We start from the raw sequence: 212241 nt of genomic DNA, 5'->3' as shown, positions 1-212241 counted from the left end.
AGAATCAGTGACCACTATTTCAGACAACTCAAGAGTAAAAATGGGTCAGATTGATTCTCAACATAATAGGTGGGTTAATATGCTAATTTGCTATTGTTGTATTATTGTTTGTTGTATTGTTGTACTGGTACTTGTGGCAGTTGTGTTTTTGAAAATTAGTGATACTTTTCTTTTTTTTTTTTAATGAAACTCTGATAACTTCCGGTGACTTTCTCTGTACCTTCAGCAGCTTGACGTAGCAGTTTGTTTATCAGCGGAGACTCAGCGCGTTCGATGCACAATTGAGCGTCACTGCAGAGAAGTGCAGCTGTGAACCAGTAACCGTCAGTCAGTCAACACCTGTCACCATGAACAAGGCTGTTGTGTTCATTTTCATGGCCTGCTGTGCTGTCTCAGGTAAGTCGCTTTCAATTTCGACGACTCTGTAAAAACAAAAACAAGCTGTGAGGTGTTTTTAGCAAGTTAGCGAAGGACTTTGTCCAGCTTTGCTCCAGTACATTACTAATTGTTTTATAACACAACGGAGTGTTGTCGCCTGTGTTGCTTCACGTTGTGACATATGTCAAAACTACAGTGTTATAGCTTATTTTATGCAGCCTTTATGTTAGATTATTGCTGCCTTACTTGGGTTATGAAGCGAATTTTGCATGTTTTTTTGTGCAGTGAAAATTAACAGATGTTTTATACGACCTCTCTGTGACTTCCTGGATTGTTTAGGGAACAGAAATTTCCGCAGTCTTTCGATAGTGTTGCACTTGAGTCACATGTCTGCTGGGGAGGGATGTTTTTTAGAGGACAGGATGAATCTGCAACTTGTGTTCAACTCCAAATCTCGGTGTTGAAATCAGCAGTGGATATTCGACATTTTCTGACATTTATACGCCAATTAAGCAAGTTTCCTTGTCTTTATTGGGATGTACAATCAAGTTTTCAAAGAATATTTCAGTGCAATTAGGTATTACTAATTACTCTAAATTAGATGTTAAATCACATTGTCTTTAAAAAGAATATATTACACATTTCTGTTCACTCTGGCAGTTGTTTACCTAATGCTGACCACTGAGTGGAGGTCATAGGTTGTATTTACTCATTTATCACTGCTTAAAATCACTTGTCCATTTGTCAAGCTCAAGCTGAGCACAATCAGTAACACGAAAGTGCTAACGCAACACTTTTCAAGTCCACCATCTGTGTTTAAAACCCAGTCACCTTTTCTATCTGAATCCTAAATTAGGACATTTCAGTAACCACTGCCTGGACCTGCAGATAAACTGTGCACTGAACACACATCACAAGCATCATAAATGTGCTGTGGACTCTGTGCTTCAATAAATATGATGACATCAGTTGGCATGCAAAGCAGTCAGGCTAAGTCTAACAGCTAATTTTAATTTTTGATTAATGGTCTAAAGCTGCTAGACAACCAACATTAAAGCTGCACTAATCAGTATTTTTTATATTAGCAGTGGATCAAATGACTATGTATAATGTGATAGAGGTCAATTATGGTGATGAACCCCCAGATAATTATTACCAAATCTGCTGTTCCCCACAGTTCTACAGAGCTTTTTAGCTTCTTTTAGCTCATTGTTTTGGTTTCAGCTCTTATCAACTTAATTTCCAGCAGCAGCAGCAGACAGATGTTTTAAGTGAAAAAGCTCTGATAAACCCACTGTTCACTACCCATCCAGCACCAAACAGCAGACAGACACAGTTAGCAAATAGCTGGTGAACATAGTGGAGCATTTAGCAACTAAAGAGACAGATATTTTCCTCGTGAGTTAATGGAGACTAAGACAGAACTAAAAGGAGAGTGAATATTGGACTTAAATTCACCAGGTGGACACAAAAAAATGAATGCTAATGTTGCTTCGTGACTGCTAGAAGACAACTGTTTTTTGACTTCATAAGGTGATGATATATGTTGTGTCTTCAGCTTGTTCAGCTGCCCCCCAGTGGCCAAAAATAACAAGTCAATGCAGCTTTAAGTAGAATATTCTTGAGTTAGGAAGTGGTATATGTATGAATATTCAAATGGATTTGTTTCTCCTTCTCTGTCTTGTTAACTGAAGCGCTATCATTGGCTGAAAATGAAAAGAGGTCCAAACCCTCTGCAACCATGTCCGCTCCGGGTGAGTTTGTGAACAGTCCTCCAGCTTCCACTCCCGGTGCTACAACTACCCAGACAAACACCTCCACCCCCCCCCCCAAGCCTACACCTACCACAGCCAAGTCTACAACTACCACAGCCAAGTCTACAACTACCACCGCCAAGCCTACACCTACCACAGCCAAGTCTACAACTACCACCCCCAAGCCCAAACCTACCACCGCCAAGCCTACAACTACCACCACCAAGCCTACTACAACCCCAACCCCATCTTCTCCTCCACCTACTCCTCCTGCCAACTTGACTGAAGGAAAGTACAACCTGACAAAAGACAAGAAAGTTTGCCTGATGGCTCAGATGGCAGTGCAGATTCGGCTGGCAACACCAAAGGTACACTTCATTAGTCACAATAGACACAACAAGAGCCCCTACAAAGATAGATCATCAGATTCTAATCTTAAAAACTGCATTGTGTATTTATAAGGACAATTCAAGGCTATCATCTTTCTGGCCAATTTTTTTTCATATCATATGAATCACAGAATATGTCAGCATGTATAGAACTGTATGCACAAGCCCCTGGCTCAGCTTTTGGCAATGCGATCGTCAGCAATCTGTTTTCAGGAATTGAGAAAAAAGTTTTCATGCAAGTTTTTATTTCCTCAATGCAGTGTGTCTAATGACTGCAGTAGGTTAAATGTGTGTCATCTTTGTGTCATGAGACAATTGCTAATCCTGCATGACAGAGCAATATTGTTTCTCTTAAGAAACAATGTGGCTGCCATGGTATCTACTGGAACATTCTGATACAAGGTGGCCATCTAATTGCCTGTTTTCTCTCTGTTCATCTTTCAGGCCAATGGAACCTTCATTGTTCAGCCAGCGTTGACCAAAGCAGACGGATCTTGTGGAGAAAAAAAGGCCAACCTTACCCTCGTCTTCAAGGAAGGCCATATCACCTTCATGTTCAACAAGGTACTTTTGATTCCCTAGATTTGTCTTAAATATGGCATTGTAATGATGAGTGCATGTGGTGATAAAGAAAGTAAGGACAGGACATGCATCTTTGACCTGCTCACACTGATTTGGAATTTTGCTCAAATTCTTGAGTAACCATTTTTAGTTCTGTGACATTAACACAATTGTCCCAGTCAGTCTCTTGATGAATAACAAATTGTTTGACTGGTAACTTCATATAGGAAGTGGAATCAGTGAAGAATTGTTAAAAAAGGGAAGTATGGTTAGTTGACAAGCCTGGCCATACAGCATGTGACAGACAAAACTGTATCACACTGCCTCACTGCACAATGCTTGTGTGATTCAGTTATTGTTAGATTTGTAAGGGACACTCCTGAACAGAGAGAGAAATGAGAATTCCAGAATTTTCAAGGAAGCATAACATCAATGTATCATTGTCAACAACAAAACCTAGTTACAGATACAGTTAACTAACAAGAACATGTGCCTTATCTTTATCTAACACTGTATTTTAGCAAATGCAACACAAATCTCCCAACAACAACAGGTGGTGAAGTCATGGAGATCTTTTAAAGAAACATTTCTGAAATAGGGTTAGGACTGTATTACTTCACTTGAAGTAATATAAGGCCTAAAAAGTAAAAAAATTATCTGCTAATATAGTAATGTAAAAAAATAATTAAAAATAATTTCTTAATCTTGCTGACTTTGAATAAAGCTTTGGTGTGGTGTTGCGTGTGCCTTCTATTGGCTGGCCGCTATTGGTTGAAATATTTAAGAACCATTTTAGCAAACAGGATACCTGAAAAATATTGTTGTACATTGTGTGTTGATCCATTTAGTTATTTTACAAGTAGAAGTAGTAGTAAAGTCTGGTAAAATGAAAGTCCTTTAAATCTAGTTTAATAATACAATGAAAACGACTGTTTCCTCATAGGTTGAAAAGCATAAACTTAGTTTACCTGAACAATCACCTGGTTCTTGACTTTGTCAGCTAACTAACTTGCTAGCAAGATAATTTAGCAAAGCAAGTAATGGAAATGCTTACATGTAACTACTAGCCAGTATCTGTTGTTCTGTATTTTAGCCTCTGCTTGTGAGCTAGGAATCAATAACAATACAGTAAAGGTTAGTTCTCCAGACAGACCGACTGGATCTCTACTGGTAAACAACCTCAGATTTGTCTGTTAGCCTGACATCCTGTCCGGTTTGGCACTGTTCCATTAGCTTCTGTAAAGCCAATGCAATATGATTGATAGTTTGTTTTTTTTTCATTTTTTGGGAATTGAAACGTGTTTTTTGGGTATTCTATCAATATTCTAAGACAAATGAGCATCTACTACATCACTGGCTATTGGCATGAAACATTTGGGATTTTAACACAGTTAAACAACAATTAATTTGTAAAAAAAACCCAAAAACTACAGCTCCCATTAAGTTCTACCAGTGCTGCAGTACACATAATAGCTCATCATAAATGTTGGTTTGGCTTGAGCTTGTGGGGAATTGTGTTTGTTAAAGGACACTAAAATCATGAATATTAAATAAAAAAACCTATAAATAAAAAAAAAATTCCATACTTATAAAGATGTTTGGAGTGAATTGCTCAACATACTGGTGAGAAAGATTTTGCTCTAAGGTTACAACCTTATAGTTGAAAAGTGAAAATCAATTTGACATTTGGAGAACTAATAAATGCTGTGCTGCTTTATAGCTAACTAAAGGAGTTTAACAAAACTAACATATCAACTTGAAACCAGCTATCGAAACCCTAGTGTGAACAAATAATGTCAAACTATATGAAAACCATTTTAGAAACACGAAAGAGCTGTGAGTGGTAAAGGGTTAATACTATAATAAAATGGTTGGTTGACCAGACAGACAAGTTCTGTCTGTTTTTAGCTGTAGACGTGCTGAAACAACAGCTGCCTAAAACAATCTCTGTTTGTGATGAAAAGGACTCCAGTAAATTCCCCATCACATTATTCCATGGACAATGAATTAAGAACAGTGACTCACATTTAATTACACTACTGTGTCTAGTGACATTAAAATGCTGAATCGTCACCTTGAATTACTCAATTCCATTGGATGACTACCTTAGTGAAAGCCTGTCCTATTTTACTTTATTTCCTCAGAGTACTGCTGAAAATACGGCCTATGTTGATGATTTGTCTTTCACCCTGTATTTTACTTTATTTCCTCAGAGTGCTTCTGAAAATACGGCCTACGTTGATGAGTTGTCTTTCACCCTGTCCTACCCCTTAAGCAAAGACCGTAAGTCAGAAATACTTACTTACTTTTATTCTGGTCTCTACATATATCGTGTACTGCTATTTTATTGATTAAACAGTAACACTTTAATTTTAACTACCCCTTTTTAGCATTTATAAGCAGTATATCAACAGTTAATACATGTTTCATTACACACCACAATGTAGTACTGTAATAAGCAGATGTAACTGTTTGTTAGTGTATTGGTCAATAGCTTTAACTCCTCCTGTGGGCACACATAATCAGATATTGAATAACAATATAGTAAAACACAGTTGAAATAATATGAAATATGTCTCCATAGGAGACAAATACTGCACATTAATAAACACTTAAAATGTCTTTATATCTTACTTATAACTACATTATAGTGTTAAAAAACATTTATTAAATGGTTACATACTGCTTTTAAACGCTAAATATGGGGACTCAAAGTAAGGTTACTGATTAAACTTTAGACTCTTCTTATTGGGTCACTGCATTGGCATTGATATTTCAGCTGCAGTGGGTGTTGCACAAGACTGGCAAATATTAACATAGACAAGGAGCATTTTAGAGTCAACTTCCTTGTTTGTGTGTTCAACTATGTATAGACACAATCTGTGGAATTACTGTTAAGCATGTGTTGCCAGTAATATCCAGTCTATTTCAGTGCTATTCAGTTTAACAAGTTTTGTTCCATATCTGACAATCTACATTTGTTTTTATGGGAATTGTCATTATGTTCTAAGCAGACTTGAGCTTTGCTTTGCTTCTCTGTTGCAGTTAAGGAGTACAATGCCAAAAACTCGTCAGTGCATCTCTTCGCTGCAAAGGTCGGACGCTCCTACTCCTGCAGGGCTGAATCCATTTACATGGGCAATGGACTGTACCTGGATGTCAACCAAGACAGGATGCAGGCCTTCAATCTGACCAATAATGATTTTGGCAATCGTAAGTGTCCTCAAATGGCATTTATTTATTCTGAAGAAAAATCAATCAGGGAGCATTTTTGGCTTTGTGAGAGCTTCTCATTAAAACATGTATGTGCTTTCTATTAAAAATATATTTAAGCAAAAGTACAGAGGAATTATCAGCTAAATGTATTTAAAGTACGTGTCATGGAGAATGGCCCCTTGCAATCCATCATATTTTATAAACCAATCATATGTTTTGTATGTAAAACCCTAACATAGCTCTCAAATAAATGTAGTGGAGTAAGAAGTACAATATATATATATATTTTTTAAAGTATAATGAATGTAGTGGAGTAGAAATATAAAGTAGCATAAAATAAAAAGACTTAAGTAGAGTATGAGTGCCTAAGAATTGTACAGTACTCGAATAAGGTTCAAGGTTCAAATCCCTAAGCTACCTCTACCACTTGAATATCATCATATTGGTTATGATTTTATAAATGGCCAATGTTTAATATGAACAATTGTCAGCTGGTTTTCGCATGAGCAGCAATAGCAGAAGAAAGCAGCATCATGTTCAGAACTGGACATATTATATGACTTATATATACCTAATAAGTGTGAAACCATCAGAACAGTCAACACTAATAATAACAATAATAATAATAATGATAATAATAATAGCTTTATTTATATAGCACTTTTACATGCAAAAGTGCTTAAAGAGGACCTATTATGCTATTGTCCAGCTCTAAATTTTTATTTTTGGACTCCACTAGAGTAGCTTTGCGTGATTCACAGTTCAAAAAACTCAGTTCAGTCTCTTTCTCTAACAGGCAGTCTTAGCTTCTGTCTCTTTAAAGCCCCCCTCCCAATGAGCCCACTCTGTTCTGATTGGCCAGCTTTCTGGGAGCTGCTGAGGGGCAGCACATATCAGATTTTTTGAAAATGCATAATTTCTGCGAAAAATGAAAACATAACTTTTTTCATTGTACTGCCATGATGATAATGACATTGTATGTAAAATGGACTTTTCATTCTCATATGGGATATTGAATATTGGACTTGAACTTGATTTTAGTTTATTTTTAACCAAAAAGATATTTTTTAGATGGAATTTATTTCATTTCAGTTTTCATTTAGTTATAATTATGCATTTTCAAACATGAAAATGAAAATTGAGTTATGTAAATTATTATTATTATTATTAGTAGTAGTAGTAGTAGTAGTAGTAGTAGTATTTGAATATATATTATTTATAGTTATGTAAACTTTTGTCATACATCATACAAGCACAGATAGAAAATGAAGATTCAGCTTGAATAAATTATTTCATTTTTAATATTGGCAACCATAGACTTCCATACTTGGTAAATAAACCCTTCCTAAGTCAGCTTTCAAGTGAAGCTAGTGGTTGATGATTCCATTGATTTTACTGACGTTTGCACTTCTTAATTTGAACATCTTATTAATTATTAAAAAATAAATGAATTTCTGAAGATATGAATATCTTAAATTTTGTATTGTGTTGTTTTTGTGTAGTAGTAATTTGTTACATAGGGTTTACTGAATAGAGGTCCATGATTCACCTGGTTGTCAGAAGTAAATCTGTTATGTGTGTATCGTATGTTTTTCCAGCTGACCACTGTGCTGCTGACCGACCAGATTACCGCGTTGCCATTGCAGTGGGAGTGACGTTGCTGGTGCTCATTGTCATTGTGGTGGTGGCCTACCTGCTGGGCCGCAGGAAGAGGGCTGATGGCTACCAGTCTCTGTAAAGTCACCCAGAGGTCACTGTTATTACATGCCAAAATCAGTGAGGCTGTGATTTTTCTCAGGGGTTAAAGGGCACTTCCACTGAAGCCTAACCTGCCATTTTTCTGTCCTTTTATGTCTTGGTTTACCAATCTTACTAATATTGATAGTATTTTAACCAGAGGTTTCTATATATGGAGGCTACAGTGTGCCATTGGAATAATTGTAGGCTTTTACAATGTTTTATTATAATGAACTAGTAAATTTATCATTTTAAAAAGCACAAAATTAGCCCCTAAGTGAAAAAAATATAATCAAAAGACCATTTAGTTTGCAGATTAATCCTTTTATTGTGTATTTACATGCTGAATTAAATTGTTAAAAATTTATTTTTAAAAGGCATTTAAATGTTACTTTTTAAAATCTCATTTACATATGTTTACCTTTTTTATTCAGTCTCACAATTAATTGGTTTCCTGCTTGAACATTTGCAGTTGTGATCATTTGAATTTAACAACGCTTCTCTCTGTAATTTGTAAAGACATCAAAGCAGTTTGCCACCTAAAAGTTAAACCCTAAATCCAGCCCACAGACCAGATGGCAGATCACTGATTCACCAGCTATTATGTGTCGGCAATTGTCTGGCCAATCATAATTGGATTACACTTTACTCTTTTACTTTGAGTTTATCAATTTATAATAGATTATGTATAATTCGTCCAGTGGCACACTGCAGTCTCCATACATAGAGGTTTTTTAAATGTATCATGCCAATAGCCATTGTTTTATGCTGACATTTAGTCTTTCAATGTCCATTTTCATGCTAAAGAATTACACATTTCAAGCATTTGCCCACCAGAATGTTATTCTTACCACGGTGGACAAGCCTCTGAAACAGTATTTCTATATTTGCACCTGAAAAAAATGACAATACTAGTAATGACACATCATACAGGCTGACATCTTAATGTAATACTTACATATAAACTGACCAAAATGTCTCATTAGAATCAGTTTGCATTATTCTTCCCCCAAATATTGGCTTCAAATATCTGTCTAACCCCACATAAAACGTTTTAAGTAAAATAAATAGCAGTCAGATTTTACTATATCTTCTATCAAAACTATACGCAGCTTGTTTCTACAAATATATTCATTTTAATTTTGCTTCATTGTTTAAGCATGATGTTTTTAATATTTTGTCATTCTTTTGTTTTTTAAAGAATCCAATCATCTTGTGTATTCTGTCAGATTGAGGATTTATTTTTACTGTTTCCGATGCAGACAAGGGAAGTAATCCAATCACTAACTTTACAGGTAATTATACAGAGTGTACAAATTTAAAAAGGGAAATTAGGAGGATGTTTTTTAAGGGATCATAGTTCTACCTGGTCAACATTAATTGCACTGATTGCTTTTTTTCATGCTATATGTAGCTGATGCTTTGTATTCATAGATGGGACATACTGTTCTTGTGAGCCAGCTATGAGTGTAGTCTCAACCTGATTTGATTTCTAATGGGTTATACATTCATTACATCTCATGAATCTATCCCTCCACCACCAAGTCTACCCTGACACACTATAATACCTTATATCTCTATATGCTGAACTGACAATGACAGAGTGAGAATAATAAATAAACAGAATGCTGTTGAGTAAACAATCTCACGTCAAAGTTTTTTCCTATCTTCATTCAAGAGCGTGGTCCTTCAATTTGAAAGAATAATTTATTGATTTCACAGTTCAGATTTTGTAATTCTTTCCCTCAAAACTCTGCCCTTGCACTCAACTAGCCCCTGCTTGCATTTAGATTTGCCCTGCTTCTGCTCAAACTGTGTGCTTGCACTCAGATTTATTGTTGCTTGCACAGATTTCCTGCTCCAGCTTCAGCTTCAGCCCTTCTCCTAACACTCAGGCTGCTGAAACGTCTGCTCTCAGATTTCTGCTCTGCTCTCAGATTTTTTGTGCAACAACCCTAAATCCCCCAACCAATATAAGGCCAGGTGTAGTGTTGACCAATGACATGACCCCTGCCTCCTGGCCTTCTATTGGTTGGGGAATTTTAACAGGGTTGTTGCACAAAATATCCGAGAAAAGTACAGAAACCTGATAGTAGATGTTTCATGAGTCAGAGTGCGAGGAGAAGGGCTAAAGCGGGGTAAAGGGATAAAGTGGGGAATCTGTGCAAGCAACAATAAATCTGAGTGCAAGCATACAGTTTGCAATAGAAGCAGAGCGATTCTAAGCAAAGCGGGGGCTATTAAGTGCGAGGGCAGGGTTTTAAGACAAAGAATTACAAAATCTGAACGTGAAATCAGTAAATCATGCTCTCAAATTGAAAGACTACGCTCTTGAATAAAGATAGGAAAAGGCCCATAGATTACTCAGTAATTCACAGACTCAGCTACCAACAGTTTTCATAGGGACTATTTCTTCTGTAGAGAGTAGTTCCGATAAAACCGTTTGGTAGATTATCCAGAGTAACCAGGACATTGTTTCTGGAAAGACAAGCTGTTGTCCAATGAGTCTTTAAAATGTCATTTTTCAGTGATGTGAGCATCACAAACTGAATTTCATTCGCCTCCATTGTATTGAGATAGCAGCAGAAATCTCAGAGACGGATATCTCAAAACCTGGACAAATAAACCTAAAACTATCTGTATGAAGAGATACCACAAGAGGGAAGTTTAATGTGTGTGAACTGGCCCTTAAAGTTTTCTGAAAAGTAGGCCAAACTTAGCTTTAATAATAGTCAGTATGGCATGGCAGGGGGTTGGCTGTCTGGATGCTATGTTATGAGTAAAACGTATTGATTCCAGCCCATCTCAGTGTAAATGTTCCTAAATAACTGTTCTGTAGTAGTTAGAGAACTGTGCAGTTAAAGACTCATTGAATTCATCAAGGATCAGACCTGCTGCTCACAGCTGTAGTTCCACATCGTGTCCACCAGGTGATGCTGTGAAGTCTGGCAAGTGGATAGAAATGAAGGACCTCACTGTATGTACAGTTATCCACAGTGTGTGAGCACTTATACCTGTTGTTAACCTCTTGTGCCAATAAAGACCGATATATTTCTAAATGTCTGTCTCTTTGATCGGCAGCCTCCACAGCAGTGTGATTTATCTTTAGCTGTCAATATTAAGATCATGAAATATGTGACTCAAGTACCGTACTTAAAGTCCCCCTCCAGTCAAAAATTTTTTTTCCCCTCGTTCCTTCCATTGAATGAGCTTCACTGTGCACAATGATGTATGTGCTGAATTTGACATTAGAAAGCTGTTTTTACATTCATCTGCTGAAAGAAGAACGTTTAAATCTGAGTTTAAGGCGTGTACTTGATTGATTTGTGACATCACAACTAGTTTAGAAGCCAATCGTGGTCCAATATTCAACTTACACAAGTGTGATGTGGAATCTTGAATCCTCCAGTACACAAACACTAAGAATGGACTTTACAGTAGTAGGAGACATCTTGTGTCCAGCAGGAAAACTTCTGAAATGAACAACATTTGCATATTCATAAATTGTGGATTTTAATGAGGGAGCAGGAAGAGATGCCATTTTAAGAATTTTTAATCAAGTAATTGAAATTTTCTGTGAAAAAACATCAGACACAAATCATTCGTCAAAACAGAGTATTTTTGGAGGATTCTTTAAGTAAAGGTTTAAGGTAATTATATCTCAGTGATGTCAGTGTTTCCATTTTACTCTACTTCATTCTTCCACTCAGCTACATTTCAGAGGCAAATTTGACACTTTATACGTAAATAAGGGAATGTGTGAGTAAGTGGAACACAAAGTACAATTTCCCTATTTGTCATGCTTTATAAAGTAAGTTTTTGTCTTCACTGGAGTCACATTTGCCCTTGTACTTGTGGAAATTTTAACAATTGTATTACTCCTTGGTTGTTACTTGATGTTACAAAATTTTATATACCTGCAAGGGTCTACTACCATGGAAGGATTGGGAACATATTCCTGAGCTGCTGAGCGTTTCCGGCCGGCCGGCGGCCATCTTGGTTTTGAGAAATTTATGTTGCACTTACAAAGGCTGGCCAGTGGATGGCAGCGTATGGGATGACACACTAGCGTCCACTGTGGTGGCTGATGTGGAACTATACCATTAAAACCCCATGCATATCTAAGGAAACGGCTTTTAAATAGCTGTCCACTGTAGTGACCACTATGCGTGAAAGGGTTAATATAGAAGCTCTAGTAAATAAATGATTTGTTACACCGGCAGCACTTTACCTGTGTTTAGCATTTTTAAGCGGTATATTAACATTTAATAAATGGTTTATAACACCCTATACAGTAATTATAAGCAGATAAAAAATACATATTTAAGTGTTTATTAATGTACAGTATATGTCAACACTTCTATGAAGACATATTTTGTATTATCACAACTGTGTTTTACTATATTGTCATTCATTATCTGTTTATACAAACTTACACCTGCTGACAACTACATGATTGTGTGTTGTAAACCATTTATTAACTCTTTATATACTGTTTATTAATGTTAAACAGGGGGATCTAAAGTAAGTGTAACTGTTGTGCCCTTTTGCGTGGTTTAAACTGTAATTAATAATTTATCAATGTGAACAAAAACATTAAAAACATATGTAGAGTTCATTAAATGACCTCAGATGGATGTATATTGTCCTACTATGATACTAACATGAATTTAAAACACTACTTAACTCCTCTAAACATCACTCTAAATAAGTTTCACATCGCTGGAGATTATTACAAGGCAGTGTGTGTATCATCTTTATCAAGTTGAACAAATGACAACATCTTGTCACATAAGTGATCTCTACCAGCTGTTTCAGTGATGATAGCAGATTTTGGTAGTTCATTAGGTGCCACTCAGCCAATCATACTGTCTGTTATAAACAGCTGATGTGGTTCCTGAGAGGAGCTGTGCAGCAGGAGTCATGTTGCACTGACAGACGGCGGGGTGGGACACGACCACCAACACCCACGAAGTTTCTGCTAAACTTTCTGATCTGACCTGCAGCCTGGAATCACCAGATACGTAACAAGGTTCCTCCGACAAGTCATGGCGGACACCGTGATCACGGCAGGTAAAAAGACGCTCTGTTAACACACCATCTCAGAGTTTTTAGTGAGGAAACTGCGTATGAAGATCCATGTTGTTTGTCCAGATTGATGGAATCCAGATGTTGTGTTCTGCTTGTGATACTGAAGCTGACTTCCGCTGGCTGCACAATGCATAGTCTTTTCTTTTCCACCGTGTGTTTCCGTTAAATAACAACACACTGTATATAATATACATTAAGAGGAGCTGATGGTGTGTGTTTCAGATGAAGCAGCTGTTGTGGAGGCAGGTTCAGTTGAGAACCCTCTGGTAGCAGTCACTTTCCAGAGAAACGTCCACAGGAAGGAGAAGTATCTGGAGGCTGAACCCAAAGCTCTGGGGGTACAGTGTGTGTGTGTGTGTGTGTGTGTGTGTGTGTGTGTCAGTGGTGGAAGAACTACTCAGATCCCTTACTTAAGTAAAAGTACCAATACAGCAATGTAAAAGTACTCCATTACAAGTAAAAGTCTTGCATGAAAAATCCTACTACCATAAAAGTACATCAACATGTTAATGTAGCTGCTGGGGGTGGAGCTAGTTTACAGTTTACCGTTAATAGGAGAGGACAAAAGAAAAAAACAAAGTTCTGATACACAAATCTATTTTCAGTTTTTGGACTTTTTCTCTAATCTTTGATTTCTGGTGAAATATTGGATCATTTGAACATTTATTGAAATGAAATCATGTGAGAAGTTTAGAGGGAAAAATCACTATTTGGTGGAGCTGTTAACAACTCATAGACATGTGAAATGTGACCCTGACTACACACTGCTTTTTGTAAGACGTCAAAAGACAAAAAGTTTGGAAACTACTGGTTTCATCTTTAACAATGTGTTGTATTTTAAAAGCTTGTTATATTATCCATTGTGTCAAATCTGCATCTGAAGAGTAACTAAAGCTGTCAAATAAATGTAGTGGAGTAGAAGTATAAAGTAGCATCACATGGAAATACTCAAGTAAAGTACAAGTACCTCAAAATTGTACTAAAGAACAGCACTTGAGTGAATGTTACTTTTCACTACTGGTGTGTGTGTGTGTGTGTGTGTGTGTGTGTGTGTGTGTGTGTGTGTGAAGCTGACGTATTCTCTTTGCTGTTGTGTGTTCCAGATCACTCAGATTGGCCTGAGTGTGTTTCAGGTCAATTGTGTGATTGTGTTCCTGGCTAAAGGCCTGAGTGTCATGGAGAATGACATACCTTTCCTCATTGCATCTCTGCTGGTAAGCACATGGATAACTCAAACACTATGTTGTCACATCATCAGTAGAGGTGGACAACAATGAAATAAATATACAATATTTATTTTATTATAAGTGTTGTGAATGTTTATTCTGTTCTACTTTATGGCGGTACTTATTTTTTAATGTTTGATGTGTGTGATGACGTACTTTGATTTTTCTTTGTGGTACTTTAATTTGCAGGGGCGCTCCAGTGATTGAGGGACTTACTTAACACAGATGAATGGTATAATGGAAGCAGCAGAGGCTGACATATCCTGACTTTTAGTCTCTAGTATGGATAAAACTCCATAAATTCTCAGTCCTACATTTCCCATAATGCAATATTTAAAGTCAGACCATGCATGTCTGGTAAATCTTTCACTCATAGATTTGTATCCTCCAAGCCCTGACTGGGCTGAGATGACATCATTGTGACATCATCAGGTGTTATTTTAGACTTGACAAAGCTCCTCCAGAGCCACAGATGATAGTATAAAGCTAGTACTGTCCTTGACAAGTAAACTGAACCTAATATATAAAATTGATGGACTGCCCCTTTAACTTACACTTTATTAATATCCTGAAGGAAATTTATTTTGCAGCCAGGAATTAAACACACGGGTCATAACACACTGATCACAGTAAGCCAAAGATAAAAACACCTCTATCATACTTTATAAAAGAGAGCCAAATCAAGTGCAGTTCAAGTTCCATTACAGTGCAGGTGTCTCTGTATGTGGAAATATGTGCGTTAGAGTTGTGTAGAAGGCAAAGAGAACGAGGCTTTCAATTGCTCTCGGAATATAAGACAAGTCAAACTCCTTATGAAGTGTTTGATCAGCACAGTTAAAAAAGCTGAGCCTTGTCCCAACCATTAAGATGTGACTGGATGACTTAATTAACAGCTTACATTTAGAAAAGAGTCGATATGCTTTAAAAAACAAACTTTCAATTTGATAGAATTTGGAAACCCCTCATTAAACACTTTGCAGCTTAAAATAGAACAAACTATATTTTCCATCTATAAGATTTCAGTGTCACTGTGGTGAGTTAGGATGATGGGGTGGGATCATCTACTCTTTATTGCCTTTTCTCTTTTCTTCCTCTCTTATTTCCTTCTCTGTCATTACTGTTCCACTTTTTCCTTTTTCTTTTCTTTAGTCAGTTTTTTACTACAGACTGAATGTCAAGTTGATACTTGCAACGCATCTTTTGGCCTAATTGTCAAACTGAGCAATAACTGACTCATTGTCATGTATATATGAACCAGAATCCTCAACGAATATCAGAATCCTCACTAATCTTTGATAAAAAGTTGAGCCTTACTGAAAAGTTTTTGTCTTTTGTCTATTTTTACTTGCAAAGGCAACCAAGTCACAATACATTAGGAATAGAGCATTGCAACCAGCTATTACACAGCTCCACTCCCTACAAACACTGTTGTCCCTTTAAACTTTTAACCTCCTTCCAAACAGATCTCTTTTTTCATGTAAAAAAACATAATGATACTTTTGTTCATACTGAATTTATTCTATATATTGGTACATTTTGGTATAATACATATTCTGTATCCTCATAATGTTTTTCATACTTTTGAATTCATTATTTTACATGTCAGAAATTGTCAGTTGTTAATTCTATTCAGGTTCCCTTATTTATCCGTGTGTGATTTCCTGCTGGAATCCACTCTACAGAGGACATTTTTCAGCTGTCTGTGACTCTTTGTGGTGATTGTGTGATATTTGCTCTCTTCACAGGTGGTAATAGCAGGCAGTGTGGCTATAGCAGCACAGAACCTCCACCTGCCCACGGTGAGTTACAGTACGGGGCTGCAGAGGAGGAGTAGTCTATGTACAGCAGCGGGCAGACAAAATAACACAAGCATCAAACAATATATAATAATACCAACCAGCAAATATAAATCCAGGCTATGGACTGCTTTCAGAACAAGAAACATGAACTGTAACATGCAGCTGCATTGCTCCATTAACTGGCAGGATTAGCAGTAAGAGGGGACAGTGAGGAGGCAAACACACACATGGCAACTGAGTGATGTATGGCATGAGTGCATGTGCTCAGGATGGAGACAATGTAGGACTGACATGAGGCAAGAGACAAACGTAATACACTAAATACACAAGTGTTGATGACTTGAGGGGCTACATATGATGGTTGATGCTGGAAAGAGACAACTGCTGGACTGTGAGACACTCAGAGGTTAATTAAATGTGTCTGGATGTTGGACCAAAGAGTCATAAAACTCATCTGTTTTTTTAAAGAAGTATAATTTATCACATCTTTATTTTTGTAGTTTTAACCATTGGTGTTATCAGATACTAACTAACTAACTAACTAATGCAAAGATACTTGTGTCCAGTTAGTGATGTGAAGATAAAAAAGGTAAAAAATAAAGTAACAATATAGAGAAATATAACCTAATAAAACGTTGAAGTTTTGGTTCATAAAAGAGAAATTGAGCGAGCAAATGTTCAGCTCTCATCTTTGTGGATTAGGAAATGGAAGGGTTAAATATTTTTGTCATTATGCAGCAGATAGATTATCTTCTCATCTAGATAGTAGATAGGAAATATCCTCAGAACAGTGGCAATTATTGAGAAAAATGTTTTTTCTCTTAAAGATGTATTTCCTGTTCTGTCTGTGTCTCAGCTGCAGGGCTGTTTAGGGATGCAGGTTGTGGCTTGTGGCGCCTCCGTCTTCAACATCCTCTTTAATCTGGTGAAAGTGGATAGTGTGCCTCCTTCCTGCTGGCATTATTACTACGAAAACACCTCATTTACTAATGCTGAGATTTGCCATGTTATTCAGGTGAGTTGTAACAGTGTCACCCTTATGTCGTGATGGGTTATAAAGCAAAGTATCATACATACGGAACATTCAAAGATACCTTTTTAAAAGGTTACCTTTTCTTTCTTTTGTCCACACATAATCTCTATAAATCTTATCCAATTTACAGGGCACCCAGGCCCACTTTTATGCTGAAGCTGCGGTCATCCAGGCAACTCTGTTGGCCATCTCAGCTGCTCTGGCTGCCTATTGCTGCAAGGTGGTCAACTGCTGCTCGCCAGCTCCCAAAATGGTGAGTAGATGTCGATGGTGGCTGTGGTAATACAGCTGCAGAGGCTTTCCAGTTGTGTCACAAATCGTCCTCTGTACAACAGGGTTCCCTAAAATGTATAAATATACCAGCCATGCTAGAAAAAGAGAGATGATCATTTTTGGGAGCAGAATTTCATTAAGCCCCACAAAGGCAAGGATCTTCACAAAGTAAATATTATACTTCACCATTTCATTGCAGTGTCAACCATTCACTGGCTTACATTTGTCCTGTACCGTCTTTTCTGTCTCTTTCAGCCGGTGATCACAGTACAAACCCCCCCTGTCCAGCAGTGAGGAGACAAACTGGACCAGCGCAGAAGACACATGTACAACCACATACAAACGTAACACAAAGTTAAAGCTGCACTCATTCATATTTTTATGTTAATGAATGCTTGTTGTCATGAACCATATATTTTTTTACACTAGATAACATGTTTTTATATGTACTAACTCTCTGTTCATGTGAACTTTTATCATAGTATGTCAAAAAGTAAAGTCAAATAGTAAAGTCAAGACAGCAATCTGATGAAATTGGACCCATTAAAGGTGCAGTGTGTAGAATTTAGTGGCATCTAGCAGAACGGACTTGGCAGAAACAGAATATAATATTCATAAGTATGTTTTAATTAGTGTATAATCACCTGAAAATAAGAATTGTTGTGCTTTTGTTACCTTAGAATGAGCCCTTTATATCTACATAGGGAGCAGTCTGTCATGTTGCACCACCATATTTCTACAATAGCCCAGAATGGACAAATCAAACACTGGCTCTAGAGAGAGCCTTTTACATTTTTCACGAGTTTCGTGGCCACTAAATCCTACACACTGGTCTTTTAAAATGTCTCTATAGTTTGTAACTTGCTCAACTGTGGCAATTACATGAAAATGATGAATGCATAAACATTGCATAAACGCAGTATAAGTAGAGAAGAGTCATAAAGTCAGTGAACTGGCTCAGTAATGTCATATCTGTAGTTTGCTAACATTAGCTAACATAACTACCATCAGCTACCAGTCATACCAGACCTAAGGTTGTAACAACAAAAGGTAAATGGACTGCACTTATATAGCACCTTTCTAGTCTTCCAACCACTCATTCATTCACATTCACTGATTCACACACATATTCTGCAAGGTGCCAACCTGCTCATCAGGAGGATCTAATCATTCACACACTGATGGCACAGCCATCAGGAACGATTTTGGGGTTCAGTATCTTACCAAGGACACTTTGACATGTGGACTGAAGGAGCAGGGAATCAAACTGCTGATCTTCTGATTAGTGGAAAAGCCACTCTACCTCCTGAGCCACAGCCGCCCCCTGGTGTGTTGCACTGAATTCAACATTTCATTTTTAAATAGTCTAACTTGAACATGTAATTAACATCACTGAAACTAACTGTGTAGAGGAACATTTATACACCACTAAAATCACAAGTTAATACACTGCTTTTCTAAAATGTGTTTGTTCAGATTGCTGGTTAGTTTATGATGATCACTACCTTGTTTTATTTGTCTCTATTGCTAACAACTATGGATAACATAAAGACAGATCTAAATATGTTTCACAATAGTTTGTTTTTTCTTTTTGAAAGAGATGTTGTTCTGGTGTTAAACCATCATATCTGTTGATAGAATTCACTGAAAACATAACTGAACAGTAACATTAATGAATGAAATAAGAAAAAATAATAATGAAATTTCACAGACCAGTTAATAGTTAGTTAATCCCAATCCCGCCTAGTCTAAAGTGGGGAATTGCATTTGGGGGATTTTGACTCATGACCTCAGGTTTTCTAAAATTCTGCATATTACTCTGAAACTGTTCATGAGCTTTCCGAACTATCTGCACCAAGTTTCCCAAAGGTTGCCGATCAGTGGAAGGAATCAACAATATTACAGAGGCAAAAGGGAGACAAAGATTTTTATGGGTATGTTTGACACTTGTTATATACTAATACTATACGCATACTATACACACTAATACGTATACTAATAAACTCATAAGATCATTCATACTCCATTTACCTCCCAACAAGGCCTGTAATGATTATTTTACTGATTCATCTTTGATTTTTTGTTTTAGTTTATGAAACATTTGAAAATTATATAATAGCATCCTGTCATAAAATTAGTTTTTATTTGCAAGCTTTCTGTGTGACCCAACGTCAAAAGACCAGCAAAAAGCATTCATTTTAGTGATATAAATTATCTGCTAAATTGGAACATTTGTTACATTATATCCAGCAACTTTTTAACTAGTCATAGCAGGATAAACATAGGTACAACTAATAACATGAATGATGAATCAGTATTTACCCAAATTACATAACTTATACATCATTTTTACATTCAGTGTATAAAATGGCACACAGTTCAGAACTTTTCATTGGACCTGACCTTGTTTCAACCATCAGTGCTGTACAGTATCACCTTAACAGAAAAATACACTTCAAACACAGTACAAAACATTCTTGTTTTATTTGTCACAAACTGCATTAAAAAAATGTTTTTCCCACAAATATTCAATACATTAAACACGTATACATATGGTTAAAAAAAGATACTTCATGATCAGATGATAATGATAATGATCAGATAAAAATGGAACATAGCCAGTGGTTACAGTGGATCCTGACAGATGTTGGACCTGTACAGATATATTATATACACAGACAGCTTACTGTTCAGTTTGAAAAGGAATTACACATAATCTACATAATTCTCTATGACAGCGTCATGTGGCTCCACAGTTCATTAAGAAGGAAATAATAAGTTCACTCCCTCACATCTGCAGTTCATCTGCCCAGTGGCTCTGTGGGAGAAAATAGGACAAATTAGTAAAGCAAAAACTTGTTATACATATGAAATCTCTTGCTGTCACAGCCTCTAGCTTAATCAATTATTAAAATAAATAGTTTGAATATGAACTTTTGTACAGGAAAATGTAAAATGTTTCCTGCAGTTGTATGACATTTGCATATTTAATGCGCCGTTCTTAAAAAAAACATTTGTAATGACACTCTTGGTGCACATCTTCTTACAGTGACAATTTATAGATTTCAAATTTTGATTTTTTTTTGTAGATAACTGGTACGCTTTACGAGTTATTAAAAATCAATTCCCTTCTGATGACATGTACAGCTTGTGAGTTATTATAACTGATACAATGCATTAAAGTGTATGGAGGCCCATTCAGTTCCATTGTATTTATAACTAAGTATTTGTCTGATATTTCAAAACACTCAGTATTGCACACAGTGATCATCACCTGTACTTAAAAGATAGGTTCATCATTTTTCAAGTATGTTTTAAAACATCACTCATCTTTTATAAAATGAGTTGGGAAGCCGACAACAAGTCTAACTTTACTTTAACATGATCCCCCTCATCCTAGTAGCATCTTTATACTGCCTCATGCTACAATGCTACATGTAATGTAAACATGTCTCGCTGATGGTCTCATTTGCTTATGCAAGTCATATAAAAGCATCATGAGACTGTTTCATGACCAGTTAAAAATTCCTTGTAGTAACTTTAAATTTGTTTCAATTAAATTTATTTTGGAGGGAAAAATGACAGTGAATGATGTATTTTAACTGGATTTGCCGATCAGAAAGGATGAGTTTAGATCAAACCAATATTCATTTTCATTTGTTTTATATAGCTTTCCTCTGAACATCACATAACATTCAAAAACATCAACTCTGCCATTGAAGACAGCCAATGACAACTATTCTGTTAAATAATCATACATTTATTATAATAGATTTCATTTTGGGCATATGTGTATGGCTGTGAGTATAAGTCCTATAATATACAGTACATGAGTTGTGCATCATCTTTGTCTTCAACATCAGTTCGTGTACAAACATTCCTGTTTAGCTTTATGCTTTTAACTCACACTGATATTTGGTCGTTTAAAATGTCGACTGGTGCAGCGAACACTTTTACTTATCATTGCAGAAAAAGCACAGGTGCAATTAATAACATTAACGATGGCTCTGATCTATTTATGTTCTCAGTGAGCCAGCAAGCATGATAGCAGAGTCCTGAAGCTGCCGGGGACTCATTCAGTCATTAACTTTCATACAAATCTGAAACACATAATAGTGTAAAAGTGGAATTTCAGTCAGTAAATGTGACACTAGCACCAAGCTAACAGAGAAAACGTCCATCACAATTTCCTGAAACCCAAGGTAACAACTTCAAATTGTTTGTTTTGTTTCACCAACAGTCCAAAACCTAAAGATATTCAGTTTACTATCACACAAGACAAACATAGAACTGTTTCAGCTGGATTTCCTGGACAGATTTCTTTCTTAAAGTGCCCAACAAGTGAAATCTTTTACATACATTACAGTGATATGCAGATTTAGAAGTGAGATGCCACCACTACTTGTCTACTTCCCTACTCAGATTTGTCTCTAGCTGAAGCTGCTTTAATCACTGTTCATTTTCATGCCTGAGCCATACAGCACTGACACACTGAACCCTTTTCAGACATGTATTATGTAACATTGCTGTCTGGCTTTTTGTCATATAGAGTGCTGGTCTGATTATTATTGTGAATGACAGAATTCTATTCAGACTTGTACAGCTTTGTACAGAAATGTTACAGCTTTGACTCAGTAAGATTTTTGTCATGACTTTTGCTAAAAATGTCTCAGGTGTTTATTCAAATGTGCATGTCTGAAAGAAGCTTTATACTCACTCCTCATATTTATTTGAATTAGTGTCTTCAAGATATAGTAATACACTGTATGTAAGTGAAACTGCATCATGTCCATATCATGAGGTAGACAAAAATGAAGTGGGACATGGCAACATCCAATAAGAACGGTAACTATTAGATCTGTCTGTCCTCCACACACACACACACACACACACACACACACAAAGCTAATTCTCCTGTAACTTACTTGAGATGCAGACGGTGTGAACTCCTCCAGGTCTCCAAAACAGCCGTGTTTATGACGGATGAGACTCCCCCACAGCACTGAGCGATGACAGGCTGGACACTGGCCCTCCACAGGCAGGAGGTGGGATGGCTCTGACTTCAGGAAATGCTTAGATAGGCAGATCACATGACTGCTCATCCCACAGGACGGGTGGAAACAGCTCAGCTTCTCTGACACCTGAGGAAAACAAAGATTTGAGTTGTAAATGCCAAAAACCTGTGATAACAAACCCAGATACAGATCACATGTTAACACCGGGTGCTTATACTGTATATGTAAAGGGATTTTACCTTGACCAGACCTCTGCAGAGGAAGCACCTGGATGTCTCCTCCTCCTCCCCAGAAGACTGCAGCGGCAGCTTCTTCTTGGCTCTCACGCTCCCAAAAGCGATGGGGATGTGCAGAGGAGGCTGCAGACTGGGCTCGAAGTCCATCCTGTATTCCTGCTTGAGCCAGCGGGCCGTCAGCGGCAGCCTGTTCCACGGCGCCGCCCGCAGCATGTTGGATACAACGCGCCAGTGGAACTGCAGGCTCGACTCCTTCCTGGAGCGCCGAGAGACGTGGGAGAGACGCTTGGAGGAGTGAGGATGCTGCCACGCCCACTCAAACTGACAGAGAGATACAATGACAGAATTATTCATGGCTTAAAGCAAAGTCATGTACTGGGATTGGATTTAAGACCAATTTATAATGAAAATAATGGAATGAATTGCCCAGTTTTCATGGAACAAATGAATATTTAAGGAATATCTGACTAAAAACTGACAAAACTAATGACATAAAACATACAGTACAACTACACCTGCTTGGCATTAGACATTTGATAGGTTTCTTTAACACTCTTACTTTTTTATTTTAAAGGGGACGTATTCTGATCATTTCCAGGTCTAACAGAGAGATCAATATTTGAAATGATGGAGAGAACTGCAACACATAGAGCTAATCAATTGGTTGCCAACTATTGAACTATGTCAACTATTTTTTTTTTTATCATTCATTAATTGTTTGGTGTCATTTTTTTAAAGAAAAAATGTCCAATTTATCTGATTCCAGCTTCTTAAATGTGAAGATTTTCTGGTTTCTTAAGTCCTCTGGGACAGTAAAGTGAATATCTTTGGGTTGTGGACTGTTGGTCAGGACAAAACAAGACATCTAAGGTTGCATCTTGGGCTTGAGATTGACATTTTTCACCATTTTATGACATTTTATAGAACAAATAACTAATCGATTAATCGAGAAAATAATCGACAGATTATTTGATGATGAAAACAATTGTTAGTTAAAGCCCTATTATAAATATAGATAATGAGTCCAAATGATGACTATGACACAGTACAGTTTACTGTTATATATCTTTAAACATGATTAGAATATATTCACATTCAATATTAGTCATATCAAAATCTTACTTACCCTCAGGGCAGCAATATCAGAGGGGAAGCCGTGTATAATGAGGACCATCTCCCTGAACAAGACATAGGAATATAATCAGAATATCACTATGTGATTACACAGATGTAGTAGATCATGTAGTACAGTATGATCATGTAGTACAATGCAGTATTCATACCAGATTACACAGATGTAGGACAGTATAAATCATGTAATACAGAGTGATCATGTAGTACAGTATAATCATGTAGTACAGTATGATCATGTAGTACAGTATAGTATAGATCATGTAGTGCAGTATAGATATGTAGTACAGTGCAGTATGATCATGTGGTACAGTGGAGTATAGATATGTAGTGTAGTGCAGTATGAGTATGTAGTACAGTGCAGTATAGAAATGTAGTTCAGTACAGTATAGATATGTAGTATAGTGCAGTATGTATATGTAGTTCAGTGCAGTATGATCATATAGTACAGTGCAGTATGATCATGTGATCATGTAGTACAGTGCAGTATAGATATGCAGTACAGTGCAGTATGATCATGTAGTACAGTGCAGTATGATCATGTGATCATGTAGTACAGTGCAGTATAGATATGCAGTACAGTGCAGTATAGATATGCAGTACAGTGCAGTATGTATATGTAGTTCAGTGCAGTATGATCATATAGTACAGTGCAGTATGATCATGTGATCATGTAGTACAGTGCAGTATAGATATGCAGTACAGTGCAGTATAGATATGCAGTACAGTGCAGTATGATCATGTAGTACAGTGCAGTATAGATATGCAGTACAGTGCAGTATAGATATGTAGTACAGTGCAGTATTCATACCACGGTCCTCTGCCGCTGGTCCTCTTGGCTCCTCCGCGGTGCCGTCCGGCGTTGTGCTGTCCGATCCTGCGTTCAGGGTTCACAGTGAAGCCAATGTAGATGCGGCCTTTGAATTTCGGGTTGATGCAGTACAGCATGTACACACCAAAGAAGCTCTCCACCTCTACTACCATTGTAGAGGAAACTAACAGCAGGTTCACTGTTAAGCTGATTTTCGAACGGCCGCTAAAGGCACAAACTGTAAAATATCAGATAACTAGCGTGTGTGCGGAATAAACAAAAAGTATTGAATCAAAGTAACATATCCGACAATTAAATTGCGGTAATACTGCCATTCTCGTGGCAATATCACCATTTACTGTAATTACGTTTCACAGTTCATCGCGGACTTTCGAGTTGCTACAAATGTTATGTTTCATTTTATTCATGTTAAGCGTACAAACAATCTGTATTAGTAGTTCACCAAGTTGCCTGATTACAAATAATGTTCAAAAGACGCATTGTGTCTCGCAGAGCTGCTAATAAAAACTCACTACATGAATAGCAGGCGTTTGACAGCACCATATCTTGAACTGAGAGTTGAAAAATAAATATACTTTCGTTTCATTAATCACTATAAACATTTAGTTCGTCTTTCGGTGAGAACCCCTAATATTATGATTCGCTACTTCAAAAAATATACCCCGCCCATCGTTTCTACTCACTGGATCTGATTGGCCATAGCTTTCAGTACCGCTATGTGATTGGATATTTATTCGGCCGAGGACCACTTCACACACGGTGACTGAATTCAGTAAGAACGCTGTTCAAACATTACTTCTATGTTCACTTTATAGTAATAATATATTTCTAAATTAAAACAGCGGCTCACAGCTGTGCTGCAGCTGTTTATTGGATGAAAATTAATATTTAAACCTGAATGCAGAATAGATTACTTCCGGTGTCAGTCTGTTCGAGCAGACACATGAAGATATAACGTTATATGACAATTGAACTTTAATCTCTCTAACAGCCTGATTTATTAACTTATTGTTCATACAGACATGGCTATAACGGCTGATCACATCCGGGATAAACTTGTCAAGGAGCTCGCGGCAGTGCACGTGGTAGGTTTCTGGTTGTTATTTGCATTATATGTTCTCCTAACCCAGCAGACACATGCGCTAAACCCCATTCAAAAACCCAGTTTTTATCATTACATCACGTATCTGCTAAAGTACGAACATAGTTCATCACAACTTAGAGGTGATATCATTATTTCATATTTATAACAATTCGGCACACAGGTAATTCTCTAAGTAATGATTTAACTTTCGCTCCCGCCCTCCATGGTGCAACCTCTGTGTTAGCTACAGTGGTGCGTTACAAGAGTCTGGTTAATAAATAAATGTTAATATATAAAAGTACAATTCCTATTTGTGTTTGTGCAGTTTCATGACGTGTAAGCCGAACTGATGTTGGATGTGCTGTTTGTCAATATAGTAGTTCTACGGCTGATAATTAACGCAGCACTAAAATTAACATTTTTTCATTGAAGTCTGGTTTAGCTCTGAGAAAGCAGGCCCCCAGCTAATCAAACAAGGCAGAACATTGCTTCTATAACAATGTAGGTGACAATAATGATTGACTGTTAGTTAGAAGGTTCACTCAGGCAGGAACAAGATAGAGTACACCATCATATACGATTCAGAACCAGCAGAATGTGAATGAGTTGTGTATCTCTTGGATTTTTGCTGATTAACCTTTGACGCTGGATGGTACCAACCTTTATCTTTGCCTTCTCCAGGAAGTGGAGGATACATCACCCAACAGATGTGCTGCTAGCTACAAAGTCCTGGTGGTGTCACCCCAGTTTGAGGGCAAACCACTGTTACAGAGACACAGGTATTACTGTCACATAATGCATGTTTGCACTCAGGTCTTTGGTTCCAATTTAGTTCAAAGTACAGGGCCAACATTACCACCACTATAAGAATGTAATGTTTTCATTTTTCACCATACCTGAAGCCCATTTATCTCTGTGGTGTTGGACAGAAGTGAAGTTGTTGTGACTGACAAATATACACCAGTCAGCCAATTCTTCCTTTTTCAAGCACACTTAACATTGTTTGATTGACAGGTGAGGTGTCGAGTACCTCAGCTAAGCTCCTTTCAGACATGCACTTCATTTTGTAAATGTGACAGCAATTTTACATGTTGGTTTCATGTCTGAATAAGTGCCTCAGTCACTTTTATTTGAAAGTCAAGAAAGCAATCTGATGAAATTGGACCCATTAAAGGTGCAGTGTGTAGGATTTAGTGGCATCTAGCGGAACGGACTTGGCAGAAATGGAATTTAATATTCATAAGTATGTTTTAATTAGTGTATAATCACCTGAAAATAAGAACCAGGTCACCTTTTATATCTACATAGGGAGCGGGTCCTTTTCCACGCAGCCCGTCATGTTTCTACAGTAGCCCAGAACGGACAAACCAAACACTGGCTCTAGAGAGGGTCTTTCGTGTTTTTCGTGAGTTTCGTGGACACCATAGGTTCTCCTACATACTTGGAGGTGGAGGGGGAGGGGTATTCAGTTGGTTGCAATCTGCAATCTCACTGCTAGGTGCCACTGAAAATCTTACACACTGGCCCTTTAACATTTCTGCAACACTTTAAACTAGCAGGGTTTTAGAGACACTGAGGTCAGGAAGTCTTACAATTCCCCTAGCAGAACCCCAACCAAGCCACCAACCAAGCTTTAAGAAATTTTCTGTATATTAAAAAAACCCAAAAAACACCTACATTTCACATTGTATTTATTCATGTAAATGTTCAATTATATTTTCTGTATAGTTCATCTCACAACACTATGGTCTAAATGTTGTTTTTTCTACACATGGCATATGTAGAGAAACAACATTTAACATTTAAATCCCATTTATTTTGAAATGTGTCAAATGTCAAATTAAAAAATATTCAGTCTAAAAATGATCTGAATCAGTCTTAACCCCAACATGTTATATGCTTGTAATTGTTGAATAACCACCAAATTCCCTGAAATATTATCAAGGACCTGACGTCACTGTCCTCAGTGGTAGCTTGAGCCCCGTCAGCATCGTCTAAGTCTTCTTGTTAAATACACAGAGATAATAAATGTTGTTTTCTTCTTCTCAGATTAATGTAATACATGTTTCACTTAAATTTCATCAAAAATAAGTTTAATAGAGTACATGGGCATCCTGTTTGCATATTATCCCTCCTCTCTATTTCCTAATTTCTCTACTGTTTGGTATCAAAATGAAGGTAAAAATTATTTTTTTAAAAACCTGAAACAAAACCAAAACAATGAACCAGGTGCATTTCCATCCATGCATTCATTCAAAATGTCTTTTGTCTATTTTCTGGAAATACTGTTCAAATGTGCATATAATTGGATGGAAACTCAGCTAACTTAAAGTCTAAGTAACATTTGTTGTGTGGTTTTCCTGGCTGCAAATGAACAAAAAAAAGATTTTTTCATAAATTGCTCCTCAAATGTAAAACATGGCTTTGACTACTGTACACGTATAAACTCCTAACCTGTGTGTTGTGTTTTGTCAGGATGGTGAATTCGTGCTTAGCCGAGGAGCTGAAACAGATCCATGCGTTTGAACAGAAGACCCTCACACCAGAACAGTGGGAGAAACAGAAGTCACAGTGACACACACACATCACCCTCACATCAGTGTAGAATTTCTGCTATAAAACAAGCCTTACACTTCTCTGATATGTAGACCGCAGACACATGCATGTGTTTCATTTCTGTAATATGGATATAAATGCAATGGAACGTTCCGGTGGCAATAAAACACATTGATGCTATATTTTGTCTTTATTGGTTGTTTCCTGTAAAGTAATAATCTATCAACTAGCCCAAGTCTTTGAAAAAACATTGTTTTAGCTTGTCCTGATTTAGACCAATGGTCCCATTATTATTTTCATTGCTTTTCTTAATTTTACTTTTTTTTCTTGTAAAATACTGGATAATCCAGGCTTCTTAATGTCCTTCAAATTAGTGTTCAGTAATATGAATAACATTTTCAAACACAGTATGTGTAATGTTATATTGTGATATTGATGTTACATAGTACATTTTCTGGAAAAATCCATTTATAAACTTTATGGATAGAATAATCAGATTGAATGCCTAGTTGGGATCATTCAGCAAATTAAGTATATCATCACACTGATGCAAGAATCATAAAAATCCAATATTAAACAGTCCTGCTCATAGATTTGCAACACTGCCTACTGCCTGACACACTCACACATATTAAAGGATTAGATACCACCATATCAACAGCATGCTAAAATATCTGACGATTTAAACATTTATATTGTCTGTTGATTTATATTGACATGTTGCCCGACCCTACTTGAAATCAACAGGGAACAAGGAAAAACCACTTGGAATGCTCTCAACTTATTTCCACCTGTGATAGGCAGTCACAAGTACACATTACCCGATTTGAAGGGGTCACAAACCAAAAAGGTTGGGAACCACTGATTTAGACCATTATAGACACTAAATTTCTGAGATGATATCACCAGTGCTATCACCACTTTTACAACAAAACAAACAAAAAAGTCAAGCCAAAACACAGAGGAAACACTAGAGGAAAAGTCAAGAGTGTCACCAAAGTGGTTAGAATGTATCCTCTGGACTATCTGTTGTCAGTTTCATGGCAAACCATGTAATAGTTCACTCAGAGCCACAAACCTCAACCTCACTGTGGCACTGGAGGAAAAGTCAGGATCACCAAAGTCAGCAGGATTCAACCTCTGCAGAACATCAGTGTCTGTACAAAATTTCATAGCAACAAACAGCTAGTAGTTGTTGAGATATTTCAGTCTGAACCAAAGTGGTGGACAAACTGACTGACATCATCATCTGTAAAGCCATGCAGCTAGCATTGCTAAAAAAAATTCTCCTTAACCAACACTTTGGTCCATGATGACCGGTCATAAAACTGATTGGTCAGGTATCCATGAAATTTGCTGAGCACAGTCAGCTCCAACAGGATGAACTGTTTTGATGACCTGATGTACATTTTATCTCCACTGCTAGTAAGGCTGTGGCAGTGACGTATACTGGGCTCAGATTTTTTTGTTTGGATGCAGCCATACACTGTAGATGTTTCATGTTTTGTTTTGTCAGTTTTCTCCTCTGGTTCTAAACCAACAATATTTCATGTGAACTTTATTTTTTACAGCCAAAATGACAAATGAACTTGAACTTAAACTAAGCATCTATAGTCATGAACACTGCAGCCTCTTGGGGTTGTAACAGGTCAATATAGTGTATCTGGTGCACATGTATATTGTGTGTGTTTGTGTTAACAGAGGTCTCCATAAGACATTCAGAGCAGGCGGACCTCCTGCCTGTGTGCTTTGATCAGTCTGCAGCTCTTTTTAGGGCTCAGCCACCTGAGACACTGCTGATATCAGACCTGCCTCCACTTACTGGTCATTCTCTGAGTCTTAGCTGTACAGAATTATGTGTATATTTATCAGTGTTTTTAGAGTAGAGGATTTCAAAAGTAAATTAATATCGACAGGTAAGTTCAGCAATATGATAGTCAGGTCCTACATCAGTGGACATTTTATAGGCTGATCACAGTATTTAGAGTTATTACATTTAAATTCAACTACTTTTTGGTCAACACATAGCAGCAGTTCATCCTTCATGTTTGGAGGTAACATTTACAGACTGCATTATATTACTGAACCAAGGTTGGGTGATAAATATGCCATGAGATGATATGCTGTAAATTTGAGATTTTTCTTTACTGTTTATATTGTAATAACAATCGCTTCACATTTTCTATTGTATTGCAGGAAATGTTGCTGCTTTTTAAAAATATATTAGATGGAATCCAATAAATTGGACTTTGCGTTTTTGCAATTTAATGAAGAACTTTATTTGTCAGGTATTCCATTTATATCAGCCAAAAATAGACATTCTCTTCTGATTATTTTATCTGTAAAAAAAAAAAAAAAAAGGTGTCATTCTGCACAGTCATGTAACAATAGATAAAACACATTTTTTGAGTGGAGGGGGTCTTTCATTTTTTTATTATAATTTTACAAGTATAAGTGGAAGTAGGATGTTTTACATAACTACATATAACCATAATGTACAAATATGGTTATTTTGTTTTGAAAACATACAATATACACATTTTTAAAATTACAGTACATAATGACATGAAAAATGACTAGATTTAATAGTCTCAATAGTCACTATAATCCTTAAAATCCTTCAGAAGTCATTCAATATACTGAACATGATCGTGTGTGTGTGTGTGTGTGTGTGTGTGTGTGTGTGTGTGTGTGTCAGAGAGTCAATAATTCCTTGTGTTTTCATGGCATCTGCATTTTACAGAGCATTAAGCTTGCAGCTGAGCATGACTGTGTTTCCAGTGTGTTTTCCAGCTGAAATCCATTTGACTTGTATTTGTGCAACTAAACCATTAATAAACATATATTCCAGTCTAAATGGACTATGGAACTGGAAACCTTTCAGATTGATTTTCCCTCTGACTGTTTACATCTTTTAACATTTCACTGGTTTTCTTTTGATTGAGGCCATTTAACGCAGATACTGATATTCGTGATCTGAAGCTATCAGCAGTCCATCGTTTTTACTAATAGTATTTTGTAATGATTCAATTTAATGGTAAATAATAAAAATGATTCTTCACCAAGAAGAGGAGACCTGTCAGTGTTAATGAAACTGATGTAGAGACAGACATGTATAAATATCTGGGTGACCACTTCCATAAAACACTGAACACCAAAACTGACACTATATACAGGAATTATTCTGAGGTTAAAAACTTTTTTAAACTGGATTTTACTTCTGTTTTATAAAAGTGTTGTGTTTTCATGCTCTTTATGCTGGAGTATAACAATAATATATTGTACAGTAAGTGTTCAGGAGCTCATTGTAGCAGTTATCTGGAGTCTGAGCAGGTGGTAAGTTTCCTCATGGAATCTTTAAGGTACTTATGTCTGGCCAGACCCACTTTGACAAGGAGCCAATGAAATCACTGCACACTGTCAAACTCAAAATATCCTATAATGTAAAGGCAGCATCCACCCGATATAGAGCCTGTGTGACAATATCACAGTCTTGGAGCAAACCACAATAAGATCTATCTGAAATAATACAATTATGATCACAAAAAACAGAATTAAAAAACAAGCAGCTCTGACTCAGGTTATAACCACCAGGCCACCAAGACACCCCAAAACAGCTTCTTGTTTTACTGAGATAAGTCAGTATGTCATGAAAATTAGCTTTTAGCTATCTGTGTAAGCTACAATACATCGAACAGAAACATTTATGTTTAATATTCTACATGGCCCGTAACAAATAAAATAACTAGCATTAAATCAAATAAATTATAATGAGAATATTTCTTTATTAAATGATGAGAAAAGAGTCTTGTTTAAACAGTAATGGTATGAAATATATCAAATGTCATATGTTGAAACATGAAAAATATCACATTCTTGTTATATCAAGAGACTTTTGTCATGTTATGGTGCTGTAGTGGAGAACTTTACTGTCCACTGTTGTTCTAAATGCTTTTCGGAGGATTTTACAGCAGCTTTTACCAAACTCTGAGAGAAACTTAATGTTTGGCATTTTTAAAATGATCAACTTTGTATTCATGTGCTGTGTGTTGTTATTTCTCACTCATCAAATTGCACAGTGTTGGGAACAGCACTGAATAGTAATAAGAAAACAAGACAAGAACTAATGAAGAACACCTAAAAGTGTGTAGGATTTAGTGGCATCTAGTGGTGAGATTGCAGATTGCAATCAAATGAATACCCTTTCCCCTCACCTACCAAGTGTGTTGGATAACCTATGGTGGCTGCAAAACTTGCAAAAAATGCGAAAGGCCCTCTCTAGAGCCAGTGTTTGGTTTGTCCATTCTGGGCTACTGTAGAAACATGGCAGTGCAGCATGGCGGGCTCCGTGGAAGAGAACCTGTTCCCTATGCAGATATAAAGGGCTCATTCTAAGGTAACAAATACACAACAATTCTTATTTTTAGGTGATTATGCACTAATTAAAATATACTTATGAATATTATATTCCATTTCTGCCGAGTCTGTTCCGCCAGATGCCACTAAATTCTACACAATGCACCTTTAAATAAATTCAATCAACAATTACAACACCAGATTGTTTTACTTTAAAAGGATAAAAGTTTAAACTCAATTAAATTTTTGTCTCATAACAGAATTAGGTCAAACATTTTACACACAAATGTTGTTGTGTTCACAAAAAGTGAACACAACAAACAACAGTTTGTCAGTGAAATTTCAGTAAACAAAGAAGCGTAGGACAATTGTCAAGTATTTAACTGAGCAATAGAATTGTTAAATATAACAACTAAGATTAAAAAGATATTTTCATGAAAAGGAGGAAAGAAATATATCACATTTGATGAAACTGGGATGATGATTTTGGTCCAAATGTAGAAGAAAACATGTTTCACTGGATTTACCTTTCAGTCAGTCATGTAAATAAAGCATCATTGTGATGAGTTAGATTTCAACATATCATTTACATGCCCAGATATACAACGTGAAAATAAAAATCTGCTTTTGAACAGAGTTGGCTGAATGCTCATTTGATTTTCTCCCTCAGTGAACAGGTGACAGAAACAGTGTCGAGTGTGTGGGGATTACTTCCACCACTTACCCTCCCAAAGCCTGCTAATGGTAGAGCCAACATGGGGGAGAGTGTGTGTCTTGTCTACATAGCTGTTTGTGTGTTTGTGTTGAGTTTAGAGCAGTGCACTTCTGTTTTCAGGGCTGGAGCTTATGAGTATATGACATCAACCTTGTTATTTATACCACAGTGGTTTCCCCATGAGAGCTGTGAGTAACAAAAGAAGAAACGAAAAACAATCATGGAAACTTATTCAAGGTTCTCTACTCTGTTTAGCTTTCACATCAAGGATACAAACTTTTCAAATGTCAGTTTTTAAATTCTTATTTTAGAGAACACATGTGATAGTCTTCATAATGCCACGTTCAATGTGATATTCTTTTTTTCAGTCATATTGTGACCAAAATCTTGCAAGTGGAGCTTAAAAGAGGGCGACAGAGCAACTTAGAAAGAGTCTATTTAGCCATATTTTGGCAAAAATAAGACATACTCTATTACAATTTAAAACACTCCATCTGCTGATGAAGACTGTGCTATGCAGTCAGTTGGGAGGGCTGTGTTCAACAGCTTCTGTAACTCTCCAAAACCGACAGTCCACCAGTGATTGGCCAGGTGTGTGGAGGTGTGAAAGTAAAAGGGTTTAAACTTGTCTCTCAAGCTCTCGTTTTTTTATTTCTCACACAACTACTTCTGTCACTTATTGTGTGTACAATGTATGAATGCCTTTGAAAGTGTGACTCATTTTCCCTATTTGTACGATTTGTCACACTGAGACTACAAAGACAAACAAAAGCTACACAGTTCTTGGAAAAAGACTTTGGAAGCAATGTGATGCAGTCTGGAGGAAGCTATGATGGCAGAAAGACTGACTTAAACTTTGTGTGAAAAACTGCAGATCCCTCATTCATTTGAACCACAGCGCAGCAAGGGTGCCAACACAGAGGAATCCAGCAAAAAAACACATGGTCGTCCAGCAAAGAGGTTAAGTCTGGCTCCACTTTTGCCAAAACCAAGCGGCAACTACCATGGCTTGTAGCTAAAGTTGATGAGGAAGTACATTAAAGTGCCACTGACAGCTACTTTATGCTCCAACTGACTCCCATTCAAAAAACATCAACTTCTCTCTAGAAATATGAAGTCAATCATTTTTTCAATGAGTCATTATGGTGTCGATCGCTAAATTCAGGCTCTCTTATAACTGTGCTGGTGGTCTTTTTGGAAATGATTGCTCTATTAATAAGATTTGAAGACTTATAGTAGCTTTCCCCAGCTCCGGGACTCACACTGAGTCGGACTATTCTCACAATATTTTATTAAGTTTAACGTTACTTGATAACGATACCTGCCTCATATTTAGCATAGTTTAACTAAGGTAGCTAATGTTAGCCCAAGTGTGCAGTGCTTGGTGGTCCAAGTAAGCTACTGTTAGCTTAGGTTTGAGGGCGGGTTTCCAGACCATGAAGGGCAACACCCTGCACTCCTTATTTAGAACATCCTGGCTCCAAACGGAAAAGATGGTGCCAACCAATGGATATATTATAAGAGCTGGGCACCAGACTTAAAATGGCGCCTGTTCAGTCCTAAAAGAATTGCTGGCACATACGCCAAAAAAAGTTTCTAGCTAACATGTTTGCTGCCGCATTGTGTGGCCCACGAATATGTGAAGTAGTGTTTCTCCCATTGGCCCCACCTGCAAGTTCCCACTTGGCCTGCTCGTGATGACGTCACAGATTTTTTAAATCGCTTTTCTTGGCTCAAGGAATGTTTTACAAATACGAGTCCCAATATATCAGTACACACATACAATCATTACACTTTGTACCCCACCTTTCAATTTTTTTTTTTTTTTTTTTACAGATCAATGGAATGCTTTTGATGTTGATTTTTTTTTTATTCAGCAGAGGACTTGTTAAACCAAACAATTCCTTACTGAACAATCCATACATAACATTAGAAGCTTAGGAGTATTTTTGACCCCTTGCCTATTTCCCAAGAAATTAAATTGCATTCTATTTTGAATCTCCATAACCTCAATAAATAATTTCTTTTGCGCATTTATATGAAGATTATCCAGGTCTGGAGACAAAACATGGTCAGACTTAAAGGAGTCATTCTTAAATCCACGGGAGCAGAACCCCCCTGCTGGATTAGAAATTAGAAGGCAATAAATCAATTAACAAGCCTTGTGTGATCTGGATGACTGAGAATCTTCACAGACAAGCCTTGTGTGGTATCGGAGATGTTAAATTAGACCGCTTGAGCTGACTACTCCAGTCCCCCACACACAGCCTACTTCACATACTGAATGTAGTGAAGTGAAAGGCAGAAAGAGTTCAGTGAGCAAGAGTGAATACATCAATTAGGTTCCATTTGTCCAGTCACCAGCTGATCTCTGTTAAAACACCTCCTGGCAGGGATTCTCTTATAAGCTAGATCTCTGTCTTAACATAAGATCCTTTACCATCCTATCCACTGAGCTTCTCTCTGAAAGGAATTATTTGGATCTTTTTCCAGCTGAAAGTCAATAGTGTGCCACATATTCACAGTGGGAGCTTCTAGTACAACCACTGGACAGTGATCTGTTGTTCTTAGCTGCCAGACCGTCTCCAAATGTGGTCTGGTTGAATTGTGATCAGGTCTCAACCAGGTATAAATGCAAAATGTACAACATGACCACATTCATGAGATATAAAAATCAGCCCAGCAAGATGAAACATCACCTAGCTCCACCTCTTCCTGCTAGCTTAAGCCAGTGCAGGAAAAGCTACAAGTAGTAGCTAGCGGTAGCGAGCCAGTCTTTCCTTGCAAAAAATGAAAGAAGTCCGTTCCTGGCATTGCTTCCCTTGACCTGGGACACGTCATTTCTATTGATAAGTGCGCCAGCCCTGCCTAGCTAATTTCAAACTAACACTATAGTTTGATTTGTAATGTAGTCCTGTCTACATGGCTTGTAGTAAATGGCCTATAACAAGAAAACAGACAGCCAACAATTATGGTTAATTTTTTTTATAAAACGTCAATATTATATGTATATTATATTGACAATCCAACCCATCAGTCTCACGTATGCACAGAGGAATAAATTACATAAATGACTTTGCTGTGAGTTTTATTGTTTGACAGTCACAACAAGTTAAAGTGCTACATGTCACCTTTTAAGACTCAGAACTGACATTAGCAGAGAGATAGCAGAGATCCATAAATCATTTTTAAAAATGTAAACTAAAGGGTCCCATATCAAAAAGTCTCTTTGCTCCTTTTTGCCAGTGTGTGTTGAGGTCGTTAGTGGCTCTTATTACTGATGTCCAACATGGCATGCAGCTCCCTGGGCTCATATCCCAGCAGGCCTTGCAGGTTGCAGACAAAACGGTAGACGTAGCGTTTGCCAGCTGTCTTGCGGATGATGTTCTTGTCGTAGTAGTAGCGCAGACCGCGGCTCAGCTTCTCATAGTTCATCTTGGGTTTGTTCTTCCTCCGACCCCACAGCAGGGCTACCTGGAGACAAAGCTACACCTTAACTCCAGAGGACAGTAGCATTTGATCATTGCTTGACTGGGTGTCTTTTGAATTGGTTTTGATTTGATATTATAAATAATTAATCTTCAGCTATTTTCCTACTCAATTCAGTGTTTCACTTATTTTTCAAGCAAAAGTGCCAAATATTCTCTGGTTTCAGTTTCTTAAATGTGATGATTTTCTGCTTTTATTTGTCATATTCAATATAAATTGGGTATCTTTAGTTTTTGAATAGTTAGTCAGACAAAAAAAGCAAATTTCACATTTAACATTTCATAGACTAAGTGATTAATTGAGAAAATAATCAGCATATTAATCTCTAATGAAAATAATCATTGCAGTCCTTGTCATTTTAACATCATCATTATTATTAATATATATGTTACATATTTTTTTAACTTATTTTTTTTATTATTATTAATTATAAGTTTGGTTTTAATTATTAATTTGGACTTTGGACATAATTTGGATCATCATATCATCATGATTCCACTGAAAGTCAATAAACACTAATATTCAATTTTCCTCCCCACCCTAAGTGGTAGTAATAGTAATAGTAATAGTATTAGTAGTATTTCATATATGTATATATATGATTAGTACTAATTTAAAGTATTACTGCAATAATTTAAGATGTTTTTTTGTTTTAGTCACTTACAGGCAGGCGGACATATTATTATATTATATCCTTATAAAGTTGCTATGGTAAGCGTGTTAGCAAACAGTTGCCTATTTACACATTCAGCATACACAGTGCAACTTTAGCATTTAGCAATATTCACTCTCCTTTTCGCTCTGTTTTGGTCTCCACCAACTCCTGAGAATGTATTAATTTAAAGTATTAATCAAATAATTTGGGATTTTGTTGGATGTGACACATGCTGGTAGGCCAGGTACATGTGAACAAAGACTGAAAGCTTAAAAGATACATAGCCTACATCTTCTAACAACGCCAATGCAGGTTCACTTATGTTTTTTCTTGCTAGCTAGCAGTGTTCAAACCTGACAACCTCACTACGAGGACAGGACTTTTGCGATGTAGTCAGTGTCCAGCAGTTGTTGAAGAAATAGCTAACTTCTGTCGCTAAACCAGCAGTTAATATTTTCATATGTTAAATAAACTAAATATAATGAACAAAACAAAAAACCAAACTGTTTTGGCATTAATGGAATTGAGCTAAAAGTTATGATAATTCCTCCAGCAGTGCTAAGCTAGGCTAAATAAGGCCTACAGCTATCTGACAGTGATCTTGTCTGTGAGTGCAATGGACAATTGCAAATATATTTCCCAAAATGTATTTTACATCCCATATTGCTCAAACCAACAGGCATCTGATTTACCTCATCAGGGTCCGTCAGCTTGAACTCCCACCCATCTCCTGTCCAGCTTATAAATGACTGACAGCTGCGATCTGTCAGGAGCTCCAGTAGAAACTGCCACAGCTGAATGGGACCACTTCCTATTGAAACATGATGAGAAGAATCAGCTTGAACACCTGCTGTATTCATCTTAAGCCGACACAAAACCATGTGCGATGTAAAAACTCACCAGTGTAACCAGCGAGGATGGCTGCTGGTATCACAGCTCTGCTTAGGTCTGTCTTGTTTCCTACATATTCTTTGAAGCTTCTGTGTGGTTGTGGTAAAGTGAAAACATCCAGTGACATAGTCTCTTCCATTACTGGCTCTATATCATGGAGTGGACCAGTCCACGATTTAGAGCTCACAATGTCCGAATCGTCACTGTGAGACATCTCCACTTCCGAGTCTGTCTCTGGAAGTACAGAACAGTAGAGACACAGGAATAAGGCAGGTGTATTTATTTATTTATTTATTTATTGGGGGCTAGCTATGGTAAATATGTTAGCACTGTTGCCTATATTTACATCCAGCAAACACAGAGCAGCTTTAGTATTTAGCAATATTCACTCTTCTTTTCACGATGTTTTGGTCTCCACCAACTCCCAAGAATTATATCTGTCTTTAGCTGCTAAATGCTCCACTATGTTCACCAGCTAGTTGCCAGCTATGTCTGTCTGCCTTTTGTTGCTGAGCAGGTTATTAGAGCTTTTTCACTGAAAACAGCTAAAAAAGAGACCAATAAAACATGGCTTTGAGGGTCGAAAAACCAAAACAATTAGCTAAAGAGGCAAAACTAATTCTGTGAGTTTGTCACTACAAGCTATTTCTTTGTAATCCCAATGAAAACTGTTGAGGACATTGTTTCTGGAACAAAATACCGCTATTCTGTTTTCAGATCTAATTTTACTTTAAAAAAATTCCACTCACTTCCATTGAATTGATGTGGTGGCAGAAATGTCATTTATCTCCTGAAACATGACTCACACCAAACAGTAACAAGTTCTAGACCAAAGCAGAATGATGCCTTCAGTCACCACAGTAATGTGTCTTGTGTGTAACTTTTACATGTATAAACTCTGTTTTGAGCATAGTCCTCTCACCTCCATTTCCTCCTGCTTCCTGCAGCAGAGGGACGGAGGCCATGTTCCTGCTGGGGTCTTCTGTTTTGACCAGATAGTAGTCTTGATATTGTAGAGTCACAGGTTCCAGAGTATGGAGGTCTTTCCTCTCAGTGGGATGATACTGAACATGGTAGCCATGCTTGTCTGAATGCTCCTGAACATAGTCTGAGTGGTTCTCTGGGGGAACATAGACAATAGAACTGTTAACTTTATGAGGATAATGTTATAACAAGAGACAATGTGGTCATTTACATGAGAAAGTGGTAGGCTGGAGAAGAAACAGACATTATTACCTTTGTTGATTAGAGGCTGGCAGTAAGATGGTACTGTGGGCAATGCAGAACTGCAGTCATATTCATTCTCTGGAGAATCAAATTCAAATGACAAGAAGTTTGACAAAAATTAAAGACACAAACATCTCTCCAAGAAAGACCAGCAGAGATGTAGCGGAGCAGCTAAACTCAGTGATGCACATTAAAATGAATTGATCAAATTACCAGCATAAATGTACTCTTACCAAAGTTTTTAATAATAGTCTGAATACCACTGTAATTTTACAGATGTATCAATAGATATTTTTATTGTTACATTTATGGTTATAGATATGGCAATATATTCTGATGTAGTTTTTGAATTATATCATTCAGTTCTATGTGTATGTTCATGTTGATGTGAGTTTAATTTTAAAAGAAAATTACTTTAAAAAAAAAAAAAGATTTCCTCCATACATAGTCTATAAATACCACTCAGTCTGTAAAAACAGTAGTGCAATATCTTCTGTGACTCTGGAGCAGGTTTGAAAAAAATAACCCTAGTGATGTCATCAAGGTACTGGAGGTGTGGAGTTTGAAAGATGTGTGCATTTACCAGGTAGGGAGGATCTAATAAAAATATGCAACTGAGTTGCATTATGGGGATTGTAGGATCTGGTAGTTTTTGAGTTTAACCCATAATGGGAAAAAAGTCAGGATGTCTCAGCCTCAGCTGCTTCAATTTTGACCACTCTTTTAAAAATCTGTCAAATCTCCCCACACTATGGAAGTAAATTTATGAACTTCATTTGTATATGGCTACTGTATTTTATGTCATTTTAAGAAAATTGTGATATTAGGCTTTGATGACCTAAAGACTCAGATTGAACAAAACAGTTGTAAATTATAATTCATGCAAAAATCTGGTATTGAAAGAGTGAGTTTGTGGTGCCTCAGGGCTTTTATTTCTTACTTTACCTCTTCTCATGATCTCCAGATGTTCCCACAGGATCTCTCCAGCAGTGCAGTCAGACATCAGGCCCAGGAAAGCCTCTCGGTTCAGGCCACACAGCTCACTACCCTGCAGGCCCTTCAGGTCTGAACCCAGGCAGTGAAGACCAAACTCAGTCTGACACCATTCCAGCCAGTGGTTCACCTCCCACTCAGACCACAAGGTAGGATCTAGATATGCAAATATGCATCAGTCTACAACTCTTAATGTACCAAGCACTCTCAATCTCTCTTAATAGAAGCTTTCACTTCTTTATTGAAGACTAAAGTATTCTGCAGGTGGCTCAGGTTGTACCTTGTGGAAAGTGCTGACTGACCCTCTCCTGTGTGAAGCCAGAGAAACTGGCCCTCACCGCCTGGCTGAGGACCTCCTTACTGGTTGGGGTGAGAGGAGGAACCTCCAAGGTGTCCAGCTCTGTGACAGCTATAAATATCAATCAAATATGTGATAGTTCATTTAAACTTGCACTGTATCATAAATCTTTAGATTATATAGAAAATTATTACAAACATTTCCTGTTTAGCATTTAAAACTGCAAATTAAAAACAGATATATTGGCATTTTTAAGTGTTTATTTATGCAGTTGTTGACTTCCTGTGAAGACTAGTGTATAAACAGATGATGGATAACTGACAGTATAATATAACAGTTGTAATCATATATGTCTTTTACATTGATATAACATATGAAGCATTCTTTAATGTGATTGGTGTGTAGCAGCACTTTTATCTGACACACATTGTTCATATATATACAAATGTAGTTTCCTGCAATTTTATAAAATTTGCATACATTTGCATATTGCTCTGTTCTTTAAAACAAAAACAAAAACAAAAAAAACAGGATTTGTAAAGACATTCGTGGTACACATCTCTTGTTACAGTTTTAATATTACCGAGACAATTAATATTTCAAATTGTGCATATTTTTTGTAGATAGGTACTATGAGATTTCTTATTGATAACTGCTATACTTTATAGTAAATAGTATCACAGTGAGGATTTGTTAAAATGTGTAATATGATTACAGCTTTATTATACTGTTATGAATCATTAATACTAGTTAATTGTCCTTATATCTGCTTATAACTAATACTAACTAACACACTAAGAGTCGTCTTACCGTAAGTACTGCAGTCCATCCCAGTGTGTGAGTGAGGTCTTGGCGGATCAGGTGGAGGAAACTGAGACCACTAAAGGGTGAATTTGGCTTTTAATATGATAGATGGGAGGGGAGGAGTGGATGGGTTCTGACGGACATCTGTCAATCATGTGGGAGTGGGAGGGGCAGGGGGAACACGTTTGAGGCTCAGCATGGAATCATTGAATTACCAGATCATGTTAGACTTGACTTTACAAACAGTGTGTACATGAGCAAAAGAATATACTGTACAATTCACATTTGATTTATGTGCATTATTTATTTCCATATATAAGGAACTTCTGCAATGATAATTTCTCAAGTAAGAATTTATTTATTTATCAGATCAGACATATTCTATCATTTGAAAGAACTGAAATTAATTCATGCTTTTGTGTTTATTTCCTGCAAGGCTGGATTAGTGAGCAGGCACAGCGGGCAACTCCAGACCCTCAGGGGCCCCAAATGCCCCAGGTTTGTAATAATTGACTGATTTTGTGGGGCAATCTGCACCACTAAAGCACAATATCAACTAAACTGATAATGATGCTGTATTAATGCCTAACTGGATCATATATCAATGTTTTTGAAATTTGATAAATACAGTTTTTTGAGCTTTCAGTCGCTGAACAAATTCCATCTATGATTGAATTTATTCAGTTGGTAATGCAGATGGTTTAGTTGTTATCATGTGACCTAAGTATGGAATATGGAATCCACACTAACTTGATATTGTGCTCACATGATGCATATTATTCAACACATTTGTGTTTAATTTAGAGATGCACCGATACGGTTATAGATATCGGTCCGTTACTGACTCAAATAGCTGGATCGGTGAACAGTGACAATGGGCCAAACTGGTATAGGATACCATTATTTTAATAAATAGCAATTCAGTAAATTTATATCTATGTATTTATTTGTTACATTTGTTTTACAAAGTTAGGAAAGCAATGTTTAAGTCAAGCCTGATTTTGCCTTACACATAAAAGAATGATCACAGTCTCTCTAATTAAACACTGGTATCTGGCATACTGGGATTACTGCAGTTCTTATACTCTTTTTCAAGTACTGTCTAACATAGACAAAGTGCTGGGAGCACATTATTGGACTTTCCTGGACTCTCCATTGTCTAACAGTGAATTTAGAATTAACCTGAATATAAAGTTTCACTTACTACCTATCAGGCACTACATGATGAAGAACCTTGATATATTTTTGAGCTATTGTGTTCATTTGATATCTTAAAGTCTCTCAGGTGGGCTAACTGTATCTACTGGATGCTGCCTTTGCAACTACATTTTGCAATAGTTCACATCTCAAGATGAGATCATCCAATTCAATTGATATAAAGAAAACTCAGTTATGTTCCCTCAATTTGCTTAAATCATGTTCTTCGTCTTCTTGTGCCTCCAGCCATATGTAAATAAACTTTATGTGGACCTTCTTTCATTTACTTTGTAATATGAAGAACTGTGTTGGTGTAAGCATGACTGGTTCCGGTTTTCATCATCAAGTGTTATTCATCACATCATATGATGCATTTCCATGTAAAGCAGTAAGACTCTTATCACCCTCTACTGGCAGCCAAAAGAAAGTGGCTCATGCACACTCTGGCACTCTCAGGCACACCCTTTAATTAAATAAGTTGTGTATTTGTTCCTCCAATGCTCTCAGCTTTCTTGTCCTGGACGATAACATACCTACTACTGTATGTGTTCATGTATCAGTCTCAGTATCATTATCATATCTCTTGCTGTCTGCTCTGGTGGAGAGTGTTAAGACATTATTACAATGGGGCTAAAACCAAGCACTGATTAAAAAAAAAAGACATGTTATTTACCCAACAACAGCTATATTTGATCTCTTTATCTAATGTTTAATCTGTTCTTGACTGGAAGATAAGAATATGTGACGTATTCTTCTAGAAAACTGTTCATGTGATCAAAGCAGTGGTGTAGGTTAGTACTTAGTTTTACTTTTCTGCAACAGAGAGGCTTTGGAGAGGTGCTCAAATGCATCACACTGAAGAGACTGTTGCTGTAAAGATCCCACAACACAGCTGCGATTACTTTATGAGGTTAATCAGTGTTAGGTTATGTAAACCCTGTGACCTCACAGAGAGATCATAGACAATGGTAGACTCAGGCTGTCTGAGGGGCAGGGATGAAAAAATATAAAGGTCACCTGATACATTCAACAGAGAACAATGATGCATGTTTAGTAAGAAGGCTACATCCCCGACTAAGATGAACATTTTATAGCATTTTATAACATCTCTGTAATAAAATACAGGGAATGTTTATCTCTCAAACACATCTGTATTAAAAAGATGGAACTATTAATATTTTGAGAATTAGCTGTTTTGAGCAGTCTTGTTAAGGAAGCGAAAGCAAGATTGGTGAAATAAAAGGAGAATTCTTTTAGCCAGGAGTTTGTAAATGTTAATAACCGTAGTAACCTAACTGTTACCTCACAAACCCCATTACAACATATATACATCCTCTTCATTTAAAGGGCACATCATGTTTTTTTTTCATTTTTGGGGGTTCTTTACTACTACTATCATACTTTCTTCTACTGAAAGGGCACCAGTGAGGGCACTTCATTCCAGATTGTCACCCTCTTTAGGTCATTTCATCCTAATTTATTCATTACAGAACTTTATGTTCTCTCCTTCGTGCAGGCAACGTAGAGGGCACATCTAAATCTGATTTTGTTGAAAACTAAATTCACATTTGTTTTTTGACTTTTAAATAAGGCAAATCACTAATATACTGTATTGTGTATTTGTGATGTGTGTTCTATATACCCATCATGTCAGGAGTTAATTAAATGTTATACATCTTTATATATTTTGTTGGGAATCATCTCCATTTTTTCATCTCAACTTAATTTTCACTTTAGAATTTATTGTGGTACAACAACATCATGCTCAATACATGGATCAGTCCTTTTTTACCTTCTCTGATGTATCTTTATGAAGTTCATTAAGGTTGAGTGTGTAGATGCCCTCCTCTGCCCTGAGAATAAAGTACTGGTCACTGGTTTACTGCACCAGAACGCAAGGAGGACTCTGACACCCACAAATTTGCAGCCACATTGATTACTAAAAGTATTTCTGAATTTTCTGTTGATTCACTGACTGAAGTAATGTGTGTGTTGCTGCTTCAGCAAAAGTGAAGTTATATGTGTCGACTGTTGATGTATTTTTGTCATTTATTGAATAAAAAGGAAAAGCACTGATTGACAGTGAAAATGTTAGGGTTAGTGTTGTATACGGTTCCTTCCGCAGCACCACAGCAGTCAGACAGTCATATGCAGTAGCTGAAGCAGGACAGTATGGTGTTACAACACTTCATCAAGCTGATATCCACAGTGTCATGGACTCAATGTTAAACACACAACTACACCACAGAATACACACATCTTTAGTCACTTAGGTTTTAGGCAGAGAAGGCTTTCTTATATTCTAACACAGATCACTTCGAGGAACAGTACAGCAATATGAGACAGACACAAACATGCTGAGGAGATCACAGTAAACTGACAGGTCAATACAGCTGCATTGCAGGGCTCCCCGGACCATTAATGATAATACACACACAGATACATTCAGCGAACACATCAAACATTGACAGCAGTCAGACACTTTTAATATGAAATATTAATATTAAGTGGCAATCTGCTGTGATTATGGAGACATGGCTTCCTTCCAACACCATCCGCTCACAGTGCTGATGAGGCTGTGGTGCACATCAACCTCTTTGTGTCCCCTCTCTCTTCCGTGGAAGACCTGGGTTGGTTTGGTACCGTAACAGTGCTGAGGTTTCTGGCATTTTTGCTGCGTTCTCAGAGCCATTAGGGCTCAGGAGGAGAAGGGGAATGTAGTTAGAAATATAGTTTAAGTCACTATCGTGTGAAAACTGTATGGAATCCATCTGATTATCTGACTGAATAATATCAAAAAATCATCCTCTTCGAGGTAAAATCCAAGCAGTTCCTAAACTCCTGTAAGGCTGACATAGATACAAGGTTTTCACCCAACAGTGAGAACAGAAAATGCATTGCTGGTGCACAGAGGGAAAAGAAATACAGATTGTGAATAAGCCCACTTCAATAATTGTTAATGCAAGATGAACTGGAAGTGACAGAGGTTGTATAGGGATCAATCATCTAAGGAAATAATGCCACAGTACACAGTGAAAAGCTACAGGGGTTTATCTTTTGTGGCTGAACCACATGGTGAGCTACATTAAAGTGCAGGAGGCAGATGCGGTTTAGCGGGGATCATCAGGAGCAGCAATCTTCTCCAGACTGGGCTCCATCCCCCAGATCTCCCTGGCATACTGGGCAATGGTGCGGTCACTGGAGAATTTACCACAGCCGGCAATGTTATGGATCACCATCTTGGTCCACTCTTTAGGGTTCTGTTAATACAGAGACATGAAGGGGAAGGGGGGCACATTGGGTTGTTGCAATACACATGAATATAGAACAAAGTAGTACAGTATAGTATTACACATTGTACAGTACCATGGTATAGCATAGTATAGTACAGTATAGTATAGGGCAGTACCATAAAGTATAATATAGCACAGCATAGTATGATAATAGAAGAACTATAATATAAGCATACTATTAGTATAGTATGGTATTGTATACTGCAGTACAATAAAGTACAGTATAGGTGATATAATACTCTACATCACAATATAATAGCACTAATACTATACTATTAGTGTAGTGTAGTGCAGTATAGCACAGTCCAGTACAATTTAGTATCAGAGTACAGTACTGGATAGTATCATATAGCATAGTATAGTCTGGTACAGTATCATGTGATACTGTATAATATAGTAGAAGTAGAGTACAGTAATGTATATATAAAATTACGATAAAATGTAATGTACAGTTTACAAAGCCAGTTATTTTTATATCTAAATGTGCTCAAGACTTCACATATATATAATAAATATATATATATATAATAAAAAACATCAAATTAAAAAGCATAATTTCAATGACCAGTTATGTTTTAATATCACCACGCCAATCACGACACATCATCAGGTAGAGATGAATATGTTTTGCCACTGTTAGCTAGCTAACTAGCTTTCTCTGTTGATCTTGCCTCAGAAGACATGGCTCTGTCCAATGTGTTGGAAAATGAACTGATGGAACTATCAGCAGACAGCAGCCTGAAGCTTCAGCTCACACAAGTTGACCCTGCTTCACTCCGGATACTGACTGCCAGTCAATAGTCCTCTCTGTCAAAACAGGCAATCAAATTTCTGTTGCCTTTCACCACCATCTATCTATATGTGTCAGGTTTTCCATTGTGACTGTCACAAAATCAAAGGCGAGGAACAAACTGAAAACAACTTGGAATGCTACTCTGCATGTCGGCCTCTCATCCATCCCACCACCACTTGATTTCATTATTTCCCGGAGGCAAACCCAAGTGTCTCATTGAGGATAAGCAGAATATTTATTCATTACAGCTGACAGTGGCATAACACATATTTACAGGACGGGTTTTTTTGGTCATGTTATGCTTTTTTACTGCATGAAGGTGGTCCTGCAGTATAGCATATCATAGTGTAGGACAGTGCAGTACAATATAGCATAGTCCATCTAACATATAATATGGAAGCAAAAGAGTACAGAAGAACTTTGACAGACTTCCATACATATTTTATGTACAGAGAGCTGTGTGACTACAAATACTGAGGAAAAAATAAAGAATTCAGGTAGTCATCACACTGTATTAGAATGCCTGACATATTAAAGGTGAGTTTAGCTCTCTGGATTTTCTGTTGCTGACATACTAACCTTATAGAGTGCGCTGACTTTGTCTTGACATTTGATGTAGGCTTCATAGTCTGCAAACACCTTGAACCTGCAGCACAGACATACAGTTAATATTCTGATACTGATAAAAAAAAAATCACTACTACATTCATTCAAGACAATACTATGATCCAAATAAACAAGAAAAATTACTCAGTGCCACCAGGTTGAATTTATGATGATAATGAGTCGGTTTACAGCACAAACGTTACATTTACTGACAGTAATGAATTGATGACACTGCATGGCTATGGAAATAAAAGTAGGTTATGTGTCAGCACAGCAGAGCGCTGAGTCCTCAGAGTCAGCAGAAGTGTGCTCCAACCTGTCGTGGTGCATCAGCATGTTGACGAGGTCTTTGAAGAGTTCGGGCTGGCTGGGGCTGAAGAATCCTCCAGATATCTGATCTATTGCCTGCTTCAGCTCAGGGATACGGTTGTAGTATGGCACAGCGTCATAGCTTAGGAAAAAAGAATTTATCAAACACTGGGTTAGTTATTACATTACAAAGTGTATGTTACTGTTGTCATGAGACCACTACTCTTCTCCAATTGAGCTTAAATCATTACAGTTATTGAAACAGATACCCATAAGGAGATTTTGTCTTTTGTTTCTAGTAGTAAACAGAACAGAAAAAAATAGTTAACAGAAATAATATGCTCATATATCAGATATAAACAACATTGATTTTTATCTTTAATTTTAGAGCAATTGTATGTAATTTTTCAAAGACGGAATAACATAATAATTTGTTACGCTATGTTTTAGCCTTTAAAATAACCTATAATTGCCACAGCAAAAGTTACATAGTTGTATGTACTAGCCATTTAGCCATTACTTCAGGACATGTTTAAGCTCACCCCTTCTTGTCCAGAGCCTCCACGTCAGGCACCCTCATGCCGAAGATGAAAAGGTTCTCCTCTCCGGCCTCCTCTGCCATCTCGACGTTGGCTCCATCCATGGTGCCGATGGTGAGGGCCCCGTTCAGCATGAACTTCATGTTCCCGGTACCAGAGGCCTCAGTGCCTGCTGTGGAGATCTGCTCCGACAGGTCCGCTGCAGGGATGACTGCAGACAGGAGACAGCGGGAAAGATCCAGTATATCAAAATAAACACAGAACATTAACATTCAAAAGCTGAATGTCTCAAAACAAGCAGCCAGACCAAAATTTTGCATAGAGAAAATGGTGTCCAATGGAAAAAATCTTGGTTTAATCATGAGCTATGATCAAGAATAAGCAAACACAATTATGAATCTAACTAGATATTTGATGCCAACTTTCAGGGCATGTCAAAAAATGAAATGTGGTGCAACAAACACATTTCAGTCAGTACCAAAAAAGTATTGAGGTTCCACAGCAGGCCCTATGACTGACTGCACACTCCTCAACAATAAGGATTGCACTAGGCAATAGTGAACTCTTGAAATCCTGCACATAAATGACCACTTAATGAATAAGATTAACCGTATCCATTACCTTTCTCAGCCAGAGTGACGCGATAGTTCTCAAGAAAGATGACCTTGAGGCGATCTCCCACCACGGGGTCATTATTGACAATGTCTCCAATTGATGTGATCAGCTTGATGATCATCTTGGCAGTGTGGTAACCTGGAGCTGCCTGGAGACAATGGAGACCAGCATGTTGAGCAACACTAAATAAAAACCAAGCTAACTTAAGTACACCCTGTTCTTACTGTATTTAACTCTCTTTTAATAAAATATATTGCCAAACAAACTATGATATTATCTGTATATAGTGTAAAAATATGTGTAGGCTGTACTAATATGATAATATGTCAGTAAGATTTGGTGGAAGGTGTATTTGATGGTGCTAAGCTAACAGCTAACAGTTTCCCCCTGCTTCCAGTCTTTGAGCTAAGCTAGGCTAACGTTCTGGACCTACAGTATGTCTGTACTTACACACATATGAAAACTGATATCCATCTGAAATATCTGACTCACAAATGTAATTTAATGCCTTAAATCCCATTCACCTTTCCTCCAATCATGATTGTCCTGGGGGTCCATGCCTTGTTGGGCTCCTTCTTAATGCCTGATAAAGAAACAAATGGAAAGGTTTTTCTTCTCTCTCAGTCCACACTTGTTTGCTGAAAGCTTGTTAGTAAAAGAAGCAGCACCCACGGTTGTACAGCGTGATGATGTGCAGGCAGTTGAGCAGCTGCCTCTTGTACTCGTGGATCCTCTTCACATGGACATCGAACATGGAGCTGACGTTGATCTTTACCTTGTAGTGCTCTTCAAGATGGGCGGCAAACTTCATCTTGTTCTCCTTAAAGTGGTGATCACACAGAGAAATGTGATTAGGAACAAACAAAAGCAGAAGAAGAAAATAATCATCTTTCTTTAAGAAATTTCAGCTCTCACTTGTTTGACTTTGGCAACATCCCTAATGAAGGCATCATCATCCACAAAGTCCAGAAGCTTCTTCAGCTGGTCCAGGTCACGCATGTAGTCCTCACCAATCCTCTGCAAATAAAACATGTCAGAGAAGCTGATTCTCTTATTCTAATTACCAAATCAAAAATATGCTATTTGAAAGTGTGTATCTGTCATACATACATAAAAAAATGTGCATGTTTTATGAATTTAGAAAAAGGATTTGCAGCAGAGTTGCTAAGTGGGCGGAGCCACTGCTTCTGGAAGTACATCTCTCCACTGTAAATTCCTATTTCAAGTGTTGTTTTAAGGATCTCCTCAATATATCCCGATATACAAACAAAAAAGTCTCCTTGATAATTTAACAATACTGTAGATTTATATTATGGTAATCAGTTTCAATTACTTCAACTGTGTTTCTGAGGAATCATATTCTTTTCAGTTCGGTATGGCAGATGGCTGTAATTACTACAATACCAATGAGCCTCAGCCATAGATGCTATTGTATGGAGAAAAAGCCCATCAGAGGTGCAAAATCAGAGCTGTAGCAAAATTCAGAGCACTAAATACTACAATTATCTTTTAATTAAAACCTGATTTAAACTGCTGATTTTTTTAACTGGATTCCACAAAGTGTAAGCTTCAGTTTCCACTCAGTGTGTGCTGTATGCAACAGAATTTTAAAGCCGTCACAAGGAGGAAAGTCTTGTATTCACTCTCCTTTTAGCTCTGTTTGGGTCTCCACCAACTCCTGAGAAAAATATCTGTTTCTTTAGCTGCTAAATGTTCCGCTATGTTCATCAACTGTGTCTGTCTGCTGTTTGGTGCTGAGCAAGTGTGCAGTGGGTTTATCGGAGCCTCTTCATTGAAAACAGCTCTAAGGTTGAAGGGAGCTGAGAGAATGAACCAAAACAGTAAAGTTACGGGCTGTAAAACCAAAACAAGGAGCTGAAAGACAATAAAAAGCTCAGCAGAGCTGAGGAGTTCATCACCATGAGAACCATTTTATACATTGTTAATATACAAATATTAGAGTTGTCTTTCTCCATGAACCCAGCCTTATACCTTTGAACCAGATATTCTGTAACACCAGGAGTGTTTCATTTCCACTCAAGCTTTGGAAGTGCTCCTATGCAGAAAATGAATGGAACTTTAACCTGCTGAACCCTAGACTCTAGAAATAACTCCTCTCAACTCTGTTTTAACAACAGCAACAACAAACACACCTCTGCGATGACCTCAGCCAGGCCAGGGTTGCACATGACCAGCCAGCGCCTGGGTGTGATGCCGTTGGTCTTGTTCTGAAACTTCTCAGGGTCTACCTCATAGAAGTCCTTGAACCTGGCGGAGGATTTAATATTTGACTACACAGTACTCTACAACATTTAATCCAATGTGAATTGATTAAAATTGTATCATAGCTAAACGGCTTTGCTCTTAAAAAGATGACAACAGTTCAGTGTCAACAATATAAAATATCAGTCTGGCCCCATGCTGCGTTACAGTTATGTTATACTGGCACACACAAGCAGGAGAGGAAATGAGGGTGGTTTCCTTACACTGTGTCTTTGATGATTTCAGAGTGGATGCGGGCCACTCCGTTGACAGCATGAGACCCCACAATGCACAAGTGAGCCATGTTGATTTTCTTGGCATCGCCCTCTTCAATCAGGGACATTCGGCGCAAGCGGTCATGATCTCCAGGGTAAAGCTTAGCGATGCGCTGGAGAGAGGAAGGACAGAGACATGAGTGGATCTCAGGGCTCTTAGTTTTACAGGAATGCCTGATAGACAGAGATGTAGTGGAGGACAAACCCACCAAACCTCACTTTACCCTTGCAGAAACATACAACTTCAATTCATTCATAAATATATCTAATTCTACAATTTAAAAAAAATCTATGCACAGCAAGGCACTGATACATAATTTGGCTAAACAATGTTATATCTCTCATTCAAGCTAATATTGCTTTTCCTTTTCTGACATCGACTCTTGGCCACATGATCTTTAAAGTCTGTATAGAGAAGGCTCAGAGCTAAATGCTCAAGTCTACATTTAAAAAGTCTTCTTGTACCTCCAGGTGCCTCCTGTTGATCTCATAGATGATCTCCAGGTGACGAGGCAGCAGGTTTTGGAAGAGATCGATGGGCCAGCGCTCCAGGGCTTCAGGCAGGACAGTGTGGTTGGTGTAGGCACAGGTACGCACCACGATGTCCCAGGCCTGGACACAGTGAGGGCAGAGACAGAGGGGTTAGAGATATCTGATATCATCACACATACAGAACTTGCATGTTTCTCACATTCACTACACTAGCAAACAACTGTAAAGTACTGAAAGTCAGACTGAAATGAAAACTTTACTCCTGCCTCTTGAGGGAGTAGTGCTGCTGTCAATTAGACAGTGGTTAATATAATCAGGGGGTTAATTGACACAGGTGTTGCTGTATTGGGAGAAGTAAACAGTTTTGGATCATGTGGTAATGAGTGTAAATGAATCTTACGTTTTCTTTTATCTATGTTGTTCTTTTGTCTATGTATGCAAATGGACTTATTACAAGGAAAGTGGATGGACTCTATTATTATTTTGGAAAACCTACAGACTGTAAGTAATAAATCGCCTTTGTATTGGAAACAGTGGACATCTCATCACTACAGCTTATCTTCTCTACAACTCATCAAAAAAGTGAGCCCTACTTTTTTATTTTTTTAACATTTGAAAATGTTGATCTCATTTTAGCAAGCAAGTTCTATGCTCACATCTGTCATGGTGTATGAGTTCAACTTTGATGTGTCATTCTGCTGTGTCACTGTGACCACAGTGTAACAGGATGTAAAGAGACAGAATTGCAAGTGACCATAGGACACTCCAGTTAAAATGCAGTAATTTTTGCATGATAGGAGTGTGCAATCAGCACTTCATCACACCAAGTATTTAATAACAGCACTGTCACTCAGTTTTTGGTCAGTCTTTCTGTTTAATCATTTACAGGGCGAGATATAGCTTTAAATATTGCCATAAAAAGTGGATGTTTTGTTGACCTACTGGCAGACTTTTCTCTGCACTATGTTGAATTATTTTCAAATGAACAAATTGTACCTGCTACATGCATGTTAGCATTGTCATTTTGAGCATGCTGACATTAACATTAGGTCAAAGCACCACTGTGCCCATGTACAGCCTGACAGAGCTGCTAGCATGACTGTAGACTCTTTTTGTATAACTTTGAAAATTAAATTAAGAGAATCATTAAACCTATCTATTTGTAGATGAATTATTTTGCTAACATAACAGACTTGATAGAAAACAGTGTAAAGCTACCTCACCTCATTCCAACCCTGAATCACATTTCTGATATGTTTGAAGTGTAAACATGATGTGGCTGTTGCTACAGACTTGACACCAGACAACAGAATTAAAAAGACAGGTTCACAATTTCTCAAGTGTCTTAAAACAACAGTCAGGAGCTCAAATGAATTTTGAAACATGTTTTTCTTGCTGTAATCATTCCTCCTGTTCATACTGACCATTAGAAAATCCTTTCATAATGCACTTACAATGTAAATGATAGGGGACAAAATCCACAGTCCTCCTTCTGTGCAAACATGTATTTAAAAGTTTGTCTGAATGCATTTTTGCACTAAATGACTGTGTGGACACACTGTGGATTGTATTACTGCATTGTCTATTTCTTCCCTCCAATGTTTTCAGAAACATATTTTAGTGTACTGTTTAGCTGTAATTTGAGAAAGTTTGTGATGTGACTGCCATGTTGGAAACGGACGCAGAAGACACAGAGGGACTCACATGCACCAACATGCACGCGCCGCCGGAGCGGCTACCAAAACAAAGAACAGAGAGGCTTGGATTACAACACACACAGAGGGAGTGTAGCTTAATTCTCTGCCCAGGTCGCCATAACTTCACTGTATCTTTACATAGCAAATAGTTATTTGCTGACATGTAGTGGGACTGAATGTCATTTATTGCAACTTTAAGGCTCAGTGATTGGACATTTCTTATCACAATGCTCTCTGGTACTGGTAGTTAATTACTCTCCTCAACTTATCATGTATGCAATCTTCTACCTTAAACATTAGTTTTCAGTGAACCTCTTTTTTTTTCTTTTTTAAAGCAGCTGCTAATTGTGTGGACTGATGATTAAACCAGTTGTGCCCATCCAAACGATGGAAATGCTCCAAGTCACTGAACCACTGAAAATTGTGTTTTAGAATGGGGAAAAAAAAGGGCGCTTGAGAGAGGAGTTCAGCCCCTGCAGACCTCCACACACATGACCAATCTCTACATAAAGTGAGCCTGATAGTCAGAATTCTCAGTTTCAGAAAGTTACGCCCTGGTTCCACCTTCGGAAAGTAGGTTTCTGACACTCTGAGACAATCCAACAGGCACTTTGTTTTAAGCATAATAGGCCAGTGTGTGATTACTCCTGGAGGGACATATACCTCCTCCCAAGTGAGCTTCTCAGTGTCCACCAGGATCCTCATGAGCTCAGGGATGGCCATAGCGGGGTGGGTGTCATTCAGCTGGATGGCCACCTGTAGACCACACACAGACAAAGATAAAATGTAACAAATGGATAAGGATAGTAAAAATGATTGAGCACAAAATAATCAAATGTCAATGAAGGGTTGATATACTGTAATTTATAACATATTTTATGATGGATATCTCACCTTGTCTGGCAGTGTTGAAAGGTCCAACCGCACAAACTCTGTGGAGCCAAACTTGGAGGCTTTGAATCGACGGATGATGTCTTGAAGAGTGGCTGCTACAACAAAGTACTCCTGCTTCAGACGCAGCTCCTTCCCTTCAAAGAACTGAAGTCCAGAGACAATATAGAAAACTGTTCAAGCTTTCATTTCATTCTTCTAATATAATTAAGTTGATGCACATTTAGATTAAAACTGTAGAAACACTCTTGCAGGCAGAGCTGCCCTGGAGGTATGAGTCATGTTGTTGGTTGGTTCTGACATAAAGTTGGATTCATTGATTTTTTTGGTTTCACAACAAACAAGCTAGCAAACAGTTGCCGATTTCCACACCCATCTCCATCTCCCATTTAGCTCTGGTTTGGTCTCCACCAACTTCTAAGAGATACGCCCCATTATGTTCACCTGCTAGTTGCTACATTTGTCTGTGTGCCAGTCTGATGCTGCTGGAAACAAGGTTGATGAGAGCTTGAGTTTGCCAAAACAATATCTAAAAAGCTCTGTAGAGCTGAGGGGAACAGCAGAGTTGGCGATAATTCTCTGTGGGTTTGTCATTAATAATCATTTATAATCTATTTTCAATATAGAAATTGCTATTAGTGCAGCTTTAAAACAGTAGGCAAAGCCAAAACACATTTTTTCTGACCAGGTTACGACAGACTTCGGTCATGTTTTTCAGTATTCTAGTTACTGTAGGCTCCATCTATTCATCAGGATGGGTCTCATGTGGAAGTTCTTAAAGTCAGACTCAATTTTGAAGCTTACTTTTTCACTCATCATTTGTGTTGTATCAAAGAAAAAACTATGCTTTCTAAATGTTTTTTTTGGTAAATCCTCTTAATGTTTGAAAGATATGTTTGACTGTGAAACACGGGCCTGTTTGCTAGCTAGTTCCTTAGCAATGCAATTTTACTTACAAGCTTTCATTTAACTTAAGCTAGCTAACGTTGCACAATGAAACTAGCTATAATGCCATCTCAGTAAGCTAGCTGCCATGCTAACTTTTCATGAGCATGAATAAATTAAAAAATAAGTCATTTACATTTATATACTGTATATGTAGTATATAGTATGTTTTCTGGCCACGGTCACTTCTTTGACATTCATGTTTGCTCTCTAACTTGCACTAAGGAAATGTGGTTCTTAAACTGAGGTTTTCTGCCTCCAGAACATCTCTGTCTGCAACAAATGGTTGTGGATTCCAATCTACTGACATTTCATAACATTTCATATGATGACTCAGCAGATGTTAAACTGAAGGAATAGCATCTGTCTTTATCAGAAGTGATCATTCCAGTTTGTTACGATTTATTTTTACAGTTTGTGCTGTCATTCTTATCAGTAAAGGTCGAGCTAAAAGAGTTTAAAGGGGAGCTGGGAGTGATCATTTTCAGTGGGTTCATCATTATTCAAGTTTATTTCAACTATTTTTTGCTGTTTTTGCTGACATTGTTATTCTCATTTTGGTAATAACGAGCTACGCTGGAGCTATAACAGGAGCTAAAGGGGAGCTGATGGGAAAAGATTTATAGAATTATCTGTGGGTTCATTAACTAATTTTTGCAGTTTTTCCCATCATTCCTATTGGCAATAAAAACATTGTGCTTGTTTTTATTACCGAATATAGTGCTGTGTTTCTTGCCACTTTGACTAGTGATGTCATTGAGTTCCCAGATCTCCTGCTATTAACTTGAATACAATTTCATCATAACCAGTTGAAATGATGACGAGAACAATGCCCAACAAGACCCTAGATGTAAAACCTGGAATTGTCCTTCAAGTAAAATTTAGACAAATGATGATGGGTTGTTATATATATTATACATGCACAGCAGTAAATCCCAGTTCTACTCACGTTGTCGTTGGGGTAGAGAACCCTGGAGATGTTTTCAGCCAGGTTTCTATCCAGCACAGCTTGGATGTAGCCACCAACATTAACTGCATGACAACAGTTGACAGTTTGAGCAACACACACACTTGTCTATCTCTGATTTTTAATGGCCTTTGTTATTGTTAGATTTGTTACCTACTCACATCACAATACTCACAGTCTTTGAGGTTAAATTCACAGGGTGCCTTAGCAGACCACAGTCTCATGGTGTTGACAATGTTGTTTCTGTAACCGGGGACTGGGGTGTCATAGGGAAGAGCCAGAACCACCTGGATCAAAACAAAAAGAATTGTATCAGATCTTTATTAAACCATTATTCTCTGAGTAATGTGCTAATGAAGTCTCATCTGTGAGATTAGCCTGGTAAGAGCTTTTTAACATTGAAGCAGATTGTGATGACAATGGATTTTTGTACAGATCTCAATATCTTCAAATGTAACAATTTACCTGTGTGTCGACCCATTTCACTCCTTCATCTGTGTGCTCCACTCGTCCGTAGAAGTGGACTGGACGCATGTACTCAGGGCGAGCCTTCTCCCAGGGGTTACCATAACGCAGCCAGTCATCAGCCTCTTCTACCTGTGGAACATGCCACCTGGTTTAAGCATTTTCACATTATTGCACTCCAAATGTTCAGCATTTCATTCAAAATATTATTGTTGTGAGGGAGGAAAAACCTCTGAAACAGCATTTAGATCATCATGGAACACAAACTGTCCAATAAAAGCTGAACTAGTGAAATTTTAGGGATAGCAGCTCCTTAAAAAAAGGTACAGCTCAAATATTATGAATTTCTTTACTAGTAAGGTATTAATTATGTTTGTGGTCTTACCATAAGCTCTTACAAATGTCATCGATTGCGGTTACTTGTTTCTATGTTGTTTCTTAAATTATATTTTATCATCTTTATTTTCTGGTTCAGACACTACCAGTTGGGCAGTGTTGCGTCACACGGTACAAAAAGGTCCACACCTTTAAACATGGTCTCACCTAGCCGACTCCTTTGCTGTGTGATTGACAGTAATTAGTCTAATTAGTGTTGTAGAAAGGAGAAACAACAAACTGATTTTCCACCACAAAAATGTCAATTAACTTGTTTCTAGTGACAAAGAAAGAGGATTTATCTGCGCAGAGTGAATTCCAGCAGAACTGGATCAACAGTTTAATTGAGGAGGGGGTGTAGTGGCTCTGTTATTGGGAGTAGGTAAAGTTTGGCAACAGGTAAGATTTTTCAAAACACTACATCAATGTTCAGCACAAACAGACTTTTAATTTTCTTGTTGGGTTGAACTCAGTGAAGCTTCTCTGTAGTATTACATCTCAGTCAAACACACACTTCACACTGTATCATGTTTGTGTGTTGCTATAGGAACCTACACCACATGACTTTGTCGTCTTGAATTTATTTATTTTTTATTTTATTTTATTTGTAGTATTCAGCCCTAACCAACGATGACTCAAGTGACATCACCTGAGGCAGTTTATCAGATTGCACACAGCTCCCTCTGGAGACACAAAATGCTTTATACTACTTTTTACACACACTGTACGCAGTAATACTCCCTACTACCTGGAAACACACACTCATGTTGAAAAAAGGTGGAGTTCCCCTTTAAAGCCTTAGAAATACTTTTAAAACTTGTGGTTTTTCCAAGAAAAATTGTATATATATCTGCATTTCTTTGTAGTTATTTCCTCCATGCAAGCTGGCCAGATACTGAAACACTGAAAATACTAAACCACCATAGACTAATAAGGTACACTAATTAAAGTAAATGGTGTATCAAATATTCTTTACTGTGAAAGAACCAGTCACTTGTATTCACATTTCGTGCATGTGAACAACCGTGCACAGCCATTTAGCAGAACTCATAACTCCAACCCATCATCACCAGCACCTGTCTATTAAATTAAGCCCAACTATCTCTAGCACTGCATCCTAAAAGCTGGAGGGACGTGCACTTGCCTTGGGCTACTTAACTCATTTGTAGAGTCATACTGTCACTGCAAGGACACAGTCAGCTCAGATTTCAGGGAAATACAGAGGACTACTTCTTCTGTTGAATGTGAAGCTGGCATCCTGATTAAAAAGCTCTGCTCAGAAAACTGAAAAGTCATGGTCATGCCTCAGAGACGCATTAACCAGTTAGGTAGGGTGAGGCATTCCATAAGCAGTAGGGAAACTAAGGGATACATTAGACTTGTTTTCTTTGAGTAATAATATAAAGTGCCCTTCATCAAATCAGGCAGAAATAAGGACGTAAACCACCAGGTCAATATACCTGCCAGCCGTTGACAATTTTCTGATTGAAGATGCCAAACTCGTAACGGATGCCATATCCGTAAGCAGCCAGACCCAGAGAGGCCATGGAGTCCAAGAAACAAGCTGAGGAAACAAAAGAGTTGGGAGGGAGAGGCTGGTTGAGACAAGACTGTCCAGAGCACTAAACATCACTGTCTGAGAGCAGCCAATCAGGAAGAGGCAGGAGCTCACCAGCCAGACGACCCAGCCCGCCGTTGCCTAGACCGGCATCTTCCTCGATGTCCTGCAGTTCCTCCATGTCCAAGCCCAGCTGAAAGACACATCAACATATTATTACAATGAAATGAGTCAGCATATTTTACTGGTGTGACTGATGAAGCTTCCACTAGAGCTGAGCTGTAAAAACATGCTTCAATAATTAGCTACACAGAATCATACAGCAGCACAGGGCTTTAAACCTAAGCAGAACCACCTTTTTAAGATTCTTTTTTGGGGCATTTTTTGCCTTTATTTAACAGATGAAAATACATAGAGACAGGAAACATGGGTTGAGAGAGGGGTATGAGATGCGGTTACGCAGAATGCATATTAACTTGTAGGCTATCGGGGTTACCTCTAAATGCTGTCCTTTTTTGCAGTCAAAAATTATTGCAAAAAATTACATTCACATTCTTTATTAGAGTGTCTCAGCATGACTGGATCGACCTGTTCAGGGGTTCTGAGGAAATGTTGCTTTTGTACTCCCCAAATAGATTTTTCCAGTCAACAAATGACCTTGTATGGCCCCAGGACAGTTTGCCTGGTTGTTTATCCAGACTTTGTCTCAGGCTGCGGTCTGGCTGTAAGTCTCATGCGTCAGCCAATAATAGAACAATGATGTCACTGGTTTATGCAAATAAAATGTTAAATTAATCAACTAATAGACGATATACAAATGTCTATGTAGACAGAGAACCAACAGCAGTCTGACTGGTTAATGTTAATCCTAAAAAATATTAAATATACCGTAAATGTCTCCTTTTTGGGTAAACATCTTTTCTCCAAAGAGAGCACAGGACATACTGTACTGTATCTGTAAAGCAAAACTCAACCATGAAATTTAATTTCAATTGGACTTTAAAAAGGTATACTATGCAAGATTTTCCGTATTATCAATCAATAGACTCATCCAAAAATAATCCTTCTCAATCATCACTTATGACCCACTAGAAGTGTGTGAGGTCGGGACTTGTAGCGTAGCGACCAGGTTACAAGGTCCTTATCTGTTACTATCTGTTACTAGGTCTCCGTCTCTCTCCTCTGCTCCGCTCTGCTCTCGTTCTCTGTGTCATGGATGTATAAAGAGCTGCAGGTCTGTGTGTCTGTTTGACCGAGGGTGGGGCTGAGCTACACACACACAGAGCAGAGAGGCCACAGCGGACAGGATGAAGCTCTGCATTCACACAAAATCCAGCAATGCGACAACTTCCAGCAGGGTTGTGGAGCGGTGTGGGCGTGAAACAATCAGAATCTGATTTATGTCTTTGCTCTTGCCAGCGCTGTCCGCTCTCTTCATTTACTCTAGCTTGCTCAACCACTGCTTTCCTCTCTCTCTCTCTTTGTCTCTCTCTCTCTCTGAGTCAGGGAGGGGGGCCTAAGCTTGAATGCTGTGTGTTTATGAACACCAACCAACAAATCCTGCATAGTAAACCTTTAAAGCCCCTATATGTAAGGTTTGAGTATTTCTAACATCAGCGCCCCCCTGTGGTAGCATCCAAAAAAAAACCCCACATTGTTCCAGACAGCAATGCTCGCCACATTAGGTGCTCTCATCCTTCAGCCGTTATAATGTCACTCTTCAGCAGCAGTACTTTGTTGCTGTGTCCTGCTCCTTTCCCATAATCCTTTGCCTCACCTGGTACGTGGCTTCATCGCAGGCATTCTCTAAAGCCAGGTTAACCATGGTGTTCTGCAGAGTGCGACCCATGTAAAACTCCAGGGAGAGGTAGTAGACACGCTGCAAGAGGAAAAAACAACCTGTGAGTAATAGATAAAATCAATACAAAATATGCCAAAACTAACTAATTTAATCCACAGTTTGATTCTTATCTGGATGAAAAATATTTATTTTACCATCAAGTGCAGTAAAACTCTCCACAAAGACTAATAATAAAAGCATACTGTACATGCACCATTTGGTGTCTTAAAGGCCCTGCAACATTATCTCTGGTAGGAAACAGCAGCTGCTGTCAGAGACAACAGCAGAGCTATTACTGGCAGCCCCACCAACAACACGCCACAGAGAATTCACATCTAACCACAAGACTTCACTAACACAGCATTCAGTTCCACCACAGCTCTATCAGCGTGTGAAAGGTAACACATATTTCTGAAATGAACATACACAGTGATGAGTGGAGTTAATGCTGCAAACTGAGAAATGTGAAACTAAGACACTGTGTCTGACATGTCGGCAGCCTCTTTAAGGTGACCCCCCTGCCATGTGACATTTCTGATCATGCAGCTGACTGATGGCAGGGGTCGTATAAAGGAAGCACACGGAAAAAACGTACGTGCCAAAGTGACAAAGGCACGCAGCGGTCAGTATAAATAGGAGAGGAGGGTCTGTGTTACTTTTCCAAAGGTTACACTGAGTTCACTTCACAGAAAGCTATAGAGATATAGGTTTATTAGTAATTAGTAATAAATCATAAAGTTTTTGATTCCAGTTTGAGGTATAATTATTGATGTCATTAATAAAGTACGCACCTTTTAAAGAAAACACTGCGTCAAACAGCTTACATTCACTGACACGCAGAAAATACTTGTCCAAATCAAATGGAAAAAGTACCTCAGTCTGGTCTGCTGCAAAAAGCTACAACTTCCACTGGTGTAGGCAGAGATGTTTAAAGTACACGTTCATAGTTTTTCAAAGAGGTTTTCCTCACTGTAATCATTCCTCCTGTTCATACTGGAACTAAAAGATCCTCTTCAAATGTGCTTTTTGAAAGATATCTACTTGATTTGACTCATTTGGACGCTGAAGCTTCAGATTAGTTTCAGATAAACTTTTAAATACATTTTTGCACAGAAGGAGGACTGTGGATTTTGTCCTCCATCACTTACATTGTAAGTGCATTATGAAGGGATCTTCTAATGGTCAGTGTAGTAATATCAAATGAGAAAAACATGTTTCAATGTTCATTTGGACTCTTGACTTTTGCTTTAAGGCACACTTGAAAAACTGTGAACCTGTCCTTTAACTCAAGGTCCACCTATGAGCTTTCAACCACATCTCAGGGTCTTCATCGGAAAATAAAACTTACTCCAGTGTAATTGTGTGACCCAAATATAGAATATCTTCTATTGTGGAATGAATATTATTGCAGATCAGCATCATTTCCAGTGGGTTGAACAGTGAAGATTAGGCCAGACACTCCCCCCCCCCCCCCTCCCCTCGGGATCACAGACTGTCTGTCATTACACAGTGCAGCAGACTGTGCAGGACCAAGTGCAACCTTACACACTGCATATGTATAATTTATGATACTGCTGATGGCCCTTTAAATGATCCCTTCACCCCCCGCCGTTTCACTACCACAAGGCAGCAGAGTGCTGAATTGTTTAATTATTTTAAAAGTATGCAGTGCAGCTTAATCTGATTTTTTTTCTTTTTTTAAAGTGTGTGGCCATTTTGTGATGCACAGAGAGTGTGCATGGGGAAGGATGAAGGGCACGACATACTGTTACGTAATCAGCATTTCAACAACCACTTGAGTCTCATAATGCAGCAGCACAATGCCAGTGCTATGCCAGTGCCAGTGGACACATTTGACGCACTGAGGCCGTGCATCGTCCTTGCTGCGCACACTGGATCAGATCATGGTTGCAGATTATGTGGCTTGACAGACAGCTGTGGTGTAGAGGAAACATCGGCTATGACACGAAGAGGAAACATCAGTGTGAACAGTCTGCTGCTCACACTCTTTAACTCTAGTTCAATGCACAATATGCGTCAAGGCACACAGAGCACTTCTATAAATGGATATGAAAAGCAAAGCGCGCGCACACATACACACCCATTAGTTATGATACTGCATCAGAGTCCACCACCCCCCTCCACCCCCCCCCCCCCCCCCCACCCCCCTGTGCGGAACTGCGGCCGCTTACTTTCGGGTCTTTCTCATAGTAATGCTGCTGCGTCCGGATCCAGCGGCCCACCAGATGGTCCCGGACTGTATTGGCCAGAGCGAAGTAGTAGTCCCGCTTGGTGGCCACATTCCTGTCCTTCACCAGGGTGAAATGGAGATGCCGGTTGAAATTAGTTTTCAGGTCCGCAACATTTTCCACCCCGGCCAGTCCCCGGACTGAGATCTGCTTCCTCTTGTCCTGGTCTGTGAGCGGCTTGGCCATGCTGAGCTGGCTGAAGATGCACGGCTGAGTTTTCAACTGAACGTCGCGATGAGTGTCACCTGTGGCCGGGCCGTCCTCCTCTTTCTCTCCAGCTGACACACACAGCCAGGATGTGACGGCCAGCCTCTTTATGTCACGTACTCACCGTCAATTCACAACAAAGAAAACAAGCGCTTCCGGTTTACAGTTTCAAAATAAAACTCGAATTGATGTCAGCTAATGAATTGGATTTGAAAGTGCGTCACACGGTTCACCGTCACCGAGTACTCTCATGAACGGCACAGGAATGAGCGTCGGTAAGTTGAGGTGAAGCTGTAGCCACTTTATCTTAAAACACGCTGAAAAGCTGTAGACCACTGAAGTTCCACAAGTGTTAAGTGAAAAGCGGGAAACAGCCATGTATTGCTTTTATTTTGACGATACTTTCACCTCACTTCCGGGCTCATTCCGCTCGTTTTGACCTGAATCTGCATTCCTAAAACATCCTGCAGAGAAAAATTACAGACACCACAAACACTAAAGTGTTCTTTATAAACTATAAAAGTGTTCTTTATAAACTATAAACCCTGAGTTCAAAAATAGTTCATTTTTTCCATTTAAGGATTCTGGATGTACGGAGCTATTCAGTGATGGCAGAAAGGAGTGACAGGAAAAGCTGAGGGGAAATGTTGAGCAAGTTAAAAAAAAACTCCTCCCAACTATCAAGCATGAACGTTCACTCTTGATTTTGGAAAATTAAGTTTTACAAAGAAAACAATGATCCAAGGTCAGCTTACTGGATTTTTCTGCTGAGCTTTAAACCACATCTCATGGTGTTTGCTCAGTTGTCATCGAGTGACTTAAATATAGAACATGTTTAAGATGAAGTGAGAACAGCTGGGAAAACATACACCTTCCAAAACAACAGAGTGAACTCCATTTACTAAGGAAGACCATGAGATGTAGTGGAAAGCTCTGGGAAGTGGTCCTGCAGTTCACCACCATCACTGTTTTCTTCAGGAATTTCAAAATAAAACCTTCATACTTTGCTAATGATCATGCTAAAATTCTGCTGTGAATGTTAGTGGAGGAAATGAGCAGAAATCCCACACAAAATGTTTTAAACTACACGTCTCTCCGTGTGCAGGCTTCCTGGAGCGTCTGTGAGCCGGAGGTCACCCTTGACAAAACCATGTTATGTAACACATTTGAATGAGGCAGCCAACAGGGCTCTGCCATGGAAAAAAAACAACTACTCTTGGCAAGCCTTGTGATTCAACAAAGGGTCCTACATCCATGAAAGGAGAAATCAGTCTGCACTCAACAACATAAAGGTGAAATAGATCAGTTTAATGCTAACTAAGCAAGATTTTAACAGCTATTCATTCAAGCTAGCGCTGTAACACAACGGACCAACAACTGCAGAAACAGAGGAAAACTAACATTTTTCTTCTTTAGTAACTGGAGGGACAAATCTGATATTTTTGTCCTTGCAGAAGCAACACAAACACTGCACACGGCGTCTTAGAGCAGAGAGATGCAGAAAAACAAGGATAATTCAGATTCTCAGCATTCAAGTAGTCCAGAGGTTCAGAAGCTGGCAGATCGCAGCACCAATTCCCCTCTTTTCAAACTCAATTTCACAACTGAGATGCATGCAAGTAACAAAAAGAAAAATAATCAAAACCCCTGGGAATTTCTGGAAAACAATGATACAGTACTACAAAAAGGTTTGACATAAGATACACTTCACATCTCATTATTACAAAAATATTAATCTTATTCAACTGAAAGCCAACACAGGAAGCATAACAGGAGTAGAAATTTGTCACTTGAAACAGAATGTGGTGTTTAAAGTGGATCATGCAAGTTGAGCTGTAATATATTAATCCAATCAAAGTTAAGAGTTCAGGTTTGAATTGAACATTTGAAGCGATGAGACTGTTCAGCACAAATTAAACTTACAGCTGCCGATTGGAGCAGTTTATTTGGTATACAAATAATATGACAGACTACAGTAGCACTGCAGAACATATGCCCGAAAGCAAGTGTTTGTATGCACACAAGGAGCTTTGTATTAATACAGACTTTAAAAACAGGAAAATAACTCATTAATTTACGCAACTTTACAAATTGAACCGACACAGCCTTTCATTGTTTGAGAGATGTCTTCACAATATCAAGGATCAATAAAAAATAAAGCACTGGTTATATTTTTTTCTGTGAGCAGACAGACGCTCTGTATATAACATCAGTCTATTGGTATCTGGTGAACAATGTGCTGCAGGGTGGAAACTCTTGTGGGAGGACGATTCTTCTGTGGGAGGGTTAATTCTGGGGTGGAGGAGGTGGTGGGGCAGGAGGCATGCCGAAGGGGGGCATGCCTGGCACACCCATCCCCATCATGGTGACGAAGTTGGAAGGGTCCATTGGTGGCGGGGGTGGTGGTGGGGCGTACATCATGCCGGTCGAGCCTGGAGGTGGTGGAGGGGGAGGAGGAGGGGCACCAGGGGGCAATGGGGGCTGGACTCCGGGGGGAGGTGGCACCATGGATGGGGTACCCATGGGTGGTGGGGGCTGGGCTCCGGAGGCTGCAGGCTGCTGGGGCTGCTGCCATGGAGGCAGGGTGGCGGTGCCAGGGCTGGATGTGGTGGTGGTATCTGCGGGAGGGATAGCTGAAGGTTAATTCTTTACCATCATCATCAAGTTCACACGGTGATGATCATGTCTGCCAATAGAGTTGTGAAGTGGGAGGGGCCGCTGGTGCTAGACATGTCCCCCCCCCCATTCTGTACTCCCATTTCAAATGTTTCTTAAATGATCTCTTCAATGTTACTGAACACAGAAACTCAGGAGTCTCCTGCTTAATGTAACGACCCAGAAAATGTAGAGGTTTACTAAAGCACCACCAGTTTAAATTATTTCAACTTCGTTTCTGAGAAATCATCAATCATTCTGAGAACACTACAATACCCATGAGCCTTGAGCACCGTTGTTATGGAGAAGCTGCAATGGGCACAAATCAGAGCATAATGAATACTGATCCACTCTGTAGATTGTAAAATCTGTTTTCTCAACATCATAATCTTAAACTTCAGCTCGCTGCTAGCGCTGCACATGACTGAATTTTAAGCTCAGTGATTGGCTGTTTCTTGCTAAAATGCACCTTGGGAGTCGTAGTTAACGTCTACCCTGAAATTTTTATGTACACAGTCTTGTACCTTATACTTTTTACTAAAGAACCAAATATTTTCTAATACAGTTGTTCATGTTTGTACTGATAATATATCAGAGTTTCATGTTGATCCAGGCTGTAGAGGTGCTCAAACTGTGAATAATGTAACATTGACTATGGGAAAAATTAATGGAATTTTTTTACTTCCAGAGCCAGGACTGCCTGAAATAGCTCCTCCACTTTGCAACTCTATACTCCACATTCATGTATCCATAGAAACAGTGGGACTTAATGCACAATTCTTGTCTTATAATAAAACCATTTGCCTACATGACCTTAAATAATTGTAGGACTCCACAGAGTTTGAACTATTTGAAGATCTGATCTCTCATTTTGTGATGTCAACTTATTTGAGCAGGAGATTATGTTTAATTAATTTCTGTGATAATCTAGTTGCAGTTTGACAAAAAACTACTGATAAAAAACAGGCGATTATTCTTCAGAAAGAAACACTCTGGTATTTGGGTCACTCAAGCTGTCAGTGCTTAATATTCCAGGCAGCACTTTATACGACTGACATGGTTCCTTCAGTATGTAGTAGAGCTGTTAGAATGTTTAGTAAAAACAATGATCCCATAGAGCAGACTCAGTATCACATAATGCAATGTGAAAAGTAAAACGTGAGCAGGGTACTGTCTGGACACACTGAGTCCTCTATATTCAAAGTGAATGACTGAATGGTTTCGGATGTAGCTCTTGTGCGTTCTCACTCTGTTGCCAGGGCAGCGGTGTGCTGGTTGCCATGCTGCTGGTTGGCGGGGGAGGTGGAGCCTGCTGCTGCCACGGTGGCAGGGGTCCAGAAGGGGGAGGTGGTGGCTGACTGCTGGGGGGAGGGGGTGGAGGCGGCATCATGCCCATTGGAGGTGGCAGCAGACCTACAAGGAAGCCAAAATTCAAATGAACACAGAACCTGTTTTGTCTATGAAGGTATGTTTTACAGAAATGTATGAAATTCAGATCCTTGTTGTCAGTCCTTACCCATGGGATGTCCGTGAGGTCCTGGACCCTGGCCCATGGGGGGAGGAGGGGGCTGCATCCAGGGGGGAGGCAGGCCATTGGGGTTGGGAGGCATAGGAGGGCCTCCCATGTTGGGCATGGGGGGAGGGAAGTTGTGAGGTCCTCCATGGCCGCCGGGCCCTCCATGCATGCCATGGAAGTTCCTATTTTCAGTTGGACCAGAGCTCATCCAAGGAGGCCGGTTCTGCTGCACACACACACAGTCATCTGTCATTTAAGAAACCTTATACACCAGCAGGAGTTTGGAATAATGTCTCACCAACTTACCGGTGGTGGCTGGTTACTATTGGGTCCAGAGGCCCGAGGAGCTCCTCCCTGGGTGCTGGAGTGTCCTCCACCTGATGAAGGGACTGGAGCCTCCCCCAGCTCAGCCATGAGGGACAGATACTCCTTGTCCATACGAGCCTTGTCCTGGGCCGACTGAGGAGGCTCACCACCAGTTGCTCTGTGGGCAGCGAATGAGCTACACAAAGCAAAATGTAAAAAAATAAGTTCTATTATACACTACATAACTAATAATTAGGCTTAAATTGAGTGACTTGATCAACTGGTCAGCACCTTGTGTACTTGCAGTCAGAGGAGATGTGGCCTGCTCCACCACATTTGGTACAGAGGGTGGTGTTGGTGATGCTGCGGGGCTCAGAGTTCTGCCAAGGACGAAGGATCCTACAGAAACAAAGACAAAGCACATTCTTTTATTACTGGAACTTAAACTGAGTAAATGATCATAAACTGGACTCGCTCTAAAATTCCTCTTCCTGAAGTTCATATTTCTGAGCACAATTAAAGAAATCAAAAGGGTCTGAATGTGTGCAGCACCCAGCTCAACTAAATCAAGAAAGTCTCCAAATAATCACTTTGAACAAATTACCAGTGACCACTGTTCAGATTTTTACACTGACCTGTTGTCATCTTCTCTCAGTGTACCATTGAGTCTGGCCAGCTCCCTCAGCTGCATCTTGCGTAGGTCATTCTGATCCTCAGGCGTCTCAATGCCTTGTTTAAGGATGTTGCGAATCTGTGGATACACATTTCTCACCATGAATATACTGTCCATGATGTACATTCACATAGGTACATTGCATACATGACTTCCTATTGCGATAAGGAGATGTCAGCAGGGTCAAGAGCTGCACAGATGGGGAACATCATGAGTATAATCCCGGGGGGGGGGGTTGACCTAACCTGCTCCACAGCTTTCTTGACATTCTCCATTGTGTTGGCAGTGACCAGGGCGTGCAGAGGCTCGTCCTCGCCTGGCAGCATTTGTCCATCTTTTCGGCCAACCTTCCCCTCCTTCACAGATCCTTTACCACGGATCATGATCTTGGCGCAGCATTCCTTCTCAATGTTCTTCAGGGTATTACCACTGGAAAAAAGACACAACAAAAAAGGGAAAATCATTAACAGATGTTTGACTGTTCTGGCTATTAACTCACTATGTAAAACATGCCAACATGATATTAAATGTAACTTACCGTGGTCCAATAAGCAGACCAACAAAGTTGATCTCAGGGTATTCATCTTGGGGAATCATGACTTTGTCATTGACTCTAGTGGCCGGAGGTCTGCACAATACAAGACACACATTCACTTGGATCAATTAACAGTTTCCCCATATTCATAGAAGCCATTGTGAATACATATTATTACACCACATTTCTATTAACATGTATTACACCTTTTTTACTGCAGGAATAAATGATACATGACGTAGGTTGTCCCAAATTGTACTTTTAAAAACCTTTAGAAGCCTTGCTACAAGGTTCTTAATGTGTCTTACAAACTGTGATGTTGCATAGTTGGTCTAACAGTCACCTTTCTCATGACTGCTGGACCATTTAATGTGTGGTTTGGTGGGCGAGGAAGTTGGACTAGTGGGACTGATGATTTCTTTCATGTTTTTTGTATTTGTCCATATTAAGATGTAACGTCATGTCTACAAAGCTAGCAACCCCTGAAAGTATGTGAACTTTCAGTTAGTATCACATTTTGTACAGTGACCACATTTAGTTCAAGACAGTCTTCTATAAAGTGAATGGAGAACAGTGCTAACAAAAAGCAAAACATGTAACAATCACTGCAAGTAGCATTTTGCTAAGTTCCTTGAAAAGGCCTAGAATTGGGTAGATTTCTATTAAAATCATTTTTAGTCAAGTATTCACACTGTAGAGCCAACAAACAAATAAAATCATACTTATAGTCTGCAGGAGGTTTGAAGTCAGGGTTGAGGCCGACCATTTCAGTGATGAGCGAGTGACGTTCCTCTTCAATCTTCTTCCGCGTGCGATACTCGCGAGTGTTCAACCTCTTGCCCTCACTGTTGTAGATGGGCTCAGGAGAGGGAGACCTGAAAATGGTGGCAGACAAAAGACAAGAAAGACATCATCAATACCTTTCTTGAAGTGGAGATCTGCCATCAGCAATCACACAGGCTCCCTACGGCTAACCAAAGCATTTAAGAATCTCAATTCTTCAGAAGAAATTTTTTTTAATTAATAATTACTGACATGTCTCAGAGGAAAGAATTTCAAAAAAATTCTCGAAATTTGGATCAGCTGAGAGAAACAAATCCTTATTCTCAGACTGACTATGTGACTTACGGCCAGTGCAAGAGCAAACTCAAAAAGAACAGAAAATTTGATAGAAACTCTGCACTGACTTCTCAAAGGCTAGAGTCCATTATCTCATTCAATTCAGGGTAAAAAGGGGGCAACCAAAGCTGTATGGTGGTAATTAACCCAGTACACTGGAGGGGCATCAACGGCAAAGGGAAAAAAAACAAAACAAAAACAAAACAAAAACCCAAATACATGGCCATCACTAAACCTGCATACAGGATTTTGGCCTACAAGAAAGGAAAGTTGGAGGTAAGAAAAAGAAACCAAAGCAAAATTCGCAATCCTAAGCAGAAACGCTGGCTTTGAGAGTTGCTTGGTGTTGACGTGGCGGAAGAGGTCCGTACCTCCCCTTGGATGCTGAAAACCTGTGTTGCTGCGTTAAGGAGGCTCTGTGCTTGAAAAAGGGTTAGGTTGACGTGGGGTAATTTGGGTTAGAGAAAAGGAATTAAGATTAGATATCCACCTTTTCCTATGCTCTCCCATAAGAGAGTCACATTTGTGTCCATGTGATGTGAAGAGTAAGAAAAAAAAATATTGGGTTTTCCTTTTACGCTTGAAACTTCCAACGGTGACAACCTGAAACATCCCCAGTTGGTTCTTTCACATTAGATTGGGGAGTGGTTTATAAGAGTGCTGCAGCTGCAATCAACTTTTTTTGGTTGCTGTGGAAATGTCTGATTATGATGAGAAACTCATGTACAGACGACAGGGACTCTAGCTAGCAGAGGTCAACTTCACACACTCTTAAGAACAAGCCACTTCCCGCAGGAACACATCCTTATGGAAACTATGTTATAAGCTGGCCATTGCTTTTTCCAGAAGACATAATTCTGGCAGTTTTCTTCCAGACCTCAAGAGTCCAGTGGGAAACTGGAACATGCCCCCCTTCCCCCTGGGTGGAAATGTTTAAAGCCACATTACGGGAAAACCAGAGATGACCAGCAACAATTCATTAGGTTAGGTCTAAGACAAAGCCTATTAACCACTGGTGTGTTACGATGTAGCCTCAATGCCATGTTCTCAATCATCATTGGCAAAAACGTTATCTAATATCCACCAAGTAAAAAGAGTCAGGCCAGGCATTATCAATTTATGGGACTGTCAATCTTTGGTTACAGATTACATTTTTTCCGAAAGAGCCAATTTATCTCAACTATTTTAAACTTTAAAGCTAACAAGTTGTTAAATAAAAAAACATTTTACATAGAGTGACGTGTATTGACCCAAACCTGTTTCAGAGAAAAATCTGTGTACATTATGCATCGTATATGTATTCATATATTCACACAGCACTCTACATCAGACACATGAAACAAGCAGTGGGTGAAACCATGATGCATAAATACTAGTAAACTAAATTTAAAGCAAAGACTCCACCTAACTGTCAAGTAAAATGAGAAAGAATCCGATAAAAAAATGTGCAAATATTCAAAAACAGTTATCTTGGTTCTGGTAGTAGATTTTCAAGTGACATGCTAAATTGTCTCAGCTGAAATACATCTAATCTTAATTTATGTTGACTTATATACAGTGGGTTGCCCAAGCATTCATACCTGCCTGCTGCCTTCCACTTTGGACACCGTCTCTTACAAGAACAATTTCATGAAATTAGTTGGTTTTTTTACCCAAGATTGAAACAGTTTTCCGCTACATCATAATGAATCTGATTTAAAAAAAAAAAAAATTAGAAAAAGTAAAACAAAAACACTCAACTCAAAGTCTACTTGTTAGCTTTTTTGAAGCTTTCAACTGCATTTCTCAATTGGCCTCAGCAGATGGTAGCTGCTCAGCTCTGAGCAAACTTCCTCCCTTGAGGAAGATGCAACTGAAAGCTCCCAAAAAAGGCAAGAAAGTGGGCCTTGAGTTCAGCTTTTTTTTGGTTAAACTACTGTTTCTACAGTCAAGAACAAATTTTCACTGACAACCATTTGTTCAAAATGTTGTTTATATAACTTTGCATTTCTGTCAATCATAGAATGTAACTGCAAACACTGTCTCATTGTCTTGGATAAAAAAATGTATATATCCAATTTTCAAAAACTAGTGTACTAGTGATGATTTAAAAATGGTGCACTCCACTGTACAGTTCATAATTAATTATCAAGTCCAAATCTAAGTCTATCCTACTTTCACAAAGATGTAATGAATGTTAAGTCAAATAATTTACCAATAAATTCAAAACAAGCTAAGTATTAATATAATATCTGCTAAAGCTACCAGCACCAGTAAATGTACAGTTATGTACCCTTACTGGTGATGGAATGATGAGCAGCCAGATAGCTCAATAAATATATGAATGTAGATCTATTCTCCTCTAACAGTAGGCATTAACAATGTGAGAAAACATTTTTAAATTAGGAGATAGCTAACTAAACTCTACATTTGCCAGCTAATACTACTATGCAGTCTGAGATTTAGGCTAACAACCACATGTACTGAAAATCAACATTTTTCTTCCAAAAAGTCAAGAAGGTAGAGAAAATGTTACTGTTCGTGGGTTTAATCTTTTTCCGACCTGTCCTCAGGGTTAACAGGGATTCCCAGGTCTCCTGTACGCAGTTTACGAGTCAGGTCTTCAATCTGCAGTTGGACTGGAAGAATTCAGGTTAGGAAAGAAAAACAAGGATGGAGAGAAATGTGGTTACCACAACAACATCAGAGAGACAACGCTCTGCACATTAGAGCACGTCTCATTCATTACTGAGGTAAAGACACATGGTGAGTCTGTTAAATAAAAAACAAAAAGGGAGATCAAATGAACATCTGATAAGACTGAAAAGCATGAAACATCTACTCATTTCTGAGGACATCAAAAGAACACATTACCCAATATGAATATGTTCTAGAGTCAGTTACATTAGCATAAACAGGACTAACTTTTTCTCAGACAATGATTAAACATGACAGCATGTCAGTAAATGACTAGACCATGATTCCTAAAAATGCCCGCCAATCCGTTCATATTTCAAACCTGTGCAGAGGTTTTCTTCGAAGAAGACAGGGCAACACATATTGCAACATGTTGGGTTTAAAGGCTTCGGCATTTTAAGGACACATCAGGTCTAAAAAAATCACGGATTGGTCTATTATTCAATAACAAAATGGGTGATCAGTCACTCTTTGGACTCCGCAGATCTAACACTGTGGGGCTGCAGTGACTAAGAAACAACTCTTACATTTAGAAGGCAATGACAAAAATAAATAAATTAGTCATCCCATGCACATTAGGAAAGTTGTAATGAAACCCCCCCCGCCCCAAACACAGAGATTCACTGGTCACTGAAACAATTACTCTGGATTATAGAGATGAATACAGGCCCTGTGAATTGTGTTTCACAGCGATTTCGTCTTAAAACGCTTCCCTTGAATTGTTTTAGGGGATCTACTGAATGAGCAAAGGAAACGAGAAGTGTGACAACGGAAGGTGGGCACAAATGAATGTTTACATACCAAGGAAGAACAACCATTACCAATGAGTGAACATCAATAACAATGTCAGTTATTGACAAAAAGGACTTATATCTGCTTCAGAACACCCTGTTGAGGGCCTGTGAAGGCAGTTTGTTGGTGCTACACTGCTGCTGGAAGGCATTTGTGGTTAAAAACAACTTGGTTCATATGATGACTTTTTTTTGTTTGTTTTTTAAAAACACAGTCCAAACTAAGAACAGCAATAAGTGATCAAGTGTTTCCCAATTTGTGATGCCCACAACAACTTAAGCTTTTACCAAATGAATAAGTAATTTTAAAATATGCTGGATGGATTTGCCATTGAAGCAGCATTGCTCACACTTAGATCAATAGAAACAGAAGCATACTTTAGCATGTTAGCACAACGCCTCCATGCACAGGAACAATACTGATGATGTGTTGGGGATCAGGCAAGACAGTGAGCAGTGACCTGCAGCTGGGGACAGATATCAGCAAGCAGTAGTGTTTAATCATCTATCTGAAACTCCTCTTGCTAATGGGTGCCCAGTGGTATGCAAACCGTAAGACCACAGAAACACTAGCCACAGCAGAACCACTTTACCCCCATTAAAGAGAAATTACCTTAATTAACACTTTGCATCAACAAGTTATACTCATCAGAGGTGATTGCTTTGTCTCAACAGTTGGAGCAAAATTAGACATTGCTCATGTGGTGTAACACAGTAATGTTACTGTCAAATACATTGGAAATGTGACTGAAAGTTTTTAGTTCATGACATCTTATGGGTGTCTTTAGAGAACTCCAACTGTTGGGAATTGAGCAAAAAGGACATAGGTGTAACATTAATACTGGTATGTGCCATTTAGGAAAACTACAATCTCCAACAGATATAATTAATGAGACATTATAAAACAAAACTGCATTCATATTTTACATGACAACTTGATTAACACAAAATAATCATTAAAAATTTACCTATATAGGCTCTCTCTTGATCCCGGGTTAGTCCAGGGGGAATGACAGTGGGCATGCCCGGTATGACTGTCTTCTGATCAGGTGTCTCGCTGCTCCAACGACTTTTCTTTCTGTGTTTCTTCTGACCAAAATCTACTGAGAGAAACGTGGGATGTTACCCATGATGGCTGTAGCTTCAATGCTTAATGTTACAGGATGACGGCCAGTTCAAGGGAAGTGCTTAAAAATGACCCCAAAGTAGCCACAAAAAGTTGAACTGAATGTATGAGCTTTTAGATTAGGTACACTTAACCAGACAAGGGGCACCTGTGGAAACATGTCTGGTTTCATGGGTACTTCGTCTGCCTCCAATTTGTCACTTATTATTAACATGGTTACCATGTGAAGGCAATTATGTCATGTCATTAGCAAACCATAACACGGCAAACTAAGCTAACTTTATACTAGTTTGATGCCTACATATAAATGTCAACCTCAGACTCTCTATTGTCAGCCCATCCATATACAAGTATACATTTAGGATGAAATACCGTTTCCCAGGAGCCTATGGTGCAACAGCTAAACAGGTAGCCAATGCAAGACATAAAATACACGTCACAAAACGTAAGGACATACACGGAACAATCTGTGTATAAAATAATAGTCTAAGAGCCAAAGACTAGTGCAAAAACAATGTAAACTGTAAAACAAGAACCCTATCCTAAGTTTATAGGCAGTTCAACAGTATGTTAAAATTCTAACACTAGAAGAGGATAACATTAGCCCCGTTAAATGGAAAACTAAGTGAACTGACTACTCAGTAGCACTCGTTTGCTAGCTAACGTTAGCGGGGTTGTCTCCATTTTCCTGCAAGGCCAGGTTTTGATGTGGGCCTGGTAATCACGACGCTGAAGTTAGCTTCTGGTTCGACGTTAAGGGAAACTAGTGATACTTGGCGGCTGAGTCTCCGTTTTTTCCGCACTCACGTGTGAAAAAAGTCAAAACATCGTAACAAAAAGCCTGAACCTACTTCCTGATTTGTGAAACCTCTCTTGTTTTCGAAAACAGAAAAAGGGAGATTTCACTGTTTTTTTCCCCATCCAGACCATCTTAGACCAGGCCCAGATCAAAAACATTAGAGATTTATCTAATCTGGACTTAATTCCAGTTTCAGATATGTGAAACATTTATTCTATCTGTGAAAATTGAAAAATGACGTTTTCAAATGGTATTTGTCCATAGAGAAAAGAATGCAGTGAAATCGAAAAGTGTTTTTCATAAGCAAAATACAGGTTTCACAAATCGAAAAGTGGGTTTCAAAAACTGTTCGCTGTTTAACACCTTTTCACAAGTGAAAAGTTGTTATAAAATGAAGAACCAACCGTTAAATATCATTATTTATGTTTCCCTTGACTTGCCCCTTAACTCCGAATCAGAAGCTAACTTCAGCGCCGTCCTTTAATCCATGTCACTTAGCTCGCCACGTTAGCCTGCCAGCGTTAATGCGGGTCCTTGTAACGTTAAAGTTAGCGGACTAACCTGGTTTGGCCAGTCCGGCCGCCACCGCTGGTTGTTGTTGAGCCTGGGCCGCAAAACCCGCCACTGCATTGAACTGATGTGACTGCGGAAAAGCTGTGTTTGGCATCGATGGCTGGAAACCTTGTAGCGACGGGAAGGCTGCAGGCGGCCCCGGCGTCGGCATCAACCCGTTGCCTGCACCAGGCCCAGCGTCAAATCCTCGTTTAGCGCCGATGCTGGGGTGCAACTTCCCTAAAGGAGTTGCATTTGCTCCCGTGGCCATTTTCGCTATACGGAAATGTCTTAGTCTCTTTCTTAAGGTCAGTCGAATCAGGTACAAATGTGTTGAAATTGGAAAAATATCTGGCAAAGTATTGTCTGGAACCCCCTCCTCAATACTATAATCAAAATGGCGCTCAACAGAACACCACAAAAGATGATCCCATGAACGTGGGATCAGCCGCTGTAGTATAAAGCATTCTTATTGGTCAAACTGAGCTCCTCCCCCTATGTCGTATTCTATTGGTCAGTTACGCAGCTATCCTCATTCTGGAATCTGATTGGCTCATATGACTATCAATCCCGTTACATTATGTTATATTAAAAAACTGAATACCCTCATACCCCTTGAACACTTAGTAGCACTTAATAGCCACATAGTACCTGCCTGTAACTGCTGTAACTGATTTTGTTTGTATTTCCCATGGTTTAATCTCGGCGTCATTGTAAATGAAGGTCACCTTCGATTCCGTCAATCTTAAATAAAGGTTGAATGTATGGATGAATATTTCTAAACATCTCACGTTAATGAAATTGTACTACAAATTAATAAATTTTCTTACGAACGCACTCACGTGAAAATATTTTATCTGCCTGTGTAGATTAAATTTCATAGCACTTAATTATATGCAATCAGTGCTAGTAATATAGCCTACAACAGAAGAATAATTTTATTTAGTAGCACAGTCGGCATGCATTTAATTGAGCTGACAAAGTATCCATGTCTGATCAACGAAACTTGTGTGGAGAGGCAAAGCATCAACATCATCATCCCTGACTGAGTATCTTGGTTGGAAACCTCCCAATTGTTACTTACCCCTAAAATTTTAACTGTGAATTATGAATATATTGGCCAACTTGAATATTGAAATGGCAATAGCCTAATGCAGCTAGTGATGAAGAAATGAGCAAGATATGTACATGCCAATATTCATTTTACCTGTATACTGATCCACAGTCATGCATGTGCCATCTCATTGTATGAAGTCAGTATGTGCTTACACTTCAGTTGCTATGGTTCATGAAGTCATAAAAACAAATGGCATTTACCTGGGATCACGCTTTTTTTTTCTTTTTTGGAAAATGAAGGGATCCATGTAGTATAATGTTCTTTTATTTTGATTGACTGTTGCAATTTACAATTTGAAAAAATACAAGTTGACTCAGCACAATACACACACACACACACACGCACACACAGTCTTCTGACTTTAGACAAATTTTAATTTTAACCTAAGTTACAAATCAAGACAGACAGCATAGGAAATTGAGGTCATATTCATAATGAAACTACAAAATATGTTCAAGATGTAAAGCCTCATATTTATTACCGCAAGAAAAATCTAATTCATGTAAGTATTGCCTCTACTGAAAAAGAAAATAAGGATCACAATGCAGCTTGATTAAGAGTTTCTTCAACTAATTTCACAACAGGTCTGATAACCCAAATTAAAAAAAGTCTAACCGTTTCTTTACTCTGTGTGGGTCGATATTTGGAACAGTCCACAGGTAAAACAATGCAATTGATACAGTATTTAAATTTAAGTAAGTAACATTGTGATCATACACAGTAACATTGTGAACGTACACAAATACACTAAAATGCACATTGTAATACATTAAATGCTGCTGAAAAGAATTTATTAAATTTCATGAATGGAACCATAAGACTCACCTTTAAAACATGCACCATGCACTAATTTAATACTTTTCTATTGAGTGAATCTAAACAGTATATGAACAATAGAGATACTTTCAGAGGGGAAAAAAATTATGTTCTTACAGTATCATGAAGGGACTGTCAACCGGGTTGCAGATAAACCCAGTACCTGCACTTCCACACTTGGGATGAGCCATCTCAGAGCTGCACCAATACCACAACATGTAAATAGGACAATGAAAGGAGGTCAACTGAGCATTAGTTGTACTGCTGCACTTTGAAGTATAAACTGGAATGAGATCAAAGCATAATGTGAATGCATTCAACCACTCATTGAAACCTACTCACTGGGTATTAAGATGGACAAGCTTGAATGGGGCCTTACTACCCACACGCCTCACACAGACAGAGGGCGGACTTTTGCCTCTGGTATTATCAATAAGATATACAGTTTGAAGTTAAATTTTCAGTGATTCCAATGGCACTTAGGCTATCCTACACGCTTAATGTCAGTCAGCTCTCACCTAGCTGTTTGGGACAAGGGTCAGTATGTATATCGTGCCCGCTCAGCGCCGGGATCCCGCGGATGGTCATAAGTAGAGCTTCTTGGGATGGTGGGCACCGGGGAAAGGCGCGAACGCTCATATGTGTATCCATCTGCCTCAGCAGGGACTCTCCGAATCGGACTCCGGTCACGTGCGTAGTATGAGGAGACTGGGGCTGGTGGAGGAGGGAGGGGAGGGCACTCGTACGGGTCAAGGCTAGAGGGGGGCAGACGTTCCCTCATTATAGCTGTGGAGGAAGATGTTGATGGAGCAGGCAAGGGGACGGCGCGCCGTTCCTCGAAATAACTGCCTCCGTACGAATTGGCCCTGTACTTCTCATAGTAGTCCACGACCCCGTACGGATCTCTTTCCTCGTAAGGCGACCGTCGCATCGGGTAGGCTGGTACCGCGCCATAGAGTGAGCCGTTGCTCCTGTATGCCGCCTCGCTGCCGTACATCCGAGCCATGCTATGTTCAGCCACAGCGCTTATGCCGTAACCGGGGTGCGGCCCGTATCTCATTGCACTCTCGTAGCCCGCACCCCTTCTGTACCCCACCACACTGCTGCTGTGACCAGAACCCCGGGAAAAACCATGTACAGGAGCATAGTCGCCACCATAATCCGGATCGCCACTGAAGCCCGGATGATAACCCCTGTTGCGACCTCGCCCGCCAAATCTCAAGGCATCGTATCCATCAGACTGTGGCTCTGAGCCGTTTCTGTGGTAGCCGTTTTGGTCTAGAGGGCATTCTTTGGACCAGTGGCCTTCCTGCCCGCAACGATAACAACCCGATCTGTCTCCCATTCCCGGCGCAGTACGCAGGCGGCTAGTCGAAAGCTTCACGCTCATCAGTTTGCCTTAAAAAGAAAAAACTCAATAAGGACTTGTGCCTACATTCATTCTAAATATGAAATTTGACATTTCCTGCCTGGCATACAAGAGTCTCCCAATCCATCAGTTTGTTAAAAAGAAGCATTACACTCCAAAAATAACAATAAGACATGGCTTATGATTTAAGCATTAAAAAAAAACACGTTATTAAAGCTGAAATCCGTAACTTTCCGCACATTTTATCTTCTGCAGCAACACGTATTTCAAATGATGTTAATGCTACCACAAAAATCTTAAGATTGTTTAGAAGGCTGCTTCTAAACTTGCGATTAGAATCAGCCGGTATGAAACTTGAAGCAAGTTAACAAAGTGTGACACTAAAATACTTCAATTACACCTTTACATCACGAGGGTTCGTTGGATGTAAATTTTGTCATCTGAGCATATTGTCAAGTGGCCACACAGACTGTCTGTGCAGTCTAAAATTTATGACCATGCCGACAAACGTATGAACAAGCACATCTGTGTGCAGAAACCACATAAAGTATAAGACCCGCTTGCACGTCCGTTTTGGTGTATATGCGGCCTATGCAGTTGAGTTTATTTGGTTAAAATATAGATAACGATCTGTTATTCATTACTTCCTCTTACAGACAGACTCTTCCTGCATTATTAACTAGAACAGGTGTGACCTGACAAGTCGATCATAAATTGCAGTAGGTGCCCATTTGTGTTTTCCAACAGTCCATCATACAGACGGATATTACCAATGACATTACGGATAACAGCTTTAAAATAAGTATTCAGGGTTGCCTTACTCTCTTAAGCTTACTGTTATCCCTTCATCTTTCTTTATACTTACCTGCGGTGCATCCATAACTTACCTACTAATTCACAAGAAGAGAATTAAATATTCTTGATACTGCATGTTAATAAGGTACACTCCCCATTAAGCCCAGCCTGAGATTTCACCTTTAAATGCTGTGTTGTCTAACTGATTAATGGCCTCCATGGCATCCTCCATTCGCTCCATGTGAACAAAGGCGTAGTTTTTTACTATGTCACACTCCACCACAGAGCCAAACTCTTCAAACTTGGCCCTCAGCTCCTGGTTGGTGCAGGCAATGTTGCCAACATGTAGTTTGGTGGATCCTCTTGACTTGCCACGGCTCAACTCTACGTTCATGGGCTGGCCATTCAGCTCATAATGGTGGAGGTTGCGAATGGCTTCTTCTGCCTCTGATTTGTCATCCATGTGCACAAAGCCAAAGTTCTTGACAATAGTGCATTCTGCAATCTTGCCATATTGGGAGAAGAGAGAGCGAAGTTCGTCGGATGTAGTGTCTGGTGACAGGTTCCCAATGAATATTTTCACCATTGTGGAGCTTCCGCTTCACTAAGGGAAGAGAAGGAATTAAGATTATTAGCACCATAATTCTACTGACTCAATGAAAAGCTTGACCAGTTCATTAGACCTTGATCCAAATTACCATTATTTTCATTTCAGAAATTTGACCCTTAATTTGCATACATTCACAAGGCTTCCTGAATGGAGATAATGACATCCATAATCTTTGATATGATGAAATGTGCTAACAATGAAGGGTCAAGGGATGAGCACTAGAGAGAGTCTGTGTCCAGAGTATTTCTGATTCACTATACTAGAATTGTTGTGCAGTTGTTCAACACAACTCTGACATAAAACAAAATCGCATCAAAATTGTCACTCTACTAAACTGAATAATAGACAATCCAACTGAAGGATTTGAGTAGTTGTGTCCTACAATAGCACTAAGCCAATTTAACCACAGGTGTGCATTGTGGCTATCATATGCAGCTCACTATGGGTTTTTTTTAATCATCATGTGGTTTTGGATTCTGTACCAATTCATAGCTCTGGAACCACAGAGAACAAACATAAAATCTCATTGTGTTCACATGGACAGCTGCCACAGATTTAGGGCCATATTTTCTGATAGGTCTAACATGTTGTTTTTCTTATTCAAATTTTATTCAATCAGTGTGTTTAAATCTTTTTTTTTTTCAACCTAAAAAACTTTTCTCATCAAGAAATCTTTTAACAGGTGGCTCCTGCTTCAAATGATCCCTTTCTCTGTTTTAATAGAAAAACACATCCATAAACCTTTTCCCACATTGGCATTACTTGGTATCACAGAGGAGCCCATAGCTGGTACCTTTTTTTTAAAAAACTGAACACCATCAAATTACAAACTCAATAAGAACCCATAGCTTGTACCTGTGAATCAAACTTTTCTTCAAACTTAAAGACTTTGGCAGGACAGTGTCATCACCAGTCTCCAAAAACACATCCAAACTATCAATACGAGGAATATTAGTGTAGATATGGCTAAACATCAGCAATAGAGCTGACCGGACAAATGACTGTAATCATCTAACTAACCTGAGGTTGTAACACTGCACCCCGACAGGTTCCTATCAATTTACTCGTGCAAGTATACATTTTGCTAGAGTTCATCGATTTTTACTTTCGCATCATCACTTAAATTACTGTGACAGGCTCGTGATAGCAGAATCTTCGTCTTAATGCAAAAGACGGTACGGTACTGGTTATATGATATAGTATATAGGCCTATAGCTAGTATCGTGTGCAGAACAGCCCTGATTTGCATTGTTTTTTAGCTAACTTGGTAGCAAAACAGAGGGCCCGCGTTACCGAAACCCATGCAAACATCGCTTCTTATATTTTCTCCCTTCACAACCACACATCATAGGTGAAGCAAGCCCCAGACTTCCCAAAAATAACGTTAGCCAAGCAAGGTACCATTTGTTTAGTGTCTTAATTGGTAAGAGTTTTGTTCCTGCACGCGTTTTTAGCAATAGCCGTGACAAAACACGTAGCCCTGTGCATCCGTAAAACTATTAGCTATAGGTTACATTGCTGACTGGAGTGCTGGCTAATTTTGTTTATCAAGATACAGTTCTGTTTCTTTTCCTTTAGTGGTATTGGAGTCCATACCTCTTTAAGCTGCAATTTGCGTCTTGACCATGGAGTCTCGGAGAATGAAATGGCGACTGCCGCTTTCTCGCTTGCTGTACTACGTGACCAGCTTGTGACTAACGCAAGACATAACGTTACAGCTAACTGCTAACACACGAAGCTGCGCACAGTGCTGCACCATCATGGTCCAATGAAAAACACAACAACGGAAACAAGAGAGAGAAAATACGCCACCATGCAAATCAAGGCTAGGTCATCCCTTATTAGGAATATTATCTTAAAGGACGTGTTCACTATTTTTAAGTTAACAAAAGTCAGGTGCCCACATCAACATTGATACATGTTTTTCTTGTTGTAATCATCCATCCTGTTCATACTGACCATTAGAAGATTCCTTCATAATAAACTTACAATGAAAACGATGGGGGACAAAATCCACAGTCCTCCTGTGCAAAAATATATTTAAAAGTTTATCTGAAGCTAATATGAAGTTTCAGCTGTCCAAATGAGTCAATCAAGTAGATATCTTTCAGCATCTTACATCATGGCCCAAACACAAGACTTTGCTGTTAAACCCTTATTGACAGACCCCAATCCGTAACTGCTGCCTTCAGTGCATTGTGTATGCTCACACACAGGAGGCTGTCTGATTAATGTTGATTTATACACTTCATTTGGGAATACGCACCATGTAGGCACAATTTAAGTCTTTAAACTAATTTGACACAGATCTCAACAAGACGCAGCCACAAATTGAGCCAATGGTGCAAATTCCAAGACACAAAGGTGTTACTGTTCCAGAGTATTTTTCTAAAATGTCTTTGTTTTCAAAAGACAATAGTAGGTAGGTAGGTTTGCATATCCTGTTGGATAAATTGGTGGTCAACAATACTGTTAACCCGATGTCAATAAAACTGACAAGAAATGTTAAGACACAAAGGTTGTGCCATATAGAGTATAGTCAGTAAGACAGTACACTATTAATTCTTGTACCATCAGAGATTTTGCCACACTTAATCCCATTGTCTGACAGTAATAACCCAAATGGTGACTTAAAACAGACCATTGTGGTCAGTGTTGTAAATCAGTACAGACTGTGGCATCATTGTGAGGAAGTCCGGGTCTTTCTTCTGAGTTCTGTCTAGTTATTTTATCCATAAACACTCAACATACTGATAATTAAGTTTAATTCCTTTGAAATGATGCAGTTTTAAAACCATGATCTTCATGCTCAAAAGCAAATGATTTTTAAAATTTCCACCACTGCACCTACAGCAAAAGTTAGACACTGTAAAAACAGTTTCAAACAAAAAAACTGAAAAATGTCAAGTGTCACCAAAATCATTTTGGCTTTATTAAAAATCATATTCATTTTAGATGTGTAATGTATGCTGGTACTTTTACAGTATGAAAAATACAAACTTGAAATCCAACTTCTATATGCAAAACAAACAAAGGCACCTTCAACAAAACACAAGTGCCTTTGACATACAGCCCAAGCCCTGAGTCCTTGCCTCACATTTCTGTATCTGCTTATGCTGTTATATGTATGTATATAGTTTCACAATCAACATCCACCCGAGACAAAAAGTCAAAAAAAGACATGACAGGAGATTTTCTGTTGTCAGCTGAAGGCAAAGTCTGCAACGACGTTGGCATGGAGAGAACATAGTCATGGTGTTACTTAATTGCACGACGTATGTCAGCCGACATTCCTGTTTTGGTGTCACTCAAAGACACTTAATTCAAGAATTTTGACTTCGGATCAGCAAACACCTCAACAAGTGTTATAAAATTCAGCAATTCAATGTTTTGTAGACTTACATTCAAATTAGAAAAATGAGAGGCTGGAATGTTTGAGAGATTTTTTTTTTCTTAACTTATATTCCAACGCAAAGTGTGATTCTATAGCCTAGCTAAAGTCTCAGCCAAGTAAGTTGCATGGGTATGGATTCAGTGGGTAGTTTCTTTCCCATCCAACGATACACAACTTTTGTTTTTTTTCTGCTTTGTTTTCATCAAATCTTTAACCACATCCATATAACAGACCTAGAACATGTCAGATGTGTGTCCAAGAGCAGGATAAGATTCTACTGCACTAGGAAACTGATAGTTAACTGTATGGATTAACCCTCCACCATTCAACAAAAGGTACATAAATGTTCATATTGATGAAACAAGAACATTTCTTTTAAATGACATTAACAGAAGCCAAACAATTAACTTTTGCTAAATTTAACGATTTGCTTAATGTGAGGAAGAAACACAGGTAAGAAAAGAGGACATGTTTGAAACTGAGCTGAAAACATGCAGAGCAAGTGAGTTAAGTTTTATACATCGTAAATGTCAAACAGTGCAGTTTGCAAATCCTCCTTATTGAAAACAGATTATGTGAGTGTTACTGTAAGGACGATTCATCTGCAGGCCACTGGCACCTTAACATGCCAATGTGATTTCCAACCAGTATTTCCGCATCTCATACATTTTGTTTTGCTGTACATCACGCAGACTGATGGAATCATGAAGCTTGAAGAAATGACGGCAAGGGAAAAGTCCTGCAGTTCACAAACAGACCTAGAAAGAGAGCAAAACATTTCCTTTTAGGAAACAGGGTTTAGCTCGCCTATTGTCCGCAAGTTACAACGGATAAAAAGATCCAAGTGCCCACTGACCAGTTAAAATAAACTGTCATACTAAAAACTGTTTACTGTGTTGCTCACCTTGGCACCATGGCTTTAGTAAGGCGTATAGCGTGGCGCGTAATGATCCTTGGGTCGTGGAGCAGGATAGGAGCTCCTGGAGGAAGACACTGGTGACAGCCGTGTTCGCTCATAGGTGTAGCCCGCTGAGGAGACTGGTACTCGTCTGATCGGGCTGCGGTCCCGTGCATAGTATGCGGCGGCTGCAGCAGCCGATGATGGTGGAGGCAGTGGCCGACGGTCATATGGATCTATACTGGAGGAGAGCTTTGAGAGGGAGGAAGAGGGAGGTGGGGGAGGGGGGAGATAGGACATGCGACGATCCTCGAAATAGCTTGAGCCATAAGGGCGAGCTCTGTATTTCTCATAATAGTCAACACTGCTATAGAGACGGTCACGGTCATAAACTGATGACCTCTCAGCATAGGAGCTTGCTGCTCGGCTGCCGTACCGATCCCCCAGCTCAGAGCCGTAACCGCTAAGCCTACGAGGGGGAGGCGGCAACCCACCTAAGTAACTAGCCCGACTATACGCAGAGCCACCCATGTAATCAGATGATGGAGGACTGGCCATCCGGTAGCTGCCCCTGCCATAACCCGGGGGACCGCGTGGGGGGACCCGGCCGCTGCGACCTCTCGTGTCATCACTGTGGCTACCGTTCCGACCGACTGGACAGTCTTTCGACCAATGACCATGTTTCCCGCAGACATAGCAGCCAGTATGATCTCCCATTCCTGGGGCAGTGCGAAGCCGACTGGTGGACAGCTGTACACTCATCAGCTTGCCTTGTAAGGAGAGAGAAGACACGCATGAGAACGTGGGGTTCTGACACGAAAAGGCTCTTGCCGACTAAAAAAAAAAAAAAAAAAAAAAAAAACACGTTAAATGCACTTGACCGACAATCACTGAGCGAAGCGTAATAACCTGCAGCGCCAGGTGCAGGGGATTTTATGCCAGTGCCTATTCACCGGGTACACTGCAAGTGGTTTTACAAGAGACACTGCCAAACTTACAAGTGATTACTTGCAGTCCATCTGGTCAATTAAGGCTTAGGTTAGCCATTCTTTTTCTCTTTATGTGGAAAAATATCAGCTAGTGGCTGTTATTTGTCAGGAGAGCTCTACGGCGACAGAATAGAATCCAAATTCGTATCTATGGACAGCAAAGACAACTAGCTCTCCCCCGCCCAAGAGTTCACCTTTGAAGGCTGTGTTGTCCAGCTTATTGATGGCGTCCATGGCGTCCTCCATTCGCTCCATGTGAACAAAGGCGAAGTCTTTCACTATATCGCACTCCACCACCGTGCCGAACTCCTCAAACTTGCCCCGTAGAACTTCACTGGTGACCCCTTCACCTAAGTTGCTGACATGCAGCTTAGTGGTGGACTTGGGTCTCCCTTTGCTCATCTCCACGTTCATGCGCCAGCCATGCAACTGGTGCTGGTGGAGATTTTTAATGGCCTCCTCTGCTTCAGATATGTTGTTCATGTGCACAAAACCATAGTTTTTGACAATGTCACACTCTGAGACTTTACCATACTTTTCGAAGAGTTCACGCAGCTCCTCAGGTGTGGTGTTGCAGGCAAGGTTGCCAATAAAAATTTTCACCATGATGAAGCTCTGTGTATCCTAGAAGATTCAGAAAAACATGTCAATTACAACTGTATAACCACAACCGCTATTTACTGATTATTTAAAAATGAGACAATCACCCACTGTCTGCCAGTGAACAATGAAATGGTGCAATTCATAAATACACTAGGAGGATAGAGACATTTAGAACCTGCCTTAAGACAGCACACAGGTCACAAAGGGTCAACTGTTCAGTTTTTTCTGAACCTGTTGTTCTATTCTCCAAATAAGAAAATGAATTGTCCAACAGCTTTTATTTCTCATTATTGATTATGGTGATATCATACACCAGAACACCTCTGAATCCCATCTTCTGCCTTTAAATGTAGTCTACAGTAATATTTGTAGTCCTGAGGTGTCCTTTGATGTACAACACACTGAACTGGCTACCACTGGCTGTCACTCTAGGAGATGTTTTCATTGGTTGCTCTTTCTTTTCAAATGCATTTCTGTTAACTATCCTTTATACTTAAAATATCTTTTGGTTGTATTTGATTCATCATATTCACTCAGACACACTCAACACTTTTTATTGTACCTAGAATCTTTCAAGAAATTGGAAGATGCGCTTTTAAGTTTAAAACACATTCAGTAACTCACTCAGATCAATTACTTCTTTCCATAACTTCAAAACTTCTTTGCTTGTTTACCTTAAATCTATTTGTTCTTGTTTTTGATTGTATGTACTTTCATTTTTGTTCATAAGTAGACTCTGTACTTTGACATAATGTTATTTGATGTATTCATTTATTTTATTTCATTCTTTGTGCAGATGATTTGTGTAACAGATGTAGCAAGTGGGGTTTGGGAGGGTGGGAGAGCCCTTATGTGTACGTCCATGTTGACGTTACTATTGTTTATTGTATCATTTAATGTATTATCATTATTGTTACTAATGTATTTTGTTTTGTTTAAATGTTGTAACTTTTATTTCCCCCCCTTGAAAACCACATGGTGCATCTAGAGGGGTTTATCCTCTATTTAAATTCTGAAATAAACACAGGTGTTAATGAAACTTTATGGTCATTTTGGAGGTGGTCTTTTGTGGTGGTGTTGAATTGTGATGCATTATTTTACTTTTTTCCATCCCCATTTACGCTGTGAAGGTAGATAAAAGTTGTATATAAAGACTAGACTTAATAACATAATTTGTGATGTTGAATCGATGCCCAATAAATAAAAACCGTACACTCAAACATTCATGAAGACAGAATTTGTTGCAAGTCTATTAGACTGTTTAAGAGTGTATGAGACTTTTCAGGGGATTTGATTCAGACCACAACTATTTGATGTGGTAGATGTATGTCATTTGGAGGTACACAGACTTACCTTACAATGTGTCACTCATTAGTGCACACACACACACACACATCAAGCAGTACTTAATGTTCAAAACTAGAAAAGGTGCTACTAAACTGAGAAACACTTATGTATGAAAGGGTCAAACACAGGTAAAACGAGCTGTTCCTTCTGTATAGATGAGCTAAACATTCTAAAGCGAGAGCCTCATCTGTAATAAATAAATAAGTAAATAATACCTTTAATTTGTACAGCACTTTTCATTTGTAGTGAAACTCAAAGTGCTACAGCATTAAAAACATACAACACACAAAGAAAATTATAAGAATTAAGACAACCTTATGCGCACTAGACGTTGGTTTTAGTTTTTTCTTCTGTTTGTTTTTACAGCACTTTGTATACAGAACTCGAGACCGCTGTCACAAACACGACAGGGGGACAAAAGGTTGCAATACAAAAAATAAAAAGTTAAATAAATTCTTGTTAAGTTCACAGTGATTATACTATTTAACAGCTTTTTTTGTTTGTACATTCAGATATTGAAGGAATATATTGTTTGACATGGACAGTCAGCTCTGAAAAGTTTGGCTGTCAGCCAAAGAATTTGGGTTTGTCAATATAAAGTTTGGTCAAAATAATAAACAAACTAATCAGATAGAAGTGCGAACAGCGACTCCTGTCCTATTCAGAGGATGCAAACAATACATTTTTCCAAAGTAATCCAAAGTGAAGGGGGATTGATCAACATAAACCGTGAGTATTTACACCTCAGTTGTTTTGCGCGAGACGTTGGTTTGGATTCTGACGTCAGCAACGTAGATAAGCAAACAGAAACCTAACACAAGCGAACAAGTTCTTCTAGCTAGCTAACGCTAACAGTTCAAGTCGTGTCATTATTATGATACATTAATTACAAGCTGACTAGCTTGACGCCAATGTTAACTCATCTGAAATGATAAACTTTGGTAGATAGTGTAGTGTGCGCAATACTGCTACGTTCGTCCATAGTTTAGTGTAATGGCGTTCTAATGTAACATCTCACTAGCTAACGTCCGCTCGCTAATTCAGCCCACGTCGTTCCATTATGGCATATTTAACAAAACTACGAGGACAGTTATGCTTCACCAACTTCCTAAAATGTATTTCACCGCCTGTTTTGAACTTATTTTATCTAACTCACCTACGAAATGATGTAGGCCTCGACGCCAATGAATGAAAAGTGAAATGGCGGTACTGCTGCACCCGTGATGCTTCTTCTTCCTTCTTGTTCTTAAATGGCTCCTGTTTCATTACCGCCACCAGCTGGGTGGAATAATGTATTGTAAACACTACATACCTGTGTTGGATCTTTTAAAAACTGAGTTATAACATCTTTGAAAACTTGATTCTTTTTTGGAATTGTGATTCATTAAACTCAAACATTAGGTTGGCGCTGCATTCAAGTTGAATGTCAAACAGTGTATAATTTATAAGGTTGCGTTTGTGCCATTTTCAAATCATCGATTAACCAACTTAATTGATAATTCTTGAATCAACATCAGGGTTGATTAATCACAAGACTGATAATTATATATTGGTTTATTCAACAAAAATAAATTGATGAAATAATATGTCAGCAACAGCAATGTCATCTGGAAGAACCTCAACTACATTTAATGTGAAAATGAATCATAATGATTGTACATACATATAACTGTTGCTTCGTTGGACCTTGAAAAGTTTCCAGTTCTGTGCTAATATGAGTCTGCAGAAATGTAAGGGACAGTGACGGACTCAGGCTGTGTGAGGGGCAGGGGCAAAAAAATATAAAGGGCACCCAATACATTCAGTGGGTCCCTATCAACAGAGAACAATGATGCATGTTTGGTAATAAGGCTACATCCCCAATTAAGATGAACATTTTATAGGGTGATTCGGACATCTCTCTCAATGGACAAGATCTGAGATTGTCTTTTTCTAAGCTGGGTCTTGATCAGCTTCAGTTTGGAGAACGATTGCTCAACTGATGCAGTTGTCACTGTTAGCTTAGACTACACTGACGCAAAGACAATAAAACAATCTGAAGGGGTGTGACTGAGCAAACTAGTGAGTAATACTGTGCCAAAATCACCTGAATGGTATAATGTCAGCTACAACAACTAAAAAATGTTTTTAAGGGTGCTTTATTTTCTTAATGGTCAGTGACATAAAGAAGGATACATTAATTTCTATCATAATTGCCAGTTTACTCCATCCAACCTCCAGCTCACCCCATTACAATGGCAACTCATAGGACACTGCATCACATCTTGTGGGGGTTCTATACAGGGCACTAAAACATTTTCCTCCACTGAAAGGGCAATCATGAGGGCCATATATCCTGATTTACCCATAACTAGACAGTCATTACAGAATTTTGGTATGTTTTCTCTTTTGTGTGGGCACCCTGTGTGCCCCACCTCACCATCCCTGAGTCCACCAGTGGTAACACAAAAGTATCTTCTGAAAATACAACTGATTTTTGTTTGTGTTGGTGGCCTTATATACTCTTGATGACTGCTTTATTTTGTAAGTATGCACTTGACAACAAAGCATATAATAAGGTAAATATAATTTTAAAAATGGACTGAGAAAACACATTTTAATCATCATATTGTCAAGTGAAATGACACCTCCTTAGAGCTAACTCTTGTCAAAGAGCCAAAAACATCACATCATCCATATAATCACAGATTGTTGATTTCTCTCTTCCGGAATGGAAAATAAAGTTTATTTTGGTTTATCTGAGAACACATGTACTATAACCTGTTTACGGACCATCAGTAGTCACCCCAGTCAAAGTGACCACAAACATAGACTGTATGACTGTTTCTGGCATCTCACCAAGTCTCTGTTGAGGCTAGAAGTGAATCTTTGTAGTTATAGCAATGAAATATATCTAAATCTGTTGCATATTACAACCCCCACACTGTAAGAGCATACTGAATAGTTATATACACCAAATGTATAAACAATAACAATTAAAAAAAAATCTTAAAAACAAAAAGCTATATGCATATTATGTTCTTCAAGTATCTCTCTGGTATGGGTGTTTACTTATATAGTTCCCTTTCCATAAATAACATAAATATCATTACACAAAAAAACTTTAATGTAGTGGCATTTACATTTTAGTCAAACAGACAATTTAATTACAATTTAATAGCATTTCTATGGCACTTAATATAATCAAATGTACATTGTTTCTATGTGTAAGTTGAATTATCAATAAAGGAGATGGAGAGGAGACATATAGAGTCACAGGTTAAAGCTGTGTTTGGCTATTGTGCATGTTGTCTGTTGAAAATGGCACCCAGGGGGAACTTGAACAGTATCTCAGCCCTGAGATACTCGCACATGTAAATGCTACTAAGCTAGCACATTCATAGTCTTCAAAATACCTTTAAATGTGTTTTTCACAAATTAGGCCTATACGATCTTGGTTAAATATACATTTGAAAAGGTAACTGAAATCTGCCCACTCTTTGTAACATTCAAACTAACATTCTTAATATCATTGACCTGTTTCATGGACAACAATATTTAGAGCCAAAGTCCTGATGCCAAGCCCCAACAAAATAGTGCATTTTCTTATAGAGGGTTTCTTTCTAAAAACCTGAAACATAAGTCTATACTGGGTGTTTCTTTCCATATTTTAGGATAAATGAGTATCTACTACTATACTGGCTAATAATTTAAACACCAGTTAGCATACAGCAACACACAGTATCCCAGTAAAAACCTCATGCTAACTGTTGAATTTTCATGGACTAAAGCTGCTGTTCTCTCTGTAGCAAACTACAAACTAAACTTTGATCAATTATTCCTTTAATCATTACAGCAAGAGGTGTTAGTTTAAGTTATTATCCTTCAGATTTTAATTAAATCAAACCCAATTTATGATACTATTTAGTCTGCATTTCTTTCTTCAATAACTTTTCAATGGATTTACAATGTTTAATTACTCCTCTACATAGTCATTTTCATTGTTAGTGGCGTAGTCCGCCATTCCTACATGGGATTCAAAATGCCTAACCATGCTCGACCAACTCCTTTTACTGTGTCCTGCTGTTGGGTGGATAACTACTCACACTTTGTGTAGACTGAAATCAGATTTTGGTTCCAATTATTATTGACTGACTTCTCAATTAAAACAACGTGTTTGTTTTTTCTGCTTTGTAAACAGATACACCATTTGTTCCTCAGTTGTTTTTCTGACAAAGTAGGTGCTCAATGACTGTTTGCTGCCCCCAGAATTCTGGGACCTGTAGTAGGCTATTAAACCACACTTGCTGCTACCACCAGTAACCACAGATGTCACCAAATCAACCAGGATGGATATCTTAAGGATTATAACTTTAAGTCCAACAACATTGTCATAATCGCTGTTTTTTGAGAGTTAGGAAGAACCTATAAGGGATATCTATTGGTGCTTTTCCATGTTTGGTTTGGTGACTAAAGGTTTCAGCGTGCTTCAAACAAAGTCTTTGTCAGATCACTTGGTTGCATCTGAAACCTGCTCTCTGACAGCTGAATTGATGTACGGCAGAGGTCAACAGGTTCTGTAACTTTTCCAAACAGACAACAGTCATCCCCTTCTTTCATTTTTCACACAACTACTTCTGTAACTTTTCAACTGAGTGATACACCATGAATGCCTTTGAGGAGAGACTGTCAGAAATGTGCACTGTTATCCTAATTTGTCTTTACTCTATGATAGCAGGGTTCTCACCCCGCCTTTGAGTGTGGCCATTTAGAACAGGTTAAAGAGTTTGGCCTTTAGAAGTGGTTAGAAACACGTCTTAACATCACGTTCACTTGAAGCATACTGAGACCTTTACTGTTTTAAGATTTTCTATCAATGTACTAAACCCAAAGACCGAGTAGGGCCCAAATGCGTTAAGCTGCATCCAGATGAAAGCTTCAACACATCCCTTGAGAAACTTATGAGTGATGTCACAGATGTTATGTTCATGTCTTTCTACAGTCAGTGGTCCATAGTGACAGTAGAATCTAATCTGGGCAATGAGGGTACATCATTTCAGTCAGCATGAATGGAACTGTATTCTCTGTTGCAGTCACACTGATTTAAGCTGGTAAGAGCAGTTGTTTTTACATGAAAATTATTGCAGCTTTAAGTAACACACCCAAGAATTAGAAACTCACTTAGCCTTTATCAAGTCTCTCTTGTACATGCGTTGCCCAATAGACCCTTTACACAGCAAACCTTTTGACTAGTCAAAGGAGGAAAAGCACAGATGAAATTAATAACATTAACAATGGCTGCATTGCATTTAAGTGAGCCAGTTCCAGCTCTCGTAATGTGTCAGTGAGTGGTATGCCCACTGACATGACTTAATGGGACATTTAAAGAAATGGAGCCATCATTACTATTAGTGTTATTATTTACACCTGTGTTTTTCCTTACTTGACAAGTCAAAAGGTTTGCCGTGAAAAAGGTCTACTGAATATAGTTTAGCAACTGAATCCCATGACGACATTTCTTTTTCACAACATATAGTTGGTGGGAGTTGTTGGTGGCAGTTGGTGCTGGTGTCAGTTACAGCTTCAGTCATTTCCACACAGCGTTATAGAACAAATCTGCAATCCCCTCCAATGGGATTTTGAAGATCTGCAACATCCGACCTCTACTACAAGCTGACCCATTTCTCTCAATAGCTGCTTTCATGTCCAGTCAGAATGTACACATTGCTCAGTGCGGAGGGGTCATCTGTTGGTGTGCTCTGAAGGATGATGTCCCTGTAGGAAGTCAAGAAAAAAAGGGGCAAAAAACGTCACGCTTACTTCTATCACCAACAGCTATACTACTACTACTATTAATAATACTATTTTTTCACCAGTGAACGATTGATTTTGGAAGACAAATGCCAACATACCTGTTTGTTCCTAAAACTCTGAATACTCGACTCTCATCTGTAATTTCTTGTGTTACCTGCAAATACAATTTACCTTTTCATTGACATCATGCAACTATTAACTTGAATGAATGAAAAACCCATGCCAAAAACACCTCAGTCCCAGCCTGACATCAATCTTGTAACATAATCACCTCATTCGAATGAAAACTCTTCCCTTTAAGGCCATGCTTCCAGAAAGCCAGCACACTATCCTGTAAGCAAACTGTGAGAACATGTCATGTCATTCAGCTGTCAGCAGGAACATCAAGTCTGATTCACTGCATTCAAATACATTTTTGAGGTGATTGTTTTTACCTAGAGTTTCAATGGGGAAGTCAAAGGCCATCTCGGCAGCCAGCTCTTTGGATGGAAGCCCTTGTAGGTTCACAACCTTAACAGTTTCTGTTGAGTTCAAATCATGAGAGTATATTATCAGTTTGAAAGATGGCTGGCAGATTTGTAATATTTCTTGAGATGGAAGTGACTTACGTTCTAATGCAATGAGAACAGTGTCCCTGTCCAACTGGGTTACCTGTACTGCCCTGAGTGCTCCACTTTCTGCATTGAGACATTGAAACATTGAGAGATTTGTTTGTTTTCTTGTTTATTATAAATTCAAATTAAGTCAAGTCAAACTAACATTTATCAGTGGCTCAAGACATGACAAAATAAAAACTAACCAAACACAAGACAATCATCACGGTTTAAAAATGAGTGGTAGTATGACAAAGATGTGGTTAGGTTTAAATTACGAGACGGGGAAGAAGTTGATTGTTTTTAAATTCTACACATGGTGGCTTTAAGCTCTATTAACAGCCAGTGGAGAAACACAGCAGTCCATCCTACCTGGTACTGAAATAGGTGTGCCGTTCAGCTCTATAATATCAAACTTGAGCTGTTGGCTGGTTGAGGGTTTCCCATTACTACAGTCTTTCACCCCAACACACAGCTGGGGGAACTCATCCGTCACCAACACCAGCAGCTCAAATATTGGCAGGGAGTCCGGTAGCCTTAACGTTATGTGCTACAAGCAAAACAGATGGTGACAGAAAGAGGAAGAGTCAGATTACATTATAATAAGCATGTCATCAGTTTGAGGGTTTCAAGGAAGATACTAGCATTTTAGATGAACCCCGACAAGGATAGGGCTAATATTCAATGTTTCACATTTTAGCTTTTGTCCTTAGATTAATCCACAACCAACCAATCATTTAAAATCTAACATCTCTTTACAAACCTTTAGATGCATGAACTTCTGGAGGGGCTCATACCACAATAGTAGAACCAGGCCAGATGGAACTGCCCCACACAGAAATGTACTGTCTGTGTATGGGTTTCTTGCTGAGAGAAAGAAGTAAGGTTGAGTGACTGTTGTTATTACTGAACAGACATGCAGTAGAGTAAATTCTGCATCACTTACCTACACTACATCTCCTACAGCCTTTAGTGTCAGGAATCTTCACAGATACGGCAAACTTTCTGTGGAGAGAATGAGAGAATACACAGTTCATTAAGAACATCTTTGACAAAGACAAACAACTATAGCTGCCACTTAAGGCAGCAGTATACTCCATCAGAACTGCTTGTCAGTTGGACAAACACCGTCCTGTCTTACCTGGGGTTGATCCTTTCAGTGAAGCGGCTGGTGCTGAGTGACAGACTGCTGTGTTTCTTCTGCACATTTTCTTTCTGAATTTTCTGTTCAAACAGAGCTGTCAGACTGTGGGAGTAAAGCTGGGAAGACTTCCCTGCAAGATAGATACATGTTTAGACAACATGTTAACAACCTAAAGCAGCAGATGAGGTACAGCACATATGAATGGATTTGTTACCTGAAACAGACATCAGTACGTTGTTCATTACATACAGCCACGTACATCGCTGAGGGATCAACTGTGGAAAGAGGGAAAAGAAAATCAACACAGGACAATCCGCTAAGATTTACCATGTGCTGTGTGCTGTGTGATATTATACACTACACACATCTGCACAGTTTAACTGCTCTTAGGTTCACCTCATATCTCCAGTTTGGTGATTTAGTGATTTAGTTTAGTTCTGACCCCTTCAAAACCATTTCAAAAGCCAAGCAAATAGCCAAGATGTCATTTTTCCTAGCCATTTTTTCAGCTCTTCCTGAGGGATCCTTTGGTGTTCCTAGGCCGATGGGATACGCAGTCCCTCTGTTGTGTTCAAGGTCTGAACCAGTGTCTCTTCCCAGCTGGATATGCCAGGAATACTTCCACAGGGAAGCGTCCAGGAGACATCTTGATCAGAGACCCAAACCACCTCAACTGGCTCCTTTCAGTGCTGCCCTTCTAGATCTCTAGCCTTCCCAATCTTTCCCTTAGTGTGAGCCCAGACAGACTGTGAGGGGAACTTTTTTCTGATACTTGTATCCCTAATTCTATTCTTTCGGTCACTACCAAGAGCTCAAGTAAGGGTTGGTTGTCTTGTAAATCAAGAGCTGCGCCTTTAGACTGAGCTACCTCTTCACCTCAAAAGTCCTGTACAATGCCTGCATCACAGGCATTGTACAGAGACCCAGCAATTCCCCCATGAGCAGCACTTGGCAACAGCAGCAAGGAGAAACTCCCCTTTAATGGGAAGAAACCTCAAGTAGAACCAGGCTCTAGGTGGGCGGCAATCTGCCTTGACTGGCATTCAATCATCAACAGAATCAAAGACAAAGGACAGCATTGGCAGATCCCAACACCTACATAGAACAATTCCCTAAATCCTTAAGGAAACCTTGCAGACCTCGGGGAACTGATCTACTGTTCCTCAACCAGCACATTATCTACATTACTCATCCTGAATATGAAGATCCCCAATTGGCAAATGCCTCCTTTCTGATCATTGGTCTTTGAACTAAGGTGTACACAGATGAGCCATATTTTGCTGCAATATGGTGTCCAATTACAAAGCACTACTTATGTTTAGATCAGTCAGGTTTTTCCTCTCAATCATCCTCCTCTAGGTTTTGTCAGTCAGTGCCCAACTGAGAGTTCTCTCAGCAGAACTATGTATATATTTTTATACAATGCATATTTTAATTATGTGGTCTTTGTTTTTCTGGTGTTATTCTGTAATTCATGAAAAGTACACATTTTCCAATCATATTCTTTCCATTTTTAATCCACTTTTTGTAAAAGAGCAATCTAAGTTTCACTGTTTCACTTATATTGAATACTTTGATCAATTGTTTTCTTACCTTCTCTAGTGTATCCTCATGAAGTTCATTAAGGTTGAGTGTGTAGATGCCCTCTTCTGCTCCAAGAATAAGGTACTGGTCTAAGTAGGAAAAATGTTTGTAGAGGAACAAAGAGTAGGATTTTTATTGCACAAATGAGACCATAATACACATGTAAGGGTTGGCCATCAAAGTTCCCTTTACTCTGTTTTGAAACAAAAACTCCATCAATTGACTGATCAGTCTTCTCACCTCTTGTCTTGGGGAAAATCCAGGTGACAGCACAGTGGATTTTAAGGGGACAGCCATTGAAGACTTTGGAGAAGCAGGCTCCCATCTACAGAAGCCAGCAGAGTAAGTAAATCACTAATGATTGTTGGACATGATTGTAGCAATCCTTCATTGCTGGCATGATACCCATTCCAACAAAGCAGAGCCAGCATCATTATTACAATAATTACATTCTGTATTGTATTTAAAGTTGCACTAGGTTACTTTGCACATTGGTGGCTGCAATTACCAGCAAGTGCTACCAGGATGTTCTTGTTAAACAACCTGGTTTCTTAATTTGGTTAAAGCACCCAGTAGTTTCCCATACAGTTTGGAAACTCTGTGAATTGTGTAAAGTTTAACCTCTGAAATCTCACTGACAATACAAACTCATGAGGTGCCACCAAACATTGTTCAAATCCTAATTCTAATTTTCAAGCTCAGTTTTTGGGAAATGTGCTTTTTCATTCCAAATTTCCATTTGGTGGAATGGTACAGCCATAAATCTGGATTTTTACATAAAAACTGTTCCTAGTGCAGCTTTTAGCATGTCATGTGAGGAAGCTCATCTTGTTAGTCATGAGAGCAATGCCACTGGTCAACTTTTATTATAGGTTGCATGCTGTTAGATTTCACACTTACATGGACTTGAGGGGTAGGAGGCAGTCCATGACAATCAGCCCTCTAGAAATTTCAAAGGTTACACATAACAAAACAAAGGGGATGATAAAAACTGTACATCAGATGCATTACTAATCAGAATGTTGTTTGGTTGCATGATTTGTCATCTTACAGACAGACAGACTTTTAAAGGATCAAATCAAAATCATTAGGAAGTTATTATGTTAGCGGATCACACAAACGTATTGATATGAAGATACAGAAGTTTGGCTTGAACTCACAGAATCCTCTGTCTTTTTCCTCAGTGTGCTCCATTCAGGTGATAGTGGTGTCTCTCTTTTTGGAGAGGAAACAGTGGTAACCTTCCTCTTCTCTGCTGTTACAGCGTCCCCCACAGGTAGACAAGGATCACTACAGCGCTGTCTGATGTCCTGTGTGGCTGAGCACCTGGCCAAACCCGCTAAATAACACAGCAGAGAGGGAGAAGAATTGTTTTTGTCCATCTTGACTTCATTCTGAGCCAGTTTGATCACAGTTAAGACCTCAGAGTTTACTGTGATCAGTCATGGTCATCTAGCTGACCACAAAGCTGACACATTGAAGATCCAACATGAGATACAACAAGCTCTAATGGAGTAGTTGGTGTGATGTGTGGTACCTGTATTGGAGGTAGAGTCAGCAGTGATGGCGGTGTCAGGGCCCAGTGTACAGCTCGGTCTCAGCGTCAAGTCTTTGTCCTCTGTGTTGGGAGTTAAACATCTAAAGGCTGGCAGGGAGGCTGTAGATGGGCTGAACAAACCGCTCTTCCTACCTCCCTAAAACACATGACGTCACAATACATGAGGAAAGACATTACTTACTCTGAAGATGTAATATTTGAACATGTGATCTAAGCATGGATCCCAATTGCATACTATATACTAATGCTATAAAATATATACCATGTTCTAATGATGATATGCATTTCTGTTGATTTTCAATAAATAGCTCTACCATAGATCCTGTCTGCCTGCTGTCTCCTGCGTTTGGGTCTACCTGCTCTGCTCTTTCTCTGTGACAGTAAGCCAGTTGGTCTGTTGGTCCAACGGTTTTGTGCAGAGAGAATTAACAGCTACTGAATAGACTTCTATGAAATTAGTAAGAGACATTCATGGTCTCTGGAGGACAGATACAATGACCTCTGTCTTTTCAACTAGTGCCATCAACAAGTAACTCGTCTAAAACAAATTTCCATCGGTCTCAAGTGTATTCTGAACTTATTGCTCACATAGCTTGCTAACATGCTAAACATTACACTAACGTGCAAAATATAAGTGTGTTGGATTGCTAACAAGCCAACATATTAAACATTATGGTAACATTTTTAGGGGTTTTCCTATAAATTTCTGGACAATTTACAGTGAAGAACTATATACCAATTAAAAGGACAGTGGAAACAAAGTCTCCTTGAAAGAACAATTAATTTAAATGAATAATGAATTATAGTTTAATATACAGTATACTGAATGAATATACTGTATATTAAATAAACATTTCACAGCAAAAGAGTTTTTTATTTTTATGTATTCTTGTTTGGTTCACTTCATGGATTATCCCTTTAAGCACTTAAGATACAATTTGTTACCGTATGTGTTAACATGTTGATATGTAGAAAAACTTGCACCTACATTACAATCAATCAATCAATCAATCAATTTTTATTTATATAGCGCCATATCACAACAGAAGTCATCTCAAGGCACTTTTCACATAGAGCAGGTCAAGACCGTACTCTTTAATTTACAGAGACCCAACAATTCCCCCATGAGCAAGCACTTGGCGACAGCGGTAAGGAAAAACTCCCCTTTAACGGGTAGAAACCTCAAGCAGACCCCGGCTCTTGGTGGGCGGCCATCTGCTTTGACCGGTTGGGTTAGGTACAATGATTCCTGGTATCACAGGCCATATATACAGAAAAATATATTAGTGGTTCACCTTGCTTTTCTAAAAGTTGAAAAAAAACTTGTGAATTTTGTTTTTAAAGTGTTCATTGACTTGTTGTTGATTGTAGTCTTCCTTTCTTTTGTCAGTTTAGAATGACCAAAATGAGATCTAGTGTCAATTTAGAGTCTCCAATCAACCTAACCTGCATGTTTTTGGAACTGGGACCTAGAGTAAACCGACGCAGACACGTCAGTTTACATGTGATAGGGTAGGCATGTGATGGTGACATCACCTCTATCCCTCTATATTTCCTGAGTGAAAACCATCAAGCAAGGTGTTGTGCTAAAAACTTTCACAGAGCAATTCAGTCCTTGTCATTGTCAACTCTGATGCAACAGCAGAACGTTCTCTTCATCCAGGAACAGAAGCGCTTGAAGCAGTTCTTCTTCTTCTTCTGTTCAAGTGCTGCATCATCTGAAAATCAAAAGCATGTTAAATCTTCACCTGTTCTCGCTGGAATGAATAACAATGTGAAAGGTCTTGTCAATTCAGACACAACTGGAGGTGACCATTTGCTACCAGATATGATGGCAGTGGGCTCCGTGTTGTCCTGTTGTCCCGTGTTGTACATGTTACAGTCCTCAGGTACATAGAGTGGGGGAGGGGGCTTACATTCAACCCTCCTGGAGGACTCCACTGGAGTATTTTTAGAAAGGTAATCCAATGGGCTAAATACACACACACAGTTAATATGTTATTCCTGATATGTCATGATGTACACATGGTCTCTAATCTGCTTTAATGATGGCCTAAGTTATCCATCTGTCTCTTCTGATGACTGACAAATCTGAGGAAATTATCTCACCAAGCCTCACTCTGCTGACCACTGTCCTCATCCCATTTGGGTGGTGCAGGCCGAACCAAGATAACACCTGGAGGTATTGTTGGTGAAACTGATCCATCGGATCCACTCGTGCTGTGGAATTATAACACATGAATCAATCCATGGTACAACAGACAGCTGTCTAGGAACTCATCTGTCTATTATTTTCCATAGAAAAGTGATAAATGAAAAACTGCTTTGTGTCAGATTTTGTTAATGATAATAATCCTGGACATGACCAGAGAAAATAGTCTTACCAAGTTTCATACTCCCATTCCTTTTCCTCATCCCAAGACAAACTGTAAGAAGTTCGGAATGGAGATGATGATCCTGGGTTTTCACTTATGCTGTTGAATGAAGACAGGTTCAGCTACTTTATGGTGCAATTGAAGCAAATTAAAGGCTAATGACCATAAACCCAACCACTACAACCGTTGTCGAATTTTGTTGATGATAATATTTAATTTAAAAAACTGACATGACCAGAGAAAATAGTCTTACCAGGTTTCATACTTCCATTCACCTTCCTCTTCCCATGACAGGCCGCAAGCAGTTGGTGGAGGTTGAACAAAGATAATACCCGGTGGTAATGTTGTTATTCCAAGGGTTCCATCTACACTGCTGAATTAAGATGGGCACAATTGAATTCTAATTGCTTAAATTACATCACTGTTTAAACCCAGTCAATAGCACAGATTCACGCCAAATTTTGTAAATCGTGCCCCAACACTACGGCATCTGATCTTGTCCTGCTAAGATGAAATGAGGGTTTTAATCTAATGACATAGCAGCTGTAGAGAGAAATTGATGAGTCAAAACCTACCTCTCATCAACCTTGCTCTCCTTGGTCTTATTAAGCTGGCTGGTTCCTGGTTCAGCTGCCCAGCTGGTTCCTGATTCAGCTGCCTGGCTGGTTCGTGGTTCAGTTCCCTGACTTGCTCCTGGTTCAGCTGCCTGGCTGTTTTCTGGTTCAGCTGCCTGGCTGGTTCCTGGTTCAGTTCCCTGGATTGTGCCTGGCTCAGCTGCCTGGCTGGTTCCTGGTTCAGTTCCCTGGCTTGTTCCTGGTTCAGCTGCCTGGCTGATTCCTGATTCAGTTCCCTGGCTTATTCCTAGTTCAGCTGCCTGGCTGTTTTCTGGTTCAGCTGCCTGGCTTGTTCCTGGTTCAGTTCCCTGGCTTATTCCTGGTTCAGCTGCCTGGCTGGTTCCTGGTTCAGCTGCCTGGCTGTTTCCTGGTTCAGCTGCCTGGCTGGTTCCTGGATCAGCTCCCTGGCTGGTTCCTGGATCAGCTGCCTGGCTGGTACTGGACTCCAAAGTTTCATGGCTGTCAACGGAAAAGTCACACTGTTATATTCAGAAATAATCATCACCAACTGAAACTGATAAATACCCTCACCTGTGATGTCAGTATTAGCCTTAAATTCGACCACTACTCATTTATCTTCACCCCTATCGCCCTGTACGTAACATGGTCTGTCTTTGACTTTGAATCCTGATATATGAACGCTCATTCATACACCGATTCTTCAAGTCCCTCTTAGTCTTCCTCATTGCAATGATTATTCTAGTCACGGCAAACAACCAAATAAGTCCCCTAATAGAAAACAAGCAGACAGCCCTGACCCTCTGATTATGCCTAGGCGCCCTAGTAAACCCTCTTTACTACTACCTGTTCCATTACAATAGACTGTATATAAAGATGGACGTAGCAACGTGTGATGTCATCCATTGATTTGCATTGGAGCCGGTTTGAAGCCCAGAGTTCCAGCTTACAGTCGGCACCATCTTTCCCATTTTGAGCCAGGACCTTCCCAATAAGGAGTCTGGAAACACACCCTGCTAATGTGGACTGAAGCTAACGCTTACTTACCTGGAACACTGGGTGATGCAGACTTGTTAGCTAACTAACACGGCAGGTATTGTTATCAATTAACATTAAACTTACTGAAATACTGCAACAATAGTCTGGCTCAGTGCGAGTCCCAGAGCTGGGGAGAGCAGCAGTTGAGCTAAATGTCAATCATAGCTGTCAATCAAAACCCACACAGCAAACATCAAAGCTACTATTTGTCTTTATATCTTACTAACAGAGGTAATAATTTCCAAAATGACCACCAGCACACTTATTAGTGGGCCAGAATTTAGTGATTGAGACCATAATAACTTGTTGAAAAAAATTATTGACTAGTATTTCTAGAGAGAAGTTGATGCTTTTTGAATGGGAATGTATGCAAAGCAGTAATATAAAGCCTTGACTTGCAAACACAAACACTTACTCTGAGCTATGCTTTAGGGTGCCCCTTGTGATGAACGGATGAGCAAGGACTTCACTGGGAGTTATCCTCTCGTTACTATCTAGTCGAAGCATTGCCTTCAGCAGATCGATGCACTCCTTCCTTTCATCAGCCTCCACCATTTTCAGGTTCACCAGGGGCAACTAATGTTGGGAACAAAGGGCAAATTCAACAGCAGTCAAGTCAGCTTTGCTATCAATCAAAGTCTCTCTTCAGCAGCTACAGTACCATCTACTTAAACACCTACTGTTTCCACATCGTCCAGGTTGCGAAAATGGTAGGCCCTGTAGGCACCAGGAGGTGTGTATTTGCCCCAGTACTCCTGAGGTCTCTGAAAGAAGGTGAAGTGGTTTTCAGACACTTCTTAATTACTTAATCAGGTTGACTTCTGGGAAATGTTGGAAACTATAAATATATAATCTTAATTAGAGAAGAGAATGTTAAGGATGAGATGACTTTGTGGTCTGAATGTGTGAAAACATTTTGTATTAATACATTCAAATGTGTGAATGTGTAAAAATGTTTGATCAAATTAATTCAAATGTTTGAATGTGTAAAAAATATCTTCACAAATAGATTTAATTTTTGAATCCATGAGGAGATCTGTAGCTGTGCATGACATTTTGTGAACAAATGAAAAAGATTTGCAAAAATGATTTCCGATGTGTGAGTACATAACGAAGATTTGCAAAGGTTTGCAGTTACAAAAAAGGTTTGCAGTTACACATCTATCTGTTTGTGGGTGGAAAAAGTTCACACAGAACTCAATTGCATGTGTGAATCCAAAGTTTACAGCTACGATTCAAATCTACGAGAACAAATCAAACCTACAAATACAAATACTTTCATCCCACATTTGACACTTCCTCCCGAGTAGCCAATGAGGATGCTCTGAAATGCTGGGGGTGTGTCCGCTGAAGGCGCTGAAAGCATGCCACAACTGAACACCCTATGAGCCTCTGAACTTAACAACGCTCATGCCCAACTCCCATATAAATATACACAATTTAAAATAGGCCTTTTTTGTAGGTGTAAAACAAGCAACATAGATGATATTTTAAAAATAAAGTAACATTAGGAGCCATTGTTTAAATCAGCACTCAGTTTGTAGGTAAATGTGGACTTATATCAGGAAAAATGTTTTTACAAATTCGAATGTATTCATACAAAATGTTTTGACACATTCAAATATGGTGATACACAGCTACAATGCATATGACCCTAATTTTATTCCATACCTTCAGTCTCCAGTGACCGGTAGACCTTTTGACAAAATAGTCCGTTGAATACATCCCAGCACACAGAAGATGGTCTGGGGGAACACCAAGGAGCTCAACTATGCATCGCATCTGGAGACAAAACACAGCATCACATCAAGATATGCAGCAGGATGCAGTCAAAATAATATTAATTATAAACTAGTATAGCACATTTCAAGGTGCAAGTTACTTTAAAGCTGTCAGAGATGCTTCTAAAACATAGACAGCACCCCAAATATACTGCTTCATGTAATATAGGATTACGTAAAAGTTTTATGATTGCGTTATTGGTTAGATTTACTGTTTTCCAGGAAGTCAGAGTTTTGTGACAGTGTCAGTGTCCTGATGTTTTTAAAGGTACACTGTGGAGTTTTGGCCACTACTAGCTAGGGCTGGGTATTAAACCTAAATGACTTACTGTATCATATTCACTGTTCCCCGGGAAGAGCGCGTCACCGAGCACCATGAACCCCATCACAACACCCAGAGACCACATGTCAATGGCCTCTGAAAATGGGAGTCCTATAATAATTTCTGGAGCCCTGAATACGAAACAAATGTATAATACAGGATGAGAAACACTGCCATATTTTAGCAAATGGCAGAAATATCTTACAAACTGGTAGAATAATGATTCATAATGATGCTCACCTATAGTGTGTTGCTTGGTGAGTGCCCCCCTGCTTGGCTATAGAAGTGCGAAAAGCTAATCCAAAGTCAATGAGCTTCACCGTGAGGGGCTGTGCTTCTCGATCCACCAGCATAATATTGTCCAACTTTATGTCTGAATGGATCACTTTAAGAGTCTTCAGTGCATGTAATGCTGTGGCCATCTGCAAGTTCAAAGATCAGTGATGAAATTCACAGAATGCACCAACACTGACAGCTCTTTGTGTTGTGTGTTCTGATGGTACTGTATCCATACCTGTTGGACTACACTCCTGACTTCATGTAAATACAAAGGGATAAAGTCCCTTTGGTAGAATAAGAAGTCCCTTAGGGTCATATCCAGCATCTCGAACACCAGAGCACATCTGTTGTCTCTTAGCAGGAACGAATCAATAAACCTGACAATGTTGCACTCGTCCAGGTTCTTCCACTTGAAGTAGTTCAATAGACTCAACTGTAGATAATGACCATGACAAATTTGATGTTTAGTTGGTATATACACATACACACAAACACACATTACATCATCTCAGACTGATTAACTTAATATAGTGGCATACTTCATTGCTTAAGCTGCAGCCGTGTTGTGGGATCTTTACAGCAACAGTCTCTTTAGTGTCCTGTTTAATGCATTTCAGCACCTCTCCAAAGCCTCCCTGTCCCAGAAAAGTCAACAGCTTATAGTTGCTGGGTAATGGGTAGAGAGTGCTCATGATGTTGCGTTTGTATTTGTTCCTTTTCATGATGAACTGATTGTCTTGATTGCTAAAAACAAAATGTGACAAAAGAGACGAACAGATTACTTTCATTTGTTATCATCTCATGATAAACACCTCAGTGTTAAACTATCTGTCTGGGGTCTAATCCAAACTAAATACATCCCCACTAGCAGCTGGAACTTCATATTCAATATCAAGCTTTTTATTTTACACACAAATTAAGAGACAGCAGTGAAAGTATTAACCTACACTTTGTACTGACTGATTGAACTGTAGAATACATCCTCTCTTACTTTCAATATGAGTTCAATATAAAATAAGTAGCCGCACATGGTTAGTGTTAATGTAAACAGATCTTAATGTTGTATATTTCAGTCATCTTTCCTCTTCTGATTCTAAGTTCTCAAACATTTTTCCACATCAAAGAGAAAGAAACAATTGCGTACCTGTATCACGTAAGATTCTCAATCAGTTGAGTTTTTTGGATTCGTCCAGAGGTTGATTTTGTTTGCGTTTCAACTCTTCATGTTGGTCCAAAGTAAAATGTAAACTTGAACACAGAAAATCCTCATATGGGACATGAGTTCTAGAATCTCACTATGGTGTAATATTCTAGAGCTGTGTCATACAACATGGTTCCAAAATATGCAAATGGGCACCAAAAGAACTAGAACCAAATGTACACAGATATACTGTATACAAATAACATATGATCACACTACTCATGTACAATTTTATTTATTGTATTATTTTATCTGTTAACTCAGCCTTAGTTTTAGACCTGTCACAAACCACTTTTGGTTTGGCCCTGATGTTTGAGAATTTTTTCATCTGGCATGTAATGCTTCAAGTGATATACCCCCAGAATGGAGATATAATTTTTTTTTTACCAGACAGCGACTAAATATTATGTGTGTTAGCAGGTAAAAACTTAACCAAAACTAAAACCTGAAAATATTAACAACATTAACACATTTGAAGTATAAACTGTTGCTACATGAAAGCACTGTTCACATATGAAGAACTAACTGACAGCAGAACAAAGCTTCCTAGCTAGCTAGCTAAAGGTCCAATGCGTAAGATTTAGTGGCATCTAGCAGTGAGGTTGCAGATTGCAACAAGCGTAATACCCCTCCCCCTCCCCTTCCAAGTTGGTAGGAGAACCTATGGTGGCTGTTAAACTTGCGAAAATACATCAAAGGTCCTGTCTAGAGCCAGTGTTTGGTTTGGTGATGGGGGACAAAATCCACAGTCCTCCTATGCAAAAATGCATTTAAAAGTTTATCTGACGCTAAAATTAAGCTTCAGTCGTCCAAATGAGTCAAATCAAGTAGATATCTTTCAACATTAGTCTTTTTAGTGCCAAAGTCTCTCTTTTTGTTACTTTACTTCCACCGCAGCTCAACAGGGAAACACTGTCTGAGGAAACACAAAGAGGGAATTTGATGCTACAAAGACTGTAAATGTGTCAGATATCTACTTGATATGACTAACTCAGACTGCTGAAGCCTCATATAAGCTTCACATCTACTTTTAAATACAGTTTTGCACTAAATGACTGTCTGGACACACTGTGGATTTTGGCCTCCATCACTTACATTGAAAGCACATTTGAAGGGGATCTTTTAACAGCCAATATGAACAGGAAGAATGATTACAGTGAGGAAAACCTCTTTCACGGTTGATAACAACCTGACTGTTGAAATAAATTGTTAACTTATCCTTTAGAGACCAATAAAACAATCTGATGCTGCACCATACAGTTTTGCGAAAGGATTGTTCAAAGATTGCTCATATAAGGTCTTTACCCATCAAGTAAGCGAACAGTCTGGTTGTTTAACAACAACAGTGTATATGATGAGAAATGTTCTTCACTAAACTCACATAAAGATCCCCTCCAGACATTTTATTTTATTTTTTATTTGCAGAAAAGTTCACTTACCTTGTTAAAACTCTTAAAATGACAAATTACTCCTTCTCCCTCATTGAAAATCCAAAATCTATGAATATACAAATATTCTTCATTTCAAGTGTTTAACTCACAAGATCTCCTACTTCAATTCTCATGAGCATGTAATATGATATTTTGAGCACGGGAAAAAGATTTTTTGGAAGCACATTCATTATACTTCATATAGAAATATTATTTTCTAATATTCGATGCAAAACTGGACAGTGTACAGAGTTTAAGAGAGGGCAAATTAGTAAAACTGAGTGAGAGTGTGCTTCTACGGCAAAAACACAAATACATTTATTGAGCACTAAATTTTTTGTTCGCTCAAATGAAATAGTTATTTGTTCTTTGTTGTATTGTTTCTGTGGCTCAGGAGGTAGAGCAAGTTGTCCACTAGTCAGAAGATCGGCGGTTCGATTCCTGACTCCTCCAGTCTGCATGCCAAAGTGTCCTTGGGCAAGATACTGAACCCCATATTTGCTCCTGATGACTGTGCCATCAGTGTGTGAATGGTTAGTTTCCTCTGATGGGCAGGTTGGGACCTTGCATGGTATCCCCTGTACCCATTCAGCGTATGAATGGGTGAATGTGACTCATAGTGTAAAAGCGCTTTGAATGGTCAGAAGTCTAGAAAGGCGCTATATAAGCACAGTCCATTTACCATTTAATAATTTCTCTACAAAATATCATTTGTGCAGAAAATATTTTCCTCTTGTAGCTCAGAATTGAGACAAACATAATGCCATACAACCCTAGTTGGTTTTGTATTGAGTCTCTCACTGAATATTATTGGCTGGAAACCTTTTCAATCTGTGACAAAACTTCACAAAATTCACCACTGATCAGAACCATGTGTTTGAAACATATGATAAATATTTAAAAGTTATGGTGACAGCAGGGAATCTGTGAGCAGTTGTTGACGGTATTTTAAGGAGTATATGAAAATATCACAAACACAGTAAACACTCTTGTTGAATTTATGGGTAAAATAAATCTATTTGATCTATTCTGTTAAGTTGTGTTGTTGGCATTTTTAAGTATAATTCATTTTTCTATTTTGCAGGCATATACTCATTCAAACCCAGGTTAGAACTAGTATATAGTATGCAATTGGAGAACAGCTTTGGTGTTTGGCTATATAGTTCCTACTCACATCAGTAGATGGCGCCCTCCTGATGGTTAAACTCCTGAAAGACAGAGGAGAAAATGTCCTGATCAGCCTCTGACTAGACAGTTTTGCAAAGAATCAAGCCATCCGATGAGATCCAAATCAAGCAACGTTGTCAAGACAAAAAGCTGGACAACAAAAGGCAGATGCTGAAAATGCTGTGGGCAGCACAAAAACAAAAACCACACACCAAAAAAGCAGACATAAAAAGCACAAAAAGCTTAGAACCAGTGGGTTTGTGGTGAATCACATCCAGATCATGAAAAGTACAGCAGGACTTTTTGCAGGTTTGGGGATGAGATTAAAGAAGAGGAGAGTGATCACAAACCCACTGATTATGTCAAAGATGTTTAGCTGACATTTACAAAATAATATAACAAGCACAGGTTTTATTTCAGATGAATTCATGTTGAATGGGGAGGGGGGAGGACACTGCTGTTAGGAGAGGCTGGAGTTGATGGACGTGGCCTACCTCAGCTGCAGAGCTTGCTCCACACATTCCAACAGGCTCCTGCAACAGGAAGACCTGGTGTTTATCTGACTATGGGCCTGAATGGCCGATAACAATGGCAGGGAAGGAACCGGGAGTTGACTTGTATTGGTTTCTGAAGTCCAATAATGATGCTGATATTTGAAATGAGGCTATAGATTGCTGATATATTGTGCCAATATTTAAGAATAATTCCAGTTTATTCCTCTCTCAGATCTCATAGTCTTATCCATCATTTCTATCACTAATAATAACACTGAACTCATCAAGTTGATAGTGAAATATATTATACACGGTTAAATTTATTCTGTTTATCAAACATGGCACCTGTGACCGTTTTCTTTCCATCTCACCAAAAAAATAAAAAGGTCATATACACCACAGGAAATCAAATAAAAGATGATGTAGTCATTAAACATTATATTAACTGTTACTGCTATTAATATCCCTAATTAGTAATAATGCGACAAACACTCTCTCTGTAACTACTACTAGCAATAATGATTACATAACTGTTGGCCCATTATAGCAGTCTAACTTCAAAAGGATCCATCATGTAAATCAAACAGCTTTAATATTCACATTCTCATTTCTGGGTTGTGCGTTAGTGCAACAAATCCTCAAATTTCCTCTCAGCTCACTGTTGACTTATTGTAGAACTCAACACATTTCACAGTTGACTTTCATTTATCAGATTTTTTTTTTTCTGTACAACTCAACAGTGATAAGCTTTTCAATTTTCCATACAAAATGAAGTGAAGAGGAAAACAGGAAGTCTTACGGTGAGTTGTCTTCATCTCCAGACAGACTCCAGTCGTCATCATAAGAGCCCTGCTGAAAGAGGAGCCAAAACACAACATCTGGTCATATTCATGTATACTCATGTATGTCACAAATACTCATGTATGTCACAAATATACATGACAGTCACAAAAATATCAGTGCATTACCATATCAGGATAAGGTTCTGTGACTTTCCTCATCGGGGGCCCAAACTTCACTTGGTCAACTGAAAAGAAAACGTAATCAAAGTGAAATGACTGCTTTATTCACACAGAACAGAGTGTTTTATTAGAGTAAGTCACCAAAGAGCAGGCCAATGTCCTCCCAGACTATTGATTAGCACTCACTCTCAAGTGCATTGATTAGCATTAGCTGTGGCTAGCCACAGGATGCACTCTGCAGCCACACATCACCTATCAAGTCAATAATGAGCTGGCACTATGTTAGACTGGCACACAGCTACAGAGCTCCACACGGTGTAGCTTCTTTAGCTATTTCAAGGTGATGATGGTAATGTGATTATAATGATGCAGCTTTTGTTATTGTTTCATGCACAATAACAAAATGAGGGTTGTCTATAATCCAGATCCAGAATGCAATATTTTTCGATATTAAAGACAAAAGGTTAAAAACTAATTCACATACAATCTGACTTTAACGCCTTAAAGCAACACTATATAAATACACACTACAGCATTTCATTACAATAAAGGACAGTTATTGCTCATTTCTGGTATCCCCTGTTTTACATCACTGTTAATTTCTTCTTAGTGTTTAAATAACATGATAAGACATTTAAAGTCTACCTCCACTCAAAAATGTGTTTGCTTTTTTGTTACTACAGTTAGATGTTTGAGCTTCTCTGTGTGGAATGATGTATGTACAGAGTTTGTTTCCACCTCCATCTGCTGAAGGAGGAAAGTTTCTCTCAGCTCACTTTACATTTAAGTTGAACACGTGAACCTACGAGCATGATTTGTGACATCACAACTAGTTTGGAGCCAATCATGGTACAATGTTCAACTTACACTAGTGTGATGTGAAAACACAAACACTGTGAATGGACTTTACAGTGAAGTAGGAGATATCTTGTGTCCAGCAGGAAAACTTTTAAAATGAAAAATATTTGCATATTCGTAGATTCTGGAATTTTTAATAAGGGAGAGGAAGTAGATGTCACTTTAAGGTTTTTAACAAGATAAATTGAACTTTTCTTGTGGAAAAAAAACATATTTGACACAAATTATTATTCAAAGTAGAGTGTTGTAATATATATCCTGCTTTGGTTTCACTGATAACTTGATGTTGATGTGATTAACAGGAGGAAGTGGGTCCTCCTGTAACCATGATAAACCTACGCTATTGGTTAAAAGTTTGACTTTGAAGCACCAGATGAGGAAATTATTGAACCAGAAAGCAGAAGTTGCTGTATCGACTCGGCTCAGTCAGTTCTCATGGTTTTGCTGAATGACTGCATCAATAGATGAAACGTCTTTCCAAATTTTTAAGTTCTGACAAGTTTCTGCAGTTGTTTTCTGTACAGTTTGGCAATGAATGGGAATAAATGAGTGTGATGTTTTAAGAAAATTGTTTTGTCCACCTTCCCAAAAGCCCAAAATAGTATGAAAACTTGAAAAGACTTTTCAATTATTCGATTACAATGATCTCTTGTTGAGTGGTAAAGCAGTTGAGAGCTGATTTGAAAGCTCTGCGCTGTGTTAAAATCTAACTGAAGCCAACAACTTCCCCAACCTCTTCTGTAGTGCTGTTTTTTCAGCATGATGCCATGCTGTTGCATTACTATTTATATTTCCTGTTGCCCTCCACAAACTACTAGCTGTCTTACCTCCCCTGATATTCAATGTGTTTATTGCATTATTTTGTTCTCCACTTTATCTTTAAGGGATACTTCCACAATTTTTCAAGTGTGTCTTAAAACAACAGTCAGGTGTCCATATGAACAGTGAAAGAGGTTTTCCTTGCTGTAATCATTCCTCCTGTTCATACTGGATATTAAAAGATCCCCTTCAAATGTGCTTTCAATGTAAGTGATGGAGGCCAAAATCCACAGTGCGTCCACACAGTCATTTAGTACAAAAATGTATTTAAAAGTTGATGTGAAGCTTGTATGAGTCTTCAGCAGTCTGAGTTAGTCATATCAAGTGGATATCTGACACATTTACAGTCTTTTTAGCATCAAATTCCCTCTTTGTGTGAAGTATAGTAACAAGAAGAGGTACTTTTTACTAAAAAGACTGTAATGTTGAAAGATATGTACTTGATTTGACTCATTTGGACGCTGAAGCTTCATATTAGCTTCAGATAAACTTTTATATACATTTTTGCACAGAAGGAGGACTGTGGATTTTGTCCCCCATCACTTCCATTGTAAGTGGATTATGAAGGGATCTTCTAATGGTCAGTATGAACAGGAAGAATGATTACAGCAAGAAAAACATGTTTCATTGAAATTGTTTGATACTAGTGCCAATGCAGTACCTGAGCTGCTGTACCAAATACTAAACCATCTTTGTAAAATTGTCTGGAATTGGTCAAACTTTGATATTTTGATTTAAATCTGAAACAGTTTGATCAAAGGGTAAGTGAACAAGATCTGGTTGCACATTTGATGCCAAATTTCAGTAATTCACATTTTCTGATACAGGCACATTTTGGCCAGTACTGAGGTTCACTACCCAGCCTTATTTAGTGGTTATATCAGCCTCCTGAACGTGTTAGCAGCAGTAGCAGTAGTAGTGTTAACCTTCAGCCCATATTTGTCAGACTGACTTGCAGGTGTTATGTGTGCTTGTGGCTTGTCTATGAATAGTGCACTATATGTGTGGGAAATTGAGGTCAACACCAGACTCATTTATGATATGGTACTGGGCAGAGTGTGAAGACAGACAATCACACCAGAAACACTTGCACTACAAGAGGCCGACAGGCAGTGCAGCGATATGAAGTCACTCAGGCCAGAGAGCACATAGAACTACCACTGTCTGTCACACACCAATGGCATGTTCTCAGTGCCATCCTCTGACGCAGCCTCCGTCCCACATGTATGGACGGGTTATAGGACGAGGGCAGCCATCAGCAGGCTGACTGAGAGGCTTTTGTCCTCAGTCGTATTATGGAGATTACAGCACTGAATACTGGGGGTTGCAGTGGACAATGAAGCCACTCTTCAGCAAGTACAACCAACATACAGTATATTTAGACATGTGTGCATACAGTCACAAGCACTGCCATCACTGTACTTTCACATACAGTGTTTACACATGTCAGAAACAAACTACAATCCTGATTAATATTTAAGACAAAAGAATACACAAAAATATGAAGAAGATGGAGGACGGAGTTAAAGAAATAGTTCAACATTTTGGGAGATAAGTAGATTGACTATATTTCAGAGAGTTAGATGAAAAGATGTATTTCAATCTCATGTTGGTGTGTTACGAACAAAGCCGGAGGCAGTTAGCCAAGCTTAGCATAAAGACTGGAAGTAGGGGGAAACAGCTAGCCTGGCTCTGTCCAAAGCCGCCACATTAGCAGCTCTGTGAGGCTATACAGTGGTGGTTTGAGCTAACTTCAAACGTCAGCATGCCAACATGCTCACAATGATATTGTTCACATGCTGATATTTAGCAGCTGGACTGTTTACCAAATTCACCATTTAGGGTGCTAGCATGCTAACATTTCCTGCTTTGCACTAAACACAAAGAACAGCTAAGGCTGACATTAATTTGATGTGTATTTGACTTGATGGAGGTACTAGATGAAAAGTCAGGGAATCACCAGAGTTATTACATTTAATCCTGGGGGTGCATCAATGTGTGTATCAAATTTCATGGCAATCCATCCAAAAACAATGGTTCAGACATTTATCTCAAAATCACTAGAGGAAAAGTCAGAGGATCAGTCAGTAGGATTCATCGTCTGGGGAACATGAATGTCTGCACAAAATGTCAAGGCAATCCTTCCGATAGATGTTTCATATATTTCAGTCTGAACCGAAGGGATGAACCAACAGGCTGACAGATTGACATCTATGGAGCCATGCTGTTGGCCTTACTAAAAATACACCTATCAACACCACCACTGTCTTGCATTTGTTTAATCCATACACAAACAAAAATGTTGAGATTAACATGATGGATCTATTTCCTGACAGGTCATCCATCCGCCCAGCACATCTGTGACGCATCTCCAGCTATGGGGTTGCCAGATTCAGTGGGTGGTCACATGTTTTGGCTTTGGTCGCTGTACAGGCACGGTGGTAACCAACCTGCCAACCTCACTGTGAAGCCAAGGCTCCAAGAAGCTAACCCTAACTCCCCCTGAAACCATAAACTCATTCTTACATTTCTGTTTGTTTGGGGCATAAGTGTATTTCCCAATTGTTGAACAATTCTTTTAAATGGAATACATCAAACTTTGGGATGTATGTTCATCAATATCGGTATCATTTTTGTGCATCAAATACTCAGATTGGTCTAGGACATGTTTAGCAAAAAGACTGGAAACATCTGCCTTCCAACAAATCTAAAGATCATCAGACTGACATTTGATTCAAAATGTCATCCTTTAAATCTGTTGTGCATGTGTGTATGTGTGTGTATGGGTGTGTCCTCACATTGTTCTTCAGACAGGGTTCTCTCCACAGGCAGGTGTTTCCCTGCTGACTGAATCTTGTCAGGAGCCACTTCCCCAACCTGTCAACACAACACTTTTATATAACACACCAGCAAAAACCCTGAATCAGACTTTTTCTATCCACCAGCTCTGACTTTACAGAACACATAAATATCTGATAGCCAGTCTGTCCACTTGTCCCTGCCCTGGTATCAGTTCTGTTTCGGTCCTTGCAGCACTAACCTCCAGTTCGTTGTCATCTATGCTGTGTGTGGGGCTGTTGTGGAGCTCAGGGTTGTTGGCCATGTCCAGCAGCTCAATGACCAGGTTACGGGTCAACAGCTGTGTCACAAACGGATGCTGGAGGAAGAAGCCACAGACTGATCATGACTTTGAACACTGATCAGGAAACTACGTTGATGTCAGAAAATAACCCAAAATGTTGTCAAAGAAAACCTCACAATACACACTAACTAGCCTTTTATCAATGTTCAAAATTTCACTCTATGGAAGGACATTGCTATACTGGTTACAGATCTCTATATCACCACTAACATATCTGCTTTGTTCAGCAATTTAAATTGGACTTGTGTTGTGCTCGCTTGACAGAGCTGTTTCCTCAGTTGGAAAAATAATCAACCAATCAAAAATGGTTACAAAAATGTCGACAAGCGTGGTTGAGATGGATGCAATAACAATTCTTATGTCAACATATTTCTTCAGTCGTTGTGAAAAACTTTAAGGTAACTGCTTCTAGCAACCGCTGCTGTAGCTTGAAAATGATGCCAGCAGGACGGATACATCACTGTGATTGGTTAGGGCAAACAAAACAACAGAAATCAGTTAACATGAACATGATGGCGGGCTAAATGAATCGTGTAAAACTAAATGGCCTGATGAGTCTGATTATCAGGCTCGGACATTGATGCTATGCTGGTTGGTTTCAATGAAACTGAAAGGAGGACTGCATGTTTGCATTATCTGTAGGATGCAACATGTTGCCTGTCTTCCACAGAATTAATAATTCATGCTCTTGATTTCTGTCTCTCGCACTCACGCCACCAAAACACATCTCAAATAGGATGAAGCTACACAGCCAGTCTATAATGATATATATACAGCAGCTTGTATGAGTTTACTACAGTGAGAGGAAGAGGCAGAGCTTGAAAGCTGTTGTCTATTAAATTGAGACCACATATTGCTAATTTGTGTGCATAAATTATCGAATCATAAATCACACTTTTTTTTTTCCTGTGACACCTTCTGGGATTTATATGAAATAAGACAACTATTGACAAAAACCTGCCACAACAGCTTATTGGGTCATATTACATATTGAAAGTCAATCAATCAATGAAGTTGTGCATGCAATAGGAGGAGGTCCAAATGAAAATGAAATTAAAAACTGCACAACAAAACTGAGCAAATCTGCATCATGAGAGCATGAGTTATGCTGCATTAGCTACTAGCAGTTCCTGATCACACTATACAGACAGCAATTACCCGGATTACACTTGATACTATAGAAAGCCTGAATCTGATAATCATGAGATGTTATAAGGAGTGGCTTTTTTTATATCATATCTAAACGTATTAATGGATAAAAAGAAAGAGTTCAGCTGACTCTGGCAGTGTGTGTTATTGCCTGTGTCTTGTGATTTGCAGAATTGATGTGCGGAATTTGTGAAAAATTGTTGGGTCACGGGGGGATAACAAATATTACATCACAAATTCAAATGCTGTTCATATCTGCATTATGTTTTCCATTTAGTTACATGCCTATTGTTCTGGGTAGCTCCCACTGTGACCATATGGAATTGGGTATCTTGGGAATATGGGTATGAATGTGAGGCATTCATTTCCATGCTCTCTATGAAAAGAGAATGACCTTTTCTGGAAAAGGTTAAAAATAGAAGTCTTCTTCTATTTATGAGTAGTGCATATATGATAGCGCCTATATGAAGACAGATGGTTTGCTAACTGCTTTTCATTAATGACAAGCTGTAGAGAACAAGCTAACCTGCAGCAGTGTCTCAGCTGACGGCCTTTTACGAGGGTTTTTAATGAGTGACATCTTTACAAAGCTTTGGAAACCTGTAGTCCTGCACAGACAAGGGGTGAGAGAAAGCAACAAAGTCAATTAATTGTTAAAAAAAGGAATATTGATAAGATTAAAAGGTAAAAAACAGGAATATCACTTCATGTGCTGTGTGACTTCAAAGGAAATAGTTTCAAAGAGAGAGAGAGAAAAACATGCAGTACGGACAGTTAAACTCACCACTTGGTTTTATCCTTTAGTCTTGGAGGCTGGAAGTTGCTCTTGGACATCAACATCAGCGCTCTGAAACATTTTTTTAAATGTCACGGGCTGGAAAATGTCTTAATTGTTTACGTGCAGTGGCCGCTCACCGATAAAATGTAAACCAGGCAGCCAAAATCTTACATAACACATATCTGTACTGTTTATATCTCTGCTTTGACACCATGCAGAGTTCATTATTTCTGTGTCTCCAGTCGTCGGTGCTGTGCTGACTCACCTCATTGGGTGGAGGTCAAACATGGGGGGCTGGAGCTCAGCCAGCTCGATAGCAGTGATGCCCACAGCCCAGATATCACACAGGTGGTTGTACCCACCCTTCTTCTCCACTGCTGCCACCTCTGGAGCCATCCTGGACAGATTACACAAAGGAGGAGGAGGGAAATGTCAGTTTTAACACTCCTGAATAGGAAATATACACAGTGTGAAACAGACACTGGCCTTTTATTAATGCTTTGGTATCAATTAGTCATTGTAGTCCACCTGATATGACAGGGTTTGACTGGTTAAAGGATTTTTTTTAAAAAAGGCTCAGTAATTTCCTGAAAGAGTTGGGCTCTGTAGTATTTTATTAATGCTACTCAAACAGTAGGAAATAGTGCATTTGTTGAGGACTATTTTCAGCAGTTGAGTATCGAGTATTTTTTGCAGCAGGACAGTGTGTGTGTAGGATTGAGAAAATAAACGTAAGTGTGTGTGTTCAGTGTAACAGCGTGGCATATTGATGTGTTATTAATAGTTTTTGGACAAATATGGAGATCTATGACACAGAGGAATAAGATATATCAGACTTTGGATACACAATACAATTACTAGGAAACATTCATTCTTGGTTTGGGTCATTTCATTAGATTTGTTGACAATACAAGGAAATTGAAGCTAAATGTCCATCCTATTACCAGGGAGAGAGGCATTAAAGAAGTAGATCAAGCATTCAGTCACACTTGATGTACTTTGAAACATAAATCTTTGACAACAGTGTCTGGGAAATGTTGGCTTGCTCAGAAGCCCTTCTTTGCTTGCTGAAACAAAGTACACCCCAGGAGGCTTAGGACTAAGCCTTATTTAAAGAGCAGCTGGCTGGAGGAGATGGAGTACACGTCCCACAACAATCCCTGAAACATGTTTGTGGTACTGGCAACTTTTAGTGGGTGTGAGCTGATTAAGATGGTGATTGACCCTGATCAATTCATGTCATATAAAATTTACCAGTTTCTGACTTTTCAACTGGATACTGTCCAAGTCAGATTGATAATTACGACAGAGAATGTTCTGATCTGTACGGCACTCAATAATACAGAAGAGTCTCCACACTAAAGTTAAAGTGGCACCTGCAGTTGTTTGATGGCATTAAAATTTGCAAGGTGTGACCATGAAGGAGTCAAAACTCCAGCAAGACTGGAAGAACAACTTCATTATGAGTCCAACACATTTTGGCTCGAGGCCTTCATCAGAGTCAAGGTGTGACCACGGAAATCTTTCTCATCGCTAAGGCCGTGTTCAAACTGACATTAGCCCTGCACCAAAAAACGCAGCCCTCTCATTCATTTGAATGGGGGCAGTGGGAGTGCCAAAGCAGAAGGCTTCAGCAAAACAACGCAGGGTTGACCAGCAGAAAAAGTCGAATAGGCTTAATGAAACATAACGTGACGTCATCTGGACACACATAAAGGTGGAGTTGTAAAAACCTGTCTTTGAGTATTATATACCTCTTTTAGTGTCTGCGAATCTTCAAACTCATAGATCTGTTACTCAAAGTGTTGTTTGAATGCATTCCTGTTTTCGGTTTGAATGCCATACCAAGTTCCATACCACATGATGTGACTGTGGCATAAGGCAAGGACACTATCAATTGTGGGTAGTGCAGTAGCCACGGTTTCTGGAGAACTAGGAGTAGTCGTAAAAAAAAAAGTAAATATCTCTGTTTCCATCTTTTGCATGAATTTTGATCTTTTTTTGTCTAAGGTTTTGTTGTTGTGTTGTGTGGAAAACTCTGTATAATTATCATTTTTCTGGCTGTAGAAATGGCCAAATATAAAGACAAAATATTGCCTGTGATACTAAAGGCTGTGTGTTCAATAAGGGCAGGTGAGTGCAGCTGCATTCATCTTACCAGTAGGGAGTTCCTATGAAAGACTTCCTTTTGGCCACAGAGGCACTGATCTCTGCTGCCACTCCGAAATCAGCTGGACACAGAAGAGACAGACAAGAGTCAAAGCTGACAGCAGGTGAAATCCAATATAGACAGCCTATTTAAGCCTACTTAATGAGTGTGAGTAGTGTAATGGGTATTGCAGATGTGCACGTGTGTCCAGATCACCACTGACCCAGTTTCACGTCTCCTCGTTCTGTCAGAAGGATGTTGGCTCCCTGCAGAGACAGCATACACTGATGTTCACGCATGACAAAACACATCATCGTAATGTATGATGAAAATAATGTGACAACTTAACAAAGCTTAGAAAACTGTTGTACCTTTATGTCTCTGTGCATTTTGCCTGTTTCGTGCAGGTGATACAAACCCTGGAAAAAACACAGAATGTTAATGAGCAGAGCTTCCTGTTTCACCATGCTGATTTAATGGTTGTCAACCATCACATAGGCCTTAGCCTGTTGGGTGGGGTGGTGGGGGGATTCCAACACTCAGAAACATTACTCCTAGAATAGTACTTGGCTCCAGGTTTTCTGTGTGTCAGCTAATTCCAGGCAGTTTGATTAAATACAACATTAGTTAAAAGGGACATGTTCTGCACATTTCCAGGTCTATATTTTTAATCTGGGGCTCTACTGGAATATGTTTGCACGATTTACAGTTCAAAATACTGCTTATTTATCTTATACTGGCTCTTTATGCAGCCCCTCAGTTTAGCCTCTGTGTCAAACAGGCTGTTTTAGCTCCTGTCTCTTTCGGAACCCTTTCCCGAGGAGCTCACTCTGTTCTGATTGGTTAACTTCTGAAAGCTGCGTCACCCGCCGTCTTCCGCCAGCTCCACAGACTACGTCAACAAATTAAATGAAACATAGTAGTAGGATTTCACTACTTTTTTTGTGCTTTGCTCAAAATGTCATCTCCTCAAATACATCCCTTGACACCCCTACTCCGACCGCAATTTTGGAGGATCAAATGAGGACTCAGCGACCAAAGCTGTTTTTCTGCAGCCGAAAAAGAGAGAGCTACTGCGAGTGAGCTGCGAGCATGACCGAGCTAAAGAGAGACGGTGTGGCAGTGATCCAGCAAGGAGAGGGAGCAGCGATAGAGAGGATGAGAGAAATAAAACATTATTTTCTGATTGTTTCATGGCGGTTATGACCTAAAGCAGAAATAAATAACCATCAAACACTCAACAGATGATTTACTGTGGAAATAGACACTCTTAGTTCCATTTTCCTCCTCTGCATTTCTCTCTGTGTTGGTTCTGTGGTGTCTGATGTCTGCAGTGCGCAATAGGAGGATCAATTGGTGCATGTCAAATGAGAGGCGTCAATTATCGCTTTCGGTGCATTTGGGCCCTAAGAATCATGTGTAGTATATCTTTATGTTTTGGTGAGCTGAAGACAATTTTTCACCCTGGTGGACAATAAAGATATATTCTATTCTATTCTATATAAATAACAGAAAATCACAAAAAAGTATAATATCTCCCCTTTAAGAATATCAATATTAATTCCAGTTGGGAACCTTTGTTGCATGTCATTCCCCTCTCTCTTTCTGAATTGCCTGTCTGTATCTCTATTGCTACAAAAAAAACCAAAAAACTACTCTAGGCAGCTAGTTAAAACATGGGTATAACATAAAGACACCTATTAACAAATTAATACAAGGAGATGAATAGTATAATAGTAACAGAATAAACAGTAGCAATATTTAAAGTAGTAGTAGTATGGGGTGGTAGGAGTAGCCTGTTTGTAAGCGTAGTAGAAGTGGAGGTATTGCTACTTGTAGTAATACCATTAGCACAGAGTACATCATGATGACAACACTGACAAAATTACAGAACTATATGTGGGTTGCACCAACAACTATAATATATAAAACCCTAGACTAGTTTACTGTTCTTCTTCTATTTATTTGTGTATTTCAGCAGTAGTAGTACTGATTCCATATGTGAACGCCACAATCATGGTTTAAATTAATCTATATGGGTGCAAACACACTAAAAAAACAGATTTGAGAAAAATTAAAAAAAATAAAAATTGGATTATGAAAAGGAAAGCTTAAAAAGAAACCAAGAAAGATGGAAGAGAATTTGCAAAGCAGGGCAAAAGGTACACAAAAATGTTTGTATATAAAGTTGGACTGCAAAGGATGAATTCAAAGGCAGTGGACTTGGGAACAATTTAACTCTAATCACTCATAATCATTCTGTTTATTTAGATATGGTGCAAATGTCACCAAAATACGGATCAACTAAGAAAAGTGCATAATTATTTCCCGCTTACCATTGTTAATTTTTTCAAAACAAAGGCAGACAAGACTTTTGTTGCATTAGTTGTTTGCAGGGCTTCCCTCCTTATTTATTCAGTGCCAGACTCTCCTGTGGTCTACCATCCTGATTATCCAATAAAACCTTGCAGTGAAGATATGACCACTCAATAACAGAATAGAGACTGCCTGGTATGTTTTGCTCTGGACTCTGTTATGCTGCAGCAGCATTTACCTCTACAGTATAGTTAGTGGTCTGGCAAGGTTAAATACTATTTAGCTCTTCTGTGGCTGGGAAAAACATATGACTCATTCTCTCAGCAGTGTATCTTTAGAGATTCCACAATGCAACAGCAACAAGCTGCCTCTCACACAAAGACTCTTACCTGGAGAGTTTCTCTGCAGACATACGCTATCTGTTTCTCCTTTAATGGGCCCGTCACTGTGAAGAACAGTTTGATTAATAGCTCATACACTCAAGAAGAAGGGGGGAAAAGAATGAACCTGCAGGTGTATTTCCAAAAATAGAGAACTGGCTCTTAAAAGTTCATTGTGCCGACTCTTATATCTGTTTTACAGTAATTAAACAAATGTTTCCAAATGAACGTGGTGATTATGTCTGCTGTCTTACCCAGAGTCAGATCAGTTTCATACCTATGCGTCTAGAAATAGGTCCAGAATATATTTAGTCTAGCTTAGCATAAAGATTGGAATCAGCGCTAGCATATCTCTGTCAAAACAACTCAAAATCTGTTTTTTTACATGCTGGATCTTGTTCATCTTGTTAGAAGTTGTGCAATCTAATAAGACAACTGTCCAGTGTTTGGAAGAGGGATTTTATTTTTGACAAAACTAGGCTAGCTGCTTCCCCCTGCTTCCAGTGTTTGTGCTAAGCTACGCTAAACACATTCATTTATCATTTATTCAATTATGAAAAGCAGTGTAGGAAAAACTATAAATGTCAGCTTTATTGATATAATTTTAACTATGAGTCACATATATCAGAACTCTCTGACAGCTAAAATATCTCCCACAGAGAACTACAGAAGTGTCAACAAACTGCTGGTAAAATGGCGACAAACCCACCATCACTCTCAGTAACATGTTAAGAAAGTACTGTATTACAGTACTAAATCAGCCAGGTAACATGAAAAAAATTGCTAATTAAGGCTTAATTTCCATTTTTGATGTGACTGAAAGGCTAAGGGAAAACATCTTTGAATAATCTGTGAACAACAGGGGGTTCTTCCATTGTTCCCATTCTGCCAACAAGGCATGAATGCAGTATAATATCTGTACTGGAAACATGAAATTGATAATCTTTTTCATCTGCTCTGGGTAAGAAACAAAACAAAAACAACAATTTTTAGCTGCTACTTTAAAATTATACTTTAGCACATTTTGAAATGCAGATAATACAAAAATTTGCTTATGTGGTACATTCAGAATCTTATTTTTTTTGTATTTGTACCATGGTAAATATCCTGAAGTGACCCTCCACCGCAGTACTCCATGCAGATCCACAGCTTGGTGTTTCTGGAGAGAGACATAACTTTTATCTTGCTGTTCGACATGTGTTCTGTTTGCAGGGATTGTGTAGAACAACACTGTAGCACACAGTATCACTAGAAAATACCTAAAAGTTGACACTCCCTAATGTTATGAAGCTAATGCATTTACACCCACTAACACATACTTCATCATTCATAACCTGCTGCACCAACAATCTAACTAAGCACTAGAAAGAGTGGGAGAGGAATCCAGCAGCAGTGTGGGGAAATAAAAGTCAAATTCCACATATTTAAGTCCACCAACAATCCCAGGAATTTCCACACATCTGAAGAGGACAGGCTGACAACAGCAAGCACCTGTGGTAGCTGCCGAAGTAGGCCACAATGTTTTTGTGCTTGCACTCCTTCATCATCGTGATCTCCTGCTGGATGGAAGTGATGTCATCACCTGAACAGACATACGGTTTAGTCAGTGTTTTCTTACAACAGTCTGGTGTTAGACAGTGCAGAGTTCATACAGCTGCAGTGAAATTATAGAGCAGTAAACCATACAGTTAGACCTGTTACTGGTATATGAGGCTGATGTTTATTGGATGTTTATTTAACAGTAAGTCCGTTGGCATGCTATTGATCTAGCATGACACATTGCTGGTAGTCAGCATTAAGCTTTAAAAACAGTACATGTCGTCTATGAAACTACCATGGAATTCACTGGTCACCCTTTTGAGGTTAAAGCTGAAAAATGCAACTTTATTCAGTCTCACTGCTACCTCATCCAACAGTGAGAGATGACTCAAATGGTGTAAGAACTGCAGTAAAATATCAGAGTTGTTGGAATGTTGAATGGAAGCCTGAAGTTCAGGCTACAACTGGAAAAAGTACCAGTATACACCAGTACCACTATTATACTACAGATTTTGAAGTGTGAAAAAACCCAAACATGGTGTAAAATGTAATGGGCTGTTTTTTCCTCCAACATGTAAATGGATATGTTAATAATTTATTACTTTAAAAAATGGAAACTTTAACTTTAATGGTGCCATCCATTGCTTGTTTGCTGTCTTACCCAAATGCCACTTCACACTAAGCGTTAACAGCATTGTTACAGTTTCATTTTCATGTCACCCTTTGCGAGATGGGTATGGCTATGAAGTACATAAATAAACATGACACAGCTCTAACCGCCTGCCACAGTGAGACTGTTTTGGACTGACGACCAAGGATTTCACCATATTTCTCTTATGGTTGTTAAATTTACTCTGGAACATTCCTAATTCACACAGTGTGTCTGGGCCTTAAAGACAGTGAAAAATACATTTTCCAAGCTCTAACCTTGTCTCCCTGTGTTAATTATGAATGTATCCCTAATACATGCTAAATATGTGTCAAACCTTTTTTTGAGTATTTCTACATCAAAATCCCTCTTTTCTTTTCCTGTAAAACCTGAAACTATTTTTGATGACTCATCTTGAATTTGGGGGCAGTAACATCAATGTATCCACTCAAAACCACACTGATCATATAAAAACATACTTGTTAGCTAATAGGTAGCTACCAGAGCAATATCTGAGTAGGAAGTATGTGTGGATTTCAGATGGCAAAAATTTAATTTAAATTTCCAAAGAATGTGGTTAAGGGTCTAATTTATGATTTTACCCTCATCATCCACCTCCCAATCAATGTTCAATCTGTAGCTAGCCTAAGCGGTCATGTACAGCTCAGTACAAAACTAGCCTATACAAGTACTGCACATAAGTTTAATAGTTCAGCAGTCTATTATTTACAACAAAATTCTGAAATTATAATTGTTTCTGTAGATTTTGCAGTCTTTTAATATGCTTTATGAGTTGAGTAGTGAAGAGTACTGCTGTTAAAAGCTACTGATTCAGTCAGTGACAATGTTTACTCAGTAAAGTCAGTTCACTTCACAAGATTTGCTGATAAAGATTTGTGCAAACATGTACTAAACACCTCTACTGAACACAAAGACACTCTGATTTCACTTTGACTTTAACATAACATCACTGATAGATCCAGGATATGTTAGCTTAAATCATCTTAGCAAAAAGACTGGAAACGAGAGAAAACAGCTAACTGTTCTGTCCAAAGTTATCTAATGAAATTGATATTGATCTTCTCTTCTGACACATGTATAGTTCCCAAAATATCAAACTGTCCCATTCAAAATCCACTTCAAAGCCAAATTATTAAGATAAAGAAAACATAAATCAACCTGTAGCAGCTGTTTTGCAAAGAAGCAGTTATGAGCATGTTGTTTCAAGTTTGGACTGTTGACATACCAGGGTCGAGCTTGACAATCTTGATAGCTGCCAGTTCAGACGTCCTGATGTTACGAGCCTGGATGGGGATGAAAAAAATACAACTGATTATGTAATATGTAAATACAACCATATATATTATATTCTACTTTTTCTGTGAGGCCATTGATTATGTACAGTTAGTACAGGAAGAAGGGATATTGTATATCTCCAACCTTTAGGCTCATGTAACCTGATTTGAAGTTGTTCTTGTAAATGTAGTTTGATATTTACATGCAATTAAATGTAAAGTCAAGCTTTGGTAACACATGAAGCATACTTTATATATCATCTCCATCATTTTGGCTTTTGTGTGCCATGAATGTATTAAGGAGAACATTTTTTCTCCCTATAAACATTATTAATAAAACTGCACTTATGAAATGTTGCACCAGCCAGTGTGTTCTGCATCATTTCATGTCATATTCTGAATGGTTGGTTTGTAAAGATGGGTCATAACAACAGTCACATTGTGAGAATTTGGTCTTCAATTTCTGACACTGTCAGATTTTTGCCTCAGGCTGTCTTTGGTCACCAAATTGGTCATCATTTGATGTGTCTCACAGTGAGATCTAGGACACTGTTTTGGATTGACAACCAAAGATTTTACCATGTGTCTCTCACAATATTGTCAACTTCTGTCTCAGACAGCCCAAAATCACACAGTGTGAAGGAGAATTCACATTTGGACTAAGATAATCTTAGCCTTAAGATGCCTTTGGGAAATGGGGTCTAAATCAAGTGTTTCCAATCTTCTTCTGGATGACTGGAAACACTTGTTAGTCCTGTGCTCCCCTTGGCGCTATTGGACTGACCCTCAGATACATTACATTACCTTATGCCAGCTTTACACCAAATGACTTTTAAGCGATTTCACTGTTGCAGGGAGTTTTTCTAGTTGTGGCGTACTCGCATCATCTTGATCGTTTGGTGTAAGATGGTCATAAAACCTAGTACGAACAGTCTTAAGACAGTCTTTTTCACATCTTGATGTTCCAATAAAATCAAACATGTTTAATATTATCTGAAGTTTTAAGCCTTGGATCATGCAAATAGTGACGTTCAATGACGTGAACATTGTCAAGAACCAATACAACAATCTTCCTGTTTGGTGCTCTCTCTTTGCAAAATTATGATACATTGTCTTTAGATGTGAGAGGGTGTCAGACTTTACTCTTTTGACAGTTTTTTCAAAGTCTTCTAGTGCATGGCAGGCATTACACTGCCGCAGAGCAAAAAAAAGAGACATTTCATTGTACAGCCGGACTTCAATATAGTAGGAGCAATACACCATACATACTGTATGTATATTACACACTTTTTCTTAGTATTTCTGTGCATTGTTTGCCTTTGTTTGATAGCAACATTGTAGAGGTGGTAGGAAATGAGGGAAGAGACAGGAGGGATGACATCCAACAAAGGTCCATGGTCTGACTCCAACTGGGAAAATTGCAATCACATGGTCAGTGTGTGAAATCCCAAGGCCACTAGAACACCCTGACATACATGCATTTAAGCACCTTCACCAGACCCATTCAACTTCCTAAATCGCACAAGCAGTATCACTTTAACCAAGCCCAACTTATGTAAGATTCATAACACTACCTGCTAAATATTGCTCGGTGCCAGGGGAACACACTTCTCCTTTGTTCTGCAAAACAATGTGGTTGGGAGTCATCTATGGCAAGGTGCAAACATTATTCTTAGCCATGCAAAATGATATGTAATTGATCTAAAATGTACCTCTTTCTCAAGGAGATTGAGGTTATGCTTTAGTTTCTTGGCTCATGACACCTCCAGTCAACCCACAGAGCAGACAGGGGTGCTCATGTAACAGACATATATGTACCCATGCTGTGGTAGAATGTATTATTGTGGTTTTGAAAGCCAGACTGATGTGTCTTCACACAGCTGGTAGCAAGCCGCTCCATGCCCTAGAGAAAGCACGCCAAATTATATAAGGATATTGTGTTTTGCACAACATTGCAATAAAAAATGGTTTTGCGTTACTGAAGGCAGCACAGGACATGCTCACTGATCCCTAACAAGGAAGAGCCTCTAAGATCCATGAATGATTGGGCAACAACTCATTGCACAAGTTTAATCCAGGCTGTGAATACCAAATTTATTCGGAATGATTAAGTTCAGAGTTTATACATTTTATCGGCATGAGGATATTGGGCATCAGTTAGTAGGTTAGTTGGTAGCCAAACTGTCAGAAATTTCTTTTAGGGTGGCACACGTTCTGCACACACTTCAAGATGTCCTCCTTGTTTTACAGGACTGCATTGCAGATCACTTCAGGCTCCAGCAGGACTTCAGTATCCATACTTGTCAAACTTTTCTTTTTACTCTTGGGTGCTGCATTTCTGAATTACACATGACCACAAATGGAATGGAAAACATAGCCTTACATGACAACTCTCACAAATGCATAGTTACTAACTCACCAACACACAACAAAATGCACACTTTTAAACACACTTGCTCACGAACAAGAACTTATAATTTCAGTTTTTGTTTTATTTCTGTGCAATGACAAACATCTGGCCCTTGCCCCATGGGATTACAAGACACCGCTATTTTACAAAACATGCATCTTCTCATGAATGCGCATTTGATCATTAACGTGCACTTACTCACAAACATGCATTTATTCAGAAACACACATTTATCCACAAATGCTCACAAACGTGCATTTACAAAGATGTACTTACAAGCACACGCTTACTCACAAACTTTCTCATGAGCTTGCACTCACTCACAAATGTTGCACTTACTCATGAACATGCACTTATTCACAGATGCACATTTACAAAGATACTCTTGCTCACAAAAACGTGCTTAATCACAAATGTGCACTTACAAACACACATTTACTAGTGACAGTGCACTTACAAACATGTACTTCGTTACGTTAAGGTGGCTTATATGAAGTTGAAACAAGCAAGGAAACCAATGTGTGTGTCAAAGTAAAGATGTTTTGCAAATCAGATGTGACACACTTGTGCAAGCAACTTTCTCAAAAAAGGAGACGTTTCAGAATATACATATATTCTTGCATGAGGACCGTTGTTGTTTGATCTATCACCCACTAAATTTTCCTAACATAGTGTCTGAAGACATTAAGCAGTGTTTCCCCTAGGATGACTGCTTACAGGATAAAGTGAACTCAGCAGCCACACATTTCTCCGTTTAGCATCTTCAGATTATGCTAACCCATTGTTGCTAACTTTGGAGCTAACCCCCTTTACTTTTCCAGCAGTTGGGGAAACAACAGATGAGTTTTCTTGGTATTGAGAAGCTGCATTATTTATGAACTGTAACACTGTAGTCTATATTGTACATTTACTGCCAGATTGACAACTTACTGCTAACCTTTTCCTCTTCTCCGCTCGCATTCACCATCATTTTTCTACCACTCACTCTCTCACTCAACCACTCACTCGCTACGCACACGCATTACACACTGCCCTATTCCTTAAAAGGAGCTGCGCTACAAAGAGTTTCCCAGGCAACGACACAGAGGTTAACTCACGATACAGCGCTGCACAGACTCCCAAACACTACTGATTTAATGAATGGGTATTTGGCGTTATTTTTGGCATTAAAAAAATATTTTTCTTGGCCTGGCGGGGGTTCTCGTTGGCCTGGCAGCCTGCCAGGACTGTACAATTATAGGGGAGACACTCTTAAACTTGGTTGGAGCTTTGCCACTTGCCTGATTCATCAAGATAACAATACCTGGGCAAATATCCAACAGCTCAGTATGCTATCTTGATGATGAAAGATGTATAATTAGTTTAGCCTGCTATCTCACCTTGGCTTTAACCTTATATTGATTCCACTGCATGGGCTAATAGTATCGGCAAAGAGAGTTCTCTCCTACTGGCTGTCCCAGACAAGCCCCAGGTGGGTCAAAGTCAGATAGACTGACTGCAGTATCACTGCACTATGGAATTTTCCTTTGACTGTGCGAGTAAGACTAGCTCACTGCAAGGGTAAAAAGGTCAGAGTTCACCAAACACATTAGAATTCATTATCTAAGATCCATGAAGATTCACAGAATTTCTTTTAAAAAAAGATCTAAAATGTACCTCTTTCTCAAGGAGATTGAGGTTATGCTTTAGTTTCTTGGCTCATGACACCTCCAGTCAACCCACAGAGCAGACAGGAGTGCTCATGTAACAAACATCATATATGCACCCATGCCGTGGTAGAGTGTACTATTGTGGTTTTGAAAGCTAGATTGATGTGCCTTCACACAGCTGATAGTAAGCTGCTCTATGCCACAGAGAAGGTACACCAAATTATATAAGCATATTGTGTTTTGCACAACATTACAATAAGAAACGGTTTTGCATTACTGAACGCAGCACCCACACAGGACATGCTCACTGATGCCTAACAAGGACCAGCCTCTAAGATGCATGAATGATTGGGCACATAGCAAAAATTTAAGACAAGATAGAAAGAGAGAGAGAGAGAAATAGACAGAGAGAGAGAGAGATGTACTGTAGTGATTAGTGCTGGGAAGTTCAAGTTTTTGAGTTGTCTCAGTACACTCAAGTCCGAACTTCTAAATGTATTGAGTATTTCCAGTTTTCTGGTACTGGATGTTGCGCACCTCTCAGGCCACTATAATAAAGGACACTCAAGTTTATGGGTTTATATGTACTAAACGGCCATAGCGCAGCAGTGAGGCAAGTGCATACAGCTATGGTAATACCCAAGGGACAAACATGTGTCAGTTAGTCACGTCCTGCACTGCTTAAAGCAGCTAAATGTCGTCACACAGCACTCAAGTTTATAACCACAGCTTAAGGTTGTAATGCTTCTATTTTTTTATCATTGGCAGCTTGTCTGGTAAAATAAAACAAAACATCATATTTGTTAGTGTCAGACTTTAGAGTGCGGGTATATGGCTACTTCCTGGAGACAGTACATATCAGTACAGACCTGATATGTATCAAACCCACATGGCACTTTAGATTCATTCGTTCATTTTGATAAACAATTTCTTTTCTATGAAATATCCAACTAGCTTATCATGTAAACATACCGAAAACCAGCAAACAAGCTCCTAAAAATACAATAACAATGTTCCATAATGGATATTAACCTCACAATTTTTTAAGTATTGAATATTTCAGTCAAAACACAAGTGAAAGTAAAACTGGTCCAGGTGCAATCCTAACCAGTCCAGGATAAAACTGTGACCAAAGTTTTCTCACAATAACAGGGAAAAAGTGATGCTGGATGTTGTTTCAAGGCAGTCATACTATGTTTTTAACATCCTCGATTCTTCCTGGGAACATCAGTCATGCCATTCACTGACTGCACTGACGTCAGACGGACTGCTTTTTCAGTCTGGGCATCCACAACAAATGAAACAGCCACCAATGGGATAAGCAGGTCGCCTCAACACAACCTGTGGCTTAGCTGTGTTCACTTCCTGTTTTCTTTCCTGTTCTACCACAGGGCTTCCTGTGACTACAGTGATAGTAACGTCTGAGATGGTTTTTACACAGCAAAGGCTGAAATAACAGCCTGTCAGTGTTACGTACAGTGTGGCGGGTGGGAAGTAAAAGGTGGCTTCACAGGACTTTGATCAGACACCCAAATGGCCTCTGATCCAGAAATGCTGTACAGTCTCAGGCTAAACTATTAACAACCCCATTTCCTTCTGAATGCAGATAAAAAGCATGGCGTGTGCTCTACATAGATTTAAACCAATCAGACAAATTTTAAATCAGCCATAATTGATTTCTTGACTACTAGAACAAGCTGTAAACACAGCTTTGGCATATTATCATCTCATAAAGTTGTTATGGAGAATGTGTTAGCCAACAGTTTTATTTACATATCCAGCAGAAATGGAGCAGCAGCATTCATTTGGTGTCATGTTTCTGGATTTAAATCCAACATTCACTCTCACTTTACTCAGTCATTTGATCCATTGTTGATGCAAAATTTTGGATCAGAGCAGCTTTACGGTCTGAGACAAAAGCCCAGTGCTGTACTACATACTGGAGCTGTAAAGCATACACTATGTACTAATACTGGAGGTGCACTGTTTGACTGTTTGTTCTCTAAGATGTTCCTATAGCTAAAACTCTATCCACAGTTTCTTCTAGATATGAACAGCTCCTTTATTTCTGTTAGTGATAGTGATAGACAACAGTGTTCAGTAACACCACTCTCAAAAATGAAGCAATCTCTGTCGCAATGCTGGTATTTATTACGGCATTTACCAATTTGCCAGTGTGCACTATGTTCGCACAACATGATTAGAACTAGTATCGTATGCATGCTGGACAAAGTGCAAATCAAATATGTGGTCAATCGGGAGATCAGTAAACCATTCTCACTACTTTAAAAGTGCAACATTGAACAGAACTTCCCTAAAATCACACAAGCAGCCTCATCAGCTTCATTAAAATCTTTATCAGGACACTTCAAACATAGTTCTGGTCAATACTTTAGTTACTATTCTAAATTACTGCACATGGTATAACCAACTACTGATGCCTCATGCTGTCACATATGAGATGCCACATTACCACTGGTGAAACTAACCTAACCATGGGTTAAACTCACTGCAAACATAACCAACGCCTGTTTACACACAGTCGGATTTTTTAGTCATGCGGAACTGCACAGACTTGCCAAATGTGGCCAATCACTTGCATGGAGACATTTGTGTCATTCACATTATCATTCACATATCTATGTATCACCTGGGCTGGGTAATATGGCAAATATTTATAATATATTTGAGAAAGTTTTGTGGAGAAGAAAGCAGCTAAATTGAATGTGCATGTATTTGGATTTTTATTTACAGTCATTTTATACACAACACTGCGTACTACCTAGAAATGATAAGTGTAGGTTTAACTAACAGCAGCTTTATAATTGTATAATAAAATGGAATCACGAAATGTTGCTTTCCATTTCACAGTTTTAACAAAAACAAGCACACTATGCTAACATGATGACAGATAAATATGAGCTACACAGGAAATGGAATTCCACTACATGGTGCTGTGTGTGTGTGTGTGTGTGTGTGTGTGTGTGTGTGTGTGTGTGTGTGTGTGTGTGTGGGCAGACTGTTCATAACGTTGCAGTGATTTGTAGCTTCTTCCTCATAGCTGCAATCAGTTTTCATAAAATTTGGCATTGGAAACTTCTGTTAAAATTTAAATTACTATTGTTTCATGAAAGAATGTTTGATCTGTCCATATCTAATGTAATGACATTAAGTAAAGATGATGTGTCTAAATTATTCTTCTGATTAAAAAGACAATTTGGGAAAACCGTTTCAGAATAAAGGCATACATATTGAGGATTAAACACCACACATATTATCAAAGCTTAAAAATATTAAGATATTTTATAGCCATATTGTTCTGCCAAACTCCACATACTTGGCTATAATGAGTTAAGAATAATCCACAGTCTTACAAATGCCCACAACTATCTGAAAAAACTTCACTTCCGCAGCACAAAATATGCAGAGTGCAGACTTTGTAATCTACTCCCACATCTCTGAAATAATGCAGCTGGCAACTCTTCAGCTTTGATTATGGCACAAATGAGAAGAAACACAATAAGGGAAATGAGCAGCTGTTTCTTCTCACAGCTGAAATCTAAAAGAAGAATCTAAATGAGCCCCCAGTAGAACAGTACATAGGCCGGACAAAGGCACCAATCTGTCCTCAGCGTTCCTTTGACTCATGATAAACTGCTCCTGTCCGCTTCCAGTGTCATTTCATCAGAATCACAGAACAAAAGCTTTCTTTCTAGAGCCTCTAATTTCTACCAACATTAAACAGTCATACAGGAAGAGACTAATCATAGAGGGCACTGGCAGTGATCTCACTATCTACATTTACTGTTAAATCCATGTGCCAACCTCATGCTAGTCTCTGTGAAAACATGCGAATAGAAAAACCACCACAAACGACTGTCACAGACTCTTGATCTGTAAAACAGTGTACGAGAAGATATGAAACCAATCTCACACTTTATTTTCCTCAGCAGCAAGTCTGGCTGCTAGACTGCAGAGTGCTCACAGCGTTTACGGCCTGCTTTACTGTAGTCACGTAAGAAGATGAACAGAAAGCAGAATCTCTCTCAGATCCTATGAAATAACATCTGGGTGTTTTAATATGTTTTGTTAAAGTCGAAATATGTTTCAACTTTTGAGTTTATGTAGAATTTTTTCTTATTTTCGTGTGTATATATTGATGCCACTTGTGTCCCGACGTGTCAAGATCTTTGCTTGGGAAGATTCAAATAAATAGCAGCAAGTTTGCTTTCACATGACTAATCAAGTCCCTCTTGATGTTAAAGGATACATCTGTTTTCATTCTCATGTCAAGAAATCCGATAAAAAAGACTAAAAACAATGTGTTTGTCTCTCAATACTTCCTGACTTCCCTAACCTGTCTGTCCCAGCCAATCGGTTCCTCCTGAAGATGTGAATCTGTTAAAATAGCTCAGTAATATATAGTTTCATTTTTTAAAAAGCCTCAGTAATTTCCTAAAACATCTGGTCACTGTAGTTTTTAATCAAATGTTACTCAAACAGGAGGAAATAGTGCATTTGTAGGGGACTATTTTCAGTGGTGGATGAATCCACATTTGGTGTTGTAGTGAGTATTTCTGGCAGCAGGACAATGTGTGGGATTGAGTCAAAATAAACTACAGTGTTTGTGTTCATGGTGATGAAGGAACATGTCAGCCAGCGTAACCGTGTGACTCACTGATGTGTTTTTAATAGTTTGTCAGAATATCTTGACCTCTGCTACTTCAATTTAGAATAAAAAATGATTTTTTAAAACTGAAGTGATTTCTTCTCACAGCCTCTGAAGCCTGTTCATTATCCGTTTCACTGATACTGCTGTGACATCACCAGGCTGAAGTGTGAGAGCACCTGAGGACAGGAACAGTATCTAGTCGGAGCTGCAGGAGGTCATGGATCCAAACTAATTAGAGGGTTGAACATGAGCTCAGAGTAGAGTTTCCTCTCAGTAATAGCCATGGAATGAGAGTCCATTGAAAGCCCACACAGTCACATGTCCAGAGTTTTTGACCAAACCCACCAACAGCAGCGGTGGGAGGTAATAATGTGCTTTTGTCTGTTACTGTACATGATGCTGTTTCCCCCATTCAAAGCAGACATGTAGCATGTTACAGTAATACACAGATACTATAGACTACAAATATAAAAGCTGAATATTGCTCATATCAATATGTAAGCGCGTCTTTGCTTGTAGTGATGAAGACCAACTCTACACAGCTTCTTAGCCTCTTTGAGCTCTTTGTTTTGGTTTTACAGCCTCCAACTTAACTGTTATAATTGAGTCTCACCACTCTCATCAACTTAATTTAGAGCAGCAGCAGGCAGCTGTTTTCAGTGCACACTACCTGCTCAGCACCAAACAGCAGACAGACACAGTTAGAGACCAGCTGGGGAACATAGTGGAGCATTTAGCGGCTAAACAGACAGATATTGTTCTCAGGAGTTGGTGGAGAGCCAATCAGAGCCAAAAGGAGAGAGAATATTGGACTTTTATTCAGAAACACAACGTTAAAGTAATGCTAATGCTGCTCTGTACCTGCTGGATGTGTATGTAGGCATCTATAAGGTGATAATATGTTCATATGATCTTATCATCAATGATAAGAGGTTTTCCTGTCATATTTAACCATAAGACTTGAGCATTCTCACTGTTACTGCTGTACTTGTGTCAGTCACTGTAAAAAAAGAAACAAGAAAAGATGGTGCCAAAGCTCATCCTAGTGCTACAATCAGCTCCACTCCACCCTGCTGCTGTAAATTAATGAAGAAATATTATTTAAGATTTGGATTTATGAGATAAACAACTGAAGTCAAGAATAAGTAAGAAATAAAACTGGCCAATTCAAAGTTGCTCTTGTAAAAAAAGTGCAGCCTATGCTGAAAGATTATGAACACAACAGAGAAGCTGAAGTTTCTCATCCAAGAGTTTCATTTAGACAGGTGACAAATGAAAGGACAGTCTCTCCACCAGCATCATCCAAACATCCAAATGAGGGAACATATTCTAAAAGAATGCTGTTCATCCGTCCAGCAGAGTTCCATACACCTTACTAACACACTGCATTACTTTCATTGGTCAATCGTCTGTGCTGTGTGCAGCAGGAGCAGTGTCACGGCCTGTCACTGCACTGATTGAATGACGCTCCACAACATGAAATGCGGATGGGAGACGATGCACACAGCCTATAGACAAAACCACTGCAAACAACTGAAAACAGATCACTTCCTATGCAAGACGAGAAGTCTCATGGGAAAGATCTAGCAGCAACAGAGAAGACTGTAAAACAGGTTTCATCTGTTAAGACTTCAGCTATGGCGATTAGACTTAACAACTAAGTTGCAGATGAGGGGGTCGCCCTCTGCTTCTAGTCTGGCTGTAGAAAAAGAGAAGAAACAATACAAATTCTTGTGTTGCCTCTGCAGGATGCACAAGGCACCGGGGCGGGTTAACAGCACAGGATGTTTGCATCCTGACACTCAAACCATCTAGTGAATGCAAAACTTTTCTACCAAACACATGTTTGAATAAAGTGATCACCATCAACTAATGATGATTTTAATTATGATTCAACTGCTGATTATTTTCTCAATAAATCAATTATTCATGTGGGTCATAAAATGTGAGTGAAAAATCTGAAGTTGCCAGAGCCCATGGTTACTCAAACTGTCATTCGACCAAAGTCCAAAACCCAAAGATAAGCAGCTTATAATCATAGAGGAGGATGAAACCAGGAAATATTCACTTTTGGGGAAGCTGGAGGGAATTTTTTGCCATATTTGCTCCAAAAATTGCTTAAACAATTAACAAAATCATTGCTGATTCATTTTCTGCCAATTGATTAATCAACTAATCGTTGCAGCTCTGCTTACCATGATTAAATATAAATCATTACTCAGACGTGTTTGATGGTAATATTGGTAGAATAGAAGTACAGGACCAGTCAAAGGTTTGGACACACTTACTCATTCTCTTTCCTTATTTATATAGCAACATGTCATCTCATCTGGTTTATGCTTCGTGGGATCATCATTTGTTTTCAACAGGACAATGACCCAAAACATTAACACTTCTTTGATTTCTACATAATTCCATATGTGATATATCATAGTTTGGATGTCTTCAGTGTTGTTCTACAATATAGAAAATATTAAAAAATAAAGAAAAACTCTTGAATGAGTAAATGTGTCAAACTTTTGACTGGTACTGTGTGTGAATTTCTTTTGGTTATTTTTATTTATTAACTGTTGATTTTACAGAAAAATCTATATGTCACATTTAATATTGCAACATGAAATAAGCGTGTCTGTGTTGTCAACCTCTATGAGACAATATGAACCTGTGGCACAGTGATGCAACAGCCTGTCACTGCTCTGTAAAATACCTGGCTGATAATAAGGGACACAGGTTCTGTAATGGTTGAAAGGGTCTAATGACACAAGCACACACACATTTAGGATCAATTCCCTTAACAAGCCTCTATCGTTGACATGAATTATTACACTTTTAACTAGTTTTCTTGTAATGTGGCCATCATTTCGACACTATTATGTGTAATCTAGAGGAGGAAATGCAACGCAAAGCTGCATCTGTGTATAAGAATAAGATCATCTCTTCCCCATCATGTCTCAGGTCATGTGAAAGCTGTCACAGGTCGCTGTGTAGCTGATACGTGACTGACACTTCTCCAAACACAGTTTCACCTTGATGTCAGGAAGTGAAAAGCGGTGAGAGAATCTTTGTTCATGAGCTGACACGTCCTGATGGAGGCTTTTCTCTCTCTCTCTGTCTCTGCCGCGATTGAAACACCAGGAAATGTTCTCACTCACCTTGAACACATCTCCATAGGTGCCGCACCCAATCCTGTGGATTAACTGGTAGTCGTCTAAAGGGTCCAAGAATGACACCCCTATCCTGTCCATGTTTGGAGACACCTCTGGGTGCTGTGCTGTGAGCCTGGCGGGCTTTCTACTCACACATCCCAGCTGTTGTTGTCAGAGGAGAAAGCAGCAGCAGCAGCAGCAGCAGCACAACACTCTGACTGACTGACTGCTTAATGGGAACTAATTGGATCCGACTAATTGCCGGTGTATCGATCAGCCTGGTACACACAAACACACATACACATACATACACACACACACACACAACTCCGCGGTCACTGACACTGACACACCACAGCGTCTGTGAGCGAGTAGTCCCGAGTGGTGCTGCTGGAGTCAAATCACGCATGAGCAAACGCTGCACACTGTAAAAAATGTCAAGACAGCTGCTTTTACCTCTGTGTGAGACTGCTGTGATCTTCGTTTCTGCTCTTGTTCTTGTGAAATTATATTTTTCTAAATCAATATTATGTGAGAACCTGATTAGTTCAAATGTTGACTCAAAATCAAAATTATGAGGAAAATTAGTCACAAAACTATGAGAGAAGTCAAAATTAAATTTATCATAATGTTGACTTAGCAAGTTGAAGTTTTGACTCAGCTCATAATTTAGATTTACAAACTTTGGCATCTGATATACTGACGTCAAAAGTCAAATGTTATTTTCACTTAATATTGACTTAAGATCTTATAATTCTGGCTTAAAAAGACACAATCTCCACTCATATCTGATCATATTGAATCATCATTTTGGCCTGCTAATATTGACTTAGAGCCAAAAATATCGACTTTGTGTCTCATAATTTGTACTTTGGTGTAAGATAATATTTATTTAAGAGTCAGCGCTTTTACTATCCAATAATATTGAAAGTATCTCATCATTTTAGCTAAAAAAGTCAAAATTGTGACAATATTGATCTCAAAAGTAAAAGTTTCAACTGTCTAATAATATTCAGCAATATATATGGACTTTAAAATATTAGATTTTAGCTTGTATCTCTAAAAAGTGGAAATCTCTCCTTATGTTGTACTTCATATGTGATTCAAAACGTTATCAATATTATCTAATTATATCGACTCAGTGACAACAATTGACTTATTCTACATCAAAATCATAAGAAACTTGGTCAATATTATAAAATATCTCATCCTTTTGACTTAAACTTACACTATATAATTATATTTTATTCTTTTGTACTTACATTTCATATTTTTTAATGTCCTGGTAGAATGGGCTTCCATACTATTTGTTTATTAGATCTCATTATATATGTCATATATTTGAGCTTTTGTGTTCCATGTCATTTTCAATCTATTTATTATCTTGGCCAGTTATGTTGTTTGTTTTGTGTACATTTGGACATGTGATTTATGTGCATATTTATTAAGATAATAAAACCAAATTTCACTGCACTGACGTCTTGTTCATGTTTGACCCGGTCAGGAGACTGAAATCTGTCCTCAATCTGCACCATCAATACTGAACCACAGTTACATAACATGACGCACCAAAGTTAACTTTCATTTCGTGACAGTTATTCTCAGAACAGACTCTCCCTCAGCTGCTGTCTGTCTCTTCCTCCTTTATGATCTTCACGCTACATTGTTACAAAATGGGCTGTAGTTGACATGCAATATCTCCTACTGCAGAACATGAAAGGCTCAGGTGGGCCTTCTTTTTTTTTACAGTGTGCAGCCTCTGCCTGCAGATGTGTCACCTATGAGCCTGTGTCCTTATATATATATATATATATATATAAGACACATCATCAGACCTCATCACATTGTATTTTCATCAGGTCTTTATTACTTGCAGATACAAAAAAAACAAGAACAAAAACCACAAGTCATCAAGCAAATACGATGTAGCAGGACCACCTAATGTGGCTCCGTGTCAACAGTGCATGGTCTTTCTGGTCTTCTCTAATCATTAGAATCAGGCCTAGCTCAGCTATCTTCTAAACTAAAGGCCACCTACTTTAGAAAAGAACAAAGGCAAAGTAAGGCAACATAGAGCTAGCAAGAAAGAAGCTGTCGATATAGCAGAAGTGGACAATGTTACACAGTAACTATCCTAAAAATACTCACTTCCAAGGCTTCAGTCATGAACAGGTTCCTAACAGTACAATTTGATATTTACACATCTGTACGTTGAATTCTGGTCATCCTCATTACTTTGGCTTCAAACATCCACATGAAAGTCAATGAGAAGTTAATGGTCAGTGTGCAACTGGATGCCCATAAAAAAAAAACTAACTAATCATGAGTGAACGGTAACGAATCGATCACACGAGGCAGCTCCCAGAAAATCAGTTTGATTCTAGCTTGATATAAACTTGATATGTGATGCTTAACTTAAGATCATCTGTGCAAGTCAAATATATTGCTAGGAACTATGAGGATACTGACTGAGCGGGACTTCTGGATGAAAACACTGGTAAAAAGGGTTTACAAATAAAAGCGAGGTTAATCAGGTGTCCGTGTTTCTGTTCACAGTATGTCTCAGGGTCTTGAGAATTCCTCCTACAACAATCAGAATGTCTAGAGTGATTTGCGTTGCCGCTTCATGAAGGACATGGAGTAATCCCCGGCCGGTGTGCTCTTCTGCCTCTTCATCTGGACCTGCGACTGGGCTGTGAGCTGTAGCTTGATGGCGCTGGAGTTCACCTTGGCCGCGCACAGCAGCTCCTTCATCCCCTTCATCTTCTCGCTCTGAAAGGCCACGACGGGGCCGGCTGAGGAGGGGGATGCCGGATGCTGGGGCGAGGGCGAGGGCGCCGAGTCCGGGCTGGGGGACTTGGGTTTTCCTTCGGCGTCTCCGCCCCTCAGGCTCTGGGAGGAGCGACGGCGGCCCCCTCCTTCTCCCACCTTCTTGGGCTGGGCTGGTGCTGCGGTTTGGGAGGCCGGGGAGGTGGGAGCGGCGAGAGGGGAGGAACCCTGCTCCTCTAGCTTGGACTCCCTCCTGGGGCCTCGTCTGCGGCCTTCCCGAGGGTCCTCGCTGGACTGGTCGTCGTCATCCGGAGACTCCAGCTCTTTGATGATGATGGACACTTTCTGACGCACCTTTGTGAATCAGACGTGAACACGTTTTAGCTACACACAGGATATCAGTGCAAGTCTGGAAATCTAATTTCCTGCTTTTTAAGAAAGAAGAAAGAAACAAAACCTTCACATGTCCAAACAAAAACTAGTTTTGGTAGCTTTAACTTACAATTTGCTTGAAATCCTTAATGTAGCTAACAGAAATGTGTAAAATGCTAAAGCATCATGTGACCTGGCTCCTGCACACTGTGTTTGTGCTGGCTGTAGCTGTTGTGAAGTTCAAAGCAGAGCTATTTTAGCTTTCTCACCTGTGCATCAAAGCGGCTCAGAGACTGGACCAGGTAGGTGGCCCAGCCCACATGAAGGACTGGTGTGGGACTGCCCTCCTCCCATTTGCAGATGCCGTCATAGAAGCGCAGCAGGTGAGCGAAGCATTCTGGGTCCTGGAGTGCTGAGAGGGCTGCTGCTTGCTTGGGATGCTCCTGAAGAAAGATGATGATGATGCAAAGGGAAGAGTTCAAAATAACTCAGAGAGAACACATCTGGCTTGAAAATGACAACACAGTATGTACATTTTAGCCTCATTCTTGTCTTGACATTAAATTATTTAACACTTATGTTCTTTTTAGACTTCACATGGCTTCAAATTAAATGTATCATACTGCCAATAGGCATTATTTTGATTGTAAGCTTTAAAAATTTGAAATAATACCAAGACTCCAAGAGATACCAGGAGAATATCTGTATCTGTAAAAGATCCCTCCAAAAAGACACATGCTTCTCAGATGGGGTTTAGACAACTATTATGATGATATTGAAGAAGTGATTCATGTATTTTGGGCATGTTCTCATCTAGCTGGATATGTAAGTGATATGTTGTGTATTATGTTTGTATGGTGAGGAGATTATTGTCTACCCTACATGTCGAAAGGTCACTTAACTCCACCTCTTCCTGCTGTCTTGAGCTGCCTGTCAAAAAGCTACAGATAAGCTCTTCCTCTGCAGAATGATGATAACCAGAACACTTAGTAATAGCAGGTGTAAATGCAAAGGCCTGTGGTTGGATGTCATTATCCAGATACACATCACAGGTAAATACAAGGTGAAGACGGTGTCTGAAAAGATATAAGTCGATGCAGCTGACCCAGAAATAGCATCTTTCATATTCCACGCATTCTTCTTCCTTGTCAAAACCTGGCTCCTACATTTCCCACAATGCAACTCTAACGCCAAAAATTCAGTTGGACATTCAGGTGTATTATGCTAGTAGCGGCTAATGTATCCTGGAGCTGCTATCCTGCTTCCAGCTGAGATGAGGAGCTACAGAGGTCTCACTTCTTTCTAACTCCACACGCCCAGGTTTTTTTTTTTCATTTTCATACTTTCAGTCTTCAGCCCCAACCCACGCTGACTCAAATGACATCACTTGAGGCAATTCATCACATTTCAGAGGCTTTATGCTACTTTTTTTTCACAAATGCAGTAGTACTCCACACACACTAATGTGGAAAATCAGTGGAGTTCCCCTTGAGTTCTTGAGTTCAAATGTTTTTCTTTCCACTGACAAGCAATAAAAAAAAAGATCCTACTATAAAATAAAGCAGATCTGAGAGTTTCATCTGCTGTATGAACCTCCTCCTCTGGAGGGAATGCCCACCTTATCAGCTCCTTCTCCTCCCTCTCCTCCCTCCCCAGGACTCTCTGCAGCAGCAGCCGTCTCCTTCAGCAGAGTGGGGATAACATCGTTTGCAATGTCAAAGAACTCCTTGTAGATCTCCTCGTCCTCACGGAAATAGTTATAGCTGCAGGAGCGGTGGACAGAGGAGAAAGACTTTTAGGATCAGAAGAGAGAAAGCCTGAATGTAATCCACAAAATACGCCTTAGATTAGGATGTGGTTTCTTCATCTACTGTGTGTGTGTTCAACCAGCCATTACAACATGAAGTTAAGACCATTTGGTTAACCATTTAAAGCCTTCTAGGGTGTAATGTGGACCTGTAGCATGTTGATGTACTTATTGAGGCTTGTTCCAGCAGTCCAGACATGACAAGAAATGAACTCACGCTGCATAATCTACAAAGAATCCACTGTTATGCGCTCACGCACATATTTCTCCTTTGTAAATGGTGCACAGAGGGAAAAGGCTGAAATTGAAGAACAATGGGGGAGCAGGAAAGGGAAGCTGATAGATGGGGAGGGAATGTGTCGTCTGGTGGTATATTTAGCAGCTGCTCGTGAACAGTGTGTTTAAAGGGGAGGAGAGCGAGCGAGGATGCAGAGCTGGACTCTTCCTGGCTGAACCGCCGCACCCTCTCAGACTGACTGGCACTGGACTTCTTTGTGGTGGATGTGTCAGTATCGGGAGCTGCCACATATTCAGAGTGGGGAAAAACTGCTGCATTGTAAAAATCTCAACCAGAGCTGTAATTCCAAGCCTCACTTCACTTCACTTTAATACTTCTGTTTTAAGATAAGATGCCTGATTAATTCTTGTTATTCACAGTTTTTAATAGAGTGAGTCACATCAGCTAGCAATAGGTTTGCTTGCGTTGCCATCTAGTGTTGGTCTGGTGAAATAACAAGTGAGGCAGCTGCTTGAGGCTCTGCTTTTGGATGATTATAAGTTGATTATAAGCTGCATCATTGATGACTTTTAAGATGTGTTTTGCAGTTGAAGCTTTGAGGAGAAAGAACTGGTACTGTATGTATGGTATCTTCTTTAGTCCTCGAAGACAGTAAATATCTTTGGGTTGTGGACAAAACAAGACATTAGATGATATCATCATGGGGAAACAGTGATCAACATTTTTCATCGTTTTCTGACATTTTACAGACCAAAAACTAATTAATTAATCAAGAAAATAACTGACAGATTTATTGATAATGAAACTAATCATTGGTTGCTTCCCTAGGAGTGTTGGAGGAATGTTTCTTGGTGTGACCTGTAAGATCATCATCTTGATACATACATGAAACTAACATGTGAAGTCACATTAATCACTTTTACATAATGGGGAGCATGTATGAAAAGGACTTGAAAACGTACATCACATGACCATCACATGACCATTCATATATACAGCGTGTGCCGGTGTAAGCAGGAAGCAGATAGTCTACTCTGCTGTGCTTAAGTTGTAGAAAATACTACAGAGGAAGAACAGCAATGGTGAAAAGTAAGACCAGAGATTTCTTTGCTTGGACAGACGCCGAGGTGGAACTTTTACTGGAAGTAGCATAATATTGTTTTCTTCTGGAAAAGGGTTATGTGATAGGGGCATGAAAAATCGGGGAAGGACATATTGTGCCTGATAAGACCCAATCAGGAAGCAAATGTGGGTGTCAGCGTCATCGTTTTCATCGCTTGCCTGTCCAGAATAAAACAATCCCTGAGTTCTTCAAACTAGAACAGGGTCAGCAGCGTTTTAGTCTCCGTTTTAGCGGTTTGAAAATGGCGGAGTAGTGTGGACACTAGGTGTAAACGTAGCAAAGGTTTTTAAAACAAAAATGTATTAGTGTGGATGTAGCCTAAGAATACTGTGTACTTATCTTCCCAGTTTGAAATATGACCTGACAAGTTCCATTTGAAGGCAGCTTAAATAAAGAAAAATAATCACAAAAAAAGGAATTACAGTCCTATAGTTCTTATTGTGAACCTGTAAGAAGCAGTGTGAACTCACTCCTGCATGACCTGAGCTGCCTTGGCCCAGGCCCTCAGAGCGTCCCGCACATTCCTGTGCCTGTAGTGGAAACCAGCCAAGTACATGTAGGGGTAGATGTGCTCGTTGTTGTAGTACTTCTGAGCAGAACTCACAGCCTGAGAGAGAGAGAGCACAGGAACACACTTCCTATAAAACATCCTGATCAAATGGAAACAAATGCAACAAGCATTTGTAGCACCATCATTACACTGGATCATCTATAACCAGTACAGTAATTCAACGGTCAGTGTCAGTTCTTGACAAGTAGAGCTGACTCTGTCTGGTTGCTAAGTGCATGTCTGCTTCATATGACTGTTTCCAAATAGTTGTAAGTTGAGTTGACAATGAATAAAGGTTTTAAAATGCGTCTCCTGTTGATATATTTTAAAAGGAATAGTTCAACATTGGAGCCTGTAAAAACATATCGCTGAACTTACCTGGAGGTGGATTTTCAGAGGGTTCTCTTTGCCTGGGATTGGATCCTGGTCTTCAAGGTCTGCCAGAGTGCCCATGGCCATGGGATATCTGGTATACAGGACAGGACGATATGGACTTCAACACAAACTCTTTGTAGTGGACGGGCAGGCAGTGAGACTTTCAGAGAGAATCACATGTTTACATTACAGCAACGAACACTCACCTGTCCAGGTCTCCTCGTTCATACAGCAACCAGAGGAGTCTCTGTTTGAAAAAAGAAGACAGATCATGAAAAAGCTTCCAACAAAGATAAAGAAGTTAGGAGTCACTGGCTATGTTTCCATCCAAATATATCATACATTTAACCAAATTTTCAGATAATGGGCAAAAGAAAATGCTCATTTATGCGTGTTGTGTGAATATTAGGAGTTGGTTCATGGAGATAAGCAGTAGATGGTGCTAATTCTCCAGTCAGGTGCTATTATACTATTATAGAAGAAGAGGGCTCAACAAGATAAACAACCACCAGTGGAACCTCAAACAGTGATGGAAATGTGATATTTATGTTTGTTTCAAGTAGTAATTTGAGGAGTGTTAGTCTCCTCATCGCTACACACTGATCTGGTATTATCTGCCAGAGAGCTCTGAAATCCCACAAACTGAACTGTTTTAACAAGCCAACATCTGTTTGGCGAGAAATATCGTTTTTTTCCGATAGTGGGGGTCTGAGCTGAGCCGCAAGTAACAATCACCAATGATTTTTTACAGGACAGCATGCCAAGTTCAAAGGTCAAAGTGTGTTGGAGGTGTGCTGGTTTGCTCTAACAGAAAGAGCCACTGCCAGCAGCTCTTTGTCTAATTGGCTTTTTTCACCTTCTACTGTTCCTCCCTGTGATATTTAAAACTGATCTGCGGACCAAACAGTGCCAAATGCATCCATATATATATATATATATATATATATATATATATATATTTTTTTTTTTTTTTTTTAATTAATAAGAAAATTAACAGGAACACATTGTTATTCCTTTTGGTAATTTTGGCCTCCTGTTAGATGGCCAGTTGAAAGCTTTTAATGTGAAGCAACAGCAGCAGGAAATGTTGGGTTTGGATTCGCAGTAATTTAACACAGCTCCAACATGGCTGAAAGCGATCAGTAGACAGCCAAATAAGGTCAGACTGCCCGAATGCAGATTGCAAATGGTGGTGACAAAAGATTGTCACTCACAAATAGCAGGTACATTTTTATGTCCTACAGTGCTCATACATGTTCATACATCGGACAGAAGTACGGTGTTTGTTTTGATGAGGGAAACATGTCAAAATGAACATGAAAGTAATTGATCTCATGTAGAAAGTCACAGTTTGCATGTTGCAGTTTATGTGAAGTGAGCTCCAAGAACAGGAAGGACAGCTCCAAACCACAACTACAAAAGAGGCCACAGCGGAAACACCTGTTGAGGCGTGTCTCTTTCTACCATTTCCAAAAAAAGTCATTACTATATGACTCTATGACTTGTCATTACTATATTATTATATGACTTGTCATTACTATATGACTATATGACCTGTCATATAGTAAGCACCTTACTATATGACAAATGACAAAGATGATGGGTATAATATATTATAAACAATCATTTATGCTACATAAGTACATCAGAATTCTTTAACATTTATTTCACTGCTTCCTCCAGCATCTACTGTCAAACTGAAACTTTCCATGTCTTGTGTGACGTTAGAAAAAAAAGAAAAAAGAAAAATAAATATGTAACATCCCACTGCAGACTCTACGTGTTGCATGTTCACCTGCTGTAGCTGCAGGAGCTCAGAGCTGTCTGTGTGCAGGTCCAGTGAGGGGTTGATGGCACAAACCATAAAGGCCACCTCCATGTTTCTGTCACACTTCATGTAGGAGCCCTTCAGATACAGCCAACTCTGAGGGTGACACAAACACACACACAGGACAGGGTTACAGCCATGTGAAACCTTACATATGATGCACTACACATACAGTATGTATTCTGTTCCTGATCTTTCAACAATGTATTAGTCTCTTGACGTGCTCAGGGGGGAGTTTACTGCTAGGAAGCTGAAGGTAGACCTCACCTTCTCATTGACTCCTGCTGTGACTGTTTGTCCTCGTCGGTCTTCATTACCCTTTCCATGCCAGGTGACCTCAGCCGTCTCTTCGCCGTTTTTGCCGAAGATTACCCAGGCGTGGTCCTCAGACAACGCCAGGTGGACATCCTTCAGACCCAGCACCTGGCAGGCAGCCACCACCGCAAACGCCACCCCAGAGCTGTCCAGTTTTGTACCTGGTTCAAATTTGACAAGACTTATTTTAGATGACTTGACTTTACCTTTAGTTTGATCAAAGACTATACTCCTCATAACATCATCATAAAAAATGATTTCCTTCTAATATGTGGAATGTAGTACCAGTGATAAGACTGAAGAGGGACTGGATGTGGGCCCGGTCCTTGAAGTATGAGCGGCTGAGACTGTTCCAGATCACGTCTGACACTTTCTTCACCAGTTCCCTGCTGGACCCTGCAGCAGTCCTTCGGTACTGGGACAGGTCCACTGCTCCTCGGATCTGTGCTGTGAAGCGCTCGTACAGTGCTGAAATCATGCCCAGCTCCACTGTGGGAAAACAGGAGTTGGGACAGTCCGGCTCCAGTGGTTCAAACCGTACTCCTGGAACGTTTACGGGGATGACCCGGTTCACAGCCAGGAAGTGCTCGACAAAGCCCAGGACCAGGGAGAGAAGGGCCAGGTCTGGCTCAGACTTGTGGAGCTCAGCCTCAAACATCTGAACCACGCCGTCGATCCCCCGCAGGGGAAAGTGCTTCTTCTGGGCTGAGTGCAAACCCATGATGTCCACTGTCAGTCACTGCTCAGATGTTCTCCTCACCTGCAGTACTGAATGGTACACAGCAGTCAGTTCAACTCAACATCAAAACTGGTATTATTTCTCTTTTTGTCAACAAATCCCATTAAAAGGCCAAAACCAACAATATGTTAGTGCATCTCTCACTACTCACTGTCTGTCTGTGGGATTGAGTCAAAGTAAACTACAGTGTGTGTTAATGGTAATGAAAGAACATGTGTAACAGTGTGACTCACTGACAACAACAGAGCTCTATTGCACAGAGGAATAAGATATATCAGGCTTTGGATACACACACAATAATCAATTACTGCTTTTGCTCTTTTCATGAGATAAATTAAAAAAGAAGTATAGAATATTGCCAGATTTATTCTGACATTTGTGATTCTATCCTAAAAATTCCCCTTTAAAATACATCAACATATCCTACTCAGTAATATGTTGTAAATACATAACAGGCTGCTCTCAGAACTATTCAGTAAACGGATTAAATTAGTTTTGCATAGAAAAAACTGTTATGTATGAATACAGGTTATTTTTTAAAAACTTAATCACTCTTCGTTGTGCGAGTTATTCTTATGCTTGCCTCAGTATGTTCATCCCGAGATAAAATAAACAGCTCTACCATATTGAAGACTGTTTACTTACATAAGTTACACACAAGTGTGTCCTGTGCAGATAAGCAGAGCAATATTTTTTGTCACACATTTAACCGCGCTTATACTGTCCTCTAGTATCTGTCAGGAGTAATAAACGCGCCGTTTATAATCCCATCAAACCTCATTCCGCCCGTTTCATGAGAACAGCCGCAGGTTAAACAAATGAAACGCAGAGTGACCCTCGGCTGAGCAGCTGGGCTCGTTGTGTAACGTAGTTACATCAATGCTGCTAACATGGCTATATGGCGCTGTGGTGGGCGGGGCACTCCCACTGCTTAGCATGTACATAGTAGCTGATGGAGGTTTGTGATTGCAACTAATAACGTTACGCCTACATGTCGCCGCCACATCGCATGTAACATTACTTAGACTCTTTCAGTGCAGACCGAAATACTCCCTTAAGTTAATTAATTTGCTAGCAAGACTTGGAGACATAGGCTAACTAGCTAACTTACTAAGTTAGGTTAACGTTAGCTGCCTACTTAGGCTTGCCATTGGTATTACTTGGCCAAATGCATACTAAGTTGTCTAAATAAGTGAGATAAAGTGCTGAAATGACGTTGAGATAAACAACCTGAGAGCCGCTGGATGAATGACTGCTGTAGTCAGAAGGAGCTAACGAGCTAACGAGCTGCTAGTTAGCTAAACTCACCACTTTTGGATAATGCTTATCTACCTAGCACTTTCACAAAATATATCGCCTCAATATGCCGCAACACCGACTCACTCTGACCTCTTATCGACGCCAAATCTGACCAATGTGCAAGAGATTACGTACCAGTTTTCTCACAGCCTCAGCCACATGTTTTTGTTTGTGTCCCCTTCTTTTGCCGCGCAGTTCAGTCTGCCCGAAAGTCACTCGGGGTGTGTAACCAATCTCTACGATGCGTACTGGAGCAGATTTCATAACGATTTGTAGGTCGTACACAAGCGCAGTTAAACACGGATAGACCCATCCCTATGGTTGCAGATCTAACCCACTGCGCATACGGTTTCCTCTCATGTATGCTGGGAAATGTAGTTCATGAAATGTGAATATGTGAACACTATCAACAGAGGGCAGCAGAGTGCCGTTATGTGAAAAATTACTACAAAATGGAACAAAGGTAAACATTACATAATGGAAAACAGGTTCCAGTAAAACCATTAATTTGAGCATTGTATAAAAGGGTGCTGTAAAAATGAAGTCCATCATTATTCAACAGTTTTTTAAAGCGTGGCTGTACCTGGCTGTATCCCAACCAACTAACATCAGTTAATCCAGTTAACTCATATTTGCCTAATTGTTTAATAGAATTAATTTGGTGACATTTACTCGAAATTCAGTCTTTAACAGAGCCTTCCACTGATATAACAGCTAATCGACGAAGTACAAAATGCCACTTTTTGTTCAGAGCAGGTATGACATAGCGTGTTCCTCCCCTGATGTGTTCCGCCCTATGCTTTTCCCCCTTGCCACAAACAACTCACGACTGGTTAAGAAATATATACATGTATTACGGTTCTGCACAATGTACAATAATAACAATGTGTCTATTGCACATTGCGCACTGTATAATAATAATAATTCTACTCTTATTTTATTTTTAAATCATATTTCATTATATCCTATGTGACCATTTGCACAATGGATGACTAATACTATTTTTTTTATCTATCTCACTACTCTAATTTTATCATATGCTACGTATATAGTTATTGCACAATGTATAATAATAACATTTTCTATTTTATTTTTATTTTATTTTCATTCAACTTTTTTTTTTATTAAATTTTAATTTATTTCATTCTAATGTTGTGTGTGATGTGTGCTGGACGGTGCTGTAGTGACACTTCAATTTTTCTCGGGATTAAGTAAGTCTTTCTTATTTTTATGTCTTGTGTTCAGGAATATTCCTCCTGCTGCCTTCATGTGCTGTCGAAAATGTCTAAAACAGGCTTATGAGCCGCTCAACAATGCGACACATTCCGTCTAATGCAGTTGGATCAGTGTTGCTAAAAGGTATTTTTTTAAAGGCAGAGGGTATGGAGAATAAGTCAACGAGTAAAGACAATTATACTAATTTAATGTTTGTATGTTATTGTATTTGAACGCAGGGATCAGTTCTATTTGTGAGATGGGAGTTCATACAGGGGACCGTGAACGTGCCTCCACCCCCCGCCCGCCGCCCCCCCGACATGTTTTTTCCCCTCCTCCATAGTCCGCCTTGTTTCCCTCCATCTCTGTCTCAGTGCTCGGTGTTTGCGTTGAGGTGCGGATCCGAGTCCCGCTCTTGGGGAAATTTGAGGAAAGTCAGTCGTCATATACACCTTCAAAGGACAGTTTAAAGCTATTTTAACTGAGACAACATCGCCTTTGTGCAGTTGCTTTGAAGCTAAAGTAAAATGGATCCAATGACTCAGTCCGCCCAGATATCATCGTCGCAAGGGTTTGCCGATGGACACAATTCTGCTGCCAAAGAATCAAAGCTATCCGGTAAGAAAAAGCCTAACGTTAAGATAGCTATATTACTGTTAATTTTACCATTAATGACTATACTATGTGTCTTTTGTTTTTATTAATAGATTCATTAATGTTTTCATAGGTTTACGTTGAGTCCGTAACGCCATAACGTTAACTCAACTTAGAGCTGTACGTTACCCATTGTAATGCAGACACCCTTTTCTTTTATGTTGTCAGTAGTTAGCCTGTACGTGGTTAGTTGAAGCTTGTCTCAGCTATAATGGGGAACACCTGTGGTAGTCAACATATCCGGTCTCACGGCTAAAGTTACCAATCATGCCTTATATTCAGCTGTCTTTTATGGCGATAACGCCAAGCAAAACGTCTTTTATGAATGTGTCAGTATTGTGTCGCCATGCTAATAAACGGATATATATGTAGTAACGTTAGCCAGTGTGGTAGAGCATGAGGTAAGACAATTAACTGAGCAGTATATTCGGCCAGTCGCAATAAACACAGAATTATAAGATTGCTGATGATTAACGTCATTAGCGGGGCTAATTCGGAAAAATAGACATTTCATTAAAATACGTGCTGCGTAGTGCTTTGGATACAAGCCGAATTTGAATATGTAACGTTATCCAAATGATTGTTAATATAGTCTTACGTCATATTCAACGATGTGAGCATGTTTGTTAATGAGTAAATAAACATTACATGAGAGTTTTTGTAACAACATTTGCTGTGACAAAGCGTTATCAGTGCTAAATGCTGCGATGCTCTGCACTGCAGATACGTTGTTACTGGGCAACTGCCAATGAAGGGAGGACCTCTTAAAGGCGCATTGCCCTTTTTTGTCTCGTCTTGGTAATGGTAACCAGACCCAGGACAAAACCTCATGGCAAAGAGCTTTAGTTCTATCATTCATTTTTTGTCTAATTACTGTCGTCACTCTTATTAATGTGTTTTTTTTTTTTTTAGTTTTTCAGGTTGACTAGGTAAGTCTAGTTAAAACAAAGGACTAGTGTTGTCCCCCAGGGCCTTATAGACAGGTTATTGTGTATGAGGGAGTGGCAGCTTCACCATCACTGAGTGAGTGTGTGTTTGTTTGTTTGGGTGTGTATTAAGCTTTCTGATTTGAGCTCCACGGCTCAATCAGTCACTACATATGAGCCATTTGAAAATCCTTCAAAGCCATGTTCTGTTAATCTAAAGGATTGTAGGCTTTGTAGACTTATGGCACATGTGGTCATGGGCGTCAACTGGATGTGGCAGGGTGTGGCGCATGATGCCTCACTGAGACTCAATTTGGTCTTGAAGTTCTGATCACAAAGGAAAGCAAAAATTAAGTTCATTTTTTTAGAAATCTACAAATATGCAGGGAGATTTCAAGACAAGATTATTTCCATGCTTACCATCATGGGATGCATAGTATGATTAAACACTTATGACAACAATGAACAAATTATAATAATAATTATTATTATTATATTGGTGAGCAACTGTGGATAGCTCCACTTTGTCCCAGAAACTTGGCAGCCATGAGCAAATTACACAATTTTGGTGCATTATGTTATTATTGTTTTGTTTTGTTTGACTATTTTTGGCACTTTTGCGAGAGACAGGTATGACATGCAAAAAAAAGGTCCCTGTCTGGAGTTTTCTACTTTTTGAGTTTTTTTTAATGAACATAGAGGACATTTTTAAAAAAAAAAAAAACAGTAGTGGTTTATACAGCCATGGCAAAGCAGCACAACTACAGAAAACATGGCTGTGAAAATAGTTTTCTGGCTGCCTGGACCAAATTTAGAATAATGATGATTGTTTATTTAAACATTCCACAACAGATAACAGGCATTGCCCTCTGCAAACCTTAGTCATTCCAGCACTGCTGAGTCACCTGAAAAATATGGGCTTTAGGCCATTTAACTCTGCATTCACATCATATGGAAAGACTGTGTGTAGATGTGAGGGGTCCTACTCAGAGATATTTTTAACATATTTGTTAAAGTTGGATTACTTTTTCCAACTTTTATGCAAAGGAAATATCAGTATTTTAGTGAATGGACTCATAGAGCCATATTCATTTGAAATAAAACCAACAAAATAAAGAAATTTTATTTTGAAAGGAGAACTCAACTGGTTTATTATTGATTGAATCTCTCAGTAATATTTTGAATGTGTTTAAGCAGGAATGTTTGAAAAGCTTCACTGTGTTGCTTTGAACAGTCATTCCATATGAAGTGATTGCAGCATGAAAACATGATGTGTTAGTAAAATGTCTAGTAAGTGCAAGATAAGTGGTCAAACTATGAGATATGAAATGTTGGCCTTTTATTTTGTGGAGCTGCAGAGAGAAGCAGGCTGATATCAGAGACACGCCTTAATGCCTAACTCCCCTGTTTGTTTATTTTTATCATATTTTAGCAAGAAGCTTCCCTGTTAATTTACTCCTGCTTTTAATTTTCTGTTAATGGAAAAACTCAATACTCCCTCCGTGTTTAATTATCTTGCTAAATTGAGCATAATATACATTTCCACAGCACTAATTCCATCAGGACAACAGAGATCTGTTATTTATTCACTCATTGTTTAAAGTCAATTCTCCTTTTCTTTTTTCTTTTTTTCTTTTTTGTCGTGATCACATAAAGTTGCTGAACATCACTTCTTGGACAGATGTTTCACATTAGTCTGCCACATGTTAAACATCATCTGTCCCTGTTCTGACAGGCTTTTAAATTGAAACATGTACAGGAAGTGTTAACTTACATTAACAATGGCTTAACATTTATTAGTGAATAAAAATAGTATTTTTGTTAAAAAGAGAAGATGAGAGTGTAACATGACATGTCATTAGTGCTGTGGGAATGTACAATATCTGAATTTATCATGTGAACAATTGGATTAATTAATGAATTAATTAATGTGTTTTACCCAGCCTGTATTAGCAACCAGCCATTATTTGTTTATGCTGGTCTTTGGCATGCTCATCAATTGTACTTATCTTCTGAAAACACCAAACTGACATCCCTGAAACACTGCCACATGACTTATCAAAGTAGCCTGTCAAATATATCATTACAGTCCTTTTATTTATATCGCCCAGCTCTTATTGTAGTATTAGTATTTTTATAGTGCTCTGTACTTGAATGTCACAGCCACCAGAAGGCCGGCCAGCCTCTCCAGCTTCTGTCTGCAGCTGAGCCCATTCCACTCGACTCGCTCACTGATGAGTGACACTAGTCACAGAGGAAGTGGCACACTTCAAAATGAGGACCTCATTTCTCAAACTGCCTTGCATCAGATATTCAGGGGAAGTTAGCCTTGGAATCCATTTTCATAATCCTCCGTATAATCTCACAAGCAGGAAAAAAAACAGTTTAAAGTGTTTTCCGGCGGAACATTTTTTTGTAAAAGGTACTTTGAATTTGGTGAGATTGTAGGAGTAGTCAGACTGTTCAGTGTTACAGCTGCCTCTGTGCTCACATTTTCTTATAGGAATGTTCTACTAACTAACCTTTATATTACTGGAGGCACCAAACTCCACCGTTTAATCTGTGACTTTTCACTGAATGTCAGTATTTTCATACCCTTTAGAAAACAGGAGAACCGTGTCCTTTTCCTAAAGTTTTGTTGCTTTACATAACATTCTGTCATTTAGATGATTTAACACGGCTCCAATTACTTTAGCTAGTAGTTTTCTGAAATTAGTCACACACAGCTCCACTCTCTTTTTTTCTTTCACAGTTACAAGCAGGACACAAGTACTCTGTTTTCTTCAAAGTTGTTATCATTCTCATATCATTCTCACCAATGTTGTTTAATGAACTTATATTTCAGATTTCAGTGAATTTAAATGCTTCTGATTCCTTACTTGATATACGTTCTCCCTGTTAAACACTTGAAAGTGAAGCACACAAGCAAAGCTTCAAAGAACATGGAGTTCTTTCCCCCCCCCCCCTCTCTCTCTCTCCCTCTCTCTCTCTCCACTCGGCTTGCCAAGACGCCCTCTCCTTCCTCCACTCCCCGCTGGAGTGGACCATATCACCGAGGTCACAGAGGCAATCAAATAGCCCTCAGGGGTAGATGGTAAAGGATAGCTGGGGCACCACGACAGGAATGGCAGGCATGGCAGAAAACCAGCAACCCTACCAAGAGATGAGCCCATGAGGCCTCAGGCAGCCGTGACAAAGCTGGCTTCCAACCCATGTCTGCCTGTGACATATTTAATACAGAGGAAGCGTGGTATTCAGAATGTAGATTGTGATTGCATGAAGGCAGTCTCACTAGGGCCGGGTATCACCACCGACCTCCCCGTTCCATTCTGATTCACAAGGTCCGATTTTCGATTCAATATCGATCAAATTGGCCCCAAAAGTAGTTACCTTAATGTACTTTTTACTTAACATGACCAACACACTACAGGAGTCAACATTATATAATGCAACGCCTCAGACTCTACAGTCAGCGAATATTGACTGAGCAGATAATAATAGTGCTTTTTTAGTGCAGAGAGTGTGGTGGTGAGGTGGTACGCATCATAAAATACAAAAACTAGCTTTGTGTAACGTCTGGTGTGAGGCTGCTGCTGCTGCTCTGGACTGATGGCTAACCTTACTCTTCACCACGCTGCAAGAAGTGCGCTGTCCACACTGCTTTTTTTTTTTTTTTTTTTTTTTTAAACCCAGCCCTAAGTCTAACCTTTTTCCCCCCCCAGAGATGTTCTTCACCCAAAATGATCATTTCCACAGTTAAGGCACCTTTTTACATTCTGATTTTTTTGGGATGTCTGAGAGAAAAGTTGACTATCATGAGAGAAACAGTAAAAATTTCAGATGTCAATCCAAAGCAGTGATCCTAGATCTCAATGTGTGACTTGTCCACCAATGATTGATTTTGAGCTTTGGCAACTAAACCCATTCAGCGGCAAAATTCTGACAGTGTCATAAAGCATTGTGTAAAGCTGCTCCAAACAATATTTGAAGTAGTAGTTGATCCACTCTGCACTGCAGGTTCCTTTTGCTTTTTAACCTTTCAGCTCATAGTTTTGCTTTTCCAAGCCTTCACTCTTATCAGCTGCACATGTAGCAGCATCAGGCAGTTGTTTTTAGATAAAAAGCTTCGATAAGCTGACTGTACACTACCTGCTCTGTACTAACCACAGACAGAGAAAGTTAGTGACTAGCTGGTGAACACAGTGAAGCATTTAGCAGCTTCAGGAATTGCTGGACACCAAAACAGTTAGAGGGGAAGTGAATATTGGACTCATACAGTGGCTGTAACATGACTCCAAAATAAGTAGGCAACAGTCTGCTGATATTTTTTTTAAATAACAACTTAATAAGGTGATAATATAACATTGGATACATGCTCACAACCCCCGTCACTAAAAAATGGAACAACTGTTCTATACTCCACTCCACTCTGGCTGAATGTTTCTACATCTATACCTGTTTCCAATGTGTCTTATGTATTTCTTCTGTCACACATTTTCAACTCATTTGCCGTCCTCTTTAGATCTCCATGTTTGTGCATTTTTGTTTTATTTCCACAACTTGACATCAGTCAGAGTGCATTTTACAGACATATTCCCATAATTACATACTTTTTTGTTTGATTATTGTGGCGTAACTTTATGTATGTGTCGATTTATCTATGTTTATTCATCCACCAAACAAATGGGAAGTGAATGTTCATATTTTACCAGCCACTCAACGGATAACCATTGTTTTTTTTGGCTTATGAGTGAAGCAAATCTACCAGCCACTTGTTACCAGTATTTGGCTGGTGCTTTTTGTTTCCTGCCTTGACACCAGTTTGCCTCCGACAAAGTGTGGAAAAACAAGTAAGATGGAGAGCTTGCATTGTGGTTTTATAAAACGAAGGTGCGGTGTGTTGAGAGGGTATCAGCTGAGTGAATCTGAGAGCAGGAATGCTGCAACGCAAGGGCACACCAACCCCAACCTGCCCAGCTTGTACACAGTCCAGTTGAGCTGGACTGAAGGGGAGAAGCCACACCTGCCTTGAGTAAACCTAAAACACACATCTTCAGTCTTTACTTTTCACTCAAGGAATTTCTCTCTTCACCCATCTAATGACAGAGAATGAAGCCTGAACACCGAATGACATCTCTCCACGCAGATGGAGACGGTTAATGTTCTCAAACATTCACATGAAATTCACAAGAAATGGCTGTAGAGTTACACTATGTGGCCAGAATGAAACAGACAGCCTAACAAAGTATGTGGACAGCTGAGCATTCCACACATATTTGATAGTAATACGTAAAAATGTGACACCATGTTCATTAATCTGCCGGTTTCAGGCTTTCCAGCAGATGTTGGAACCTGGCTGCAGGGATTCGCTCACACTCAAGACACAAGAGCACTAGTGAGGTCCAACACTGATGTTGGGTGCTGAGGTCTGGCTGGTGTTGGACGGGGCTGAGGTCACGGCTCTGTGCACACCAGTCAAGTTCTTCCACACCAAACTGGGAAAAGCATTTCTTCAAGGATCTGGCTTTGTACACGGGGGTACTGATCTGTTGAAACGGGAAAGAAACATAAACCGTTGCCATGACGTTGGTAGTGCACTATTGTCTAAAGTATCATTATAAACTGCAGGATTAAGATTTTCCTTCATTGTAACAAAACAGGAAAAACAGCCTTAGACCAAAAGTATGTGCACAGGGCTGACCACATATGGTTAGCAACAGAGCGCGCTCAAAATGTTTGTTTTCTGTTGGCATCTAGCATAGCAACATAAACCGTGAGAAAAGTACCATAGAAGTTTAAGAAATGTCGGTCTGCTGGTTGTAGTTAACTTGTGGGGCGCACTTCTGTTTGCTCACAGCAACACTGAAGCAAAGTGAGAAGTGCTTTTGCCTGATGCTTGTTATAGTACATTGTCTATTTTTCTGTCTTGGTCTTGCCTGCATAGCTAATATAAGTGCATGTGTTAAAGTGACTGTAGGTTTATTGGAGTGAACATGAAGAGTTAATGCATGGGGCGTCTGGTGTAAACTAGTATTTTTATAGTAAGTAGTTTTTGTGTAGCATGTAGAGTTGTTAAGGCTGGATAAGTTAACTCTTCTTTTTTTATTGAAATGCCTTTGAATGGGTGCAGCGGATAGTAGTTCTTTTCCTCTTCTTCTTCTTCAAGGATGATCATTCTTCTGTCCTCTTTATTTTTTCAGATTCCTTTCTTTCCTCTTCGCCTGTATCTCTCATTCAGTCTCCTCAAGGCAAGTGTATGGTTCTCTTACGCTGCTCGCCTGCTCTCTCCCTCTGTCCTGTACTCTCTCGCTGGCCTGCCGCTGTTCCGCTCTCTTCATCCCTCTTTCTAGTGCCCCTCTCCTGCTAGTAAGAGTCCAATAAAAATAGAAGGAACCTGCAGAGAAAACAATAACATAATGAACTCCAGTCCTAACCCCAGCTCCTTCCCTAGCTCCACTGGTCTTTACTCGCCCCTCCTCCTTTAAAACCATGTCATGCTATCCCATCTGTTTCCAACTGCTGACCCTCAGTTGCTGCACTAATTGTAAGTTAGCCGGGCAGCACAGCTCCTCCTCTTTTCAATGACATATGGCATTGGTAATTTCCTTAACCACCCCCAACCCCTGCCTCAACTTGAGATCATCCCTCTCTAGCTCATGCCGTAGATTGCCACCTTGACATATTGATAGGTTTCGTCCTTAGGTTATCGTTAAGGCTGCAGGAAATGTATTTATCTATAGCAATAGTCTAAGCAGCAGAAGCTCAACCAACAGCAATTGTACAGATATTTATACACGTGGTGTAAAGACTAATGTGCTTCAGTTGCCTGAGGTGATCAAATTGGCGTAAATCACCAGCAGTCAACAGCACAAATCAAAACTTTGTATTATTAGACACGTAACACCTTGCCTGTGCAGCTGCTAGCAATCTGATCCATTTCAGTCTTTACCGCCTGCTAGCGAGCATTATTTAGGTCAGCAGCACTCACTGTAGGTTCAAGATAATCCCAAGATTGCCACCTTATTTTAAGAAAGCAGAGAAGTTCAAGTTCACATTGTGTGCGCAAGAGCAGAAACCTAAAAATGGATCAGGTTGGCGTCCCGAGGGGGTGGTCCTACCTTTCCTTCTGCCCTAGTATCCGAGCTCCCCCCTCAGCCCCCAGTAGCATCGGGCCCCGGAGGAAGAGTGGCACTGGAGATATCATCCACTGCCCAGTGGCCTGGGCCTGCCATCGCCTGTGGCTGCTCACTCGCACCTCCACCCCACCCCACCCCACTATCTGCTTATGGCTTTGTAAGCTTTTGTGCATGTCTCACATCTTTGCTTGAGCATTAAAAAGTAGGTTTTCTTTGACCAGTTTTGCTTCTTTATTTTCAGATTCTTTTTGAGCTGTGATTTTTTTTTTTATCAGTGTTAGAAGTCTATACTTGTGTGAATCAATGGTAGCCAGTACTGTGAAAGTAGTGTTTGTTAGATAGTGATATATTAGGATAGATATAGATGAGGCTATATGATAACATGAGCCACAAAGTATTCTTAGTCACACGTTACCACTACACACTTATGTCACAAACATCCAACCTATTCACTCCACAACCTAGTGAGTTATGACAGGACATTACTGCACCCTGCGGAATTTGAACTCCTACTGACTCACCCTCCTCTCCGGAAAGATACTGACTTGGTTCATGCGTCATGTTTTACCAGTAAATTAATGCCTGAGATTTCAGTGCACTAAACTAAACCAGTTCCTGTGTGATTTTTAAACATTCCATTGTAGTTAGTGTTGAATTGTGATTAAATAATCTCAGCTCAAGGACCATGTACTGGCTTTTTCTGAGCTTTCAACTGCTTCTTACAGTCTCCATTAATGAATGGAAGTGGCTCAGCTAGTGTCAAACATCAACATCCAACTCCAAAGGTCATCTTTGAGAGTCTACAGAAAAAGATCATTTTATCTCATATACTGATCCAAAGGCCATGAATTAAATTTTATGTTCAGAGTAGAGAGAGGTTTTTGCTAACTGGAAAACACATAATTTTGATAGCCAAGCCACATACATAATCACACACCTCCTACTGCAGAGAGCAGATTACATAAATGAGACATGCAAGGCTACTGATTTGGCAGATGTTCCATGACCGATGACTTATCACCAAGCAAAGTTGTTGACAGCTTTATCTGAACCATGTTCATAAAGCCACTCCTGAATTATAGCCCCACTGGAAGTAGTCTAGGTTCAAAGCAAGTAGCCCCGGGTCTTCTAAACATCCATGGCCATATTCTCAGAGCACTAGCTGTTTCGGAATTTGTTTACAAGTACAGAGCCAAGGGACTACAACGCTGTTGGCGAGATGGAAAGTCCATTCATGTGGCCTAGTTTGAACAAGGCATTGTATTGTGGCGCAGGGGAGGTGGCAGTCCTAACCAAAACAAAGTGGACCAGTCAGTTGGGCACCAGTGGAAAAGTCTGTGTCTATACAGTGGCAGGGGAGGGGATGGGGTCATGGGATCATGCTGACAACACGGCTAACACTGCAAGGTTCACTTGAAGTAGGAAAAATCTGAACCTTGCATTAACCTGACCAACTAGTCAAACCTTTTTTTTTTTTTTTGAAGAGTGCTTGCTAAGTAAAGCTGTCGTCAAATAGGTGGATGTTAGCATGCACAGGTTGAGCTGAGCAGCTGATGGTCACCTCCTAATTTAGCTGCCAATTCCCTGTCGTGATGGCTTGAGGCTGGGTGTTGAAAATGACATGGAAGATCATTGGTGCTGAAAGGGATCATGTGATTGTTGGAACAGTTGCTTGGAATATCTTTGGAACTCTGTGGCCTCCAGGATAGCCAGGGGCCACATGGCCTGGAAGGGGGGCCCTGCCATCATAGTGGACATAATTATGATTAACCACACAGAGACAGTAGTATTACCTAACTCATGGCATTTTTTTTTTCACCATTTTGGTATCAGAACATTACATAATTTGCATGTTGTTGTAATCAGCAGTTAACACATCCTAATGGAGAAGTAACTGACGACAACAATGAATGCAAAGTATTTGAGTTAGATATTTTTTTTAAATCATCATTTACTTTAAATTGTATTTGAAATAAAAATTGTGCAGAACTACAAAGCTTCCAGTCTATTTTGGATTTTCTAGGCAGAAATATTTGAAGTTTAATTACAATACACTTTTGTGTAAACCAGGAAGTACAGAAGTATGATTGGCAGGTCATAGCTGACAGGTTTATTGGCTGTCCACACACTGGCCACGTTTTCTTGATCAACGAACGAGTAGAATGAAATGAAATATATGAAATAAATAGACAGCGAATTCTGTCTGGTTTGTGTGTCTGTGTCTTGTGCAGGTTGCATTGCAAAAGGTCTTGCAATACAGCTCTGTCACAGCAGCATTTAAAACGGCAAAATTACATCATGAAATCAGGTCATTTCAGTCAAGTCACTGCAGTCATCCGCTCCCAAGGGCGAACTACATAGGCGTGAATCTTTCGTGTTAGGTTCTGATCTTTGCGTCTTCACAGTGTAGAGTCCAAAACAGAGGAACCTGTGTTGTGCCAGCTTCTTTTATAAGTCTGTTCTGTCGAATGTGGAGTATAAACTGCTCCACAGAAGAGAAATAGTTTATGGACAGGAGACAGAAGTCAATAAATGGCAAGCACTAACATGTTCACAGCTGGCTGATGTGTTTTCTCACCAGCACCAGCTAATTTGCCAATTATCACTGAGATTGCTTACTATATCACCACACTTCTAGCACCATCTATTTCATGAGGACTTGCGGATGAACTGTATGTGTCCTGAACGTGTCTATATATTGGACCTACTGGTTCTGAACGAGTGTAATGCTCACCAATTTAATAAGAGCTGAGGGAGTAAGTACAGGCCGGCTTTATCTCCTTGACCTGGCTTGTTTCTGAGCTTGTCATTTTGTGTCATACCAGGGTGTTGAAGGTATCTTAATATAGTCAGTACAAGAATCTCTCATGAAGACAATTACTTAATGTGAGCAGTTTGTCAGCTTCTCTTATTGTGGTTTGTTTTCTGTTAAATTGACACGGGCTTTTACATTGAAGCTAGTAGAATGAGTGATTGCCACATGTGTATTGATGTACAAATAGCCATTATATAATCAGTTTCCTAGAAAATGGCAAAAAATGAGGTCTTACACACATAGCAAAAGAAACACTAAAATCATGCCTCAGATCACATGAAACTAAGAGGCGAATGGTGGAGACCTTTTGTGTGTTTGAGTGACTTGAATCCAAATTGCGGGGTTTTTGGAAAACATTTGAAAATCACACATCACCCAAAGCTATTATCATGTTTATTTTAGCTGCAGGTGTGTACAGAGAACAGTTGCTAAATCAAAACCTTTAGAAATTTAATAGTGACTTGTTAAAGTTTCACAGAGTATACTCTTAAAACACAAGCGATCAAAAAGAAATTGCCCATGTGGAAAGTCATAGACAATATATACAGGTGGGAACTGACCAGTCATCTAAGCCACACATGATGGTTGACAAGTAGTCTGAGTCAGTGAAATTTTATTTCTTTTGCTGCTTCATTTGATCATTCAGATAACATAAGTTACCATACTGAGTGCTGCAACTTTGTGGAGTATAGATACTGCTCCACAAAGTACAGCGTGCAAAAAGTGAAGATCCCATCCACTGTATGAATCTGCCTTACATTTCCATGATGCAATGCATGAACGCTTGGGCTGCAACATTAAGGCCTCGCTGAATAATGTTAGAAGTGCATGGGAGTTGCGTGTCTGTGATTTATATGACCTCCCCTCCTTTTCCCCTCTTTGCTGTTGTTCTTCATGCATGGCAATGCAGACAAAACGGTGGCACTGGGCTCCGACAAGCCCTGCGAAGGTGTAGCGACATCACTTCGCTTTCCTTCTCAACCTGGCTCATTCTCCCCTGGTAATTACGGGAGTGAAGCAGGGCCGCCAGATGGACAACCGGATTCGCCGATAAAGACATCTCCTGTTTCAGAGCGCATAAAAGCACTGGAAGCTCTTGCTGCCAAAAAGAAGGAACCCGATTTCAGAAGCGATGGAGGTTACTCTCACTACAGAGACCGCCACCATGAGAAATCTCCCACTGAGACCCAAAAGTCTCCTACTGAAAAAATTACACCAACTGTCCAGAAAAAAGCAGGTTCCGCCGATCCGGAGTCACCAGAATCCCCATTTGAAGTACTTGGAGATTTAAGACAAGGAAATGAATTTGAAGAAACAGAAGAGTGGATGAAGGCTCATTTACCTCCGGTGCCAGATTTTGATGCTGCAAATTTAATTAAAGGCACCACATCTTCAGAAAATGTAACGCCAAAGGAAGAGAAGGAGACTGACATTGTTATACCCGATGCTCCTGCTGCTTTTGCCGGTGTCCCTGATGCTTTCATGGATTCTCCCTTTGAAGCTCCAAAAGTGAAGGATGATTTCTCAGAAGCACAGAAGCAGCCAAGTGTTGAGGAGGAGTCAGAGTTTGACCTTAGTTTTTTGCCAACAGCCTACATGTGGGATCAGCAGGAAAAATCAGGTGTCCAAGCTCCATCAAATCTTGATTCAGTGCTTCCAGCATCACCTGCACCTCCTGCAGGCTTTGATTCCCCATCTCCTCCTGTCTCCCCATCAGTTGACACTGATGCTAAACCAAATGTTTTGGATGACAAAAAGGCCACTTGGGCTGGAGATATGGAGCCCCCAGAGGCCAGTGAGGTGGACAGCTCAGGGGAGTCAGACAGTACTGTCATTGAAGATGGTGTCACTGTTCCTACTTCTGTCCCTTCTCCATCCTCTGATCCTGCAGTTTCAAATGATTCCCCCACAACTCTTGCCTCCTCAACTCCTGCACCTCCCACTGAGGAAAAGGAGGAAAAGGAGACCCCACCAGCAAGGACTGAAAGAAAGCTAATGCAGGTTCCAACAATCAATGTTATTGAAACCGATGAGCCAAACTACAGTGATGAGGAGATGGAAATGGAGCTTGAAGCAGAGGAAGATGAGGATTATGAGGTTGTGAAAGATCCAGTCAAAGAGGCTCCTAAACACCCAGAACCAGAGTCAGAGGACAGTAATTATGAACCACCCAAGACACGCCCCTTAGAAACTGAATTCATGGAAGGCTACTCTCCTCCATCCTCGCCTGTAGACTCTGATGCTGAATACTCTCCCAAACACCAGATACTCACATCTCACCCTGAAACGGTCCATGAGGTATCGGCATCAAAACCCGAGGAATCTGGGCCTGATGTTTCCCAAGCACAACCTGAAACATCACAGACCACTACCACTTCCTCTAAATTAAACGATCCCTCCTCTTTTACAGTCACAAATGAAGAAGTTGACTTCCCAGACAATGATGATGAGTGGTCAGATGAAGCACAAGAAATGCTGGGTAAACCTTGCAAGACTGATCTTACTGCCAAGGACCCAGCTCATTATACTTACAACACAGCTGAGAAAGAGGCTTATATTGAAACGCCTACGCTTTCTAAAACCAGCTTCATGCAAGATGATATATATGACAGACAGTCATTCGATTATGATTATGATGCATCCTCTCCCCTGGACGACATTGATGACAAAGGGCTAAAACATACAAAGGAGCAGTTTATTTCTGACTCTTCTCAAATCCATATTGAAACACTGAGTGAAAGCGCTGTTCCGGAGGACAGTCAAAATCTGGACGACTCTGCGTCACAGAATGATGACGAAACCTTTCCCAAGCCAGTTGGTCAGCAGCCTTCAAGAGATTATCCCCAAGACCCATATTATTCTTTCCAAAGTGAGCCAATAAGCAGCATCAAGGAGCCAAACGTCGACAATAAAATGACCACTGACATTGTTTCAGATAACTTGACAAATGGCAACTCACTCCCAGCACAGGAGCAGGAGCAGAAGCAGGACTCTGATTCAGGTCATGCACCCGACACAACAAGCAACTCCGAAAGCATTGACCCTGATAGCTCAGTTTCTGAGCCCACAGATAGCTTTGTAGAGTTCATGAGAGAGTGCCTGAAATCGAGGGAGGCTGAAGAACCAGACAATGCGCCCCAAGGTGTTCCCACCAAGAATGAGTTCAGCAAAACCGGTTTTCCTCCTTCCCAGTCCCCTCCAACAATGGTGATGGATCTTGAACAAGAACAGCTTACAATCAGTGCTCTTAAAGAGCTGGGCAGCAGCCAAGAGGAGGAGGAGGAAGTGGTGATTCTCCAGTCTAAATTTCCTGACCAGGACAAAGCTGACCCTAATGTTACGTCTATACAGCAGTCTTCCTTTACCTCAGTTCCTAACGCTCCATGTTCCCAAAGCAACCTTGTGTTTGAAAGCACATATTCCAAAGAGGTAGAAGCCATCGACGAATGGGTGGCTGAGGCCTATCATCTTGCTGAGCATATCTTGACAGCAATACTAACCCACTTATCAGGTAACACTTCCTCTTTTTGAGCAGTAGGCCTGCTAACCTCACGCAGTCACCTCAACAGCACCCCTTTTCTCACTTGCACCTTGTCCTTGCCTGCACCTTTTCAAAGTTGCTCTGTTTTCACATAACCTTTACATGTAGGCAATTTTGGCAAAAAAGCACCATCTGATGCTCGCCAATTTCCACAGACCTATTTAGTGCTCTCTGATAAATAGTAACTAGCTGTGTTTTGTTAGTCAGTCAGTAAGGAGTTATGCCAGAAGACCATAAAGGGTCTCAGTATGTTTCAAATGAACTAGCTTGTACGACATGTTGTCCAACCACATCTAAAAACAAAAGTGTTAATACCTGTTCTGAATGGCCACACTAGTAGGTGGCATGAAAAACCCCTATAAGACTAGCAGATTATGCCTAACCAAACCATTAAGAGTTTAGCTCTGTTTGAGAGTTCTATTCTGTTGTTGTCTATTCTTGATCATGGTCGCACATGTGCAGCCTTAAATGCCACAAAAAAATTGGGTAATAGGTGGAAGTGTCAGAATGTGTAAATACCCGATGCATGAAAGAATACCAGCGAGAGATGCACCTAAGTGTCCAGGGAAACTGCCTTCAGGTTTTTTTTTTAATAATGCTAAATAAATTTAAAGTAAGGATAATGATGGTGTAATCTGATAATACCCACCCTTATTTGCAAGTGAACACTGATAACAAATGCATTTAATTACATATGTCTCTATAGAGCTGCAATTCATAGAAATCTATCAAAGCTGTAGAGACTGCAGTTGTCACAGAGATTATAAGAGCTCATCAACAATGTATTGTGCTATGCGGACACTTACACCGCATATGGTCTGGTGATCCCCACTGCATCTGAGCCTCTGACCCTCTTTTGCCCTCTGTCCTTTACAGCTTGGCTTGGTCCATTGACAAAGTAGGTAGGGGTTTAAATATGGCGTCCAAGTGTTGGCTTGCAACAACCTTGGAAGTCAAAATGGTACAGTCAATCCCCAGTGTCTGGTTTCTGCCTTGATGCCACTTTCCACAGCACACTTGGAGATGACCATGACATAATGACTAGGCATGGGACTTAAAAACAAAGTGATGCAAAATTAATTGCATATCTAGGGCCCCCCCTAAGTGCAAATTATTTCGGTTCAGTAATTTGTACTTGGGTTTCAGGCAAAGTGCCATCTTGGGAAATTAGTTTGATGTTAGGACTGTTCTCACCTATCCAGTCTTCCTCTCTTGAACCAGGAGCAGTCGTCCTTTTTTCCTCTCTTGAAAATGAGACCAGCTCCAAACCAGATTGTTTTTATCCCCATCAGCTTAGTGGGATAATTACTGTGTATATCATTTTCGTTAGAAGTTGACCAGAGCAAGGGCAAAGTACCAGAAGGTATTATTTTTCAGGAGATACAGCAGCCAGTCCTGCAGTACCCTCCCCTTCTCTGCAAACATGATCTCCATTCCACACACGCATGCACAGAGGCTGGTATGCAGACAGTAATCCTAACACATGCACTGGTTAGCCTACATGTGTTGCATCCTTTGACCTAGAGTTGGCACAGCTGAGAACAGCATGCTGGTGCTCTAGCAACCTGAAACTAATGGAAAGTGTGCAGAAGAGGCATAAAGGAGATGTTAGTTTAGCTGCATTTTAAAGCAAACGTTCATTGTTCTGTGATGCTTATTAGCAATGTACATAACGTAATTGTTTCCTAATTGTGATATCAATGACTTTGTGTTAAAAAAGGAGCTCTGTTTTGTGTCGTGTTCTGGAGAGGAGCCTGTGTTGTTGAATCTTCCCCCTCAAGCCACGAGCTTGTGCTATTTTAGTGCTTCTCTGCAGTGCTGCTCCACAACTCAGTAGGTTATTAGGCGGGGTATACTTTGCTAGGTGAGTTCGTGTCTGTGGGTGTGACTGTTGTCATGTTGGGTATGCATGGCATTTGCTGCATTGCCATACTGGGTTTTGGTCAAAGAAAAATGGAAAGTCATCTGTCAGTGGAATCCACATAGTAGGAGCTACACGTGGTTCTGAACATTTCTGTGTGAACCAGTTGTAATACCAGATTTTTTGTCAGGACTTCAAAGATTAGTTTCAAGCAGTCAAGTAGTCCATTTGTTTTCAGATGTGAGTTAATCCTTTGTGAATGCTGGTAAAGTAGAGGAAGTGGTCATGTCAATACGTGTTTGGTATTTGACACCCTATTAAGCTGTCTAATACGGACCTGTAATGTCTTGTTTGTCAGGCTTATTATCTTGTTTTTAGTCAGAAGCAACAACATCTGTCAGGCTTTGAAATAGGGTCATTAAAAATAGGGCAAGGTTTGAACTCGCGTACTGGCTCATTGCTTAAAATAATCTCATTGCTAATTACTCTATTGAAACAGTTAGTAGTTAAACAGCTTTAATGTGTCACTGCTACCCAAACATGGTTGTTGGATGGATCAGCTGGTAAATTGTTCATATTTTATTAAATCTAATCATGGCCATATTTTTATATAAGTCTAACTTAATAAAGACACATATGGAGTCAGGAAAATAACTCTAAAGTTAATGAGGCGTGATGGTTGGTTTACATGGTAACTGCAGCGTTAGCTGATTGTTAAACCTGATCATCACATGTTGTGCTTGACCTGAGAAACCTGAAGGCCCGGATAAGGTGAGATGTCACAATTGTGCAATTGACATCTGGAGCCATGTTTGTTCACTTGATGAATGTAAGTCCGATATTCACTCCACTAATAAGAAAAAAAATCTGTCTCATTAGCTGCTAAATGCTCCACTATTCTAGGCACTAACTTTATCTATCTGCCGTTTGGTGTTGGGCAGGTAGAGCATAGTGGGTATTTACAGCTTTCTCTGCTGCTGCTGGAAACAAAGCTATGAGAGCGATGAGACTGAACAGTAACTAAAAAGCTGTGGGCTGTAAAGACCAAAACATGAGCTCTGTAGAGTTAAGTGGAAGTGCAGAGTTGGGTTCTCTGTGGGTTCATCATTACAAGCAACACCTTTCACATCCAAGAAGTCATGTGATCCATTGTTCATATAAAAATATTATAATTTCTTCAAGACTGGTATGCTATACAGATTTGGGTGTTTTTATGCTTGCTACTAGAAGCTGATTCACTTTGAAAAAGTGAAACAAAGGTGAGGTCCCTGTGCTTAATACCACCAAACTGTCACCAGAACTGTGAGGCCTACTTTCATCTACTCAATGTCACTGGACAAGTGAAACAGTGACTGGTTACTGTTTGACTGTTTGGTCAGTGTGATAATAGTGTGTGTTCTGTAGATCAGCTACCAGGTCAGAGTCAATATTGGCCCTGAATGCTCACTGATGGGATTGGGTATGATCATGTACAAAATGATTGCTCTGCTGTCTGTCTGCCTGTGTGCCCAGTTTGAGACACAATAGCAGATGGCTTAGATTAGATCAGCAATAACATACGGTATGCCTATGGATTCATCCACTGCATCAGTGGTGACAGCCGTTCCCTGCAGTTACATTGAGTTTAGCATTCGCTGTAAATTGTATGGATTTCATTCATGGCAGAGATCTTTAAATATCTGAAACTAAAGCAGATGGGTTTTTTGTAGAACAGATGATGTCATGTATGGAAAAGCAGTCTCAAGCAGTACTTACCTGTATCAACAAAGTTTGTTCTCCTTTGTTCCTTAAAATAACAGGCAATAGACTCAAGGTGACATAGCCATTAAAGCAAGTCTTGGAACATGTTGTACTTTTAAAATTAGAATAGTTATTCTAGTATAGTGTGGAATTGTGAAACTGTAGTTCCACTCCTGTGGCTGTGTAGCTTTAAGAGCTGCACACTGCACAGTGAAAGCAGGCCACTGCGCCTCAGCAGAGTAGAGCGAGGGCGAGAGACATACAGAGAGAGAGATAATGAACGAGGGCCGTCAAGCTCCAGCTGCCTCCTTGTGGGTACTGGGTACCGACAGCAAAGCACGCTGGGATGAAACACACACCCCTGCAGTGCAGGGCGAGGAAACCCCGCTCATTGTCGCTGTCAGATAAAAACATTATATCTCTGAAGAAGCCAACTTTGTATCCAGCTTGGCCAGCAGGCACTTTAATGTCCTTCAATCGGTTTTGTAAGCTGATGCGTGTAAATTGTACTGTACTGGAGTTATGAGGTTTTCACAGAGTCATTGTTGGCCCAGCAGACAGAATCAGGAACAATAGAGCTCTCTCTCTCTCTCTCTCTCTCTCTCTCTCTCTATCTCAGCACCACAGCTGTGCTGCCGCTTTTCTCTCTGATTCTTGTAAACAGCTTCAGCTCTTAACATGACAAGAATTATTCCTTGTTAATAAACAGTAACTGCTACATTGTAAAGGAAATTAACAAGCCATGTAGTGGTATGACACATAATGCAAAACATGGCAACACTAGAACACGAGAGAAATAAATAAATGGAAAATGTTTTTGTAGCCATCAGTTGTGTTTTAGAGTCCTTTTTATGTCATATCAGTTCAGTTCAATATGTATGCAGTGATCAGTGTACTCAACTGATTTGTTTCCATCTGATTGTCTATCACAGTTGAGAAATGTTGGTTGTCTGTCGGTAAATCTGTCTCCAATTCATCCGCATGTTTAACCTTTTACTGTTTGCAAAACATGTATAAAACTAGCGTGACAGGTTTTAGATGTGTGACAGATTTTTTTTTTTAGATGTTAAGGAGTTAGATAACGTTAATGTCTATATTTACAATGAAGCGGCAGAGTCAGCACTATTGAGTGTTTTTGGTACATGCCGTTTGTATTGTGAAGTGTCAAGAAAGCAGGTTCAGCTGGACTACTATTCAAACAAAGTGTAGAGGAAAGGCCTGGTCACCCTGCACCCCCCCTCCTCCACCAAAAACATTCCATGTGGCCAAAGAGTTTTAGAGTAAAAGTCAAAGAGGGGTCTGATAGAGTTTCCTTGGCCAAAGATGAGATTTAAATCTCATGAAACAGATGTCTTTTGGGTACTCCTATTGCAAAAGACATGGCAAGTTTTCCACTGCGGAACCATTTTAATTCATGTCATACATTTGTGGTTATGGAACGAGAGTCTTTCGCAAAGAAAAACAGAGGAGAAAGACTTCACTGTAGCTGTCTTCACTTTTCCATGATATGTGTGTTTTGAGGTTCCTATATAACGTGTGTTCCCATTAAACTTGCCGGAGCACTGAGGCCTGAACTGTCCCCGAGGCATCGGCCCACGTGGTTCCTCCACCACTTACACAAGGCTTTTTTAAATACCCCCTTTTTTTCCCCACGTAGAGGGAGGAGCGGCGTTTTGAGAATGCCAACCCCAGCATTACATAACCGCCTTGTATAGAGGCTATCACTTCTGCATGCACGGTTCCTCACACGACATGCATACAAACATGAAACGGGCATCTACAGCAGTGTTATTCTCAGCTACAGATGCCAGAGGAAAATGATGATGCATATTTATGTTTTACTGGGCCAGAGTTGGAGCTCAACTACTTTTTCAGTGTTTTTTTTTTTTTGTTGTTTTTTTTTCTTGTGCCTGGTTGATACTTTTTTTTTAAACTTTTGAAGGCTTGTATTGTATCATGTTTTGCACTAAAATTTGACTAATCTGGATAACTGAAGCCTAATATTAGCTTCAGATAAACATATTTTTTCGCAAAACAAGCACTGATTCAATTTCCAATATTTTATAAGTAAGTTTTATCTTGTTATAATGAGAAAGCCTCGCTGTTTTATGATCTGCTCCTATTCTAATTTGCTGTTAACACACTCAAAACTTCCGTCATAGTTTGCTATTGTCTGGAGAAATTCAGTATAATGTACAATTCAGCACTTCCTGCTCACACGTTTTCACATTAACAACCTTCACATTAACACATTAACCACCACCCACCATTGTTTTTTTTGTTTTTTTAGCCAGCCTTTATTAATGGCTGGCTTTTTGTTTGTTTATGCTGGTTATTATTTGAGACTTTATTTCAGAATCTATGATAATAAAACACTTTTAAAATATCTGTCAATTTCGACTATCCCCATTAAACCCATCCAAATTAGTTAAATAAGTCCCACCTCACACATTCAGTGGTTCAACTCAATTCATTTTTTTTTTTTTGACAAAAATAAAACCTCATTAAATGTATAAAGACGGCTAGGACAAATCATCATTTATAACTTAATATCATGGATCTTTTTATTGTAGTGAGTCAAAGCCAACAAACATCATTGTAACACCTCCTTTCACCTTCTCTGCAGTCATGGACCTGATCCACTGGCGAGACCCCAAGAAGTCGGGCTTGGTGTTCGGTCTGTCCATGCTGCTGCTGCTGTCGCTGGCAGCCTTCAGTGTCATCAGCGTGGCCTCCTACCTCCTGCTGGCTCTGCTCTGCGTCACCATCACCTTCCGCATCTACAAGTCTGTCGTCCAGGCCGTGCAGAAGTCCAGCGATGGACACCCCTTCAAGTAAGACAACGTCTCGAAAGGCTACTGTTGCATCCAATGGACCTTGTCTTGCTTGTTATTTGGAGTCTGATTGACCCTTTTGACAAGGATGCTACAGACAGCCAAAGCCAATGTTATACTTATATGCATATCTAATGCCCTAACCCTTTCTCAGACTTCGCAGGCTAATATTCCTACTAATTACTCCTTGTGAGTAAACTGACCTGTAGGTGTAAAGTTCACATTTATTTCAAGATGTGTGTATATAAAAAGTATTTTAAGAAAGTCCTATTTGCCTTCTAAATGTGACATGAGAGCCGTGTACAGGCCGACAGCAGCTGAATTAAGCATTAGTCAATCAGATGCTTTCAGCTGGAAAGATTGAGTATTCTAGCTTCATGTATGGAATGATGTAAGAAGTATAAATCATTGATTGTGATATAGCTCACTAGTGCACCGAGCCATGTTTCAGTCATGCGCTGCCACATGTTTTCATCCCATTAAACAAACCACTGCCTTAGATTCAGCCTCAGAAGCCATTAAAGTGTGCGCAGCTGTAAAGACTACTAAGTTTCAGAATGTTAGAGGTCAGGCCTGGCATAGCCTCATATAACCTCTTTATTTATAGAACAACTTTTATGGTGGAGCCCAGAGCAGTGCTTCACAGAGTTCATAGCACACAACTCCTCTTCAAAGGCATTGCACAAAATCCTCCTCTTGGGTCATTTCAGCCTCCAAACAAAATAATTCAATGTTTAACTTAGTTACACTCACTGGCCACTTTATTAGGTACACCTTGCCAGTGCCAGGTTGGTCCCCCTTTTGCCTTCAGAACTGCCTTAATTCTTCGTGGCAGAGATTCAACAAAGTGCTGGAAACATTCCTCAGAGATTTTGGTCCATACTGACATGACAACATCAGGCAGTTGCTGCAGATTTGTCGGCTGCTCATCCATGACGCCAATCTCCCAGTCCACCACATCTAAAAGGTGCTCTATTAGATTGAGATCTGGTGACTGTAGAGGCCATTTGAGTACAGTGCTATTGTCATGTTCAAGAAACCAGTTTGAGATGATTTGAGCTTTGTGACAATTAGCCATTAGGAGATGGGTACACTGTAGTCATAAAGGGATGGATATGGTCAGTAACATTAGTCAGGTAGGCTGTGGCGTTTAAACGATGCTCAAGGGGCCCAAAGTGTGTCAAGCAAATATCCCCTACACCATTACACCACCAGCCTGAACCATCAATACAAGGCAGGATGGATCCATGCTTTCATGTTGTTTACGCCAAATTCTAACCCTACCATCTGAATATCGCAACAGAAATCAAGACTCATCAGACATCACTGTTTTTCCAATCTTCTGTTGTTCAATTTTCATGAGCCTGTGCCAATTGTAGCCTCAGTTTCCTCTTCTTAGTTGACAGCAGTGGCGCCCGGTGTGGTCTTCTACTGCTGTAGTCCATCTGCTTCAAGGTTCGATGTGTTGTGTGTTCAGAGATGCTCTTCTGTATACCTCGACTGTAACGAGTGGTTATTTGAGTTACTGCTGCCTTTCTATCGAGTTGGTATGGCCATTCTCCTCTGACCTGTCATCAACAAGGCATTTTTGCCAAGAGAACTGCCGCTCACTGGATATTTTCTCTTTCTCGGACCAACCCTAGAGATGGTTGTGCATGAAAATCCAAGTAGATCAGCCATTTCTGAAATACTTAAAACAGCCCGTCTGCCACATTCAAGGTCACTTAAATCACCTTTCTTCCCCATTCTGATGTTTTGTTTGAACTTCAGCAGATCGTCTTAACTATGGCTACATGCCATTGAGTTGCTGCCAAATGATTGGCTGATTAGATATTTGTGTTAACAAGCAGTTGAACAGGTGGACCTAATAAAGTGGCTGGTGAATGTATATAGTGCAGATTAAAGTTGCCAGGTCATTTTTTTGGTTTCACCCTCTTTAATTCAGTTACTCCATTTATTACTTTCCAAATGGTGAGACGTTTTTGTTAAATTCTCTCTTTTGAAATAACTGTTAAGCCACCTCAATTGCAAAATATCATGCCTGACTCCCTTGCCCAAGTAATCATTGAGCCATTGGTCTTGACCAACAGCCCTATAAGCCAGTAATACATTAAATTAAGTTTCCTCCTGAAAGCCTTTTTCACCACAGACTGGTTCAGAATGTTTCATGCAGCACTTCCTGCCCGGACACTTAGCCTCATTTTGTGCTCACCTTCTCTTCCTCCTCCCTCTCTGCAGAGCACTGATAGATAAGGATGTCAGCATCCCCCCTGAGACTTTCCGCAAGCACGTGGACACCAGTCTGACCTACATCAACCGAGCCCTGAAGCAGATGAGCCGCCTCTTCCTGGTCGAGGACCTGGTGGACTCCCTAAAGGTGAGCATCTCCGGCCTTCAGTCGCTGTGCATGGTCATCCTGCGATCTGATCATTTAGTCTGCTCGTTAATGAAGCTATTCCCACTCTGTCCCACAAAGACTCATCTCCTGGGTCCAGCCTTTTTATAGCTCTGGTTGGTACACTAGTAACTCATCACAAGGGGAAGTCGGTCACATTATAGTCAGATTCAGATCTTTATTGTTATAATAAACCCCAGAGCTTATAATTATATTATTGGATGATTATATGATTTAGAAAATGTATAACTCAAACAGCTGGCCTGGAACACAACAACTACACATCAAAACTTTCCATTGTTCTCTGCCTGCTTTGCGGATGAGTTCCTGAACTGAATTCAGGCACTGCCCAGGAACGGATACTAAATTCAAGTTCCAGGTACCTGCAGGATTTCCCGGCAGTGCTGTTGATTGTAACGGAAACATGGGAAAACACTTAAATGATTCAATGAAAATATATAAAAATGAAAAAATCACGTGTTAAACTACAAAGTGTTGCAAGGCACTAGATGCCATGTTGTTTCCCAGCAGAGCCCTGATTTACCTTTTCAGTATATAAACTTGTATCTCATAATCATATACTTTTACTTTTTTTTAATTTATACTTTGGTATTTTATTAATTTTTGGTATTTCCTGTATTTTATTCCCATTTTAATGTGTTGTTTTCTATATCTTATTGCATGTGGACCTGCATAATGTGAATGTCGTTCCTTTACATGTACAATGTGTTGGAATGACTATAAAACCTTGAAACAATAAGCAAGAAAGACAATCAATTAAAACATCTTTGTAAGGTTATCAGATAACCCTACCAAAAAGGCAGCAAAGTAAAGCCAAAACATTCTGTTGGAATTCAGTTTATTATACCAGCACAGATCATTAGGATTCTGTCAGTATTGATACCAGTACTGCTCGTACAGGATACTTAGAGGTACTCTTATCAATAATCTTTCTTACTTTAATGGGAGTAAAATGTATAAGTTGGTGCACCAGTATGTGTGACAGACTGCTGATTGGCTGTCTGTCTCAAAAATAGTGCAGAAAACAACCTACAGACAGACAGATGTTCATGTGTTAACAGAAGTGAGTCAGTATCAATGAAAATCAATAACAATGTCATCTCCCTATTGTCTCTCCCACACACAACAGACTCAACCTACCAAACAACACATAAAAATAAGGACAGTCCTGCTGTGACCTTGTTAAAAGCGTATATCCAAAATGTCCCAGTTTGTACAATAAAGTGCAAGGAAGAACATCATAACAAAGCCATAACAAAGCAACTTATATTCTAAAGGCCCCTCACACTCACAGCAGGGTTTTTGCTTATTGCTGATTAGAACTGCTCAGGTTGAAGACAAGCAGAGTTGTGCAAGTTCATACATGATATCTCCATGACTCAGTGTCAAGTCGTCACTCCCTAACAGGTGCAACAAAACTAACAGGGGAGACGGAGAGGTCCGTCAGGTTCAGTCTGTACACACCTATACAGTCCTGAGAAACAAGCTGATGAGGCAACACAAGGTGCTGTGTCGGGCATTTAGTTGTCTGAGGTGTTTGAAAGCTTTTTCGCTAATATAAACTCTTGCAGTAGTGGAAAGTCCCAGCACTGAACTCCACAACCATATTTACTGCGTATGAGATATAATTCTCACTTATATTGTACTTAGACGGCCCTGGGTCAGCATGAGGAGCTATCAGATAACAGCAGAGAGAGAGAGAATAAAAGAAGAGAAAGAGAGCTTTGTCTCCGCTAGCGCTTGATTCAGCAGCCATTGGCCTATCAGATTATAGCAAGCAGCCATCAGAGCCTAGCTACTGTCAAACTCACTGTCAGCCAAGCAGGAATAATACCGAGTCCACTTAATAATACTGTGAGCAAGAGCTGCAGCACAAAGCCACAGAAGCCCCCACCTCTTCACCGCTCCTCATCATCTTGAAGGCACCACTGCCACAGCTATCATACACACACATAAATTCTATAATTGTATACTAGATTTCAAAATGGTATGAAAAAAGCAATGCTATGGAGTGTGGAAATTAGAAATACTATTATTCTACTTTCCAGGTACAGCGTGATGCTTTATTGCAGCAAAGCTTTAAATAGTTTAGAAAGGATGGATGAAAATACAGAAGAGTTCAGTGTTTAACCCAGAGGTTTCTTCCTGTCAGGAAGATAAAAAGGCTCTATAATAAATGTTTTGCCAATGCAAAATTAAAAACCTCATCAACGTGCACCCCACTGATGAGAACTCTCTCTCATCCTAAACCTTTCATTGTAGAGATGACTTGTTATTCTGCACAAATAGTAGTAAACTTAAACTGAACTCCAAACGCCCTGTGTAGTGTGACAGAAAATTTCCACAACAGTAGCAGTCATCAATTCTAAAAATATATATCACTCAAACTGATTGTGCCACATCAGAGGTGGTAAACAGTGTCTTATTTTCAATAAAAGGTTTACCGTAAGTTCTCAAATAGCGGTTCTAAAATAATAGAGAACCAGCCCTTCATTTGAAAAAGGCTTTTATTAGAGACATGATCTGCTCCTGTTTGAAATTTACTGTTGATGCAAACTTGATACTGTGTACTTGTTGTCTTGGTAAATTTGGCATAATGTAATCTCATCAGTATAATATTGGACCCATGTGATACTCACCACTCTGCTGCTCTGAGTTTCTCTTAACAGAATTTTTTTTATTCACTAGTCATTTCCAGTCGCTTCTACTCTTCTGTTTTTTCTCTTAAGCTACCATCAACTCAACACTTGCTGCACAGATGTTTCACATTAAAAGCATTCAACATTCTAAAGGGGCACAATCCAGTGTTTCCCCTCTAATTGTACAGGCCTGGTCCTGCTACCAGGCCATAAAAATCTTTTCTTTTTTTTTTAATGCCCTAAATACTGCCAAATATCCATTAGTTCAGAAATCAGTAGCTAGCACAATTCATCAGTGAATGAAAACAGTGTTTGTTTTAGTGGTTAGTGAGTGGTGAGTACGACATGACTGTTGTACTGATGGAATTCATACTGTGGGATGTTTGAACACTGGACTTAATTTGAGAATTTCCAGTGTATTGACATCAGTTCAACCCCATTGAAGCAGATGTGTGTGAAGTGTTGTATGTTGTCCTAGAAATGCTCCACCTCTCTGAGTCGCCCTCTGGGCTTCTTTTGTTTGCCGTTCTGTCTCCAGCTGGCTGTGGCCATGTGGCTGTTGACCTACGTAGGAGCTGTCTTCAATGGAATCACCATCCTCATCCTGGGTAAGCACTGTGGGAACCTAGAGTTCATGTCTGTTTCACCCATTCAAATGCTTGCATTGCATTTTTATTTGTGAAATGAATTTACAATGACCCATTAAGAGACTGTTGTGTGAATTCTTACTCTTCTCTGTACTTTCCCAAGCATACATTTGAGTTCATGACTGTTTTTTGTTTTTTTTTTTCAAATTTGTTTGAATTTAAGTGTATAGGGTAGATGATTATTACCCAGCTTTGTTGCATTAGAAAGCAGTTTAATCATTTCTATTCACCAAATTGGCTTATTGCAGATATTTTATATAATATCAGTGTTTACATCAGCCAATAGGTACCAAGACATTGCAGTGCAGAAATTCCAAACTGAAATAGTGTCAGTGACAACTTGATTTTTACACTGTAAAATATCCTGCTCAGTATGCATCTTGGTCGCAATTTTTAAAAAAAAAACCCATATAATGTTATGTGTTTTTAAAAAACACTATTGGCTGATATATTTATTTATTACTTAGAATAAACCAGGAAGGACAGAATGTAGGTGAGAGAAGTGCTCCAACATATTCATGGAAAGTCATATCAAAGCCATGGAATCTTCCACTTGTGGAACAGTGGGAACTACTACTATGACTCATTAAGAGTTGCAAAAGGACACATTTTTGGTGGTTGGTGGAGCATTAAAATGAAGGCTTTCCACTCTCACTCTACACAAATAATAACATAGCATGCTACTGAAGAACAGCAGCATGTAAAGTTATAAAGACCATCATGTCTAGGGGTTGTAATGAGGCTACCATGCTCACTTAGTCTAGTGATGTGTAGTGGGTTGACAAGATAAGCTGTAAGGTTGTATAAGGAGTGGTGAACAGCTCACCACATTGCACTGTCCCAAGATGGACTACCACTCATGGTAGCACCATCTAATGGTTTGCTCTTCTGTGGTCCAACAAATACAGTTTAAATTGACCTAAAAGCTGAGCCATGTCTCTTTCCATTTGAATATTTTATTCTTTTCAGTGGAGTTTCTTAAAGATTGTTAAAGGAAGAGTTTTGAGATGTACACATATTTGCTTTCTTGCCAAGAGATGGATGAGAAGATCAATACTACTCTCATGACTGTACATTGAATATGAAGCTACAGCCAGCAGCTGGTTAGCCTAGCTTAGCACAAAGACTTTTAACACATAGCCTGGCTCTGTCCAAAGGAGATCACTTTTTTGTTTAATCCATTGCAGTATTACAGGGAGTTATGTATGCATCATCTTACCATCTAACTCTTGGCAACAAAACCAAAATGTTGAACTATTCCTTTAATGTAACACTTTATGATGACATTGGGCTTCATGCCCTGTTAGTCTAACAAAAGAATTACAAATGTTACTTAAATTTCTGTATCATTGAGCCTCATTTGTGGCCTCGGAGAATTGAGATTGATAATATTGAGTTCATAACTCTTACACACTTGCCTGAGAGGCAAAACCCAGGACAAATAAAGCCCACGATGAACTTGCCTTTGCTGTTAAAACATATTGATGAGAAGGCACAAATGTAATTGAAGGCAACCCAGATGAATGCATAAACATTATAATCAAGGTAGAGCTTGTCAGAACATGTAGACCACAATAAATTCTACCATTGTGAAGGTATCTATGTTCAGTTTTTGGTTACAGTGTCAAAAACTGATTTGCATGTATCATGCACACAGTAGATTTCCAGACTTCAAAGTTAGCAGGAATATTTTTTTTTTCTGAATAGCTCAGCAACTTTCACAGTGATAGTTTGAACACACCTTGAGTTGATAAGCATGTTACACTGTGTTCTGTGTTCTTCTACACATCCAAAACAGCCGTCCTGATAAATCCTGAGTTCTATTATGTCGAGCAGTGCAGCAAAACTAAACACTATATCAACTTGACAGGACAGAGGAAACTATCCAGCAACGTTTAGATTCTGAAATATTTTTTTTGGACAGACAAGTGAAAAATGTATGGTTTAAAATCTATTGTAATTGTCGATTTGAAGAGGAAAACCGGTTAGGGAAACAGGAAAAACAGCAAAAAACAGGACGTGGGTTATGTTTTTAATTCATATGAAAAATGAAATCATTTGTTTATCCTGTAACAGCTTTGGACAGAAGGTCCTGTGTCTAGTCTGCTGGAAAGTAGAGGACGTCCATTGAGTAGGCGGTCCTTCAATGTGGTCCAGGATGCATTGCATTTACACTACTAAAAGAATACCACATAGGGCCCAGACCACCTCCGAATGTGATCTGAGTGATCAGATCTCAATCCGTCCTCAATGCGTCTTGAGTGTTTTCACACCTGTATTTAGAGCTGTCCACTTGTGATCGGATCACCCGAGACGGATGTTAATACCAGGTGTAAACAGAGCCAGTGACAGCAGCTGGCAACTGATGAAAACCCTATCTGTGCTCACAGATTGGGTTGAGGCCAGAAATGCAACATATGTTTAAGTTTCATCCCTTATGTGAATCTGTGGATTTACCCTTAATGACAGTGCCCTTGTAACGGGTATATGATGTTAGCCAACATCAGGATATATGCAGTAAATAGTGTGCCTCACATTAACTTGTATTTATTTAGCTAGTGAGTCAGTATGATACTGGTTTCGTGACATGTCTTTGTGTCTGTGCTCTGCAGCTGACATCCTCCTCTTCGCCGTGCCTCCGGTCTACGAGAAGAACAAGGTGAGAGTCTGCCCTCATGTCCCAGGACATGATGAATGTATCAGATGACAAACTTTAAGTCCCTGACCCTCCCTGAGAGCAGCGATGACATCAGTTGTTAGCAGACATATCCATCAGCAGTGAGCTCACTGATGACTGCAGTCTGCATCAGACACTGAAGGCTTTCTTGCGGCCCTCTTGTTGTTGTCCAGCGCAAAGCTGCTGAGAACATGAAGTCATTGCACTGTTAGCTCAGATAAGATGGCCGTCGGCATCCCAATGATGCACATCATGCAAAATGGGAACTTTATGAGTTTAGGGGTCATACTCATCAACTGTGTGAGTCAGGCTTCATGAAGTGAAGTTCTGTTTTGTTGATTTACTGAGAGTGTTTTATTGGTTTCTCCAAACATAAGGTTCCTCAAAGCTGCTCTGTCAGTGAATTTTTAGACTAATGTACTCATGGGGATTGTTTTTATGTTTTAATATTCACTTAAGATGCATTAACCTCAGCAGTGAGATGGGTGGTTTTATGTACATAATAAAATTATAACAGTAATTCAATGCCTGACTTGCATTTCCCTGTAAAGGTTCAGATGATACAGAGCTGACTTGTAGGTTTCACAATCTATTCAGCCATTTTCTGCTGCTTATGTGGGTCGAGGTCGTGGCAATGGCACGCCAAGCAAAGCAGCCTGTACACCCTCCCTGTTAGCTACTGACTCCAGCTCCTCTCGGGGCTCCCCGAGGCGTTCTGAGGCCAGAAGGTTGATATAATTCCTTCAGTGAGTTCCTGATCTGCCCCGGGGTCTCCTCCCAGGTGGACGTGCCTGGAATACCTCCACAGTGAGGTGTCCACGGAGCATCCTAATCTGATGTTCCAACTGCCTCGACTCAATGCAAAGTTCCTCTCTAGACATTATTCAATGATCAAGCATTTCTTTTAAAACACATCAACGCCCTCAAGGGTAAAGCTAGAGACTCTGCTAAAGGAAACCTATTTTGTCCACATTCTATCATTACCCAAAGCCCATTATCAGGTGAAGTTTAGAACGCACATCAACTGTAAAACAAGAGCTTTGCCTTTAGGCTCAGCTCCCTCTTTAACCACAACCGTCTGGTACAACATCTGCATTACAGCTGGCGCTACACCAAACCACCCTTCAATCTCATGATCCACCTTAGCCTTACTGGTAAGACCCCTAGTTACTGGAACTCTTTGCACTCATTTCCAATGAGTCAGTGAGGCCAGAAGAAGCACATCATCTGCAAAAAGCCTCACCCACTGAGAACATGCTTGACACTGTGAACACGGCTGTTACTTAGTTTATATAAGGGCCGCTCTTCGTAGTAACTTGGAAGTATCACTATTTCTCACAAATGATAGGCTATCAAAATCATCCCTTGTTCCTTTTTCAGGTGATGTGATTTCTTTTTCTTAACTAACCTTATCTGCTCTTCTCTCATCTTTTCTCCTTCCAGACCCAGATTGATCAGTACATCGACATGGCACGTACTCAAATTAACACCACAATGGCCAAGTAAGTGACTCTAATCATCAGTGATTGGGTAGATCATCTCCTCACAACCACTAACTTTTATGCATTAATTACAGATGTTTAGTATTTGACATCCGTTTTGCTTTTCTCCTGCAGGTTGCAAGAGAAACTCCCTGGAGCTGTGAAGCGCAGCAAAACTGAATGATCAGCTCCCCCATTTGAAAACTATACCTTCACCATCATCCTCATCTTCATTACCATCCTAAACCCCCTTACCCCCCATCCCCCACCACCACCCTTCTCCAGTTAACCCCCGCCCCCAGTCTAACTTCTCCTCCCTACTCCATCAACCAACCACCATCCTACTACACTGAACCTTGCTTAGGTAGAAAATCTCTGAGCTACTCGATATTCAATGTAAAACTACTGCGCAGCTTAACTTGCAAGCATTAGAAAAGAACTGTGCCTGTGCAGACAGGAAGCGCGTCGCTAGCGAGGAAGTGATGTAACGCTGCGGCGGACCCCGCCTGTCTGTGGTTGTGCCACAGGGGAATGGAGGCAGGGTCGAGTGAACTAGACTGAATCTATGACCTGGTTACTTCGTGTACAGCGAGCAGGGGGGGATGATGGCTGTTTGTGTCACAAAAAAAGCAAATGTCTGTACTTAAAACCACACAGTTCCCTGAGGGTAAATGGATAATTTAAGCTGGAAACATTCAAGAAAAAGAAAAATGTTTAAAAAAAAAAAAAAATGGAATAAAACCAACCTTTTGGGTTACATTGTGGCTAGTCTTTTCCTGCTCTTGCTCTACAGCTGTTGTATGGCTAGATATGAGTTCATTTTTAGAAGCTGGTAATGGGTTTGCTGTTACTGATTGGCCTGTTACTGAGTTTGTTTCCATTAACTTTACAGGCACTTGTTTATGTAAGTTTCTGCAATGCACTGAACTTTTATTTTTTAAGCCCATGAGCAGGTTGAAATAAAAGGATTGGAACACTGAGCCAGCTGTGATAATTTGGTCTAGTTCACCCTCTTTTGATCAGATGCATTTTTGAACAGTTTTCTGTATGTATATACACCTTAAGACAACAACAGGCTCTCTCTGCTGTATGGAACATGTTAGCCTCGCTTTTTATATCAAAGGAAAGTTCCCTCACTTACAGCAGTCCTAACTCCTTTTGTCACACCTGTTCAAGCCACAAAGTGTTGAGGTCTCACATTCACTTGTAAATTTTGATTATTCTTATCACTGCTTATTACTGTTATTGATATTAATTATAGGATGGCTGCTTTGACTCCCTACTAGCTTGACAACAGCATTGTAAGAGTTATGTTAAGTGTCATTGAGCTTCATAATTTTAAAGTGGAGTAATAAATTCCTGATTGTTTGATAAGTTAAGAGATACACTCCCTGATCTGATAACACAACCCAAATCCTGAAAATGCTCTCCCAGCTCACTGCGAATGTTTTTAAAATCAGCTGTTGACCTCCATATAGTTTCAAAACTATATGGAGGGTGGAGGGTGCAACTGGAATAATTATAGAGTTTCATAGTGTTTAATTAAAATCCAGATAAAATTATGTTTTCATTTAGCTGTCCTTAAAGGATAAATTTAAAATAATAATTGATTTTTAAAAAGAATTCACAAATTATTCATTGTGTTGGCAGGAATCTGGCCAGTCAAGAGTACCTCTTGCCCCACTGTGGGTTTGACTTAATTTTTTGGTATTTTAATTTTAAATTTCACAAATTTAAGAGAAAGGTTAAATATCAACTCTGAATTTTAAAGTAAGAGACAAATGAATTGACACTGTAGTAAATGGAATAAAATCAAATTTTAATATTTTGAAACTTTTATTTTGTGAAAAATTCAAATTGAATATTAATTACATTTAAAACTCAATTTGTTATAGCTATTTGAAATTTATTAAAAGATTTCAGGATTTAGCACTGTAAAGGTCTATAATTCTTTTGGCACACTTTAGACTCCATAGAAAACCTCAACAGTGACCTGAGAGGAAGTTTAGAGATTAGGTGGGTGAGAAAATCAGGGATCTGTGAATAAGGAGTGTAGCTGGGGGAAGGTGGAAGCAGTTTTCTAGAGGTCTGTTTGTCACTTTGTTCTTTTTCTCTGACTGCCATGAGGCGCATGTCTAACTATCTAGTGTACGCTGGAAACAGATTCTCACCCTTTATATTAGGCTGTATCATATTCTTGACCCTGATTTTTGTTTAATATGATTATTACTTGTGATTGTTACAATGGTGTTTTTGAAGTCAGTAAAAACCATAGTCATATGTTAGCACTACTGCTATGTCTTCATATTGTTTTAAGGGATGAATATATAGAAGGAAATTAAAGTATGTTCGTGTTGCTGTTCATCTCATCGTGCCCCAAAGTAAGTTTGCACGGAGTAAAATGTCCCCCTGAATACTGAATGGCCAACAGTGGAAGAACATTCTTTCATTGCCTCTCAATGCAGTCACACAACTACTACTACTACTCAGACATATGCCTGTGTGCAGAATGTTTCCTCTGGTCCAACATTCCTCTCCATGCATGCCCTCCACTGTGTGTCGTCTCACTGTGATCACCTCGCAGATGTCTTGGTTGACTCCTCATGCACAGTGTCTCATTCAGACTCTGGGTGTTTAAGAAATATGCAACGTTTCTGTTGGAGATGCTAGCTGTTAGCCCCAGGTTGCAGCCCTGGCGCTTGGCACTCATGCTGATGAGCTGTCAGCTAGCCTGAGGCTGAGGTAAGTAGCATCTCTAAAGGCTCCACAGGCGCTGAAGGAGCATACAGCGAGTGCAATGGGGAATCAGGCATAGACTGTGATATTATGCATCCTGCTTATTTATTTGAATGTGAAGAAGTTGCATATTGTAGCTTGTTTTCATCTAAAAAACTGAATTTCACTCAAGCTTCTGGAACACATTTGTATTAGAAGTTTGATTAGTTTATTTAAAGGATCAGTTCACCCAAATTACAAAATAATAATTAAAAACATTTTCTCACTTATTCTGGTTGTATCTCGCCATAGTTACAAATGTAGCTATAGTTCTCTGAATTCTGGAGGAATAAAACAGAACCAAATGTATCTGTATGCCAGACACCAGTGGAGCTGAGAGTTTTAGTTTTGTGTTTTGGGTGAAACAACCCTTTAATGTACAACCAGCTACCTTGAAGCTGAACCATTCTGTCTCCACATGTGTTGCGCTATGAAATCTAATTTGCTTCCCATATGCACCTTTAATTGTAACTTTAGTTCAGGAAAGGCCATGTGACCTGTGTTACAGTGTGCTGCCGAGGCTAAAGAGAATCCTTGTTGGCTTATTTCTTTAAAGTGTAATATATATGATTCACCTGTTCCCTCACAGCATGTTGCTTTTCTCCTTTTCCTGTTTGTTCCTCTGTGTTTTCATCGGGTATGGGAGTGTGTGGCAGGAGTGTGTTTTACTTTTTTTTTTTTTTCTTTTTTTTTTTTTTTGTCTCTGGCGAGTCTTGTTGCTTTTGACTCTTACTGGTATCTAGACGTTGTTCACTAACATCAGCTCTGTTTTGTATTAGCTATGACTTTGGTTCCAATGTTTTGAAGCTTTTGGAAAGATGTTGCAGGAAAAAAAAAGAAGAAAACTGAAAAAAAGTATGTGGTCTCTGTACTGATGTCAAAGTGAAATTAATAAAAACACGTCAAAGGACCGCGGCTTGGTGGATCTTCTGTCTCCCTTTTACAAAAACAGCACATATTTTCCCAGCATGCCTGCACTGTGGGAGGACGGAGGATTAAAACGCATCCAGATGAAATATCTAAAATAAGAAGATTTGACTTGAGAGGCTGCTGTCTGTCATGGTGTTTGGGTGGAGAGAGGATTATAGTTTCTAATTTTAGAGCTGGCCACCATACTAAAACCATTAAGTGTTAATAATCACATGCAGACCCATTTAAAGCTGTTGTGGTATTACATAATGGAATCAAAGTCATATAAGTGAGTCATAAATCTTGAATGAAGTGTTACAAGGATAGCTGCGTTATAGATGAACATACATTCAGAATAGCATGGTGGAGCAGTGCTTCATATGTGGACAGTTAGCTTGATTTGACACAAACCAGGATTTTCGGCTCAGCTGTTTTCAGAGCAATAAATCCTTAGAAACTTTTCAGGTGTTGAGAGTACTACTGCATATTACTACTACTAAATTGACTCAGGTGATGTCTTTTGAGTCAGCATGGGTTGTTGGAGCAAGTTTGAAAAGGAATAAAATCTGAGGTTGTGGAGTTACAAAGAAGTGAGGTTAGCAGACCTAGGCTACGTTAGCCACTACTAGCATACAGTAAAACACCCAAAACTCTGACCGCAATGTCCATTTTTAGTCTGCCAGTGCTAAATTAGTGGAGTCATCTTTTAAGTAAAAACCTCCAAAAGTGTAGTTTATTGACTGCTAAACATAAAGTCATTTTTGAAGAACCAGGCAGGTCAAGAATTTAGAGAATAATTTTAGCCGGCTAAAATTACGTAAACCTGGATTAAGTAAAATGTGTGAAGAATAGTGCACAATGTCATTCTGGAAAGTAAAGCAGGAAGCAGATGGTGGCTTGTGAAAATATTTGGCCCCTTGATGAAAGCAGAAGTTTTGATTTTCATAATTTACATCAAAGCTTAAACACATTTTTTCACAAATTTACTGTAGATAACACATTCTTATAAATCTGTTTTAATTTTAAATGAATTAAAAGAAATAAACTAAACATATAGGACTGCGTTTCCACGGTTCATGACCCCCCAATGAAACGTCCAGAAAACACTGACCCATGGTTGAAGCTAACTGCTGACCGCTGCTGTGAAGGTCCATGTTCTTTAAAACAGTTTAACTAATCCAGGCTAACATGTTCTTAGCTGGCTAAAATGATCCTGTTCATTCTGATCCACCTAACCAGGTTTAAAAAGGTTTGATTTGTTAATTTAGACTCAAGTTATCTTGAATAACAGCAGTCTTTTATTGTGAAGTAAGGGTAACATGAGTAGTGAGTTGACACCATCATAATTGGCTGAATGCCGATCATATTATCGTACTGTTGGTTGGCTGACATGCCACTGTAGTGCTTTCAGTGTTTAAATGACACATTAACATCTAAATTTCACAATTACCGTTTTCTGGTTCCATTGGTCAATTAGTGATAACAGAAACAGTGAGCTTATCATTGCATCATCATGAAGCGTCCCAAACCTGATTAGGATTGGTTCGGTTTTTGAACTGATTTTGTTTTATCATGTAACACATTTTCCATTGCATAGCCAGACTTTTTATGATTGCTCAATAATTTAAATATTCTCATTGAAAATCATAATTATGCCACTATTTCTCTATTGATGCCCATAATAACAAAAACATCCTTGAGGGATTTGTCACTCTGTTGTGAAGAACTACAAAATCCAAGTTTGTGTCAAATGATCAACAATCAAATGAAGCTAACTTATAAAAGTCAACAGAACAAGATCCAGGATTTCACTGTCAAACAAACACTGCAGCAGCTGTTTGAGGGCCTCCTCCTCTCTGGTTGAAGACCTCTGGATACTCTGACACATCCTGCAGCTCACTATTTACTTTTGTGGGTTACCCATTACATTTTCTACTTTTTGTATGGAATGTGTGATGTGGCATGTAGGTGGATAGAGTGTTTGGGAGGTGACGGTGTAGTAAGTGTTTCCAATTGAGAAAAGGAGTGGAGGGGGCATGGGGTTCGAGTGGCGTGGGCATTTACAAGGACAGCAGAGCCTAAGCAAGAGATTACACTACAGGAAATGTAGGATCCAGTGTTTTTGGAGCTTGACCTGTACAAGTAACTAAAATTCAGCATGACCTTTTGAATGAAATGAGCTGCTGTAGTGTTTACTTACTTGAAAACCTCCCAGGATCTTGGTCATGATGGCATATACCAGTCAGTATAAATAATAAATAGTCTTCATCTGTAAATAAGCAGACAGGCTTGCGGTGTTGAGTATTTATTCAAAGATCGTTGAGGAGAGAATGCATATCTCACATGTTGGCCATGTACAGATGAAAGGTGAGCAGACAAGGTGAAAGTTAAGATACATGAGGAGCAGAGTCATGGTTAGCATCTCTCCCCGCACCATCATACACATACACACTATAAACACATACACACAAGCACATACTGTATCTCATTCCAACAAATCATTCATTTCACTGTAACTTACTTCATTTTAAATATTAAGTGCTATGTCAGGACTCTTCTAGAGTGATGTGGGGGCTTATTCTTACCCAAAGTGGACCAATGAAATGGAAATACGAGTGTAGCATGGGAAGACTTTTCCTTCACTAAATAACGTTTGTATCAAAAGCATCAACTGAGCAAATTCTGTCAAATCTGATTATTCTGCAAAAATTGAACCATTTAGAAGTCATGTGTCATTCACATTTATGTAAGACGTGAGTATTACGGCCACTGTTAGGGAAGAAAACTACATTTCATAAATATAATCAAAACATTCTGAGAAGATATTGTAATGTCATAAGAGTAAAGTCCTGATTTAGAGAAAAGAAGATTTTGAGAATAGAGTCATTATTTCAGGAAAAAAAATCTGAATTAAGAGAAAAAAGTCAGTATTACTATAGAAAGTTTCAAGGTTTGCTATACTTGAAGTATATAATGTTGGAATGTTATGAGGAGATTTGATATATTAAAGTACATGTGCATGTTTTCCTGACAGGCCAATAAATATTTCTTTATATTATTCATCCCAAAATATTACATTATTCACATATATTATGACTTTATTCTTGAAACATTTTCACTTTCTCTTGTAATATTATGACTTTTTTTCCTCAAAAGTATGACTTTATTCTAATATTACATCTCAAATATTCTGACTTTTTTCACTATATTGCATTTTTTCTCGAAATATTATGACTCGTTTCTCTAAATATTGAGACTTTTTCTCCTGATGCCTTTTTTCAAAATTTGGACATGATACTAATGCTAACACTTTTTTTTCCCTGAAATATCTACTGTTACATTTCCTGCACAATTATAACTTTATTGTAAAAACTTTCTGACTTTTTCCTCTAAATATTTCGACTTTTAATTTGAAATTTCTCTTGTTGTAATTGTAACGGTGGCCCTAACGCTCTGCTGTATTTATAGCATCACCTTTAAAACCAAAGCTGACACATGTATCCAGTATCTTCAGATGTTCCTTAAAGATTACTGATGAAATGGTTTTCGATGGAAACAGAATCCCTGAGTTACATTTTCCAGGTAAAGAAGTGACGTTTCATGGCAAACTTTTCTTTCTCAGACAGCTGTAAGTTCTTCTTTTGTTGCATAAACTTTGTACAGTGAATGAAAAAATTGAGCAGTATCAAAGCTGGAGAAAACTTTTCAAAGTGAATGCAAAAGTCCAATGAACCATCTCCAGCCTTTAAAGAGCAACGTCTTTCATGAGTTGTAGAATGAAGTAGAAAAACTGGACATAGTTACAAACACGTTCTGTAGAAACCAGGGTGCATAAAAGTGCTTGTATAAAGGAAAATAATTTTTCATATATTTACATAATCTTTTTGTGCAGCTTTTTAGCTAAGATGGGTTGTGGGTGATGAGAGAGGATGCAGGCCGGTGAATAACACAGAGATAACATATCTCATTATAATGGATGAGTAAGAGGAGGATGCCCTTCTCCTCTGCTGTAAACAAGGAATTAAATAGACTAGAGAGATCTGAACTGACTGACTGCACGCTGGCATTCATTGTCTTAAGCAATAACATCAAACACAGTCTCATTCAACTGGGCGTACACAAGGAAAGCAAGGGGGTTGTAGTACATTTTTGGGGACAAAGTGCTGTGTTGTCTTCAGACACATTATAGTAAAACTAATTCACCTCGGCCTTGCTGAAGACTCTTTTTCTTCTAACTTCCTGAGAGCGTAAGACTCTGGCCCCAACCAGAAACAAAACCCAGACTTCTTCCTGGACATGAAATCATAACAAGTAGGCAGGAAATACTACGACTACAAACATAAAACATTTTGGGGTTTAAAAAAATCAAAGTCCAGGCAGGTGGGGTGTTTAAAGAACAGAACAAAAGCCCCAATTCTCAGTATGAGTAGCTGGTCAGACCAGAGACGGAGTAGGTGGTGAAGAAGCTACTGTAGCTGGCGAGCTAACTGGTATCATGCTAAATAGCCAGGAATACGTTAGCGCTAGGCCAACCACAATAGCCCACCAAGCTACCTGGTTTGCTAACTGCCAGTTAGCAAGATAGCTAGCTCGGTCATTAACTGAACAATTATGTAATAATTATATAAAACTAAATGGTGCAACTCAGCCAGTATGATAGTTCCCTCTATTTTGGAGGAAACTGTTTTGTATTGGTCAACAGCACCATTTCATGTCTCAAAGTTCACTAGAGACACTAAAGCTCTGTGCGGATTTACTTAACATCTGCGACTCAATTCTTCCTATTGCACCAGTTCCTTTAGAATGGATTGATTTGACTTTGAAATTTTGATGTCAGAAATGCAGGTTTGTTCAGGTCTTTACCTGAGGACCTTATGTGATCTGTAGAGGTGTAGAGCTTGACTGTAATCTGTCAAGCACATTTTTTTTCTGAAAGCTTGCTTAGCTTGTAGTTGTCAGGCTGCAGTGGAAATGACTCAAACCTTTAAAAGCTTTTTTGGCACAAATTTAAGGGGTTCATGTAATTACTCAGGAAGAAGCCCCGTCTGAGTCAGAATGTTGATCTTTCAACAGGCTGAACTTATTCTATGCTACTGTCATTTACAGCACAGTATGTTAGGTTTTAATAGGAACTGGAGGTATTTGGTGAAAGTTTTTGGTAGATAAATCTGAACAAAAACCAGATTGTGGTTATCCATGCAAATGTGTACACACAGATGTGAGGGGTCATTTCCTAAATCCCATGAGGTCCTCAGGAACAACTGGTCCTGTTTTACACAGGGATTCAGTTTCAAATGAGACTGGACTTGGATTTTTTTAGGGCCATGACAATTTATGTTATTAGGTACCTGCCACTTTATCCTCAGCAGTGCTCTCACATCCAGATTTAAAGGGAAATTCCAGTATTTGACAACCTGTGTGTTCTTGTGGTCATGGTAACATTTTACTTTTTCTATTGTAGAGATTTAGGAAATGTCAAATGACTGACGATTGACAAATACCTGAATTTCCCTTTAAGAAAGACAGCAGGAGGCTGTTTCTGAGCAGGGGCCACACGAGGAGCAACAGATGGAAGCCCTTTCTAAGTGCCAAAGTGTGCTGGAGAAGGAGCCAGCTCAGTGTGTCCGTGGTCCTGGGAGGAGAAGCAGTCATCAGAGTGGATGAAGTGCAGGGCATTCTGGTTGTAGCTCAGCATGGCCTGCTGCTTCTCCTCCGGGCTGTAGTCCAGCGAGTGGGGGTGCACCTGCTGGATGTGCCTCTTGATGGTGCTGACCTTCAGTGTGGCCAGAGTGGCTCCACACACCATGCAGATGAGCCCGTGTCTCCGGCAGTCGTAATCCATCAGGTATTCCATCCTCCAGCGCACCTGGTAGTTCCTGCGCTGGTCCTTCCCGGGGTAATGGCCGTGACGAGAGGGTGTGGCTGTGGCGCTGCTGTCCCTCGCTTTGCCCTTCCCTCCGCTCACACCCTCCTCCTTCTTCACCATTTTGCTGGGTGTTCTGACATCAGGGGAGCTGTCCTCATTCAGCTCTCCTGTGGTATTCAGGACATCAGCTTCACTCGGGCTGATTTCTGCTGAAACAATAGATGAGTGAGGGGGATGGTGCTGTTGTAGTTCAAATACATAAAACTAGTCTTGTCTTTTTCCCTCGCCAATTACTACTAACAAAGACCCCCATCCTTCAATCAAAAGCTTCTATTTACTACAGTACCAGTCAATGTTTGGACACATCTTCCCATTCATTTGAATGAGAAAGTGTGTCCAAACTTTTGAATGCTACTGTGTCTTAAAGCTGCACCATGGTAAGATTTTCAGGTATTTGTGAAATTTCCAAACACTGGAAATTCTCAAATAAAAGCCAGAATAATGTCAGGGTCTCAAATAATACACCAATTAAAATATGAATGGGTAAAAAACACTGAGGGGTGGTAGAATTATCTGTACTATTATGGCTCACATGATACATTTAATATATACAGTACAACATAGTGATGTCATACGCACCTCTCTGCTGCTCTCACTTTCTCTTTTTAACAGAAAATGATCCCATCACATCTACTTTGACATTTTTTTGATCGACCACAAGCTATCATCAATGCAAATCAACTTCCTGCGAAGCTTTCAGATTAAAAGCCTCCAATGAAAGGGAAGGAATATGCCCTCTGATCCAGCAGAGAGCTTTTAATGTGAAACATCTATGCAGGAAGTGTTGAGTGCTGTGGAGATGTACACTGTACTGAATTTGTCAAGACAAGTAAACATGGAGGAAGTGTTGATTTTGCAATAACAGTAAATTAAAACAGGAGCAGATCAGAAAACAGTGAAATGTTTTCTAACAGGGAAAATAGAGAATAAAGCCTTGTCTCTAATAAGTCTCTTTCATATATAAAGTAAACATACAGTTTCACAGTAGTGTGTAACAGTGGCTGGAAACATCTTACCGTCTTGTATTTGCATGCCTTCACTAGAATAATCTTTGGTCCAGGCTGCAGCCATGGCCTCCCTTTCTTGTCTGCTCAGGGTTGTGGTCTCGGGGTGACATTCCTGGATATGGTGGCGGAAGCTGCTGACCTTGGTTTCGTGCAGGACCTGAGAACACACCATGCAGAAGGTGCCGCGGCCCTGAGGCCCGTAAGCCACCAGGTAGTCGAGGCGAAGCCGCCACGGGTTGCCCCCGCGCAGCCGCCTCTTCCTGGGCTGGCGGAGGGGCTGGGGTCCCTGCTGTGGAGCTCCAACGCCTCCGTCCTCACCGATAAGACAAGTGTCCTGAGTTAATGTGCCATCGCCGTCTGGGTACAAGTCAGCGTTGATCTGGATGGCCTCCACATCCTGAGCAAAGAGGTCCACCTCGCCTTCTTTGGTGTTGGGCTCTGATTTGATTGAGTTTTCGGACTCCTCTGTTATGAAGCAGAAGATTTAAAAGATATATAATTATTAGTATGCAACAACTACAGTTCCCATGAGGTTTTGGCACTGTGCTTGTGTCAGAGACTCATGGGAGCTGGTGAATGATAAAACCACATAATCATTCAGGAGGATGCTGATGGAGCACACTGAGATGCTCCTAAACTCAACAGACATGGACTGCGCTCTGAGATTCAAGAGGGTGACGGGACATCCAGGCTGCTCGGCTCACCCTGTTACCATGGCAACACTGATCCCGATAAGCAGTGATAAAAAGGCTTGGTGGGCGGCGGATAGATGGATTTGTGCTTGTGACGCTGATGCATTTCAAATGTCAGACTGATGAGGGACAAAATGATCAAACTCCACATTATCTGGTTCTATAGATAGTTTTATCCAACAGCCCCCAGTGGGAAGGCATCTGACATATATATTGACATTGCTTGACTCATTTTTTAATCAGACGTCACACGGCTCCCTCTGGACACACAAAAGGCTTTACACTACTTTTAACACATGTGCAGTAATAATCCCAACACCTAAAAAATCAGTGCAGTTCCCCTATAAGCGCCAAGCTAATCGTCACTGGTAAATTACACACAAACACACTCCACACATGGTTGGTGCGTATGTTATTAACTGGCTTACAGCTAATGTCTGTACAGTTGATTCAGGCTGTTTGGGTTGAATAAACTCTGACTGCACATACAGTCCAGTGGTCAAATTTGTGTGAAATATGCAAGAAAATATGTTTTTTCACACTAATGTTGTGGTAAGTCTGCAATTAGGTCTTCTCTCTCTATGAGTAAAAGCTTTTTGTTCTCACCGTGAGTCTGAGCCCAGGCCTGCAGGATGCAGTGCTTCTCCTCTGAGCTGTAGACTAAGGAGTTGGGGTGGGTGTCCAGCACGTGGCTCTTGATGTGGTCCAGGTGAAGTGAGGGCAGCTCGCCTCCGCATACCATGCACAGCAGCCGGCCAGCCTCTGCCTCGTACTCCATCAGGAACTCCTGGCGGAACCAGGCGTGCAGCGAGTCGTTCAGGTAGCGTTCCAGGGTGCGGGCTGATGGCCCGGGGATGTCCTGCTCCTCTTCCTCCTCCTGGGGCTGAGGGGCTTCACCTGCCTCAGAGTGAGGAGACAGGCTGGGGGGTTGCTGTGGCTGCTCTTGGGGTGTAATGGGGTCCGGGGGTTCTGCTGAGCATCAAGAAAAATGTATTTAGACAATGGCAGCAGATACTGTACAGCAGCAGATAGTCCAACTGGGGGGCCATGATGATTGGCCCTCATCACCTAAGTTTTGGACAGATATACAGGAATTTAATTGAACTAATATGGTATTGTATTATAACTAGGGGAAAGACAACTACATTTAAATTGTGTTTTATTGTTAATATTGTTAATAATAATTTATTGATTTGAATGATTTATTTACTTATATATTCTGTTACTTATAGTTTATGTTCTAATTTATTTCATAATTATCTTTTTTATATTACTTGTTTAGAGTATATAATTTGGAATGCTGTTTTATATGCACAATAACACACCTACTGTATACTACTACTGTATGTAGCTGCTAAATTATGTCTAAAATGTATAAAAATCAATCCTATGTGATACTATATTGATCCCTGCAGGAAAGTGTATCCTCAGCATCCTAACATTAGGAGTAATGGTTGAACTGGTGAGTGACAGTTGTGAAGCTGGGGCCTTGTTGGTGAGCAGCAGCAGGAGGAGTGGGGAGGGTTGTACAGGGAAACCCATGCAAATCTACAGAGAACATGCAAAACATAAAGAAAGGAGGCTTCATATAGACAATGAAACAACTGTTTTATCACATGCTCTCTTGTTGGAAATTCAACCCACAACCATCTTCTCTATGAGGAAACACTGCTAACCACTGAGCCGCTAGAAAATCCCTTTATGTTCTCTTACTTTTGAGTTTTTTTTCACAACAATTATTCAGCTTTTACTGCTTTGCTTTACTGTCATTGTAACATTAAATAAATGAGATGTAGCATGTTCATCAGTAAGCTTTACACATGTTGGTAGGTGGTGCATTTTTTCACCTCAGACGGAGCCAAGCTAGCTGTTTCCAATCTTTATGCTAAGCTACGCTAACTGTACTGACTCCAGCTAACTACCTAACACACAGAAATGAGAAAGAACTTTGCACTGAAAAGAAGCACTGATGGCTTTAGTCATGATTTTAGATACTCAGCCATGCCTCCCAAAGACTTTTGCCTTTCACAATTTCTAAATATTTTATCTTTTTTTTTACATTGTATTTATTCAACCTAGCTGAACACATATATTCCCTGTAAATCATGTATCTCCTTTCTAAATGATTCTAAAGCCTATATCCTGAAAATGACTGTGAAAATGTAAAGTCCCTCTCAGGTTGGTAAACCCTGAAAACTCCCAGAAAACATCCCAAGGGACATGACCTCAGTGTCCTCAACAACCTGCTCTGCTCTGATCACTACTTCTAAAAAATCCTGTGTACAGCCCTGTGTACGTAGCGTGTCATAGCGGTGTCGTTTTACAGCCGAGTTGTAAATGTCAGATGTCAGATTTTCCCAAAGCACATGAACGCAGCATAAAGATTTTAACCCATTTTGGGCTTTTTGTTTCTTTGGAATGTCACAAAAAATTACAGTATTTGCTTTATTTATGATAAATGTTCAGCAAAATAATAATAAGGTCATAATCTAAATTTGAAAAGAAAGCTCATAACTTTAATTTTCAAGATCAAATATTCTATTCTGTGATTTTTTTTCTTTATGATCTTCAATATATTTATTCAGTATATTTTACACTGGCTACCTCAAAACAGTCCTTCTCTCTCCAACTCCCTGCACATCATCACTGAATGATGACATCATCCTCTCCCTCTCACACAGCACCACGCCGAGACACAAACTCATACTGCCACCAAGTGTGAGATTTAGAAAACTAACCAATCCATACTGAGTAGAGTCCTACCCACCAGCAGCATGTTGGCCTGAGTCCAACGACTCCTCTTCTCCCTGAGGTGAAGGTCCAGCAGCAGAACTGTACGACCTCTGACCTCCCCCCAGGCTCAGGTGGCTCTCCCAGCCCGAGCGGATCACCTCCTTGTCGGCAGCGCTCCACAGCAGGGAGTCTGGGTGCTTCTGTCTGATGTGTCTCTTGATAGTGCTGAGCTTCAAGGTGGCCAGCGAGCTGCCGCACACCATGCAGATCATCCCATGCCGCTGGGGGTCAAAGTCCATCAGGTACTCGCTGCGCCAGTACTCGTGGTAGTAGCGGCGGTGGTCCCGGCCTGGAATCCGGCTGAGGCCCGGACGTGAGGCCCGCTGGACCCTGGGTTTGCGTCCGGAAGGCCCAGGGGCCGGGGAGAGGAGAAGTGGGTGGTCGGGGCCCTCTGTGATGCTCCAGTAGCTGGTGCCTGGAGATCTGACAGGCGTGACCATGCCAGCCTCTGATTCTTCCTCACCATGACCATTGGCGAGACCATCCTCTTCTGAGAGGAACAACAGAGAATACAGAGTCATGTAGTTTCAGGAGATATGTTTAGAGCAACTGAAAATCTTGAAGACACATGTAAATATCTAAAAGTCAGGACGTTCAACAATACTTTGACTCATTGCCTGTTACAGACTACCAGTCCAATAGCAGTGCTCTTTTTTTCTTTTTCAATGTCAGATGTATTACCTGATTGTGTAGACCTGACTGGGATCATTCTCAAGTGTGACGGAACATGAGGCTGTAAGTGCACATCACTTCTTATATACTGAGATGCCGTTGCTCTTAAAGGTTTAGGTCACTTTTATCAAATTTTGTAATGACAGTGACAAATAAGCCGTATCTAATATGGATCGGGCCGATACCTGATTTCACAAGACCAATATTGGTGCTGATACTGACCCAGTGCATCAGATTGGTGCTTCACTACACATAGTGATGAAAATATGTGAAGCAAACATCATCTGGGAGTAGAATTTAAAGTCACCACTACCTCTATTTTACACTGATATACAGTGAGAAAAAGTATACTCTATCTATTAGGGCCCAACTGATAAACAGGCTAACATTAGTCTATCACAGATATCAGTACATGTTGCCTGATAAGTGACAAGTAATTCCAGCATGGAAACGCCAAAGAGATGTAATTTAGAACAGTGTCGCCGTTATGAAGATTTTCAAGATTTACATCATTTTTGGGAAAGATGCTTATTCACTTTCTAGTGGAGAATTAGATGAGGATATCGATATCACTCTCGATACCACTCAGTATGCTGTTCTAGAGGGGATCTATGTGCCAGACTATTTCTTGGAAGGTAGCCATTGCCAGGCAGCCAGAGGAGACTCAAGAAATTTACTGCTATCAACCCAGAAATAGTCCTGACACATAATTCCCTCTAAGTGAATAAGCCACAACGTGTCGTTTTTACACAGAGGTTTTTGTGCAGATTAAACAAACACATATAATGTGTTGAGCTAGCTTTAGAGGTGCTGACAGATTGATTTTGTTAATTTTGGATGGAGCCAGGCTAGTTGTTTCCCCCTGTTTCCAGCCTTTATGCTAAGCTAAGCTAACTGGCTGCTGGCTGTAGCCTATACGTTTAGAGTGGTGGCAGAATAAGCATATTTCCAAAAATGTCAAACTTAAGCTTTAAAAACCAAAGTTAGTGGATCATTATCAATAAAAATATTATGTGTTTATGTAAAAAAATAATGCTGGCTGATGTATGGTTGTGATATTGATATTATTATCAGTCTATTAAATCCATTATTGGCCAGGCTGTAATATCTGTGTGCTGACTGTGGAGCTTATGTCTGTTGGGTATTTAAACTATTCAGACTAGCTGTTTAAATGGATGATTAACTCATTTGAAATCATACATCACAGAAAGTAGCATTACATGATAAGTTACATCATTTAAAATATATTGGCCTGTATAGATTTTGTTGGCTGGTGAATATTGGAGTTCATGGATTTCACAGTTTTAGTTTTACAACTATCACTCTTTAAAGATTGTAATATACCTGTATAGCTTTTACCATTCAATTAGTTTGAGTGCTTAAATTTTAGTTTAAACATCAAAGGCCTTGCATTTATTTATGTTCTAATATGGGTTATTTATTATAATAACCCGTATTATTATTGTTCTTTCATTGGCACAGTGGCCGCCGCTGGCCACTGGGTGGCGGCTGTGTGTCGCGGTGTGCTGCCTGCCTGCCTGCGTGCTGTTGAGCCTTTGTTTATAGGAGCCACAGAGACAGAGGGGCCATGCTGCTCCATGGCATTGTCCCTGACACGGATTAACTGGCTGGCTGACAATGGCCGTGGCTCTGACAGCCACGCAGACCCACTTTGCGGTGGGAAACACCAAGAATAATAACACTCGCTTTTTTTCTTTACCTCCCAAGTCACTCTCCCCTCGCGTCGCTTCCTCCTCTCCGCTTATTATTAATGAGAGCAGCTCAGCCTGCTCGGCACACCGGAGGTCCACAGGCTCGCTTTCCCCCGTTTCTTTCTCTTCCATCACTGGCCCGGCTGCTGTGTTAATAGTGGCTAGTGTTCCTCCTTCCTTCACTGTACCGTAGCGCTGAAGCGGGACATGTCACACTAAAAACAACAACATGTTACAACAGTAACATGTTCACAACGCACGGCGCCGCTCGTCACGCATCTGGCCGGCGCGCTATAACGAGCCCATCGCTGAGGAGCCCGAGCTGTGCGGAGCCAACTTAACTTTTCCTAGAATCTCACAGTCATGTATTCCGCTGCGAATAGACCCGCTGCTCCGTCCGGCTCTGTGTGCTCGCCTCAGCGCAGGCCTCCAGTAATGTATTTTAAGGCTCCTGCTTGTCTTCAGGGTGGGGAGCCGGACTAGGGGCCCCTGGGGCTCCTTAAGGGGCTCCTGGGTAAATTTAAAGAGACAGTAGCAGCGTCGACAATGCACACCCACCCCGGGGGGGCAAACGGAGCAGCAGGCGCTAATACTGATAAGCTGCTAATACTAATGCTGTTGTTCTCACAAAATCATGCGGTGATAGAGGCGGTTTCGTTCGGCAAAGCATCGGTTAAAACACGAGGCGGGTCCACTGCAAATCAGGGCCCCACAAGCTCCAGCTCATATTATTCTGTGCTGGAGATCCCATGTGCAGTTTTTTATAAAATCCTGTGTTTACTGTTGTTTAGCTACATTGCTGGTCTATTCCAGTCCATAGCTTGCGTTATATTACATAGGGCTGCAACTAACGTTCATTTTCATTATCGGATAACCTGCCCATTGATATTCTCTATTAATGTTTGTTCTGTAAAACGTAGGAAATAGTGGGAAATGTCTATCACACACTCCCAGAGCCCACGTTAAAACAGACCTGTCATCACCAGCAAATATGCACACTTGAGAAGCTGGAACCAGTGAATTTTTGGCATTTTTGGATTATTAAAATTGCTGACGATCATTTTTTTTTGTTAATCGATTTCCAGCGATAGTCACACATTTCCTTACTGTGTTATTTGTATAAATTTCATTATATATAATTTTTTATATTTGTATTTTGTTAGGCCCCTTCTCTAGTTCAGTACCGTTTGATTCAAAGATGAATATAAAATCAACCAATTAATAATCATACTTTTGTCCAGACGGCCCTTGTGTAGATGGACTAATTGATTCAGCTCCAATCATACATTCTCTTGTTTGATGTTCTTTGTAGTAATTCAGTAAATATTGAAACAAAATTGCCCCCCCTCATTGACTTAAAGATTTATATTTGCAACTGTGTCTATTTTTAATCCCATTTTTTCTTCAAACTGGCCTCTTATATGATACACATCTCATGTTATTGCATATTGCGTATTATTTAAACTATACATTGGACTGTAGCTCTACCCCTGATGTTTCAGCACAAACCCCAACATCAATTGAGGTCATCTGTAGAAAAAGCCAATAAATCAATGGACCTTTGTCCAGCTGTTCCATGTTGGAAAAGACTATGTTTTATTGCAAGCTTTAGCCTACGTAATCTCTGTGCATTGTCACTGAATTTTCTTTGGAGCATTTATTGAATTTTTCTCCTGCTCCACATTCAGGCTTCACTAAACAGTGAAATAACAAATGAGGTTAGGCCTAATTAGCAGCCAGTCAGACAGGCTGATGTTGTTAAACACAACTCACAGCCACAATTACGTGAAATAATATTGAATGTATACTTAGTAATGGGTTAGAAAGTATGGGGGCGTTGTACTATACTGTCTCTATGTGTCCACGCCATACTCCACACACACACACACACACACACACACACACACACACACACACACACACACACACACACACACACACACAGCGAGCATCCAGGTCCCACATCCTGGTACTTTTCAGCGTTGTCAAGGCAGCCTCAGAGCACGGCTGGCTGGCGGAAAGTAGCTGCGGTGTCCTGGCAAAATATCTGTCCAAAAACGTTCACAAAAACTGTCCCGGAAAGTTAGGTGTAACTAAAAGGTAACGGATATGCATGTTTTTCTTCCACATGTTTCCAAGCGTCCTGCTTTACGACAGTAATGTGCGGGTTTTTTCGCTTCTTTTAGACAGGCAGCAGAGTCAGACAGGCGCCAGTCCGTGTGGACAAGAGGAGGAAGATTTGTCCATTGTGCCGCTGCGAAAGACAGCGCTTAACACACCATTTACGCCCTAATGTAGCATTTGTATTAGTTAGTCTCTGCATGTAATGTTAGTGGTGCTTCAGTGGGGTTGCTTCGCTGTGTTTATAATCAAACAGACACAGAATAAAGAATAAAAATGGCTCTCGACAGATATAATTTGTGATAGAAAGGGACAGCTTTAAAGGGACAGTGTCACTGCTTCCTTCCTGCTTCCTGTAGCTTTCACATGTTCACGTTGACGATGTGTTTGTGTCAAAAAACATGCGGTGGAATAGAAATATTTCATGTTAATCATTTTAAATGTCACGTTTAAAATATTAAGCTAACTATCATGTGCTCTGTCTCACGTGGAAATCGCACACTGTGTACAAGTGCAGTGATAGATGAGGTGGGCGTTTAGTCCCTATGCATTGTCTTTATCATTTACCCACAAAGGCAGTCGTCACTGGGAATTGAAACACTTTCTATAGTGGGCCCAAATATGATATTTATTAGTATTTTTAAAAGTAGGCCTACATGTGTCAAATAACCTAATACCACGCCTGTATTTCAGTTCATTGCGTGTGAAACGTTTTACGTATGAAAGCCCTCTGCAATCTGAATTTGTTCTCACCTTAAATGTGATTCCCATGTGATCAAATGTGAAACAGTAATTTATGTAATTGCATTACATGTGAAATCTCTGGAAACCAGTGTTTCCAGACATTTCACATATAGTGTGCTTTTCACACTATGAAAAGCAATTTCACATGTGATAAATGTGGTTTTATCATACCTGCAATCTGTTATTCACATGCAATATTACATGTGAAATAATATGTTTTTAAATGTGATGCCTTACCTTTCACATGTGAAATGTTTGAAATCAGTTTAAATCATTTTATCATGTGAATTTACCACCTGTCAAATGTGTCTACAGGTCAATTTAACATTTTTTGATAGAAATGTTCATAACTCCATTTGAAATACTTTTGTTTAGGAAATCATATCAGCAGATAATTCAGGGTCAGTGTTCCCTTCATTGGTTGATGGTGGTTTGTTTAGTAATTTATTACATTGAACAGAGCATACATTATATTTCTCCCCCTTAACCTTAGAAAATATAGTCATTTTTATCTGAAGGTCCTGATACTGATATTGAATTACTTTGTTACATCCTAGTGTTCTTGCCCCAGATTGCTTATATGTTGGTTCATGTTTATAACAATGTAAGATGCAACTAAGGTTTATTTTCTGTTCCTCAGGACACCTGCATACTGATGTGATGTCTGAGAGATTTGGCAGTTGCTCAGGAGAGCAAGAACACCCACTGCAGCATCATACAGCAGTACACCATGTAAGTTAGTGGCACTTCATTGTGCAGAAAGCATTCTGGACTGAAGAGATGAACTGAATCAGCGTGACGAGGGAAGAGCTGGCCAGTACTGTTGGATGAGAACTGATGGGCTGTCTAAGCTGGCAATAGCATGCCAACTATTAAAGGTAAAGGTGGTTCAACGTCCCATCGCTACCGGCCTGCCTCAGAGTATGATGATGCCACCCTCGCCCAAAAGAGAGAATACTGGAGAACCAAGAAACGAGAGCAGAGGGCCCGACTGTCAGAGCGTAGAGGACAGCCAACTCAAGACAGTCCAGAAAAACTCCCACATCTAAATGCCACTGCAGTGGTGAATTCCAGTTTATCCGGTTCATTTGCTGCTTCTTCTTCTCCTTTGCAGAGTAATGATGACTCATACAAAACAGCCAATGTCTGTCTTACATCACAAAGTGGAAATACAGTGGGGGACAGCTCAGTTGAAGCCACTGAGAGCCAAAAAGAGAAGTGGCTCCAGACGATGAAACCCAAAGTCTTGCCTCAGTTGTCAGCGTCATGTTCTATGTCAGCCAAAGCTGTTGGGGACGACACAGCCACAGTGAAATGCCTAAAAGGAAGGGGTGCTGTGGGCAGAACTGTTTCCTCACTCACACCCAGTGGAACCCAGATGAATACCAGTTCCTCAGTGCCTCCAGTCAGAGTGACCAGAATTACCAATGGCAGCTCCACTAAAGCAACACCTCAGCCATGCGTGTCTATGCAGGGTGCATCAGTCCCCAAAACGCAACATAAGGCACACGTTGCATTGCGCATTCAGCCCAAACACCTACACACCAATGTGACCACAGGTACGATTCTTGTGTCTTCTCCGTGTGGCTCCATGTCTATTAAAACAGAAGAAAAAGCAGCAAACACAACACCTCACATTGGAATAAAGAGTGCCTTGGTCACTACACAGAGGGCTAAAGGTGTTGGCAACTCACAACCTTCACTGGAGTCTGAGGAGGATAGGGCAGCCAGGCGCAGAGAGCACTGGAGGATCAAAAAGCGAGAGCAGAGAGCAAAGACAGCAGCACAGCTAGCTAAAGCCAGAGAGAGGACACAGAGCGCAGAAGTGACATTAGAGAGGCAAACAGCACAAAAAACTGGCCTCTTGGATGGCGCTGGTCTTCCACATCTACCATCTCAGTCGTTTTTGAGAGGAGCAGGCCAGAAGCAGTGGCCAACTCAGGTCAAGACTTCATTTACATCTGCCAAGAGAGAGAATTATAAACTGCAAAGAGGGGTAGCAAATGTACCTACAGGTAACCAGCAAGCCGATCAGATAAGAGTACAAAATCCGCATGGGTATAAACCAACACAAACAGCATTCATATCAGATGTTAGTCCTGAGAAAAAGCCAGGAGAATCATTGAGAAAGCTTCCAAGTTATGTACATCTTTCCAATGTTACCCGAGGGATCGCCAGATGTAAAACACCTAGACAGAGGTTCATTGAAGCCCAGAGGAATTTCATGAATCAAAGAAACATAAGAGGAAGATCCCTGTCGCTTGCGTCACTCTTCTGTACCAGGAATATCCCCAAAATTGACCCCAATGACACACCTGAGCAGATAATAGCCAAACGGCGAGAGTACTGGCGGATTAAAAAGCGTGAACAGCGAGCTAAGCTGTCAATGGAGGTGAAGGCTCGGTTGAAGGAGAAAGACTCTCTGATGCGAAGAGTGAAACGTTACCAGAAGATCCTAGAGGAGATGAGGAGGGCCAGAGCGCTGACCCAGTCAGCAGGAAGCACCCTTACCCACGCCTCTGAGACCATTGGAGGGTTCATCAAAGAGGACGGGACAGTGACCATTAACATTCCCCAGATTTCGGTGGATCACAACACAGCAGCACACAAAAGTGAAGAAGAGCTTCATGTTGTTTCTAATAATACCCCCATCACACAACCTCAACATCAGCCTGACATTAAACAGAGAGGTATTGCACCCATTCGTGTAAAGCAGCCTCCCCCTCCACTCCGCCCCGCTCAGGTGAAAGTCTGTTTTCCACTTGCTGGACAGTCGGTCAGCAAGACTCCAAGACTACTTTCAATCAGACCAAGGCCTCAACTCAAAAGCACAACTGCAACTGTTCCAAAGTCACACCCACAAGCAGTCCAAACTGTCAGTCAGCTCACACTCACTCATCCTCAAGCCCCTCAAAATGCTGTTTCTGGAGGACCATCAGCAGGGTTGAACCTTGGTGGCTGTGTCATGAAAATGGCTGTCTCAAGCAGTGCACCATCACTATCAGCGCTTACTTTTGATCCAGAGATGACGGAGGAAGAAAGGATGGCAAAGAAGCGGGAGTACTGGAGGGTGAAGAAGCGTGAGCAGCGAGCAGCTCGTGCTGCCCGACTGAAGCAGGGTGTCTTACAAGCAAGGGCCAATGCAGCCTTACAAAGGAGGAAGGCCCAGAGACAAGTAGCAGTAACCACTGTACCACTGAGCAGAAGTCCTGCTAAGCAAACAGTAAATGCACAACCTCTCTCCGACATCAGAGTGCCTGTTACGCCAAATGCAAATGAGATAAAACAAGAGAGTGAGTCTATGCCAGCAGTTGACCTAAATTCTCAACCAGAACAAGCCATCTGTCCAGATATCAAACCCCCAGCGTCCCCACTACCACCACCACCTCCACCTCCAGCGCCTCAGCCAGAGCCTGACCCAGCTCTGAGTGCAGACAGCCAAGCTACCACTCTGTTAGCTGTGGCGTCTATGAAGAAACTCCTGGAGGAATCACTTAGCACAGTGACGGATTGTAATAGTGAGCAGACTGACATTAAAGTGGAGACAATGGAAGAGGCCTCAGAACAAGAGATGAAGCCAAATTTACCCCAGCTCTTTTTTGAAAGTGATGAGGTGGCTCCTGTTGCTGCTGACCTGACGTTGCAGATAAAAAGTTGGCAGGCAGATACTGATACCTTGGCAGAAGCAGGTTCCCTAAGCCCTCATCTGAAGGACTCATCCCAGACACTTCCATCTCTTTCTACCTCTGATGAGGTAGTCATGCATCCCACCTGTGAGCATTCATCCCAAACCCCTTCGAACTTCATCATAAACCCCACAATGGAAGCCTCTGATGGTCCATCTTCACCACGCAGAACCCAGAGGCTTCGTACCAAAAAAGCAGACCATCAGAAATGCTGCTCCCCAGAGCCTCCAAAATTGCATCACATACCCATGGACCAAATGCATCCACAGCAACAACACTGTGAGCAACAGTGTCAGGCACAAGAGCAAGGCCAAGACAGCAGCTCAGCATCAGCACAAAGGTATCACAGCATGGTGATGGAGCAGAGTGGCCTGACCAGCCTACAGAAGAAGAGGGAGTATTGGAAGCTGATGAAGAGGCAGCAAAGGGCTCGGTTAAAGGCCAGGCAGAAAGAGAGACCAGGAGAATGCAGCAATCGGCTTTCCCAGAGAAACATCCAGGTGAAGTGACAGATGGCAGTAATATTTAATTCCTACTCATTAGCCATAAGTGAAGTTTAAGTTCTCTTTCAGTGTAGCAAGTAGCCAAAGTACTATTATTTATACTATCAGTACTTTTATTAGTACTACTATAAACTTATTGTTATCAAGATAAATGGCTCTTCAGAGTGTGTTTGTGTTTATTGTGTTTAGTAAAAAAGTCAATTCACATTAATGTGGTTTTCTCAATCTTGTAAGTTTTTTGAAAGCTCTGCATTCATGAGACATGACATCTGTTTTTAAGAATGTCAGAGCCCAGTGAAGTGAGCTACATTTTTTAAATTAATAACTTAGATTGCCTTTTGCTTTCAGATTCCCAGCATGACACTAAAGTGCAGAAAACACAAAATCATTGACACTTTTTAAGAAAGAAACAAGGCAGTCTGTGTTCTCAACACTTAAACCACTTGAGTGATGAAATTACAACCTCACAAATTCCATTTGAAGGCAGCTATAAAAACAATCTGTGAGTTCCAATAAGGCTTTCACAGTGTGCCAAGGTCTAGGGTCATGGAATATGTCATTGTTGAACATTTGTTAATAATGACAAGGTGCTCAGATATTTCTAGCCAGGGAAATTCCAGGACCATGTTTCAGCTTTTCAAAAAAATGATGAAAAGAACCCTTTCTCTGATGAAATCCATTACTTTAAAGAAACCTGTGGAAGCCCGCAAAAGGACATGAACAAAAATATTTTTCATGTTTCTGGTTTGTCCCAGAAATTATCTAGTTTTTTGGTGTGCACCAGATAGTTTCAAGCCTGTACCAGTTAGTTTCTGGTGCACTCCAGAAGAACATGTTTGGGGGGGCTGGAGCTTTTAAAAGTTCTTGCATATATCTTTTTAGAGGTTCTATACATCGAGAGCATCAGAAACTATCCATAAACAATCCAGTTTCTGGTGCTCAACTGGAGGTACTTAGTGCTGAGGCATTTAGATATTCTTGCCTCAAAACTTCAGCAGTCAGGATGCTTGGTTACCTGTAAAATAGACCACTAAAGACCAACTTTACTAGCTTTTAGCTCTTGGTGGATGGTGAACCCTGAATGTCCTGAATCCATAGTTTATTTTAACAAAAGTTGATGACCCACAAAAGTTATTCAGGGGCAAAGTTTTGCCATTTTACACTGTCTACAGGCCAGACCTTGCACGCATGGCCAGTGTCGACTCTGGCTAAAACCTTAATCATTACACTGCAAACCTCTGGCATTTGCAACTTGAACAGCAAAAATAAAGGGTGATGAATCTTCTTAAAGCTAGGATGTTTCAGAAAGATAATTCACTAATTGATGCATTTAATTGTAATTTTAACTGTAATTTGATTTAATTTTAATAATTGAGATAAAGCTTTTGTTCATGTTATATTGTTGTCTTGCAGGCACCAGGTCTGGTTATTATCAACACTGTTAAGGGTGTAAATCCTGCAGCAAAACCAGTCCTTCAGCCCAAGCCGTCCATTGCTTCCCTTACTGCAGTGACCAGCATCCCTACTGTCCTGGTGGTTAGCCCTACAACTTGTAATGCTGAGCAGTCACCTGACACACTCCAGGTGAAACTGCCCGTCACCAGTGTCTCCTGTTCACCCAACAGTGAGAAGAACGACATGAATTTTGGGCCATCACAGATCGTGTCTGACTGTGTAGGAGCTCCCGAGAATAAGCCACAAGCCATACTAGCTTCACGAAAATGGATGTCTAGAAGCACAGATGTAGACCCAGCCCCCTCCCTCCCTACCCTGATGCCCCCAGACAACCCTCTGTCCAGCATCAACCTACAACCCTTCGAACCCCCTGGTCAAATTCCAAATTCCTCCCTCAGTCCAATCAAAATCTCTCAGAGCCCCAAACATTTAGTACAACCTCTCACCAAGCTGGCACCATTAAGCACAATGGTTCCTCCAAAACTTATCCCAGGGGAGTCTGAGGAGGACTTTCTGAGGAGGAAGCGGGAGTACTGGAGGATAAAAAAGAAGGAGCAGAGAGCCAGGAAGGCCATTCGGGATAGAGGAATCACCCCAAGGAGAGCCTCCAACAACTGGAGGCCCATCCTGCCTGCCCAGGACCTACAGACACAGGTAAGAGCTGCTTGGGTGTATTAAAAAACACTTGTCAGGTTACATGCATCCTGAAAATGCACATATGAACTTGACAATAAGCATAACAAATTATATGACATCCATTTTTTGAACACATTCTGGCTGCTTCTTTCACAGTAAAGGGTTCACACACCCAAATCAATTAGACATTTTCTTTTTTCTTTTTCTTTAATTTTTCTCAAAGCCAGATTTTCTTCTCTCTGTCTAATCCCTGTAGGATTCTGGTCAGTGGGTGAACTCCTCTGAGGAGTCAGAACATCTATTGAGGTAGGAAACTTGTTTTGCTCCTTTTCCGCGTTGTTGTTGCCGGTTCGATGTACAATAATAATGACTATAACTGTTCTCTCTTTTGCAGCAATTCAGTAGACACTGAGGCGGCATCCTTTTCATATCCAGATTACATAACACCAGTAGAAGGTGAAGTATTATCTCACTCTAAACCTAAGAGAATGCACATTGAAACGGCGAAATCACCACAAAACTTTCTTTTCACTGTCTCTTCAGATGAGTCAGTGCTTCTGTTCACTGACTATGAGAACAATAACGGTGAGGAAGGTTCTGTCTCGGAGGCCGTGTGGAGGAACCGCTACCTCATGGACTATGATCCGCTCAACCAGCTGCTTGTGTGCATGGTGTGTGGGGAGCTGCAGTACTCCCACAGCCTGGAGGGAGTGAGGGCCCACATCGACGAGGCCCACCCGGACACCTTGACCCTGGAGCCCGGGGAGCGACAGAGAATACTGGAGGCCTGGGATGAGCAGGTGTCCCAGCGGGAACGCTTCTTCACCAGCCAGCTCCAGCAGCATGGCGGGGCCCTGGCAGGTACAGAGGGTATTGTTTGTAGACATGAATGTTCAAGAATTGAAATAAAGACTGACATAGGTGCTAAATATCAGGAACAATATTTTTGCTGGATTAGGGAGGATGATAAGGATGATTTCCAAGGGAAAATACCCCATCAACTAGTTTACCCAGATTAGCATGATGTTTTTACTGAGTATTAAAATGAGACTATGTAACTTTTGAAAGAAGAAATAGCACAAGTAATTGTAATTCATACACAAGTTATAAAACACACACTTGATCAGTTCAATATACTCAGGGCTTTTGCTGCTATAGCTTTACTGCGTCTGGTAAGACAGTAGCTTATGGTGGCTAATGTTAGCTAATGGTAGCTAATGTTGGTACATCAACGTTAATTAACTGGCTGATACTGGGGGTTTTATTTTAAATTCATTATATAAAGTATTTTAAATCACACAGTTTGACTGGTACTGTATATCAGCAAAACCTCCTGACAAATGCATTTCCTGCATTTTATTGTTCTGTTACATTGTTAAAACAATATTTCTAGCATATTAATTCTCCACTTGAAAACAGTAATATATCCCACGGTTTGCTTATTACTGAATAGGTGAGATGGGTGGGTCTCTCTGGCTCCAGAAGGTGCTAAACTTGTAAACGACTGTTAAACTGGCTTTAAAGTAAGACTGTAACTTTTGATAGAAGACATAACAGCCTGAATTTATAAGCAATAAAACACCCTTGATTAATTCAATACACTCAGCCTTATTTGGTCTGGTTACACCAGTAGCTAATGGTGGCTAATGTTAGCTAATGTTTCACAGCATAACTGATATTAGAGTCAGTTCACTGACTTTACAACTTTTCTTTATCTATGCTACTGTTCAATTAATGTTACATTTTAACATGTCATATATCAACATTATTAACGTTTTTTTTTTTAACAAAATAAGAAGTTAACACACTTCCTCACCAGGAGACATGTTGTTTCCTGCTTATGGTAACTGTCCACTCGCTCTCAGACAGGTCACCTTATGATGATAAAAACCAGAGAAGGGTTAAGACTTAATGCTACTATTATTGAACTTAATGCTAATATTATTGTCATTCATCTTAATGTTAGTTAACATGCTGACAAAGATTAGCTTGTTGCATAAGGTAATATTGTGTTATATTGTTGTGCAATGTTTTAAGGTTGTGGCTATTTCCTAGAGGCAGTTTGTATCAATGCAGACTTGGTATGTAGCAAACCCAAAAAAGAATCGACATAAAAGATTTTTTTGTTCATCTTTTGCCAGCACTACTAGGGGGGTTTAAATTGAAGGAATGTAATGTCAATGTCTACTTTTAGAGGCATAAAATGGTTAAAAATTATGTAATTATGTGTAGCAGAAGAATGTTTTGTCGTAATTCTTGTGTTAATGCTCTCGTGACCCCCATGTTGGGAAGCAATCCTCCAGCCTTAAGAAAAACTAGTTACCGATCAGAATCATCAATATGTTGTTTGCTCCATCCAAGACTTTGACATTATTTTCATTCGCCAAACTTGTCTGACTTGTTTTGCAGAAGCACACAGGAACTGAACAGCAGAGATGAGGACTGCAGGAGACAAGTAAAGATCACAGACCAGGAGAAAAGGCCCACACTTAATTTGTCTTATTTATTGTATTGTTCTTTCTAAATCATTTGTTTATGTTCATAGAAAGTCACTTTGAAAGTGAATGCTGCACAAGGAACATTCACCCCAAAAACAGCTTTACCTCATTTCCTACCAGGGTTGTAATTTGGGTTTTTGGAAGCCAGTATGGACATTTTTATATTGAAGCTGCCACAACTGAGATTTTGTGACAATATTTAAATATTTAAAGAAACAGTCCAACAGTCTGATAAATACAGTGCTAAGTTAGGCTAAATGCATGGGCCTATCTTTGTACTGGACACAGATGAAACTGTTTTTAAAAGTTCTCAATACTTTTGCTGTATTTCCCAAAATGTTCAATTGTTCTTTAAAATTTGGCTATTTTAAGCCTCAACCACTGTATACATTCAATGTTTCCAGTATACTCCACATATTCCAATTTGATATGAATTCTAAAATGGCATTCAGGCCATCATAGAACAACAAAAAAAAATCCTTCCTCTAAAGCCAGACTATGTAACTTTTCAAAGCTCCTCTTAAGTCAAGTGCTTTAAATACATCACCATCATCTTAAATTATGAATAATTATATTTGTTGAGGTAAAACCATGGAAATGTTTATTGGTGTCATGCTAAAACCTAGCCTTATTACTTTTGGCCTGTTATCCACAGTTATGTGCAGAGCCTTGAGGTCACACATGGGGCTAACGTAACGTAGCATAATGTAGCATAAGTAGAAAAGAGCCATAAAGTCAGCAAACTGACTCCATAATGTCAGTTACACAGCAATATCTACCTAAGTTTTGCTAACATTAGCTAACATTAGCCCCAGTAAGCTACCGGTCATACCAGACCAAGTAAGAGTGTAGCAGCAAAACCTCTGAGAGTATTGAATTGAATAGTGAGTGTGATTTATTGCCTTGAATTCTAGTTTTTATTTGTAAGAGGATTGTGTTATTTCCTCTTCCAAAAGTTCCATAGTCTCGCTTTATGACCAATAAACAGTTATTAGCAGGTGTAGCGCACGCTGCAGCCAGTAATAAACCTTACCTATTCAGAGATAAGCAAACTGTGGGATACATGAGTGCTTTCAAATGAAGAACTTAATATACATTAAACACTGCCAAACTATTCAACAAATAAATAATTTGGGTAAAAAGTAATGAAAAGGCAACATAATGTATATCTGTGGCTGTTGTCAGAATCATGCTCAGCTAAGCAGCACTGGCAGGTTAAAATCTGATATTTATGATACATTTAGAAGAAAAACCTCAATATCAGCCAGCCATAAGAGAAGGAACTGTGTCTACACCAGTGTGCAAAATACAGGGGGTCTTAACAGCTGGGACACCCTGAAAATCTCAAAATGAAGTTTTAGGGGGGTCTCAACCACAACAATAGTAATGTTTATTTTTATTTATTAAATATCAAAATCTTTTGATAGTTTTTATGATAACACATTGAAAATATATTGCAGTCAAAGCATTTACGGCATTTGAATGCAATTTGCTCCGACTCTGCATATTTAAATGTCCAGTAAAAAATGTGAAAAGTGAATGTGAACTAATTCACAATATATACAAAATAAAAGTCCTTAATTTATCTCCAAGAAAAAGTCCTTAAAGAGAACTAACAAATAAACAGTAAAATAATGCAACCACCCTTGTTCTTGTATAGCTACTTGGATCTAGTGGCTGATGTATGCCTGTTCTGTTTTGGGGGAACTGCCCACAGCACTGGGACCCCCGCACACTGGTCTACACACATACACAAGCAGCACAACAATGAAAGACTGTAGTCATTTGTAAGAGCTGACAGTTGCTGTTGGTTTTGTATAAAGTTTTCCTGCTACTTGCAGGCTTGCATTCAGGTCTGAGACTGTTCTAGACCCTTTTTAGTTAGTAGATTGTTGCATGGGCAAGTGAAACATCTTTTTGTATGTGGCATTGCACCATGCTGTTCTTCAAAGCCTGAACCTTACATATATTCCTCTATGACAACTTTTTCTATCAAGACAGCTTTTTTTACACTAACTTTCTCAACTCTGTAAAGATCTCCTGCAGTTCATCTTCTGCACTGTAAATACACGAAATACTAAAGTGGTTTTGAGATGCCAATTTTTTTCTTTGACTGTGCTGTTTCACATTTTTGAGCAACTTTATTTATTATTTATTGAATCCCCTCTTATATAATAATTATTGATGATGCATTATTCATATCACTAGATAGCTCCATGTTAGAGAAGTATCTCATCTGTGAGTATTGAGGATTGAAAGGATTTCCTGCATGAGTAGTAAATGAATGAACAGTTGTATATCAGAGATGACCTCTGGAATGCATTCCAATGTTTTTTTGTTTTTTTTGTATGATTTTCATCAGGAGTAAAATGCTGAAATATTCTTCAGTTTGAGCACAATGCTGTGGAGGTCAGTCATGCTTGGAAAACTGCCTGCACAGTCACAACACAGTGGAAATAGCTGGATGTGACTCTGAGAATGTAATCTGATTTGTTTACCAGTTCAAAGGGAATGTTTAAATGCCTTTTCAGTAATAAACCTTTTCTACCTTTGGGCTTGTTCTTTGAATTTTTTTTTTATCACTTTATTTTTATCACATTATTTGTCTGATTTCTACCTCAGAGCAAATGTTATATTTCTAATCATTTATTTATTGATTTTATTTAATTAAAGACGACCTTCTTTAGGAATATGCATGTGATCACAATATACTAAACTCAAAGTCTTTTGAAACAGGATCTTTCTAGAGGACAGGGCCCACAAATTGTTCATAATTAAAAATAATTATGAACACCCAAATGATTCATGATGCACCTGGAGCCCTTGGGGTCCTGGGCTGTTGCCCACTTTGCCTGGTTGGTTAATCCAGCT

The 212241-nt window shown here is 39.6% G+C and overlaps 15 protein-coding genes across 30 annotated transcripts; 5 read left to right on the top strand and 10 right to left on the bottom strand.

Moving 5' to 3' along the window:
- The first annotated feature begins 234 nt into the window (after nucleotides 1–234).
- Nucleotides 235–11094, top strand: LOC137174869 (lysosome-associated membrane glycoprotein 1-like). 2 transcript variants are annotated; one of them, XM_067580371.1, is made up of 7 exons: nucleotides 235–396; nucleotides 2073–2319; nucleotides 2362–2500; nucleotides 2966–3085; nucleotides 5296–5365; nucleotides 6128–6295; nucleotides 7897–11094. In XM_067580371.1, the coding sequence occupies exons 1-7, from the start codon at nucleotides 348–350 to the stop codon at nucleotides 8034–8036; spliced, it is 933 nt and encodes a 310-aa protein (XP_067436472.1). In that variant the 5' UTR covers nucleotides 235–347; the 3' UTR covers nucleotides 8037–11094. The 2 variants fall into 2 exon arrangements, with proteins under 2 accessions (XP_067436472.1, XP_067436471.1); XM_067580370.1 differs by having other exon boundaries at nucleotides 2073–2500.
- Nucleotides 11095–12953: 1859 nt separating this feature from the next.
- Nucleotides 12954–19031, top strand: LOC137174871 (membrane-spanning 4-domains subfamily A member 4A-like). The gene is made up of 7 exons (XM_067580374.1): nucleotides 12954–13108; nucleotides 13349–13464; nucleotides 14230–14340; nucleotides 16098–16151; nucleotides 17008–17166; nucleotides 17315–17437; nucleotides 17713–19031. Exons 1-7 carry the CDS (start codon nucleotides 13084–13086, stop codon nucleotides 17749–17751), a joined length of 627 nt encoding a protein of 208 aa, XP_067436475.1. The 5' UTR covers nucleotides 12954–13083; the 3' UTR covers nucleotides 17752–19031.
- An 825-nt stretch (nucleotides 19032–19856) lies between these two features.
- slx1b (SLX1 homolog B, structure-specific endonuclease subunit) lies at nucleotides 19857–25303 on the bottom strand. The gene is made up of 5 exons (XM_067580373.1): nucleotides 24651–25303; nucleotides 23835–23886; nucleotides 22712–23029; nucleotides 22383–22598; nucleotides 19857–20275 (listed from the first exon to the last, which is right to left on the bottom strand). Exons 1-5 carry the CDS (start codon nucleotides 24821–24823, stop codon nucleotides 20246–20248), a joined length of 789 nt encoding a protein of 262 aa, XP_067436474.1. The 5' UTR covers nucleotides 24824–25303; the 3' UTR covers nucleotides 19857–20245.
- Nucleotides 25304–25346: 43 nt separating this feature from the next.
- zgc:112271 (uncharacterized protein LOC553698 homolog) lies at nucleotides 25347–28491 on the top strand. Its single transcript, XM_067580375.1, has 4 exons — nucleotides 25347–25443; nucleotides 25692–25756; nucleotides 26437–26534; nucleotides 28231–28491. The coding sequence occupies exons 2-4, from the start codon at nucleotides 25694–25696 to the stop codon at nucleotides 28328–28330; spliced, it is 261 nt and encodes an 86-aa protein (XP_067436476.1). The 5' UTR covers nucleotides 25347–25443; nucleotides 25692–25693; the 3' UTR covers nucleotides 28331–28491.
- Nucleotides 28492–36317: 7826 nt separating this feature from the next.
- Nucleotides 36318–41764, bottom strand: LOC137175133 (protein c-ets-1-B-like). Its single transcript, XM_067580828.1, has 8 exons — nucleotides 41746–41764; nucleotides 40918–41046; nucleotides 40529–40793; nucleotides 39654–39703; nucleotides 39340–39537; nucleotides 38427–38651; nucleotides 38219–38337; nucleotides 36318–36856 (listed from the first exon to the last, which is right to left on the bottom strand). The coding sequence occupies exons 1-8, from the start codon at nucleotides 41762–41764 to the stop codon at nucleotides 36644–36646; spliced, it is 1218 nt and encodes a 405-aa protein (XP_067436929.1). The 3' UTR covers nucleotides 36318–36643.
- A 3203-nt stretch (nucleotides 41765–44967) lies between these two features.
- Nucleotides 44968–63408, bottom strand: pygmb (phosphorylase, glycogen, muscle b). The gene is made up of 20 exons (XM_067580956.1): nucleotides 63051–63408; nucleotides 60796–60897; nucleotides 59133–59211; nucleotides 58921–59024; nucleotides 57086–57217; nucleotides 56796–56907; nucleotides 56603–56685; nucleotides 54712–54855; nucleotides 54481–54573; nucleotides 52094–52240; nucleotides 51578–51741; nucleotides 51245–51359; nucleotides 50007–50108; nucleotides 49764–49911; nucleotides 49616–49674; nucleotides 49098–49239; nucleotides 48480–48687; nucleotides 47945–48079; nucleotides 47602–47668; nucleotides 44968–46196 (listed from the first exon to the last, which is right to left on the bottom strand). Exons 1-20 carry the CDS (start codon nucleotides 63291–63293, stop codon nucleotides 46047–46049), a joined length of 2529 nt encoding a protein of 842 aa, XP_067437057.1. The 5' UTR covers nucleotides 63294–63408; the 3' UTR covers nucleotides 44968–46046.
- A 1193-nt stretch (nucleotides 63409–64601) lies between these two features.
- On the bottom strand, nucleotides 64602–76500 carry sf1 (splicing factor 1). 4 transcript variants are annotated; one of them, XM_067580960.1, is made up of 12 exons: nucleotides 76072–76500; nucleotides 74554–74685; nucleotides 72661–72736; nucleotides 69722–69874; nucleotides 69003–69092; nucleotides 68710–68893; nucleotides 68427–68542; nucleotides 68083–68190; nucleotides 67792–67987; nucleotides 67486–67708; nucleotides 67218–67382; nucleotides 64602–65932 (listed from the first exon to the last, which is right to left on the bottom strand). In XM_067580960.1, the coding sequence occupies exons 1-12, from the start codon at nucleotides 76331–76333 to the stop codon at nucleotides 65601–65603; spliced, it is 2037 nt and encodes a 678-aa protein (XP_067437061.1). In that variant the 5' UTR covers nucleotides 76334–76500; the 3' UTR covers nucleotides 64602–65600. The 4 variants fall into 4 exon arrangements, with proteins under 4 accessions (XP_067437061.1, XP_067437060.1, XP_067437059.1 ...); XM_067580959.1 differs by having other exon boundaries at nucleotides 74554–74688; nucleotides 76072–76499; XM_067580958.1 differs by having other exon boundaries at nucleotides 67486–67711; nucleotides 76072–76499.
- A 927-nt stretch (nucleotides 76501–77427) lies between these two features.
- LOC137175226 (RNA-binding protein 4.1-like) lies at nucleotides 77428–82626 on the bottom strand. Of its 2 annotated transcripts, none has more exons than XM_067580962.1 (3): nucleotides 82366–82626; nucleotides 80340–80763; nucleotides 77428–78193 (listed from the first exon to the last, which is right to left on the bottom strand). In XM_067580962.1, exons 2-3 carry the CDS (start codon nucleotides 80743–80745, stop codon nucleotides 78117–78119), a joined length of 483 nt encoding a protein of 160 aa, XP_067437063.1. In that variant the 5' UTR covers nucleotides 80746–80763; nucleotides 82366–82626; the 3' UTR covers nucleotides 77428–78116. The 2 variants fall into 2 exon arrangements, with proteins under 2 accessions (XP_067437063.1, XP_067437062.1); XM_067580961.1 differs by having other exon boundaries at nucleotides 77428–79393; nucleotides 82366–82598.
- A 1046-nt stretch (nucleotides 82627–83672) lies between these two features.
- On the bottom strand, nucleotides 83673–89264 carry LOC137175227 (RNA-binding protein 4.1-like). Of its 2 annotated transcripts, XM_067580963.1 has the most exons (4): nucleotides 89157–89264; nucleotides 86245–86674; nucleotides 85068–85831; nucleotides 83673–84921 (listed from the first exon to the last, which is right to left on the bottom strand). In XM_067580963.1, exons 2-3 carry the CDS (start codon nucleotides 86654–86656, stop codon nucleotides 85083–85085), a joined length of 1161 nt encoding a protein of 386 aa, XP_067437064.1. In that variant the 5' UTR covers nucleotides 86657–86674; nucleotides 89157–89264; the 3' UTR covers nucleotides 83673–84921; nucleotides 85068–85082. The 2 variants fall into 2 exon arrangements, with proteins under 2 accessions (XP_067437064.1, XP_067437065.1); XM_067580964.1 differs by lacking the exon at nucleotides 83673–84921 and having other exon boundaries at nucleotides 85801–86674.
- Nucleotides 89265–90695: 1431 nt separating this feature from the next.
- map4k2 (mitogen-activated protein kinase kinase kinase kinase 2) lies at nucleotides 90696–137653 on the bottom strand. 4 transcript variants are annotated; one of them, XM_067578989.1, is made up of 32 exons: nucleotides 137251–137653; nucleotides 125319–125376; nucleotides 123376–123466; nucleotides 122979–123043; nucleotides 121894–121949; nucleotides 119560–119607; nucleotides 119412–119454; nucleotides 119198–119270; nucleotides 117305–117436; nucleotides 117046–117108; nucleotides 116788–116869; nucleotides 115011–115127; nucleotides 114769–114847; nucleotides 110300–110358; nucleotides 110131–110183; nucleotides 109332–109370; nucleotides 108845–108878; nucleotides 98652–98808; nucleotides 98275–98453; nucleotides 98015–98056; nucleotides 97355–97439; nucleotides 97124–97203; nucleotides 95745–95805; nucleotides 95528–95660; nucleotides 95333–95391; nucleotides 95150–95253; nucleotides 94759–94936; nucleotides 94402–94470; nucleotides 94228–94314; nucleotides 94065–94135; nucleotides 93892–93947; nucleotides 90696–93754 (listed from the first exon to the last, which is right to left on the bottom strand). In XM_067578989.1, exons 1-32 carry the CDS (start codon nucleotides 137341–137343, stop codon nucleotides 93667–93669), a joined length of 2634 nt encoding a protein of 877 aa, XP_067435090.1. In that variant the 5' UTR covers nucleotides 137344–137653; the 3' UTR covers nucleotides 90696–93666. The 4 variants fall into 4 exon arrangements, with proteins under 4 accessions (XP_067435090.1, XP_067435091.1, XP_067435092.1 ...); XM_067578990.1 differs by having other exon boundaries at nucleotides 110131–110180; XM_067578991.1 differs by lacking the exon at nucleotides 109332–109370.
- Nucleotides 99676–107605, bottom strand: LOC137174017 (homeodomain-interacting protein kinase 1-like). 2 transcript variants are annotated; one of them, XM_067578995.1, is made up of 14 exons: nucleotides 106184–107605; nucleotides 105579–105783; nucleotides 105275–105472; nucleotides 105001–105182; nucleotides 104768–104891; nucleotides 104329–104439; nucleotides 103338–103421; nucleotides 103073–103233; nucleotides 101623–102120; nucleotides 101301–101417; nucleotides 101057–101146; nucleotides 100782–100892; nucleotides 100496–100644; nucleotides 99676–100390 (listed from the first exon to the last, which is right to left on the bottom strand). In XM_067578995.1, exons 2-14 carry the CDS (start codon nucleotides 105759–105761, stop codon nucleotides 100281–100283), a joined length of 2118 nt encoding a protein of 705 aa, XP_067435096.1. In that variant the 5' UTR covers nucleotides 105762–105783; nucleotides 106184–107605; the 3' UTR covers nucleotides 99676–100280. The 2 variants fall into 2 exon arrangements, with proteins under 2 accessions (XP_067435096.1, XP_067435094.1); XM_067578993.1 differs by having other exon boundaries at nucleotides 101301–101420; nucleotides 106184–107603.
- A 1435-nt stretch (nucleotides 137654–139088) lies between the features above and the next one.
- On the bottom strand, nucleotides 139089–150733 carry men1 (multiple endocrine neoplasia I). Of its 4 annotated transcripts, none has more exons than XM_067579660.1 (10): nucleotides 150658–150733; nucleotides 146907–147389; nucleotides 146574–146782; nucleotides 146274–146402; nucleotides 144685–144725; nucleotides 144482–144569; nucleotides 144024–144160; nucleotides 142004–142148; nucleotides 140655–140828; nucleotides 139089–140367 (listed from the first exon to the last, which is right to left on the bottom strand). In XM_067579660.1, the coding sequence occupies exons 2-10, from the start codon at nucleotides 147340–147342 to the stop codon at nucleotides 139846–139848; spliced, it is 1881 nt and encodes a 626-aa protein (XP_067435761.1). In that variant the 5' UTR covers nucleotides 147343–147389; nucleotides 150658–150733; the 3' UTR covers nucleotides 139089–139845. The 4 variants fall into 4 exon arrangements, with proteins under 4 accessions (XP_067435761.1, XP_067435758.1, XP_067435762.1 ...); XM_067579657.1 differs by lacking the exon at nucleotides 150658–150733 and adding an exon at nucleotides 148795–148959; XM_067579661.1 differs by lacking the exon at nucleotides 150658–150733 and adding an exon at nucleotides 148591–148694.
- Nucleotides 150211–184927, top strand: rtn3 (reticulon 3). 2 transcript variants are annotated; one of them, XM_067579662.1, is made up of 8 exons: nucleotides 150211–150492; nucleotides 157655–157702; nucleotides 171174–171381; nucleotides 173620–173758; nucleotides 176975–177044; nucleotides 179696–179742; nucleotides 181204–181262; nucleotides 181377–184927. In XM_067579662.1, exons 1-8 carry the CDS (start codon nucleotides 150402–150404, stop codon nucleotides 181423–181425), a joined length of 711 nt encoding a protein of 236 aa, XP_067435763.1. In that variant the 5' UTR covers nucleotides 150211–150401; the 3' UTR covers nucleotides 181426–184927. The 2 variants fall into 2 exon arrangements, with proteins under 2 accessions (XP_067435763.1, XP_067435764.1); XM_067579663.1 differs by lacking the exon at nucleotides 157655–157702 and having other exon boundaries at nucleotides 150212–150492.
- Nucleotides 184928–185490: 563 nt separating this feature from the next.
- zfta (zinc finger translocation associated) lies at nucleotides 185491–198423 on the bottom strand. Of its 2 annotated transcripts, none has more exons than XM_067579656.1 (5): nucleotides 197736–198423; nucleotides 195318–195833; nucleotides 193157–193519; nucleotides 191868–192323; nucleotides 185491–190997 (listed from the first exon to the last, which is right to left on the bottom strand). In XM_067579656.1, exons 1-5 carry the CDS (start codon nucleotides 197857–197859, stop codon nucleotides 190507–190509), a joined length of 1950 nt encoding a protein of 649 aa, XP_067435757.1. In that variant the 5' UTR covers nucleotides 197860–198423; the 3' UTR covers nucleotides 185491–190506. The 2 variants fall into 2 exon arrangements, with proteins under 2 accessions (XP_067435757.1, XP_067435756.1); XM_067579655.1 differs by having other exon boundaries at nucleotides 187196–190997; nucleotides 193157–193522; nucleotides 197736–198422.
- Nucleotides 198424–199571: 1148 nt separating this feature from the next.
- si:dkey-28a3.2 (uncharacterized) lies at nucleotides 199572–211922 on the top strand. The gene is made up of 7 exons (XM_067579444.1): nucleotides 199572–199827; nucleotides 201233–204778; nucleotides 206195–206890; nucleotides 207129–207178; nucleotides 207267–207328; nucleotides 207416–207733; nucleotides 209282–211922. Exons 2-7 carry the CDS (start codon nucleotides 201455–201457, stop codon nucleotides 209296–209298), a joined length of 4467 nt encoding a protein of 1488 aa, XP_067435545.1. The 5' UTR covers nucleotides 199572–199827; nucleotides 201233–201454; the 3' UTR covers nucleotides 209299–211922.
- Nucleotides 211923–212241: the final 319 nt, after the last annotated feature.

Source organism: Thunnus thynnus, chromosome 22 (genome assembly GCF_963924715.1).
Source record: "Thunnus thynnus chromosome 22, fThuThy2.1, whole genome shotgun sequence".
Taxonomy (NCBI): domain Eukaryota; kingdom Metazoa; phylum Chordata; class Actinopteri; order Scombriformes; family Scombridae; genus Thunnus; species Thunnus thynnus.
Note: the sequence above shows the minus strand (reverse complement) of the source record. Positions and strands in the feature narration are given on the sequence as shown.

What these genes read in the sequence shown, in the direction of transcription:
- LOC137175133 (XM_067580828.1), bottom strand. An exon ending in TCTTTCAATACCAGATTTTT is followed by an intron (nt 39,704 to 40,528) that starts GCATGAATTATA and finishes ATATGACTGCAG; the next exon opens with TTCTGCATTGCCCACAGTAC. An exon ending in CATCCTCGCTGGTTACACTG is followed by an intron (nt 38,338 to 38,426) that starts GTGAGTTTTTAC and finishes ATGTTTCAATAG; the next exon opens with GAAGTGGTCCCATTCAGCTG.
- LOC137174869 (XM_067580370.1), top strand. Translation starts at nt 348, where the DNA reads ATGAACAAGGCTGTTGTGTTCATTTTCATGGCCTGCTGTGCTGTCTCA. An exon ending in GGCCTGCTGTGCTGTCTCAG is followed by an intron (nt 397 to 2,072) that starts GTAAGTCGCTTT and finishes TGTTAACTGAAG; the next exon opens with CGCTATCATTGGCTGAAAAT. An exon ending in TCACCTTCATGTTCAACAAG is followed by an intron (nt 3,086 to 5,295) that starts GTACTTTTGATT and finishes TTATTTCCTCAG; the next exon opens with AGTGCTTCTGAAAATACGGC.
- zfta (XM_067579655.1), bottom strand. Translation starts at nt 197,859, where the DNA reads ATGGAAGAGAAAGAAACGGGGGAAAGCGAGCCTGTGGACCTCCGGTGT. An exon ending in AGGGGAGAGTGACTTGGGAG is followed by an intron (nt 195,834 to 197,735) that starts GTAAAGAAAAAA and finishes TGTTCCTCTCAG; the next exon opens with AAGAGGATGGTCTCGCCAAT. An exon ending in GGCCTGGGCTCAGACTCACG is followed by an intron (nt 192,324 to 193,156) that starts GTGAGAACAAAA and finishes GCTTCATAACAG; the next exon opens with AGGAGTCCGAAAACTCAATC.
- rtn3 (XM_067579662.1), top strand. Translation starts at nt 150,402, where the DNA reads ATGGATCCAATGACTCAGTCCGCCCAGATATCATCGTCGCAAGGGTTT. An exon ending in AATCACCATCCTCATCCTGG is followed by an intron (nt 177,045 to 179,695) that starts GTAAGCACTGTG and finishes TGTGCTCTGCAG; the next exon opens with CTGACATCCTCCTCTTCGCC. An exon ending in ATTAACACCACAATGGCCAA is followed by an intron (nt 181,263 to 181,376) that starts GTAAGTGACTCT and finishes TTTCTCCTGCAG; the next exon opens with GTTGCAAGAGAAACTCCCTG.
- map4k2 (XM_067578989.1), bottom strand. Translation starts at nt 137,343, where the DNA reads ATGGACAGGATAGGGGTGTCATTCTTGGACCCTTTAGACGACTACCAG. An exon ending in AAATGCACAGAGACATAAAG is followed by an intron (nt 119,455 to 119,559) that starts GTACAACAGTTT and finishes CTGTCTCTGCAG; the next exon opens with GGAGCCAACATCCTTCTGAC. An exon ending in AGAAGTTCATGCATCTAAAG is followed by an intron (nt 94,937 to 95,149) that starts GTTTGTAAAGAG and finishes TTTTGCTTGTAG; the next exon opens with CACATAACGTTAAGGCTACC.
- zgc:112271 (XM_067580375.1), top strand. Translation starts at nt 25,694, where the DNA reads ATGGCTATAACGGCTGATCACATCCGGGATAAACTTGTCAAGGAGCTC. An exon ending in AGCTCGCGGCAGTGCACGTG is followed by an intron (nt 25,757 to 26,436) that starts GTAGGTTTCTGG and finishes TGCCTTCTCCAG; the next exon opens with GAAGTGGAGGATACATCACC. An exon ending in CCACTGTTACAGAGACACAG is followed by an intron (nt 26,535 to 28,230) that starts GTATTACTGTCA and finishes GTGTTTTGTCAG; the next exon opens with GATGGTGAATTCGTGCTTAG.
- slx1b (XM_067580373.1), bottom strand. Translation starts at nt 24,823, where the DNA reads ATGGTAGTAGAGGTGGAGAGCTTCTTTGGTGTGTACATGCTGTACTGC. An exon ending in TCTGCAGAGGTCTGGTCAAG is followed by an intron (nt 22,599 to 22,711) that starts GTAAAATCCCTT and finishes TGTTTTCCTCAG; the next exon opens with GTGTCAGAGAAGCTGAGCTG. An exon ending in TCACACCGTCTGCATCTCAA is followed by an intron (nt 20,276 to 22,382) that starts GTAAGTTACAGG and finishes TTTCTCCCACAG; the next exon opens with AGCCACTGGGCAGATGAACT.
- LOC137174871 (XM_067580374.1), top strand. Translation starts at nt 13,084, where the DNA reads ATGGCGGACACCGTGATCACGGCAG. An exon ending in TCCTCATTGCATCTCTGCTG is followed by an intron (nt 14,341 to 16,097) that starts GTAAGCACATGG and finishes CTCTCTTCACAG; the next exon opens with GTGGTAATAGCAGGCAGTGT. An exon ending in GCTCGCCAGCTCCCAAAATG is followed by an intron (nt 17,438 to 17,712) that starts GTGAGTAGATGT and finishes TGTCTCTTTCAG; the next exon opens with CCGGTGATCACAGTACAAAC.
- LOC137174017 (XM_067578993.1), bottom strand. Translation starts at nt 105,761, where the DNA reads ATGAAAAGGAACAAATACAAACGCAACATCATGAGCACTCTCTACCCA. An exon ending in GAGAGCAAGGTTGATGAGAG is followed by an intron (nt 101,421 to 101,622) that starts GTAGGTTTTGAC and finishes ATCTTAATTCAG; the next exon opens with CAGTGTAGATGGAACCCTTG. An exon ending in GGTCAGCAGAGTGAGGCTTG is followed by an intron (nt 100,645 to 100,781) that starts GTGAGATAATTT and finishes GTGTGTATTTAG; the next exon opens with CCCATTGGATTACCTTTCTA.
- LOC137175226 (XM_067580961.1), bottom strand. Translation starts at nt 80,745, where the DNA reads ATGGTGAAAATATTCATTGGGAACCTGTCACCAGACACTACATCCGAC. An exon ending in AGACAACACAGCATTTAAAG is followed by an intron (nt 79,394 to 80,339) that starts GTGAAATCTCAG and finishes TTTCTTTTTAAG; the next exon opens with GCAAACTGATGAGCGTGAAG.
- sf1 (XM_067580957.1), bottom strand. Translation starts at nt 76,333, where the DNA reads ATGGCCACGGGAGCAAATGCAACTCCTTTAGGGAAGTTGCACCCCAGC. An exon ending in GGTCTGCTTATTGGACCACG is followed by an intron (nt 68,894 to 69,002) that starts GTAAGTTACATT and finishes TCTTTTTTCCAG; the next exon opens with TGGTAATACCCTGAAGAACA. An exon ending in ATAGTAACCAGCCACCACCG is followed by an intron (nt 67,712 to 67,791) that starts GTAAGTTGGTGA and finishes GTGTGTGTGCAG; the next exon opens with CAGAACCGGCCTCCTTGGAT.
- men1 (XM_067579660.1), bottom strand. Translation starts at nt 147,342, where the DNA reads ATGGGTTTGCACTCAGCCCAGAAGAAGCACTTTCCCCTGCGGGGGATC. An exon ending in CTCTGAAAATCCACCTCCAG is followed by an intron (nt 144,161 to 144,481) that starts GTAAGTTCAGCG and finishes TCTCTCTCTCAG; the next exon opens with GCTGTGAGTTCTGCTCAGAA. An exon ending in GAGGAGAAGGAGCTGATAAG is followed by an intron (nt 140,829 to 142,003) that starts GTGGGCATTCCC and finishes ATCTTTCTTCAG; the next exon opens with GAGCATCCCAAGCAAGCAGC.
- LOC137175227 (XM_067580963.1), bottom strand. Translation starts at nt 86,656, where the DNA reads ATGGTGAAAATTTTTATTGGCAACCTTGCCTGCAACACCACACCTGAG. An exon ending in GGACAACACAGCCTTCAAAG is followed by an intron (nt 85,832 to 86,244) that starts GTGAACTCTTGG and finishes TCTCCTTACAAG; the next exon opens with GCAAGCTGATGAGTGTACAG.
- pygmb (XM_067580956.1), bottom strand. Translation starts at nt 63,293, where the DNA reads ATGGCCAAGCCGCTCACAGACCAGGACAAGAGGAAGCAGATCTCAGTC. An exon ending in ACTATGAGAAAGACCCGAAA is followed by an intron (nt 60,898 to 63,050) that starts GTAAGCGGCCGC and finishes TTCCTCTTGCAG; the next exon opens with CGTGTCTACTACCTCTCCCT. An exon ending in TCAACAGGAGGCACCTGGAG is followed by an intron (nt 51,742 to 52,093) that starts GTACAAGAAGAC and finishes TCCTCTCTCCAG; the next exon opens with CGCATCGCTAAGCTTTACCC.
- si:dkey-28a3.2 (XM_067579444.1), top strand. Translation starts at nt 201,455, where the DNA reads ATGCCAACTATTAAAGGTAAAGGTGGTTCAACGTCCCATCGCTACCGG. An exon ending in CCCAGGACCTACAGACACAG is followed by an intron (nt 206,891 to 207,128) that starts GTAAGAGCTGCT and finishes TAATCCCTGTAG; the next exon opens with GATTCTGGTCAGTGGGTGAA. An exon ending in GAGTCAGAACATCTATTGAG is followed by an intron (nt 207,179 to 207,266) that starts GTAGGAAACTTG and finishes TCTCTTTTGCAG; the next exon opens with CAATTCAGTAGACACTGAGG.